Source organism: Chiloscyllium punctatum, chromosome 33 (genome assembly GCF_047496795.1).
Source record: "Chiloscyllium punctatum isolate Juve2018m chromosome 33, sChiPun1.3, whole genome shotgun sequence".
NCBI classification, from domain to species: Eukaryota; Metazoa; Chordata; class Chondrichthyes; order Orectolobiformes; family Hemiscylliidae; genus Chiloscyllium; species Chiloscyllium punctatum.
In genome coordinates, this window is record NC_092771.1 from 67,798,850 (window position 1) to 68,087,207 (window position 288,358).

Consider the following 288,358-nt stretch of genomic DNA (forward strand, 5'->3'; position numbering starts at 1 on the left):
CAGCTCCCCGTCCTGGACAGATGTCTAGTTTGGGGTTATAGATCAATGCTCTGCTGTGGTCTGCACAGCTCCCCTTCCTGGACAGATATCTAGTCTGGGTTTATAGATCAATGCACTGCTATGGTCTGCACAGCTCCCCGTCCTGGACCGTTATCTAGTCTGGGGTTATAGATCAATGCACTGCTGTGGTCTGCACAGCTCCCCGTCCTGGACAGATATCTAGTCTGGGTTTATAGATCAATGCACTGCTGTGGTCTGCACAGCTCCCCTCCCTGGACAGATATCTAGTCTGGGTTTATAGATCAATGCACTGCTATGGTCTGCACAGCTCCCCGTCCTGGACAGTTATCTAGTCAGGGATTATAGGTCAATGCACTGCTATGGTCTGCACAGCTCCCCGTCCTGGACAGATATCTAGTCTGGGATTATAGATCAATGCACTGCTATGGTCTGCACAGCTCCCCGTCCTGGACAGATATCTAGTCTGCGTTTATAGATCAATACATTGATGTGGTCTGCACAGCTCCCCGTGCTGGACAGATATCTAGTCCGGGGTTATAGATCAATGCACTGCTTTGGTGAGCACAACTCCCCGTCCTGGACAGATATCTAGTCCGGGGTTATAGATCAGTGCACTGCTGTAATCTGCACAGCCCTCCGTGCTGGAGAGATATCTAGTCAGGGTGTATAGATCAATGCACTGCTGTGGTCTGCACAGCTCCCCGTCCTGGACAGATATCTAGTCCGGGTTTATCGATCAATGCACTGCTGTGGTCTGCACAGCTCCCCGTCCTGGACAGATGTCTAGTCGGAGTTTATGGATCAATGCACTGCTGTGGTCTGCACAACTCCCCGTGCTGGACAGATATCTAGTCCGGGGTTATGGATCAATGCACTGCTGTGGTCTGCACAACTCCCCGTCCTGGACAGATATCAAATCCGGGTTTATGGATCTATGCACTGCTATGTTCTACACAGCTCCCCGTGCTGGACAGATATCCAGTCCGGGTTTATAGATCAATGCACTTCTGTGGTCTGCACAGCTCCCCATCCTGGACAGAAATCTAATCCGGGGTTATGGATCAATGCACTGCTGTGGTCTGCACAGCTCCCCGTCCTGGACAGATATCGAGTCCGGGTTTATAGATCAATGCACTGCTGTGGTCTGCACAGCTTCCCGTCCTGGACAGATATCTAGTCCGGGTTTATAGATCAATGAACTGCTGTGGTCTGCACAGCTCCCCACCCTGGACAGATATCTCGTCTGGGTTTATAGATCAATGCACTGCTATGGTCTGCACAGCTCCCGATCCTAGACAGATATCTAGTCCGGGGTTAAAAGATCAATGCACTGCTATGCTCTGCACATCTCCCCATCCTGGACTGATATCTAGTCCGGGGTTATAGATCAGTGCACTGCTGTGATCTGCACAGCTTTCCGTGCTGGACAGATATCTAGTCTGGGTTTATAGATCAATGCACTGCTGTGGCCTACACAGCTCCCCGTGCTGGACAGATATCTAGTCTGGGTTTATAGATCAATACACTGCTGTGGTCTGCACAGCTCCCCGTCCGGGACAGATATCTAGTCCGGGTTTATAGATTAATGCACTGCTGTGGTCTGCCCAGCTCCCTGTCCTGAACAGATATCCAGTCCGGGGTTTCAGATCAATGCACTGCTGTGGTCTGCACAACTCTCAGTGCTCGACAGATATCTAGTTCGAGTTTATAGATCAATGCTCTGCTGTGGTCTACACAGCTCCCCGTCCTGGACAGATATCTAGTCCGGGTTTATAGATCAGTGCACTGCTGTGGTCTGCACAGCTCCCCGTCCAGAACAGATATCCAGTCAGGGGTTATAGATCAATGCACTGCTGTGGTCTGCACAGCTCTCAGTGCTGGATAGATATCTAGTCCGAGTTTATAGATCAATCCACTGCTTTAGTCTCCACAGCTCCCGTTCTGGACAGATATCTAGTCTGGGTTTATAGATCAATGCACTGCTGTGGTCTGCACAGTTCCCTGTCCTGGACAGATATCTTGTCTGGGTTTATACATCAATGCACTGCTGTGGTCTGCACAGCTCCCCGTCCTGGACAGATATCTAGTCTGGGTTTATAGATCAATGCACTGCTGTGGTCTGCACAGCTCCCCGTCCTGGACAGATATCTAGTCCATGTTTATAGATCAATGCACTGCTGTGGTCTGCACAGCTCCCCGTCCTGGACAGATATCTAGTCCATGTTTATAGATCAATGCACTGCTGTGGTCTGCACAGCTCCCCGTCCTGGACAGATATTTCGTCTGGGTTTATAGATCAATGCCCTGCTGTGGTCTGCACAGCTCCCCGTCCTGGACAGATATCTAGTCTGGGGTTATAGATCAATGCTCTGCTGTGGTCTGCACAGCTCCCCTTCCTGGACAGATATCTAGTCTGCGTTTATAGATCAATGCACTGCTATGGTCTGCACAGCTCCCCGTCCTGGACCGTTATCTAGTCTGGGGTTATAGATCAATGCACTGCTGTGGTCTGCACAGCTCCCCGTCCTGGACAGATATCTAGTCTGGGTTTATAGATCAATGCACTGCTGTGGTCTGCACAGCTCCCCTTCCTGGACAGATATCTAGTCTGGGTTTATAGATCAATGCACTGCTATGGTCTGCACAGCTCCCCGTCCTGGACAGTTATCTAGTCTGGGATTATAGATCAATGCACTGCTATGGTCTGCACAGCTCCCCGTCCTGGACATATATCTAGTCTGGGTTTATAGATCAATGCATTGCTGTGGTCTGCACAGCTCCGCACCCTGGACAGATAACTAGTCCGTGTTTATAGATCAATGCATTGCTGTGGTCTGCACAGCTCCCCGTGCTGGACAGATATCTAGTCTGGGTTTATAGATCAATGCACTGCTGTGGTCTGCACAGCTCCCCACCGTGGACAGATATCTAGTCCGGGTTTATAGATCAATGCACTGCTGTGGTCTGCACATCTCCCCATCCTGGACAGATATTTGGTCCGGGGTTATAGATCAATGCACTGCTGTGGTGAGCACAACTCCCCGTCCTGGACAGATATCTAGTCAGGGGTTATAGATCAGTGCACTGCTGTGATCTGCACAGCCCTCCGTGCTGGACAGATATCTACTCCGGGGTTATAGATCAATGCACTGCTGTGGTCTGCACAGCTCTCAGTGCAAGACAGATGTCTAGTCGGAGTTTATAGATCAATGCACTGCTGTGGTCTGCACAACTCCCCGTGCTGGACAGATATCCAGTCCGGGGTTATGGATCAATGCACTGCTGTGGTCTGCACAACTCCCCGTCCTGGACAGATATCAAATCCGGGTTTATAGATCTATGCACTGCTATGTTCTACACAGCTCCGCGTGCTGGTCAGATATCTAGTCCGGGTTTATAGATCAATGCACTGTTGTGGTCTGCACAGCTCCCCATCCTGGACAGATATCTAGTCCGGGGTTATGGATCAATCCACTGCTGTGGTCTGCACAGCTCCCCGTCGTGGACAGATATCGAGTCCGGGTTTATAGATCAATGCACTGCTGTGGTCTTCACAGCCCCCCGTCCTGGACAGATATCTAGTCCGGGTTTATAGATCAATGAACTGCTGTGGTCTGCACATCTCCCCACCCTGGACAGATATCTCGTCTCGTTTTATAGATCAATGCACTGCTATGGTCTGCACAGCTCCCGATCCTGGACAGATATCTAGTCCGGGGTTATAGATCAATGCACTGCTGTGGTCTGCACATCTCCCCATCCTGGACTGATATCTAGTCCGGGGTTATAGATCAGTGCACTGCTGTGATCTGCACAGCTTTCCGTGCTCGACAGATATCTAGACTGGGTTTATAGATCAATGCACTGCTGTGGCCTACACAGCTCCCCGTGCTGGACAGATATCTAGTCTGGGTTTATAGATCAATGCACTGCTGTGGTCTGCACAGCTCCCCGTCCGGGACAGATATCTCGTCCGGGTTTATAGATCAATGCACTGCTGTGGTCTGCCCAGCTCCCCGTCCTGAACAGATATCCAGTCAGGGGTTATAGATCAATGCACTGCTGTGGTCTGCACAACTCTCAGTGCTGGACAGATATCTAGTCCGGGTTTATCGATCAATGCACTGCTGTGGTCTGCACAGCTCCCCGGCCTGGACAGATATCTCATCCGGGTTTATAGATCAGTGCACTACTGTGGTCTGCAAAGCTCCCCGTCCTGGACAGATATCTAGTCTGGGTTTATAGATCAATGCACTGCTGTGGTCTGCACAGCTCCACGTCCTGGACAGATATCTAGTCCGTGTTTATAGATCAATGCACTGCTGTGGTCTGCACAGCTCCCCGTACTGGACAGATATTTCGTCTGGGTTTATAGATCAATGCCCTGCTGTGGTCTGCACAGCTCCCCGTCCTGGACAGATATCTAGTCTGGGTTTATAGATCAGTGCACTGCTGTGGTCTGCACAGCTCCCCGTCCAGAACAGATATCCAGTCAGGGGTTATAGATCAATGCACTGCTGTGGTCTGCACAGCTCTCAGTGCTGGATAGATATCTAGTCCGAGTTTATAGATCAATCCACTGCTTTAGTCTCCACAGCTCCCGTCCTGGACAGATATCTAGTCTGGGTTTATAGATCAATGCACTGCTGTGGTCTGCACAGTTCCCTGTCCTGGACAGATATCTTGTCTGGGTTTATACATCAATGCACTGCTGTGGTCTGCACAGCTCCCCGTCCTGGACAGATATCTAGTCTGGGTTTATAGATCAATGCACTGCTGTGGTCTGCACAGCTCCCCGTCCTGGACAGATATCTAGTCCATGTTTATAGATCAATGCACTGCTGTGGTCTGCACAGCTCCCCGTCCTGGACAGATATTTCGTCTGGGTTTATAGATCAATGCCCTGCTGTGGTCTGCACAGCTCCCCGTCCTGGACAGATATCTAGTCTGGGTTTATAGATCAATGCACTGCTGTGGTCTGCACAGCTCCCCTTCCTGGACAGATATCTAGTCTGGGTTTATAGATCAATGCACTGCTATGGTCTGCACAGCTCCCCGTCCTGGACAGTTATCTAGTCTATGATTATAGATCAATGCACTGCTATGGTCTGCACAGCTCCCCGTCCTGGACAGATATCTAGTCTGGGATTATAGATCAATGCACTGCTATGGTCTGCACAGCTCCCCGTCCTGGACAGATATCTAGTTTGGGTTTATAGATCAATGCACTGCTGTGGTCTGCACAGCTCCCCTTCCTGGACAGATATCTAGTCTGGGTTTATAGATCAATGCACTGCTTTGGTCTGCACAGCTCCCCGTCCTGGACAGTTATCTAGTCTGGGATTATAGATCAATGCACTGCTATGGTCTGCACAGCTCCCCGTCCTGGACAGATATCTAGTCTGGATTTATAGATCAATGCACTGCTGTGGTCTGCACAGCTCTCCACCCTGGACAGATATCTAGTCCGGGTTTATAGATCAATGCATTGCTGTGGTCTGCACAGCTCCCCGTGCTGGACAGATATCTAGTCCGGGGTTATAGATCAATGCACTGCTTTGGTGAGCACAACTCCCCGTCCTGGACAGATATCTAGTCCGGGGTTATATTTCAGTGCACTGCTGTAATCTGCACAGCCCTCCGTGCTGGAGAGATATCTAGTCTGGGTTTATAGATCAATGCACTGCTGTGGTCTGCACAGCTCCCCGTCCTGGACAGATATCTAGTCCGGGTTTATCGATCAATGCACTGCTGTGGTCTGCACAGCTCCCCGTCCTGGACAGATGTCTAGTCGGAGTTTATGGATCAATGCACTGCTGTGGTCTGCACAACTCTCCGTGCTGGACAGATATCTAGTCCGGGGTTATGGATCAATGCACTGCTGTGGTCTGCACAACTCCCCGTCCTGGACAGATATCAAATCCGGGTTTATGGATCTATGCACTGCTATGTTCTACACAGCTCCCCGTGCTGGACAGATATCTAGTCCGGGTTTATAGATCAATGCACTGCTGTGGTCTGCACAGCTCCCCATCCTGGACAGAAATCTAGTCCGGGGTTATGGATCAATGCACTGCTGTGGTCTGCACAGCTCCCCGTCCTGGACAGATATCGAGTCCGGGTTTATAGATCAATGCACTGCTGTGGTCTGCACAGCTTCCCGTCCTGGACAGATATCTAGTCCGGGTTTATAGATCAATGAACTGCTGTGGTCTGCACAGCTCCCCACCCTGGACAGATATCTCGTCTGGGTTTATAGATCAATGCACTGCTATGGTCTGCACAGCTCCCGATCCTGGACAGATATCTAGTCCGGGGTTAAAAGATCAATGCACTGCTATGCTCTGCACATCTCCCCATCCTGGACTGATATCTAGTCCGGGGTTATAGATCAGTGCACTGCTGTGATCTGCACAGCTTTCCGTGCTGGACAGATATCTAGTCTGGGTTTATAGATCAATGCACTGCTGTGGCCTACACAGCTCCCCGTGCTGGACAGATATCTAGTCTGGGTTTATAGATCAATACACTGCTGTGGTCTGCACAGCTCCCCGTCCGGGACAGATATCTAGTCCGGGTTTATAGATTAATGCACTGCTGTGGTCTGCCCAGCTCCCCGTCCTGAACAGATATCCAGTCAGGGGTTTCAGATCAATGCACTGCTGTGGTCTGCACAACTCTCAGTGCTGGACAGATATCTAGTTCGAGTTTATAGATCAATGCTCTGCTGTGGTCTACACAGCTCCCCGTCCTGGACAGATATCTAGTCCGGGTTTATAGATCAGTGCACTGCTGTGGTCTGCACAGCTCCCCGTCCAGAACAGATATCCAGTCAGGGGTTATAGATCAATGCACTGCTGTGGTCTGCACAGCTCTCAGTGCTGGATAGATATCCAGTCCGAGTTTATAGATCAATCCACTGCTTTAGTCTCCACAGCTCCCGTCCTGGACAGATATCTAGTCTGGGTTTATAGATCAATGCACTGCTGTGGTCTGCACAGTTCCCTGTCCTGGACAGATATCTTGTCTGGGTTTATACATCAATGCACTGCTGTGGTCTGCACAGCTCCCCGTCCTGGACAGATATCTAGTCTGGGTTTATAGATCAATGCACTGCTGTGGTCTGCACAGCTCCCCTTCCTGGACAGATATCTAGTCCATGTTTATAGATCAATGCACTGCTGTGGTCTGCACAGCTCCCCGTCCTGGACAGATATCTAGTCCATGTTTATAGATCAATGCACTGCTGTGGTCTGCACAGCTCCCCGTCCTGGACAGATATTTCGTCTGGGTTTATACATCAATGCCCTGCTGTGGTCTGCACAGCTCCCCGTCCTGGACATATATCTAGTCTGGGGTTATAGATCAATGCTCTGCTGTGGTCTGCACAGCTCCCCTTCCTGTTCAGATAACTAGTCTGGGTTTATAGATCAATGCACTGCTATGGTCTGCACAGCTCCCCGTCCTGGACCGTCATCTAGTCTGGGGTTATAGATCAATGCACTGCTGTGGTCTGCACAGCTCCCCGTCCTGGACAGATATCTAGTCTGGGTTTATAGATCAATGCACTGCTGTGGTCTGCACAGCTCCCCTTCCTGGACAGATATCTAGTCTGGGTTTATAGATCAATGCACTGCTATGGTCTGCACAGCTCCCCGTCCTGGACAGTTATCTAGTCTGGGATTATAGATCAATGCACTGCTATGGTCTGCACAGCTCCCCGTCCTGGACAGATATCTAGTCTGGGTTTATAGATCAATGCATTGCTGTGGTCTGCACAGCTCCGCACCCTGGACAGATAACTAGTCCGTGTTTATAGATCAATGCATTGCTGTGGTCTGCACAGCTCCCCGTGCTGGACAGATATCTAGTCTGGGTTTATAGATCAATGCACTGCTGTGGTCTGCACAGCTCCCCACCGTTGACAGATATCTAGTCCGGGTTTATAGATCAATGCACTGCTGTGGTCTGCACATCTCCCCATCCTGGACAGATATTTGGTCCGGGGTTATAGATCAATGCACTGCTGTGGTGAGCACAACTCCCCGTCCTGGACAGATATCTAGTCCGGGGTTATAGATCAGTGCACTGCTGTGATCTGCACAGCCCTCCGTGCTGGACAGATATCTAGTCCGGGGTTATAGATCAATGCACTGCTGTGGTCTGCACAGCTCTCAGTGCAAGACAGATGTCTAGTCGGAGTTTATAGATCAATGCACTGCTGTGGTCTGCACAACTCCCCGTGCTGGACAGATATCTAGTCCGGGGTTATGGATCAATGCACTGCTGTAGTCTGCACAACTCCCCGTCCTGGACAGATATCAAATCCGGGTTTATAGATCTATGCACTGCTATGTTCTACACAGCTCCGCGTGCTGGTCAGATATCTAGTCCGGGTTTATAGATCAATGCACTGTTGTGGTCTGCACAGCTCCCCATTCTGGACAGATATCTAGTCCGGGGTTATGGATCAATCCACTGCTGTGGTCTTCACAGCCCCCCGTCCTGGACAGATATCTAGTCCGGGTTTATAGATCAATGAACTGCTGTGGTCTGCACAGCTCCCCACCCTGGACAGATATCTCGTCTCGTTTTATAGATCAATGCACTGCTATGGTCTGCACAGCTCCCGATCCTGGACAGATATCTAGTCCGGGGTTATAGATCAATGCACTGCTGTGGTCTGCACATCTCCCCATCCTGGACTGATATCTAGTCCGGGGTTATAGATCAGTGCACTGCTGTGATCTGCACAGCTTTCCGTGCTGGACAGATATCTAGACTGGGTTTATAGATCAATGCACTGCTGTGGCCTACACAGCTCCCAGTGCTGGACAGATATCTAGTCTGGGTTTATAGATCAATGCACTGCTGTGGTCTGCACAGCTCCCCGTCCCGGACAGATATCTCGTCCGGGTTTATAGATCAATGCACTGCTGTGGTCTGCCCAGCTCCCCGTCCTGAACAGATATCCAGTCAGGGATTATAGATCAATGCACTGCTGTGGTCTGCACAACTCTCAGTGCTGGGCAGATATCTAGTCCGGGTTTATCGATCAATGCACTGCTGTGGTCTGCACAGCTCCCCGGCCTGGACAGATATCTCGTCCGGGTTTATAGATCAGTGCACTACTGTGGTCTGCAAAGCTCCCCGTCCGGGACAGATATCTAGTCTGGGTTTATAGATCAATGCACTGCTGTGGTCTGCACAGCTCCACGTCCTGGACAGATATCTAGTCCGTGTTTATAGATCAATGCACTGCTGTGGTCTGCACAGCTCCCCTTCCTGGACAGATATCTAGTCTGGGTTTATAGATCAATGCCCTGCTGTGGTCTGCACAGCTCCCCGTCCTGAACAGATATCTAGTCTGGGGTTATAGATCAATGCACTTCTATGGTCTGCACAGCTCCCCGTCCTGGACAGTTATCTAGTCTGGGGTTATAGATCAATGCACTGCTGTGGTCTGCACAGCTCCCCGTCCTGGACAGATATCTAGTCTGGGTTTATAGATCAATGCACTGCTGTGGTCTGCACAGCTCCCCTTCCTGGACCGATATCTAGTCTGGGTTTATAGATCAATGCACTGCTATGGTCTGCACAGCTCCCCGTCCTGGACAGTTATCTAGTCTGGGTTTATAGATCAACGTACTGCAATTGTCTGCACAGCTCCCCGTCCTGGACAGATATCTAGTCCGGGTTTATAGATCAATGAACTGCTGTGGTCTGCATAGCTCTCCACCCTGGACAGATATCTAGTCCGGGTTTATACATCAATGCACTGCTGTGGTCTGCACAGCGACCCGTCCTGGACAGATATCAAATCCGAGTTTATAGATCAATGCACTGCTATGGCCTACACAGCTCCCCGTGCTGTACAGATATCTATTCTGGGTTTACAGATCAATGCACTGCTATGGTCTACACAGCTGTCAGTGCTGGACAGATATCTAGTCTAGGTATATAGATCAATGCACTGCAGTGGTCTACACAGCTCTCCACCCTGGACAGATATCTAGTCCGGGTTTATAGATCAATGCACTGCTGTGGTCTGCACATCTCTCCACCCTGGACAGATATCTAGTCCGGGTTTAGAGAGCAATGCACTACTGTGGTCTGCACAGCTCCCCGTCCTGAACAGATATCCAGTCAGGGGTTATAGATTAATGCACTGCTTTGGTCAGCGCAGCTCTCAGTTCTGGACAGATACCAAGTCCGAGTTTATAGATCAAGATCAATGCACTGCTGTAGTCTCCACAGCTCCCCGTCCTAGACAGATATCTAGTCTGGGTTTATAGATCAATGCACTGTTGTGGTCTTCCCAGCTCCCCGTCCTGGACAGATATCTAGTCCGGGTTTATAGATCAATGCACTGCTGTGGTCTGCACATCTCTCCATCCATGACAGATATGTAGTCCGGGTTTATAGATCAATGCACTGCTGTGGTCTTTACATCTCCCAGTCCTGGACAGATATCTAGTCCGGGGTTATAGATCAATGCACTGCTGTGATCTGCACAACTCCCCGTCCTGGACAGATATCAAATCCGGGTTTATAGATCTATGCACTGCTATGTTCTACACAGCTCCGCGTGCTGGTCAGATATCTAGTCCGGGTTTATAGATCAATCCACTGCTGTGGTCTGCACAGCTCCCCGTCGTGGACAGATATCGAGTCCGGGTTTATAGATCAATGCACTGCTGTGGTCTTCACAGCCCCCCGTCCTGGACAGATATCTAGTCCGGGTTTATAGATCAATGAACTGCTGTGGTCTGCACATCTCCCCACCCTGGACAGATATCTCGTCTCGTTTTATAGATCAATGCACTGCTATGGTCTGCACAGCTCCCGATCCTGGACAGATATCTAGTCCGGGGTTATAGATCAATGCACTGCTGTGGTCTGCACATCTCCCCATCCTGGACTGATATCTAGTCCGAGGTTATAGATCAGTGCACTGCTGTGATCTGCACAGCTTTCCGTGCTGGACAGATATCTAGACTGGGTTTATAGATCAATGCACTGCTGTGGCCTACACAGCTCCCCGTGCTGGACAGATATCTAGTCTGGGTTTATAGATCAATGCACTGCTGTGGTCTGCACAGCTCCCCGTCCGGGACAGAAACCTCGTCCGGGTTTATAGATCAATGCACTGCTGTGGTCTGCCCAGCTCCCCGTCCTGAACAGATATCCAGTCAGGGGTTATAGATCAATGCACTGCTGTGGTCTGCACAACTCTCAGTGCTGGACAGATATCTAGTCCGGGTTTATCGATCAATGCACTGCTGTGGTCTGCACAGCTCCCCGGCCTGGACAGATATCTCGTCCGGGTTTATAGATCAGTGCACTACTGTGGTCTGCAAAGCTCCCCGTCCGGGACAGATATCTAGTCTGGGTTTATAGATCAATGCACTGCTGTGGTCTGCACAGCTCCACGTCCTGGACAGATATCTAGTCCGTGTTTATAGATCAATGCACTGCTGTGGTCTGCACAGCTCCCCGTACTGGACAGATATTTCGTCTGGGTTTATAGATCAATGCCCTGCTGTGGTCTGCACAGCTCCCCGTCCTGAACAGATATCTAGTCTGGGGTTATAGATCAATGCACTTCTATGGTCTGCACAGCTCCCCGTCCTGGACAGTTATCTCGTCTGGGGTTATAGATCAATGCACTGCTATGGTCTGCACAGCTCCCCTTCCTGGACAGGTATCTAGTCTGGGTTTATAGATCAATGCACTGCTGTGGTCTGCACAGCTCCCCTTCCTGGACCGATATCTAGTCTGGGTTTATAGATCAATGCACTGCTATGGTCTGCACAGCTCCCCGTCCTGGACAGTTATCTAGTCTGGGTTTATAGATCAATGTACTGCAATTGTCTGCACAGCTCCCCGTCCTGGACAGATATCTAGTCCGGGTTTATAGATCAATGAACTGCTGTGGTCTGCATAGCTCTCCACCCTGGACAGATATCTAGTCCGGGTTTATACATCAATGCACTGCTGTGGTCTGCACAGCGACCCGTCCTGGACAGATATCAAATCCGAGTTTATAGATCAATGCACTGCTATGGCCTACACAGCTCCCCGTGCTGTACAGATATCTATTCTGGGTTTACAGATCAATGCACTGCTATGGTCTACACAGCTGTCAGTGCTGGACAGATATCTAGTCTAGGTATATAGATCAATGCACTGCAGTGGTCTACACAGCTCTCCACCCTGGACAGATATCTAGTCCGGGTTTATAGATCAATGCACTGCTGTGGTCTGCACAGCTCTCCACCCTGGACAGATATCTAGTCCGGGTTTAGAGAGCAATGCACTACTGTGGTCTGCACAGCTCCCCGTCCTGAACAGATATCCAGTCAGGGGTTATAGATTAATGCACTGCTTTGGTCAGCGCAGCTCTCAGTTCTGGACAGATACCAAGTCCGAGTTTATAGATCAAGATCAATGCACTGCTGTAGTCTCCACAGCTCCCCGTCCTAGACAGATATCTAGTCTGGGTTTATAGAATAATGCACTGTTGTGGTCTTCCCAGCTCCCCGTCCTGGACAGATATCTAGTCCGGGTTTATAGATCAATGCACTGCTGTGGTCTGCACATCTCTCCATCCATGACAGATATGTAGTCCGGGTTTATAGATCAATGCACTGCTGTGGTCTGTACATCTCCCAGTCCTGGACAGATATCTAGTTCGGGGTTATAGATCAATGCACTGCTGTGATCTGCACAGCTCCCCGTCCTGGACAGATATCTAGTCTGGGTTTATAGTTCAATGCACTGCTGTGGTCTGCACAGCTCCCCGCCCTGGACAGATATCTATTCCGTGTTTACAGATCAATGCACTGCTGTGGTCTGCACAGCTCACCGTCCTGGACGGATAACTCATCTGGGTTTATAGATCAATGCACTGCTGTGGTCTGCACAGCTCCCTGTCCTGGACAGATATCTAGTTTGGGTTTATAGATCAATGCACTGCTATGGTCTACACAGCTCCCCGTGCTGGACAGATATCTAGTCCGGTCTTTAGGATCAATGCACTGCTACGGTCTACATAGCTCCCCGTGCAGGTCAGATATCCAGTCTGGGTTTATAGATCAATGCACTGCTCTAGTCTACACAGCTCCCCGTCCTGGACAGATATTTAGTCTGGGTTTATAGATCAATGCACTGCTGCAGTCTGCACAACTGCGCATCCTGGACAGACATGTAGTCTGGGTTTATAGGTCAATGCACTGCTATAGACTCCACAGCTCCCCGCCTTTGACAGACATCTTGTCCGTGTTTATGGGTAAATGCACTGCTGTGGTCTACACAGCTCCCCGTCCGGTACAGATATCTAGTCCGGGGTTTTAGATCAATGCACTGCTGTAGTCTCCACAGCTCCCCGTCCTGGACAGATATCTAGTCCGGGTTTATCGATCAATGCACTGCTGTGGTCTGCACAGCGCCCCGTCCTGGAAGGATATCAAATCCGGGTTTATAGATCAATGCACTGCTGTGGTCTACACAGCTCCCCGTGCTGGACCGATATCTAGTCTGGGTTTATAGATCAATGCACTGCTGTGGTCTGCACAGCTCCCCGTCCTGGACAGATATCTAGTCCGGGTTTATCGATCAATGCACTGCTGTGGTCTGCACAGCTCCCCACCCTGGACAGATATCTAGTCCGGGGTTATAGATCAATGCACTGCTGTGGTCTGCACATCTCCCCATCCTGGACAGATATTTGGTCCGGGGTTATAGATCAATGCACTGCTGTGGTGAGCACAACTCCCCGTCCTGGACAGATATCTAGTCCGGGGTTATAGATCAGTGCACTGCTGTGATCTGCACAGCCCTCCGTGCTGGACAGATATCTAGTCCGGGGTTATAGATCAATGCACTGCTGTGGTCTGCACAGCCCTCAGTGCTAGACAGATGTCTAGTCGGAGTTTATAGATCAATGCACTGCTGTGGTCTGCACAACTCCCCGTGCTGGACAGATATCTAGTCCGGGGTTATGGATCAATGCACTGCTGTGGTCTGCACAACTCCCCGTCCTGGACAGATATCAAATCCGGGTTTATAGATCTATGCACTGCTATATTCTACACAACTCCCCGTGCTGGTCAGATATCTAGTCCGGGTTTATAGATCAATGCACTGCTGTGGTCTGCACAGCTCCCCATCCTGGACAGATATCTAGTCCGGGGTTATAGATCAATGCACTGCTGTGGTCTGCACAGCCCCCCGTGCTGGACAGATATCTAGTCCGGGTTTATAGATCAATGAACTGCTGTGGTCTGCACAGCTCCCCACCCTGGACAGATATCTCGTCTGGGTTTATAGATCAATGCACTGCTATGGTCTGCACAGCTCCCGATCCTGGACAGATATCTAGTCCGGGGTTATAGATCAATGCACTGCTGTGCTCTGCACATCTCCCCATCCTGGACTGATATCTAGTCCGGGGTTATAGATCAGTGCACTGCTGTGATCTGCACAGCTTTCCGTGCTGGACAGATATCTAGTCTGGGTTTATAGATCAATGCACTGCTGTGGCCTACACAGCTCCCCGTGCTGGACAGATATCTAGTCTGGGTTTATAGATCAATGCACTGCTGTGGTCTGCACAGCTCCCCGTCCTGGACAGATATCTAGTCCGGGTTTAGAGATCAGTGCACTGCTGTGGTCTGCAAAGCTCCCCGTCCTGGACAGATATCTAGTCTGGGTTTATAGATCAATGCACTGCTGTGGTCCGCACAGCTCCCCGTCCTGAACACATATCCAGTCAGGGGTTATAGATCAATGCACTGCTGTGGTCTGCACAGCTCTCAGTGCTGGATAGATATCTAGTCCGAGTTTATAGATCAATGCACTGCTTTAGTCTCCACAGCTCCCGTCCTGGACAGATATCTAGTCTGGGTTTATAGATCAATGCACTGTTGTGATCTGCACAGTAACCTGTCCTGTACAGATATCTTGTCTGGGTTTATACGTCAATGCACTGCTGTGGTCTGCACAGCTCCCCGTCCTGGACAGATATCTAGTCTGGGTTTATAGATCAATGCACTGCTGTGGTCTGCACAGCTCCCCGTCCTGGACAGATATCTAGTCCGGGTTTATAGATCAATGCACTGCTGTGGTCTGCACAGCTCCCCGTCCTGGACAGATATTTAGTCTGGGTTTCTAGATCAAATCCCTGCTGTGGTCTGCACAGCTCCCCGTCCTGGACGGATATCTAGTCTGGGGTTATAGATCAATGCTCTGCTGTGGTCTGCACAGCTCCCCTTCCTGGACAGATATCTAGTCTGGGTTTATAGATCAATGCACTTCTATGGTCTGCACAGCTCCCCGTCCTGGACAGTTATCTAGTCTGGGGTTATAGATCAATGCACTGCTATGGTCTGCACAGCTGCCCGTCCTGGACAGATATCTAGTCTGGGTTTATAGATCAATGCACTGCTGTCGTCTGCACAGCTCCCCTTCCTGGACCGATATCTCGTCTGGGTTTATAGATCAATGCACTGCTATGGTCTGCACAGCTCCCCGTCTGGGACAGTTATCTAGTCTGGGGTTATAGATCAATGCACTGCTATGGTCTGCACAGCTCCCCGTCCTGGACAGATATCTAGTCTGGGTTTATAGATCAATGAACTGCTGTGGTCTGCACAGCTCTCCACCCTGGACAGATATCTAGTCCGGGTTTATAGATCAATGCATTGCTGTGGTCTGCACAGCTCCCCATGCTGGACAGGTATCTAGTCTGAGGTATTTGGTTCAATGCACTGCTGTGGTCTGCACAGCGCCCCGTCCTGGACAGATATCTCGTCTGGTTTTATAGATCAATGCACTGCTGTGGTCTGCACAGCTCCCCGACCTGGACAGATATCAAATCCGAGTTTATAGATCAATGCACTGCTATGGTCTACACAGCTCCCCGTACTGTACAGATATCTATTCTGGGTTTACAGATCAATGCACTGCTATGGTCTACACAGCTGTCAGTGCTGGACAGATATCTTGTCTAGGTATATAGATCAATGCATTGCAGTGGTCTGCACAGCTCTCCACCCTGGACAGATATCTAGTCCGGGTTCAGAGATCAATGCACTGCTGTGGTCTACACAGCTCTCCACCCTGGACAGATATCTAGTCCGGGTTTATAGAGCAATGCACTACTGTGGTCTGCACAGCTCCCCGTCCTGAACAGATATCCAGTCAGGGGTTATAGATTAATGCACTGCTTTGGTCAGCGCAGCTCTCAGTTCTGGACAGATACCTAGTCCGAGTTTATAGATCAAGATCAATGCACTGCTGTAGTCTCCACAGCTCCCCGTCCTAGACAGATACCTAGTCTGGGTTTATAGATCAATGCACTGTTGTGGTCTTCCCAGCTCCCCGTCCTGGACAGATATCTCGTCCGGGTTTATAGATCAATGCACTGCTGTGGTCTGCACATCTCTCCATCCATGACAGATATCTAGTCCGGGTTTATAGATCAATGCACTGCTGTGGTCTGTACAGCTCCCCGCCCTGGACAGATATCTATTCCGTGTTTATAGATCAATGCACTGCTGTGGTCTGCACAGCTCCCCGTCCTGGACGGATAACTCGTCTGGGTTTATAGATCAATGCACTGCTATGGTCTACACAGCTCCCCGTGCTGGACAGATATCTAGTCCTGTCTTTAGGATCAATGCACTGCTATGGTCTACATAGCTCCCCGTGCAGGTCAGATATCCAGTCTGGGTTTATAGATCAATGCACTGCTGTAGTCTACACAGCTCCCCGTCCTGGACAGAAATCTAATCCGGGGTTATGGATCAATGCACTGCTGTGGTCTTCACAGCCCCCCGTCCTGGACAGATATCTAGTCCGGGTTTATAGATCAATGCACTGCTGCAGTCTGCACAACTGCCCATCCTGGACAGACATGTAGTCTGGGTTTATAGATCAATGCACTGCTATAGACTCCACAGCTCCCCGCCTTTGACAGACATCTTGTCCGTGTTTATAGATCAATGCACTGCTGTGGTCTACACAGCTCCCCGTCCGGTACAGATATCTAGTCCGGGGTTTTAGATCAATGCACTGCTGTAGTCTCCACAGCTCCCCGTCCTGGACAGATATCTAGTCCGGGTTTATAGATCAATGCACTGCTTTGGTCTGCACATCTCTCCATCCATGACAGATATCTAGTCCGGGTTTATAGATCAATGCACTGCTGTGGTCTGCACAGCTCCCCGTCCTGGACGAATAACTCGTCTGGGTTTATAGATCAATGCACTGCTGTGGTCTGCACAGCTCCCTGTCCTGGACAGATATCTAGTTTGGGTTTATAGATCAATGCACTGCTATGGTCTACACAGCTCCCCGTGCTGGACAGATATCTAGTCCGGTCTTTAGGATCAATGCACTGCTATGCTCTACATAGCTCCCCGTGCAGGTCAGATATCCAGTCTGGGTTTATACATCAATGCACTGCTGTGGTCTGCACAGCTCCCTGTCCTGGACAGATATCTAGTTTGGGTTTATAGATCAATGCACTGCTATGGTCTACACAGCTCCCCGTGCTGGACAGATATCTAGTCCGGTCTTTAGGATCAATGCACTGCTATGGTCTACACAGCTCCCCGTGCTGGACAGATATCTAGTCCGGTCTTTAGGATCAATGCACTGCTATGGTCTACATAGCTCCCCGTGCAGGTCAGATATCCAGTCTGGGTTTATAGATCAATGCACTGCTGTGGTCTGCACAGCTCCCTGTCCTGGACAGATATCTAGTTTGGGTTTATAGATCAATGCACTGCTATGGTCTACACAGCTCCCCGTGCTGGACAGATATCTAGTCCGGTCTTTAGGATCAATGCACTGCTATGGTCTACATAGCTCCCCGTGCAGGTCAGATATCCAGTCTGGGTTTATAGATCAATGCACTGCTGTAGTCTACACAGCTCCCCGTCCTGGACAGATATCTAGTCTGGGTTTATAGATGAATGCACTGCTGCAGTCTGCACAACTGCCCATCCTGGACAGACATGTAGTCTGGGTTTATAGATCAATGCACTGCTATAGACTCCACAGCTCCCGCCTTTGACAGACGTCTTGTCCGTGTTTATAGATCAATGCACTGCTGTGGTCTCCACAGCTCCCCGTCCTGGACAGATATCTAGTCCGGGTTTATAGATCAATGCACTGCTGTGGTATGCACATCTCTCCATCCATGACAGATATCTAGTCCGGGTTTATAGATCAATGCACTGCTGTGGTCTGTACATCTCCCAGTCCTGGACAGATATCTAGTCCGGGGTTATAGATCAATGCACTGCTGTGATCTGCACAGCTCCCCGTCCTGGACAGATATCTAGTCGGGGTTTATAGTTCAATGCACTGCTGTGGTCTGGACAGCTCCCCGCCCTGGACAGATATCTATTCCGTGTTTATAGATCAATGCACTGCTGTGGTCTGCACAGCTCCCTGTCCTGGACAGATATCTAGTTTGGGTTTATAGATCAATGCACTGCTATGGTCTACACAGCTCCCCGTGCTCGACAGATATCTAGTCCGGTCTTTAGGATCAATGCACTGCTATGGTCTACATAGCTCCCCGTGCAGGTCAGATATCCAGTCTGGGTTTATAGATCAATGCACTGCTGTAGTCTACACAGCTCCCCGTCCTGGACATATATCTAGTCTGGGTTTATAGATGAATGCACTGCTGCAGTCTGCACAACTGCCCATCCTGGACAGACATGTAGTCTGGGTTTACAGATCAATGCACTGCTATAGACTCCACAGCTCCCCGCCTTTGACAGACATCCTGTCCGTGTTTATAGATCAATTCACTGCTGTGGTCTACACAGCTCCCCGTCCGGTACAGATATCTAGTCCGGGGTTTTAGATCAATGCACTGCTGTAGTCTCCACAGCTCCCCGTCCTGGACAGATATCTAGTCCGGGTTTATAGATCAATGCACTGCTGTGGTCTGCACATCTCTCCATCCATGACAGATATCTAGTCCGGGTTTATAGATCAATGCACTGCTGTGGTCTGTACATCTCCCAGTCCTGGACAGATATCTAGTCCGGGGTTATAGATCAATGCACTGCTGTGATCTGCACAGCTCCCCGTCCTGGACAGATATCTAGTCGGGGTTTATAGTTGAATGCACTGCTGTGGTCTGCACAGCTCCCCGCCCTGGACAGATATCTATTCCGTGTTTATAGATCAATGCACTGCTGTGGTCTGCACAGCTCCCCGTCCTGGACGGATAACTCGTCTGGGTTTATAGATCAATGCACTGCTGTGGTCTGCACAGCTCCCTGTCCTGGACAGATATCTAGTTTGGGTTTATAGATCAATGCACTGCTATGGTCTACACAGCTCCCCGTGCTGGACAGATATCTAGTCCGGTCTTTAGGATCAATGCACAGCTATGGTCTACATAGCTCCCCGTGCAGGTCAGATATCCAGTCTGGGTTTATAGATCAATGCACTGCTGTAGTCTACAAAGCTCCCCGTCCTGGACAGATATCTAGTCTGGGTTTATAGATCAATGCACTGCTGCAGTCTGCATAACTGCCCATCCTGGACAGACATGTAGTCTGGGTTTATAGATCAATGCACTGCTATAGACTCCACAGCTCCCCGCCTTTGACAGACATCTTGTCCGTGTTATAGATCAATGCACTGCTGTGGTCTACACAGCTCCCCGTCCGGTACAGATATCTAGTCCGGGGTTTTAGATCAATGCACTGCTGTAGTCTCCACAGCTCCCCGCCCTGGACAGATATCTAGTCCGTGTTTACAGATCAATGCATTGCTGTGGTCTGCACAGCTCCCCGTGCTGGACAGATATCTAGTCCGGGTTTATAGATCAATGCACTGCTATGGTCTACACAGCTTTCAGTGCTGGACCGATATCTCGTTCGGGTTTATAGATCAATGCACTGCTGTGGTCTGCACAGCTCCCCACCCTGGACAGATGTCTCGTCCGGGTTTATAGATCAATGTACTGCTATGGTCTGCACATCTCCCCGTCCGGGGCAGATATCTCGTCAGCGGTTTTAGATCAATGCACTGCTGTGTTCTGCCCAGCTCCCCGTCCTGGACAGGTATCTAGTCCGGGTGTATAGATCAATGCACTGCTGTGGTCTGCACTGCTCCCCGTGCTGGACAGATATCTAGTCCGGGGTTATAGATCAATGCACTGCTGTGGTCTGCACAGTTCCCCATCCTGGACAGATATCAAGTCCGGGGTTATAGATCAGTGCACTGCTGTGATCTGCACAGCCCTCCGTGCTGGACAGATATCTCGTCTGGGTTTATAGATCAATGCACTGCTGTGGTCTGCACAGCTCCTCGTCCTGGACAGATATCCATTCTGGGTTTATAGATCAATGCACTGCTTTGGTCTGCACATCTCCCCGTCCGGGGCAGATATCTCGTCAGCGGTTTTAGATCAATGCACTGCTGTGGTCTGCCCAGCTCCCCGTCCTGGACAGGTATCTAGTCCGGGTGTATAGATCAATGCACTGCTGTGGTCTGCACTGCTCCCCGTGCTGGACAGATATCTAGTCCAGGGTTATAGATCAAAGCACTGCTGTGGTCTGCACAACTCCCCGTCCTGGACAGATATCTAGTCCGGGGTTATAGATCAATGCACTGCTGTTGTCTGCACAGCTCCCCGTCCTGGACAGATATCTAGTCCGGGGTTATAGATCAATGCATTGCTGTGGTCTGCACAGCTCCCCCCCTGGACAGATAACCAGTCCGTGTTTATAGATCAATGCATTGCTGTGGTCTGCACAGCTCCCCGTGCTCGACAGATATCTCGTCCGGGGTTATGGATCAATGCACTGCTGTGGTCTGCACAGCTCCCCGTCCTGGAAAGATATCAAATCCGGGTTTATAGATCAATGCACTGCTGTGGTCTACACAGCTCCCCGTGCTAGACCGATATCTAGTCCGGGTTTATAGATCAATGCACTTCTGTGGTCTGCACAGCTCCCCGTCCTGGACAGATATCTACTCCGGGTTTAGAGATCAATGCACTGCTGTGGTCTGCACAGCTCCCCGTCCTGAACAGATATCCAGTCAGGGGTTATAGATCAATGCACTGCTGTGGTCTGCACAACTCTCAGTGCTAGACAGATATCTAGTACGAGTTTATAGATCAATGCACTGCTGTGGTCTACACAGCTGTCCACCCTGGACAGATATGTAGTCCGGGTTTATAGATCAATGCACTGCTGTGGTCTGCCCAGCTCCCCGTCCTGAACAGATATCCAGTCAGGGGTTATAGATCAATGCACTGCTGTGGTCTGCACAACTCTCAGTGCTGGACAGATATCTAGTTCGAGTTTATAGATCAATGCACTGCTGTGGTCTACACAGCTGTCCACCCTGGACAGATATGTAGTCCGGGTTTATAGATCAATGCACTGCTGTGGTCTGCACTGCTCCCCGTCCTGGACAGATATCTAGTCCGGGTTTATAAATCAGTGCACTGCTGTGGTCTGCACAGCTCCCCGTCCAGAACAGATATCCAGTCAGGGGTTATAGATCAATGCACTGCTGTGGTCTGCACAGCTCTCAGTGCTGGATAGATATCTTGTCCGAGTTTATAGATCAATCCACTGCTTTAGTCTCCACAGCTCCCGTCCTGGACAGATATCTAGTCTGGGTTTATAGATCAATGCACTGCTGTGGTCTGCACAGTTCCCTGTCCTGGACAGATATCTTGTCTGGGTTTATACATCAATGCACTGCTGTGGTCTGCACAGCTCCCCGTCCTGGACAGATATCTAGTCTGGGTTTATAGATCAATGCACTGCTGTGGTCTGCACAGCTCCCCGTCCTGGACAGATATCTAGTCCATGTTTATAGATCAATGCACTGCTGTGGTCTGCACAGCTCCCCGTCCTGGACAGATATTTCGTCTGGGTTTATAGATCAATGCCCTGCTGTGGTCTGCACAGCTCCCCTTCCTGGACAGATATCTAGTCTGGGTTTATAGATCAATGCACTGCTGTGGTCTGCACAGCTCCCCTTCCTGGACAGATATCTAGTCTGTGTTTATAGATCAATGCACTGCTATGGTCTGCACAGCTCCCCGTACTGGACAGTTATCTAGTCTGGGGTTATAGATCAGTGCACTGCTATGGTCTGCACAGCTCCCCGTCCTGGACAGATATCTAGTCTGGGTTTATAGATCAATGCACTGCTGTGGTCTGCACAGCTCTCCACCCTGGACAGATATCTAGTCCGGGTTTATACATCAATGCATTGCTGTGGTCTGCACAGCTCCCCGTCCTGGACAGATATCTAGTCTGGGGTATTTGGTTCAATGCACTGCTGTGGTCTGCACAGCGCCCCGTCCTGGAAAGATATCAAATCCGGGTTTATAGATCAATGCACTGCTGTGGTCTACACAGCTCCCCGTGCTGGACCGATATCTAGTCTGGGTTTATAGATCAATGCACTGCTGTGGTCTGCACAGCTCCCCGTCCTGGACAGATATCTAGTCCGGGTTTATCGATCAATGCACTGCTGTGGTCTGCACAGCTCCCCACCCTGGACAGATATCTAGTCCGGGTTTATAGATCAATGCACTGCTGTGGTCTGCACATCTCCCCATCCTGGACAGATATTTGGTCCGGGGTTATAGATCAATGCACTGCTGTGGTGAGCACAACTCCCCGTCCTGGACAGATATCTAGTCCGGGGTTATAGATCAAGATCAATGCACTGCTGTAGTCTCCACAGCTCCCCGTCCTAGACAGATATCTAGTCTGGGTTTATAGATCAATGCACTGTTGTGGTCTTCCCAGCTCCCCGTCCTGGACAGATATCTAGTCCGGGTTTATAGATCTATGCACTGCTGTGGTCTGCACATCTCTCCATCCATGACAGATATCTAGTCCGGGTTTATAGATCAATGCACTGCTGTGGTCTGTACATCTCCCAGTCCTGGACAGATATCTAGTCCGGGGTTATAGATCAAAGCACTGCTGTGATCTGCACAGCTCCCCGTCCTGGACAGATATCTAGTCTGGGTTTATAGATGAATGCACTGCTGCAGTCTGCACAACTGCCCATCTTGGACAGACATGTAGTCTGGGTTTATAGATCAATGCACTGCTATAGACTCCACAGCACCCCGCCTTTGACAGACATCTTGTCCGTGTTTATAGATCAATGCACTGCTGTGGTCTACACAGCTCCCCGTCCGGTACAGATATCTAGTCCGGGGTTTTAGATCAATGCACTGCTGTAATCTCCACAGCTCCCCGTCCTGGACAGATATCTAGTCCGGGTTTATAGATCAATGCAATGCTGTGGTCTGCACATCTCTCCATCCATGACAGATATCTAGTCCGGGTTTATAGATCAATGCACTGCTGTGGTCTGTACATCTCCCAGTCCTGGACAGATATCTAGTCCGGGGTTATAGATCAATGCACTGCTGTGATCTGCACAGCTCCCCGTCCTGAACAGATATCTAGTCTGGGTTTATAGTTCAATGCACTGCTGTGGTCTGCACAGCTTCCCGCCCTGGACAGATATCTATTCCGTGTTTATAGATCAATGCACTGCTGTGGTTTGCACAGCTCCCCGTCCTGGACGGATAACTCGTCTGGGTTTATCGATCAATGCACTGCTGTGGTCTGCACAGCTCCCTGTCCTGGACAGATATCTAGTTTGGGTTTATAGATCAATGCACTGCTATGGTCTACACAGCTCCCCGTGCTGGACAGATATCTAGTCCGGTCTTTAGGATCAATGCACTGCTATGGTCTACATAGCTCCCCGTGCAGGTCAGATATCCAGTCTGGGTTTATAGATCAATGCACTGCTGTAGTCTACACAGCTCCCCGTCCTGGACAGATATCTAGTCTGGGTTTATAGATGAATGCACTGCTATAGACTCCACAGCTCCCCGCCTTTGACAGACATCTTGTCCGTGTTTATAGATCAATGCACTGCTGTGGTCTACACAGCTCCTCGTCCGGTACAGATATCTAGTCCGGGGTTTTAGATCAATGCACTGCTGTAGTCTCCACAGCTCCCCGTCCTGGACAGATATCTAGTCCGGGTTTATAGATCAATGCAATGCTGTGGTCTACACAGCTCCCCGCCCTGGACAGATATCTAGTCCGTGTTTACAGATCAATGTGTTGCTGTGGTCTGCACAGCTCCCCGTGCTGGACAGATATCTAGTCCGGGGTTATGGATCAATGCACTGCTGTGGTCTGTACAGCTCCCGTCCTGGTTTGATATCAAATCCGGGTTTATCGATCAATGCACTGCTGTGGTCTACACAGCTCCCGGTGCTGGACAGATATCTAGTCTGTGTTTATAGATCAATGCACTGCTATGGTCTACACAGCTTTCACTGCTGGACCGATATCTAGTTCGGGTTTATCGATCAATGCACTGCTGTGGTCTGCACAGCTCCCCACCCTGGACAGATGTCTCGTCCGGGTTTATAGATCAATGCACTGCTATGGTCTGCACAGCTCCCCATCCTGGACAGATATCTAGTCCGGGGTTATAGATCAATGCACTGCTGTGGTCTGCACAACTCCCCGTCCTGGACAGATATCAAGTCCGGGGTTATAGATCAGTGCACTGCTGTGATCTGCACAGCCCTCCGTGCTGGACAGATATCTCGTCTGGGTTTATAGATCAATGCACTGCTGTGGTCTGCACAACTCCCCGTCCTGGACAGATATCAAGTCCGGGGTTATAGATCAGTGCACTGCTGTGATCTGCACAGCCCTCCGTGCTGGACAGATATCTAGTCTGGGTTTATAGATCAATGCACTGCTTTGGTCTGCACATCTCCCCGTCCGGGGCAGATATCTCGTCAGCGGTTTTAGATCAATGCACTGCTGTGTTCTGCCCAGCTCCCCGTCATGGACAGGTATCTAGTCCGGGTGTATAGATCAATGCACTGCTGTGGTCTGCACTGCTCCCCGTGCTGGACAGATATCTAGTCCGGGGTTATAGATCAAAGCACTGCTGTGGTCTGCACAACTCCCCGTCCTGGACAGATATCTAGTCCGGGGTTATTGATCAATGCACTGCTGTGGTCTGCACAACTCCCCGTCCTGGACAGATATCAAGTCCGGGGTTATAGATCAGTGCACTGCTGTGATCTGCACAGCCCTCCGTGCTGGACAGATGTCTCGTCTGGGTTTATAGATCAAAGCACTGTTGTGGTCTGCACAACTCCCCGTCCTGGACAGATATCTAGTCCGGGGTTATAGATCAATGCACTGCTGTGGTCTGCACAACTCCCCGTGTTGGACAGATATCTAGTCTGGGTTTATCGATCAATGCACTGCTGTGGTCTGCACAGCTCTTCACCCTGGACAGATATCTAGTCCGGTTTTATAGATCAATGCACTGCTGTGGTCTGCACAGCTCCCCGTCCTGGACAGATATCTAGTCTGGGGTTATGGATCAATGCACTGCTGTGGTCTGCACAACTCCCCGTCCTGGACAGATATCAAATCCGGGTTTATAGATCTATGCACTGCTGTGGTCTACACAGCTCCCCGTGCTGGACCGATATCTAGTCTGGGTTTATAGATCAATGCACTGCTGTGGTCTGCACAGCTCCCCGTCCTGGACAAATATCTACTCCGGGTTTATCGATCAATGCACTGCTGTGGTCTGCACAGCTGCCCACCCTGGACAGATATCTAGTCCGGGTGTATAGATCAATGCACTGCTGTGGTCTGCACATCTCCCCATCCTGGACAGATATCTAGTCCGGGGTTGTAGATCAATGCACTCCTGTGATCTGCACAGCCCTCCGTGTTGGACAGATATCTAGTCCGGGGTTATAGATCAATGCACTGGCGTGGTCTGCACAGCTCTCAGTGCTAGACAGATGTCTAGTCGGAGTTTATAGATCAATGCACTGCTGTGGTCTGCACAACTCCCCGTGCTGGACAGATATCTAGTCCGGGGTTATGGATCAATGCACTGCTGTGGTCTGCACAACTCCCCGTCCTGGACAGATATCAAATCCGGGTTTATAGATCTATGCACTGCTATGTTCTACACAGCTTCCCTTGCTGGACAGATATCTCGTCCGGGTTTTTGATCAATGCACTGCTGTGGTCTGCACAGCTCCCCGTCCTGGACAGATATCTAGTCCGGGTTTATAGATCAATGCACTCCTGTGGTCTGCACAGCTCCCCATCCTGGACAGATATCTAGTCCGGGTTTATAGATCAATGCACTGCTATGCTCTGCACATCTCCCCATCCTGGACTGATATCTAGTCCGGGGTTTTAGATCAATGCACTGCTGTGGTCTGCACAACTCCCCGTCCTGGACAGATATCTAGTCCGGGGTTATAGATCAGTGCACTGCTGTGATCTGCACAGCTCCCCTTCCTGGATAGATATCTAGTCCGGGTGTATCGATCAATGCACTGCTGTGGTCTGCACAGCTCCCCGTCCTGGACAGATATTTCGTCTGGGTTTATAGATCAATGCCCTGCTGTGGTCTGCACAGCTCCCCTTCCTGGACAGATATCTAGTCTGGGTTTATAGATCAATGCACTGCTATGGTCTGCACAGCTCCCCGTACTGGACAGTTATCTAGTCTGGGGTTATAGATCAGTGCACTGCTTTGGTCTGCACAGCTCCCCGTACTGGACAGTTATCTAGTCTGGGGTTATAGATCAGTGCACTGCTATGGTCTGCACAGCTCCCCGTCCTGGACAGATATCTAGTCTGGGTTTATAGATCAATGCACTGCTGTGGTCTGCACAGCTCTCCACCCTGGACAGATATCTAGTCCGGGTTTATACATCAATGCATTGCTGTGGTCTGCACAGCTCCCCGTCCTGGACAGATATCTAGTCTGGGGTATTTGGTTCAATGCACTGCTGTGGTCTGCACAGCGCCCCGTCCTGGAAAGATATCAAATCCGGGTTTATAGATCAATGCACTGCTGTGGTCTACACAGCTCCCCGTGCTGGACCGATATCTAGTCTGGGTTTATAGATCAATGCACTGCTGTGGTCTGCACAGCTCCCCGTCCTGGACAAATATCTACTCCGTGTTTATCGATCAATGCACTGCTGTGGTCTGCACAGCTGCCCACCCTGGACAGATATCTAGTCCGGGTGTATAGATCAATGCACTGCTGTGGTCTGCACATCTCCCCATCCTGGACAGATATCTAGTCCGGGGTTGTAGATCAATGCACTCCTGTGATCTGCACAGCCCTCCGTGTTGGACAGATATCTAGTCCGGGGTTATAGATCAATGCACTGGCGTGGTCTGCACAGCTCTCAGTGCTAGACAGATGTCTAGTCGGAGTTTATAGATCAATGCACTGCTGTGGTCTGCACAACTCCCCGTGCTGGACAGATATCTAGTCCGGGGTTATGGATCAATGCACTGCTGTGGTCTGCACAACTCCCCGTCCTGGACAGATATCAAATCCGGGTTTATAGATCTATGCACTGCTATGTTCTACACAGCTTCCCTTGCTGGACAGATATCTCGTCCGGGTTTTTGATCAATGCACTGCTGTGGTCTGCACAGCTCCCCGTCCTGGACAGATATCTAGTCCGGGTTTATAGATCAATGCACTCCTGTGGTCTGCACAGCTCCCCATCCTGGACAGATATCTAGTCCGGGTTTATAGATCAATGCACTGCTATGCTCTGCACATCTCCCCATCCTGGACTGATATCTAGTCCGGGGTTTTAGATCAATGCACTGCTGTGGTCTGCACAACTCCCCGTCCTGGACAGATATCTAGTCCGGGGTTATAGATCAGTGCACTGCTGTGATCTGCACAGCTCCCCTTCCTGGATAGATATCTAGTCCGGGTGTATCGATCAATGCACTGCTGTGGTCTGCACAGCTCCCCGTCCTGGACAGATATTTCGTCTGGGTTTATAGATCAATGCCCTGCTGTGGTCTGCACAGCTCCCCTTCCTGGACAGATATCTAGTCTGGGTTTATAGATCAATGCACTGCTATGGTCTGCACAGCTCCCCGTACTGGACAGTTATCTAGTCTGGGGTTATAGATCAGTGCACTGCTATGGTCTGCACAGCTCCCCGTAGTGGACAGTTATCTAGTCTGGGGTTATAGATCAGTGCACTGCTATGGTCTGCACAGCTCCCCGTCCTGGACAGATATCTAGTCTGGGTTTATAGATCAATGCACTGCTGTGGTCTGCACAGCTCTCCACCCTGGACAGATATCTAGTCCGGGTTTATACATCAATGCATTGCTGTGGTCTGCACAGCTCCCCGTCCTGGACAGATATCTAGTCTGGGGTATTTGGTTCAATGCACTGCTGTGGTCTGCACAGCGCCCCGTCCTGGAAAGATATCAAATCCGGGTTTATAGATCAATGCACTGCTGTGGTCTACACAGCTCCCCGTGCTGGATCGATATCTAGTCTGGGTTTATAGATCAATGCACTGCTGTGGTCTGCACAGCTCGCCGTCCTGGACAGATATCTAGTCCGGGTTTATCGATCAATGCACTGCTGTGGTCTGCACAGCTCCCCACCCTGGACAGATATCTAGTCCGGGTTTATAGATCAATGCACTGCTGTGGTCTGCACATCTCCCCATCCTGGACAGATATTTGGTCCGGGGTTATAGATCAATGCACTGCTGTGGTGAGCACAACTCCCCGTCCTGGACAGATATCTAGTCCGGGGTTATAGATCAAGATCAATGCACTGCTGTAGTCTCCACAGCTCCCCGTCCTAGACAGATATCTAGTCTGGGTTTATAGATCAATGCACTGTTGTGGTCTTCCCAGCTCCCCGTCCTGGACAGATATCTAGTCCGGGTTTATAGATCAATGCACTGCTGTGGTCTGCACATCTCTCCATCCATGACAGATATCTAGTCCGGGTTTATAGATCAATGCACTGCTGTGGTCTGTACATCTCCCAGTCCTGGACAGATATCTAGTCCGGGGTTATAGATCAAAGCACTGCTGTGATCTGCACAGCTCCCCGTCCTGGACAGATATCTAGTCTGGGTTTATAGATGAATGCACTGCTGCAGTCTGCACAACTGCCCATCTTGGACAGACATGTAGTCTGGGTTTATAGATCAATGCACTGCTATAGACTCCACAGCACCCCGCCTTTGACAGACATCTTGTCCGTGTTTATAGATCAATGCACTGCTGTGGTCTACACAGCTCCCCGTCCGGTACAGATATCTAGTCCGGGGTTTTAGATCAATGCACTGCTGTAATCTCCACAGCTCCCCGTCCTGGACAGATATCTAGTCCGGGTTTATAGATCAATGCAATGCTGTGGTCTGCACATCTCTCCATCCATGACAGATATCTAGTCCGGGTTTATAGATCAATGCACTGCTTTGGTCTGTACATCTCCCAGTCCTGGACAGATATCTAGTCCGGGGTTATAGATCAATGCACTGCTGTGATCTGCACAGCTCCCCGTCCTGAACAGATATCTAGTCTGGGTTTATAGTTCAATGCACTGCTGTGGTCTGCACAGCTTCCCGCCCTGGACAGATATCTATTCCGTGTTTATAGATCAATGCACTGCTGTGGTTTGCACAGCTCCCCGTCCTGGACGGATAACTCGTCTGGGTTTATCGATCAATGCACTGCTGTGGTCTGCACAGCTCCCTGTCCTGGACAGATATCTAGTTTGGGTTTATAGATCAATGCACTGCTATGGTCTACACAGCTCCCCGTGCTGGACAGATATCTAGTCCGGTCTTTAGGATCAATGCACTGCTATGGTCTACATAGCTCCCCGTGCAGGTCAGATATCCAGTCTGGGTTTATAGATCAATGCACTGCTGTAGTCTACACAGCTCCCCGTCCTGGACAGATATCTAGTCTGGGTTTATAGATGAATGCACTGCTGCAGTCTGCACAACTGCCCATCCTGGACAGACATGTAGTCTGGGTTTATAGATCAATGCACTGCTATAGACTCCACAGCTCCCCGCCTTTGACAGACATCTTGTCCGTGTTTATAGATCAATGCAATGCTGTGGTCTACACAGCTCCTCGTCCGGTACAGATATCTAGTCCGGGGTTTTAGATCAATGCACTGCTGTAGTCTCCACAGCTCCCCGTCCTGGACAGATATCTAGTCCGGGTTTATAGATCAATGCAATGCTGTGGTCTACACAGCTCCCCGCCCTGGACAGATATCTAGTCCGTGTTTACAGATCAATGCGTTGCTGTGGTCTGCACAGCTCCCCGTGCTGGACAGATATCTAGTCCGGGGTTATGGATCAATGCACTGCTGTGGTCTGTACAGCTCCCGTCCTGGTTTGATATCAAATCCGGGTTTATCGATCAATGCACTGCTGTGGTCTACACAGCTCCCGGTGCTGGACAGATATCTAGTCTGTGTTTATAGATCAATGCACTGCTATGGTCTACACAGCTTTCACTGCTGGACCGATATCTAGTTCGGGTTTATCGATCAATGCACTGCTGTGGTCTGCGCAGCTCCTCGTCATGGACAGATATCCATTCTGGGTTTATAGATCAATGCACTGCTTTGGTCTGCACATCTCCCCGTCCGGGGCAGATATCTCGTCAGCGGTTTTAGATCAATGCACTGCTGTGGTCTGCAAAGCTCCCCGTCATGGACAGGTATCTAGTCCGGGGTTATAGATCAAAGCACTGCTGTGGCCTGCACAACTCCCCGTCCTGGACAGATATCTAGTCCGGGGTTATTGATCAATGCACTGCTGTGGTCTGCACAACTCCCCGTCCTGGACAGATATCAAGTCCGGGGTTATAGATCAGTGCACTGCTGTGATCTGCACAGCCCTCCGTGCTGGACAGATATCTCGTCTGGGTTTATAGATCAAAGCACTGTTGTGGTCTGCACAACTCCCCGTCCTGGACAGATATCTAGTCCGGGGTTATAGATCAATGCACTGCTGTGGTCTGCACAACTCCCCGTGTTGGACAGATATCTAGTCTGGGTTTATCGATCAATGCACTGCCTTGGTCTGCACAGCTCTCCACCCTGGACAGATATCTAGTCCGGTTTTATAGATCAATGCACTGCTGTGGTCTGCACAGCTCCCCGTCCTGGACAGATATCTAGTCTGGGGTTATGGATCAATGCACTGCTGTGGTCTGCACAACTCCCCGTCCTGGACAGATATCAAATCCGGGTTTATAGATCTATGCACTGCTGTGGTCTACACAGCTCCCCGTGCTGGACCGATATCTAGTCTGGGTTTATAGATCAATGCACTGCTGTGGTCTGCACAGCTCCCCGTCCTGGACAAATATCTACTCCGGGTTTATCGATCAATGCACTGCTGTGGTCTGCACAGCTGCCCACCCTGGACAGATATCTAGTCCGGGTTTATAGATCAATGCACTGCTGTGGTCTGCACATCTCCCCATCCTGGACAGATATCTAGTCCGGGGTTGTAGATCAATGCACTCCTGTGATCTGCACAGCCCTCCGTGCTGGACAGATATCTAGTCCGGGGTTATAGATCAATGCACTGGCGTGGTCTGCACAGCTCTCAGTGCTAGACAGATGTCTAGTCGGAGTTTATAGATCAATGCACTGCTGTGGTCTGCACAACTCCCCGTGCTGGACAGATATCAAATCCGGGTTTATAGATCAATGCACTCCTGTGGTCTGCACAGCTCCCCATCCTGGACAGATATCTAGTCCGGGGTTATAGATCAATGCACTGCTATGCTCTGCACATCTCCCCATCCTGGACTGATATCTAGTCCGGGGTTTTAGATCAATGCACTGCTGTGGTCTGCACAACTCCCCGTCCTGGACAGATATCTAGTCCGGGGTTATAGATCAGTGCACTGCTGTGATCTGCACAGCTCCCCTTCCTGGATAGATATCTAGTCCGGGTGTATCGATCAATGCACTGCTGTGGTCTACACAGCTCCCCGTCCTGGACAGATATCTAGTCCGGGTGTATCGATCAATGCACTGCTGTGGTCTGCACAGCTCCCCGTGCTGGACAGATATCTCGTCCGGTGTTATAGATCAATGCACTCCTGTGGTCTGCACAGCTCCCCATCCTGGACAGATATCTAGTCCGGGGTTATAGATCAATGCACTGCTATGCTCTGCACATCTCCCCATCCTGGACTGATATCTAGTCCGGGGTTTTAGATCAATGCACTGCTGTGGTCTGCACAACTCCCCGTCCTGGACAGATATCTAGTCCGGGGTTATAGATCAGTGCACTGCTGTGATCTGCACAGCTCCCCTTCCTGGATAGATATCTAGTCCGGGTGTATCGATCAATGCACTGCTGTGGTCTACACAGCTCCCCGTCCTGGACAGATATCTAGTCCGGGTGTATCGATCAATGCACTGCTGTGGTCTGCACAGCTCCCCGTGCTGGACAGATATCTCGTCCGGTGTTATAGATCAATGCACTGCTGTGGTCTGCATAGCTCCCTGTGCTGAACAGATATCTCGTCTGGGTTTATAGATCAATGCACTGCTGTGGTCTGAACAGCTCCCCGTCCTGGACAGATATCTTGTCCGGGTTTATAGATCAATGCACTGCTGTGGTCTGCACAGCTCCTCGTCCTCGACAGATATCTAGTCCGGGTTTATAGATCAATGCACTGCTGTGGTATACACAGCTCCCCTTCCTGGACAGATATCTAGTCTGGGTTTATAGATCAATGCACTGCTGTGGTCTAGACAGCTCCCCGTATTCCCGTGTATCAGCTTTGAAATGCTGAATGTTCCCTTCCATTTCCTGTGTAACAGGTATGAGAGATTAAAAGTTCTTTTCCAATCGCTGAGTAACAGCCTTCAATGGCTGAATGACCTCATTCTGTTCTTGTTTAAAACTCTTGTTGGTCTGAATAGCCTGCTTCAGTATCGATGCAGTTGTGAATGGTGCTGAATATTTTGAAACCATCAGTGAATAGGCCCCTTCTGACTTTATGATGGAGGGAAGGCCATTGATGCTGCAGCTGTTACTATCCCACAGTGCCTCATGGATGGCCAGTTTCCATGTGCTCAGTCCTTTAGAAGTATGTCCTCCTTCACAGGAGGGTGTGCCACATCACACAGTGAGCAGTACGCCTAATATGATTTATCTCTCCATCCCGGAGTCTCGCAGTCTCGCAGTCTCATTTGTGATGAAGGTCTGCTGCCCAAAACGGTGATTTTCCTGCTCCTGGGATGCTGCCTGACCTGCTGTGCTTTTCCAGGAACACACTAATCATGGGTGTGTCAAATATGAGGCTGAAACTTTCCCTCCGCCAGGACTGTGTGCTGGCTGCTCCTACAGATACTGTCAGGGACAGATCCATCAGGGACATGGAGTTTGGTGAGAATGTGTCCCTCAGTCTGGCTGTTGTGTGTTGAAGCCTGTCCCTGCTCAGGCAGCAGTGGGCCTGTGGGGACACTCTTAGTGATGGACATTGAAGTCCCACACTCAGCGGATGGTCTGAGTCCTTATCACCCTCAGTGCTTCCTCTGATTTGTTTCCAAGAGGAGTGGTGGTGGGCAGGAGATAACCATCCTCAGGCGATTTCCTTGACCATGATCTGTTACCTTGAGATTTCTGGTATTTTATGCTCAAGGCTCAGTATTATCTGTTTAACAATCCCTGGTTTTGTGATTTAACAGACGGTGTTGTATCCTCCAGTGTCTGGGTCACAATCGAGTTCCTCCACCACATTCTAACCCCGTGTGTCCCATTTCTCCTGATTCTGCTGATCTGTTACCTTGAGATTTCCTGGGTTCTGGAATCAATGTTGGGGATTTGCAGGCTAACTCCTTCCCTGACTGTATCCCAGGGTGGCCCCACCACGGGTGGGTCTGTCCTGCCGGTGGGACAGGATATACTCAGGGATGGTGATGGGGCTTCATGAAACATTATGGGTGAGCACGGTGGCACAGTGGTTAGCACTGCTGCCTCACAGCACCAGAGACCCGGGTTCAATTCCAGCCTCGGGCGACTGACTGTGTGGAGTTTGCACATTCTCCCAGTGTTTGTGTGGGTTTCCTCCAGCTGCTCCGGTTTCCTCCCACAATCCAAAGATGTGCAGATTGGGTGAATTGGCCATGGGAAATTGTCCGTAGTGTTCGGTGAAGGGGTAAATGTAGGGGAATGGGTCTGAGTGGGTTGTGCTTCGGTGGGTCGGTGTGGACTTGTTGGGCTGAAGGGCCTGTTTCCACACTGTAGGTGATCTAATCTAATCAAAATTACCCATCAGGCCTAATCCTGTGAGTATGATGGTGTTGGACTGTTTCCTGACTGGGAGTGTGGTGCTGGAAAAGCACAGCAGGTCAGGCAGCATCCGGGGAACAGGGGAATGAATGGTTCAGGCAGAATCCCTTCATCAGGAATGAGGCTTGTGGGCCGGGGAGCTAAAAGATAAATGGGAGCGGGCTGGGGCTGAGCAGGAGGTGGGGCTGGGGGTGGGGCTGGGGTAAGGGAGCTGGGAATGTGATCGACAGACGGAGGTGGGGGAGAGGTGATAGGTCAGAGAGGATGGGGGAAGGTCATGGACAGGTCAAGGAGTTCCCCGGAACATTCTGTCCCTGACATTCCATAACTGACATTCCCCGGAATGTTCTGTCCCTGACATTCTATAACTGCCATTCTCCGGAACGTTCTGTCCCTGACATTCTATAACTGACATTCCCCGGAACGTTCTGTCCCTGACATTCTATAACTGCCATTCCCCGGAACGTTCTGTCCCCAACATTCTATAACTGACATTCCCCGGAACGTTCTGTCCCCAACATTCTATAACTGACATTCCCCGGAACGTTCTGTCCCTGACACTGTTTGTGAACGGCCGGACGTCAGTGAATTGAACAAACGGTAAGATCCCGAGGGAAGAGATCCCATTCCAGGGAGAAGGAGACACTGTTCCAAAAGCCCCTCAGGCAGTTAAAGGGTTGAATACGTTTTCCCTGCGTTTACATTTCTCCACGACACAGGATCGACCACAATTTAGACCAAAATACAGGAATTCCCAAACTCCGTTTGTCTTCAGGAAACTGGGAGAGAATCCTTCAGGACAGCAACGTTCCCACCCTCTGTATTAGGAACTGGGAAGGAGTTACCTGTGTCTGCTCTCGAGTGATCGAGTGTATGGGAATGTTCTAGAAACCATCTGTCCTGATGGATGTGTCTCTGTGTGTTTGGGGAGGGAGGGTTTCTTGTGGTTTATGTCACATTTTTGTCAGTAATTCCGACCTTCCCATTTGTTATTCCAGCTCCAATTATTTTAATAAATCCCTGAATACAGGGACACATTTGAAAATCTCACTGGATCCCCAATCAAACGGGTCCCTTTGCCTCCAGGCTGATGGATAATGGGTTTGTTTTCCTTCCTCACAGTTAACGTAGTGACCATCTACGTCCTGCTTTATAAAGATTGTGGATTGTCTCCATGTGTCAGACGTTACCTGGGGGCCATGGCAGCGGCGGATCTCCTGGTCATTATCCTCGACCTGATCCTGAGACACATTCCCATTGTTTATCGGGAACAGTTTTATTTCCTGAAGGACTCCGTCCCCGTGTGTAATATCCACGCCGTCCTGCTTTATGCAGCCGCGGACTGCTCTGTCTGGTTCACCGTCACTTTCACCTTTGATCGGTTTGTGGCCATTTGTTGCCAGAAGCTGAAAAGTAAATATTGCAGTGAGAAAACGGCGGCTGTGGTTCTGGGAGCAGTGACTGTGCTGAACTGTTTAAAGAACATTTTCTGGTATTTTATGCTCACGGCTCAGTATTATCTGTTTAACAATCCCTGGTTTTGTGATTTAACAGACGGTGTTGTATCCTCCATTGTCTGGGTCACAATCGAGTTCCTCCACCACATTCTAACCCCGTGTGTCCCATTTCTCCTGATTCTGCTGCTCAATGTTCTCACCGTCAGACACATTTTAGTGACCAGCAGAGCCCGCAGGAGACTCCGCGCTCACACCAATGGGGACGCTCAGTCTGACACTGAAATGAGGAACCGAAAAAAATCCATCATTTTACTGTTTGTGATCTCGGCCAATTTCATCCTGTTATGGTCAACGTTAATGCTGTTTTCTATATGGGCCCGGATGTGGTATCTTGGGTATAAGTCTGTGTTTCTCCATCCCTTTGTGGGGGAATTGGGCTTCATGCTGCAGCTCCTCAGTTGCTGCACAAACACCGCGATTTATGCCGTGACCCAGACTAAGTTCAGGCAGCAGCTGAAGAATGTGCTGAAATATCCCTTCACCCAAATCCATCCATCCATCAAATTCCCTCATTAATCAATCCATCCGGGATTTTCTCATTTCAGTTCAGTGTTTCAGCGATGGAGCAGCCTGTCGCTATGGTAACAGACTGAGGGTAGCGCTGGTTTGTCCATCCTTATCCCACAGGGGGGTTACACGGAAATATTTCAATGTTTCTCACAACTCAGGGGCCAGTGAGAAAAGGCACCATCCCACTGACTGTATCCATCACTTACATTTGTAATCAATAAAAATGTTTATTAAAGCGTGCCGAGCAGCAGAGTGACCGATGTTGTTGTGTGTCTTTGTGTTGGAGAAGCTGAGCTGGAGAGAGACAGACTCAGCCCCAAGTCCTGGTCCTCAGGGAAGGGGAGGGAACCGCGCCCTGAGCTCAGGAGCTGGGTTTAACTCCCTCTGACCCCCCCACTCCAACCTGGCCTCCCCATTTCCTATCCCCCACTCTTCCTCCTCAATTCTCTCCCTCTCTCTCTTCCACCACTTCTCTTCATTCTCCTTCTTCCCCCTCTCTCACACACACCCCCAAAACTGGTTTCTCCACCTGCCTCCATTCTTCCCTCTCCCCCTCCCCCTCATCTCTCTCTCTTGCCGCCTCTGTCTCCCTTCTGCAATTCCACCTCTACCACATTTCCCCCCTTCTCCCATATCCCATCCCCACCATCGCACACGCAGCCTCACCACCAACACCCTCGACTCTGGGTCAGAGGGGAAGTGAAGGACCAGGGAGACAGTGTGTGGCAGATAGACAGGGAGGGAGGGAGAGAGATTCAGCCGAAGAGAAACGGAAGGAGGTGGAGAGAGAGAGAGAGAGAGAGAGAGAGAGTCACCGAGGAAGTGGGATCGAGAGTGGGAGAAGGTGGAGAGAGAGTGAGGGGCAGGGAGAGAGAGGGGCAAGAGAGAGATCGGGTGCGGAAAAGAAAGAGAGATACACGGGAGGAGACAATGAGAGGGAGGGTTGGGAGAGAGAGAGTGGGCGAGAGAAAGGGTGAGACTGAGAGAGGGGTGAGGGAGGGGGCAAGAGAGAAAGTGTGAGACTGAGAGAGGGGTGAGGGAGGGGGCAAGAGAGAAAGGGAGAGAGAGAGAGGGGTGAGGGAGGGGGCAAGAGAGAAAGGGAGAGAGAGAGAGAGAGACGGGACGAGAGAGAGACGGATGAGAGACAGAGCGAGGGCGAGAGAGAGAAATGGTGAGAGAGAGCAAGGGCAAGAAGGAGACGGGAGTGTGTGGGGGGGGGTGGTCGAGAGAGAGATGGGCAAGAGAGAGAGAGAGGGTGAGAGCGAGCGTGAGGGAGCAAGAGAGGACGAGACAGAGAGAGAGAGGGAGGGAGGGAGGAAATGGGTGAGAGAGAGAGGGAGAGAGTGAGCAAGAGAAAGATCGAGGGGGGTAAGAGAGAGAGAGACGGGCGAAAGAGAGCGACAGGGAGAGGGGTGGCAGAGGAGAAGAGGTTGCGAGAGCGAGAGAGACGGGAAGAGAGAATGGGAATAAGGGAGAGAGTTTGTGAGAGACAGGGGGAGAGTGAGTGACAGAGATGAGAGAGAGGGGGTGTGAAAGAGAGATATAGAGAGAGACAGAGAGAGAGGGGGTAGAGAGAAAGGGGGGGGTGATAGACAGAGGGATAAAGAGAGAGAGCGAGAGAGGGAGAACGAGAGAGAGAACGAGAGAGAAAGAGAACTAAAGAGAACGAGAGAGAACAAGAGAGAGGGAGAAAGGTGCAAGAGAGAGGGAAAGAGGGGGCAGATATGAGAGAGAGAGTGAGACAGCAAGAGAGAGGAGAGAGCGAGGGAGGGAGACAGGGAGACAGGGAGAGAGTGAGCGAAAGAGAGGAAGAGAGGGGCGAGAGAGGGGCGACAGAGAGAGAGAGAGCGAGGGGGAGAGAACGAGGGGGAGAGAGAGAGGGAGAGAGAGGGGAGAGACTGCGAGGGGGGAAAGGGAGAGGGATACAGAGAGAGAGAGAGCACGAGCAAGTGTGAGAGGGAGAGCGAGAAACAGACTCGGGGAGAGCAAGAGAGAGGAGGGCAGAGCGAGAGATGTGAGCAAGCTGGAGACAGAGAGATGAGAGAGAGAGTTGCGAGAGAGAGTGGAGGTGAGGGAGGGAGGACTGAGAGAGATAAGGAGAGAGAGAGAGAGCAACAGACAGACATAGAGAGAGATAGAGTAAGAGTGAGAAAGAAGAGGTGAGAGACGGAGGGAGGATTGAGAGAGAGGAAGAGAGAGAGAGACAGACAGACAGAGCACGAGTGAGTGAGCGAGAGAGAGTGAGATGAGCGAGAGAGGGAGAGAGAGAGCGTGAGAAAGGGTGAGAGCACATGAGAGAGAGAGGAAGAGTCAGAGAGAGATAGGAAGAGTAAGAGATAGAGAATGCGAGTGTGGGAGGGTGACAGAGAGAGGGATAGAGAGAGAGGAAGTGGGAGAGAGAGGGACAGCAAAAGAGAGGGGAGGCGAACGAGAGACAGAGGGATGAAAGAGAGGGGCACGAGAGAGACAGAGGAGGCAAGAGAGGGATGGAGAGCTGAGAGAGAGACAGACAGTGTGACAGAGAGAGGCAAGGAGGGGGGAGGGAGATGGGACGATGGGGGGAGAGAGAGGAAACGATGGGCGAGAGAGAGGGGAAAGAGAGGGAGAGAGAGGAGATGTTGGGGGAGAGAGAGACGGGTCGATGGGAGAGAGAGAGAGAGAGGACGAGAGAGGGAGAGAGAGGGGATGATGGAGAGAGAGAGAGGGGATGATGGGGGTTGAGAGAGGGGACGAGAGAGGGAGAGAGAGGGGGAGAGAGTGGGGACGAGAGGGGGGGAGAGAGAGGGGGAAGGAGCGGGGATGAGAGAGGGGAGAGAGAGGTGATGAGATGGGGAGAGAGAAGGGACGAGAGAGGTGAGAGTGAGGGGAGAGAGAGGTGACGTGAGGGGTGCAATGATGGGACGAGAGGGGGGAGAGAGGGGACGAGAGAGGGAGAGAGAGGGGGAACGAGTGAGGGAGAGAGAGGGGGTGAGAAAGGGAGAGAGAGGGAACAAGAGACGGAGAGAGAGGGGAAGACAGAGGGGGAAAGAGATTATGAGAGGGGGTGAGGGAAAGAGAGGAGGGGAGAGAGGGGACAAGAGGAGAGAGAGGGGACGATGGTGGAGGGGGTGAGCGGGGGAGACAGGGGGAGAGAGAGGAAAAGAGAGGTGGCACAAGAGGGGGAGAGAAAGTACGAGTGTGGAGAGAGAAGGGACGAGAGAGGGAGAGAGAGGGGAGGAGAGAGGGGAGGAGAGAGGGAGAGAGGGGACGAGAGCGGAGAGAGTGGGAACGGGGGTGAGAGAGAAGGGATGACAGGGGAAGAGAGAGGGGATGATAGGGAAGAGAGAGGGGACGATGGTTGTAGAGAGAGGGGAGAGAGAGGGGACGAGAGAGGGAGAGAGGGAGAGAGGGAGAGAGAGAGAGGGGACGAGAGAGGTGAGAGGGAGGGGAGAGAGAGGGAGAGAGGGGAGAGAGGTGATGAGAGGGGGGAGTGATGGGACGAGAGGGGGAGAGAGAGGAGACGATGGTGGGAGAGAGGTGGAGTGAGAGGGGGAGAGGGGGGAGAGAGAATGTAAGAGAGATGGGACAAGAGGGACAAGAGACAGACAGGATGAGGGGGAGAGAGAGGGGACGAGAGAGGGAGGGGAGACAGGGGTGAGAGAGAAGGTACGAGAGGGAGAGAGAGAGGGGAAGATGGGGGGAGAGATAGGGCATGACAGGGGGAGAGAGGTGATGAGAGAGGGAGAGAGAGTGGACGATGGGTGTAGAGAGAGGGGAGAGAGAGGAGGAGAGAGGGGGCAGAGAGGGGATGATGGGGGTAGAGAGAGTGGACAAGTGAGGGAGAAAGGGGGAGAGAGAGGGGACGAGAGAGGTGATAGGGCCAAGAGAGAGACGGAGAGAGGGGAAGAGAGAGGGGAGAGAGGTGATGAAAGGGGGGAGTGAGGGTACGAGAGGGGGAGACAGAGGGGACAATGGGGAGAGAGGGGCAGTGAGGGGGGAGAGAGAGGCGAGAGAGAGGCCAAGAGAGGTGGGACAAGAGGGGGAGAGCGAGAGGACGTGGGTGGAGAGAGATGGACGAGAGAGGGAAACAGGGGAGCGAGAGAGAGGGGAGGAGAGAGGGAGAGAGAGGGGACGAGAGGGGAGGGGGATGGGGGTGAGAGAGAAGGGTCTATGGGGGTAGCGAGAGGGGATGAGAGAGGGAGAGAGAGGGAGAGAGAGAGATAGGATGATTGGGGAGATAGAGGGGATGATGAGGTAGAGAGAGGGGATGAGATGTGGATAGAGTGGGGACAATGGGGGCGACGGGGAGAGAGGGAGACAGAGGGGACGAGAGAGGGAGAGAAAGAGGGGGAGGGAGAGGGGACTAGAGAGGGGAGAAAGATTGGATGAGGGGGGAGAGAGGGGACGAGAGACGGGAGAGAGACTGGATGCGAGGGGGAGAGAGGGGACTAGAGAGGGGAGAGAGAGGTGACGTGAGGGGGAGTGAGAGTGGACGAGAGAGAGAGGGGAAGAGAGAGGGGGAGAGAGGTGATGATACAGGGGAGCGTGGGGACGAGAGGGGGAGAGAGGAGGGACAAGAGAAGGAGAGAGAGGGGACGATGGGGGGAGAGTGGAGGAGTGAGAGGCGGAGAGAGGGGGAGGGAGAGGGCAACAGAAGTGGGACAAGAGGGGGAGAGAGAGAGGAGGAGGGTGGAGAGAGAGGATTGAGAGAGGGAGGGGGGAGGGAGAGAGAGGGGAGGAGAGAGGGAGGGAGAGGGGGCGAGAGAGGGAGAGAGAGGGAACAAGAGAGGTGATAACGCCGAGACAGAGACGGAGAGAGGGGAAGAGAGAGGGGAGAGAGGTGATGAGAGGGGGTAGTGAGGGGACGAGAGGGTTAGAGATAGGGGACGATGGGGGGAAGAGGGGGCAGTGAGGGGGGAGAGAGGGGCTAGAGAGAGGCCAAGAGAGGTGGGACAAGAGGGGGAGAGCGAGAGGACGAGGGTGAAGAGAGAAGGGACGAGAGAGGGAAACAGAGGGGAGGGAGAGAGAGGGGAGGGAAGAGGGAGAGAGAGGGGACGAGAGGGGAGGGGGGATGGGGGTGAGAGAGAAGGGTCGATGGGGGGAGAGAGAGGGGACGAGAGGGGGAGAAAGAGAGGTCGAGAGAGGGAGAGAGATGGGAGGGAGAGAGAGGGGAGGGAAGTGGGAGAGAGAGGGGACGAGAGGGGAGGAGGGATGGGGAAGAGAGAGAGGGGATGATTGGGGGGAGAGAGAGGGGACGAGAGGTGGAGAGAGCGGGGACGATGGGGGTGACGGGGAGAGAGAGGGAGACTGAGGGGCTGAGAGAGGGAGTGAGAGAGGGGGAGGGAGAGGGGACGAGAGAGGGGAGAGAGATTGGATGCGAGGGGAAGAGATGGGACGAGAGAGGGGAGAGAGAGGTGACGTGAGGGGGAGAGAGAGTGGACGAGAGAGAGAGGGGAAGAGAGAGGGGGAGAGAGGTGATGAGACAGGGGAGCGTGGGGACGAGAGGGGGGAGAGAGAGGGGGCAAGAGAGGTGAGAGTGAGGGAGAGAGAGGTGACAAGGGGGGTGGAATGAGGGGACGAGAGGGGGGAGAGAGGGGACGGTAGAGTGAGAGAGAGGGGGAACGAGAGAGGGAGAGAGAGGGGGCTAGAGAGGGAGAGAGAGGGAACAAGAGACGGAGAGAGTGACAACGACAGAGGGGGAGAGAGATTATGAGAGGGGGCGAGGGGAAGAGAGGAGGGGAGAGAGGGGACGAGAGCGGAGAGAGTGGGGACGGGGGTGAGAGAGAAGGGATGATGGGGGAGAGAGAGGGGACGATAGGGAAGAGAGGGGACGATGGGGTTAGAGAGAGGGGAGAGAGAGGGGGAGAGAGGGGGCAGAGAGGGGATGATGGGGGTGAGAGAGGGGACGAGAGAGGGAGAGAGGGAGAGAGAGGGGGGACGAGAGAGGTGAGAGGGAGGGGAGAGAGAGGGAGACAGGGTAGAGAGGTGATGAGAGGGGGGAGTGAGGGGACGAGAGGGGGAGAGAGAGGAGACGATGGGGGGAGAGAGGTGGAGTGAGAGGGGGAGGGGGGAGAGAGAGTGTAAGAGAGATGGGACAAGAGGGGGAGACAGACAGGATGAGGGGGGAGAGAGAGGGGACGAGAGACGTAGAGAGAGGGGACGAGAGAGGGAGGGGGTGACGGGGGTGAGAGAGAAGGTACAAGAGGGGGAGAGAGAGGGGAGAGAAAGGGGGAGAGGGGGTCAGAAAGGGGATGATGGAGTAGAGAGAGGGTACAAGAGAGGGAGAAAGGGGGAGAGAGAGGGAATGAGAGAGGTGAGAGGGAGGGGAGAGATAGGGAGAGAGGGGAGAGAGGTGATTCGAGGGGGTAGTGAGGGGACGAGAGGGGGAGAGAGGGGGACGATGGGGGGAGAGGAGGCAGTGAGGGGGGAGAGAGGGGCGAGAGAGAGGCCAAGAGAGGTGGGACAAGAGGGGGAGAGCGAGAGGACGTGGGTGGAGAGAGAAGGGACGAGAGAGGGAAACAGAGGGGAGGGAGAGAGAGGGGAGGAGAGAGGGAGAGAGGGAACGAGAGGGGAGCGAGTGGGGACGGGGGTGAGAGAGAAGGGATGATAGGGGGAGAGAGCGCGGACGATGGGGAAGAGAGAGGGGACGATGGGGGTAGAGAGAGGGGAGAGAGAAGGGGAGAGAGGGGGCAGAGAGAGGATGATGGGGGGAGAGAGAGGGGACGAGAGAGGGAGAGAGAGAGAGAGAGGGAACGAGAGAGGTGAGAGGGAGGGGAGAGAGAGGGAGAGAGGGGAGAGAGGTGATGAGAGGGGGGAGTGAGGGGACGATGGGGGAGAGAGGGGATGAGAGAGGGAGAGAGAGAGGGGATGATGGGGGAGAGAGGGGAGTGAGAGGGGGAGAGAGGGGGGAGAGAGAGGGTAAGAGAGGTGGGACAAGAGGGGGAGACAGAGGGGACGAGTGTGGAGAGAGAGGGGACGATGGGGGAGAGGGGGAGTGAGAGGGAGAGAGAGGGGGGAGGGAGAGGGTAAGAGAGGTGGGACAAGAGGGGGAGAAAGAGAGGACGAGTGTGGAGAGAGATGGGATGAGAGACGGAGAGAGGGGGAGGGAGAGGGGGGGAGGAGAGAGGGGGAGAGAGGGGAGGGAGAGAGAGGGGAGGAGAGAGGGAGAGAGAGGGGAGGGAGAGAGGGGGGAGAGAGGGAGAGAGGGGACAAGAGGGACAGAGGGGGGATGGTGGTGAGAGAGAAGGGACGATAGGGGTTTGAGAGGGGAAGATGGGGGGAGACAGAAGGCATGAGGGGGGAGAGACGTGATGAGAGACGGAGAGAGAGTGGTCGATGGGGGTAGAGAGAGGGGAGAGAGAGGGGATGATAGAGAGAGTGGTAAAGAGAGAGGGGACAAGGGAGGGAGAAAGGGGGAGAGAGAGGGGACGAGATAGGTGATAATGCCGAGAGAGAGACAGAGAGAGGGGAAGAGAGAGGGGAGAGAGGTGATGAGAGGGGATAGTGAGGGGACGAGAGGGGGAGAGAGAGGGTACGATGGGCGGAGAGGGGGCAGTGAGGGGGGAGAGAGGGGCGAGAGAGAGGCCAAGAGAGGTGGGTCAAGAGGGGGAGAGCGAGAGGACGAGGGTGGAAAGAGAAGGGATGAGAGAGGGAAACAGAGGGGAGGGAGACAGAGGGGAGGGGAGAGGGAGAGAGAGGGGACGAGAGGGGGTGAGAGAGAACGGTCGATGGGGGGAGAGAGAGGGGACGAGAGGGGGAGAAAGAAAGGTCGAGAGAGGGAGAGAGATGGGAGGATGGGGGAGAGAGAGAGGGGATGATGGGGGGGATAGATGGGACGAGAGGTGGAGAGAGCGGGGACGATGGGGGTGACGGGGAGAGAGAGGGAGACTGAGTGGATGAGAGAGGGAGAGAGAGAGGGGGAGGGAGAGGGGACGAGAGAGGGGAGAGAGAGGTGACGTGAGGGGGAGAGAGAGTGGACGAGAGAGAGGGGAAGAGAGAGGGGGAGAGAGGTGATGATACAGGGGAGCGTGGGGACGAGAGGGGGGAGAGAGAGGGGACGATAGAAGGAGAGAGGGGGGATGATGGGGGAGAGTGGAGGAGTGAGAGGCGGAGAGAGGGGGAGGGAGAGGGTAACAGAAGTGGGACGAGAGGGGGAGAGAGAGAGGAGGAGGGTGGAGAAAGAGGATTGAGAGAGGGAGAGGGGGAGGGAGAGAGAGGGGAGGAGAGAGGGATGGAGAGGGGGTGAGAGAGGGAGAGAGTGGACGGGTGTGAGAGAGAAGGGATGATAGGGGGAGAGGGAGGGGACGAGAGGTGGAGAGAGAGAGGAGGAGAAGGGGAGAGAGAGGGGATGATGTGGAAGAGAGAGGGTACGAGAGGGGGAAAGAGAGGGGAGGATGGGGGCGATGTGGAGAGAGAGGGGACGAAAGAGGGAGAATGGGGTAAGAAGAGGGGACGAGAGAGGGGAGAGAGAGGGGATGAGAGGGGGAGAGAGGGGACTAGAGAAGGGAGAGAGAGGTGAAATGAGGGGGAGAGAGAGGAGACGAGAGATAGAGAGGGGGGAAGTTGTGGGGGAGAGAGGTGATGAGAGGGGGGAGTGAGGGGAAGAGAGGAGGGGAGAGAGTGGACGATGGGGGGATAGTGGGGGCGTGAGAGGGGGAGAGTGGAGGGACAGAGAGGGTACGAGAGGTGGGACAAGAGGGGGAGAGTGCGAGGACGAGGGTGGAGAGAGAGGGTCAAGAGAGGGAGAGAAAGGTGAGGGAGAGAGAGGGGAGGAGAGAGGTGAGAGAGAGGTGACGAGAGGGGAGAGAGTGAAAAGGTGTGAGAGAGAAGGGACGATGGGGGAGAGAGAGGGGACGAGAGTGTGAGAGAGAGGGGAGGATGGGATAGAGACAAGGGATGATGGGGGAGAGAGAGGGGACGAGAGGGGAAGAGCCCGGGGACGATGGGGGTGACGGGGAGAGAGAAGGAGAGAGCGGGGACGAGAGAGGCGAGAGAGGTGACATGAGGAGGAGAGAGAGGGGACGAGAGAGAGAGAGGGGGAAGAGAGGGGGGAGCAGGTGATGAGGGGGGGAGCTAGCAGACGAGAGGGGGAAAGAGAGGGGACGAGAGAAGGAGAGAGAGGGGATGATGGGGGAGAGAGGGGAGTGAGAGGGGGAGAGAGGTGTGAGAGAGAGGGTAATAGATGTGGGACAAGAGGGGAGAGAGAGAGGACGAGTGTGGAGAGAGATGGGACGAGAGAGGGAGAGGGGGAGGGAGAGAGAGGGGAGGAGAGAGGGGGAGAGAGGGGAGGGAGAGGGAGGGGAGGAGATAGGGAGAGAGACGGGACAAGGGGGAGAGAGGGGGAATGGGGGTGAGAGAAAATGGACGATAGGGGATGAGAGACCGGCGATGGGGGGAAAGAGAGGGCATGACAGGGGGAGAGAGATGCTGAGAGAGGGAATGAGAGTGGACGATGGGGGTAGAGAGAGGGGAGAGAGAGGGGGCAGAGAGGGATGATGGGGGTAGAGAGAGGGGACGAGAGAGGGAGAAAGGGGGAGAGAGAGGGGACGAGAGAGGTGATAGGGAGGAGAGAGAGACGGAGAGAGAGGAAGAGAGAGGGGAGAGACGTGATGAGAGGGGGTAGTGAGGGGACGAGAGGGGGAGAGAGCGGGGATGATGGGCGGAGGGGGGCAGTGAGTGGGGAGAGAGGGGAGAGAGAGAGGGCAAGAGAGGTTGGACAAGAGGAGGAGAGAGAGAGGATGAGGCTGGAGAGAAAAGGGACGAGAGAGGGAAAGAGAGGGGAGGGAGAGAAAGGGGAGGAGAGAGGGAGAGAGAGGGGACGAGATGGGAGGGTGGGGATGGGGATGAGAGAGAAGGGTCGGTGAGGGGAGAGACAGGGGACGAGAGGGGGAGAGAGGGGGGATGATGGGGCAGAGAGAGTGTACGAGAGGTGGAGAGAGCGGGGACGATGGGGGTGACGGGGAGGGAGAGGGAGACAGAGGGGACGGGAGAGGCAGAGAGAGGGGGAGGGAGAGGGGACGAGAGAGGGGAGAGAGATTGGATGAGGGGGGGTGAGAAGGGACGAGAGAGGGGAGAGAGAGTTGACGTGATTGGAGAGAGAGTGGTCGAGAGAGAGGGGAAGAGATAGGGGGAGAGCGGTGATGAGAGGGCGAAGCGAGGGGACGAGGGGGGAGAGAGGGTGGACGAGAGAAGGAGAGAGAGGCAGAGAGAGGGGGGAGGGATAATTGAAACAGAAGTGCGAAAAGAGGGGGAGAGAGAGAGAGAGGACGAGGGTGGAGAGAGAGGATTGAGAGAGGGAGTGAGGTGATGAGAGAGAGAGAGGCAAGAGAGGGGGGAGCAGGTGATGAGAGGGGGAGCTAGTGGACGAGAGGGGGAGAGAGAGCGGACGAGAGAAGGAAAGGCAGGAGAGAGGGGGAGAGAGAGGGGCGATGTGGGGAGAGAGGGGAGAGAGTGTGGAGAGTGAGGGGAGAGAGAGAGGGAGAGAGGGGAGAGAGAGTGAGAGAGAGGAGCCAATGGGGGGAGAGAGAGGGAGAGAGAGGGGACGACTGGGGGAAAGAGAGGGCACGATGTGAAGAGAGAGGGTACGAGAGACGGGGAGAGAGGGGACAATGGGGGGAGACAGAGGGAGAGAGAGGGGCCAATGGGGGAAAGAGAGGGCACGATGTGAAGAGAGAGGGTACGAGAGACGGGGAGAGAGGGGACAATGGGGGGAGACAGAGGGAGAGAGAGGAGACGATAGGGGAGAGAGAGGGGAGAGAGAGGGGAGAGAGGGGACGACGGGCAGTAGAAAGACGGAGAGAGACGGGTCGATGGAGGGAGAGAGAGGGGAGAGAGAGAGAGGGAGAGAGACTGGACGATGTGGAGAGAGAGAGAGGGGAGCGAAAGTGGAGATAGAGGTGAGAGAGAGGGAGAGAGAGGGGATATGGGGGAGAGAGAGGACGATGGGAGGAGAGAGAGGGGAGAGTGAGGGAGATAGAGGAGAGAGAGGGAGAGAGGAGGGACAATTGGGGAGAGAGAGAGAGGGAGAGAGACTGGACGATGTGGAGAGAGAGGGGGGAGCGAGAGTGGAGAGAGAGGTGAGAGAGAGGGAGAGAGAGGGGATGATGGGGGAGACAGAGGACGATGGGGGGAGAGAGAGGGGAGGGTGAGGGAGATAGAGGAGAGAGAGGGAGAGAGAGGGGACAATTGGGGAGAGAGAGGGCATGATGGTGGAGAGAGTGAGGGGAAACAGAGGGGACGATGGGGGAGAGAGAGTGGATGAGAGGTGGAGAGAGAGGGGATGATGGGGGAGAGAGGGGGGACGAGAGGGAGAGAGAGAGAGAGGACGAAGGGGTAGAGAGCGGTGACGAGAGAGGTAGAGAGGACACGTGAGTGAGACAGAGAGGGGAGGGAGAGAGGGGAGAGAGGGTGAGAGAGGGGGGACAATGGCGGGGGACAGAGAGGACGAGAGGGGGAAAGAGAGGGAGAGAGAGGGGAGAATGGGGAGAGAGAGGGGACGAGAGGGGGAGAGAGTGGGGAAGAGAGAGGCTTTAGAGAAGGAGAGAGAGGGGAGAGCGAGGGGATGAGAGTAGGGAGAGAGGGACGAGAGAGGGGAGAGAGAGGTGACGATGGGGGAGAGAGGGGATGATGTGGGAGAGAGAGGGGACGAGAGCGGGAGAGAGAGGGGATGAGACAGGGGGAGAGAGAGGGGACGAGAGGTGGAAAGAGAGGGGATGAGAGAGGGAAAGAAAGGAGAGAGTGAGGGCAGAGAGATGGGAGAGAGGGGGGACGATGGGGAGAGAGGGGAACGAGAGGGGAGAGAGAGGGGAGGATGGGGGAGAGGAAGAGAGAGGGGGAGAGAGGGGACCATGGGGGTGAGACAGGGGACGAGAGAGGGAGAGAGGAGACGATGGAGGAGAAAGATAGAGAGAGACGGAGAGAGAAGGAAGAGAGGGAGAAAGAGGGGACAATGGGGGAGAGACAGGGACAAGAGGGTGAGAGAGTGGGGATAAGAGAGGGAGAGAGAAGGGACGAATGAGGGTGAGAGAGGGGACGATGGGGGGCGAGAGAGGGAGAGAGGGGGGGAGAGAGAGGTTGACGAGAGAAGGAGAGAGAGGGAAAGAAAGGGGACGATACGGGGAGAGAGAGGGGACGATGCGGGGAGAGAGTGAGAGAGAGTGGGAGAGAGAGGGGATGAGAGAGGGAGAGAGGGGGGACGAGGGAGAGAGCGAGAGAGAGAGAGAGAGGACAATGGGGGGGAGAGAGAGGGAGGGAGAGGGAAAGGGGGACGATATGGGGAGAGAGAGGGGACGAGGGAGGGAGAGAGAGGGGACGAGAGGGGGAGAGAGAGGGGATGAGGGATGGACAGAGATGGGACAATGGTGGGAGAGAGAGGGGACAAGGGAGGCAGAGAAATGGAGAGAGAGGTAGAGAAAGTGGACGATACAGGGAGAGAGAGAGGGACTGATGGGGGCGAGAGAGGGAGAGAGGGGGGAGAGAGCGGGGGTGAGAGAGGGAGAGAGAGGGGACGAGGGAGAGGGGGCGATGGGTGAGAGAGAGGGAACGTGAGGGGGAGAGAAAGGGGATGCGAGAGGGAGACGAGAAAGTGGACGAGAGAGGGGAAGAGAGAGAGGGAGAGAGAGGGGAGAGAGAGGGAACAAGAGGGGAGATGAGACAGTGTGAGGGAGAGGGGACAATGAGGGAGAGAAAGGAGGAGCAAGAGAGGGGGAGATGGCGAGAGAGCAGATGAGCAAAAGAGGGAGAGAATGACACAGGAAGAGCAAGAGAGAGATCGAGCAAGAGCGAGAGAGAGCAACAGACGGGGATAAGTGAGAGAGAGGGGAGTAAGCGACAGAGGGTGCAAGTGAGAGCGAAGGGCTGGAGAGAGTGAGGGTGGTGCAGGAGAGAGTGAGAGAGAGTGGGCGAGAGTGAGTGAAGGGGCAGAGGGAGAGTGTGGGTGAGAGTGAGAGAGCGGGCGAGGGTGAGAGTGGGAGAGAGTGAGAGTGGGTGAGAGAGAGAGTGGATGAGAGCGAGAGAGTGGGTGAGAGAGAGAGTGGGCGCGAGAGAGAGAGTGGGCGAGAGAGAGAGAGAGTGGGCGAGAGAGCGTGTGTGAGAGAGAGAGAGACAGTGGGCGAGAGAGAGAGTGGGAGAGAGTAAGAGAGTGGGCGAGAGAGAGAGTGGGCGAGAGAGAGAGTGGGCGAGAGAGAGTGGGCGGGGGAGAGTGGGCGAGAGAGGGAGAATGGGTGATAGAGAGAGAGTGGGCGACAGAGGATGTCAGCGAGAGAGAGTGGGGGTGAGAGAGAGTGGGCGAAAGAGAGAGAGAGTGGGCGAGGGAGAGAGAGAATGGGCGGGTGAGAGTGGGCGGGAGAGAGAGAGTGGGCGAGAGAGAGAGAGAGGGTGAGAGAGAGAGTGGGCGAGAGTGAGAGAGTGGGCGAAGAGAGAGTGGGCAAGAGAGAGAGAGTTGGTGAGAGAGAGTGGGAGAGAGTGAGAGAGTGGGTGAGAGAGAGAGGGTGGGCATGAGAGAGAGAGAGTGGGTGTGAGAGAGAGTGGGCGAGAGAGAGTGGGTGAGAGAGAGTGGGCGAGAGAGAGAGAGTGGGTGAGAGAGAGTGGGCGAGAGAGAGAGTGGACGAGAGAGAGAGAATGGGTGAGAGAGAGAGTGGGCGACAGAGGGTGTCAGCGAGAGAGAGTGGGGGTGAGCGAGAGAGGGTGGGCATGAGAGAGAGAGAGTGGGCGAGAGAGAGAGTGGGCGAGAGAGAGAGTGGGTGAGAGAGAGAGTGGGTGAGAGAGAGTGGGCGAGAGAGAGAGTGGGCGAGAGAGAGAGAATGGGTGAGAGAGAGAGTGGGCGACAGAGGGTGTCAGCGAGAGAGAGTGGGGGTGAGAGAGAGAGAGTGGGCATGAGAGAGAGAGTGGGCAAGAGCTTGAGTGGGCGAGAGAGTGGGCGAGGGAGTTTGGGCGAGAGAGGGAGAATGGGTGAGAGAGAGTGGTTGACAGAGTGTGTCCGTGAGAGAGAGTGGGGGTGTGAGAGAGTGGGCGAAAGAGAGAGAGTGGGCGAGGGAGAGAGAATGGGCGAGTGAGAGTGGGCAGGAGAGAGAGAGTGGGCGAGAGAGAGAGTGGGCGAGAGAGAGAGAGTGGGCGAGAGTGAGAGAGTGGGCGAGAGAGAGAGTGGGCGTGAGAGTGTGAGCAAGAGAGAGTGGGGGTGAGAGTGGGCGAGAGAGAGTGGACAAGAGAAAGATTGGGCGAGAGAGAGAGAGTGGGCGAGAGAGAGTGGGAGAGAGTGAGAGAGTGGGTGAGAGAGAGATTGGGTGAGATAGAGTGTGGGCGAGAGACAGTGGTAGAGAGTGAGAGAGTGGGTGAGAGAGAGTGGGCGAGAGAGGGAGAATGCGTGAGAGATAGAGAGTGGGCGAGAGTGAGAGAAAGGGTGAGAGAGAGTGGGCATGAGAGGCTGTGAGCGAGAGAGAGTGGGGGCGAGAGAGAGTGGGCGAGAGAGAGAGAGTGAGTGGGTGAGGGAGAGAGAATGGGCGGGTGAGAGTGTGCGGACGAGAGAGAGTGGGCAAGACAGAGTGAGTGGTCAAGAGTGAGAGAGTGGGCGAGAGAGAGTGGGCAAGAGAGAGAGTGGGCGAGACAGAGAGTGGGGGAGAGAGCGGGCGAGAGAGAGACTGAGCGAGAGAGAGAGTGGGCGAGAGAGAGAGAGTGGGCGACAGAGAGAGTGGGCGAGAGAGAGTGGGCGAGAGTGAGAGTGGGTGAGAGAGAGACATTTGGAGAGAGAGAGGACGAGAGGGAGACTGGGCGAGACACAGTGGGCGAGAGGGAGAGTGGGCGAGAGAGAGAGAGTGGGCAAGAGAGAGAGTGGGAGAGAGTGAGAGAGTGGGCGAGCGAGAGTGGGAGAGAATGAGAGAGGGGCAGAGGGAGAGAGTGGGCGAGCGAGAGTGGGAGAGAATGAGAGAGGGGCAGAGGGAGAGAGTGGGCGACAGTGAAAGAGTGGGCGATAGAGAGAGTGTGCGAGAGTGAGAGAGGGGGCAGAGGGAGAGAGTGGGCAAGAAAGAGAGTGGGGGTGACAGAGAGTGGGCGAGAGAGAGAGAGGGGATGAGAGAGAGAGTGGGCGAGAGAAAGCGTGTGAGTGAGAAAGTGGGAGTGAGAGAGTGGGTGAGAGAAAGAGTGGAAGTGAGAGAGTGGGGTGAGAGAGAGTGGGTGAGAGTGAGGGAGTGGGCGAGAGAGAGATTGGGGGTGAGAGAGTGTGGGCAAGGGAGATAGTGGGCGAGAGAGAGAGAGAGAGTGGGCGAGAGCAGGTGTGGGCGAGAGAGTGTGCGCGTGAGAGTGAGACAGGGGGCAGAGAGAGATAGTGCACGAGAAAGAGAGTGGGCGAGAGAGAGGGAGAGAGAGAATAGACGAGAGAAAGACTGGGCGAAAGAGAAAATGGGTGAGAGAGAGAGTGAGGGTGAGAGAGAGTGTGGGGGAGAGAGAGGGTGGGCAAGAGAGAGAGTGGGCGAGAGTGAGGGTGGGGGATAGAGAGATAGTGGAACAGAGAGAGAGTGGGTGAGAGAGAAACTGGGAGAGTTAGGAGTTGGTGAGAGAGAGAGAGTGGGAGAGAGAAAGAGTGGGCGATAGAGACAGAGTGGGCGAGAGTCGGTGAGAGAGAGTGGTGAGAGAAAGAGTGGGCGACAGAGAGAGTGGGCAAGAGAGAAAGGGCGAGAGAGTGTGGGCGAGAGAGAGAGTGGGTGATAGAGAAAGAGTAGGCGAGAGAAAGAGTGGGCGACAGACAGTGGGTCAGAGAGAGTGAAGGCGAGAGAGAGAGTGGGCGAGAGACAGTGGGTGAGAGAGAGAGTGGGTGAGAAAGAGTGGGCGATAGAGTGGGAGAGAGAGTGGGGGGGTGAGACAGAGTGGGCGAGAGAGAGTGTGAGCGAGAGAGAGTGAGGGGGCAGAGGGAGAGTGGGCGAGAGTGAGAGAGTGGGCAAGAGGGAGTATGGGCGAGAGAGAGAGAGTGTGGGCGAGAGAGAGAAAGAGTGGGCGAAAAATAGAGTGGATGAGAGAGAGAGTGGGTGAGAGTGAGAGAGTGGGCGAGAGAGAGTGTGGGCGAGAGTGAGAGAGTGGGCGAGAGAGAGTGTGGGCGAGAGAGAGAGGGGGGGAGTGTGGGCGAGAGTGAGAGAGTGGGTGAGAGAGAGAAAGAGTGTGCGAAAGGGAGTGGGCGAGAGATAGAGTGGGCGAGAGAGAGAGTGGGCAAGAGAGAGTGGGCAAGAGTGAGAGAGTGGGTGAGAGAGAGAGTGGAAGAGAGAGAGAGAGAGTGGGTGAGAGAGAAACTGGGCGTGTGAGGAGTTGGTGAGAGAGAGAGTGGGAGAGAGACAGAGTGGGTGATAGAGACAGAGTGGGCGAGAGACAGTGGGCAAGAGAAAGAGTGGAAGTGAGAGAGTGGGGGTGAGACAAAGTGGGCGAGAGAGAGTGTGGGCAAGAGTGAGTGAGGGGGCAGAGGGAGATAGTGGGCGAGAGTGAGAGAGTGGGCAAGAGGGAGTGGGCGAGAGAGAGTTTGGGTGAGAGAGAGACTGCGCAAAAGAAAGTTTGGGTGAGAGAGAGTGTGCAAGAGAGAGAAAGAGTGGGCGAAATAGAGTGGGCGAGAGAGAGATTGTCGAGAGAGAGTGTGAGTGGGCGAGAGAGAGAGTCTGGGTGAGAGAGAGAGTGGGCAAGAGAGAGTGGACAAGAGTGAGAGAGTGGGTGAGAGAGAGAGTGGAAGAGAGAGAGTGGGTGAGAGAGAAACTGGGCGTGTTAGGAGTTGGTGAGAGAGAGAGTGGGAGAGAGACAGAGTGGGTGATAGAGACAGAGTGGGCGAGAGTCGGTGAGAGAGAGTGGTGAGAGAAAGAGTGGGCGAGAGAGAGAGGGCGAGAGAGTGTGGGCGAGAGAGAGGGTGGGCGATAGAGAAAGAGTAGGCGAGAGAAAGAGTGGGCGACAGAGAGTTGGTGAGAGACAGTGAAGGCGAGAGAGAGAGTGGGTGAGAGAGTGACAGCGCGAGAGAGAGAGTGGGCGAGAGAGAGTGTGGGTGAGAGAGTGTGCGTCAGAGAGTGGGCGAGAGACAGTGGGTGAGAGAAAGAGTGGAAGTGAGAGAGTGGGGGTGAGACAAAGTGGGCGAGAGAGAGTGTGGGCAAGAGTGAGTGAGGGGACTGAGGGAGAATGGGCGAGAGAGAGTGGGTGAGAGAGAGGGGGCAGAGGGAGTGGGCGAGAGAGAGTGTGGGTGAGAGGGAGAGTGTGGGCGAGAGTGAGTGAGGGGGCAGAGGGAGAGTGGGGGAGAGAGAGTGGGCGAGAGAGAGATTGTGGGTGAGAGTGAGATGGGGGAAGAGGGACATAGTGCGAGAGAGAGAGTGGGCGAGAGAGAGGGTGAGAGTGAGAGAGTGGGCGAGAGAGAGAGTGGGCGAGAGTGAGAGAGGGGGCGAGAGAGAGAGTGGGCGAGAGAGAGAGTGGGCAAGAGTGACAGAGTGGGCAAGAGAGAGAGAGTGGGCGAGAGTGAGAGAGAGGGCGAGAGAGAGAGTGGGCGAGAGAGAGTGGGCAAGAGTGAGAGAGTGGGTGAGAGAGAGTGTGGGAGAGACAGAGAGTGGGTCAGAGTGAGACTGGGCCAAAGAGAGAGTGGGTGAGAGAGAGTGTGCGAGAGTGTGACTGGGCGAGAGTGAGAGTTTGGGGAGAGAGAGAGTGGGATAGAGTGAGAGTGTGGGCGAGAGAGAGAGTGGGATTGAGTAAGAGTGTGGGCGAGAGAGAGTTTGGGCGAGAGAGAGTGGGCGAGAGTGAGAGAATGTGCGAGAGAGAGAGTGTGGGCGAGAGAGAGAGTGGGATAGAGTGAGAGTGTGGGCGAGAGAGAGAGTGGGATAGAGTAAGAGTGTGGGTGAGAGAGAGTGTGGGTGAGAGAGAGTGGGTCAGAGTGAGACTGGGTGAGAGTGAGAGAGTGGGTGAGAGTGAGAGAGTCGGCGAGAGAGAGTGGTAGAGAGAGAGTGTGGGCGAGAGAGAGTGGGCGAGTGGGAGAATGGGTGAGAGAGAGAGTGGGCGTGAGAGAGTGTGGGCAGGAGAGAGTGGGTGAGAGAGAGAGTGGGCGAGAGAGAGCGTGGGCGAGCGAGAGAGAGGGCGAGAATGAGAGAGTGTGCGAGAGAGAGAGTAGGAGAAGGTAAGAGAGTGGGCGAGAGAGAGTGTGGGTGAGAGAGAGTGTTGGCCAGAGAGAGAGTGGGCGAGAGTGATAGAGTGGGTGAGAGAGAGAAAGCGGGCGAGAGAGTGAGTAGCCGAGAGAGAGTGTGGGCGAGATAGAGTGTGGGTGAGACAGAGAGTGGGTCAGAGTGAGACTGGGCTAAAGAGAGAGTGGTGAGAGAGAGTGTGCGAGAGTGTGACTGGGCAAGAATGAGAGACTGGGCAAGACAGAGAGTGGGAGAGAGTGAGAGAGTGGGCGAGAGAGAGAGTGTGGGTGAGACAGAGAGTGGGTCAGAGTGAGACTGGGCCAAAGAGAGAGTGGGTGAGAGAGAGTGTGCGAGAGTGTGACTGGGCGAGAGTGAGAGAGTGTGGGCGAGAGAGAGAGAATGGGCGAGAGAGAGAGTGGGCGAGAGAGAGTGTGGATGAGAGAGAGTGTGTGAGAGTGAGAGAATGGGCAAGAGAGAGTGTGGACGAGAGAGAGTGTGGGCGAGAGAGAGTGTGTGAGAGTGAGACTGGGCGAGAGTGATAGAGCGGGCGAGAGAGAGAGTGGGCGAGAGAAAGAGTGGGTGAGAGTGAAACTGGGCCAAAGAAAGAGTGGGTGAGAGAGAGTGGGCGAGATTGTGTGTGGGCGAGAGAGAGTGGACGAGAGAGAGAATGTGCGAGAGAGAGTGTGGGCAAGAGTGAGACTGGACAAAAGATAGAGAGTGGGCGAGAGAGAGAGTGGGCGAGCGAAAGAGTGGGAGAGAGAGAGTGAGAGAGTGAGAGAGTAGGTGTGAAAGAGTGTGGGCGAGAGAGAGAGTGTGGGCAAGAGGGAGTGGGTGAGAGAGAGTGTGGGCGAGAGAGAGACTGGGCGAAAGATTGGGTGAGAGAGAGTGGGCGAGAGAGAGAAAGAGTGGGCGAGAGAGAGTGGGCGAGAGAGAGAGTGAATGGGCGAGAGAGAGAGTGTGGGTGAGAGTGAGGGGGGAAGAGGGACATAGTGGGCGAGAGAGAGAGAGTGGGCGAGAGTGAGTGGGCAAGAGAGAGTGTGGGCGAGACAGAGAGTGGGTGAAAGTGAGAGTGAGTGGGCGAGAGAGAGTGTGGGTGAGAGTGAGGGGGAAGAGGGACATAGTGGGCGAGAGAGAGAGTGGGAGAGAGTGAGAGAGTGGGCGAGAGAGAGTGGGCAAGAGAGAGTGTGGGCGAGACAGAGAGTGGGTGAGAGTGAGACTGGGCGAGAGTGAGAGAGTGGGCGAGAGAGAGAGTGGGAGAGAGTGAGAGTGGGCGACAGAGAGTGGGTGAGAGAGAGAGTGAAGGCGAGAGAGAGAGTGGGCGATAGAGAAAGAGTAGGCGAGAGATAGAGAGTGGGCGACAGAGAGTGGGTGAGAGAGTGAGAGGGCGAGAGAGAGAGTGGGAGTGAGAGAGTGTGGGCGAGAGTGAGTGAGGGGACAGAGGGAGGGTTGGCGAGAAAGAGAGTGGGCCAGAGGGAGTGAGGGTGAGAGAGAGACTGGGTGAAAGAGATATTGTGTGAGAGAGAGTGGGTGAGAGAGAGAAAGAGTGGGTGAAAGAGAGTGGGCGAGAGAGAGAGTGTGGGTGAGATTGAGAGGGGGAAGAGGGACCTAGTGGGCGAGAGAGAGAGTGGGCGAGAGTGAGAGAGTGGGAAAAAGAGAGTCGGCGAGAGAGAGTGTTGGCGAGAGAGAGTGGGCAAGAGTGATAGATTGGGCGAGAGAGAGAGTGGGCAAGAGAGAATGTGGGCGAGACAGAGAGTGGATGAGAGTGAGACTGAGCGAGAGTGAGAGAGTGGGCGAGAGAAAGAGTGGGAGAGAGTGAGAGAGTGGTCGAGAGAGAGTGGGCGAGAGAGTGTGGGCGAGAGAGAGTGTGGGCAAGACAGAGAGTGGGTGAGAGTGAGGCTGGCCGAGAGTGAGTGAGTGGGCAAGTGAGAGAGTGGGAGAGAGTGAGAGATTGGGCGAGAGAGAGAGTGAGAGAGAGTGAGAGAGTGGGCGAGAGAGAGTGGGAGAGAGTGGTCGAGAGAGAGTGGGCGAGAGAGTGTGGGCGAGTGAGAGTGTGGGCAAGACAGAAAGTGGGTGAGAGTGAGGCTGGCCGAGAGTGAGTGAGTGGGCGAGTGAGAGAGTGGGAGAGAGTGAGAGAGTGGGCGAGAGAGAGAGTGGGAGAGAGTGGGCGAGAGAGAGTGGGAGAGAGTGAGAGAGTGGGCGAGAGAGAGTGGGAGAGAGTGAGAGAGTGGTCGCGAGAGAGTCGGCGAGAGAGTGTGGGCGAGAGAGAGTGTGGGCAAGACAAGAGAGTGGGTGAGAGTGAGAGTGGGCGAGAGTGAGTGGGCAAGAGAGAGTGTGGGTGAGACAGAGAGTGGGTGAAAGTGAGAATGAGTGGGCGAGAGAGAGAGTGTGGGTGAGAGTGGGGGGGGAAGAGGGACATAGTGGGTGAGAGAGAGAGTGGGAGAGAATGAGAGAGTGGGCGAGAGAGAGTGGGCAAGAGAGAGTGTGGGCGAGACAGAGAGTGGGTGAGAGAGAGTGTGGGCGAGATAGAGTGTGGGTGAGACAGAGAGTGGGTCAGAGTGAGACTGGGCCAAAGAGAGAGTGGGTGAGAGAGAGTATGTGAGAGTGTGACGGGGTGAGAGTGCGAGTGTGGGCGAGTGAGAGAGTGGGAGAGAGTGAGAGTGTGGGCGAGAGAGAGAGAATGGTCGAGAGAGAGTGTGGGCAAGAGAGAGTGTGGGCGAGAGAGAGTGGGCGAGAGTGAGAGAATGGGCGAGAGAGAGAGTGGGCGGAAGAGATGTAGGGGGTAGTGTAATTTTTAAACGGTTAGCTGCCTTTTAGTCTTTTCTACCTCATAGTGAACACAAGCATGTAGGGGGTAGACGGTTAGCTGCCTTTTAGTCTTTTCTACCTCATAGTAAACACAAGCAGACACTCGAAACTGTTGCCGGACCTCCCCCACGTTTATATGAATGAAACAGTTGTAACAGCTTTCCTCGATAGTTGAGAGGCCGCCCTTAACCACAGTTGTACAACATCATCCATATAAGGGAAGAACGGGAAGCTCAAACACTGATTGGCCAAGTGAATAACAAAATAGTCGCAGGCACCAGAACCCAAATAAGGAAATCAGTGGGGAATCCTAGCACTCGTTGGTCAAGGCAGCAGTAGTAGACCCAGCCCACATATACATGTATATAATGTGTGGAGATTACTATGCTTGTGTGTGTGTCCCTTTGGGAACAGCACCCGACTTTGCAAAGTTGAATGAAAAAGTTTTGGACAGACTCCTCTGTGTCTTTGTTCCTGGGAAGGGAAATAAAAAGTGCCGTAGATGGGGCTGGATAGCCACTTATCTCGCACAATTGGGGGCTCGTCCGGGATGAAATAATTATTGCCGGGGGGGGCAGTCTCTTCGGCTCACGGATCAAGCCTGATTACAACAAAGACGCGTCTAGTATATATTTATACTTCTCACTGATCAGCTTGGTCCGTCAGCCGTCGGCCAAGAGAGGATGTGACCCGGCTCATTTAAAAATAATTTTGAATCCTGGAAAAGGAACACACGGACGAGAACTGGGACGACCGGTTAGTGACTATACACGGGGGTACACACATTTAAAAAGGCCAGACAACTCCGTGCACGGATCAAGGTAAGAGATTCTTTTGTTCTTCCTTGTTGGCCGCGTGGTTTTGACGGTCATCTGTGAAAACGCTTTGGGCGTTTAAGACCAGGACCGAAGATAAACCACGGGAAATTGTGGTTTTGACGGTCATCTGTGAAAACGCTTTGGGTGTTTAAGACCAGGACTGAAGATAGACCACGGGAAATTGTGGTTTTGACGGTCATCTGTGAAAACGCTTTGGGCGTTTAAGACCAGGACCGAAGATAAACCATGGGAAATCAGACTTCTAAGGAAAAGTCAGGGAAGACTGCAAATGGGAAAGAAATACCCCCCGATAGTCCATTAGGTCGGAAGTTAAGTCTATGGACGGACAGTAGTAGAACGAAGGACTTAAAGAAAGAGACCATGATAAAATATTGTTGTTTTATATGGACCAAAGAACCTATCCGCGCCCCCTCGGTAGTTTGGCCCGAGTATGGGTCTGATGAAGACTGGGTGTGTCATATCCTAAATGTATATGTTAACAGAAAACAACCGTTTGACCCAGAGCAGAGCAAATATGCCGCCGCCTGGTTGGCGGGCGACGGCGAGAGTCCCACGCGTCTCTATCCTCTGATTCCCCAAACAGACCCGAAGAAGCCCCAGAAGTCTTGGGACATCCTCACCGACGGTTTGCCACCGTCTTCCCCGCCCCCGTATATACCACCCGCGCACGACCAGGCGTCCAGCGCGGACCTCCCTCCTGCAACGGATAATTCCGAGTCCCAGCAGGCTACGACCAGTGAGGAAGGGACTGCTGGGGGGGGCACAGGAGGGGGCACAGAACTCACCCCAGGCACTAGGAAATCAGTCCGACTCGAGATGCGGAGAGGTCGAGAAGAGGGATTGAGAGCTGGGAGGAGTGACAATATTGAACAGCTGAACCCCTTACGAGAGGTGCCATTTGGGAATGAACGGACCGGGTTCGTAGTACAACCTTTAAATTCTGGGGATATCCGGCAACTCCGTAATGAACTACCCCGTCTACTGGACGACCCCGTCAGTGTGGGAATACAACTGGACCAATTTCTGGGGCCCAGTATATACACATGGGCTGAACTGCAGGCCATGATGAGAATACTATTTAATTACGATGAAATTGTTATGATCCGGAATAGTGCAATGGCCATTTGGGATAGGGAGCATCAGGACGGCCCTCAGCGTGGAGAGCAGAAGTACCCCTTAGAGGACCCCCGATGGGATCATAACGACGCGGGGGGACGGGCCAATATGACAGACCTCAGAAGCCTTATAATCAGGGGGATCCAAACCTGCGTGCCCAAACAGCGGAATTTAGCAAAAGCATCTGAAGTTGGACTGAAAAAGGATGAATCCCGAGTGAGTTTTTAGACCGTTTGTGGGAGTCCATGCGAAAGTATTCAGGTTTAGACCCCGATGGGGAAATAGGCAAGAGCATGCTTAAGGTGCACTTTGTGACTAAGTCATGGCCTGACATTCAGAAGAAATTACAGAAAGTGGAGGATTGGGCTGAAAAGGATGTTGCAGAATTATTACGGGAAGCACAGAAGGTGTACGTTGAGAGGGATGTAATAAGGGAGAAACATAAGACAAAAATGATGGTGGCAGCCGTACGGGAAGCTTGTAAGTCCACCGGAATGGGGGAGGGAGATTATGGGGTGGAAAGAGGAACGTCGAAGTAAAGTTGGAGAGGGAGAGAAGCGAGACGGGGCAGAAGTGAGAGAGGAGGATCTTATGGAATTGAGCGCCCTCAGAAGGCCGGATGTTACCATTGCGGGAAACTGGGACACTTCAAAAGGGATTGTCCCGAGTTTAAAAGGGAAAGAGAAGGGATGTATGAAATGGAGTGTGAACAAATGGATTAGGGAAGTCAGGGGAGGATCGGAACACGGGCCTACCAAGAACCCCTGGTAAATTTACGGGTGGGCCCATTTAGACAAGATGTTACCTTCTTAGTTGACACAGGCGCTGGCAGGTCCTCAATTCCCCTCCATCCGAGGGGGGTTGGCTTCCAAGCTAAAACATTAAACATTTCAGGAGTTAAGGGTGGGGTTTTTAATGCGAAAATATTCGAACCACAACCCTTGCGGCTGGAGGAGGAGGAACTCCAGGTGGAACTCCTTCACCTCCCCCATCTTCCCTATGGGTTGTTGGGACGGGATTTGATAGTCCGTTTCGGATTGCGAATAGAAGTGGGAGAAGAGGAAGAATTAGCCGTTACCATGTCATACCTTAGTGAGTCCCGATTGACAGAGATAGACCCTAGGGTTTGGGTCGCCAAAGGGAACCGGGGGGGACTCGCAATTCGACCTGTGGAGGTAAAATTAAAGCCCCAGAGCCCCGACGTCAGAGTGCGCCAATACCCCATCTCTTGGGAAGGGAGGCAGGGCCTGAAGACAGTTATGGAAGACCTAATAAAAGATGGATTGGTAGAGTCCTGTATGTCACGATACAATTCCCCCATCCTGCCGGTCCGGAAGTCGGATGGGAGCTACCGAATGGTCCAAGACCTAAGGGAAGTAAATAAAATTGTCCAAGTACGGCACCCTGTGGTACCGAACCCATACACTATTCTGGGGCGAATTCCCCCGGACCACGGCTGGTTTAGTGTTATAGACTTAAAGGATGCCTTCTGGGCGTGTCCCCTGGACAAGGACAGTAGGGATCTTTTTGCTTTTGAATGGGAGGATCCTGATACTGGCAGAAAACAACAGTACAGGTGGACCGTACTCCCCCAAGGATTCACTGAGTCCCCGACTCTGTTCGGGCAGATTCTGGAACAATTATTGGAGGGACTAACCTTGTCCCCGGCCCTTAAGCTTATACAATACGTGGACGATCTCCTTTTATCTGGACCGGCGGAGGAGGACGTCCTACTTGGGACTAATGCCCTGTTAAATTACCTAGCTGAGAAGGGGTTAAGAGTGAGTCAGAAGAAGCTCCAATATGTCGAGAAAGAGGTTAAGTACCTAGGACACTTGATAAGCCAGGGACAGAAACGAATAAGTCCGGAAAGAGTGCGGGCAATAATCGAACTAGGCCTCCCAACGACCAAGAGGGAGTTGCGGAAGTTCTTGGGACTCTTAGGCTATTGTCGGTTATGGATAGACGACTATGCCCCCCTTACTAAAGACTTGTACCTAAAACTCATTGAGGAGGCACCCAACAGAATAAAATGGGAGGAGGAGGAGAAAAAGTTAATTGAAATCCTAAAAGGAAAATTGATGGCCGCACCTGTTTTAAGCTTGCCGGATTTTAGTAAGACATTTCGCCTCTTTGTGAACTCCAGAAAGGGAACCGCTCTTGGAGTATTGACCCAGGACTGGGGGGGAAAAAGGAAGCCCGTGGCTTTCCTGTCAAAAATTCTGGATCCAGTCTCCCGAGGGTGGCCGGAGTGTGTCCAAGCGGTGCCAGCCACGGCAAAGCTGGTAGAGGAAAGCAGGAAGTTGACTTTCGGGGCCCCCTTGACAGTCACTACTCCCCACCAGGTTAGACCTATCCTGAATCAGAAGGCCGGGAGGTGGCTGACTGACTCGAGAATTCTGAAATATGAAGCCATATTGTTAGACCGAGAAGACCTCCGAATAGAAGTCGGGGGCTGCCAGAACCTGGCGGACTTTCTTTGGAAAGGGGAAGGGGAGGAGGAACTGGAACACTGCTGTTCAGACATAATAGAGTACCAGAGTAAAGTGAGGGAAGATCTGAGGGATACCCCCTTACATGAAGGAAGGCGGTGGTACATTGATGGGTCCTCTCGAGTGATAGATGGGAAGAGACACAACGGTTATGCAGTCATTAGTGAGACTGGTTGGGAATTAGTGGAAAGTGGACGGCTACCGAATGCCTGGTCGGCACAAACGTGCGAATTGTACGCCTTGCACCGGGCTCTGAGGAATTTAAAGGGAATAGCTGGGACAATCTACACTGACTCTAAGTATGCCTTTGGGGTAGTACACACCTTTGGGAAGATCTGGAAAGAAAGGGGAATGATAAATAGTAGAGCAAAGGAGTTGGTCCACGAGGAACTAGTAGCCATGATCTTGGAGGATTTGTTGCTGCCACAAGAGATTGCTGTAGTACATGTGAAAGGACACCAGAAAGACGATAAAATAGAGACCCTGGGGAATCAATTGGCAGATGAACAGGCAAAATTGGCTGGGATGGGGAAGGAAGTAATAAACTGCCTGGTAAGGATTCCACAGATATCCGAAATTACCGAAGTGCCCACGTTTACTGACAAAGAAGAAACTCTTCTCGCATCTCTGGGGGGGTACAAAGGATAGGGAAGGCAAGTGGACCTTACCCGATGGCCGCCAGCTACTAAATCGACCGTTGACGCAGGACATTATTGCCCGTTTACACCAAGGGGGTCACTGGGGCGCCCAGGCACTGTGTGATGCCTTCCTGCGCCGATATGCTCACCCTGGTCTGTACACGGTAGCCAAGCAGGTCACAGGAGATTGCATAACATGTCGAAAGATTAACAAAAGGGGGCTGCGGCAGCATGCAAGACAAGGGGGTAGGAGTCCGGCCTATAGGCCGTTTGAGTATATCCAGGTAGATTACACTGAGCTCCCCCCCATAGGTCGCCTGAAGTATCTATTAGTAGTGGTAGATCACCTGACAGGATGGGTGGAAGCTTTCCCCACTACCACAGCAACGGCAACTCAGGTTAGCAAGATTCTACTCGAGCAAATCATCCCACGATTTGGGCTACCCCGCGCTATTGACTCTGACCAGGGGAGCCACTTCACCTCGACCGTCCTCCAAAATGTAGTGCAAGCAATGGGGATTGACTGGGATTTGCACACCCCCTGGCATCCCTCCTCCTCGGGCAAGGTTGAAAGAATGAACCAGACCATCAAAAAGCAGCTAACCAAGCTCACTAGTGAAATCGGCCTGCCTTGGACCAAATGCCTACCCCTTGCCCTGTTGCAAATTCGCACCCAGCCAAGGCGGGATTTGGGCATCTCCCCTTTCGAAATGTTATTTGGCCTCCCGTTCCATGGGCCGATGGGGGAACCTCCTGTATTTGAGTCTCGGGATATGTTTGTGCAAAAATATGTGGTGGCTCTGGGGTCTGCTCTATCTCGTTTACGCCAACAGGGACTTTTGGCACAGACGCCGCCCCTCGAGTTTGCGGTGCACACTGTCAAGCCGGGTCAGTGGGTCCTGATTAAAAGCTGGAAGCAACGTACCCTCGAACCAACTTGGGACGGTCCCTTCCTGGTACTTTTGACGACCGAAACGGCTGTCCGTACGGCCGAAAAGGGCTGGACACATTACACTCGAGTCAGGGACCAGTGCCACAACCGACGGAGGACGAACGAACCTCTCTGACAAAGGCATCTAAGGAACAGGGACCCTGAGAACGAACTAATCGGACTTTGGCGAGTCTAAAGGAACTGTGCCCTCGGGCTACGGGTGTCGCGACAAAATGCGGTCAATCGTATTGTTAACTTGCTATGCCATTATCCTTGGGCTGGGTCATAGTGTGCGTGTTACCCAATTTGGCCTCCGGATAAAACAAGCAGAGGACCGTCAGTGGTTCACCATCTCCGTGCTTGCCAACCAATCAACACAGACACTTAGCTTAGACCTATGTGAGTTGGTGCCCTGTAGGACTAAAAGTCAACTGAATCAAACTAAGCAGAATCTAGAGAGAGAAAGGGGATTCCAGGGTCAGGCGTTAGTATTACAATTGTATGGTAGGGAAGGCCTAAGTAGGCTTCCAGCCCCCGGGGTCCAGGCTATGGTGTCAGTTGTCCGTGATCCCATCACCCCTGGACGGGATTGTGGGCAGAATCAGTGCAATCCGCTTTATCTGACCATAAAGAACTTGGAAAAAAACAAGGCGAGACTTAATAGAACAATACTGGGTATTAGAGTTGGGGGCCAGTCAGGATGGGGGGGGATGCAGCTGTGCTGCACGTATATCACGGTCATTGAAGCTGAGTCTGGGGGCTCATCCACCACTGATAAGCAGGAAAAGATTAGAATAATTGAGACGACGGATTTGGAAAAGACCTTTGAAATAGAAACGGGATACGGGGAGGCGAATGCCTGGATGGAATGGGTCAAATATACTGTGAGGAGCATGAAAAAGAGTGATTGCTATGCATGCACGAGTGCCCGCCCTAACCCTCAGGTGGTCCCATTCCCGCTGGGATGGGAGAAACACCCACGAGCCATGGACTGCATGATAAGGCTGTACCAGGACCGAGAGGCCTGGAACGACCCCACTTGTCGACCCTTGAGTTTGAAGTTTCCCCCTGTCAGGTCTGAGGGGGCGCCCCGCCCGCCATCATTCTCAGGGGTAACGGGTACGCACCAGGCCTGCGTCTCTCGGACGGGACTACAGTGGGACGACGATGTGGGGACATTTGACAAGTGCAGCGGATCAATTCGGCTGGTCAATGAAACTACCGGGGGCAGGAATTACTCTCACATTCATGTGCCTAGGGCAGACCTCTGGTGGTACTGTGGTGGGAGGGTTCTGCGACCGACCCTGCCCCAAAAATGGACGGGCACTTGTGCGATCGTTCAATTGGCCATCCCATTCACCCTGGTATTCGAAAAACAAGAGCAACCCCGTTCTAGTGGAAGAACTGAGCGAGCTTTGGAGACCTCTTTCGATGATAACATATATTTAGATGCCATAGGGGTCCCCAGGGGTGTTCCTGACGAATACAAGGCAAGGAACCAGATAGCGGCGGGTTTTGAGTCGTCACTGTTCTGGTGGGTGACCATCAATAAGAACGTGGATTGGATTAATTATATTTACTACAATCAGCAGAGGTTCATTAATTATACCCAGGATGCAGTGAAAGGAATAGCAGAACAACTGGACGCCACTAGTAGGATGGCGTGGGAAAATAGGTTGGCCTTAGACATGATGTTGGCAGAGAAGGGGGGTGTTTGTGTCATGATAGGCACTCAGTGCTGCACTTTCATCCCCAACAACACCGCCCCTGATGGGTCCATCACCCGCGCCCTGGATGGACTCACCACATTGGCGGACGAACTGGCCGAAAACTCGGGCATCGACTCTGGCCTCACGGACTGGTTGGAAGCTTGGTTTGGTAAATGGACGGGGGTGGTCGTTCCCTTTCTTGTCTCATGTATAGTGGTGGCAGGAGTACTCACTGCCCTTGGGTGTTGCGTTATTCCCTGTGTCCGGGGATTAACTCAACGACTGATCGAAACCGCCCTTACTAAGAAGGATGTTCCCTATGGGCAGGTTGAACGAATAAATCTCGAGATGGAACAACGTGAATCCCTCTTGGGCGGGGGTAGTATTAGAGAAGGGCAGTTTGATGAACAAGCTCGGGAGTTATTAAATGCCCTGGAGAAGAATCTTACGGTTGAAAAATTACAGGCCGTAAGAAAAGACACGGGGAATTTGTAGGGGGTAGTGTAATTTTTAAACGGTTAGCTGCCTTTTAGTCTTTTCTACCTCATAGTGAACACAAGCATGTTGGGGGTAGACGGTTAGCTGCCTTTTAGTCTTTTCTCCCTCATAGTAAACACAAGCAGACACTCGAAACTGTTGCCGGACCTCCCCCACGTTTATATGAATGAAACAGTTGTAACAGCTTTCCTCGATAGTTGAGAGACCGCCCTTAACCACAGTTGTACAACATCATCCATATAAGAGAAGAACGGGAAGCTCAAACACTGATTGGCCAAGTGAATAACAAAATAATCGCAGGCACCAGAACCCAAATAAGGAAAACAGTGGGGAATCCTAGCACTCGTTGGTCAAGGCAGCAGTAGTAGACCCAGCCCACATATACATGTATATAATGCGTGGAGATTACTATGCTTGTGTGTGTGTACCTTTGGGAACAGCACCCGACTTTGCAAAGTTGAATGAAAAAGTTTTGGACAGACTCCTCCGTGTCTTTGTTCCTGGGAAGGGAAATGAAAAGTGCCGTAGATGGGGCTGGATAGCCACTTATCTCGCACAGAATTCCAGACTGTGTTGCCTTGGAATCTGTAGAAACAGTCAAACAGCTGAACTCAAAAATAAACACATCATTGGGAGTCTAAACTAAAATGAGTTATTGAGATATGAAAGGGTGTGTGGTGCAGGAAGATAGGAATGATTACAGCCAGGAATTAAACCAAGGGTGTGAAAGTAAATTGCTGTTGCTTATAAATGGGAGCCTTTTGATGGATCAGCAAGTTCTGGTACAAGTGAGCACTTGGGCGGTAGAGATTTTAATATTCTGGATATTATAGGGAGGGTGATTGTGGGATGCTGGCCAGTAGTGGGTTTAGAGAATGAAATCTAGAGTTAACAAAAGGAATGAATGAGTGTTTCAGTAAATGAGCTGAGACTGTGGTGAGGTCAGGTGATATCACTGAAGTCAAAATAGTGGTCATGGAGTGGGACTGCGCTGTCACCCTCAGCTGTGGGATTCAGCTGTTTGTCAGTTTGTGAATTAAGTCTGTTACAAGCTCAGGAGCTGATTGGCCCTGGCAGAACCCAAACTGGGCGTCACTGAGCAGGATATTATGAGCATGTGCTTGACAGCACAGTTGATGACAACTTCTATCACTTCACTGCAGAGCGAGTGGGGACTGATGGAGGGAAATTGGCTGGGTTGGATGTGTCCTGCGTTTTTGTATTGAACAACACTGGAAAACATTTCCCAATGTCGGTAGGTGCCCGTGCTGGAGCAGTACTTGTCTTGGTGGGCAGCAGGTTCTGGAGCACAGCCATTAGTACTATTGCCACAATGCTGGTAGGGCCCATAGCCTTTACACTACTTGTCCATTTCTTGATCTGATTTGAAATGAGTTTTTAACCAATTCGATTCCTATCTGTGATGTCATTGACAAATGTAAAGGCTCATCCACATGGCACTGGTGGCTGAAGATTGCTGTAAATGTTGTCGTCTTATCTGTTGCATGAATGTGTGAGGCCCCTCCATCAGTAAGGGTGGGGATATCTGTGATGCTTCCTCCAGTGAGTTGTTTAATTGCCCATCAACATTCGTGACTAGGTGTGGCAGAACTGCAGAGCTCAGATCTGATCCATTGGCTGTTGGATCACATAGTTCTATTGGTGTTGCTTGCACTGTATGCCTGGTATTGCTCCTGGCATGCCCTGCGGAATTCTTCATTGAACTAGGGTTGATTCCCCTGGCTTGATGTTAATGGTTGAGTGGGGGATACACCAGGCCATGAGATTTCAGATTGGGCTGGAGTACAGTTCTGTTGCTGCTGTTGGCCCACAGTGAGACAGAAGTTGCAGGGTCAAGAGGGCCGATTGTGTTGTTGTATTTTCCAGTGCATTGGTAGATGTAATGTGGGCCATCCAGTTTCATTCCTTTGTTGAGACTGTGCAGTGATTAATACAATGAGTGATTTGGTGGGCCACTGTCAGGAATGCAACTTCAAAAAAAAAGGCTGTGTGATTTTCACATGAAAGAAGTGAAACGATCATGGTATTCGAACAAATGAAAGACTCAACAGACAATCAAGGTATTTTTCAATGGATAATTTCAGTTACATCACACTATAAATTTTTGCTATAAATTCTGTGTCTTAGATTTGTGCCCTCCACAATCACCTGATGAAGCAGCAGCGCAGCGCTCCGAAAGCTAGTGTGCTTCCAAATAAACCTGATGGACTATAACCTGGTATTGTGTGATTCTTAACTTAGAATATTACAGCACTACTAACAGGGCTGCATGTAAACCGGCTCAGTCCAGTTAATCAACATATTCGGAAGAAGTTTGATGACATAATATTAGTCAAAACCGTCAACTTCAACTCGCAATGTTGCTCTAAACAAAAACTTCAGGCTGACACAAATCTCCCCACCCCAGTGCAGTGTGCTAACCGGACCCAGCCCAGGAATTGGAACTGGGACATTGGTGGACTGTGATCTCAAAAGAAGGGAGCAAACACAATTCTGACAGATTACTCCTCAAAGGTGAGTAGCAAGTTTGAGACAAGGCAGGTGGTATGCAGCCTTGCACTTAGCTTAATTGCATTTCTTATTGACAGTCGTGTTTTGCAAAGAATAAAGAACCAGTTTGTTTTCCGTGGGTGGGGAGTTTTATCCTCGTTGATCACAGTTGCTGCCTCTCACTCCCCAAGTCAAATCATAGGATCGATAACAAAACAATAAACCGCAGGTGCTGGAGAAAAAAATGTTAAATTTCAAGTTCACTGACTCTTTGTCTGTACGGACAAAAGGTCATAAGACTTGGAACTTACAATGTTTTATTCCCCTCAGAGATGCTGCTGGACCTGCGGTTCTCCAGCACTGTGCTTTCGAAAGTGAGCTGTAGCATTTTTCCGATCTGTTTTGTAAATAATCTCCAAAAGTGAAGGTTCATTGCAAACATGAGCATAGTTTCCACACTTGAGTTACACAGCACGTCTCAGTTTTAAAACAAGATTTAACTCAAAGTAACATTCCATCTCAAAATTAGCCAAGTTACACCAGTAATAAAGCTCATCCACCCAATCAGGCACTTCAGTACAACATCCTGCAGTGTTGCACACAGCCAACTTTACCAAAGAATGATCACACGTCACAAAATTGAACGCCGAGAGCATGTCTCTTTCAAGGAACTGAAGTCAAACTCAATTTTTGGGAGGATTTTTATTTAACCTGATTGAACGTTGAAATCTCAGAGCATAATCTTCGCTTTTTTAAACAAAGTGTGTGGGAAACATCCCACATCTTGCTAAAGGTTCAGTTCGGTCGGATACATAGAGCTAAAGGTCAAACAAACATCACACTTTCCATTCACTTCTACAAAGGGCTGACATCACATTTCTTCAGGATTTAAAGAATTTTATAAATTGTTTGTAAAATCATTTGTCACGTTAAAGAACTGGACAATAAATGTCATTGTATGCAATAAGAGTGAAGTCCGTGACAGCAGATTTAGCATTGGAGGGCAGTGCGTGCACTTTCTAAATTCTGGGAGCACTTTGGGAGATTGCTCCCAGATGGTGATAGTGAGCATATCTGGAATGCACTGTTTAGATTTGGGAATCCATGGGAGACAATCTGTGGTTTCAATAGTGCTTGGCTTGTGTTGTTGGTGTACAGTAAGCAATTCATAAAGTTACTTATGTATTATTATTGACTACCTGAATGGTATTCAAATCTGCCAGGTTGCCTTCAATAGTGTAAATGCATCTATTGTAAATATTTGGAATATTCCAGAACTGCCCAGTGCTTGGCAAATTCAGGGGGGACAAAAAATCACATTGAGTAATTTGAAATTAAGAATCCAAGAAGACGTAACCACTGAAGTATTCAATTCAAATAGTTAAATGGAGTGCTCACATTTAAAATACCTCTTATCCATAGGAATGGATGGACGGACAGAATTGGGACCAAATTCCTAGCTGGGGCATGTGAAATGTGCTTTGATCAAGTCACCTGCATTTACCAACAATAATTTGGTAAGCTCAGAAATTTAAGAAACAATACATACTTCATTGCTACTCCAGTTGGGTCCCAAGCTCTGTGAAAAAATAACAATGTTCAGGTTTATTGCATACACTCTGAAACACGTGTTTCTTCTACAGATCTTGCAAGTTTCCCCAATGAGCACAGTCCATCCAAATGATGTTGCTAACTTTGGCCAACTCATTTCTTTCCGAGCCTCTATAGCCTGAAGAGAGATCAGAAGCAATTACTCCATTACCGACGAGGATTCTTTCCTTCAGAATTGACTTCCATATATTCAGTGTCCAGAAAAGATAAAAAGCTTGTTATCTTTTATAGAGCAATGATTCAGTGGGAGTAAACTGCTAACCTTTTCTTGCTTAACAATCAAGCTGTCTAAATTTTAAAAAATGAACACATCTTAATAGTTCACTAGATCCTAACGAAATATTTTGTGCGAAACAAATCACATGATACATAGTTATTCAGATAATAAAACAAGTTTGTTCATTGAAGAACCCAGAGGAAAAGGCCATGAAATAATGTGAGTTTGATATACCTCAATCATCATTTCAAGTGCATTCTCTGCATAAATTCTCCTTTTCTATCTCGAAGTATTCAACTTCTTGAATAATTGAGGGAATTAAGTCACAATTGTACAACACAAAATCAGACCCTTCAGTCCAACTTGCCCATGCTGACCAGATATCAAAAGTTAATCTAATCCCATTTGCCAGCATTTGTTCCATATCAATCTTAAACCTTTTCTACTGATTATCAGTTTATTTTACTTTCTCAGCACTTGAAATACTGACTTTTTTTTTCTCCCAACACTGGTTAAAGAAATCATAAGTTCATTCATCTAAGTTAATTTTGTAATCTTGCACAAAGAAACAAGTGAGAACAACATATAGCTGAGTGCAAAACAAAATACCGCAGCTGCGCGATATCTGGGAACACTCTAAAGGTGAGGCACTAATACTGCATAAGTTTGTCAGCATGGTTTCAATTACTGACAATAATTTAGTAATGTCTTAGCCTTCACATAGTTAAGGTAAATGTGAGATATCTGAATTTCATGAATTGGTTCCTATTGCACTTTGATCAACAACAATTATTCTTGGTTAAATCTAGTCAAAGGAGAAAGTGACGACCAAAGAAGCTGGACATCAGAGTCGAAAAGTGTCATGCTGGAAAAGCACAGCATGTCAGGCAGCATCCGAGAAGCAGGAGAGTTGATGGTTCGGGCATAAGCCCTTCATCAGCAATCACAGGCTTCAGAAAAATAACTGGCATAGACTTATGCCAATACATGCGGAGAAGGGTCAAAGCACGTTACTATCAGATCAGAGACTAATTTCAGATTTGGTACCATTCAGTGCAACATTTCAGTATGATATTTACATATGTACCTAAAAGAGAAGTTGTCAAAAATTACAATCTCTAGAATGATTATAGAATTAAATCTGGAAATAAAGCTGGTGAACAAGAAGGGCAAAGTGAAGTCCCATCAGTATCGCCTTGGGCAGTGTCAAGTAAGAATTTGAGACCAGCGTTGCCACTTTGGTGTAACCTGCAGTCTGGCCAAATTGCAGCAATTTTATCTGCAAACTATTGAATAAAAAATCCTCCTTGCACAATAATGAGGCAGCATTTTGGGATGTTATTTTTAAAATATATTATTTTCAAAGTTACTCACAATTAAGAGTGAGCACTTGGTGCTGTCTGCATAACAGTATGAAAAGGAATTAACAGAAAGAAACATTATAACCCAAATGCAGAGTCACTAATTTTTTGATATTGCATGGGTCCATCATTGATAAGTAATCAATTTTTAAAAATAAATACAGATACATTTACTAACTACATTGGAGTACAGTCAAGTTTTTAACTGAACAGTGACAGGATTGGACAGAGTCCGCATGGATTTAAGAGAGGGGGATCATACTTAGCAAATCTATTGAAAGAATCTACAGAGTCGAATGTTAAAGTAAGAAATTGCAGGACATTTAGAAAAGCTTATCATTAAACATGGTAGACTGGGTTTTGTGAAAGAGAAACTATATTTGACAGATTTGCGACAGTTCATTGTGGAGATAACAAGCAGGGCTGATAAAGGGCAATCCAATGATGTTCTGTATTTGGATTTTAAAAATGCAAATGATAAGGTGCTACATAAAAGTTAATTGCACAATTTAGGAGCTCATGGTATCGGGGTAATGTATTAGAATGGATTGAGGATTGGTTAACCACACTGGCTGTTGCTGAGTCCTCACTTGCAGTGCTGTATACAATGTTAGCTCCCATATTTAATAAAGGATAAACCAACATCGGAGACCATTTAAAAAAGATTCACTTAGGTGCTTTGAGGCCGAAAGGGTTGACCTATCAAGAATAGATAAGCAGGGGTGATTTTATGGAAACAAGATTCTGAGGAACTTGACAGAGTAGATGTTGACTAGATCTTCTAGCACCAGTGAAGTCTCAAACCAGGGGACATGACATAAGGGAACATTCATTTTAGAAAAAGTAAAGATTTTTTTCTCTCAGTGAATGGCTAGAATTTTCTCACACAAACAATTGTGAAAGTTAAATGTGGGAGTGTAATGCCTGGGTTACTCTTCGGAGGGTTGTTCTGGCTTGTTGGGCTGAAGGGCCTGTTTCCACATAGTAGGGAATCTATAATTCTATCTCAAATTATTTTAAAAGAGGGCAGATAGATTTTTGAAATATTGAGCAGTTGAGGGCTATGCGGATGAAGCATAAAAGAGGTGTTGAGGTCTGGGTTGGCCCAGCCATGCTCTGATAGAATGGGGGAACAAGCTGAAGGCGATGAATGACCTACTCCTGCTCCGATTCCTTGAGGCTCCGTTTCATGTTTTTTTTGTTTCCAAAGAAGACCGTGATACAATGTGCTAAAGATCTCAGATGTTGTGAAAGGAATGAAAATGGGGTGTTTATGTACTGATTCAGATGGCATTGATTCATCAATCACAGCTATACAGTCATGAGTAGGAAGGCAATTCCCTCCATGAATAAAGGAAATCTACTGCAGAGCTCACACAGAGGGAATTCTTCCCCTCAGCAAACTCTCCTATCACATTACCCAACATAGCAGCTCAAGCAGAACACACTGCGCATGCTTTAGTCATCAAAGGCGACCCTGGGTGATTGATGTCAGCACCGGACCAATGAAAGGTCGGTGGGCGGAACTGGAGGACCGAGCGGGAGGTTGATCCTCCAACCAATCAAAATCAAACTAAACCATGTGATCACCCTCGCGCGCGGAGCAGAGTCGCTGTAATGAATGCTCGGGAAGTTATGGAGAGAAAGGATACGGTAAGGAAAGAAATAAACTGGGAAACGGGAGAAAAACTGTGTTGCTATGAGCGGAGAGGTTTTACAAACAAATTGTGCACGTTGGAAAACACAAATTTGAACGTCCCAGTCCCGTGTTTGCAGTAAATGGGGAATAGCCTCAGTGCGGCTGCAGGTCTGAGTGAGCGCCGCCATCTTTATTCAGGACAACGATTCACTGGACACGTTCGGAGCCGCCATCTTTGTAGGGGGCAAGGTGCAGCCAGGCGCATGTGCAGCCTTTCTCTCGTAGAGTCATTGTGATCACAGCAGCCAATTCTGCTCTGATTCACCTCTGGGCTCCCTCATAACCACTTTGTCAATATCAAGCTTCCTCAGTCTCGAACCATGGGTGTATTTTTGGTCTGTTTACTACTGTATTATTACTTTTATAGACCCTTTGTAAATGAGTTTTTCACTGCGGCCCAGCCCCTGACCATGTACTGCTCTATTATCAGATTACTTTTTTCTTGAATATTTTTGACAGTCAAGAATTCTTTTTTTCCAACAAGCAAGTGTATTTTCCTTCCATTTCTGTTTATCAAATTCTGCACCATTTTCATTCCCTGTAATCCGTTTTGCACTCCCTGAAACATCAACTGTGTTTCTCCTTCCACAGATACCAGTGATTAATGCCAAAGCCCTGTTGCTTGTGGAGAGGATGATGTTTGACTTTCTTGTACAGCTGCAGTTTGTGTGGTGAAGGTGCTCCCACAATGTGGTTGGGTAAGAGACATTACAGATTATTCATTACAGCAACAGTGATGATTTGAAAATAATGTCTAAATCAACAACACTTTGTATTTTTATTGTCATGCTTATAATTTCACAAAAATAATGTTGAGAACTTTAGACATAAGGCCAGAGATGGAGATATTAGGTCAGGTGACCAAAAGCATTGCCAAAAAGCAGGTTTTGAGGAATGTCTTAAAGGTGGAAAGCAGACCTGTGAGGTTTTGGCTGCAAAGTTCAGACCAAGCTGCTTCAGCAACTGTAGAAACAGCCACACAGGTGAAGTAATGAATTAACAAATGGTTGGGAGTCTCGATGAAAATGGGTTTTCGAGGTCTCAAAGTGTGTGTGGTGCAGGGAGCTAGGGATTATCACAGCCAGGAATTAAATCAAGTGTGAGAATTTTAAATTGAGGGATATTGGCCAGGTGCTGGCAGGTGAGACTAGATTGGGTTGGGGTATGTGGTCGGCATGGACGGGTTGGACCGAAGGGTCTATTTCCTTGCTGTACATCTCTATGGCTGTATGCTGTTGATTATAATTAGGAGCCTTTTGATGAATCAACAAGCAGAGATTTAGACTTTCATGAGATTACAGGGAGGTTGAATGTGGGAAGCTGGCCCTGAGTGTGTTTAGAAAATGAAGTCTGGAGATAACATAAAGTGGATGAGATGACATGAGCTGAGACAAGGGTGGAATCAGCTAGAAATAGTGATCTTGTAGTGGGACTGGGCTGTCACCCTCACCTCACCTCTGGGATTCAGTTAGGTGTCAGGTTGTGAATCAGGGCGGTAACACAATCGGGAGCTGAGTGGCCCTGGTGGAGCCTAAAATTAGTGTCACTGAGCTGACTGTTGCTGAGCAGCTGCTGCTTGGTAGCCCTGTTGATGACATCTTCCATCACTTTACTGCGGATCGAATGTGGACTGATAGATGGAACTTGCCTGGGTTGGATTATCCTGTGTTTTTGTGTTGAACATCCCTGGGCAATGTTCCACATTGTCGGTAGATGCCAGTGCTGGAGCGGTACTTGGCTTGGTGGGTGGCAAGTTCTGGAGCACAAGCTATCAGTGTTATTGCCAGAATATTTGCCGGGCCCGTAGCCTTTGCACTACTTAACCATTTCTTGATGTTATTCAAACTGAATCGAACTGGCTAAAAACTCACATCTGTGATGTTGGAAACCACTGGAGAAGGCTGAGATGGATCATCCACTTGACACGTGTGGCTGCAGATTGCTGCAAATGCTGTCATCTTATCTGGTGCATGGATGTGTGAGACCCCTCCATCAGTAAGGGTGGGGATATCTGTGATGCTTCCTGCAGTGAGTTGTTTAACTGTCCATCACCATTCACAACTTGGTGTGGCAGAACTGCAGAGCTCTGATCTGTTCCACTGGATATGGGATCACTTAACTCTGTTGCTTGCTGCTGATGCTGTTTGAAATGCAGATAGTCCTGTTTGGTAGCTTCACCAGGTTGGCACTTCATTTTTAGTTATGCCTGGTGCTGCTCTTGGCATGCCCTCCTTTACTGTACATTGTGATGGTTGAGAGTGGAATTTACAATCCCATGAGATTATAGATTGCGCTGGAGTACAGTTCTGCTGCTGTTGATGTCCCACAGTGCCTCAGAGATACCCAGTTTGAGATCCTACATCTCTTCAAAGTCTATCCCATTTAGAACGGTGATAGTGTCACTCAACACAATGGCGGTTTTTCTCAACTTTAAGGCAAGACTTTGTCTCCAAAAGGAATTTGTGATGGTCGCTCTTACCGATACTGTCATGGAGAGATATATCTGCAGCTAGTCAATTCATAACAATGAGATCAAGTATGTTTTTCCCTCTTGTTCGTTCCCTCACCACCCACTGCAGACTCAGTTGAGCAGCTATGTCCTTTAGGACCTGACCAGCTCAGTCAGTAATTCTGTTGCAGAGCTCGTCTCGATTGTGGATATCGAAATCCTGTACCCAGAGTATGTTTGATACCATTTTACTTCCTCAGTGCTTCCTCCATATATTGTTCAACATGAAGGAGAACTGATTCATCAGCCGAGGGAGGATGGTACGTGGTTACCAGCAGGAGCCGTGAAACTTCCTGGTGTCCGGAGTCAATGCTGAGTACTCCCAGGGCAAATCCTCCCTGTCTGTACACCACTGGGCCACCACCTCTGCCTGGTCTGTCCTGCCGGTGGGACAGGACATATCCAGAGATTTTAGGAGAAAGTGAAGACTGCAGATGCTGGAGATCAGAGTCGAGAGTGTGGTGCTGGAAAAGCACAGCAGGTCAGGGTGATGAAGGGCTTAGGCTCGAAACGTTGATTCTCCTGCTCCTCGGATGCTGCCTGACCTGTTGTGCTTTTCCTGCACCACACTCTCTATCTAGGGATGGTGATGATGGTGTCTGGTCATTGTCTGTAAGGGTTGATTTTGTGAGTATGACTGTGTCAGGCTCTTCCTTGATTGGTCGGTGAGACAGCTCTGCACATTTTGGTCCCAAAATCCAGATGTTAGTCTGGAGGACGTTGCACCATCGAGAGGGCTGATTCTGTGGTTGTATTTTCTGGTGCCTTGATAGATACCAAGCGGTCTATCCAGTTTCATTCCTTTGTTGAGACTTTGCAGTGATTAATACAGAGAGTAGCTGGCTGGGTCACTGTCAGGTTGGCAGGATGTTTTCCGCCATTGACAATGATTCCATGGAGATCAGGAGATTCCTAATTCCAGTTTTTTTTTTCTTGAATTCAGACTCCACCATCTGTCAAGATGGGATTCGAACCAGGACTTCAGTCGTTTGTTTTAATATTTTGGATAAACGTTAAATACATTAGGTTTGTTCACTCACTTTAAATATCACTTACCCAGGTTTTGTTTCTTTGTGAAACACTGTTCATCATCCTGTCTCCTCCAACATTCTCTCCAACAACAAGAGTTTGGAGCACATGGAGTTTCTCTGTCACTCAGACTGAGATAATCCGATCTGCTGTTTCCCTCCCTCCCACTAGCCCATGGAGCCAAACTGCATCACGTAGTGTTCCTGGTTTTTGTCCTTAACTGACATCTTTCTCCAATCTCATGTCAAGCCTTATCAGAGCTCATCTTGACCCTTTACCCTAATCTCACTAAACTACAGACTTTCCAACTCTCTTTCCTCCTCCTCTTCATCAGTCCCCCTCACCGATTCACAGATATTGTTCCTTGTTCTGTCTTTTCTGGTTATGGTCCTTCTCTCCCAAAATCCTGCTCCATCTCCACTCTCCCTTTCCTTTCTGAATTTCTTGCATTTGGTGTCCTTGGTCTCTCCTGTATCTCACGTACAATGCCAGGAGGTGACATCGTGCAAAAGCACCATGTTGGGTTTCACATGTGCACTGACGATGCCCAACTCTTCCTCCCCATCATCCCTCTCCATTACTCCAATGTTACTCAGTTATCAAACTGCTAACCACACTCCCACTACTCGATTAGGTGCAGTTTCCTCTAATGAAACATTGTAATGGTTAAACCCATTGCCTTACAAATTCCTTTCCCTTATTGCTGAGCCCCTCCCTCTCCCTGGGAACTGTCTGAGGCAGAACTACACTCTTCACAATATTGCTGTCATATCTGACCCCAAGCTGACCTTCTGATCAGACACCTACACAATCACAACACCAGGAATTCCAATCTCTTAAACGTTGTTTGTCTCCTCCTCACCCCAGCTCCATTGCTACTGAAACCCCTTACGCGCGTCTGTGTCGCCTTAAACTTGATGAATCTGAAATGGAACCCTTTATTGCGTGACTGACACAGAATCTGGTTTCGGACTCCCCCGTGATGGGAAACATCCTCTCACTATTTATCCTGTCAAACGCCTTAGGAATCTGGTGGTGGGGTATGATTGTAGGTGGTGGAAATGGCAGAGGATGATGTGTTGTATCTGGATGGATGGTAAGGACTTGGGGAGGGTTCTATCCTTGCAGTTGGAGGTGTGGATTTCAAAGACAGAGGTGCGGGAAGTGGAGGAGACACATTCGATGGTATTGACTATGTGGGAGGGGAAATTGCAGTCCTTGGAAAAACTGGCTTTACTGGAACACTGCAGTAAGCGTGAGACAGAGATGTTGGCCAGGGAACAGGCTCGTGTGTTAAAGTGGCAGGCAGCTGGAAGCTCGGGGTCTGTTTTTGCAGCAGAACGTAGATCATCAGTCGCCATTTCCGCCACCTCCACTGAGATGCTGCCAGACACAGGTTCCTGTCCCCTCCATTAACAGATATGCACTCTCCCAGCCAGATCATAATCCACTCCTTTGTCTTTCCAAATGTTCCAGTCTCTCTTTGGGTTCTGTCCCTCCCTATTATTTACTCTTTAACCCCTATCTCCTGCAATACAAAGATCTGCAGGTTAGTTGAATTGGCCAAGCTAAATTTCCCATAATGTTCTGGGATGTGTAGGTTAGGTGTATTAGTCAGGAGAAATGTAGAGTAATAGGGTAGGGGAATGGGTCTGGGTGGGATACTCTTCGGAGGAACGCTGTGGAACCTTTGGGCCGAATGGCTTGTTTCCACAGTGTCAGAATTCTAATTTTCCCAGCTCCCATCGGTTCTGAGGAAGGGCCACTGGACAGATTTCGGTTCCCAGATGCTGCCAGACCTGCTGAGCTTTCCCAGCACCTTCTGCTTGTTGTTCCTGATTGACACCATCCATACACCTTCTGGGTTTAATTCAGACAGGGGGAGGATCCCACCACTGACCTCACAATGGGGTCCAGCTGATTGATGGCAGCTTCAGACCAATAGGAAAAGGTGGTGGGAGTGGTGGACCAAGTGGAACCAGCTGATCATCCAAACAATGGGAGTGAATGAGGGGCGTGGCCAGTGGGATGACACATCACCAGTAACTCTGCCTGTGCAGCGCCACGTGACACGGCCGTCGGTGAATGTGGGAGACGCAAACAGGGAAGGGGAGAGTGGCCTCGGAGACGGAGATGATGAATCACTTTTTTTTTCTAGTATGGCCATATGCAATCTCATGTTTATATCTTTTTTTCTTTTTTTTTATTATCACCCAATCTCCTGTTATTTTTTTTTAAACTGCGGTAGTACTTATTTTTTCCCCAGCACCCATGGTGTGTGTGTGCAGGTGTGAGACACCGTGAGAGACACAAAGTGCACGAATCTTTATTCAATTTCCACCACCAGGAAGATAGGAAAACGCCCCAGTGGCCAGTGACAAGCACTGCCCTTCACATCAAAGGGCAATGCTGTGTGATCAAAACAGTGAAGGGGAGGGTAGGGACTAAATCAAAATAGAGTTGGACGGGGAAATAATGCACTCCACTCCCTGTGGCGCCCACCTCTCCCTGAACAACTCCAGGGTGTTGGTGGACACCGCGTGCTGCTTCTTCAAGGACACCCGGGCTCTAACGTAACCCTGGAAGAGGGGCAGGCAGTCGGCCCTAACGACCCCCTCCACAGCCCGCTGCCTGGACCTGTTGATGGCCAGTTTGGCCAGGCCCAGGAGCAGACCCACGAGGAGGTCTTCAGATCTGCCCTCCCTCCTCTGTACCGGGTGCCCAAAGATCAGGAGCGTGGGACTGAAGTGCAACCAATAGCAGAGGAGGAGGTTTTTAAGAAAATCAAAAATGGAGGGCAAATGCCCACACCCAATATATACATGGTCCACGGACTCCACAGCGCCACAGAACAAGCAGTTGGGCTGGGAGTCCGTGAACCACCGCAATCTACGGTTGCAGGAGACTGCTGCGTGCAACACCCTCCACCCCAGATCCCCGAGAGAAAGGGGGAGGACTCCCGCGTAGAGAGCCCTCCACTGGGGATCCCCACCGGCCGGTGGCAAGTGGGCATGCCAAGGTGTGTCCGGACGGTGGATGAGGGAGAAGAGGTGGACGGCGTGCAGCAGCAGTCTATACAGGGCCCTTCTTTTCACATCTTTGAAAGAAACAAAATTAAAATTCCGGAGGCGGCTCAGGTTGTGGGGCACAGGCTCCCGCGGGAAGTATGGGACCTTGGGGCCAAATGAATCACTTTAGACTGGGAAGTTTCAATTACCCTCTGTGCGGGTCGTTAGTCTGAATTAGAAACTCTCGGTCCCGCGTTTGCAGCAGATGGGAAAATGGCTGCGGCCCTGAGGCGGTGATAGGTCCTGGGATATGGTCGCCATCTTTATTAGGGGCAAGGTCCAGGTGAGGCACATGTGCATGTCCTCTTCCTAGGATTGGGGGTGCGATTTGAAGAGAGGCATTTACACATCAAGCACATACCAAGCGAAAAGTATGTCTTTGTATTCTTCCTGCACTGACTGAGAGTTTTGTTTTGTGAATTCATTTCATAGGATATTAAATCAGAATAATTGAGGCTGGGATCTCAAAAGCAAGTTTTTATAGTCAATGGAGTCATCAGGATCTGAATATCATTGGCTTTTAACTGTGGAAGGAGAAAGTATTGTCTGTTCTGTTTGTGGTAAAATATCTCCAATATTTTTGTTAAGCAGAAAGATGTACAAATTCATGGTTGGGTCACACTTTGGGTTTGTGCTCTGTTCTGGGCCCTGCAGCAGAGGAAGGAGATATTGGCCTGAGAGGGAGCACAGATTTATCCAGATTACACCTCGTCTCTTTGTAAGAACTGTCAGATTTAGACCCAATCACCCACTTCATGATGTTAACCTGTAAACTTCATATTTTCAGTTACCTGCAAACTTCCCATTAAAAGTCCTTTTGGACTCAAATTCCAGCACCTTTCCAGGTGGAATGTTCCAGCTTCTGACAACGGTCTGTTCATTCAGAAACTGCTGAGGTCCATGTTGACTCTGGGGTTACAAAGGGCTGAGCTGAAAGGTGAGGTGCTGTCCCTGAGCTCCCATTGAGATGCATTGGAACAGTACAGGAGGCTGAGGGCAGTGTAGGTGTGAGCAGACAATGAAAATGATGGCTGCACTGTGAGGGCTGCTTGGCTCAATGAGAGTGTTTTGGAGTTGGGTGTAAATAGTGAGGTGAGACAGGGAGAAGGTGAAGCTGAAACTCCGTTTTAGTTCAGGCCGTTCAGAAATTCACATGGTCCCAATGGGAACAGTCAGTTTTTAAGTGATACCTGTGGAATATTTGTTAACAGTTTTTAAATTATTTTTCCTGAGGGCACTTGAGAGTTAACCATATTGCTGTGGGTCTGGAGTCGCATGTAGGCCAGACCAGGTGAGGATGACCGTTTCCTTCTCTACAGGACATTAGTGAACCAGATGGGTTTTCTAACAATCAACAATAGTTTCATGGTCATCATTCTCCTTTCCATTCTAGATTGTATTGAATTCCGATGCTGCCATCAGCCATGTTGGGACTCTAACCCTAATCCTCGGAACACTGTACATGTCACTCATCTGGCAGGAATGCCATTAAGCCATTGCCTCCCTCTTTAACAATGTTTAAAAGAAAGTTCCATCATTCTACGTGTACAATTTGAGATAAAACACTGCAATGTCCATGTGTCAGGTCAGCCTCTCCAAAAGGTCAATCAACAGAAATTTGTTTGGGGGTGAAATATTTCTCTTTTTTTGGGCCAGTTTATGAAACAAAAATGAATCTAAATAAAAATCTTATGCCACGGCCATGTAATTTCTGAAGCTGGAGGGGGATTACAGAGACAGGGAGGGTTGTGGGGCCAGAGGGGGATTGTTGTCCAAACATCACTGTGGTGTACATGGACTGCAGCATTTCAGGGAGGCGGTTAACCACCACTTTCTCCAAGACAAGTAAAGGTGGCCAATAAATACTGGTCTGGGCAGCAAAGGCAACCCCCAGGGAATAAAACCAAGCAGTGACCTCTCTGAGCTGACTGGCTGTGAAGTTACAAACCTCTCTGGAAATGGAGTGGGCAGAGAAGAGAAACACTGATATTTCACAGCTGGCCTCAGAGAGACCTCACCCTTGGAAGTCCTCAGAGCCGGGGATCAGCTCAGTGAGGTTCAGTCTCTTCAAATATCAATCTTAGTCGGTTTTATTTTATTAAATCTACAATAGTGAGTAAGGTGAGGATTTCTTTTTAATGTCTTAGGGTCTCTTGATGAAATGTTTAAGGTATAAAACGTAAGCATTAAGTTATTCTCGGGCAGTATTTTCCGAGCAGTAAGACTGTGCCTTTGTCTTGGTCTGTAGATTGTTAAGGCGGAGAGATGGCCTGTTGTAGAGTGGCGTGCTGTTCCTGTCGGATGTGGGAGATTAGGGAGAGTTTCGATGACCCTGATGATTATGTCTGCAGCAAGTGTGTTTGCAAGTCCTATTGGAACGCATGGATTGGTGGAGGAGTGATGAAAGGCAGTGAGGAATTGAGAGGAGCTGGGGGGTGTGATAGGTCGCAGTCTCAGGATTGCAGGATACTGCAAATACAGATGGGTTACCTCCAGGAAAGGTAGGAGGGGTAGGTCAGTACTGCAGGAGTCTCCTGTGGCTATCCCCATCTCGGACAAGTATACTGTTTTGGAAAATGTAGGTGGTAATAGACTTTCAGGGGAATGTAGCACTGACTGCCAAGTTACTGTGACTGAGACTGGCTTCGAACATAATGTGAGATATATCCAGTTCCACACGATCGATGGTGAGAGGGGACTCTCTAGTCAGAGGCACAGTCTGCCGTTTCTGCAGCCGACAGTGAGAGATCAGAATGGGGTGGTGCTGCCCTGGTGCCAGTGTCAAGGATGTCTCACAGAGGGAGAATAATATTCTCAAAAGGGAAAATAACTAGTGGGAGGACATTATACATTGGTACCAATGGCATAGGAAGGGGAAAGCATGGGGTCCTGACGAGCAGGGAGATTTTCTCGTGCCACTCGGGAGGCATTAAACCTGTGAGGGATTCAGGGTAAACCGAAAGAGATAGTGAGAAAAGAGGGGAGTAAAGGACAGGTGGGGATAGAGTGAGAAGAACAGTTGGATAAAGCATAATGACCTGGCTGGGGGAGGGTGATCCGCTGTTAATGGAGATTGTTAGTGGCTAACCATAGGTAGTGTGTAAGGGCAGGCTATGAGAACGAGGCCTGGTGTGTGGGGTAGTGGGGCTAGGACATGAGGTTGTTAACTTATGGTTAGCCACTAACTGTCTCCATTGTAAGCTGTTGCCCACCTATATCACTCCATGATTGGAGCTGCCGAGGACACAAACCTTTGGAATATCCTCCTGAACCCCCTCTGTCTGCCTTAAAGATGTTTCTAAAAATCGTTCTCTTTAATCATCGTTTCCATCATTCCTGAAGCATTTTAGGAGATTTGTCAATGTGAAAGGCTCCATACAATGCAGGTAGTTGTTGTTATTGTCTGACATCAGGAGAAACAGGAATGAGCCCCCTCTCTCTTACACCTGATGAACAGCAGCAAAATCAGGAAGCACTGAGCATGCTCCAGCCCACAATGGGTCTCGGATTATTGATGTCAGCGCAGGACCAATAAGAGTGGGGGAACGGGGGCTTAGAGGTGCTAGTTGGTCCTTCAACCAATCGGAGTGAATGAGGGGCGGGACAATACTCAACCACGTGATAAAATTCACTGACAGCACAGTGTTGTTGTGACCAAGGCATTGGAAATGTGTGAAGGTGAAGGGCAGGGGAAAGGAAAGACATATTGACCAGGAAGAGGAGGAAATCTTCATGGTATGGGATGAGAGATTTTACAGAACTTAGTGCACATTGTAAAACACAAAATTGAAAATCCAAATTCTTCACCATTTTCCCTCCCTATCATGCATTTTGCACTCCCTGAAATATCAACTGTGTGGTTCTCTCTCCACAGATACCAGTGATCAGTGCCAAAGCCCGATTGCCTGTGGAGAGGGTGATGTTTGACTTCCTTGTGCAGCTGCAATTTGTGTGGTGAAGGTGTTCCCACAATGTGGTTGGGTAAGAGCTGTTATAGCTTATTCACTCAGCAACATTGAAGAGTTGACAATGTATGTGCAAATCAACAACAGTTTTTTTTTATCATGTTTATAATTCCATAGAAATACTATTGAGACCTTCTGACATAAGGCCACAGATGGGGATATTAGGTCAGGTGATCAAAAGAATTGCCAAATAAGCAGGTTTTCAGGAGTACCTTAAAGGAGGAAAGCAGGTCTGAGGGCGTTAGGGTGGGAATTCCAGACCGTGTTGCCTTGGCAACAGTAGAAACAGCTAGACAGGTGAAGCAATGAATAATACTGGATTAGTGGTGCTGGAAGAGCACAGCAGTTCAGGCAGCATCCCAACGAGCAGCGAAATCGACGTTTCGGGCAAAAGCCCTTCATCAGGAATAAAGCTTTATTCCTAATGAAAGGCTTTTGCCCGAAACGTCGATTTCGCTGCTCGTTGGATGCTGCCTGAACTGCTGTGCGCTTCCAGCACCACTAATCCAGTATTTGGTTTTCAGCATCTGCAGTCATTGTTTTTTACCCCGAAGCAATGAATAAACACATCGTTGGGAGTCTGAAAGAAAATGAGTTGTCGGGGTCTCACAGGTTGTGTGGTGCAGGGAGACAGGGATGTTCACAGCCAGGAATTACATCAAGGGTAAGAATTTTAAATTGTTGCTTGTTAATGGGAGCCTTTTGATGGATCAACAAGTTTTGGTACAAGTGAGCATTTAGGCAGTAGGGTTTTAGATACTCTTGAGATTACATGGAAATTGAATGTGGGAGGCTGGCCCGGAGTGTGTTTGGATAATGAAGTCTGGAGATAAAACAGGGATGGACGAGTATTTCAGTAAATGAGCTGAGACTAGGGTGGAGTTGGGTGATGTCACTATTGTAGGAATAGTGCTTTTGGAGTTGGGCTGCTCCTCCTCCTCCTCACTCCCCCTCCCCAATTCACAGATATTGTTCCTTGTTCTACCTGTCTGTCTTTTCTGGTTATGTCCTTCTCTCCCATTCTGCTACAAACTAATATTTGACCCCACTGTTGTTGGAAAAACCTACTCCATCCTGACTCTCCCTTTCCTTTCTGAATTCCTTGTATTTGGTGTCCCTTAAGGATCTATCCTTGGTCCCTCCTGTTTCTCACCTACATACTGCCAGGAGGTGACATCGTCCAAAAGCACCGTGTTAGGTTTCACATGTACACTGACAATGCCCATCATCCCTCTCCATTACTCAGTTATCAAACTGCTCATCACACTCCCACTACGCGATTGGCTGCAATTTCCTGCAATGGAACATTGCAATGGTTAAACCCATTGCCTTCAGTTGCTATTACAAATCACTTTCCCTTACTGCTGAGCCCTTCCCTCTCCCTGGGAACTGTCTGAGACAGGAACCACACTCTTGACAATATTGCTCTCATATCTGACCCCAAGGTGACCTTCTGATCAGACATCTACACAATCACAAACACCAGGAATTACAATCTCTTAAAATGTTGCTTGTCTCCACCTCACCCCAGCTCCATTGCTACTGAAACCCCTGACCCGTGTCGGTGTTGCCTTAAACTTGACGAATCAAAAACAGAACCCGTGATTCCGTGACTGACCCAGAATCTGGTTCCAGACTCCCTCATGATGGGAAACATCCTCTCAGTATTTACCCTGCCAAACTCCTTAAGAATCCTACATGTTACAATGAGATCCCCTCTCATTCTTCCCAAATCCAGTGAGTAGAGTCCCAACTTCTTCAGTCTTTTAAAAGATAATCCCTGCAAACCAGGGTTCATCCCAGTCAATCTTCTGTGAAATGCCTCTGATGAAATGACGTATTTCCTTAAATAAAGGGACCAAACCTTCTGTCATTACTCCAGATGTGGTCTCACTCGCATTTTATAAAGTTACTCTCAGGTATATACTCCAAACAACTCCCTTTAAACTTGCACAGATGTTGTTGGAAATGCTCAGCAGGTCATGCAGCATCTGTGAAGAAAAATCAGTTAAAGTTTCAGGTCTGGTCACCCTTCCTCAGATACGTTAACTCTAATTTCTTTTCACAGATGCTGCTAGACCTGCTGAGCTTTACCAGAAACTTCTGTTTCTCTTCCTGGTTTACAGCATCTTCAGTTGGTTTGGTTTTCATATCCTTTAAACTTGCCATCTCTCTTCTAGAATTTGTCATTTCCACCTTGGAAAAAAGATTCACATTTGTTTGGACTCCCCAACCCTGGGGAAAAAAGAAACCATGACTAGTCACACTATCATTGAACTTTATAAAATTGCGAGAAGCAATAAAGCCACCTAAAGTGTCCAGTGCAGCAAGGAAACAGCCGCAGCCTATTCAGCCCCTCCCTATAGTTCAAATGTTCCAATACTGGCAACACCCTACTAAAACTTTTCTGAACTCTTGCAAGTTTCCCAACATCTTTCCAATAGCAGGGAGACTGGAATTGAAAGCAGTCTGGGGATTCCAAAAGTGGCCGAGCCAATAAACTGTACACATGATCCCCCAACTCTTATCATCAATGCACTGCCCAATAAGCCAGCATACCGCACACCACCTTCACCGACCTGTCTACCTTCAACCACACTTTCAATGACCTATCAACCCACACTGCACGGTCTGTTTGTCTGTCAACACTTCCCAGGAACTTGTCATTAAGAGGTTGAGTCCTATTCTGGTAACATCTTTCTGAAATCAGGGAGACCACAATTGAATACAGTATTCTAAAACTGTCCTCCCCAATGCCCTACTCAACCACAACGTGCCCTCCTAATCCCTATACTCAGTGACAGAATCCCTACAGTGTGGAAGCAGGCCTTTCGGCTCATGAGACCATACCAACCATCGGAACAGTATTCCACCCTAACTCTGTAACCTGCCATTACCCAAAGCTCATCCAGCTAACCTGCATGGCTTTGGATTTGTGGGAGGAAATTGAGAGCACCCAGAGGAAGCCCCCGCAGACACACAGGGAGAATGTGCAAATACCACACGGACAGTGGAATCGAATCGAATCAGCGCATTCTATTCAATGTTAGTGTCCGAAATGCCACGTTCAGCAGCTGATCTCCCTGAAACTCTACTTTCCAAGAACTATGCAGTTGTTCTGAGCCCTTCAGAGGGGATAAAGGTGAGGAGGAGAAAACAGGAACAGGATGGAGTTGTAAATCTATAAAATAACTGTCCGTCTCCCCCACACTGTCTGCTCCCCCCAGTCTCCCCCTACTCTGTCTGTCCCCCCTCCCTCTGTCAGCCTGTTTTCCCCCCGTCGGTCTGTTCCACCTCTTCCCCACCCCCACCCCCATCGGCCTGTTCCCCTCCCCCCTCCGCCAGCCTGTTTCCCCCACTCCCCCCGTCTCCCGTCTCTTCCCCCCATTTGTTGGTTGCCTGCCCCCCCCCCCCAGGTCTTTTCCCCCTTTCTGTCAGTAGCACCCCACTGTTCCCCTCCTCTCTAATCCAACTTTTTGTCCCCACCCGTCTCTGTGACACCCCTCGCTATCCCCCCTCTCTTTCCCCACCCATTTCTGTCCCACCCCCCTCGATCTACCCACGCCCTGTCTGCCTACCCTCCCTCCCAGTCCCCCAGTTCTGTACTCCCCCACTGCAGGGCAAATATCTTGTCTATTTATCCTATCCATGCCCAGCCTGAATTTAAAAATCTGTTTCAGGTCACCATTCAGCCTCTGACGCTCCAGGGAAAACAGCCTATCCAGCCCTGGCAACATGCTATAATTCTTTTCTGATCTATTTAAAGTTTAAGAACATCCATCTGATCGGAAGGAGAACAGAATTCTATGGAATATTGATTCGGCAACTTTTGCAATGTCCTGTACAGCCGCACTATGACCTCCCAACCCCTATACTCAATACTCTGACCAGTAAAGACAAGCAGGCCAACTGCCGCCTTCACTATCCTATCTACTTGCTACTCTACTTTCAAGGAACTATGAACCTGCACTTCAAGGACTCTTTGTTTAGCAGCACTCCCCAGGAACTTACTATTAACTGTATAAGTCCTGCTAAAGTTTGCTTTTCCAAAATGCAGCTGCTTGCATTTTTCTAAACTGAACTCCTCAGCTCATTCACCCATCTGATCCAGATCCTCTTGTACTCTGAGGTAATCTTTTTCACTGTCTACTACACCTCCCATTTTGGTGTCATCTGCAAACTTACTTACAATACCTCTCATGTTCACATCCAAATCATGGATATAAATGACGAAAAGTAGTGGATCCAGCACCGATCCTTGTGACACTCCACTGGTCACAGGCCTCCAGCCTGAAAAGCACCCTCTTCCTTCTACCTTCGGGCCAGTTCTGTACTCCATGCGATCTAACCTTGCTGAGCAGTCTCCCATGAGGAACCTTGTCAAACACGTTACTGAAGTCCATGTATATCATGTCCATGCTCTGACCTCAGCAATCCTCTTTGTTACTTCTTCAGAAAAACTGAGTCAAATTCATGAGATATGATTTCCCATGCACAAAGCTGTTATTAGTATCCAGGATTTAACTCTGTACATTGGGGTCTGCGTTGCCCAGTTATAGATGTTAATATTCTGGATGAAGTTCAAGTACCCCAGCATTTTGTCAGTGAGTCTGTATTGAGTCTTGTTTATGTAACCAACACAGGTGAGTTCCTTTTGAAAGGTAGTCCCTGTATCCCTTGCCCACCAGGAAATAGTGTAAATGTCCTTACCTCTGGATGAGGAGGATCAGGCTCAGAGTTGAGTAACAGCATCTTTGAAGAGGCTGATTAGTAAACCTGCCCAAGCCACCAGTCCATACTGTCTCCCAGCTGTCCCTGCCTGATTCTCCAAACAGAACCATCCTGTAGTTTCTCTCCTGTCAGACTCTCCCATTGCTCAGTTTGTCCAGGATCCCCTCCTGCTGCTGCACTGCTCCTGTCCCTCACTGACTTGTCCATCCCCCAGTGTCCTCGACATTCATTCATTGTTTACAATCCCATTGTCCCAGTCCTCCAGCCCCGCCCCCTCCACTCTATAGAGACGGCTGAGTGGTTGGCACTGCTGCCTCACAGCACCAGGTACCCAGGTTCGACTCCGGCCACGGGCGACTGTGTGGGGTTTGCGCATTCTCCCAGTGTCTGAGGGGGTTTCCTACGTGTGCTCTGGTTTCCTCCCACAATCCAAAGATGTGCAGGGCAAGTGAATTGGCCATGCTAAATTGCCCATAGTATTAGTTACATTAGTTAGGGGGAATGGGTCTGTGTAAGTTACTGTTTGGAGGGTCAGTAAGGACTTGTTTGGCCGAAGGGCCTGTTTCCATACTGGAGGGATTCTGATATATTGGGCAGCAGCTGCTGTCAATCACCTGGACTCCTGTATGATCGGGAGCACGTGCTGTAGGAGGGGAGACCAGTGCACGGGCGCAGTGCTGGCCAATTGTGGGAGTATGCGCAGTATCGGTCAGTGCCTGGGAAGGAGGCTGTGGGTGTGAGGGATTAATCTATCATTAGCAGCTTCATCCCTCTGGGAGCAGGACCCTGGGGAATGGCCCTTCTCTTGCTACCCTGACATGTGATCAGACTGTCAGTGGTGCAGCGTTTTGCAGAAAGTTATCAGAACACTTTTCTGAAGATTCAGGGTTGTTATGGAAAGGGACAAGGATGGGCCTGCAGTTAGAATTCTAATTTGGCTCATTTTAGTAAGATGGGTCTTGGCCAGAGTGTGCAGGAAGCAGTGTATGCAGGATGGTTCTCATCAGGAGCTAGGAAACTGAATTCAAAGAGAGAGTGTGTGTGAGAACTGGGTGTGGAGGAAAGGAGTGGGGGGATTGGTTTGGATTTCAGTTCACAGAAGAGAGAAATTGTGAGACTGAGGTTTAAAGCTTTGGGGGAACAAGGAAACTACAGTTTAATACTACAATTGTCTTATGAATTTCCATCCTGTATTAACAGTGCTAACTTGTGTGCTCTGTTGTATGGTACTGAAAGGGTGGATTTGCGGATGAGAAATACAAATGGAACTTCATGTTCCGATCTGATGGTTACTTGATCCGTGCCGATCTGAATATTATTGGACTTTTCATCTGGAAGGAAAGGTGTGCATTCTGTCCGTGGGCGAATATTTCAAATCTGTGTGACTGCAAAAGCCCTGAGACACAGCCAAGTCCATGTCAGCATGGTGAGTATGGAGAGAGGTTTTATTTGTTTTTGAAAGTCTGAAAAGTCATGGCACATTTCCCAGGAACAATTAGGCCACAACTTTGCTTTGTAGAAGGACAAGTCTTTAATTAACCATGCAACCAGCAAGACACAAGGATACCTGCACCATGGGAAAGACTATGAAAACGGGATTGTTGTAAAGGAGTTCATTCTCGATCATGGATTGTAATCCATTGACATTGTCACATCGGTTCCAGCGCTGTGGGGAAATACTGGAAATATGATGAATGTAATGTAGGTTTCAGTTATTAAACTGTAAAAAGTGCAGAACAATTTACAAGGATGTTGCCAGGGCTCAGGGGTCTGAGTTACAGGGAGAGGTTGAACAAGTGAGGATTTTATGTTTAGAGCAGAGGAAACTGAGGGGGTTCTTTTCTAGAAGTGTATAAGACCATGAGAGGCATGGATAAGGTGAATGCACTCAGTCTTTTTCCCAGGAACTCAAGGATTGGACGGATTGATTGGATCAGTTTAGGGTTAGAGGAGAAAGAATAAAAGGGAAGCTGAGGGGCAACTGTTTTACACAGAGGGTGGTATGTATATGGAATGAGCTGCCAGTGGAAGTGGTTCAGGCAGGAACACACAACAGGTAAAAGACATTTGGACAAATACATGGACAGGAAAGGGTCAGAAGCAAATAGGCCAAGTGCAGGGAAATGGGGTTAGCGTGGATGGACATTCTGGTCGGCATGGGCCAGTTTGGGCCAAAGGGCCTGTCTCTGCTCTAGGATTCTATGACTCTCAGTGCATTTGCTATTTCTCCCCCTAACTCTGTTGGTATCCTGGGATGTATTCCATCAGGGCAAGGAGACTTGTCTACCTTTAGCTCCATTAGCATATCCAGCTCTAACTCTTTCACGATAGTGGTTATTATCTAGGTCCTCCCCTTCCTCAGTCTCCTTATCAATTACTGGCATGTTCTTCGTATCCTCCACTGTGAAGACTGACTGCTGTGTACTCATATTCCTGAACCCTGCTGGATAGGAATAACTAGGCACAGAACTCTGAGAGATCTTCTTTGAGTCTTTATTGATGAGACACAGCAGTTACCTGGATAGTGTACATGCAAAACACCTCCAGGCAGCATCAGGTAACTCCCCACCTGTCCGATGTAAAGCTCCCATTCTTATACCTTTGTGGTTTAGGACTTTGAATAGAGACTGTTTCTCAGTATTATCTCCATGGCAACGGCAGTTAGAAAGTCTAGTTCAGTTCAGCACTTTGCGGTTAAACCACACACCCCTCCCTCACACCCCCGTGGCTCCCTCAAGTATCTGACAGGCACTTCAGTTTCAGTGGGGTATCTCTCAGGATTCTGATGTGGGGGAGCCGGTGGTGGGGTCGATAAAGTTTAAAAACCACACAACACCAGGTTATAGTCCAACAGGTTTATTTGGAAGTACAAGCTTTTGGAGTGTGCTGTGATTTTTAACTTGATCAGGATTATCTCTATGGTAACAGATAAGTGCTTCAACAATTAGAGGCCATATGTTCCCCGAACAATAGGTTCCCCTCCAGCAGTATAAACTGTTATTCCAGCCCTGGGGATAGTTACTCATCACTTTTCTCCCCCAATCCCATCTCGCTTTCTGTTGATCTTTAAAGTTTTTCTGATCTCCTTGGTCATTGCCAATCTGTATGCCTTCTATTTCAGTTTGATAGACTCCCTTATTTCCTGAGCCACCCGCGGCAGATTATTCCTTTTCCTACAGTCCTTCCTTTTCACTGATATATACTTTTGCTGAGCACTTCGAAAAATTGCTTTGATATTCCTGCACTGTCCGTCAACTTTCCCACCATAAAGTCTTTGTTTCCAGTCTACATTAGCCAACTCCTGCCTCATCCTATTTAGTCTTCTTTTGTTTAAGCACTGGATCTTGGGATTGGATTTAATCTTCCAACTTTCCATCGTTGTTCTGAGTTCAACCAGATTTATCAGAAGCCTTTTATCAGATTACAAGGTGAGACGATGTTTCCTGGGAGTTTTGGTTTTCATTGTCAGTGACCTTGGCTTTGTAATAAAGTACAGGATGGATATTCACAACAGAGTATGCTGGACGCTGCGAATGTACGACACAATCTAAAACCATAAATCACTGTCTCCCCTCAGTTTAAAATTGCAAAATCATTACCCCCTACACACTTCCTCACTCTCTAAGATTGGAATGCTAATCCACCTGACTATCTGTCATTTTCCGAAAATCTCCTTTGGTGAAGGCGGTGATTTTTGGATTCAGCTTTCCAGTTATTACCGTAAGAAGATAAGCACTGGGCACTGGAGAACCAGCCCCACCATTTAATACGGTGATGATTGAGCTCACATCAGTCTCAGCTGGATTTTCCTGCCAGCTCTCTCTCACCCTTCAACCCATTGCAAATTCAACATCTGTATCTCTTCATTAAGTTGGCACATTGTCCTGGCATCCACCGCATTTTGAAAAGGGAATTCCACAGATTCACAACACATCGAGATAAGTACATTCTTCCACATGAGAATATAATAGAGTCCCTATAATGCAGAAACAGGATATTCATCCATCGAGTCCACACCAACCCTATGATAAGCATCCCATTCAGACCCACCCATTCCCTGTAACATTGCATTTCCCGTGGCTAATTGTCTAACCGGCACGGGCATGGACACTATCAGCAATTTAACATGGGCAATCCACCTAACCTGCACATCTTTGGACTGTGTGAGGAAACTGGAGAACTGCACAAAACCATGCAGATATGGGGAGAATGTGTAAACTCCACACAGTCGCCTAAGGTCCCTGACGCTGTGAGGCAGCAGTGCTCGCCACTGAGCCACCTCTGCTTAAAACCTACTGGGCCTTATTAATCTCCTTATCCCCCAATTGGCTGAATCTATGATCCTTACCTCAGAAATCAGGTTGTCTAAGCAGATGTCTCAGTAAATCCCAGTGACAGCCCACATGTCCCGTGTGTCTGAATGGGGATCCGAGACACAACATCCTCCATCCCACACTTTTCATTCACATTCCAGAATCAGGGCTCCAGTGGCTGCATGAGAACTGCAAATCCCAAATTCCAAGGCAGGGACCACGCGTCTGTGGGGAAACCTGGCACAAGTACAGAATGTGGGTGGGTTTGGGAGCATGTGCTTTGGGGTAACTAGTGGAAAGTATTTCACACTGATTGTCTGGACGAGGAACGTATTTGTTTGTAGTATTGATCTGTTGGAGGGTCAAAGTGTCACCACACCCACATGGGACCAAGTTCCATTCCCAACTTGTCATACACTGGGAATTGACCAATGAGAAACAAAAAAGGATGTGACCCATTTTCCCAGACTGAAGATTCCTGTTCTGTCCAGGATCTGCCACCTCCCTTTCTGTTTCCTTTTGTTTCAGTCTGCTGTTACATTGTTGACTTGCAGCAACTGAAGGGAAAGGAAGTGAACCCAGAAAGGGTGCAGAGTCTAACCAGGGATGGGAAGTGGTGCCATGGATCTGTTTATCAACAACTCTATGAGAATGGGGAGGGTGTACATTTGGGGTAGTAGAGTCAGAATGGTGGGAGAGTGTAAGTGGGCTGGAGGGTTACAGCTTTGGGGGAAGAAAGGGGAAAAAGATATTCCAGAGAATCTAGAATTGTCTGTTCTGAATTTCTAATCTGTACATATTCCTTTATGCAGGGTGCTAGATGGTGAAGATTTGCAGATTGAAATCTCAACATCAATTGCCGATCGTGATAAAGTTAACCAGCATTTGAAGAACCAAAGATGGAGATTCACTCGGCCAGAATCCTAAAACACTCTCTCTCCCAGCATTGTCGGTCTCTCTGCACCAAATGGACTGTGAATGGTTCAAGACAGCAGCTACCTACCATCTTCTCAAGGGTAACGAGAGATGGGGAATAAATGCTGGCTGAGCCAGTGATGCCCATATCCTGGAAATGGGTTCTATCTCTAGTTGGTGAAACCCGGTTGATGTTACTGCAGGATGATGAGGGAGGCTGAGTGCATCCTCCAGGAGGCAGCACCATCACATTACCCCTGCCTACACCCACACAATAACACACCAAAGCAACTGGAACAAAAGGCAGTGAAGCCAAAGGAGGATTTATATATAGTTCTTTGAAATAAAGTCATCAAAGGGGATTGGAACACAGCAGGAACAGGAGATTGAGTTGCATTGTTAGCTGTTTCCCCTTGAATGGTGGAGCAGGATTGAAAGGCCGAATGGCCTCCTGCTATCTCCCAGGTATGTATATAGCCATGGAGCCCGGGTAGGAAGAAGTGGGCAGGGATTCTCCAGGAGATTGCACTTCCACATCAGTTTTCAGTGAGGTATGGTTTGATGGATTTTATTTCACATTTGTCTTTAACACAAGGTTTGTGAATTTGGTTTTAAAATATTGTAGCTATTTATTCCACAATAAATAAAACTAAAAGAAAAGAAATGAAACTATCTGAATATGACAGTTTTGAAAAATTTCAAATGCCTTGTAAAACAAAATCCTGTCTATTCCCGGACACCATCACTTTCCAGTTACTCAAACTCCAGGGAAATATTCCCTCCCTGTCTGAACCTTTGGTTTGATTTAACTGCTTTTCAGTTCTCCTTCTATGAGCTGTGAAGTGTTCTTTTTCCCCCCATTTCTCCGACCCAGACATGTTATCACACACAGCTGAGCAACCTTCCCACGTTCATCATTACACCATTTTGGGTTTTTGTTAATATATAATCACCAGCAATAAACCACCCGTGTAACCAATTGAATATTTACAAACAAAGCCCATTATGGGCAAAGCAAACCATTACAAATGACAGAGTGGGAAGGGACCAAATCAAAGTAGAGTTAGGGGTGTATCCCCTGCGATGCCCACCTCTACCTAAAGACATCGAGAACATTGATACATACCACATGCTCCTTCTCCAAGGACACCCTGCTTTATCCTCAATCATAGAATAGAATCCCAACAGTGTGGCAGGAGAGCATTGGCCCATCAAACCCCACCAACCATCCAAAGAGGATCCCACCTGGAGCACTCCATCCCTGTAACACTGCATTTCCCATGGCTGATCCACCGAGTCTGCATAATCCTGGGCACTGTGGACAATTTCGCACAACTGATCCACCTAACCCACAAATATTTGAACAGTGGGAGGAAACCAGAGCACCTGGAGGGGGTCCAAACAATCATAGGGGAATGTGCAAACTCCACACAGGCTGTTGACCAAGGCTGGACTCCAACCGTGTACCTGGTGCTGTGAAGCAGCAGTGCTCTAATCCCAATTTAAATCAAAACAAACGATCCCTGCTCATTGTCACGTTGCTGTTTGTGGAGACTTACTGCCCAGAGAGACATCCTGAGATTCAGAAAGAGACAATATAAATTCAGTCAACTCCAGCCGAGTTAATGTGATTAACAACCACATCAATACTCCAACAGTGCCATCAGACCTCGTACCTACTCTATCATTTACGATTTTTAACCCATGGGAAGTTTGTTACCACCTTCGATGACAGCCATAATGCTCTGACCACTTTGACGGAGCCAGTGCAAGTCAGTTCTAATAGTTATCAATAGATTGAATCTAAACAGGATGCCCCACAACAGGAAGTGCTCTGACACTCAATGCCTGTAAGTCAAGGTCATTTTCCTAAAACCACTCACGTCTGGTAATACCATTGAAGATATTTTAAACAGGAACCTTTCAGTCTCAATTTCCAGTTCCAGTCATGAAGCAGCCAGTAACATGCACCAGTGAATTGAATTCTAACAGCAGCATTGCCCTGGCAGGAGAGATTGAGGAGCCTGAAGCTGTCTTCTCTGGAGTATCTAAACATGAAACACTTCAAAGGAACAAAAATCTACAAGAGCTCGAGAGGATAGATACAGGAAGGATGTGCTCCCTGGCTGGTGTGCCTGGAATAAAATAAACACTAACTACAGTATCTTTACCCAGAATCCCCTTTAGCTTCAAAAATGTTTAAGATTTATTTGCTGCTTTAATTACACTCCCATTTTTAACTGCCGAAATGTTGCTAACTATGCAAATGTATAAAATATAATTTAATCCATCCCAAAACCTCTCTGTACCTGTGTCTCACTTGTGTTCACCGAGACACTCATTCAATCTGACCTCTTTACAAACCCTGCCCTGATATTTCGTAGAGGGCTCAGAATGAAATATTCACAGAATTGTTACTGCACAAAAGGAGGCTCTCCAAAGGATCACCTCACTGAATGCCATTCTTCTCCTTTTACCCCATAAACCTTCCCATTCATCCTCTTCCAATAACACCAGCGAGTTTACAACTAACCACAGCGATTGGATTGGTTTTGTTTGTTCATGGGATCATGGCATCACTTGCTGGGGCAGCATTTGTCATCCATTCTAATTGCCCAAGAGGTGGTTCAGACTCAACTACGTTATTCAATCTCTGGATTCACTTGTAGGCTGGACCAGGTCAGACCCAATGACATGAAGAGTTGATTTCTGGCCTATTATCTTATTTCTGAAATGATAATGAATAATGTTTACAGTTGAATTAAAGGTGAAAGACCAAACTGGGTTTTATTCTGATTGAGCACATCCTCCTGTTGTCTCAGTTGTTATTGACAGTCTCATTCCCATCGCACCAGAACCTGTTCCAAAGAGTGTTACAGAAAAGGCAGAATGGTCAGCTGCAGCTGGTCACCTGACTGGTCACTGGACCCCAAGGTTCACTCTCCACAGATGCTGCCAGATCTGCTGATTTTTTTTTCCAGCAATTTCTGTTTTTATTCCTGATTTCCCAGCATTTGCAGATGTTTTGTTTTTGAATATTGATCTTGTCTGTTGCAGAGGAGTTTATTGATGAGTTTGGAGAGTTTTGAACATTGCAACTTAGGGCACAAATCAGCCATGAAATATTGAATGGCAGAGCTAAATGGCCTCCTCCTGTTCCAATGAAAGTTATCCATCTGCAGCTTGTGGTAACATTTCCCCTCACTGCTCACTTCACCTCCATGTCTAACACACTGTTACTGACTGAACAAACTCCTGTGTTTGAACTAAACCTGCTCATGTTCAGTGGCTCCCTCCACTGCCACCCGGATTTAACTCTCATCATGGAATGCTGTCTCATATTACTGCAGGAATGCCCACAAGGACTAATCCTGGAGTCTGTTTCCCGTGGGATCCAAAAATCACATTTATTTCCTTCTTCCTATTTCATTCTGGCATTGAACTCTCGGTTTCAATCCATTCTCCTGTCATGCTCTTCAACGTGCCCATGTGGGTGGGCTGGAGGCAGCTGGCACCTGAGATTGTGGGGGGAGGCAGATTCAATCAGGGATTTGGGAAAACACTCAGACAATGACATATCCATCTGATCGTTGACTCAGACAGATAGGCAGAAAGAAAGATGCACATTTAGATAGCACCTTTGATGACCTGGGGCAATGAAACATGCTTCCAGCTCAATGATTTCAACCTCAAATCTCTGAAAACACAGACACAAAGCTTCCTACTTGTACCAGGTTGTCTCTCAGCCTCCTCTTTTCGTTAGAAAAGAGTTTTAAGCTGTTAAGCCTTTCCTGGTGATTATAACCAGTGTTTCTGTCAGATTTGTGACTGAACCTTTATTTTCCTGTTGTGAGTGATGCTTGTAGCAGAAACAGTTGCTGACTTGTGAGGGGTTTCGGTTGGAGTATTTATATTTACACATTCAATCCCACCCTCACATACAGTGTGAAATTGATGTAAACAGAAGGAAAGGATTGCGTGAGCACCCACAGAAACACAAAGGCAGCATGTGTACCTGAGTTGAATGAACCTGGACTTAGGAAAATGTGACAATAATCACAACTAGTTAGAATTACAGAATCCCTTAGGCGCACAAAGAGACTATTCGGTCCATCGAGTCTGCAATGACCTGCTCTCCCACCCTACCTCCATAATCCCACAGTTAGCATGGCTAACACAATGCACCTAACCTACACACTACAGGCCATGTTAGCACATCTGTGGGAGGGTCACATATTATGTCTAAGTGCTCAGGATTGTGGATGAAGGCTCAGAAATACTTGACTCTGACGCAAATCCCCTTTTTCTTTCAAAATAAAATCTGTGGAAAACTGCAGCCAGAAAGATTTCTGATTATTTCATGAGGAAGAGAATTCAAAACTCGTGCCACTGACCCAGGGAGCGCAGTGAAGTCAGAGGTCTGGGAACCATCAGAACTGTAACAAGTTGTGAGCAAGGTGGAAGGGAGACAAGGATAAAAAGACAGTCTGTCACACGGGGGAAGGCAGGAGAGATTAAATTGCAGAAATGGTAGTCCCTCAAGGCCATGGGGAATGGAGTTAGGGCTGGGAAAGAAACCAGGAAACAAGGTGAGCAGCTGTCTAAGAAATACATTGAAAAAACAGATTATAACAACATAGAGGGCAGAGTACACAGTCTGAAATTGTTGCTCTCATTGGTGAGTACAGAATGCTGTAAAGCCTGGGTCATTCTATTACAGCCAACACATGCAGGATAGGCCAAGTGGCCTCGATCTGTGCTGTAACTTTCTGATAAATTTATTCTGACATTTGGAATTCAGGTCGGGTGATGTTTATAAATTCTCAAATTGGACTTGAGTTTAATATTCTGGAGAAATGTTAAATAAATCACAATGATCCCATTCTGCAGACTTTAGTCCGCAGCCCTGCAGGTTCCAGCATCTCAGTTACATCCATGTCCTTTTATTCTAATGTGATGCTGGTTACTGCCTCTGTCACCCCATCAATGAGTTCCTGCTCCCCACCATCTCTGAGTGAAATGAATTCTCCCCCCCCCCCCCCCCCCCCCCACTTCTTTCTGGGAATTAGTTTCAATCTAAATCCTCCAGTTTCTGACCTCTCGGTTAATGAATAGCTCCTTCCTATCCACTCGATCTGGATTCCTCAGCATTTTATCACTTCAATTAAATCTCAGCTCATCCTCCTCGGAAATCATCCCCAGCCTATCCAACCTTTCCTCAGAGCAGAAATTTTCCAATTGTAGAAATATTCTGATCAATCTCCTGTGTACCCTCTCTGGTGTGATCACATTAACCCTGGAATAAGGGGATCAGAAATGTGTGCAGTACTTTAACCGCAGTCAAACAAGTGTTCCTGTCATTTCCCATGTCACCTCCGTGTTCCTGTGGTTGTCCCTCACACAAAAAGTGTCCTGGTTTTCCCACATGGAACTGGATGTGCACTCAATGGCCCTGGGATTCCCTCCCATGTGTTTATTTGTTAACTAATCCTAAATTAACTTCAGATTAAAACAACATTATCAGCTACCCACCAATCAACTTCTTCCTTTATACTCAAGTCACCTTACTTTTTAAAATCTCTTTAAAAATATTACTATCTAAACACAACAGGCTTTAATTTGCTGATCAAGTCTTAAGATGTCTCCACTGTTACAATCACTTGAAGATTATCTTTACCTTCAGCTACATTTGGTGAATTGAACACTGATTGTAAATATATGAATATCAAAAGGACTTGAGGTTTATGATAATTAATCCAGTCTGACATTCTTGTTGGTTAATATCTTGAAGAGAACTGTCCTCAGAACTCCAGTTGTGCTCTGACTTCATTCACAACTGGATTTAGTTGGACTGCAGATCTTAGATCTGTTCTGTTGTTTCCTGGATTGCTTCACTCTGTCGATCACTTGCTGCTTATGCTGTTAGGCACACAAGTCATCCTCTTTGGGAACTTCATCAGGTTAACACCTCATTTTTAGGTATTCATGCTGCTGTCACTGACATGCCCTCCTGAATTCTCTCAGTTGAAAGAGGATTGAAACACTGGTTTGATGGTAAGAGGTAAGTTGGGGGATATGCTTGGCCGTGATTCTGTAAGTTTTGTTGGAGTACAATTCTACTGCTGTTGTTGGAAGGAAAGAGCTAAACTCTTACGCTGTTGGCCCCATATACTACATGCAGTTTCATGAACACTGATAGGCCAAGACATGAAATACGAGTAACACTGTACAATGATGCAGGATCACAACTGCAGTAAGGGGAGATTAAGATCCAACTTGACATAGGAGTAGGGAAAGAAGCAGCTGATCAGATTGTCTCATTCATAATCATAAAGAGACTCTATGAGATTATTGTACTGTTGGGGGTGAGGATGGAGGAGGTTGGGGAGATGGAGAACCCTTCAAAAGAAACTAATCTGCCTGAGAGTTGTGAGATAGAATTGATTGCCATGCATTTAACAGAAAGCTAATTGAAACTGTTTTTATCCCCAAAAGATAACAAGACTGATGGTGCTTCCAATCATCAGCAGAAACAAACCCCCGAATACATGGTTCAGAGATGGATTTCAATTGCCAATCAACATCCAACTTCTGCAATCATTGAGCAAACGTATGTGTGATTACCCAGTTCTGATGAACCAGAAAATCACTGTTCACTCTATACAGATGGACAGCGATGTGGGGAAGGATTGGCCGAGCGGTATTGTCGCGAGACAGTTAATCTAAAACCCCAGATAGTGTTCTGGAGACCTGGGTTCAAAGCCTCCTGCTGCAGCAGATTGGGGGGGGGATTTGAATTCAATAAAAAAAACTTGTGAATTTAGAGTCTAATGATGACCATTAATCAATTGTCAGAAAAATCCATCTGGATCACTAATGCCCTTTCAGGAAAGAAGCTGCCATCCTTCCCTGGTCTGGCCTACATTGTGACCTCAGACCACAGTAATGTGGTCGACTCTTACCTGCCCTCTGGGCAATTAGGGATGGGCAGTAAATGCTGCCGGGCCAGCGACACCCTCATCCTGTGAATGAATAAAGGAAAATAAAAATCTGTACCCAGTCTGAATCTGTACATGGTCAGCAATGTTGTGAACATTTCCAAAGCTAAGATCTCTATGTGCACAGCGTTATGAGCTGCCAAAACCATTGTTCATTATTTGGCGTGAAAAAAAGAGAAAAAAGATCCTTCAACTGTGGCTATCAGTAAATTGACTTTTGTCTCAGCAGGATGGATGCCTGAGTGAATCCCCCCCCACACACATTGCAAGTGAACAGCTCCCCAGTCTGACTGGTTTGGCCAGTTTCCAGGTGGGATGGGGAAAGAATTCCCTTCTGGCATTCCCCACATTTCCAGAGTCAATCCCTAGTCTGGCTGCACTGGGGTTTTGCCATTTCAGATAAATGCTGGCAGACTGTTATACACACCGTTAGCACCCCCCCCCCCCCCCCCCCAAAGAACCCAGTATAAAGCAGTAACCATTATCTCCTGCTGTGGAGGGACAGCCTGTATTGGTCTGAGTAGGAACACTGAGCAGATTTACCTAAATGACAACTTAATCAGTGACCAGAACAAGTTAAGCAAGTCCAAATAAAATGCATTATAGCACAGAAAGAGGCCCATCAAATCCAAGCTGTCTCTCTGTAGCAGAATCCCATATTCTCATTCCCCATACGTACCCCAAACTCTGCAAGTTTATTTCCCTCAGAACTGATCTAATTGTTTTTATCAATCATTGACCTTCTCTACTTGCACCACCATAATAGGCAGCATGTTCTGCATTTTTCCATCCAATACAGTCAACAGAAACACTTACTCATCTCCCACTGTCTCAGACCCTCACATCTGATCTTAATTCTTGTGCCATCACCTATCAAATACAGATATTTTTGTCTGCTATATCTAGGTCTGTTATAATCTATTCAGCTTTATCAAAATTTCAAAGAAAATAGCAATCTCTTCAAATCAATCTAGTGACTGTTTTTTCTTCATCAGTGAACCACTCCAGTAAGTCTGTACTCCACACCCTGAATATCACTCATATCCTTCCTTGTTAATGTCTGTTTTGTTCCACAAATCCAGGCGACACAAGTTTTCTGCACAACAGCAGTAGCTTATCGGACAGCTGGCAAGAATTTCAAAGCATCTCTACAGTAGCCGAGTGTCTACTTGTACAGACTCATCTTCACGAATCTCTGCCTTACCCACAGAGATAGTATATTTAATAAGAATTAGACAAAGGCATATCAGTCACATGGACGATTGTCATTACATAGTTTAAAGCTGGTAATTATGAATTTACAAAGCTTGATGAATGCCAATGTCCTGTGATAATGTGTGATGGATTACAGAAACTGATTATCGTATTGTTCATGATTATGTGTTGATGGGAAGAGATTAAGACAGAAGGGTTCTTCTTTCATTAAATGGGGGATTCACTTACCTATGCTCATATGGAGGGGAGGTAAGACAATGGGAGCGGGAGGCAGTTTAACAGGGTTGTGCCCAGGGCTCTCCGTCTTGTCTAGAAAGGGCAAATTGCTCCATCTGGGGTTATGGTGGAATCCACATGTGCGGCTCCAAGAGGTTCTGTTTTGAAGATTCGGTCTGCCTCACCCCTACTGAGGTGTTCAGTCTGTATTGGAAGAGTACAGGCCTTGTATTCTTACAATACGGCAGGAAGACCTTTGGCAGGAGAATGTTTAACCCTTCAGTCGCCAATGCATCCTGAAAGAGAAGCAAAGTATGGAACTGGCCCCTCTGTGGTATTTTAACTTCCTCATCCTGACCAGGAATCTGTTGACCACAATTGGATGCAATGATTGACTGTGACCTAACTAGAACTTTGTCAATGGTCAGCATCTTTTCCATGAGTATGTTATCATTCCCTCTATTAATGAAGCCCAGCATCCTATACGTTTACTCAATACACTTTATGTTCTCTCTCCTTTAAGGATTTGTACACATTGTCCCGCATTCCTGCTGTCCTGCTCTCTATGTCTGTGCCATTCAAATATATATTGCCTTTCGACATTGCTTCTCTCAAAATGCATCAACTTACTGTGTGTTCTAAAGAAGAGACACATTATACTCAGAATATTATCTCTCGCTCCACACATTCTCCCCCCTGGAAAACAGAACAGTACAGCACTGGAATAATCGACGTTTCGGGCAAAAGCCCTTCATCAGGAATAAAAGCTTTCAGCGCAGAGGAAACGACTTGGGAGTTGCAGTGGGAATGGGACTCCCTGAGATTCTTGTAGAGAGAGGAGGAAAACTTCTTCAAGGTAGGCATCCTTGCAAGAGGATTCACAGTAGGGTTAAAATCAATGAGGTTAAAACAATGACTGTAGATGCTGGAAACCAGATTCTGGATTAGTGGTGCTGGAAGAGCACAGCAGTTCAGGCAGCATCCAAGGAGCTTCGAAATCGACGTTTCGGGCAAAAGCACTTCTTTTATTCCTGAGTGATCTGAGAGGCACAGACAAAGTGAATAACCTGAATCCTTTTCCATTTGGAAATTAGTGCCTTGAAGAAGTTTTCCTCCTCTCTCTACAGGAATCTCAGGGAGTCCCTCTCCCACGGCAACTCCCAAGTCGTTTCCTCTGCCCTGAAAGCTTTTATTCCTGATGAAGGGCTTTTGCCCAAAACGTCGATTTCGAAGCTCCTTGGATTCTGCCTGAACTGCTGTGCTCTTCCAGCACCACTAATCCAGAATCTGTGTTTCCAGCATCTGCAGTCATTGTTTTTACCACTGGAATAATCGGCCCACCATGTCTGTGTGGATCATGATGCCATTCCAAACTGATTCCATCTGCCTGTATATGATCCATATCCCTGCCAACCCATACCTGCTTATCTGTCTGTCCAAAACCTCTTAAACATTGTGATTGTTTCTGCTTTTCCCATCTCTCAGGCAAGTACATTCTAGTCACTGACCACCTTCTGCATAAGAAACTTGTCTGACACAACTCCCTTTTAACTTGCACAGATGTTGTTGGAAATGCTCAGCAGGTCATGCAGCATCTGTGAAGAAAAATCAGTTCATGTTTCGGGTCCAGTCCCCCTTCCTCAGAAATGTTAACTAATTTCTCTTCACAGATGCTGCGAGAATTGCTGAGCTTTTTCAGAAACTTCTGTTTTTCTTTCTGGTTTACAGCATCTGCTGTTCTTTCGGTTTTCATTTCCTTTAAACTTGCCCCCTCTCTCCTTAAATCTATGGCCTGTGGAACTGATACTTTCCACTTGGAAAACGATTCAGATTATTCACTCTGTGCCTCTCGGATCACTCCACAGCCACTGACTTTCCAAAGACAACAATCCAAGATTTTCCAACCTCTCCCAATCCAGGCAACATCCTGGTAAACCCATTCCCACCCTCTCCAAAGCCTCCACATCCTCCTTATAATGCGGTGCCCAACACAGCCCACAATCCCCCAAAGGTGGCCTAATGACAGTTTTATATTCACTCCCCTGACAGAAGAAGGCAAGCCTGCCATCCACCTCCTTCACCACATTCAGGGAGCTGTGAACTTGCACCTGAAGATCCCTCTGTATATCAATGCTACTCAGGGCACTTCCTTTTAGTGTATACATTCCTCTTACAATGAGCCGCCCAAAACGCATCACGTCACACTTGTCTGAATTAAAATCTATCTGCAATTTCTCCGCATAACCTTCCAACTGATCTCGTCCTTGATGTTTCCTTTGATAACATTCTTCACGATTCACAACTTCTTCACTTTGTGCCATCTACAAACTTGCTAATTAAATCTTTTACATTTTCAGGCTAATCATTTATATTTATTACAAACAACAGATGTCCCAGCTCTGACCCTTGTGGAACAGAGGCACTGGTCACAGACCTCCAGCCACCAACATACCCCTGCACAACTGTTACTGGGAGAAATATCAAAGAGGAGCCTTGAGTTCTGTGTTGAGCAGCACGACCAATGTTTATTCAGAGCTCCTTACTAATGCCTGATGAAAGAGTTCCCTCTCTGGAATTCTGTGACTCCCCCAGCCAAGTCCAGCATTTTAATGTGTTTCTTTCATACGTTCCACTAATATTTCCCCCTGACCCGATCTCCTGGGTTCGGGATGTCAGCTCGGATGTTTATGAGCTCCCTTTCCCAGTCTCTGATTCTCTGTCCGTCTGCAACTTCCTCTCTCAGCTCATGCAGTTGCTTTGTCAGTTCTTTCACAAATTGTTTCACCCTATCCTTGCCATTGTACATCTCCTGCCCTCCCACTACCATACCCTCTGGCAGCTGCATAGTCCAAATTCAAAGGGGGATTGCTCAGTTCCCTTTGCTGGGGTTGACGTCAGTTTCATTAGGATTGTGGGGAGTACCCTAACCCATCCCGGCCTGTCTGTGTCAGGGCCTTAGTCAGACTAGCTTTCAGTGTCTGCTTCATTCCTTCTCCTGTCCCTGAGCTCTGGGGGTGGGATGTGAGATGGGATTTCTGCTCAGTACCAAACAGGCCACAGAGCTGCTTAACTTCATTTCCTGGAACATGTGTCCCTTGGTCAGAATCTGCAGGGGAATGCTTCCACCCACTGAGTAAACCTGTTTATTAAGACCCAGCAGGATTTCCTTCCCTGGGATTGGGATGGGATGTATGTAAAATCCATCTGTAATTGTTCCCGTGAGTCCCAGGGTCCCTGCTGCTGCCTCCATTCTATCCTGATTGTTTTCCCTGGCTCACATCGTGTACAGACTACACCCCTTCGGCAAAACCTTCTTGTTCCAGAACACCCCTGTAGTTGATCATTCGATATTGCATTTTATCCTGCTCACTATTGGCCAGCCCATGATATGTTTTTCATAATGTTTGTCTTATACAGTGGCACTGCTGGATCATCCTATGTCCTATTACTGCCCCATACTTTTCCCATTCCTGTTTCTCCTGCTATGGGACTGTTTCTGGAAATGTCTTTAAACTTTCCTTTCTCGCTTCTGTAGCTCCTGCCACTGCATCCTCCTCAAATGTCTGCACTGTTTCAATAAGTATGCTCACCCATGCTCACCAACTACCCCGTTGGTATGGGGTTTCTACTTTCCTGTGAGCTCTAATCTTCATTATTGCTGCTTCAATGGGAAAGTTAGCTGCTTCCACTAACTCTCTGACCTGTTCTTCATACTCAATGTGGCCCCCAGATGGGGTGATATACCTTCACCCAGCCCAGTCATGAACTATACCAAAGGCATGCTGACTGTGTGCATTTTGCCTCCCTCACCCCTGGTTAATGTCCGCGCTTCTGCCAGGGCTCGTGATGGTTCTCTATTTATGGATAATTCCTCACAAAATTCCCACAATAATTAAACAATCCTAAAGTTTGCCTGATCCCTTTATGGTGTGTGGGTAGATAATTTTATAATCATAGTTTTTGTTCCTGCTGGGACTGTTCCCTCTCCCTTCCTGATTTGATCTCCCCAATATGATGTCCCAGTTCCGTCTCTCCCTACCTTTCCAGTTGCACTCTGTGTGTTAATTTTCAGCCTGGCCTGGCTAACCTGATCCAATCTGTATATTATCTGGATATGGTCTTTCTCACTGCTTGAGGTGATGAGGTGTTGGTAAGATCAGTGTGACGAAATCCATCAAACACACATCGGTGTGTAATACTGGAATATTGTGGGATCCCTGAGGTAATAGTATCCTGGTGGACTGTTCTTCTCGGTCAGTAAACACCACTCTCTTCTGCCATTCAATGTCCACAGGTATGGACCCGGACTATTTCCAGCTTCTGTCAATCTATCACTGTCACAATTACTGCCTCTTCAGCCCCAGCTTTGATGAGATCCCGTTTGTGTGGGGAGTGAGAGGGCCCTCAATCTCAACAGGGTCGATAGATAACAACCCACTTTCCTGTTTGAGTTACGCACACCGCTGAGATGGTCTGAGCTATAACCAACCAGATTCTCTGACTGTCCCAGTCTCCCTGCAATGTAGCTACTCCGGAAAAGTTGCCTCTCCTTTTCTTTCTGTCCCAGTCCTGGCCGGAGCATCCCCATGTTTAAATTCGGGTGTTGATGTCAATAGTTGCCATTTTAGAATAAATAGGAGCAACTCCCAGAATGGTCCCTCTTGAGTGTCACACCTCCATATCTGAATACGTTTTGTTGTACTCCCGGTCTACATCGGGGCAGGTTTGCTTCATCCAGCTTCCTAGGTTCCCTCTCCGACTGCTCTCATTTTAGTAATTGAGGGGGTGAGGGGTAAATCCTTATCGGTAACTGACAAAGATGCTCCGGTGTTAGAATCATGCAAGTGTTGGCCCCTTAACAGCACGTCAATGAATATTCATGGGCTATGCATATACCTACATGAACACAGGCCACTCACAATATGAACACCTATCTCCCACTCTGTGCCTACATTCCTTGTCTATGTGCCCTTTCCTGCTTCCCTTGTAACATTGTGGGTCTGATTACCCTCCCTGTACTGCAGCTATTCCCCTGTGTTTCTGTGTTTGCCTCAGCTCTCATGGCCCAATTCAGAATGTAGTTAGAATTATCTCCCACTGAGAGTCCCATGTTTATAATTACAGTTAAATAGTGTCCCATGTCATCTTTTAAATACATCAAACCGGTTTCATCATCACAGGTTGGGGTTTGGTAATCCCCCGTGGTCCTTACACACCTCAGGCTTCCTCTCTGTGTGATCCTCGATATTACCCTTGGTTCCCTGAGTCACCAAGGTTATTTTAGCCCATTCAGTCTGTCCCCTCCCCAGTGTGTCCCTGCAATATCTGTAAATGCCTGGTGCCATGGATCAGCTGTACTCTCGGGGGAACCGGCTCGCACCCCATCCTCTCATTGCACGTACAGTTTCTGCTGTACATTTCAGGGCATCTTGGGCCGAGGGAGGGTCCGTACGTCACCTTCGGTGAGACTGTGTACCTCTACTAATTCATCCATATTGTCACAATAAGGCCTATTATTACCATTTCTCTATCAGGCTGGGTGTTCATTCACCAACATCTGTTATTCAGCGGGTAAACGGTTCAGGTTTGGTTTCTTTCAGTTCCCTTTGTTGCTCCCTACTGTCTAAGTTGAGCTTGAATGCCCAGCGATGCCATAGACACGGCCTTATAGGGCGTTGGGTCATCTCACCCATTGTCGTCCCTCTGTCCATACGTGGGCGCTTTGTCATCTAACCCGTTCCAGTCAGTGTCACCATCCTCACTGCCTTCTGAGGAGAGCGAGTCACTAGGTACCTCCCCCACTGTAACTACCACCTGCCCCTTTGGCTTTAAGGCCTCATGTCTGAGAGCCACCACCTTCACTTGTTCCTGTTTCCCATAATAATGTAACACATCCTGTCATTCCTGGAATAAAACAGAGCAAAATGTAAATTTGGTTTTACTTGAAATATTAATAATTTGACATTCACTTTACATATCTATAGAGGTGAAAATTCTACTTTGGTTATTTAAGTGAATTTAACGTGATCATACAATGAAAATAACAGATAATCAACGACAATGAATGACCTGAATAATATGTGATATTTTGTACAAGTTCTTGCAATGAAAATTCAATTTTATTTAATGTTTGTCACCCATTACACCAAAGGCATTCTTATTAGGGAATAAAGTAATAGAAGGATATCAGAGAAAATAAATAGACTTTAATTTTAGCTTCACTGCAATAATGAACCAAAACAATATTTGGAAATATGGTTGAACTACATAACAAAGTTTCCAGTGTCATAATTGACATGAAAACTATTTTAGTTTGAAAGTTGTTTTGCTCTAAGAATAATTGGAAATGAATTGTGATTTGGAATACACCATTTAAAATATATTTTGAAGAGAATAATCAGATACATTTTTTGGAGGAAATTAGGAATGGAAATAAATATATATTCATTGATATTAATAGTTTTAAAATGTTGAGAAGTTGACTGGGATTATTTTAATTGAGAAAGGCTACATGATTATAAAGACTAATTTGCCATTTTCATTGCAGTGTTGGTTTCACTAGAATCTGTTGTGTCTAAGCTCTTGTTGTGTGCAATGGTCTGTCACTAATAGCTTAATTAACCTGCGAGTTCCTAATCAGGTTTCCTTTGTCTGTAAGTCAGTCTGTAAGTGAGCAACACACCTCCTTTTGTGAGGGGAAATAAGTGGCAGTTCACTCTGAGAATGGTTTCTAGCACACACCATCAGCAGAGAAGGGTTCTTTCTAAAGATTTCCAATCTCTATCTACAAATCTGATTTGTCAGTTTGTGGAGGATTCAGCCCCTTTGTTCTGAGCTGTTTTTATACAAGCAGTTGGTTCATTCTGGCTTTGCCAAGAATGTTGTTTACTCTTCCCTTTTACTGTGATTCTGCAGGTTCGCATATTCTGTGAGTCAATAATGTTCAGGAACTGAACATTGATTGATTTTGTCTCTAACAAAGCAGTGGCCTTGTTTTCAGCGAAGTATTCACTTTCCATTTCCTGGTTGTATTGAATGTTCCAGAACCAGACTCTGAGCAATGTTTCCATTCACTTGTGTTGGATTCACTGCCAGCCACATGGTCAGTCAGTTTCAGCAGTTTGAATTCAATAATCATCTAGAATTATGAGTCTATTGATGAAATAATTCTCGATTGTCAGGAAACATCCAACTCGCTCACTGATGTCCTTTAGGGTATGAAGCTGCCATCCTTAACTGATCTAGTCTACATGTGACCCCTGACCCACAGCAATGTGGTTGACTCTTACCTGCCCTCTGGGTAATAAATGCTGCCCATATCCAGTGGCACCCACATCCAGTGAATGAATTTTCAACAAAGCTCTTAGTCCTGTGTCATGTGAGAAAGAAGCAGAAGGTGAAGTTTCAGCCCCTCAAGTCCATCCATCATTCAATAAGGCCAGGCCTGATCTGTTAGTGATTTGTGTTCCATCATCCCCCAACGTCCCTTGACAAGAACCTATCAACCTGTATCTTAAAATACTCAGTGATCCCACCTTCTGGGGCAGAGAGTTCCAAAGTTGCACAGCCCTCTGAGAGGAATTAAATCTCCTCATCTCTGCCCTGAAAGGGTGAATCTAATTTTAAAGCAGTTCTCTCGAGTTCACGTATGACCCACAAGAGGAAACTTCCTTTCCACATCCTCCTTAACAAACCATTCAGGATCTTAGACACTTCAGTCATGTCACCCCTCACTCTCCCAAACTCCAGCTGTAACAAATCCAGCCTGTCCAACCGATCCACATTTTATTCCTGTCACACCGGGTTGAAATGTTGTGCTGTGTTTATTACGCAGTGAATGTGTTGTTCCACTGTGTGGGGTCTAAGAGTCAACGTGAGCCATACTAGCTTTCCTGTCTCACTGTGTTACAAATATCTTACATTACTGTGGTGATCCCATCCCTCCCTACCTCATATAACCAAAGAGAATGGCAGAGAGAGATCAAGAAAAGTTGTTAGAAAATTTGTTGTTGCCGAAAAGGTACTTGTTCTGTTTGTAGAGATTGCATTGTAATTGAAGTAACCATTTAATGAAAAGTTACTGACAAAATATTTGAAGCGGAGTTGCTGCTGGTGATGGAAATGCTGCTGGTTGGTATAAGAGAGGGCTGGGGGGAATACTGTACTGAGGAGAAAGTTGAGCAAGGTAACCTTTTATCATTGTCAATAAGAAGAGGCAGAGATTGCAGCTAGGACAGCGTTGAAGCTGTTTTGATCTTGCAGACATTATTTTAATATTTATTTGATGTGATTTGGTTGTCACTGTCTGGGCCCAGCATTTATTGCCCGTCTCTAGTTACCCTTCAGAAATTGGTACTGAGCTGTCTTCTTGAACCGCTGCAGTCAACCTGCTGTGGGTTGACCCACAATACCATTGGGGTGGGGATTTCCTGGACATTCACCTACCGACAGTGAAGGAATGGCAATATATTCCAAAGTCAGGGTGGGTTAGTACCTTGGATGGAAACTTGAAGGTAGTTGTATTTCCATCTAGCTGCTGCCTTTGTCCTTCGAGATGGAAGTGGCCATCAGTTCCTTGAGTGTTGTTAGGGCGGCACCAATCCAGGCAAGTGGGGAGTATTCCATCACACTCCGGACTTGTGCCTGGTAGCTGTTGGGCAGGCTTTCAGGAGCCAGGAGTTGAATTACTCTTGTAGCCACTGTGTTTGTTTGGTGAGACCAATTCAGTTTCTGAACAATGATTATCCCCAGGATAATGTTGATAGTGGGTGTTCAGTGATGGTAACAGCATTGAATGTCAAGTGATGGTAGTTAGGTCATTTCTTATACGTGATGGTCACAGCCTGCATTTGTGTGGCATGCATGTTACTTGCCCCTTGTCAGCCCAAACCTGGATATTGTCCAGATCCTGTTGTTCTTGGGGTTGGACTGCTTCAGTACCTGAGGAGTTAATTGTTTATCAACGTTCAATAATTACAAAGTTATGCAAATTCCTTTTTCTATCAAATGTCATGGACTGTATCTTGTGGTCACTTTGATATTCACTTTCGTTATCTCCTTATTTTCTTCCTAATTCAGACACAAATGTTTGAACATTGATCAGAATAAAATTAAATAATTTAAAAACATACATTTCTACATGTAAACTAATTGAATGAAATCCATTCCTTCTGTATTGTCTGCATTTTGAGCAAAAGTCATTTCTTTTCAATCATTACTGAATGGCTCATTTATTGTCCTCAATCCATCAATCCAGCTGTTAGATTTTAGTCTTCAGTTTACCGATCTTAATGATGTCGAATCAACATCAGAGCAAAGGGCTTTTAAAATGTTGAGTCAACTTATTTGTTCTGATTACAACATTTATTATGAATTCATTATCCTTATAATAATTACAGAATAATTTGTTTGTCTTTCTAACATGTATAGTCAGATCCATATTTTAATTTAATCCATTGTTTCATTTAATCCATTGTAACAATACTATTGTTTTCAGGTCAAGTATCCCACAATGGAATCAATGATTTTGCATCCAACATGCTTCAAAAACTGACTTTTGCTCTTTGAATAATCACAGTAATCTCAGCCTTATAAGTTCAGAGAACTGTAATTACTTTTCACTGCAATGATTTCTGTTCATGTCTACACATTGCACAGTCACATAGCAACATTAAATATCTCCTTCTTTGAAGTGCACTGATATATTTTCAAAAATCTATGTGTTGCTAATATGTAACTATTGTTCAGTTCTGTAAGGGGTATAAATGTGCAATAATAGTTCAGTACGTGAACTGATGTGAATATATTGCAGTGTACAAACTCACAATCATTGTGAAAATCAATTTTTATTTTAACCATGGAAACACAGTTGAATTAATTCAATTATATTTCACTTTAGTGCTCGCATTCATTGTATTTCTAATCACAATAAGAGTGAACTATTTCATGTGACACAATTATTTAAAATTCATGTCACTTTTTTATGGACACAAACTAGAATTAATACCCGTTTTTGCTTTCCTTTACCTATCACAGTCAAGTTTGAATTGTAGAAAGTTAGACTGATACAGCACGGAAACAGGCCATTCAGCCCAATTTGGCATTCCGGCCAGGTTTCCGAAACTAAACTAGTCCCATTTTCCTGTGTTTGTCCCATATCCCTCTGGATGTTTTCTATCCATGTAACTGTCCGAAAGTCTTTTAGATGTTGTAATTGTACCAGCCACTGCCTTTCCTCTCACATCTCATCTCAATATGCCAAACACGCGTTGTGAAAAGAGTTGCCCCTCAGATCCCTTTTAAAACTTTCTCCCTCACCTTAATAACATTCACACTTTAATCAGTGACCTGAAACAAATAAATTCAAGATATTGTGATCATTATAATCAACAACAGATACAAGTTGAGAAAATGTTGGATTGAAAAGTAATTCAATTGACACTTAGATATTTTCGAATCAACTCTGAGGTGCTTTGACACATCTCTGTTTAAGGTAGGAATTGAATGCCTGCCTCATGGTCTATTAGTACAGACATTACCAGAGCCCTCCATAATGTGCCCATGCAGGAAGGGCAGGACGATAATCACATCGTAATCACAATTACGATGCTGTAAGACAGGATTTGAGGAGCATACGTTGGGAGCATAGGCTGTCAGGGAAGGATGTGGTGGAAATGTGGGACTTTTTCAAGGAGCAGATACGACGTGTCCTTGATATGTATGTACCGATCAGGCAGGAAAGAAATGGTCGTGTGAGGGAGCCTTGGTTGACGAGGGAGGTTGAATGTTTAGTAAAGAGGAAGAAGGAGGCTTACATAAGGTTGAGGAAACAAGGTTCAGACAGAGCAGTGGAGGGATACAGGATAGCCAGAAGGGACCTGAAGAAAGGGATTAGGAGAGCTAAGAGAGGGCATGAAAAATCCCTGGCGGATAGGATCAAGGATAACCCCAAGGCATTCTATGCGTATGTGAGAAACCTGAGAATGACGAGAACGAGGGTAGGTCCGATCAAGGACAGTGGTGGGAGACTGTGTATTGAGTCGGAAGAGATAGGAGAGGTCTTGAACAAGTACTTCTCTTCAGTATTTACGAACGAGAGGGACTGTATTGTTGAAGAGGAGAGTGTGAAACGGACTGATAAGCTAGAAGAGATATCTGTTAGGAAGGAAGATGTGTTGGACATTTTGAACAACTTGAGGATAGACAAGTCCCCCGGGCCTGACGGGATATATCCTAGGATTATGTGGGAAGCAAGAGAGGAAATTGCAGTACCGTTGGCAATGATCTTCTCGTCTTCACTGGCAACGGGGGTGGTACCAGGGGACTGGAGAGTAGCGAATGTTGTGCCCCTGTTCAAAAAAGGGAATAGGGATAACCCCGGGAATTACAGGCCAGTTAGTCTTACTTCTGTGGTAGGCAAAGTAATGGAAAGGGTACTGAGGGATAGGATTTACGAGTATCTGGAACGGCACTGCTTGATTAGGGACAGCCAGCACGGATTTGTGAAGGGTAGGTCTTGCCTTACAAGTCTTATTGAATTCTTCGAGGAGGTGACCAAGCATGTGGATGAGGGTAGAGCAGTGGATGTAGTGTACATGGATTTTAGTAAGGCATTTGATAAGGTTCCCCATGGTAGGCTTATGCGGAAAGTCAGGAGGCATGGGATAGAGGGAAATTTGGCCAATTGGATAGAAAACTGGCTAACCGGTCGAAGTCAGAGAGTGGTAGTAGATGGTAAATATTCAGCATGGAGTCCAGTTACAAGTGGAGTTCCGCAGGGATCAGTTCTGGGTCCTCTGCTGTTTGTAATTTTTATTAATGACTTAGATGAGGGAGTCTAAGGGTGGGTCAGTAAATTTGCAGATGATACAAAGATAGGTGGAGTTGTGGACAGTGAGGAGGGCTGTTGTCGGCTGCAGAGGGACTTAGATATGATGCAGAGCTGGGCTGAGGAGTGGCAGATGGAGTTCAACCCTGCCAAGTGTGAAGTTGTCCATTTTGGAAGAACAAATAAGAATGCGGAATACAGGGTTAATGGTAGGGTTCTTGGTCAGGTGGAGGAACAGAGGGATCTTGGGGTCTATGTACATAGATCTTTGAAGGTTGCCACTCAGGTGGATAGAGTTTGTAAGAAGGCCTATGGAGTATTATCGTTCATTAGCAGAGGGATTGAATTAAAGAGTCGTGAGGTGATGTTGCAGCTGTACAGGACTTTGGTTAGGCCACATTTGGAGTACTGTGTGCAGTTCTGGTCGCCTCACTTTAGGAAAGATGTGGAAGCTTTGGAGAGGGTGCAGAGAAGATTTACCAGGATGTTGCCTGGAATGGAGAGTAGGTCGTACGAGGATAGGTTGAGAGTTCTCGGCCTTTTCTCGTTGGAACGGCGAAGGATGAGGGGTGACTTGATAGAGGTTTATAAGATGATCAGAGGAATAGATAGAGTAGACAGTCAGAAACTTTTTCCCCGGGTACAACAGAGTGTTACAAGGGGACATAAATTTAAGGTGAAGGGTGGAAGGTATAGGGGAGATGTCAGGGGTGGGTTCTTCACCCAGAGAGTGGTGGGGGCATGGAATGCGCTGCCCGTGGGAGTGGTAGAGTCAGATTCATTGGCGACCTTTAAGCGGCATTTGGATAGGTACATGGATGGGTGCTTAATCTAGGATAGAAGTTCGGCACAACATCGTGGGCCGAAGGGCCTGTTCTGTGCTGTATTGTTCTATGTTCTATGTTCTATGTTCTATACTTACTGTGGTTACTCACAGGGAAAACTGCTCAGATATTTATTGTGATAATTGGACTAGGATTGTATTAGACAGTTCCAGTGTGTAATGGACCGATAAAAAGAATTAGTAATTTCTAATAATGATGGAACGAAGTGACAATGATCTTAAATAAATATAAGTCTCATGATAATCAAGTAATTCAATATGTTTGAAGCAGTTATTCATGTACATAAATTAACATTGACCTGCTTTGTAACGCACATGAATTGGAAATAAAGCATTGGTCATTCAACGTGACTACTCAGCGAAAGACAACTTTCCTCAGTTTCACAAAATTGTGATTTCTATTAATTCAAGGTTTATTGTAAAAGAATAGATCAAACATTTGTTAATTCAGGTTTGTGTACACAAGAAAAACATGAAATTTACATAATGTTTAATGTGAAAAAGAGTTAGCTCTTTTGTAATAATCAGAAACATAGAAATGTTAGCATTGAAGTGAAATACAATCAGTACAAGAACGCAAAAAACTGTGGATGCTGGAACTCAGTAACAAAATCAGTAATTGCTGGAAAACAACACAGCAGGTCGAGCAGCATCTGTGGGAAACATTCAGTGCTAATACTTTGGATCCAGTGACCCTTCCTCTGAATGTATTTTTGCTCACAGCCAATTCAATCCAACTAAACTTCCACACTGAAAATTATTTTGCTAAGATTAAGAGATTGTAGAGTGCAGTATTGTTTGTCAGTTGATGTATTGAGCCAGTGTTCCACATCGACAGCTGGATATATTGCATTCAAACAATGATTACCAGTTAGACATTAGCAATAATTAGTTTTAAAATAGCTGAAACTAAATTTAAGGTTGATAAGAAAATCCTTATTGCAATGTAATTGTGCAGTATATCTGAAAAAACTGAAATATTGAAGTGAAAAATAATTAGCCATCTCTTAATTGATAAGGCTGATTAATAATCCTTCAATTAATACGAGAATTCAAATAAAAGAGAATGAGATAGTTACTATGAGTGTTGGGTGAGAAAACTCTGGTTGATTGCAGGTGTGTTGACCTGAAAAGAATGTTAATATTTCATTGTGATACTGGCACTAAGAAATAATGGATTCAACTAAAATGTGAATCTCATGATGGTGTGAGAATTGAAATGACAATCAAATAATAATTAATGTTAGAACTCAACACTTAAAATGATTCAATATATTCAAAGCAGTTTGTACTGGATATTCATTAAGATCAGTAAACTGAGAATTAAAATATTGGGTTAATTTAAAACAAAAATCACAACTTCAGAGATTATTCATCAGAATTGTTTTGTCATTGAAAAAAACACATTTATTCAAGAAAATCCCCTCATTTTCTGTCTTTTTTCCACAGGGAGCTGTACTGGAACCCTTCTGGTTACGACAAAAATATATAGAAGTGACATGAATTAAAACCTAATTGGGTGAGTTAATAAGCTTGCAGATGATACAAAGTTCGGTGCAGTTGTGAATAATGTAGAAGGTTGTCAAAGAATGCAACAGGAAAAAGATAAACTGCAGCTATGGGCAGAGAAATTAAAGGTAAAGCTTAATCCATACAAGTGTGAGGTGTCATACTTTGGGAGCACAAATATTAAGGAAAAGTAGATAGTTAATGGCAGGACCCTGACCAGCTTTGTTGTTCAAAGGGATTTTGGCGTTCAAGACCATGGCTCCCTGAAAGTGTCCATGCAAGTAGATAGGGTGGTAACGGGGTTGGTACCAGGGGACTGGAGAGTAGCGAATGTTGTGCCCCTGTTCAAAAAAGGGAATAGGGATAACCCCGGGAATTACAGGCCAGTTAGTCTAATTTCTGTGGTCGGCAAAGTAATGGAAAGGGTACTGAGGGATAGGATTTATGAGTATCTGGAAAGACACTGCTTGATTAGGGACAGCCAGCATGGATTTGTGAAGGGTCGGTCTTGCCTTACAAGTCTTATTGAATTCTTTGAGGAGGTGACCAAGCATGTGGATGAGGGTAGAGCAGTGGATGTAGTGTACATGGATTTTAGTAAGGCATTTGATAAGGTTCCCCATAGTAGGCTTATGCGGAAAGTCAGGAGGCATGGGATAGAGGGAAATTTGGCCAATTGGATAGAAAACTGGCTAACCGGTCGAAGTCAGAGTGTGGTGGTAGATGGTAAATATTCAGCCTGGAGCCCAGTTACAAGTGGAGTTCCGCAGGGATCAGTTCTGGGTCCTCTGCTGTTTGTAATTTTTATTAATGACTTAGATGAGGGAGTCGAAGGGTGGGTCAGTAAATTTGCAGATGATACGAAGATAGGTGGAGTTGTGGACAGTGAGGAGGGCTGTTGTCGTTTGCAAAGGGACTTAGATATGTTGCAGAGCTGGGCTGAGGAGTGGCAGATGGAGTTCAACCCTGCCAAGTGTGAGGTTGTCCATTTTGGAAGAACAAATAAGAATGCGGAATACAGGGTTAATGGTAGGGTTCTTAGTCAGGTGGAGGAACAGAGGGATCTTGGGGTCTATGTACATAGATCTTTGAAAGTTGCCACTCAGGTGGATAGAGTTTGTAAGAAGGCCTATGGAGTATTATCGTTCATTAGCAGAGGGATTGAATTCAAGAGTCGTGAAGTGATGTTGCAGCTGTACAGGACATTGGATAGGCCACATTTGGAGTACTGGAGTACTTTTTCCCCGGGTACAACAGAGTGTGACAAGGGGACATAAATTTAAGGTGTAGGGTGGAAGGTATAGGGGAGATGTCAGGGGTGGGTTCTTTACCCAGAGCGTGGTGGGGGCATGGAATGCGCTGCCTGTGGGAGTGGTAGAGTCAGAATCATTGGCGACCTTTAAGCGGCATTTGGATGGGTACATGGATGGGTGCTTTATCTAGGTTAGAAGTTCGGCACAACATCGTGGGCCGAAGGGCCTGTTCTGAGCTGTATTGTTCTATGTTCTATGTTCTATGTTCTATGGAAGGCAAATGGCATGCTTGCCTTTATTGGTCAGGGAACTGGTTACAAGAGTCAGGATATCATTTTGCAACTTTGTAAGACTTTGGTTAAGGCATACTTAAAGTATTGTATTCACTTCTGTTCGCCACATTTCAGGAAGGGTATGGAGGCTTTGGAGGGCATTTACCAGGATGCTGCCTGGATTTGGAGAGGATGCTTTTTTGTGGTGTGGCGGTGGCTGAGGGGAATAATTGATTGACGTCTATACAATCATGAGATACATAGGTAGGGTTGTCAGTCAGGAAGTTTCTTCCCAGAGTTGAAACGTCAAAACTGTGAGGCATGCATTTAAGGTTGTGGGGGGAAGTTCAAGGGGCATGTGAGGGGCAATTACTTTTTACACAGGGAGTGGTAGGTGTCTGGAATGAACTTCAAGGGTTGGTGGTGGAGGCAGATACATTAAGGCAATTCAATGTTCAGTTAGATAATTTGGACGGATATGGACGAAGGATAGGCAGAAGGGATGAGTTTCATTTGCATTATATTCAGCACAACGTTACGGGCCAAAGGACCCATTCCTGTGCTGCACAGATCTTTCAGAGAAATCTAATACCTCACTCATATGACATTTAATCTAATCAATATTTAGCCACTGGTGTCAGAAATAGGAAGAAAATAAGTAGAGAACAAACTTGACTATAATCTAAAGATAGAGTCAATGACATTTACAGAGGTAATTTTTGGATTTTTTTTAAATGAAAAGATTAATAACTTTGGAGATGTGTTGAAAATGTTTGCAGTTACTGATGTGCTGAGCCAAAATTACCCTTTTTAAATTGAAGATTGGACTAGAAACCTGTTAGAAAACTTGAAAATATTCAGTAAGGTGTGATGCACATCATAATTTAATCCATTGATTATTACTGCCAATACTACAATTAAAACAAATTTCATTTCTACACCAAAAAGCATCAATTTTCCATCCAATGCTCCTTGGAAATATTGGAATACTACTCATTTCAACAATCAAAGTAATCACAGCCTCATCTATTAAGAGATATCTAATGACATTTCACCAATAATTACTGTTTATTTCGACACATTGCTCGTTCAAACGGCAATGTGAAGTTTCTCATTAATATTCAGTTCACTGACAGCATATTAATAATTTAGTTATTGCTAATAACTAACCATTGATCACTCCAGTCAGGGATAGAAAAGTGGAAATATGGCTCAGTACATCAACTGATGGAAAGATATTGCAGTGTTCACTCTGCCAATTATTGTGAATATCGATGTATATTTTGATTTGATTTGATTATATTTTTCTTCAACACAAAGATTTATTGTAATTCTGATCACAGTAAGATTATTTAAATTTGTGACTTTTTGTAAACAAAAAAATAGAATTTACAGGTGTTAGCTCTTTCCTTTATCAATCAGAATACGTTTGGAATTGTTGCAAGTTATATATTTGTGGAAGGAAGAGAAGATGTCTGCAGCTGAATAGTTACAGTGAATGACCTTTTCTTCTGATTCGGTCCGACTGCTAAACATTCTCATTATCTTTTTCTTTATAAGAAAAACTGCTTTAAACGTATATAGCAGTTGTATTTTTATGAATTTACAATAAACTCATGATATGTCGATTTATCTTTCTTCCAATTATTCTGATATTAATTTGTAAGTAAGAACATATGTGCTTAGTACCATTATTATAGTGAATTACTATTTCATTCTCAGTCCATTACACAGAAACAGTCGAATTAATTCCCAGCCCAATTATTGGAATGAACACTGGTTAGTTTTCATTTGAGTAATCCCAATTTATTATAATCCCACCCTTCCTTGTTGGGACGATAATGAAAGGCACTTGTGTATCTCAAGTAGTGTCTCTCCTAAGAGACCAGATCACCTGATGCAGAGCCATAGCCTTGAAAGCTAGTGCTTATAAATAAACCTGTTGGACTATAACCTGGTGTCATGTGATTTTTAACTTTGTCCACCCTAGTCAAATACCGAGATCTCCAAATTATTGTTGCACAAAGGAATTCTCGTAATTTTTCAAAGAAAATATGAATTTAATTAAGATCTTTAACACACGATTATTAATCCCTTCCTATATTCTTAAAATATAGTTATAATTGAAAAGAAATGCTCACTGAACACAGGACACAGAGCTACACAAATATCTTCCTGGTCATCTAATTACTGCTCAAGAGAAAAACCTGAGTAAGTATTTTATTGTTTCTGAGAACAAGAACCACAATAAACATTTGGTGAGCAGTTCCATCCAATAAATGCACTTGATTTCTTACATTTCACCTCAGTAATTGCACACAAAATATTTCGCTAAAACCAATAACAATGCTTTATTACAAATAAGCGAGGATGCTAACGTCAGCATACATAGCAGATTTCCAATCCAGTTGAAGTATCGCAAAATAAAATGATGTATTTTGGCTTAGTACAACTGTAGGTGAAAACATTTTGAGCTTGCACCTTAAAAATCTTTGCAAGAACGACATGAAGATGTTCAAGGTCCTCGAATTCCTGTTGAGTAGAATACCCTTCATAAGGGTCTTATTGTCTTGCGCTAGTGTTTTTTGTGACTGGTGACTGATGCGTTTTCAAATCATGTGCACTGCAGAAGGATTTTTTAATTTTCAATTTGTTATGAGCAAAAAAACTGCTTTGGACATGTTGATTTGCTTTTTTTACTCCAAAGTTATTTATCAATGTACAATCATCACAAAATTATGGAAGTTCCCTGTATCTTACGTTCACTGTCATACGCACTTTCACTATCTACTTATTAACTTCCTACTTCTGACAGGAATGTTGAAACATTGGTCATGATCAAAAGTATATAAATTAAAAGTACGTCTCAAGAAGCAAACCAATGGATGGTAACATGTCATTCTTGTAATCCTGCATGTTTGACCCAAAAACAATTCTGCTGAATAATAACTGGCTCATTTTTGTGAATCCATAAAGCTAGCCATTATATTGTATTTCTCAGTTTATCGACCTTAATGAATATCCAATAATCATCACAGCAAAGTGCTTTTAGAATATTAAATCAATTTATTTTTTCAGATTATAATGTTATTTTTCCAGTCACTGCCATTACGATAATTGCACAATTATTGGAGTTAATCTTTCTAACAAATATAGTGAGAATCGCATTTTAATTGCATCAATTGTTTCTGAGTACGAACCCTACAATATAAAAATCAATTTACTGTTCAGGTGAACGATCCCATAATGGAACCAATGACTTCCCATTCAATGCCTCATTGTAAATATTTGATGATTGCTCATTTGAATGATCACGCTAATCTCAGCCTGAAGTGTTCAGAGAACTGTAATTACTTTTCATTTGAATAATTCCTGGGCATTTCTCAAAATTGTTCAGTGAAATAATCAACTAAGATTTCTCCGTATTCTTAAATTAACTGATAGAATTTTGACAATCCAATTGCTGCTATTATCTAATCATTGTTCAATATAGTTCAGGGTATATCTGTGGAATTATGGCTCATGCATGAAATATTGTAATGATTTGCTGTGTGCGTTGTAAATATCAATTTTTATTTTAACCCTAGCAAAAGTTGAATTGATTTAATTATGTTTCGCTTACATGCTAACATTTACTGTATTTATAAACATGATACAAGTTAATAATTTTTCATGGAACAAAATCATTTAAAATTCTTGTGACGTTTTGAAGTACAACAAAAGGAACTAACATCTCTATTGTTACATGAAATAGTCACAGTACATTTTGAACTTTGGGAATTTGAACATTTTGGGTAAGAAGGGAAGATGTCTTCAGATGAATAGTCATATTGTGTGACTAATTCATTTATTTTCCTATTCATATATGTTGCAAAAGCATTTTAATTTTCTTTTTATTCTGTGAAAACTTGCTTTGAACATATGGAACTATTTTATTGATTTTTGTTCATCAGTGTACAATGATCAAATGATTAGGCTTTTTTTCCTATCATGGATTATCATGAGATTCATATTTAATTAAAGTCATTATTGCTTTGTTACAACTTTACTGTAAATTACTAATTCATTTTGTCAGTTCATTACACACAGAAAATATGTAATTAATTCCCATACAAATTATTACAATAAGCATCTGATTCATTTTCATTTGTGTTGCCACAGTTACCATGTGACTATGGTCCTACCCTTTTGGGGTGGAGACATTATGAAGGGTCCGTGTGGAGCTCTGACAGTGTCTCTACGACAAGATCAGGAGGAATAATTTCAATTCCCACCTTCAGCAGAGATGTGTCAGAGCAGCTCAAAATATTCATGACAAAATACCTGGCATAGATTGAACTGCTTTTCAAAACAACATGAAGTATACTTCAATCTGCTGTGCATTTCAATCATCACCATATCTACTACTTATTTTCTTCAGGTCACTAATAAAACGTATCATATCTGCTAGTTCAACATTCCTTGAAAAAGTAATTGAGAATGTTGCATTCTTAAAGTTGGAAGAGTCTAAGAAATGATACTCACTGTTTTTTTTTCTCTGTTTGAAAGAACCTAGTTCAGACATTTCAAGCACATAAATCCTTATCCTCCAGTATTATAAAGACGAAAAACTAAACAGTCAAAATTCCTCTTCAGCAAAATAACCAAATGCAACTTCATATTATTCATTGGTCAGTTGATCACCTACAATTGTAACTAAATATTGCAATTCATCTAAATATTGTTATGTGCTTTGAACAAATTAAATTCCTTATTACTATTCATTCTTGAATTGTCAGGAATTTGTTTTTATTTTCCATCCACCAATACATAATTCATAAGATTGATATGCTTTCAAAATATCGACGTGTTCATTTGAACATTTAATTTGTCTCTCTCTCTCACTTATCTCACTTCATGCATGACAGCTTCAATGCATTTTGCTCATTAACTCTATGAAACTTAAAAATGTTGTTGACTTTACTTCTTTTGTATGCAAGAAAACAATGTAGGTACACCCATCTGTTCTTTAGCTCAAATAACACTAAATTTTAAATTATTGAAAAGACTACACTGGGGGAAAAAGAACGATTCTTCATCTCAAATATCATATTAAATGACACTTTTTCAAATCAATACAAAATTATTTGTATTTTAATTTCATTATAAGAAAAAAAAACCTGCCTTGGAAATGTTAAAATCTGCTTCTTTTACTTCCAGCATTAGTTGTCAATGAACAATAATCACATAATTATCAGTCATTTTGTGCAAAATAATTTTCTGTACCAAATGTCATTTATTTGACCTTTTGTTCACAATAGTACTCACTTTCCTGGTCTAATTATTTTCTTCCTTATTCTGACATAGATGTCTAAACATTTATCACAATAAAAATTTAAAAAATAAACATGACTCAACAAAAAAACCCGATGTTGAACTGTGTCAATTGTTTCTGAGTATTTTTTATAATTATTGAAGCGACTTTTTATGTATTAATTTTCTGTTTATCAATCTTAATTATGACGCAATCGATGTCAGAGCAAAGTGCTTTCAAAATATTAAGTTAATTTATCTATCAATATTCTAGAAACAATTAACAATTACAATAATTGCACAGCACTTTGTGCTTGTTACGAAGTCTAAGTTAATGTGTTATTAATATTTTCCATATTTCTTATTGTGAATGCTACAATATAAAAACCTGTTTGGTCGGGCCAATACACCCAGAAAAGACCAATAACTGCCCTTGCGATATCCTTTGTAAATATCTGACTTTTGCTCATTTAAAAGATCACAGTCATTGATATTCAGAGAACACCAGTTACTTTACACTGCAATATTTCTCTTTATTTCTGCACATTACTCAGTGGAATAGTAAGATGAATACCTCATTATTCTTAAATTCATTAATTGTTTTAAAATCAATTTGTTGCTAATATAAAATAATTGTTCAATTTGGCAAAGATTGTAAGTGTGGAATTATGGTTCCATGTAATAACTATTGCAAGGACTTAGCAATGTAGAATCTCTCAATCATTGTGAATATTGCTTTTCATTTTAAACTTGGAAACACTTCAGAAATGATTTGATTGAAATTCACTTCAATGTTAACATTTATTGTGCTTCTAATCACAATAATAGTTGAATATTTTTCTTGTGCACAATTATTTAAATTCCGATGAATTTTTTTGAAGTACACAACAAAAAGGATTGACATCTTTCTTGCTTCATTAAACACTCACGGGAAATGGTGACTTCTTAGAAACCAGACATTTTCAGAATCAATGAAAGTTGTCTTAAGCTGAATAGTCCCATTGACTGACCAATTCATCATTTTGTTCCAATTTACGTGTAGAACAAACAAAATTTACGTTGCATTTCATAAAATGAGAAACTATTATGAACATGAAGAATGATTGTATTCATTTTTATTTAACAATTTACAGTAATCACACAAAACTGTCAAGTTGTCATTCCACAAATTATCATAAAATCATATTTAATTAAGACATCTGTTAACTCCCATCATTATTGTAAATTATTGTTTAATTTTAAGTACATTACACACAGGATTCATCCATTTAATTCCAATCCAATTATCACAATAAACATCTGATTAATTTTCACTTGAGTAATCACAGTGAGCATGTGATTGTAGATCTGCCCAGCCTGGTTGGGAACATTATGAAGGAATGTTGTGCAGCTCTGATAGTGTCTCTGTTACCAGACCAGGAGGTACAGTTTCGATTCCCACCTTGCACAGAGTTGTGTCAGAGCAGCTCTGAATGTTGATTAGAAAATATCTAAGAATCAAATGAATTGCCTTTCAATTCAATATTAGATATGCTTTCATCTGTTGTTCATAGCAATAATCACAGTATTTGCTATTTATTTTCTTCAGGTCACTAATAACAGATGTATCTAATTCCACTCAATCAATATTAGTTGAAAAATATTTGAGAATGTTGCAGTCATACAGATGAAATATACAAAGTAATGATATTAATTTATTTTCTTTTGTTCTGAAGAGCTGAGTTCAAACAGCACATAGAACTTGATGCTCCAGGGCTATAAAAATGAGGAGAAAAAATACATTTCTTTTTCAGTCAAATAAACAAATGCCAAATCCTTTTATTTATCAATTTTTAAGTATTGATGTTTATGAATTGTGTGAAATTTGTTTTTCGTTTTCCACTCACCTATTTATATTGAATGTGAGATTGAACTGCTGTGAAAATATCCAAGTGCATTCATTTGAAATTTGACTTTGCATATTTATCCCTGTGGGATATATGTAAAGCACTGTTACTTCTGCAATCATATTTGTTTATTCAAGGTAAATGAACTCGCACCAGTGTATAATTGTTTCAGCCAAGAGCTGAGTTAACAAGAATGAAAACTATGTGAAGGAATTATATTATTGCTTTTGTATTAGCTAAAATGTGCATACAAGAATGAAATGTGTCTGCAAATAACGGGAGATGTTATAGACAAATAGTTAAGGTGCTGTGAGGGGAGGGGTGCAGGTTAAGCTAGATATTCCTGTACAAACATTTACAAGCATCTGTTTCCCGCGTCAGCAGGAACAAAATAACACCATAAAAAGGTCATAAGGCTCGGTGTAAATAAAGAATAAAAAGAAATTATGCTTTGATTAGCACGGAAATAGATGGCAGTGAAGAAGGATAAATAACAATAAGACCACAGAGGGAGGTGGTCAAACGGCCTTGTGAGGCCAGAGATAAGCATTTTGTTACGGACAAGGCTGGATGAGTTCAGAGATAAACAGCCGGTTTAGATCAGAAATAGATGTAAACAGTGAAGGAGCAATGGGAGGAGGGAAGAGAAACGAATGACATAAATATTGTGTACTCGTTAAATTCAGTGTGTGTGTGTGCCTTGTGGACAGTGGAAACCACACCCCTCTTGCAACAGCGTAATAAACGATACTACTGATTCAGGTCTTGTTCCGGACTGAAGTTATTGAAGTGACTGAACTTCATTTCTCACAATCACTTATCTCATTTATTGTATGTTGTCTGAAGTGTGTTTTGCTCAGCAATTCTATCAACTATTTAAAAAGTCTAATCTTAAATAAGATCCTTAACACCCAATTACCAATCTATTCCTAATTCATGTAAATATCTCAATTTTCTTGAAGTCAATGTTCACACAAAACAGTGCACATAAAGTGACAAAAAGATATTCATCATCAGCTAATTACTGTTCAGTGGAATAACCTGAGTATCTTATTGTTCCTGAGACTAATGACAACAGTAAGCATTTGTTTACTCGTCCATGCAGTAAGTGCATTTGATATCTTATATTTCAGTTCAATCGTTAATGACAATTTATGTTGTTTAAACCAATAATTCTAATTTATCATGGATATTGACTGTAATACAATAACACTGGAAACATTTTTTAAAAATATTCTACCAATCTTTAAGCTCCTCTTCTGTTGTGTGTGTGCAAAAGATAATTCAAATTATAACCATTTTTGTTGCAAATTCAACAAACGCTACATTTTGAATTTATGAACTTCTTACAGTTTTGCAAAAAAGTTAGTCCACTGTATGTCATATTAAAAGACTGCTTTTTCCAATCATGCATGCTCCAAAATGATTATTGCTTTCATTGCATTGTAAGAAAAGAAGTGTTGAATTTTTTGTTGTTTCAATTCCAACATTATTCATCATTGTACAATAATGACACAATTATTACAATCGCTTCATATACCACCCAGCAGTGACTTCATTGTTTGTTTAGTTTCATGCTCATTTTCATGATCTATTAATTCTCTTACTAATTCTGACACTTTGATTATAATATTAATCAACGTACCATCTCTACAAGGAATCCGAGTGGAAAGAAATTCGCAATTTGTATATTGCATATATTTTTGAGTTCAGAAAAGAATTTTGTTCAATAATCACTGAATGTCTCATTTTTTCTTTAATACGTAAAGCTAGCTACTATGTTTTATTCCTTAGTTCACTGATCTTAATAAATATTCAATCGACATCACAGTAAAGTGCTTTTGAAATATTGAATCATGTTAATTCTTCATATGTATTGCAGTGTACAATCTCTCATTCATTGTAACAATCAATATTTATTTTACCTGTTGAAACATAGTTGTATTAATGTAAATATATTTCACTTCAATGCTAACACTTAAGACTTAAGCATTTTTCATGCAACAAAATCCAATGAAAAAGCATCAGCATCTCTTTATTGTTTCAATAAACAATGACAATAAATTTAGAATTTTTGAAAGTTGAACATTTTTAGAAAGAAGGAATGTTGTCTTCAGTTGAATGTTCGCATTGAATGACTTCTTCACAGTATCTGCTGTTTATTCTCTTCTTCGGGTTCCCAAGAAAAGAAATTAACTAGTTCTGCTGGTTCTAAATTCCTGAAAAATATTTGAGAATGTTGCGGTCTTAAAGGTAAAAAGCTAAGTGATCATAAGTGATTCGTTTTTTGTTCGAAAGAGCTCGATTCAAACATTTCGGACATTCACATTTTTATTCTGCTGTGTTACAAGGGTGGAAAACAAGTCGCTTTCTTCGTCTGTAAAGTAAACATATGCCACTTCCAATTATTCATTAGTCAGCTAATTACCTACATTTGTTATTAAAAATTGCAATTCATCTAAATATTGGAATGACCTTTGATCAAATTAAATTTCTAATTATTTTTCATTCGTGAATTCTTGGAATTTTTTTTCTTTTCCATTCATCTATTCGTATTGAATGTAAACTTTACATGCTTTGACAATAGCGGAGGGTGTTTATTTGAAATTTGTCTTTGCATACCTTTCACTGATTTTACTTATTGCATGTAGTTGCACAGTGGCTCAGTCATTAACAATGCTGCCTCACAGTGCCAGGGATCTCGGTTTGATCCCATCCTCGGTGACTGTCTTTGCGTACTTCACCCATTCTCCCCAAGTCTATGTGACTTTGCTGTGGTTTCCTCCAACAATCCAAAGATGTGTAAGGTTAGGTGAGCAGACCATAATAAATTGCACATTGTGTTCAGGGATGTGTATGTTAGTCAGCAGTAAATGTAGAGGAATATGGTTGGGAAAGTGTTTGGCTGGGTTACTCTTTGGAGGGTCATTTTTTTAAACGAAATGACCTGTTACCACACTGTGCTAACAGGATTTCTACAATAGTTTAATTGCGTTTCTCTAAGCAATTCTAACTTTTTAAAAGTTGACTTTAGTTAATACCTTTAACACTTGATTATCAGTGTTCCTAAATCTTGTAAAATATCTCAATATTTTTTAAATCATTGCTCACACAAAACACTAAACATGAGGCCACACAAAGGTCTTCATGACCATCTAATTACTGTTCAGTGGAATAATCAGAGTAACTATCTGATTGTTCCTGAGATCAATCCCCACTGCCACAGTAAGGATCTGGTTATCATTCCCTCCAATAAATGCAGAAGTTGTCCTCTGGTATTTCAGTTCAGTAATTACACACGATACTGGTTGTTCAAAGCAGTGGTTATTCTTTATTATGAATGGCAAAGGATTCTAACGGAAGAGGTGTTCATATGTCCTAATGTGTTGTATGATCACAAACAATTTTCAATCCAAATATTGCACAAAAAAGTGTAAATTTGGTTTTGTTCAACTGCCGAGGCTAACATTTTCAGTTCATGTCCATTACAAATATTTGGAAAGTGAGGAAAGTAGATGCTGGAGATCAGAGTAAATAATGTGGTGCTGGAATAGCACAGAATGTCAGGCAGCATCTGAGGAGCAGGAGAAACTATGTTTCAGGCATAAGTCTTCATCGGGAATCTCCGGCTCTATGGATGCTGCCTGGTCTACTGTGTTTTTCCACCACCACACTTTCGACATAAAAAAAATTTGCTTATTTGGAGCAAATACTCTCTGTTTCCTCTGTAATTTAAATCTACTGTGCTTTCTGTTCACTCAAGTTCTCATTTTAATAGCTCCTCGTTTTCTTCTTAATCTGATACAAATCTCAAAACTCTGGGCACAATAAAAGCAATATGAATTATAAAGTAGCATCTGGACAAGAGAACCAATGAACACCTACATAGACCTCTTGAACAACAAAGATATTAGAATGAAAAAGCAATGCCTTCCAAAAAAATCTCTGTACGTCTGTATCCTTTTTCAATTCATTAATCATGCAAATAGCTTATCATTGTCAGTTGATCTCTCTTAATGACTATCTAATCAATGTCATTGTAAACCACTGATAAAATTGAAACATTTTATTTGTTAAAATGCAAAGATTCATTCTCAATTCGTTATTACAACAATAAGTGAACCATATTTTATCTGTCTGCTAAGGTCAAGTGACCTGTGGCCCATAATTGAGCATTCTAAATATTCCCACAGCTGGGGAAAGCAGAGCTAAAAAGGTCAAATGAAAGGAAACAGAAGACAAAGTAACCAGCTCCAGAAAACAGTGGAAAGCCCAGTCAAAGAGCTCAGAAAGGTTCGGTAGATCCTGTTACAACCAGCCCAAGAGCTGTGTTTTGGAGAGGTTGAAGCAGACTTCCTGGCACCTTGACTTCCAGCCAGTGCCTGAGTCATTAGACACCTCACTTGAGAATGACGACAAGTGAAGGGTGTTTACACAATACTCATTGAATGCTTACAATCCAGAATTTTGGTAAAATGTTGTGAAACATTTCCCAGATCATGGAAATCAGCTCAACATTATTGAAATCAAAGTACTTGTAATGGTCTTCAAGACCACCTAATTACTGTTCGGTGAAAAACACTTTGTACGTGTCTTATTGTTTTCAGGATGAATAATCATAGCAAACATCACAGTCTCACCAGATCCAGACATATGTAAGAGACACCTTATTATAATTTACACACTACGTCTTTCCCAGATTATTGATAACACCTTATTACTTATGCCTGAGGATACCACGTGTAACATGTATCGAGATGAAGCAAGTCCTGAATGTAAGATTTTTTTTCTGATAAATTTCCAATCCAAAAATTATGATAAAAATGATATTGTGGTTCATTACATTGTCAACAGATCCCCATTAAACATATTTAACCGTTTATTCAGAGACAATATTGAAACAAATACGTTGATAAATGCTGTTGACTGTATGCTTCTGTGAAAATAAATCTTCCTTATTGACTTATTTTCATTATAATTCTGACTCAAATGTCTAAATATTGATGATATGAAAAATTGTATGAATTAAACACAATGCAGAATTTGTTCTTATTATATATTATATTTCTCCAGAAGAAAAGTAGAGAAACCAAATATAGAAATCTTGAAGATCTGAGAATGTTGAATGACAAACCATTTCTGATTAACGTTCACTGAATGTCTAATGTCTTTCCATGTCATCATGGCAGAATTTGCATTCTCAGCTGACAGATGAAGAAATATCTAGTCATCATCAGAGCAAATCCATTTGAAAATATTGAATCATTTATTTTGCCAAAGTTCTAAAATTAATTATCAATTCATTGCCATTCCAAAAATCACATAGTAATTCAGTTTAGGTTTTGTAACAAACATCATCAAATTCACATTTTAATTTAATCCATTATTTCTTAGTGTCAATATTAAAAGAAGAATAATAGTTCTCTTATTCCAGGATAACACAAACACAAACTAATTAATGATTCCCTATCCAACACTCACAGATAATATCTGTTCCCTTCTCATCTGAATGTTCCCAGAATTCATTGGATTAATATTCGGCCTTACATATTAAGAGACTTTATAATTAATGAGCAGTCAACATCATTCCGTGAAGTTAATTCCTAAAACTAGCTAACTTCAAATCCCAGTCTAAATGCTTTTTCCATAATGTTTTTAGTAGGCATTGGTTACATATATCAAACTTATGTTGCAAATTTCCCCTATTATACTCAAGAATCTGTACTTAGAACCTATATTTAATATTCTGAGTAACTGTAAAATAATAACTATTTCTGACAAATGAACTTTTCTGTTGTCATGATACCTGCTTAGTGAGTTAACTGGGCTGTACCCTGCAGCTGCTGTTTTACACTCCAATAAATGCTGCTCATTTTTACACATGACGGGCAGCTATATGAGATTTCTAATCATTTTTAAGTTTGCTATGAAATGTTTTTAAGATTAATTGTTGCTTGTATCTAATATTTAAGAATTGATCAAATCCAGTCTATCCAGCTTTAAGTGTGAAATTAAGGCTCAGAAACGTAAACGTCTTGCATTGTACAGAAACCAATGGTAGTGAATGGTGATTTTTATTTTAATACTTGAATCTTAGTTGATTTACTGTTCTGGGCATGGCCTGCCCCCACCTGGAATAGAATGGTCCATATTGGCTCATACAAAATGCCTGACATTTAAATACAGGCAGCCTACCTTCGAACTAAAATACAAGGTGTCAGGGGGGTGATAAACTCGACTAACATTCTGTTCCAGCCTTAAATTAAAAGAAAGCACACTACCAATGGACCTACTCCAACGCCAGGACGACAGCATTCCTGACATTTCTTGATAAGAGCATGCCGACATACAGACAAATGACCAATCCTGATCTTCATAATTGAAAGGATAATTGTCCCAGTAAATGAATAAACAGAATCTGCAGGGTGCAGCACAGTTAACTCACTAAACAGCTATTGTCAGATATAGTTATTATTTTACAGTTACTCAGAATATTAAATATAGGTTCTAATTACAGATTCTTGAGTATAATAGGGGAAATTTGCAACATAGGTTTGATATATGTAACCAATGCCTACTAAAAACATTATGGAAAAAGCATTTAGACTGGGAGTTGAAGTTAGCTAGTTTTAGGAATTAACTTCACGGTATGATGTTGACTGCTCATTAATTATAAAGTCCTGACAGAAAGAGTAGCTGTATAATTTTACACAATATAACAAACTTTATAACACAAGTCATATTACTAATCTTATAGCAAGTAAGCGAAAATCAACTGTCTTTTCTATTTCTTTGTACATATATAATTAAGACAGTGAACGATATGAGGAGTAATTGGCTTTGATAAAATAAAATTAAATGAATGGCAGAACTCAAAATGTCCCAGCTGGTAAGGTATCCTGAGAGGCCCGAGGGAGTTCAGGAATAACTTTGGAATCTAAGTCAGTAAGATACATGGAAAGATCCCAATATGAATCTGGGGATGTCCATTAGAATGCTCATCTGCGATTATGTGTTTCAATTGGGTGGCTGGATGAGGAGGGAAGGGCTGTAATCACATTGCATGTGGCCATTGTGATGCAGAAAGTCCATAAAAATGCTGCTTTTTACTGTACATGTTACAGTGTGTTATGGATCTCCCTTCCGAGATGGGCCTCGGGGGACGATCCCTTCATTAACTGGTTGCTGCATGAGTAAACATCTTCCACATTCCTGAGCTCAGATTGCCTCCTGTGTCCTCATTCCCTGCCAGTGAAAACAATTCTACAGCTATGATGACATTTCAATTCAACACATACATTTATTGTGTGTGAAATGATTACATTCAGAGCGATATAATTTTCATGATAAAATTGCTTTACACTTACTTTTTTTTGGTGTACAAGAAAACATTTCGATTATATCAATTTGTTCTTTTGTTCAACCAACACTAAGTTTTAAATTATTGTAAAGACTACGATGGGGGAAACGGGGACGAGTCTTCAGCTCAAATGTCATATGAAATGACAGTTTCCTTTTTTCAAACAAATTGCCCTCCAAAATTATTTTTACTTTCATTCCATTATAAGAAAAAAATTGCTTGGAAATGTTGACAATTCTCCTTTTCCTCCCATATTAGATGTCAGTGAACAATAATCACACAATTATGAGAATTCCTTTCCGTATCAAATGTCAGTGACCCTGTGTTTTGTTCACAATAATAGTCACTTTTATGGCCTAATTCTTTTCCTCCTAATTCTGAAATAAATATCAGAACATTTATTGTGGTAAAAATTACATCAACAAAATTCAAGAAAACTATTCAAACCATATAAATCTTGCATTGCCTGCATTTTTAAACAAAATCATTTTTTTCAATTGCTGCTGAATGATTTTTTCACACCATCCAGCTAAGTTTTATGCTTTAATTTTCAGTTTCTTAATCTTAATGAACATCCAATCAACATCAGAGCAAAGTGTTTTCAAAATATTAAGTCAATTTATCTGTCAGGATTCTGAAAGCAATGATCAATTACAATAATTGCACAGCAATTTAACATAGACTTTGTAAAAATGCAGTGTTTTTTGAAAATTTCATTCATTATTTCTTATTGTCAATGCTACTATATTAATACCTATTTGTTCAGGCCCATGCACATACCAAACGACCAATAATATCCCTTGCAAAATTCTTTGTAAATGTCTGATTTTTGCTCAGGTGAAATATAACAATTATCTCAGCCTTTGAAATTCAGAGAACTCCAATTACTTTTCCCTGCGATATTACTCTTCATTTCTACATATTAATCAGTCTAATATCAAGATGAGATATCTCACTATTCTCAAATTCACGAATATATATTTTTAAAATCCATTTGTTGCTAATATATCTTATATCTAATAATTGTGCAATCTAGTTTGGGGTACAAATGTGGAATTATGCTTCTGTACAATAAATACTGCAAGGACATTACAATGTACAATCTCTCAATCATTGTGAATATTGTATTTATTTTAAACTTGGAAACATCCTTGAATTGATTTGATTATAATTTGCTTTGATTCTGACACTTACTGTATATCCAATCACAATATCAGTAGATTATTTGGAGGTATCATCGTCCATTCCAATAATCACAGTACCTGCGATATACTTTCTTCTAGTCACTCATAGCAAAATGTATCTAATTCCACTCAATCAATATTCCTGAGAAAATATTTGAGAATGTTGCAGTCATAAAGCTGAAATATGCAGTCATGATAGTCATTAATTTTCTCTTGTTCTGTAGACCTTAGTTAAAACAACACAGAATTTTATGTTCCACTGCTATAAATATGAGAAAAGATCAATTACTTGTTCAGTAAAATTAACAAATGTCACTTGCTATTATTTATCAATTTTTGGTTATTGGTCAGTTTATGAATTGCGAGATTTGTTTTTAGCTTTCCAGTCATCTATTTATATTGAATGTGACATTGAAATGGTGTGAAAATATCAGGGTGTGTTCATTTGAAAGTTCAATTTGCATATCTCTCACTTATCCCATTGATTGCATGATGGTTTAAGAACGTTTCGTTCAGCAATCCTCGTAAATATCAAAAACTGTCTGATTTTAAATCAGATCATTCGCACCCAATTATCACTCTGTTCCTAATTCATGTAAATATCTCAATTTTATCGAACCAATGTTCATACTAAACAATACACATAAAACAACACAAAGACTTTCATCACCATCTGATTATTGTTCAGTAGATTAACCTGAGTAAGTACCTCATTGCTCCTGAAACCAATGACAACAGTAATAATTTGTTTTCTATTCCATGCAACAAGTGCAACTGATATCTTCTATTTCAGTTCAGTAGTTAAAGATGATTTATGTTGCTTAAAACAATGCTTCTACTTTATCACGATATTGAATGTAATACAATCATGAAAACAACAAACGTTTTGTGATTCTAAAAATCTTTAAGATTACTTATTTTAAATTTGTGTGCAAGAGATATTTCAAATTACAACCGTTTTTGTTGTATAATTCAGCAAACCTAAGTTTTGAATTTGGGAAAGTCTCCATTTTTGCAAAATGGAAGTAGTTTTCAGTTTATATAACACAGTAAATGACTGTTTTTTTTCCAAATCACGTGCTTTGCAAGATGATTATTGGTTTCATTTAATTGTAAGAAAATAACTGTTTTGAACATGTTAATTCTTTTTGTCTTTTCTATTCCAACATCACTGTACAATAATGAACAATTATTATAATTCCTTTATGTACCAAATGTCATTGACTGTATCATTTGTTCACTTTCATGCTCACTTTCATTATGTATTAACTTTCTTCCAAATTCTGACACAAATGTCTGAACTCTGACCATAATATTAATCATCTAAATTAAAATAACAGGTCTCTATGATGAAACCATTTGATAGAAATTCATATTTCTTGTGTTACCTTCATTTTTTAGTAAATAAAGAAATAAATTTTCTATAATCAATGAATGGCTCATTTTTTCTTCAATTCATAAAGGGAGTTACTACATTTTATTCCACAATTTACCAATTTTAATAAATATCCAATCAACATAACAGCAATTATTTTGAAATATTGAATCATTTTCATTGCTCGTATAACAACATTATCAAGTCATTGTCATGATAATGATTGTGCAATTATTTAAGAAAGTCTTTTGAACAAGTAAAGTGAGATTCACATTTTAATTTAACCAATTGTTTCTGAGTACCAAAACTGCAATATGAAACTTTATTTTCAGGTCAAGTTTCCCACAATGGACCTAAGGACTTCCCATCCAACATTAATTGCGAATGTCTGATGTTTGCTTATTTGAATGATCTCTGTAATCACAGACTTTAAATTCACAGACCTGCAATTACTTTTCATTGCAATAATTCCTGTTTGTTTGCACATATTCCTCAGTCACATAGCAAAACGAGATTTCTCATTATTTCTAAATTCATTGATCGAATTTTATAATTCAGTTGTTGCTCATACCTAATAATTATTCAATCCAGTACGTGCTGTGAATGTGGAATTACGGGTCTTTACATGAATAACTAATATAGTGTGCAATCTCTCATTCATTGTTTATATTAATTCTTATTTTACCCGCAGAAACATAATTGAATTCATTTAAATATATTTCACTTTGATGCGAACATTTACTGTATTTCTCATCATCATAAGATTGAAGTATTTTTCATGACACAAACTTATGTAAAATTCCTGCGTTTTTTTAAGTCAAATGAAAAAGAGTTAACATTTCTGTATTATTTCATTAAACAATGAGAATGCATTTTGAATTTTTCGAAGTTGAGCATTTTTGCAAAGAAGGGATGTTGTCTTTAGCTGAATAATCACATTGAATGACTAATTTACTCTTCGAGTTCCCAAGCAACCAAATTAACTAATTCTGCTGGTTCTAAATTCCTGGAAAGTATTTGATATTGTTGCAGTCTTAAAGATGAAGAAGTCAATGTGATTTTACTGATTTTTTTTTATTGGGAAGAGCTTAATTCAAACATTTCAGGCACATAAATTGCTATTCTGCAGTGTTACGAAGATGAAAAGCAAGTCAATTTCTTCATCAGTGAAGTAAACAAATGTCACTTCCCGTTATTCATTAGTTAGCCCTTTCCCAAATTTGTAATTAAACAATGCAATTCATCTGAATATTGTTGTGCCCTTTGATCATATTAATTTTCTAATTATTGTTCATTCATGATTTGTCAGGGATTTCTATTTTTTGTTTTCGATTCACCTATTCATATTGAATGTAAGATTGATACGCTTTGGCAACATCAGAGAGTGCTCATTTGAAATTTGACTTTGCACATCTCTCACTTATCTCACTTCTTGCATGGGGTTAGACATTGAGAACGGAGGATCAGTGGTTAGCACTCGTGTCTTACAGTGTTATGCACTTGGGTTTGATTCCATCCTCGGCCACATGTTTGCGTGGAGTTTGCATGTTCTGGTTTTCTCCCATAATCCAAAGATATGCAGGTTAGATAAATTGACCATGCTAAGCTGCACGCTCTGTTCAGGGATGTGTAGGTTATGTGCATTAGTCAGGGGTAAATGTCCAGTAATCTGAGAGCAGAATGGTGCTGAGTGGATTATTCTTTGGAACGTCAGTGTAGACCTGTTGGATCAAATGGCCTGTTTCCACACAGTAGGGATTGTATAAATTTAGAATTGTGTTTTGCTAAACAAAACTGACAATTTTTTAAAATGTTGCATTTAAAACTTATCTTTAACTGTTAATTGTCAATCTTGTAAAATATCTCAATGTTACTGAAATCAATGTTCACACAAAACACTGCACATTAAGCCACACAAATATCTTCATGACCATCTAATTACTGTTCAGTGGAATAATCACAGTAAAATTTATTGTTTCTGAGATCAATCACCATTTTCACATAAAGGATCTGGTTATCATTCCCTCCAATAAATGCAATCGTTGTCCCCTGGCATTTCAGTTCAGTAGTAATACACCATACTGGTTGTTCAAAGCATGGTTATACTTTATTATGAATGGCCAAGGGTTCTAATGGCAAGAGATGTTTGATCTGATTTGTTGCATGTTCTCAAACAGGTTTTCACTATAAATATTGCAAAAGAATGTGTTAATTTGGTCTTGTTCAACTGCTGATGCGAACATATTCAGTGGTGTTCATTAAACATATTTGGAGAAAGTGAGGAAAGCTGTAGCATTGGAAAAGGGCAGGCACATCCAAAGAGCAGGTGTATCAACCTGTCGGGCATTAGGCCATCATCAGAAAAGATTCCTGATGAAGGGCTCATGCACAAAATGTTGATTCTGCTTCTCCTCGAATGCTGTCTGACCTGCTGTGCTTTTCCAGCACCACTCTCTTTTGACATTAGAAATATTTGACTGAATGTTCAGAGATAATATGAAAGGTTGCCTCTGTCAATTTAATTTACTGTGCTTTCTATTCACTGAAGTTTCCATGTTAATTCTTCCTCTTTTTCTTCTTAAATCTGATGCAAATTTCAAAATACGAACACATTAGAATTCACATGAATTATAAATTTGATTTCTCGACAAGAAAACCAGTGAAAGGCGATATAGAATTCTTGAAAAGCCTACACATTTGAATGAAAAAGCAATTTCTTCCAAACAATGTTTGCACGTCTGAATCTTTCTTTCAATTCAATAAGTCTGCAAATAGTTTATAATTGTCAGTTGATCTCTCTGAATGAGTACCTAATCAATGTCAATGTAACCAGCTGAGACATTAACATCAGATTGATAACTGGGTGTTAAAGACCTTATTTGAAGTGAACAAATGTTTGGAATTTACTTGAATTCCACCAGAAAACATTCTTGAATCATAATACAAGAAATGAGATATGTGAGAGATGTGCAAACCTTATTTTTAAATGAACGAACTCCAATATTTGCAAGGCATTTCAATCTTACGGTCAAAATGAACAGGTGAATGGAAAATTAAAAAAACAAGTATCTGACAATTCATAAACTGAACAACAATTACAAATTCACTTTGATCAAAGGACAGAGTAATATTTAGATGAATCACAACATTTAGTTACAAAGTAGGCAATCAACTGACTGACAAGTAATAGATTGTAGAGTTTGTTAGTTTACTGAAGAAGGTATCAACTTTATTTCAAATTTATAGCATGAGAGAACAATGTTTAATGTGTTTCAATTGTTTGGAGTTGCCCCTTTGCAACAAAAAAAATCAATCTAATTATTTAGACATCGTAATCTTGAATTCTGCAGCATTTTCAAATATTCTCCAGGAACGTATAAGCCACAGAATTAGATACAGGTATCCCCACTATCCGAAAGTAAAGCGTTATTATGAAACCTTACATAATCTGAAAAGGCGTCGAAGAAGCATTAATTTATATGGGAAACATGTCCCCTTTTTTCGTAAAAGTGAAAATCCTCTTCATATTTCTTTCAGTTAGAGAAAACAGGGACAGATGAAAGTCTTTTGTAAAAGCAAAGTGGCTAAAGCGAATTTTCCAACACATATTTCTTGGTAACCTGGTAATCTGATAAGTATCAGATTTTGTGATGATTGATATAATAGATAAAAGCAGATCTAATGTGGGATTGAATAGCAATTCAGTTTGTGCTTAGTTACTCTCTAATCAACATTCAGATAGCTCTTGCTATATTTCTGTTGAAGGTGTGATTTGAAACCTTCCCTCGGGTCTAGTAATAGAGACACTGCCACAGCTCCACAGGCTCCTTTCATAATGTTCCCACTCAGGACGGCAGGACTGCAATATTGTGTTTCATGTAGTTTCTCAAATAAAAACTAATCAGCCGTTTATTGTTGTAATTTGAATGGAAATTAATTCGGTAGTTTCTGTGTGTAATGGACTGGAAATTAAACAATATTTTACAATAACAATACAATAAATGAATGATACTCTTAAATAAACAGGAATCTCATGACAATTCTTTGAAAGACAAATTGACAAAACTGCGTGATCATTGTACTTTGATTTAAAAATGCATCAGTCATTCAATGTGAATATTCAGCTGAAGACAATTTCCCTTCCTTTCAACAACGTACAACTTCCACAAATTCAAAATGAACAGTCATTGAAAGAGGAAGGAACAAGCAGATGGTAATTCTATTTTCTGTACATAAACGTGCGATGAATTTTAAGTTTTATATATGTAAAAATGAAACTCTTATTGTGGTTCGAAATACAATAAACATTAGCATGACGTGAAATATAATCAAATCAATTCAACTGTGTTTTCTCAGTTAAAATACAGTTCAATATTCAAAGTAATCGAGTGATTGTATACTGCAATAATTCAGTGCTGAGGCATAATTCCACATTTATATCCCTTATAGTGAAGCAAGCTTGTGCCAGGAGTCTGAGAGGGTAGGGGAGGTCCTTAATGAGTACATTGCTTCAGTATTCACGAGTGAGTGGGACGTTGTTCTTTGTGAGGACAGCGTGAAACAGGCTGATATGGTCGAACAGGTCGATGTTAAGTCTGAGAATGTGCTGAAAATATTGAAAAGTCATGGGGATAGATAAGTCCCCTGGTCCAGAAAGGATATAACTTAGGTTGTTATGGGAAGGGAGGCAAGAGATTACTGTATTTTGGCAATGATCTTTGCATCCTCACTGTCCACCGGAGTCAGACCAGATGATTGGAGGGTGGCAAACGTTATTCCCTTATTCAAGAAAGGCAATTGAGATAATCCTGGGAATCATCGATGAGTCAGTCTTACATCAGTTGTGGGCAATTATTGGAGAGGATTCTGAGAGACAGGATTTATGATTATTTGAAAAAGCATTGATTGATTAGAGATGGTCAGCATGGCTTTGTGAGCGGCAGGTTATGCCTCACAAACCTGATTGAATTATTTGAGGATGTGACAAGCACATTGGTGAGGACAGAGTAGTGGATGTGGTGTATATGGATTTTAGCAAGGTGTTTGATAAGGTTCCCCATGGTAGGCTCATTTAGAAAGTAATGAGGCATGGGATACAGGGAAACCTGCCTGGTTAGATAATAAATTTGCTGGCCCATAGAAGACAGGGTGAGATTACATCGATAGTTTTCAGCTTGGAGCACGGTGACCAATGATGTTCTGAAGGGATTAGTTCTGGGATCTCTGCTCTTTGTGATTTTTACAAATGACTTGGATGATGAAGTGGAAGGGTGAGTTAGGAGGTTTGCCAATGACATGAGGGTTGGTGGAGTTGTGGGTAGTGTGGAGGGCATTGGTAGGTTGCTAGAGGACATTGACAGGATGCAGAGCTGGGCTGAGAAGTGGCAGATGGAGTTCAACCGGGGAAAATGTGAAGTTATTCATTTTTGAATTTCAAATTTGAATGCATATTTTCAGATTAAATGCAGGATTCTTGGCAATGTGGAGGAACAGTGGGATCGTGGGGTCCACGTCCATAGATCCCTCATACCTGACATCCAAGATGATAGGGTTATTAAAACGGTGCATGGTGTGTTGGCTTTCATTAGCAGGGAGATTGAGTTTAAGAGCCACGAGGTTATGTTGCACCTCTATGGATCCCTGGTGAGACTACTCTTGGAATATTGTGTTCGGTGCTGATCACCTCATTACACATTGGATGCGGATGCTTTAGAGAAGGTGTCGATGAGATTTATCAAGATGTTGCGTGGACTGGAAGGGCATGTCTTGTGGAGAAAGGTTGAGAGAGCTGGGGCTTTGGTCATTGCAGTGAAAGAGGATGAGATTTTACTTGATAGCTTTGTGTAAAATGATGAGAGGCATAGATAGAGTGGATAATGAAAGACGTTTCCCCACAAAATGCATAATTTTAAGGTGAATGGGCGAAGTTGTGGGGAGATGTCAGAGATAGTTTCTTTATAGATAGTGGTGGGTGCGTGGAATGCACTGCCAGTGGTGGTAGTAGATTCAGACCCATCAGGGACATCGAAGCGATTCTTGGATAGGCACATGAATGATAGTAAATGAAGGGCATGTTGGTTAGTTTGATCTTAGAGTTGGATAAAAGGTCGGAACAACATCGTGGCCAAAGGGCCTGTACTGTGCTGTACTGTTCTATATTCGATGGACGGAAATCAACATTTATATAGTAGCAACATATAGATTTTCAAAATTGTATTAGCATACTTAAGAATAATGATAAATTTCATCTTGCTATTTGACTGTGCTATATGCAAAAATAAACAAGAATTGTTGCAGGGAAAAGTAATTAGGTTTTTCTAAATTTATAAGGCTGGGATTACACAGATCATTCAAATGAGCAAAAGTCATATTTTTAACAGTGCGTGTTGCATCAGAAATAATGGATTCTTTTGTAGGTGTGTTGATTGGAAATAAAATGGATTTTTATATTACTTTATAGGTACGAGGGAAGATTGGATTAAATTCAAATATAAACTTCACTGTAGTTGTTAGCAAGATAAACTAAACCATATAATAATTATTGTCATGCAAATTCTTTAATAATTTCTGTTAGAATCCTGAAAAAATGATATACTGTACCATTTTTCAAACAGTCAATAAATTAAATTGTGAACCTCAGTATACTTATTACCCAGACCAATTATTATGCAATTATTGTAATGGCAATGACTTGATAACTAATGCTAAAACCTAAACAGATACATTGGTTCAATACTTTGTAAGCATGTTGCTCTGAAATTGATTGGATATTTATTAAGATCGGTAAACTGAGGGATCAAATAGCTCGCTTGATAGAATTGAAGGGAAAGAAATGAGAGTGTTTATTGAACAGGATTGTTTTTGTTTAAAAATGCAGTTGATGCAAGAATAATATATTTTCCTCCATTGGTTTTCTTGTAGAGACATGTCCTTTAAAAAAAAAAGTCATGAGTCAATGTTGACACTTGTGTCAGAGTCTGCAAAGTGGAGAGTAAGTGAGAAAGGAATTTTTTAAAAGGAGAAAGGAAATGGCGAGAAGAGGAGTTCCAACTGTAGTTTCTCACCCTGCTAACATCTTATTGGGTGAACTGGAACGCAGACTAGTCAAGCAACAAGCTGACACAATCATATGCACAGAATCATAGCTTACAATGACTTAGACACCATCGTCACCATCCTTGTATGTCCTGTCCCACCGACAGGACATGGATGTAACTGAAATGCTGGAACATGCAGCGTAATGGACTAAGATCTGCAGAATGTGATCAATGTGATTTATTTGACACGTCTCCAGAATATTAAACTCCAGTCCAATTTGAAAAGTTACGAGCGTCATCAAACTTTAACGACAAATGTCAGAAAAAAAAATTATCAGAAAGTTACAGCACAGTTCGAGCCCATTTGGCCAATCCTGAGTATGTGTTGGCTGTAAACACCCCAGGCTTCCAGGCTTTACAGCTTTTTGTACTCACCATTGAGAGCAACAATTTCAGTGTACTCTGCCCTCTATGCTTTTATAATCTGTTTTTAACATATTTCTTTAACAGTTGCACACCTTGTTTCCTTGTTTCTTTCCCAGCCCTAATTCTATCCCCCGTGACCTTTGGGGGGGTGGGGGGGGGTCGACCATTTCTGCTGTTTAATCTCTCCTGCCTTCGGCCGTGTGACAGAGTGTCTTCATGTCCTTGTCTCACCCCCACCTTGCTCACAACCTGTTACATTTCTGATGGTTCCTAGACCTCTGTAACTATCACTGCGCCCCCTGGGTCAATGGCACGTGTTTTGAATTCTCTTCCTCCTGAGATAATCAGAAATCTTTCCGGTTGCAGTTTCCCCCTGATTTTATTTTGAAAAGCAGAGCATTTGTGTCAGAGTCAAGTATTTGTGAACCTTCATCCACAATTCCGAGCATTTGGATGTAATTTGTGACCCTCCCACAGATGTGTAACGTTACTGGATTGGCTATGCTAACATGGTCGCAGTGTGCAATTTAGGTGGGTTGGGCTAGCCATGGTTAATGTGGGGTTATGGGGGTAGGGTGGGTGAGCAGGTCATTGCAGACACGATGGGCAGAATAGACTCTTTCTGCACCCACTAGATTCTGTGATTCTAACTAGTTGCGAGTGTTGTCCCATTTTCCTCATGCCAGGTTCATTCAACTCACACATATGATTCTGTGGGTGCTCACTCACTCCTTCCCTTCAGTTTTACATCAATTTCACACTGTTTGTAAATATAAATACTCCAACCAAAACCCCTCACAGGTCAGGAACTGTTTCTGCTCCTTTCATCACTCACAAGGAACAGGAAAGTAAAGGTTCAGTCACAAATCCTACAGGAACATAGCGGTTATAATCACCAGGAAAGGCTGAACAGCTCAAAACGCTTTTCTCAAGAAAAGAGGAGGCTTAGAGACAGCCTGGTACAAGTAGAAAGCTTTGTGTTTGTGTTTTCAGAGATTTGTGGTTGAAGTCATTGGGTTGGAAGCATGTTTTATTGCACTAGATCATCAAAGCTGCTATCTAAATGTGCATCTTTCTATCTATCTATCTGAGTTAACAATCAGATGGACAGGTCATTGTCTGAGTGTCTTACCAAATCCCTGATTGAATCTGCCTCCCCCCACAATCTCAGGTGCCTCACCACTCACTGTGTCACGGAGAAACTCTGCCGTTACAATGAGAACTGTCTTTGCTGTCACCTCTCCTCGTGTTTCCGCCTAATCCCCACTTCCCTTCATTAAATCCCAGCTGCCTCTAGTCCACCCACATGGACATGTTGAAGAGCATGACAGTAGAAAGGATTGAAACCGAGAGTTCAATAGCCCGAATGAAAGTGGAAGAAGGAAATAAACGGGGATTGTGGATCCCAGGGGATACAGACTCAATGATTCATCCTGCCCCCGAGACCCCAGCGTGTTCACACTGGGTAGGAGCTGTTCACCCCTCTGTGTGACAAGGGATTTGCTGCGTCTTCATCACAATTGAGAGCCCAGTGAGTGCTCACAGGGAAGTGGTCATCCCCCTGCTCCGTGTGGGCTGCAGGATTCTGAATCTGATGTTACTGTCCATCAGAGTCAGGAGTGGACCTTGTCCATGATTACACTGTTGGAGTATTGATGTTGTTGTTGTTAATCACATTAACTGGGCTGGAGGTGACTGAACTTACATTCCCACTTTCTGAACCTCAGGATGTCTCTCTGGGCAGTAAGTCCCCACAAACAGCAATGTGACAATGAGCAGGGATCATCTGTTTTGATTTAAATTGGGATTATAGCACGGCTGCTTCACAGCATCAGGTACAAGGTTGGAGTCCAGCCTTGGTCAACGGCCTGTGTGGAGTTCCCACATTCTCCCCATGATAGTGTGGGTCCCCTTCAGGTGCTCTGGTTTCCTCCCACAGTCCAAAGATGTGCAGGTTAGGTGGATCAGTCGTGCTAAATTGTCCACAGGATCCAGATTGTGCAGACTAGGTGAATCAGCCATGGGGAATGCAGTGTTACAGTGATGGAGTACTCTGGGCGTGATGTTCTTCGGATGGTCGCTGGGGTTTGATGGGCCAATGCTCTCCTCCCACACTGTAGGGATTTTATTCTATGATTTTATTCTAAGGCTACACAGCAGTGTGTCCCTGGAGAAGGAGCATGTAGTGTGGATCCATCCTCTCGATGCCTTTAGATAGAGGTGGGCACCACAGGGGATATAGTGCTTTATCTCCACCGCTGCCCCCTCCCCACAACTCTACTTTGATTTAGTCCCTTCTCACTCTGTCACTTGTAATGGTTTGCTTGGCCCGTAATGGGCTTTGCTTGGAAATATTCAATTGGTTACACAAATGGTTTACTGCTGGTGATGATACGTCTAGATTAGAGTGGTGCTGGAAAAGCACAGCAGGTCAGGCAGGATCCGAGGAGCTGGAAAATCAACGTTTTGGCAAAAGCCCTTTTCCAGCACCACTCTAATCTAGGCTCTGGTTTCCAGCATCTGCGGTCCTCACTTTTGCACTGCTGGTGATTATATGGTAACCTAAAGCAAAATGGCGTAATGATGATTTTGATGGTGGGAAGGTTGCTGTGATAACATTTCTGGGTTGGAAAAATGGGGAAAAAGAATGCTTCACAGCTCATAGAACGAGAACTGAAAAGCTGTTAAATCAAACCAAAGGTTCAGACAGGGAGGGAATATTTCCCTGGAGTTTGAGCAGCTGGAAAGTGATGGTGTCTGGGAATAGACAGGATTTTGTTTTACAGGAGGTTGAAAGCTTTAAAACTGTTATATTCAAACAGTTCAATTTATTTTCTTTAATTTTGCTTGCGGTGCAAAAAGCTCTTACAACGTTTTAAAACCAATATTTAGAAAGCTTGTGTTAATGATAAATGTTAAATAAAATCCATCAAACCATCCCTCACTGAAAACTGTTGTGGAAGTGCAATCTCCTGGAGAATCCCTGCCCCCTTCTTCCTACCCGGGCTCCATGGCTGTATACATACCTGGGAGATCGCAGCAGGAGGAGACCATTCAGCCTTTCAATCCTGCTCCACCATTCAATGGGAAACAGCTGACCATCCAGCTCAGTCTCCTGTTCCTGCTGCGTTCCAATCCCTTTTCATGACTTTACCTTGAAGAACTATATCTAAGTCCTCCTTTGGCTTCACTGCCTTTTGTTCCAGTGACGTTGCTGTGTTACTGTGTGGATGTAGGCAGGGGTAATGTGATGGTGCTGCCTCCTGGAGGATGCACTCAGCCTCCCTCATCATCCTGCAGTAACATCAACTGGGTTTCAGCAACTAGAGATAGAACCCATTTCCAGGATATGGGCATCACTGGCTCAGCCAGCATTTATTCCCAATCTCTCGTTACCCTCGAAGATGGTAGTGAGCTGCTGTCTTGAACCATTCACAGTCCATTTGGTGCAGAGAGACCGACAATGCTGGGAGAGAGAGTGTTGCAGGATTTTGGCCCAGTGATTCTCCATCTTTGGTTCTTCAAATGTTGTTTAACTTAATCACTATCTGCACATGATTTTGAGATTTCAATCTGCAAATCTTCACTATCTAGCACCCTCTATAAAGGAATATGTATAGATTAGAAATTCAGAACAGACAATTCTAGTTTCTCTGGAATATCTATTTCCCCTTTCTTCCCCCAAAGCTGTAACCCTCCAGCCCACTTACTCTCTCCCACCATTCTGACTCTACTGCCCCTAATGTACACCCTCTACATTCTCATGGAGTAACTGATAAACAGATCCACGGCACCACTTCCCATCCTTGGTTAGAGTCTGCACCCTTTCTGGGTTCACTTCCTTTCCCTTCAGTTGCTGCAAGTCAATAATACAACAGCAGAATGAAACAAAATAAAACAGAAAGGGAGGTGGCAGATCCTGGACAGAAGAGGAACCTTCAGACTGGGAGAATGGGTCAGAATCTTCCTTGTTTCCCATTGGTCAATTTCCAGTGTTATGACAAGTTGCGAATGGAACTTGGTCCCATCTGGGCGTAGTGTCACTTTGACACCCCCCCAACTGATCAATACCATAGGCAGATGCGTCCCTTCTCCAGCCAATCACAGTGTGAAATGCTTTCCGCTAGTTACCCCAAAGAACATGCTCCAAATCCCGCCCACATTCTGTACATGTTCAGTGGTGGGTTTCCCCACACCTGTGTGGTCCCTGCCTCAGGGACTGTGGGAGTTGTAGTCCCCATGAAGCCTCTGGAGACCTGTCCCTTGAAAGTGTGGGCTGGAGGGTGTTGTGTATAGGATACCCTATCAGACACACAGGACATGTGGGCTGTCACTGGGATTTACTGAGACATCCGCTTAGACACCTCGATTTCTGACGTAAGGAATATACATTCAGCCAATTGCGGGGTGGGGAGGTTAATAATGGGCAGCAGATTTTAAGCAGAGGTGGCTCAGTGACTAGCACTGCTGCCTCACAGCGTCAGGGACCCGGGTTTGATTCCAGCGTTAGGCAACTGTGTGGAGTTTACACATTCTCCCCATGTCTGCATGGTTTTGTTCGGTGCTCCAGTTTCCTCCCACAGTCCAAAGATGTGCAGGTTAGGTGGATTGGTCATGCCAAATTGCTCATAGGGTCCATGCATGTGCTGGTTAGGCAATTAGCCACGGGAAATGTAGGGTTACAGGGAATGGGTGGGTCTGAATGGGATGGTCATCATAGGGTTGGTGTGGATTAGAGGGATGAATACCCTGTTTCTGCACTATAGGGACTCTATTCTATTCTCATGAAGAAGAAGGTACCTATCTCAATGTGCTGTGAATCTGTGGAATTTCCTATTCAAAATGCGGTGGATGCCAGGACAATGAGCCAATTTAATGAAGAGATACAGATGTTGAATTTGCAATGAGTTGAAGGGTGAGAGAGAGCAGGTGGGAAAATCCAGCTGTGACCGAGGTGAGCTCAATCATCACCGTATTAAATGGTGGAGCTGGTTCGAAGGACTGCGTTGCCTCTCCTGTGCCCAGGGCTTATCTTCTTACGGTAATAACTGGAAAACTGAATCCAAAAATCACCGCCTTCACCAAAGGAGATTTTCGGAAAATGACAGATAGTCAGGTGGATTAGCATTCCAAACTTAGGTAGTGAGGAAGCGTGTAGGAGATAATGGTTTTGCAATTTTAAACTGAGGGGAGACAGTGATTTCTGGTTTTAGACTGTGTCGTACATTCACACCATCCAGAATACTCTGTTGTGAATATCTATCCTGTACTTTTTTACAAAGCCAAGGTCACTGACAATGAAACCAAAACTCCCAGGAAACATCGCCTCCCCTCGTAATCTGATAAAAAGACTTATCATTAATCTGGGTGAACTTAGAACACAGATGGAAAGCAGGAAGATTAAATCCAATCCCAAGATCCTGTGCTTAAACAAAGGAGACTACAATAGGATGAGGCAGGAGTTGGCTAATGCAGACTGGAAGCAAAGACTTTACTGTGGGACAGTTCTCAGACAGTGGAGGAATATCAAAGTAATTTTTCAAATTTCTCAGCAAAAATATATATCAGTGAAAAGGAAGGACCAGGAAAAAGGAGTAATCTGCCATGTCTAAGGAAATAAGGGAGTCTATGAAATTGAAGTCGAAGGCATACAAACTGGCAAAGACCAAGGATAAATTCGGAGATTGGAAAAACTTCCAAGCTCAACAGAAAGTGTGATTGAATTGGGGATAAAAAGTGATGAGTAACTATCCCCAGGGACAGAATAGCAGTTTACTCTGCTCGAGGGAAACCTATTGTTTGGGGAATATATGGCCTCTGTAATTGTTGAAGCACTTAACTGTTACCATAGAGATAATCCTGATCAAGTTAAAAATCACAGCACACCCCAAAAGCTTGTACTTCCAAATAATCCTGTTGGACTATAACCTGGTGATGTGTGGTTTTTAACTTTGTCCACCCCACCCCAACCCCGGCTGCTCCACATCAGAATCCTGATAGACAGCCCCACGGAAACTGAAGTGCCTGTCAGGGTACTTGAGGGAGCCATGGGGGTGGGGGTGTGTGTGGTTTAACCACAAAGTGCTGAACTGAACTAGACTTTTGAACTGCCGTTGCCATGGAGATAATATCGAGAGACAGTCTATATTCAAAGTCACAAACCACAAAAGGTATAAGAAGGGGAGCCATATATCGGACAGTCGGGGAGTTACCTGATGCTGCCTGAAGGCGTTTTGCATGTACACTATCCAGGGAGCTGCCGTGTCTCATCAATAAATACTGAAAGAAGACCTCTCAGAGTTCTGTGCCCAGTTATTCCTATCCAGCAGGGTTCAGGAATATGAGTACACAGCAGTCAGTCTTCACAGTGGAGGATACGAAGAACATGCCAGTAATTGATAAGGAGACTGAGGAAGGTGAGGACCAAGAAACAATCATTATCACGAAAGAGTTAGAGCTGGGCAAGCTAATGGAGCTAAAGATAAACAAGTCTCATTGCCCTGATGGAATACATCCCAGGATACCAACAGAGTTAGGGGGAGAAAGTGCAAATGCACTTAGAGTTATAACGTCCTGCAGCAGAGACAGGCCCTTTGGCCCAAACTGGCCCATGCCAATCAGATTGTCCATCCACGCTAACCCCATTTCCCTGCACTTGGCCCATCTGCTTCTGAAACTTTCCTATCCATGTATTTGTCCAAATGTCTTTTACATGTTGTTAATATACCCACCTCAACCACTTCCACTGGCAGCTCATTCCATATACATACCACCTTTGTGTAGAACAGTTGCCCCTCAGGTTCTCATGTATTCTTTCTCCTCTACCTTTAACCTGATGCCCTCCAATCCTTGAGTCCCTGCGAAAAAGACCGATTGCATTCACCTTACCCATGCCTCTCATGGTCTTATACACTTCTATAAAATATATAAATTTTATTCTATAAAATAAAATACACTTGTATAAGCACAGTTTCCTCTGCTCTAAATAAAAAAGTCCTCACTTGTCTAACCTCTCCCTGTAACTCAGACCCCTGAGACCTGGCATCATCCTTGCAAATTTCTTCTTCACCTTTCCAGTTGAATAACTGAAACCTACACTGCACTCATCAAATTTCTTGTGTTTCCCCACGGCACTGGAACCGATGTGACAACGCCAATGGATTACAATCAATGATCGATAATTCACTCCATTACAACAATCCCACTTTCATAGCTTTTTCCATGATGCAGGAATCCTTTTGTCTTTCTGGTTTCATGGTTAATTGTCCTCATACAAAACCAATCCGTGTCTTACCTGTTCCAGGGAAATGTGCCATGATTGTTTAGACTTTCAAAAACCAATGAAATCTCTCTCCACAGTCCACACGCTAACATAGACTTGGCTGTCTCAGTACTTTTTTCCAGTCACACGGACATTTGAAATATTCGCCCACGGACAGAAGGCACACCTTTCCATCCAGATGAAAAGGTCAATGATATTCAGATCGGCACGGATCAAGTAACATGAAGTTCAATTTGAATTTCTCAACTGCAAATCCCCCCTTTCAATACTCTATAACAGAGAAAACAGAAAGTGCTGGAGATCCTCAGCAGGTCTGGCAGCATCTGAAATGGTGACAGATGCAGGAAACATTGCAGCCTTGAAGAAGTGTTGAGATGATCACACCAGGCACGTGCGCTTGATGACCATTATGGATAAGATGGGGACAGGGATCCCTTTCTGGAAGGGCCTTGGTGAGACCACACCTGGAGTACTGTTTACACCTTTGTTCCCCTTTTCCAAGGAAGGCTCTCCTGGTTATTGAGAGAGTGTAAAGGAGGATCACCAGATGAGTCCTGGGATGGGAAGATAGTTAAGGACTGCAGATGCTGGAAGTCAGAGTCTGTACAATGTGGACCTGGGGAGGTGCAGCAGGTCAGGCAACATCAGAGGAGCAGGAAGGTTGGTGTTTTGGGTCAGGACGCTTTGTCAGTCTTGATAAATAGCCCTGACCCTAAACATCAACTTTCCAGCCCCATCGTATTCATGCTGGTCATCAAGCACCTATTTATTCTAGTCCCACATTCTGGCACTCAGCGTGTAACCGATATTGTCCTGCTTGGTGTGATCATCTGAACACTTCTTTAAGGCTGCAATGTTTCCTGCATCTGTCACCATTTCAGATGCTGACAGATTTGCTGAGGATCTCCAGCACTTTTTGTTTTTATTGCAGGTTTCCCCCATTTTGCTGAAGTACAGAGTCATAGACATGTAAACAGCTCCAGATTTTGTTGACTCACCTTCCTGGGATGTCAGGACTGATGGATGAAGAGGGACTCAATCTTCGTTTAATCCTCCTTTCCTTTGACTTTCTGAGCCGCTAACTACATTAGTGGGCGGCACGGTGGCACAGTGGTTAGCACTGCTGCCTCACAGCGCCAGAGACCCGTGTTCAATTCCCGCCTCAGGTGACTGACTGTGTGGAGTTTGCACGTTCTCCCTGTGTCTGCGTGGGTTTCCTCTGGGTACTCCAGTTTCCTCCCACAGTCCAAAGATGTGCAGGTCAGGTGAATTGGCCATGCTAAATTGCCCATAGTATTAGGTAAGGGGTAGATGTAGATGTAGGGGTATGGGTGGGTTACGCTTCGGCGGGGCGGTGTGGACTTGTTGGGCCGAAGGGCCTGTTTCCACACTGTAAGTAATCTAATCTAATCTAAAAGTCACTAATATTCTACCTCCCATTCCCTGTCCTGAATCTGACCCATATAATCCTACACTTTAGTTCCCATTCCCCTGCCAGACTAGTTACAAACTCACCAATAGAACTGGCAAAAGTCCCAACGGATTTGTCTCAGCTCTGCCCGGGGTAACCGGTCAGGCTGGTACAGGTCCGTCCCCGAAACGGTCCCAGTGCCTGATGAATCATAACCCTTCTCTGGTTACACAATTTCCCCAGCCACACATCCAGCTGATCTACCTTCTCATTCCTGCTCTCATTAGCACATGGCACTGGGAGTAAGTCTGACATTATTACATTTCAGGAGCTACATTTTAATGTATCTCTGCTCTCCCTATGTCCAGCTTTCAGGCCCTCATCCCTCTGTTTAGCGATGTCGTTGGTATCTGTGTGTTGCACCACCACGGGCTGTTTACCCTCCAGCTCCAGAATGTCCTGCAGCCACTCCATGATATCATGGATCTTGGCACCAGGGAGATTACATACCATCCTGGATTCATGTCTGTGGGCACAGAAGTGCCAGGCTGTACCCCTGATTATTGAATCCCCTGTCACTGTAGCCCTGCCACTCTCATTCCTCTTGTTCTGATCAGCAGAGCTCTCTGTGGTGTCATGAACCTGGCTGATGCTGATTTTCCGAGAAGCCACCCCACCCATTCCCGCCCTTACAGAATCCCAAGTGGTATACAGTATCTGTATGAGAAGGGGATAACAACGGGGGACTCCTGTACTCACTTCCTGAGCCTTTTACTAGATCTGATGGTCACCCATTCCCTTTCTGCCTGTGTAACCCTCACCTGCAGGGTGACTAACTCACTAAACGTACTGTCCATAACATTCTCAGTATTGCAGATGCTCCACAGTGAGTCCACTCACAGCTCCAGCTCTGAAAAGCAGTTTCCCAGTAACTGCAGATGGGAACCCTTCCTGCACAAATAGCCGTCAGGGACACTGGAAGCGGCCCTTATTTCCCACATTGTGCAAGAGGAGCACACCACGGGTCTGAGGGCTCCTGTCACAACGTCTCTCTACATTCATCTAGTTACTCCCATTAAGAGAATTTAAATGAGTGAGTAACCTTCCTTCACTTCAAACATGTCCATTATAATAACAAAAAAATATCTTTACTTAAGCTGATATGTCATACTTTAAAAACTTAAATACTCCACAGGTATCACTGACAAATTGGCTGTTCCCATTGGGACTGAATTTCTGAAAGGCCTGAATTAAAACGGAGTTTCAGCTTCACCTTCTCCCTGTCTCACCTCACTCTGTTTACACCCAACTCCAAAACACTCTCATTGAGCCAAGCAGCCCCCACAGTGCAGCCCTGTCATTTTCATTGTCTGCTCACACCTACACTGCCCTCAGCCTCCTGTACTGTTTCAATGCACCTCAATGGGAGCACAGGACCAGCATTGCATCTTTCAGCTCAGCCCTTTGTAACCCCAGAGTCAACATGGACTTCAGCAGTTTCTGAATGAACAGACAGTTGTCAGAATCTGGAACGTTCCACCTGAAATGGTGCTGGAATTTGAGTCCACGAGAAATTTGCAGAGAATTGGAAGTCGGGAGTTTACAGATTAACATTATAAAGTGGATGATTGAGACTAAATCTGACAGTTCCTGCAAGAAGACGAGGTGTAATTTGGATAAATCTGTGCTCTCTCTCAGGCCAATACCTCCTTCCACAGCTGCAGGGCCAAGAATTGAACACACAGCCCAAGGGTGATTCAACTATGAACTTGAACATCGTTCTGCTTTTGGCGTGACAAAAATATTGAAGATATTTTCCCACAGACAGAACAGACAAACCTTTCTCGTTCCACAGTTAAATCCCAATGATATTCAGATCCTGAGGACTCCGCTGACTGTAGAAACTTGTTTTTTTGAGATCCCAGTCTCAATTATCCTCAATTAATATCCTATAAACTGAACTCAAAAAACAAAGCTCACAGTCAGTGCAAGATGAATAGTGAAGGTAAACACTTCTCTTGGTATGTGTTTGATGTGTAAATGCTCCTCTTCAAATCACCCCGCCCCCACCCAGGAAGAGGACACGTTCATGCTCCTTGCTGTACCTTGCCCCAAATAAAGATGGTGGCTATAACCCAGGACCTCTCACTGCCTGAGGCCCAAGCCATCTTCCCCTTTGCTGCAAACGTGGGACCAAGAGTTTCTAATTCAGACTAACGACCTGCCCAGAGTGTAACTAAACCCTCCCAGTCTACACTGATACATTTCATCTGGTTTCTGCTGCCACTCTCCCCTTTCCGCCTCCTGCACACACCATGGGTTTCCGCGGGTCCAGTGATCCTTCCTCAGAACCGATGACAGTTGGGAAAATTAGAATCCCTTCAGGAAACAGGCCCTTTGGCCCAACAATTCCACACCCACCCTCCGAAGTTTATCCCACCCAGACCCATTCTCCTATTCTATTACTCTCCATTTCCCCTGAACTAATGCACATCCCCGAACACTACGGGAAACTTAGCTGGGCCAATTCACCGAACCTACAGATCTTTGGACTACAGGAGATAGGGGTTAAAGAGTAAATAATAGGTGGGGACAGAGCCCAAAGAGAGACAGGAACATTTGGAAAGTTAAAGGAGTGGGAAGGTGGAAATCTGTTAATGGAGGAGACAGGAACCTTCTCGCATCTCAGTGACGGTGGTGGAAATGGTGGCTGATGATCTACATTGTGCCTGCAAAAAAGACCCTGAGCTTCCAGTTGCCTGCTCTTTAACACACAAGACTGTTCCCTGTCCAACATCTGTCTCATGCTTACTGCAGTGTTCCAGTGAAGTTTGATGCAAGCTGGAATAACACATCAGAACATACCAAATGGCTTCCTATTTCAAGGACTGCAATTTCCCCTCACATGTGGTCAACAATGCCCTCCAGTGTATCTCCTCCACTTCCCACACCACTGCCCTTGAACCCCACCCCTGCAAATGCAACAAAGATGGAATCCCACCATCCTCACCTTCCAACCAGATACAACACATCATCCTCTGCTCTTTCCACCATCAGATCCAACCACCTGAGATATATTTCCCTCCCCACCCCTTTCAGCATTCCACAGAGATCATACCTTCTGTGACTTCCACGTTCGATCCACGGTCCCCACCAACCCACCCTCCACTCCAAGCACCTTCGCTTGCCACTGCAAGAGGTGGAAAACCTGTGTCCACACCTTCCCCTCACCTCCATCCAAGGCACCACTGGATCCTCCCACATCCAGCATAGATTTCCCTGCCCACCCAAACACCTCACCTAGTGTGTACCTTGCTCTCGGGAAGCCAAATTGTGGAATATTTCATGGAACATTTCTGGGACACATGCACCAATCAACCCCACCGCCCTGTGGCCGACCATTCCGCCTACCCCCCACCCCCTCTGCCACCACGCTGCCAAGGACATGCAAGTCCTCAAGTCCTCCATCCCCAAATCCGAGCCACCCAACACCTGGAGGAAGAACACCTCATCTTCCACTTTGGGAACTTTCAACCACACGGCATCAAGGTTTCCTCATCTCCCCCTCCCCCAACTTATCTCAGATACAACCCTCCAACTCGGCACTGGCCTCTTGAACATTCCCACCTGCCCATCTTCCTTCTCAATTATTTATTCCACCCTCTCACCACTACCCTCCATCTACAACCACCTATTGCCTCCCGAGCTCCCTTCCCCCAAACCCAAACACCCCTCCCTATTTATCTCTCAGCCGTATTCCACCACCCACATTTCTGATGAAGTGCTGACATGCCCAATACATTAATTCTCCTGCTCCTTGGATGCTGCCTGACCTGCTGTGCTTTTCCAGAGCCACACTTTAACACAAACCGGAAGAACAACACCTCATCTCCCACTCGGGGACCCTGCAACCCTTTGGCTTCAACATCAAATTCAATAATTTTAGGTCCTGAACTCTCCCACGTCCTAGTGTCTTTGCCCCCGACCCCACATACCAGGCCTTGTTATTACGTAGCCTACCATTACACATTACCTATGGTGAGCCACTAACAGTCCCCATAAACAGCTATTCACCCTCCCCCCTGTCAGATCGTTATTCACTCCTTTGTCCAACTGCTCCTATCTCTCTCTTTGGACTCTATCCCCACATATCATTTGCTCCTTAACCCCTACCTTCTGCATAAAAACAGATTTTTTTTTTCTCAGTAACATCAGTTCCTGAGGAAGCGTCACTGGATCGAAAATGTGAACTGATTTCTTTTCACAAATGCTGCCAGATCTGCTGAGCTTTTCCAGTACCTTCTGGTTGTTGTGTGTGATTTACAGCATCCGAAGTTCTTTTGGTTCTAATTTACCCGGAGTATCTAATTCAGGTCCAGCAGACTGAAACAGTGTTTATCAACCTTCCCAGTCCACACTAACTCCATCTCTCTCCCAGTATCTGCTGTCTCTCCCACTCCTTCACATTCAGTCCCCCCCTCACAGTGACACTGCACCTGCAAAACTGATGGTCATGTGTTGGCCTGCTGGACCCACCCCTCATTCACTCCCATTGGCTGGAGGATCACGCCAACTCTCCTATTGGTCTGAAGCTGTGTCAATCAGCCAGGCCCCATTGTGACCTGAGTGGTGGGATCCTCCCAGGTGCATCAGAGGCTGAGGGGTGACCTCATAGAGATTTATAAAACCATGAGGGGCCTGGGTAGGATAAATAGACAAGGACATTTCCCTGGGGTCGGGGAGTATAGAATGAGAGGGCATAGGTTGAAGATGAGAGGGGAAGAATTTAAAATGGATCTGAGGGGCAATTTTTTTCCCCACTGAGGTTGGTGCGTGTATGGAATCTTCTGTCGGGAAGTGGAGGATGTTGGTACAATTAAACCATTTGGCATCTGGATGGGTATATGTATAGGAAGGGTGTAGAGTGATATGTGCCAAGTGTTGGCAAATGGGTCTAGATTAGGTTGGGATATCTGGTCAGCATGGACCAGTTTAACCAAAGGGTTTATTTTCATGCTGTACATCTCTACGGCTCTGCCCTGTGATGAGCTTCATCATTCACAGTGAATGGGTCAGTATGACAGAGCACAGGGGCTGGAGGCTATTCAGCCCATTGGGGCTGTACTCTCTCCCTCTGGAGATGGTGCCAGTCAGTCCCAACTCACCTCCCATTTGGACATAGCCCTCCAAATCCTTCCTTAAAAATGTTAAATTTGAAATTTGTTTTGACAATAACTACTGAATCTGCATCCAGTTGTCGGTCAAACTGTTGCAGATGCTAAGAACTTAGTGATTAAAATAATCTTCACATTTTTTCTTTGCATTATTTGCCAGTTACCTGAAAATAGTTACTAAAAATTGTGACGTTAAAAATTTCTCACTCTGTCTCTCTGTAAATGAAATACCCTGGAAACAAATCAACTCCTGGTTGAAATCACTGCTTAACCTTCTCAGCTCCAAGGAGAATTGTCTGACCTTCTGCTAACTCTCCATAAAAGAGAAACCTATCTTAATTTTAAGTTATTAGTGCCATAGAGATGTACAGCACAGAAACAGACCCTTCAGTCCAACTTGTCCATGCCGACTAGATATCCTAAATTAATCTCGTCCCATAATCCAGCACTTGGCCCATAGCCTTCGAAACCTTTCCCAATCACATATCCAATGAGATGCCTTTTCAATGTTGTAATTGTACCAGCGTCCACACTTTCTCTGGCAGCTCATTCCATACACATACTACGTTCAGCTTGAAACTTTGCCCCTAATATCCCTTTTCAATCTTTTCCCTAATGCCTGTGCTTTCTAGTTTTGGACTCACCTAAACAGGAATAAGACCCAGGCTGTTTACCCTCTCCATGTCCCTCACGATTTTATCAACCTCTATGGTCACCTCTCAGCATCCGATTCTCCAGTGAAAACAGCCTCAGTCTATTCAGCCTCTCCCTATAGCTCAATCCCTCAACCCTGGCAACATCTTTGCATCTTTTCTGAATCCTTTCAAGTTTAACAATATCATTTCGATAGCAGGGAGAGAAGGACTGAAAGCAGAATTCCAGAAGTGGCTGAATGAATGTCCTGTACAGCCGCAAAAGGATGTCACAACTCCTGTACTCAATGCACTGACCAATAAAGGCAAGTACACCAAACACTTTCTTCACTACCCTGCCTATCTATGGTTCCACTTTCAAGGAATTATGAACCTGCACTCCAAGATCTCTTTGTTCAGCAACACTCCCCAGGACCTTCCCATTAAGTGTATAAGTCCCGCCCTGATTTGCTTTTCCAAAATGCAGAACCTCACATTTATCCAAATTAAACTTCATCTGCCACTCCTCAGCCCATTTAATCGGAGTCTCATTGTACTTTGAGGTACATCATTTTGTGATCCATTGCACCTCCAATGTTGGTGTCTATTGTAAACCTACTAACCATAGCTCCGATATTCACATAGAAATCATTTATATAAATGGCAAAAAGCAGTGTACCCAGTACCCGACCTGACAGCATATTGCTCATCACAGGCTTCCAGTCCAAAAAGCACCCTCCACTATAACACTGACTGCTCAGCAAGGTTAGAGCTCATGGGATACAGGGAGATCTAACCATTTGGATACAGAACTGGCTCAAAGGCAGAAGACAGAGGGTGGTGATGGAGGGTCGCTTTCCAGACTGGAGGCCTGTGACTAGTGGAGTGTTACAAGAATCACCTTTCGTCATTTATATCAATGACTTAGATGTGAACATAGGAGGTAAAGTTAGTGAGTTGACACCAAAACTGGAGGTGTAGTGGACAGTGATAAACAGTACCTCAGAGTACAATGGGATCTCGGTCAGATGGGTGAATGGCTGAGGAGTGGCATTTTGGGAAAACAAATCTTAGCAGGACTTATACACTTAATGGTAAGGTCCTGAGGAACGTTACTGAACAAAGAGAACTTGGAGTACAGGTAGATAGGATAGTGAAGGCGGCATTTGGTATGCTTGCCTTTATCGGACAAAGTATTGAGTACAGGAGTCGTGAGGTCATGTTGTGGCTGTACAGGATATTGGTTAGGCCACTTTTGGAACGTTGCATACAAATATGGACTCCCTGCTATTGGAAGGATGTTGTGAAACTTGAAAGGGTTCAGAAAAGATTTACAAGAACGTTGCCAGGGTTGGAGGATTTGAGCTAGGCTGGGGGTTGAATAGAAGTTGAATAGATTGGGGCTGTTTTCCCTGCAGCGTCGGAGGCTGAGAGGTGATCTTATCGATGTGTATAGAAACATGAGGTGCATGGATAGGATAAATAGACGAAGTCTTTTCCCTGGCGTGGAGGATCCCAGCACAAGAGGGCATAGGTTTATGGTATGACGGGAAAGACTTTAAAGAGACTTGAGAGGCAACGTTTTCACACAGAGGGTGGGACGTGTATGGAATGAGCTGCCAGAGGAAGTGATGGAGGCCATTACGATTGCAACATTTAAAAGGCATCTTCATGTGTATATGAATAGGAAGGATATGGGCCGGGTGCTGACCGGGGGGACTAGATTACATTGGGATATCTGATCAGCATGTACTGGTTGGACCGACAGGTCTCTGTTTCTGTGCTGTCCATCTATGATTGTTTGACCTTCCAGCAAATTCCATATCCAAACAGCTAGTTCTGCCAGTATTCTATGGTATTGAACCTGCTAACCAGTGTGTTATGTGAAACCTTGTGTCTTTCTCAAGTCCAAGTTAATGATTTCAATGCACAAAGCTATGTTGACTCTCCCTAATAATTTCTTGCTTTTCCAATGACATGTAAATCCTGTCCCAGAGAATCCCTTCCAACAACTTCTCTACCACTGACTTCAGGCTCACCGGTCTATAGTTCCCTGGCTTTTCCTTACCACCTTTCTCAAATAATGGCACCCATCTTCCAGCACCTCACCTGTGGCGATCGATGATACAAATATCGCAGCGAGGGGCCCAGCAAAAGCTTCCCTCATTACCCACAAAGTTCTGGGATACACCTGATCAGATTCCAGGGATTTATCCACCTTTATGTGTTTTAAGACATCCAGTACCTCCTCCTCTGTAATATGTACACTTGCCAAGTTATCACTATTTATTTCTCCAACATCTCTAACTTCCATATCCCCTTTCAGTACAAACTGACATGAAATACTTATAGAATCTCTCCCACCTCCTGCTGTTCCATAGACAGTCTTGTTGATCTTTGAGGGTCGCTATTCTCTGCCTAGTTATTCTTTTCTCTTTAGTGTATTTGTAGAATCTCTTTGGATTCTCCTTAAACCTATTTCCCAAAGCTATCTCATGTCCCCTTTTTTGCCTCCTGGTTTCCCGCGAGTATACTCCTACTGCCCTTATAGTCCTCTAGGGATTCACACAAACACAGTGGTCTGTACCGGTCATATCTTCCCTTCATTTTCTTGACCAGAGCCCCAATTTCTCAGGTCATGCAGCATTCTCGACGCCTTCCAGCCTTGGCCTTAACAGGAATATACTGTCTGTGTATTCTCATTGTTGCAGGCCTATGGAGGCAACGGCAGATGAGGACAGAGAAACAATCATTATCAGTAAAGAGGTCGGGTTGGGAAAGCGAACAACTCATCCTTATCTCTATAATTCCTCTCTAGCCTCAGAACTATCACTATCTCTGGGATCAAAAACATCTCAATCTCTGCAACATCCTCCAATCTCTAAACTCCTCCAGTCTCAACACACTCTCTATCTTTAATCTTGTCCACCCTCACAAATCTCTGTGATGTGCCTTTCTTTAATTCCAGCCTTCAGGATAACCCATTTTTATTTCAGATTCCTGCACCCAGAGCTCCACAATGTCCCGCTTAACCTCTGTCACATTTTCCTCCAAAAAACATTAATTAATCACGTATCATCTATTCTCATATCACCTTCTCTGACCTGGTTTCTATTGTGGCTTGTCATATTCCTTTATTACGCGTCTGTGGTCTACATGACAGAAAACGGTTTTGTGGTCCATTGGGTTTATGCTGTAAAGAAATCTCCCAGCTAACTATTTTAATCCCATTTTCCAGCACAGACCTGCCAGTCCTGGCCTTGCAAGTGTGTTCCTAAATAGATTTTAATTGCCTTCAGGATTTCTGTCTCTCACTCTCTTCCATACAGTGAGGTTTAGTACAACTGTTGCTCTATTCTATGACCCACAGGGTTCACAGCAGCTGGGTCTGTGCGAACCACAGATCGCCCACACATTGTGAAGGATGGCAGGGTCCCTGAGGGGGGGCACAGGAGATTCACCAGGATGGTTCAAGGAATGGGGGATTTTAGTTGCAGAATTTGTGGGGCTTTTTTAACATTAATTGTTCACGTGACGTGTGTTGCTAATACACAACAAGAATAACCATCCGTAATTAATGGACTCTCCTTTTCAACCTCTCCCCTTGCATGTGCTGTGGTAATATTCAGGTTAACCACTACCAGACATCTCTCTCTAATGAGAGAGCAGTCCTATGGTCGGGTAGGACAATGCTGACTTGATCTTTTACACAGTGATGCCACTGTGCCTCGAGGGTGGGGAAAGGGAATGCTGAAGGTGGTGGATGGGAAACCACTCCGGTACAGTACTTTATCCTGGAGGATGTTCACTTTCTTTAATATTGTTTGGGGGGGGGGGGGGGGGGGGGGGGGGGGGGGGGGGGGTTGTGCACTGATGCAGGCAAGTGGAGAATGTTCCAACACAACCCTGATATGTACCTTATAGAGAGCAAACAGACATTGGGGAATCAGGGGTTTGGAAAAACTGAGATTGTTCTCCTTGTAGCAAAGGAAATTTGGGGAGCTGTGACAAAGTGGTTTACAAAAGTTACACATTATAATAATAAACCTTATACCCATCAGCTCATTATACAAGGATTACAGGACACATGTTGAAGATTTGGGAAGATCTATTGAGAGGATGGTTTGATTCAAAGGAGAACTTTTATTCAGCAAATGGTATTGATCTGGAACACAATACTCTCACACAATACAAATATCCAGGGCCTGATGTATTGAGTAATTCTGCCGGAGTTTGGCGGTAGAGTGACGGAGATTATCATCTGAATATCTGCCTGTAATACAAGTTTATAAAATCCGTCACTGTCAGTTCAAGTTTGAAACTCATACAATCCCCTCCTCCTGGCCCAGGAGGACTGTACACATTACCCCTGGTGGAGGTTAGCAGGCACTTCAAGGGCAAATCTATGTGGGTTTCTATGAGTTTCCACCTTGGGACTTCATGTGACTGAACATGAGACAGAATATCCCAAGATTCAGTGAGATGTGGAGAGCAGGATTTGCTTCCTTTTCTTTCCTTCCGTGCTGCCGCTGTGCCTCCTCAATAAGACATGGGGTGTGAAAGGCTCATGCACCTTGATGGGCAAGATGTCTCCATTCTGACCAATGGGCAGCAAGCTTCTCCCAGTCATGAAACAGAGTATCCCTGAAAGATAGCAACTGCGCATGCTTCCCACTGCCCAGTGATCACACTGCATGTTTCGAATAATGAGGGGGGAAATCTCCTAGAAAAGGCATAACAGGAAAGTTCCAAAAGGTTATAAACAGCTTACAGAGAGATATTCACAGGAAACGTGGGTAACAAGTTGGCAAATAGAGTATAACTTGGGATAAACTGTAGAAAGCTGCACCACAAAGGGACTGGGGGAAAATGAGCAGGAATAACAGAAAGCTAGCACACAGTTACAACATGGAATCAGGAAAGGGAATGGAATGCTGTCCCTTATTTCAAAGAGTTTGCAATATAAGAGTTTGGTGCATATACCTTAGGGCAACTAAACAAATGGCGAGTGAGACCACATCTGGAGTAACGTGAACAGACTTGGTCGCTTTAGTTAATGAAATAGAGCAGTTTATTGGAGGCATTTCAGAGAAGATCCATTGGGATGATCCCTGTTTTGAAGGGATTATCCTGTAAGCAAAGGCTGAATAAGTTGGGAATATACTCACTGGACTTTGGAAGAATGAGAGATGATCTCTTTGAAACATACAGGATGCTGTCGAGGTTTCACAGGGTAAATATGGAGAGGATGTGTCCCGTTATGGGTGAGTCTTGAACCAGATTCTGGGTCAGTCGCGGAATCAAGGGTTCTGTTTGAGATTTGTTAAGTTAAAGGCAACACCGACACAGGTTAGGGTTTCAGTAGCAATGGAGCTGGGGTAAGAAGGAGACAAGCAGCATTTTAGAGATTGGAATTCCTGGTGTTTGTGATTGTGTAGATGTCTGATCAGAAGGTCACCTTGGGGTCAGATATGAAAGCAATATTGTGAATAATGGAGACACTTCCCAGTGAGAGGGAGGGGCACAGCAGTAAGGGAAATGAATTTGGAATAGCAACTGAAGGCAATGGGTTTAACATTTGCGGTGTTTCATTGGAGTGAATTGCAGCTCATCGAAGCGTGGTAAGCAGTTTGATAACTGAGTAATAGTGGAGAAATGGAGAGGGATGATGGGAAGGGAGAGCTGGACATTGTCAGTGTACATGTGAAACCTAACACAGTGCTTTTGGGCGATGTTACCTCCTGGCAGTATGTAGGTGAGAAACAGGACGGACTAAGGAAAGATCCTGGAGAGACACCAAATACAATGAATTCAGAAAGGGAGAGTGGAGATGGAGCAGGATTTTCCAATGATGGTGAGGTCAAATATTAGGTTTTTAGCAGAATGGGAAAGAAGGACATAACCAGAAAAGACAGACAGACAGATCATGGAACAATATCTGAATTGCAAGGCCAGGGGGGGGGGGGGGGGGGGGGGGGAGGTGCGGGCGAAAATGACAGTGACAAGCAGGAGGATGAGACAGAGATTTGGAATGTCCATTATTTAGCTACACTAGGGTAAATGGTCAAGATGACCTCTAATAAGGCTTGACAAGAGACTCTAGGAAATGCAAGTTTAGGACTAACATGAGGAGCATCCTTGTGAGGCAGAATGGCTCGGTGGGCTAGTGGAGAGGGAGGGAAGAAACCGAGGCAGCTGGTCGGATTGTCTCAATGTTATTGACAGAGAAACTCCATGTGCTCCTCACTCTTGTTGTTGGAGGGGAGGATGGAGGAGGCAGGATAATGGACCGTGTTTTTATTTCCAAAACAATAAACAAAACCTGTGATAGTGATTCTAAAAATAAGTGAACAAACCTGTCGTATTTATCAAGAATATTAAAATATACAACTGAAGTTCAGGTTTGAATCCCAAATTGGTAGAGGGTGGCTCTGAAGTCAAGAAAAAATTAACTGGAATGAAGAATCTTCTGTTTGCCATGGAACCATTGGGAATGTTTTTCTGCCATTGACAATGTCCTTGAGGGAAAGAAACCCGACAGTGGCCCATCAAGTCACTATTGTATTAATCACTGCACAGTCTCAACAAAGGAATGAAACTGGATGGACCACATTACATCGACCAATGCACTGGAAAATACAACACAATCAGCCCTCTTGACCCTGCACTGTGGGCCAACAACAGCAGCAGAACTGTACTCCAGCCCAATCTGAAATCTCATGGCCTGATATCCCCCACTCAACTGTTAACATCAAGCCAGGGGAATCAACCCTGGTTCAATGGTGAATGCAGGAGAGCATATAAGGAACAGTACAAGGCATACCTAAAAATGAGGTGCCAACCTGGTGCAGCTACCAAACCTGCATGCCAAACACCACAAGCAACACCAAATAGAACGAAGTGATCCCATAACCAACAGATTAGATCTGATTTTTGCAGTTCTGCCACACCTAGTCAAGAATAGTGATGGACAATTAAACAACTCACTGGAGGAAACATCACAGATATCCCCACCCTTACCAATGGAGGGGTCTCACACATTCATGCAACAGATAAGAGGACAGCATTAGCAGCGATTTTCAGCCAGCAGTGCCAAGTGGATGAGCCTTCTCCATTGGTCCCTGACATCACAGATATGAATCGACTTGGTTGAAAACTCATTTCAAATCAGATCAAGAAATGGATAAGCAGTGTAAAGGCTAGGGGCCCTGCCAATATTCTGGCAATAATACTGTTGGCTGTGCTCCAGAACCTGCTGCCCACCAAGGCAAGTACTGCTCCAGCACTGGCACCTACCGACTTTGTGGAACATTGCTCAGGGATGTTCCAACACAAAAAAACAGGGCAGATCCAACTCAGCCAATTGCCCTCCGTCAGTCCACACTCGCTCAGCAGTGAAGTGATGGAAGGTGTCATCAACAGTGCTGTCAAGCAACTGCTCAGCAATAACCTGCTCAGCAATGCCCATTTTGGGTTCTGCCAGGGCCACTCAGTTCCTGAGCTTGTTACAGACTTGATTCACAAACGGACAAACAGCTGAATGAGGTGAGGATGACAGGTCAGACCCCCTCCAAGTCCACTATTTTGACTTCAGTGATATCACCTGACCTCACCACAGTCTCAGCTCATTTGCTGAAACTCTCATTCATTCCTTTTGTTGACTCTAGATTTCATTATCTAAACCCACTCCTGGCCAGCATCCCACATTCACCCTCCCGATAATCTCTAGAATATTGAAAACTCTACTGCCGAAGTGCTCACTTGTACCAAAACTTGCTGATCAATCAAAAGACTCCCATTTGTAAGCAACAACAATTTACTTTCGCACCTTTGAATTAATTCCTGGCTGTAATCATTCCTATCTCCCTGCACCACACACCCTTTCATATCTCAATAACTCATGTTAGTTCAGACTCTCAATGATGTGTTTATTTTTGAGTTCACCTGGGTGACTATTTCTATAGACTCCAAGGGAACATGGTCTAGAATCCCCACGCTAACCCTCTAAGATCTACTTTCTTCCTTTAAGGCATTCTTGAAAAACTGCTTATTTGGCAATGGTTGTGGTCACTGGACATAATATTCTCCATCTGTAGCCTAATGTCAAAAGTTCTCAATAATATTTTTGTGAAATTAAAACCATGATGATTTGTACAGATATCTTCTACTCTTCAATATCGCTGAGTGAATAATCTGTAATGTCTCTTACCCAACCACGTTGTGGGAGCACCTTCACCACACAAACTGCAGCAGTACAAGGAAGTCAAACATCACCCTCTCCACAGGCAACAAGGCTTTGGCATTGATCACTGGTTTCTGTGGAAAGAGAAATACACAGTTGATGTTTCAGGGAGTGCAATATGAATTACAGGGAATGAAAATGGTGCAGAATTTGACTGTCAGAAAATTGAAGGAAAATGCACTCACTTATTGGAAAAAAGAATTCTTGACCGTCAAAGATATTGTGGAAAAGATAAACTGATAATGGAACATCATACGGTCAGGAGCCGGGCAGCAGTGGACAATTCATTTGCATTCCTGAAGAAGGGCTTATGCCGAATCGTTGATACTCCTGCTCCTCGGATGCTGTCTGCGCTGCTGTGTTTTTCGAGCTCTACATTTTTCAATTCATTTACAAAGCAGCTGTGAAAGTAATAGTAAAATACTATACAGAGCAAAAATATACCCAAGAGAGACTGAGAAAGCTAGATAATGAACAAGTGGACATCAGAGAACCCAGAGGTGAACCAGAGCAGAGTTCACTTTTATGATCCCACAGTCAAAGATGTCTAACACAGAAACAGACTTCTTCGGTCCAACCTATGCCAACCAGATATCCTAACCTAATCTACCTAAATTAAATCCTATCTGCCACTCCTCATCTGATCAATATCCCACTGTACTCTGAGATAACCTTCTTCATTGTCCACAATACCTCCAATTTTGGTGTCACCTGCAAACTTACTAACTATACGGCCTCTATTCACATCCAAATCATTTAAATGAATGACGAAACAAATCCAGAAAAAAGTCCATTTCTCTGGGTTTGAATGTGCTCTGTGTAAATCCTGCCCTCTGACTCTTTTTACCAGGGAAGGCTGTACAGACATCCCTCTGAACTTTGCCCCCTACAAAGATGGCGGCCGCGCACGTGTCCAGTGAATCATTGCCCCGAATAAAGATGGCGGCGCTCACTCGGGCCGATTAATCAACGAGGCATTTTCCCATTTGCTGCAAAAACGGGACTGTAAGTTTCAAATTTGTATTTTCCGATGTGCAGCAAATGATAGTAAAACCTCTCAGACCATACCAACACCATTTCCCTCCCGCTTCCTGCTGTTTATTTCTTTCCTTACCGACAGCTCTCCGCACACATACATTCCGAACATCCGCTCCCACCGTGAGGATGATCACGTGATATAGTCTAGTCCCGCCCTTATTCACTGATTGGCCGGAGGACCAACTGCCCCGCCAGGTCCTCCAGCTCCGCCCCTGCCTTTCCATTGGTCCGCCCCTGACATCAATCACACCTGTCTATGACAACCAGATATTCTAACCTAATCTATCTAAATTAAATCCTATCTGCCTGTCCTCAGCCCATTGGCCCATCTGATCAATATCTCATTGTATTCTGAGATAACCTTCTTCATTGTCCACAATACCAACTGTTGGCTGGAGCTTGCGCACTGCTTCGTGACTTTTGTTGCTATTTCTCAGTTACAAGAGTGAGGGACAAAGTTAAAAATCACACAACCACCTGATGAAGGACCGGCAAAGTAGTGCTTCCAAATAAACCTGTTGGACTATTACCTGGTGTTCTGTGAATTTTAAGTTTAGATTAGATTAGATTAGATTACTTACAATGTGGAAACAGGCCCTCCGGCCCAACAAGTCCACACCGCCCCGCCGAAGCGTAACCCACCCATACCCCTACATCTACATCGACATCTACCCCTTATCTAACACTACGGGCAATTTAGCATGGCCAATTCACCTGACCTGCACATCTTTGGACTGTGGGAGGAAACCGGAGCACCCGGAGGAAACCCACGCAGACACGGGGAGAACGTGCAAACTCCACACAGTCAGTCGCCCGAGGCGGGAATTGAACCCGGGTCTCCGGCGCTGCGAGGCAGCAGTGCTAACCACTGTCCATCCTAATCCAACACCAGCACCTCCAAGTCACGAGTGATGGAGGCATGCATAATATAAGAACAAAAGATCTAGGAAAAAGAGAAGGCCGTCCTGCCCTTCGAGCCTGCTCTACCATTCAATAAGATCATGGCTGATCATTTTGTGGATGCAGAACCATTTACCCACGTTCACACCATATTCCTTAATTAATTATTTCTTTTTTAAAAAACTAACTTAGCTTTAAAAACGTTCATTGAACTAGCATCAACTACTTCCCTGGGTAATGCACTCCTATCAAGGTCAAGACGTTCCTTCTCAATTCACTCCTAAATTTGCTGCCTCTAACCTTGTGGTGATGCCCTCTTGTCCGAGCTTCGTCTGCCAGTGGATACATCCTCTCTACTTCTATTTTATTTATTCCATTCATTATTTTATATCTATCCATTCTTCTGAATTCCAATGAATAAAATCCCAATCTACTCAGTCTCTGTTAAGTCAAACCCTTCACCTCCGGAATCAACATAGTTAACCTCCTCTGCACCCCCTCCAGGGCCAGTGCATCCTTGAGCACGCACGGAGGTAAAAACTGCATGCAGTACTCCAGGTGTGGCCTCACCAGCACCCACTGTAGCGAGAACATAACCTCTGCTTTTAAACACAATCCCTTCAGCAATGAAGGATAAAATTCCATTTGCCTTCTGAATTGATTGTTATACCTGGTGACTAACCCTCCTGCAGAAGGATGTTCAGGTGCCTCTGCATAGCAAATAATGTAACTTTTTAAAAATTCAAGTAATAATCTTTTTTACTAATATTACTCCAACCAATGAGTATGACTTTACATTTATGTACATAATATTCCACTTGCCAAACCATTGCCCACTCACATGTATCTATGTTCCCCTGCAAAGTTTCCCAGTCCTCCGCACACTTTGTCCTGCTACTCATCTTAGTCTAATATGCAAACGTTGACACCCTACATGTGGTTCCCCAACTCCAAATCATCTGTATCATTTCTAAATAATTGCAGTCCCAACACTCATCCTCGAGGCACACTACTAGTTACTGATTGCCAGCCAGAATAAACCAGCTTATTTATCCCCACTCTTTGCTTCCTGTTAGTCAACCAATCTTCTACCCATGCTAATACTCTATCCCATGCATCCTTATATAATGCAACAGCCATTTGCGTGGCACCTTGTTGAAGGCTTTTTGGAAATCCAGACACGCCGCATCCACAGGGTCCCCGTTGTCCACCTTGCTCAAAATATCTTCTTAGAATTCCAAACGATTTGTCAAGCATGACCTGCCCTTCATGAATCCATGCTCTGTCTGCCCAATGGGACAATTTGTATCGGGATTCCCTGTTATTTCTTCCTTGATAATAGACCCAAACATCTTTCCAACTACAGAGAATAAACTAACTGGTGTAGAATTCCGTATCTTTTGTCCACCACCTTTTCTTACAGTCCTTCCTTTTCACTGGAATATGCCTTTGCTGAGCACTTCCTAAAATGTCTTTGAAATTCTTTCACTGCTCATCAACTGTTCCACCATAAAATGTTTGTTTCCAGTCTACTTTATCCAGGTTCTCCCTCATTCTATTTTAGTTCCCCGTGTTCAAGCACAGGACCAAGGTATTAGATTTTATCTTCGCACTGGAGGAGAAAGTGAGGACTGCAGATGCTGGAGATCAGAGCTGAAAATGTGTTGCCGGAAAAGCGCAGCAGGACAGGCAGCATCCAAGGAACAGGAGAATCGACGTTTCGGGCATCAGCCCTTCTTCAGGAATGAGGAAAGTGTGTCCAGCAGGGTAAGATAAAAGGTAGGGAGGAGGGATTTGGGGCAGGGGCGTTGGAAATGCGATAGGTGAAGGACGTCAAAGTAAGGGTGATAGGCCGGAGTGGGGGTGGGGGCGGAGAGGTCAGGAAAAAGATTGCAGGTTAGGAAGGCGGAGCTGAGTTCAAGGGATTTGACTGAGACAAGGTGGGGGTAGGGGAAATGAGGAAACTGGAGAAATCTGAATTCATCCCTTGTGGTTGGAGGGTTCCTAGGCGCAAGATGGGGCGCTCTTCCTCCAACTATCGTGTTGCTATGGTCTGACGATGGAGGAGTCCAAGGACCTGCATGTCCTTGGTGGAGTGGGAGGGGGAGTTGAAGTGTTGAGCCACGGGGTGGTTGGGTTGGTTGGTCCAGGTGTCCCAGATGTGTTTTCTGAAATGTTCCGCAAGTAGGCAGCCTGTCTCCCCAATATAGAGGAGGCCACATCGGGTGCAGCGGATGCAATAAATGATGTGTGTGGAGGTGCAGGTGAATTTGTGGTGGATATGGAAGTATCCCTTGGGGCCTTGGAGGGAAGTAAGGGGGGGGGAGGTGTGGGCGCAAGTTTTGCATTTCTTGCGGTTGTATGGGAAGGTGCCGGGAGTGGAGGTTGGGTTGGTCTGGGTGTGGACATGACAAGGGAGTCACGGAGGGAGTGGTCTTTTTGGAACACTGATAGGGGAGGGGAGGGAAATATATCCCTGGTGGTGGGGTCCATTTGGAGGTGGCTGAAATGACGATGGATGATACGCTGTATATGGTGTTGAGTGGGGTGGTAGGTGAGGACCAGTGGGGTTCTGTCCTGGTGGTGGTTGGAGCTCAAGGGTGGAGGAGCGGGAAGTGGAGGAGATGCGGTGGAGGGCATCGTCGACCACGTCTGGGGGAAATTGCGGTCTTTGAAGAACGAGGCAATCTGGGTTGTACGGTATTGGAACTGGTCCTCCTGGGAGCAGATGCGGCGGAGTCGAAGGAATTTGGAATATGGGATGGCATTTTTTACAGGAGGCAGGGTAGGAGGAGGTGTAGTCTAAGTAGCTGTGGGAGCCGGTAGGTTTATAGTAAATGTCCGTGTTGATTCGGTCGCCCGAGATAGAAATGGAAAGATCTAGGAAGAGGGGGGGAGGAGTCTGAGACGGTCCAGGTGAATTTGAGGTTGGGGTGGAAGGTGTTGGTGAAGTGGATGAACTGTTCAACCTCCTTGTGGTAGCATGAGGCAGCGCCGATACATTCATCGATGTAGCGGAGGAAAAGGTGGGAGGTGGTGCCAGTGTAGTTGCGGAAGATGGACTGTTCCACATATCCTACAAAGAAGCAGGCATAGCTGGGGCCCATGCGGGTGCCCCTGGCTACTCCTTTGGTTTGGAGGAAGTGGGAGGATTGGAAAGAGAAGTTGTTCAGGGTGAGGACCCGTTCAGTCAGTCGAAGGAGGGTGTCAGTGGAAGGGTACTGGTTGGTTCGGTGGGAAAGGAAGAAGCGGAGGGCTTTGAGTTCTTCATGATGGGGGATGGAGGTGTATAGGGACTGGTGAAGATAAGGCGTTGGGGGCCGGGGAAACGAAAATCATGGAGAAGGTGGAGGGCGTGGGTTGTGTCCCAAACGTAGGTGGGGAGTTCTTGGACTAAGGGGGACAGGACCGTGTCGAGGTATGCAGAGATGAGTTCGGTGGAGCAGGATCAGGCTGAGACAATGAGTCGGCCGTGGCAGTCACGTTTGTGGATTTTGGGTAGGAGGTAGAAACTGGCGGTGGGGTTGAGGGACTATGAGGTTGGAGGCGGTGGATGGGAGCTCCACTGAGGTGATGAGGTTATGGATGGTCTGGGAGATGATGGTTTGGTGGTGGGAGGTGGGGTCATGGTCAAGGGGGCAGTAGGAGGAGGTGTCCACGAGCTGGCGTTTAGCCTCAGCGGTGTAAAGGTCGGTGCGCCAAACTACTACCGCGCCTGCCTCGTCTGCCCGTTTGATAGTGAGGTTGGGGTTGAAATGGATGGAGTGGAGGGATGCACGTCCCGAGGGTGAGAGGTTGAAGTGGGTGAGAGGGGTGGAGAAGTTGAGGTGGTTAATGTCACAGTGGCAGTTGGCTATGAAGAGATCAAGGGCAGGTAATTTATCTTCACACTCTCCATATGTATTCTAACTTCAACCATACAGTGATCACTTATAGAACAGAGAACATAGAACAATACAGCACAGAACAGGCCCTTCGGCCCACGATGTTGTGCCGAACTTCTATCCTAGATTAAGCACCCATCCATGTACCTATCCAAATGCCGCTTAAAGGTCGCCAATGAATCTGACTCTACCACTCCCTCGGGCAGCGCATTCCATGCCCCCACCACTCTCTGGGTAAAGAACCCACCCCTGACATCTCCCCTATACCTTCCACCCTTCACCTTAAATTTATGTCCCCTTGTAACACTCTGTTGTACCCGGGGAAAAAGTTTCTGACTGTCTACTCTATCTATTCCTCTGATCATCTTATAAACATCGATCAAGTCACCCCTCATCCTTCGCCGTTCCAACGAGAAAAGGCCGAGAACTCTCAACCTATCCTCGTACGACCTACTCTCCATTCCAGGCAACATCCTGGTAAATCTTCTCTGCACCCTCTCCAAAGCTTCCACATCTTTCCTAAAGTGAGGCGACCAGAACTGCACACAGTACTCCAAATGTGGCCTAACCAAAGTCCTGTACAGCTGCAACATCACCTCACGACTCTTGAATTCAATCCCTCTGCTAATGAACGATAATACTCCATAGGCCTTCTTACAAACTCTATCCACCTGAGTGGCAACCTTCAAAGATCTATGTACATAGACCCCAAGATCCCTCTGTTCCTCCACCTGACCAAGAACCCTACCATTAACCCTGTATTCCGCATTCTTATTTGTTCTTCCAAAATGGACAACCTCACACTTGGCAGGGTTGAACTCCATCTGCCACTCCTCAGCCCAGCTCTGCATCATATCTAAGTCCCTCTGCAGCCGACAACAGCCCTCCTCACTGTCCACAACTCCACCTATCTTTGTATCATCTGCAAATTTACTGACCCACCCTTCGACTCCCTCCTCTAAGTCATTAATAAAAATCACAAACAGCAGAGGACCCAGAACTGATCCCTGCGGAACTCCACTTGTAACTGGACTCCATGCTGAATATTTACCATCTACCACCACTCTCTGACTTCGACCGGTTAGCCAGTTTTCTATCCAATTGGCCAAATTTCCCTCTATCCCATGCCTCCTGACTTTCCGCATAAGCCTACCATGGGGAACCTTATCAAATGCCTTACTAAAATCCATGTACACTACATCCACTGCTCTACCCTCATCCACATGCTTGGTCACCTCCTCGAAGAATTCAGTAAGACTTGTAAGGCAAGACCTACCCTTCACAAATCCGTGCTGGCTGTCCCTAATCAAGCAGTGTCTTTCCAGATACTCGTAAATCCTATCCCTCAGTACCCTTTCCATTACTTTGCCTACCACAGAAGTAAGACTAACTGGCCTGTAATTCCCGGGGTTATCCCTATTCCCTTTTTTGAACAGGGGCACAACATTCGCTACTCTCCAGTCCCCTGGTACCACCCCAGTTGCCAGTGAAGACGAGAAGATCATTGCCAACGGTACTGCAATTTCCTCTCTTGCTTCCCACATAATCCTAGGATATATCCCGTCAGGCCCGGGGGACTTGTCTATCCTCAAGTTGTTCAAAATGTCCAACACATCTTCCTTCCTAACAGGTATCTCTTCTAGCTTATCAGTCCGTTTCACACTCTCCTCTTCAACAATACGGTCCCTCTCGTTCGTAAATACTGAAGAGAAGTACTTGTTCAAGACCTCTCCTGTCTCTTCCGACTCAATACACAGTCTCCCACTACTGTCCTTGATCGGACCTACCCTCGTTCTCGTCATTCTCAGGTTTCTCACATACGCATAGAATGCCTTGGGGTTATCCTTGATCCTATCCGCCAGGGATTTTTCATGCCCTCTCTTAGCTCTCCTAATCCCTTTCTTCAGGTCCCTTCTGGCTATCCTGTATCCCTCCACTGCTCTGTCTGAACCTTGTTTCCTCAACCTTATGTAAGCCTCCTTCTTCCTCTTTACTAGACATTCAACCTCCCTCGTCAACCAAGGCTCCCTCACACGACCATTTCTTTCCTGCCTGATCGGTACATACATATCAAGGACACGTCGTATCTGCTCCTTGAAAAAGTCCCACATTTCCACCACATCCTTCCCTGACAGCCTATGCTCCCAATGTATGCTCCTCAAATCCTGTCTTACAGCATCGTAATTTCCCTTCCCCCAATTGTAAAAACTTCCTTGTTGTGCGCACCTATCTCTCTCCATAACCAAGGTGAAAGTCACAGAATTGTGGTCGCCATCACCAAAATGTTCACCCACTAACAAGCCCACCACTTGTCCCGGTTCGTTACCGAGTACCAAATCCAATATGGCCTCCCCTCTGGTTGGACAATCTACATACTGCGTTAGAAAAGCTTCCTGGACACACTGCACAAACACCGCCCCATCCAATCTACTTGATCTAAAGAGCTTCCAATCAATATTTGGGAAGTTGAAGTCGCCCATGACTACGACCCTGTGGCTTCTGCACCTTTCCAAAATCTGTTTCCCAATCTGTTTCTTCACATCTCTGCTGCTATTGGGGGGCCTATAATAAACACCCAACAAGGTGACTGCACCTTTCCTATTTCTGACTTCAGCCCATACTACCTCCAGAGGCAGATCCCCCTCAAACTTCCTTTCTGCAGCCGTTATACCATTTCTAATTAGCAATGCCACCCCGCCTCCTTTTTTACCACCCTCCCTAATCTTACTGAAACATCTGTAACCAGGAACCTCCAACAGCCATTCCTGTCCCTCATCTATCCATGTTTCCGTGATGGCCACAACATCGTAGTCCCAGGTACCGATCCACGCCTTAAGTTCACCCACCTTATTTCTGATACTCCTTGCATTGAAGTATATGCACTTGAGCCCATCTCTGTGTCCGCAAGTAGTCCCTGTCAGTGCTACCTTCTCCACAGCCTCCCTACAGTCTTGGGCATCCTGACACACAGCTAGCTTACTTGCTGGACTACAAGTCCGGATCCCATCCCCCTGCCAAATTAGTTTAAACCCCCCCAAAGAGTGCTAACAAACCTACCCCCCAGGATATTGGTGCCCTTCTGGTTCAGGTGCAACCCGTCCTGTTTCTCCAGGTCCCACCTTCCCCAGAATGCAGTCCAATTGTCCAAATATCTGAAGCCCTCCCTCCTACACCATCCTTGCAGCCACGTGTTCAACTGCACTCTCTCCCTATTCTTTGCCTCTCTGTCACGTGGCACCGGTAACAACCCAGAGATGACGACTCTGTCTGTCCTAGCTTTTAGCTTCCAGCCTAACTCCTTGAGCTCTTGAATGACCTCCCCACCCCTCTTCCTACCTATGTCGTTGGTGCCAATGTGTACCACTACTTCTGGCTGCACACCCTCCCCCTTAAGGATTCTGAAGACACGGTCCGAGACGTCTCGGACCCTAGCACCTGGGAGGCAACAAACCATCCGAGAGTCTCGCCCATGTCCACAGAACCGCCTGTCCGTCCCTCTAACTAGAGAGTCCCCTATAACTAGCGCTCTCCTCTTCTCCCCCTTTCCCTTCTGAATCTCAGAGCCACAGACCCCTTCACTGCAGCTTACACCTGCAAGGCTGTCCCCCCCAACAGTTTCCAAAGCTGCATACTTATTTTTTAGGGGAACGACCACAGGGGAACCCTGCACTGCCTGTTTCTTCCCCTTCCCACCTCTAACTGTTACCCAGCTACCTCTGTTCTCCGGCGTAACTATGTCCCTGTAGCTTCTATCGATCACCCTCTCAGCCTCTCGAATAATCCTCAGCTCATCCAGCTCCAGTTCCAGTTCCCTAACTCGTTCGGTGAGGATCAGGATCTGACTGCACTTCTTCCAAGAGGATCCCTAACTCTGAGGTCATTAACTATTCCTGTCTCATTGCACGGAGGCCAGATGTTGGATAGCTGGCTCCTTGTCGGTTACATTTCATACTGTTCAAAAAAACTATCATGTATACACTTAATGAACTCCTCAAGGCTACCCTGACTGAGCTGGTTCGACCAATCTACATGTAGATTAAAATCACCCATGGTAATAGACATGCCATTTTTACAGGCATTAGTTATTTCTTTGTTTATTGTCCATCCCAATGTGATGTTATTATTTAGCCTGCACACTGCGCCTATCAGTGACTTTCTTGTTAGAATTTTGAAAGCATCATTTCTGTTTCCCCTAATGTACAGCAATAACAACAACTACTTGCTTTGTATGGACTCTTTCATAATGGCAAATCTCCTAAGGTGTTTCATGGATGATCAAAACATTGATTAAGGAGAATGATTTTAAAATACATCTTAAAAGAGGATAGAGAAGGTTAGGGAGGGTTTTCTACACACTTCTGCCCTTGACAGCTCCAATTGTGGAGTGATGCAGGTGGGGTGGGGTGGGTTGAAAAGGGAACGTGCAAAGGGGAAATGGAGGAGCGTAGGCAGTGCATAAGGTCTTAAGGATAGAGGAGGTTCCAGACTGAGTCTGTCCGTCATAGACAGTATGGCTGCCTCATGGAATTTGAAGAACCGCAATGGGCCCGTGCATGTCATGTTAGTCAAGGATAGTATAACGGTGGCTGAGAGAACATTTGGTGAGGACTTGTCTACTGAAGTAGTGTGGGCTGAGGTTAGAAACAGGAGAGGGGAGGTCACACTGCTTGGATTTTTTGTAGGCCGCCACAGAGTTCCAGGGAGGGGGAAGAGAGGATTAGGAAAATTACTCTGGGTAGGAGTGAAAGTAACATGGTGGTCATTATGGGGGATTTCAACTTCCCCAGCATTGACTGGAAATGCTATAACTCAAGTATGTCGGATAGATCAGTTTTTGTCCAATGTGTACAGGAGGGTTTCCTGACACAGGATGTCGAAGGGCTGACAAGAGGGGAGGCCACATTGGATCTGGTGCTTGGTCATGAACGAGACTAGGTGTTTGATTTCGGTGTAGGTGAGCACTTTGGAGAGAGTGATCATAATTCAGTTATGTTTAGTTTAGCGATGAAAAGGGATAGGTACATGCCACAGGTGAAGACTTATCGATGGGGCAGTGGCAATTATAATGCGATTATGCAAGAATTAGGATGCATCGGATGGGGTAGCGAAATGCAGTGGATGCAGACAATGGAAATGTGGAGCTGGTTTAAGGAACAGATATTGCGTGTCCTTGATAGGTATGTCCCTGTCAGGCAGGGAGGAAGTGATAAGGTAAGGGAACCATGATTTACAGAAATTGCATCTCTTGTTAAGAAGAAGTAGGAGGCTTATGTGTTGATGAGACAAATGGAACAGATGAGGCGATGGAGACTTACAGATCAGCTAGGAAGGATTTAAAGAGAGTTAAGAAGAGCAAAGAGAGGACATGAGCAGTCTTTAGCAAATAGAATAAAGGAGAACCTAAAGCTTTCTATAGGTATGTGAGGAATAAACGATAGAGTAGGAATAGGGTCAATCAAAGACAGAAGAGGGAAGTTGAGTGTGGACACTGTGAAAATCGGAGAGGTGCTAAACAAACATTTCTCATTGGTTTTTACTCAGGAAAATTAGAATATTGTAGATAATAATGAGGTAGAAGATGTTAGACTAGAAAGGATCGAGGTTAGTTACGAACAGATGTTATCAATTCTAGAAGGATTGAAAGTAGACAAGTCCTCTGGGCTAGATGGGATTTATCTGTAGATTGTCTGGGAAGCTAGGGAGAAGATAGCAAAGACTTCAGCTTTGATATTGAGTTGTCATTGCTGACAAGTTCACTACCAGAGGACTGGATGATTGCAAATGTTATGCCCTTGATCAAGAAGGGCAGTCGAGATGACCCAGGTAATTAGATACCAGTGAGCCTTACTTCTGTTGTAGGAATGGTTTTGGAAAGGATTATAAGAGACACCATTTGTAATTATCTGGCAAACAACAATATGAGTTCAGATCGTCAATATGGTTTCGTCAAGGACAGGTCGTGTCTCGCAAACCTCATTGAGTATTTTTGAGATGGTGACCAAGCATATAGATGAGGGTAGGGCAGTTGACGTGGTATACATGGACTTCAGTAAAGCCTTTGATAAGGTTCCACATGGTAGGCTGTAGATAAAATGCAGCAACATGGAATTGAGTGTGATTTAGCAGTTTGGATTAGAAACTGGCTTTCTGAAAGAAGGCAGCGAGTGGTGGATGATGGAAAATAATCAGCCTCCAGTGCAGTTATTAGTGGTGTGCCACAAGGATCTGTTTTGGGATCACTGTTGTTTGTCATTTTTATAAAAGTCTTAGACGCAGGCATAGATGGATGGATTAGTAAATTTGCAGATGACTCGAAAGTCAGTGGAGTAGTGGACAGTGTGGAAGAATGTTGCAGGTTGCAGGGGGACTTGGATAAACTGCAGAATTGGGCTGAATGTTGGCAAATGGAGTTCAATGCAGCTAAACGTAAGGTGATGCACTTTGTGAAGAATAACAGGAAGGCGGAGTACCGGGTCAATGGAAAGATTCTTGGTAGTGTAGATGTGCAGAAGAATGTTGGAGGCCATGTACATAGATGCCTGAAAGTTGCCACCCAGGTGTACAGTACTGTTAAGGCGGCATACAGTGTGTTAGATTTCATTCGTAGATGGATTGAGTTCTGGAGCCGCAATATCATGCCGCAACGATACAAAACACTGGTGCGGCCATATTTGGAATATTGTGTACAGTTCTGGTGCCCATATTTCGGGAAGGATGTGGAAGCATGGGAAAAGGTGCAGAGGATATTTACCAGGATGTTGTGTGGTCTGGAGGGAAGGTCTTATGAGGAAAGGTTGAGAGACTTGAACGTGTTCTCATTGGCAAGAAGAAGGCTAAGAGAGGATTTGATAGAGACATACAAGATGATCAGTGGCTTAGATAGGGTAGACAGTGAAAGTCTTTTTCCTAGGATGATGACATTATTGTGTATGAGGGGGTATATCTGCAAATTGAGGAGTGATAGATTTAAGACAGATGTCAGAGGCAGGTTCTTTACTCAGAGTGATTAGGGCATGGAATCTACTACCTACTAATGTAGTTCACTCAGCCACGTTAGTGAGATTTAAACAATCTTTTAGATAAGCACATGGGTGTTTTCAGGACAGTGTAGGGGGACGAGCTAAGAATAGTTCACAGGTTGGCACAACATCAAGGATCGAAGGGCCTGTTCTGCTGGATTGTTCTCTGACTATTGTGCTACAAGAGATTTTTACTGTCTTAAACAGAGTGATGGATCTTGTATTGTGGGCTTACGAAGTGTCACTGATCTCTACCAAACATGTACGAGGTAGAGAATGCTGCCTGACCTGCTGCGCTTTTCCAGCAACACATTTTTCAGCTCTGATCTCCAGCATCTGCAGTCCTCACTTTCTCCATGTACGAGGTAGAGTCAGGGCAATAACAAGAGGCTGCAACAGGAGGGGGACAGGTAGCTCCATTCAAAACCCGACTCCTTCTCAACTGTTTTCACCACAAAAACCAAGCGCCTTTCAGAAAAGCACCTCTATATCCCACCACTTTGCCCTACAATCGTGGTATCTGGCTGTGCACTAAGAGCAGTGCAACAGTCTGTACTGGGACCCTGAAACGCTTGGTAAAGAGTCAAATCATCTGAGCATTGAGAGCCTCACCACATTGCATGCATTTTCTCTTGTTTTCACTCTGTTCCTGACTTCCTTTGGTTTTCTTAATGAACCTGCTAAAAGTTGTTATTACACACATCTGCACAAGCTGTGAATTGAACCCAGGCCTCTCGGTCCAAGATTCGGGATATTTTCACCGCGTCACAAAACATCAACTCAAACTTCCTTTGTCCCTTGCCTGGTCAGTCACGCCTGAATCAACTCTGCAATTGGGAGGAAGGGGCAGAACAGGAGGACCGAGGAGTGGCCGGTCATTTAACCATAGTGAATGAGGAAGAGGAGCCAAAGAATTCTCGGGAGTGAACGCTTCAAGATTGGTCAGAGAGCAAACTATTTTGCAGGATTGATCATTCTCACGACATCGTGGAGCATTAAACGTCTCTCATAAATCAATGTGAGGTTTTAAAAAATGCTGTAGTTTAAATGTAAAACTGATAACGTACATATTTCCGATCGATTTACACGACTCGAGTAAGAAACTTATTTTCAAACTCCCAGAACAGTTGGTGATTTACATACCTGGCCGGTATGGTTGATTTGGACCAGACAATTTGCATGTTAGACATCTCTATGATTATAACTCGACAAAGCAATTGTTAATGACTAATATTTTACCCATCGGTCTGTGCAGTTATGAATATTCTCTAAAAATCCACTGATAACCTCAGACGCACGCGCAGTTTTGTTTCTATGCAGAGCATGCGCAGTGTCACATTGGTCAGGGCACAGAGAGAGAGAGACATGGAGCTACTTTCTCTGGCAGCGGCTGCGATCGGCTTCAGAGAGCGGCGCACAGAGATGGTGTGTGGGAGCCTCGCCGGGAGAAAGGAGCGGAGAGAATTCACAAGTCCTGGATAAAGGTTAAAAAAAACTCGTAGAAGACCCTCCAGGCCCGGGTAAGGAGGTGGCGGTCTCTGATCAGGGAAGCGGCCCAGGGTCACGGCCGCCATTTGTTTGAGGGAAGAGGAAGCTCAGGGCCGCCATCTTGAGAAGGTCAAGGTGCAGGAGGGCGGGGCTATTGGGGTCTGTAGAACAATCAGAGGAAAGGGAAGACCCATTGTTATTGATTAATCCCACGAACACAGCGTCACTGGGCGGTCCTGCAGGAATATCCTCTCTCAGTCCTGCTGTGATGTTTCACCCCATTAGAACCAGCAGCTCTCCTCCTCTCTCAGCTCCCCTTCTGTCCTTCCTGCAGCATCTGTCCCCTGGAACATTGAGCTGCCTGTCCTGTCCCTCCCTCAGCTGTTGTTTCTGTAATACCTGTGATATCCCAGTCCCATCTTCGATTACTTCACTGATGGATTTTTCTTAACATCAGCAATTGTTTAATACTCACTTACAGGTTTTTAATTGCATCGTTTTTGAAGCATTTACTTCACATTCTATCATTTGCAATGGTGGGATTTGAACCTGTGTCCAGAGAACACTTGCTGAGTTTCTGGATAAATTGTCACACAATAATGCCTCTAGGCCATCACTTCACCTGCTCACAGTTTGTATATCCCAGTGCAACATGAATCAAAACCCTTTCTTTCTGCACAATTGTTTGACCCGGCACTCTGGTGATGTGACTCAGTACCTCTCCATATGGTATCCCTCACTGTGTGGGTCTAATTGCTGCCTCTGTCAGCGTCTCTCACTTTTGAAGCTACTCCACATCCTGAGCCAACAGAATTCTCCACTCCAGAGAGATGAGGCAGCACAGGTCAGGAATGGAGACTGGGATTTTCGAGATCTCTGTGGGCTCAGTGCCATTCTATATGTGTAACCCTCAAAGCATTAGTCTAACTTCCCATTCTGCCTATTTCTGTATCTTCTACAGGTACTCATGGAGTTCCTGACTCAATAGACTTGCCCACTGCTGATTGGGACGATGGTTGGTCAGTCAGAAAGACAAAGTCAGGGAGGTCGGGAGTCTTCAATAAATCCTGCTGCCAGGTAAGATCATTCCAGTGCACAGAGCAGACAGTAATAAGGGGGATCCAATCATCAGCTTACAAGACATGACATAGAGAAAGTGCTGGAGGGGGAGCACAGTACAGACACACCCCAGGCTCAATCACCATGCCTGCTGTAAGTTTTGTGTAATGAGACAGCATCGGGAGTTCCCAGTTATCAGTCCAGGCCTGTGCTTTCTTAGGGAGCATCAGAACAACTGGGGAGAAAGCAGGCCTCCCACCAGAGGGTGGTAATGCTGCCTGTGATCTTTCTGTTCCCTATTCCCTCTCCAACACTGTATCAATGGCTTGTATTGAGGACCAGTGTCTTCAATCATTCTAACTCCTATAACAGTTCCTATCTCTGTCATCTCCTCCCCCTCACCAATTATTTCACATATTTGAAACCTCCAGTCCAGATGACCATCCGTATCGCTGTAACTTGCTTCAGTCTCTACAACATGCCTTGTCTCGATAGTCTTCTCCTCCAATAACTGGAGACATAGGGTCTGTTTCTGTGCGGCATGACCATTCGGCCGAGGTTCCCTAAATGGAATGAGTCGCGTTTGCCTGTGTTTGGCCCATATCCCTTCAAACCTTCTCCTCTGGCAGTTCATTCTGTCTATGCACCATCCTCTGTGGATAATGTTGCCCCTCAGCTCCCTCTTTAAATCCTTGCTCTCTCACCTCACGTTTATGCCTCTAGCTTTGGATTCACCTACCCTTGGCAATTCACCTTACATCGACCCAACATGGTCAAAGGTCACCCCGTGGCCTCCTCTGCCCAGGAGAAATATTGACGACAGTGTTACCAATATCACCAACTCATGTCTTCATTGATCAGAGCATTGAGTACAAGTGTGTCAATTGCCGCTTTCAACACCGTATCGCCCTGTGATGCCAGTCCAAGGAACAATGTAATTACACCCCTTGGTCTCTCCCTTTTCTACAACACTCCAGGGCCCGACAATTACCTGTGTTAGTCCTCCCTGGTTTGTCTTAACTAAATCCAACACCTGAATTAAACTCCATCTTTCATTCTTTGGCCCAGTTGATTAACATCCCTTTTGATAACTATATTCCCTGCCCACTCTTCTACTAATCTTGGTATCCATAAACATATTAACAGGGACTCCTATATTTTCAGAAAATTGTTTATGTAAGTGGTGCACAACAGTGGTCCCAGCACCAATCCTTACAGCACACTGCTGGTCAGAGGCCTCCAGTCTGAACAACAACCCTCTCCCCCCACCCTCTGTCTCCCACTGTCATCCCATTTTGTATCCAGTTGGCTAGCTCTCCCTGATCCCTTGTGATCTACCCTTACTAACCAATGTATCATGCTACACCCTGAACAAGGGTTTGCAGAAGCCAGAAACAACGTCTGTTGCTCTGCCTTCGTCTATCTTTTTGGTCACATCTTGAGCAAACTCCAGTCAAGTTTGTGGGACATGTTTTCCCATGCACAAAGCCATGCTCGCTGTCCGTAATCAGGCCTTATCTTTCCAAATGCATGGACGGCCTACCTCTCAGAATTACCTCCAACAACTGACCCACCCTGATGTCTCACTCATCAGTCTGTAGTTCCCTGGCTTTCTCTTGCAGCCTTTCTTAATTAATGACACAACATTATAATCATAGTCAGAGAGTCATACCGCACTGTTTGGTTAACGCTAACCATGCTCTAAAACTGACCTTGTCCCCCCTGCCTGTTCCTGGATCATATCCCTTCAAACCTTTCCTATTTCTGTACTAATCCAAATGTCTTTTAAACATTGTAATTGTCCCCATGTTCACCCCTTCCTTGGGAAGTTCATTTCACACACAAACCACCCTCTGTGTAACAATGTGCCTCATGTCTTTTTTTTTATGTCTCTCCTCTAAACTTACAAATGTAGTGCCTTGTCTTGAAACTCCCCTGTCCACGGGAAAAGACAACTCCCATTAACTCTACCTGTCCTCCTCGTGATTTTATAAACTTCAATGAGGTCATCTGTCAACGTTCAGGTTTCAGTGAAAAATACCAACCTATTCAGCCTTTCTTTATACTTTCGTACCCAGCCACATCCCAGTAAATCTCCTCCCAACCCTTTCCAACTTAATAATATCCTTCCTATAACTGGGCGACCAGAACTGGACACAGTCTTCCAGAAGAGGACTCACCAATGGCCTGTATAATCTCAATGCGACTTCCCAACTCCTCTCTCCAAAGGACTGAGCAATGAAAGCAAGTGAGGCCAGCACCTTTTTTTAAACTATCCTGTTTCTCCATATTGCAAACTTCAAAGAATTATGTAGCTGAACCCTGAGGTCCCTCTGTTCTACAACACTACCGAAGGTCTTGCCATTAATTGTATACGTCCTGCCCGTGTTTGTTGTTCCAAATGCATTACCTCGCATTTATTCAGATTGAACTCAATCCACAGTTTTTCAGCCATTCACACATTTCATCAGGATCCCTTTGTAATCTCAGAAAACCTTCTTCACTGTCCACAATGCCACCTTCCAGTCTAACAGCCTATCACACATAGCTCTCTATGGTACAAATATCTCTGCTAGGGGTCCTACAATTTCTTCACCAGCTTCCCACAATGTCCTGAGATCCATTTGATCATGTCCTGAGGATTTATCTACCTTTGTGTTTTAAAACCTCCAGCACCTCCTTTTCTATAATGTGGACTCATTTCAAGACATTGAGTCATTGAGATGTACAGCACGAAACAGGCCCTTCGGACCAACTCCTGCATGACGTTTCTAGTCACATTTGCCACAATTTTCCCAATTTCCCTCTAAACCTTTGCTATTCATACACCCATCCACATGCCTTTTAAATGTATTTCTATCAGCCTCCACGATTTGCTCTGGCAGCTTATTCCATCCACTCTGCGGGAGCCAGTTGTCCTTTAGACCCCTTTGAAAAGTTTCCCTCGCCTGGGGAAATGACCTTGTCTATTGACCCTGTCGATGACCACCATGATTTTAAACACCTTTTATCGGTTAACTCCTCAGCCTCCCATGTTCAAGTGAAAACAGCCCCAGCCTATTCAGGCTTTTCCCTGAAGCACAAACCCTTCAACCCTGGCAACATCTTTGGTCATTTCTTCTGAACCCTTTCATGTTCCACGATATCCTTCCGATGGCATTGAGACCAGAATTACACACAGTATTCCAATAGTGGTCAGGACAAACACTGTTTCGTTCCCTGAGCGCCCCAGTCTTTATCCACAGTAAGTTCCAAAGTGAAATATTTGTTTTGGATCTTGTAGTTTCACACATCGTTGCCTTCATTGATCATTTAGGAGACCGGGTTTGTCCCGAGCTCTTCTTTTGCTCTTAATACACTTGTAGAGTCTCTTTGGATTCTCCTTAACTTTCTCTGCCAAAGTGATCTCATGTTCCCTTTTTACATTCCTGATTTCCATCCTAAGTGTATTTCTACAGCCCCGATGCTCCTGAAGGGATTCCCTTGAGTCAGCCAGTTAGATCTGACATGTGACCCCTTTTTTTCTTGACCACAGCCTCGAAACTCAGCCAGTGTTTCCTAATTCAGTCAGCATTGAGCTGCACACTAACAGGAACACGCTGGCGCTGAACTCTCCTTTTATCTCGGTTTTAAAATATTCCCACTTGCCAGACTTCCCTTTACCTGCCAATAGCCTCCCCAGATCTACTTTAAAAATTCATGTCTAATATTATCTTGCTCCATTGAATAACTTTAACTTGTGGACCAGGCCTGTCCTTTTCCATCGCTATTTTCAAAATAATATAATTGTGGTAACTTTCCAAAGTGCTCCCCCACTAACACCTCAGTCCCGTTCCCGAACTTGTTTCCCAAGGGGAGGTCAGGTTTAGCCCCATTCTCCAGTTGGGCCACTTACATAATGTCTGGAAGTTTTCGGAACACACTTAACAAATTCCTTCCATCCAAATGTTTAACTTAGTAGCAATCCCAGTCCAGGTTTGGAACGGTTAAGATCCCCTATCATTACAACCGTATTATTCTAAGAGATATCTGAAATCTCCTGACATATTTGCTCCTCCATCTCCCATTGCCTATCGCTGTAGTCCGACCGTAGAAAACTAATGACCAATTTTTATTTCTCAGTTCCACTAATATCGTTTAACTGGGCGATCCTACATGAATCCTCCCTCTAGGTACTGCTGGGATGATTCCCCCCAATCAAACCCACCAGCTCTCCTCCTGTTTTGCCTCCTGTTCTATCCTTCCTGTAGTATCTGTCTCCGGAACATTGAGCTGCTGGTCCTGTTGCTCCCTCAGCTGTGTTTCTGTAATATCTATGGGATCCCAATCCCATGTTCCCATCCATACTCTGGGTTCATCGGCCTTATCTGTCTGGCCCTTTGCATTGAAATAACTGCAGTTTAATCCACCAGTTTTCCCTAATTGTCTGCTATGTTCTTGCCTGCCTTGTCTACATATGTTGCTCTCTTGAACCTTTGTACCAGCCTCAACTTTCTTTCTGGCCTTACGACTCTTTTTGGGGTCACACAGCCCTGCCAGACGAGTTTAAATCCTCTCGAGCAGCTCCAGCAACATTCCCCACCACGATGTGGGTCCCCCTCCTGCTCCCAGTTCAGGTGTATTCCCCACCCTGTCTACCTGTGCTGACACCTTCAGACATCCAGGGACTTGCCCACCAAGGTCCCTGTGTTTCTCAGTACTCCAGGAGGACCTACCCTTCATGATGTATATCATTCGTTTATTAGACTTCCCACAGTGTATTACCTCACAGTGATCAGAAGTAAACTCTGTCTGACATTACCCTGCTCAGTTTAACATCTGATCGATATCAGATTGCAGCCTGAGTCCATCCCCCTCACTGTGGACAACACCCTCACCTTTCATGTTATCTGCAAATCTACTAATGTTACCTTCTGCTTTCACATCTGAGTGATTCATGTCCATAATGAACAGCAATGGCTCCTGCACAGATCCCTGTGGTACAGCCGCTGGGAAAAAGCTTTCAATCACAAAACCAACCCTCCACCAATTGTGGAGTCAATTTACCAACTTACCTTGGATCCCATGGGATCTTCCGTTTTGGACCAGCCTTCCATGTGGAACCTTGTCCAAGACCTTAGTGAACTCCATATAAACCACATCATCTGCACTGCCCTCATCAATATCAGAGGATAGTCGTCTAGCAAATCCATACAGACAATCCCTAATGAAATTGCGCGGGTGTCCGTTTTTCGCGATTACATTGTATAGGTGTTCTTCCTCTTTTTGCAGTTCTGGTGTGCTGCAGTGTGTTGTGGCCCTTTTGAACAGTGTCTTGATGCAACTTCTTTTGTGTGTGTTGGGGTGGTTGCTTTCGTAGTTCAGGACTTGATCTGTGTGCGTGGCTTTCCTGTATACCTTTGTGGTGAATTCTCCATTTGGTGTTCTCTGTACCATCACGTCTAGGAATGGGAGTTGGTTGTCCTTTTCTTCCTCTCTAGTGAATCGGATTCCTGTGAGTGTGGCGTTGATGATCCGGTGTGTGTTCTCTATTTCTTGTTTTTAATTATTACAAAGGTGTCATCCACATATCTGACCCAGAGTTTGGGTTGAATTTGCGGTAAGACTGTTTGTTCTAATCTTTGCATTTCCGCTTCTGCTATGAGTCCAGAGATGGGTGAGCCCATGTGTGTGCCGTTGATTTGTTCATATATTTGGTTGTTGAATGTGAAGTGTGTTGTCAGGCACAGGTCCAGTAGTTTGAGTATGCCGTCTTTGTTGATAGGTTCACCATCTTGTTGTCTGTTTTGCATGTCCAACAGGTTGGCTATTGTTTCTCTGGCTAGGGTTTTGTCGATAAAGGTGAACAGTGCCATTACATCGAATGAGACCATGGTTTCTTCCTTGTCTATGTGTGTATTTCTGATGATGTCCAAGAATTCCTGTGTTGACTGGAAAGAGTGTCTGGATCCGCTGATCAGGTGTTTCAGTTTCTGCTGTAGTTCTTTAGCCAGTTTGTGTGATGGTGTCTCTGGTAGTGATACTCTGGGTCTGAGTGGGATGTCTGATTTGTGAACTTTAGGCAATCCATAGAATCTGAGGGTGTTGTTGCTTTCAGTTTTCATTCTCTGTAGGTCAGACCTGGTTATCTGTGCGCTTTTTTTGTAGGTTCCTCAGTGTGTTGTTTATCCTATTGGTGAGCTGCGGGGTGGGGTCAAACTCCACACAATTTCATCCACAGATGCCTCAGGGAAAGACAACGGAATGAAGACATGCCACGACCCAAAGGAATAGCCACACTACCATACATCAAGAACATTTCTGAACTGACAGCCAGACTACTGCGACCACAAGGACTCATAAAAGCACACAAACCAAAAGCCACTCTCCAACAACAACTCATCAGAACGAAGGACCGATACCCAACATGAGCAAATCCAATGTAGTGTACAAAATCCCATGCAAGGACTCCACAAAACACTACATCGGACAAACAGGAAGACAGCTAACCATCTGCATCCATGAACACCAACTAGCCACGAAACGACACGACCAGCTATCCTTAATAGCCACACACGCAGATGACAAGCAACATGAATTCGACTGGGACAAACTACTATTATAGGACAAGCCAAACAGAGAACAGCCAGAGAATTCCTCGAGGCATGGCACTCATCCACAGATTCAATCAATACGCACATTGACCTGGACCCAATATACAGACCACTGCAGTGGACAGCTGGAACTGACAATCGGAAGCAGCAGATGCAAATCACTAGGTTTCAGAGGAAAGATCACAGAAGCGCTTCACCGGAGGGTCCCTGAAGAAGTCACCTCGACAGGGGACGAAACGTCCCTCCCTCGCTGTGTGTGTGTGTGAGCATGTCCCTCCCTCACTGTGTGTGTGCGTGTCCCTCCCTAATTGTGTGTGTGTTTGTGTGTGCGTATGTCTGCGTGTCACACTCCCTCACTTTGTGTGTGTGTGTCCCTTCGCTTTCTGAGCACATGTCTCACCCTCGCTGTGTCTGTGTGTCTCAACCTGGCTGTGTGTGTGTGTGTGTGTGTGTGTGTGTGTGTGTGTGTGTGTGTGTGCGCGCGCCCCTCTTGCTGTGAGCGAGGGTGTCCTCCCCTCGCTCTGTGTGTGTGTATGCATTTCACTCAGTCACTGTGTCTGTGTGTCCGTCCCTCACTGTCTGAGTGTGTGTGTGTGTCCCTCTCTCACTGTGTGCGTGTCGCTCTTGCTGTGTGTGTGTGTTTGTGTGTGTGTCCCTCCCTCGCTGTGTGTGTCCGTGTCCGTGTCCCTCCCTCACTGTGTGTGTCCGTGTCTGTGTCCCTCCCTCACTGTGTGTGTCCGTGTCCCTCCCTCGCTGTGTGTGTGTCCCTCCCTTGCTGTGTGTGTGTCCCTCCCTCGCTGTGTGTGTCCGTGTCCCTCGCTGTGTGTGTGTCCCTCCCTCGCTGTGTGTGTCCGTGTGTGTGTCCCTCCCTCGCTGCGCGTCTCGCTGCGTGTGTGTGTATGTGTGTGTGTATACGAGTCACACCGTCACAGTATGTGTTTGTGTCCCCCCTTCACAGCGTGTCCCTCCCTTGCTGTTTGTGTGTGTCACTCCATCGTGTTGTGTGTATGTGTCTCTCTCTTGCTGTGTGTGTGTGTCCTTCCCTTGCTCTGTGTGTGTATGTCCCTCGCTCGCTGTGTGTGTGTGTGTGTGCATGTCCCACGTTCTGTATGTGTCAGTTCCCCCCCCCCCCCCGTGTGTGTGTGTGTGTGTGTGTGTTTCCCTCTTGCTGTGTGTGTGTGGGTGCATGTCCCCCCTTGCTGTGTGTGCGTGTCCCTCCCATGCTATGTGTGCATGGCCTTCTCTCCCTTGCTCTGTGTGTGTGTGCGCGCGTGTCCCCCTCTTGCTCTGAGTATGTGTCCCTCTTGATGTGTATGTGAGTGTCACTCCCTCACTGTGTGTCTGTGTGTCCCTCTCTCGCTGTGTGTCTGCATGTATCCCCTTTACTTTGTGTATGTGTGCGTGTCCCTCTTGCTGTGCGTGTGTGTGCGTGGCCCTCCCTCGCTGTGTGTGCATGTGTCGCCCCCTTGCTATGTGTATGTGTGTGTGTGTCCCTCTCTCGCTGTGTGCCTGTGTTTGTGTGCTTGTGGATGCGCGAGTCCCTCCCTTGCTGAGTGTGCGTGTCCCCCTCTTGCTGTGAGTATGTGTGTCCCTCTTGCAGTGTATGTGAGTGTCCGTCCCTTGCTGTGTGTGTGTATGTTTGTGTGTTTGTGTGTGTGTGTCACTCCCTCACTGTGGGTCTGTGTGTCCCTCTCATGCTGTATGTGTGTCCCTGCCTCGCTGTGTCTGCGTGTATCCCCTTAACTGTGTGTATGTGTGTGTGTCCCTCCCTTGCTTTGTGTGTGTGTGTGTGTGACCCTCTTGCTGTATGTGCGCATAACTCCCTCGCTGTGTGTGTGTCCCCCTCCCTTGCTCTTTGTGTATATCCCCCTCACTGCGTCTGCGCATCTCCCCTCGCTGTGTGAGTGCATGTCCCCCCTTGCTGTGTGTGTCCCTCCCTCGCCGTGTATGTGCGTGTCCCCTTTTGTTGTGTGCGCACATGTCCTCCCCCTCGCCGTGTGTCTGCTTGTCCCTCCTTCCTTGTGTGTGAACGTGTCCCTCCCTTGCTGTGTATGTGCGTATCCCTCCTCGCTGTGTGTTTGTGTATGACCCTCCCTCACTGAGTGTGGGCATGTCTTTCCCTTGTTGTGTGTGCGTGTCCCTCCCTTGCTCTGTGTGTGTGTGTCCCTCCCTCCCTCCCTCCCTCACTGTGCGTGTGTGTACGTTTCACTCCCTCGCTGTTTGTGTGTCCCTCCCTCGCTATGTGTGCGCGTGTTCCTCCCTCTCTGTGTTTCTGAGCAAGTCCCTTACTCGCTGTGTGTGTGTGTCTCACTTGCTCTGTGTGTGTGTGTGTGTGTGTGTGTGTGTGTGTGTGTGTGTGTGTCTCCCTCGTTGTGTGTGTTTATGTGTCACACCCTCACAGTATGTGTTTGTGTGTGTGTGTGGTTGCGTGTGTGTCACTCCCTCACATTGTGTGTATGTGTCTCTCTCTCACTCTGTGTGTGCACCTCCATCCCTCGCTGTGTGTGTGTCTCCATCCCTCCCTCTCTGTGTAAGTGCGCGTGTCCTTCCCTTGCTGTGTATGTGTGCATGTCCCCCCCTCGCTGTGTATGTGCATGTCCTTCCCTCGCTGTGTGCTCATGTCCCTCTCTCACTTTGTGTGCATGTGTCACTCCCTTGCTTTGTGTATGTGTGTGTGTGTGTCTTTCCCTTGCTCTTTGTGTATACCCCCCTCACTGTGTGTGTCGCGCATGTCCTTTCCTCGCTGCGTGTCTGCGTGTGTCGCCCTCACTCTGCGTGTCTGCGCATGTCCTTCCCTCGCTGTGTGTCTGCGTGTATCTCCCTCACTGTGTGTGTCTGCGCATGTCCTTCTCTCATTGCGTGTCTGCGTGTATCCCCCTCACTGTGCGTGTCTGCGCATGTCCTTCCCTCGCTGTGTGTCTGCGTGTATCCCCCTCACTGTGTGTGTCTGCGTGTATCCCCCTCACTGTGTGTGTCTGCGTGTATCCCCCTCACTGTGCGTGTCTGCGCATGTCCTTCCCTCGCTGCGTGTCTGCGTGTATCCCCCTCACTGTGTGTGTCTGCGTGTATCCCCCTCACTGTGTGTGTGCGTGTATCCCCCTCACTGTGTGTGTGCGTGTATCCCCCTCACTGTGTGTGTCTGCGTGTATCCCCCTCACTGTGTGTGTCTGCGTGTATCCCCCTCACTGTGTGTGTCTGCGTGTATCCCCCTCACTGTGTGTCTGCGTGTATCCCCCTCACTGTGTGTCTGCGTGTATCCCCCTCACTGTGTGTCTGCGTGTATCCCCCTCACTGTGTGTGTCTGCGTGTATCCCCCTCATTGTGTGTGTGCGTGTATCCCCCTCACTGTGTGTCTGCGTGTATCCCCCTCACTGTGTGTCTGCGTGTATCCCCCTCACTGTGTGTCTGCGTGTATCCCCCTCACTGTGTGTGTCTGCGTGTATCCCCCTCACTGTGTGTGTCTGCGTGTATCCCCCTCACTGTGTGTCTGCGTGTATCCCCCTCACTGTGTGTCTGCGTGTATCCCCCTCACTGTGTGTCTGCGTGTATCCCCCTCACTGTGTGTGTCTGCGTGTATCCCCCTCACTGTGTGTGTCTGCGTGTATCCCCCTCACTGTGTGTGTCTGCGTGTATCCCCCTCACTGTGTGTGTCTGCGTGTATCCCCCTCACTGTGTGTGTCTGCGTGTATCCCCCTCACTGTGTGTCTGCGTGTATCCCCCTCACTGTGTGTGTCTGCGTGTATCCCCCTCACTGTGTGTGTCTGCGTGTATCCCCCTCACTGTGTGTGTCTGCGTGTATCCCCCTCACTGTGTGTCTGCGTGTATCCCCCTCACTGTGTGTGTGCGTGTATCCCCCTCACTGTGTGTGTCTGCGTGTATCCCCCTCACTGTGTGTGTGCGTGTATCCCCCTCACTGTGTGTGTCTGCGTGTATCCCCCTCACTGTGTGTGTGCGTGTATCCCCCTCACTGTGTGTGTGTGCGTGTATCCCCCTCACTGTGTGTGTGCGTGTATCCCCCTCACTGTGTGTGTGCGTGTATCCCCCTCACTGTGTGTGTGCGCGCATGTCGCTCCCTTGCTGTGTGTGTGTGTGTCCAAAATTTGCACCATCAGTGGGTTGGCCATCATAAATTGACTGTGGTATTCAGGAATGTGTGGTTTAAGTAAGTTCACCGCGAGAAATGCAGGATTTAATGTATAGGTAGAGGGGTGGGTCTGGGTAGGATGCTCTTCAGAGTTTTGGAATGGACTGGTTGGGCCGAATGGCCTGGTTGCACACGATGGCGATTCTATTCAGGTTATTGTCCAGCCCTGTCACCATCCCTGTCTCTTACACCTTGCCTTATCCCCAATATTCTCCTTAACACTGTAATCTCCTCCAGACTCTAAAACACTCCTTGCCTATGTAATCTTCTCCAGTCCTTACAAAGATCAATATGTCTGTCACCTCTTCCTGCTTTTCGAACCCTCCCTATAACTATGACCATTTGGTACAGCACTCCCAATCATTGTTCCCTCTTGAAACTCCCATAAACATTTGTATCTCTGAAAACTCATCTGGACTGTCTCAACTTCCCTTTGACAGTTACATGCTGAGACCTGCTCTATATCAGTGAAGTAATTAAGTCTTGGCAACACTCACTGTTATAACCTCCCTCCAGCCTCACAGCACCGAGGATCTGGAGAAGCTCTTTTCAACCTGACAGCCATCTCTGTGTCTGTAATCTCCTCCACTCCCCATAATACCTTCTCTCTGAGCTCCTCTGTAGTCCACTAAACACTCCCTAACACTGTCTGTATCAGTGTAACCTTCTCCAAAAACACAACCTTCCCTGTCTGTGTAAATCCCTACACCAGTCCCTATCCCCCTCAGCTCCGTCTAACAATACAACCCTCCATGTCTGTGTATTCACCCTCAGTCCCTACTCGCCTCCCTATCTGTGTAACCTTCTCCATGCATTTTTGCTTCAGTCTCTTCAACTGTCCCTGTCAGTGTAACCTCTTCCAGATGTGAAAACTCTCCTCTTTTTGACTTACTCAGACCACATACCCCTCACTATCTATAACCTACTCCTGTCTGAGAAACCTACCTCTGCAAATTGCTCCAACTCTTCAACTCTCCACAACCTCCTGCAGCTCTTACATCCCTCCCTATCTACCAAATCTCTTCCAGTTCCTGAACGCCAACAGTCTGTGGAGACCCGACCACCATCCCTATCAGTGTAATCCTCTCAGGTCACTGCAGTATTCCTGATCTGTCAAACTCACTCCATGCCTGTGCCTCTCCCAATCCAGTCCCTACAAAACCCACTATCTATTTAACACCCTCCTGTCACTATCACCCCCATGTCAATGTAAGCTCCTCCTGTGTCTCCACCATCTACCCATCTCCATAACCTTGTCCAGCTCTTACACCACTATCTGTTTAAACGTCACCCTCCTCTACAACTTCCTCCTGTTTGTGCTATGCTCCCTTATCTGTGAAACTGTCTCCAACCAAAATTGCAATCCCAATCTCTGAAACGAAATCCAGATTCCTCAACCTCCATAACCCCCAGAACCTAAGCCTTCCTATATCTATAACCATCTCCAGTCACGACTCCCCTGTATATCTCAGTTTGTTCTTCCAGTCGATACAAATCTCTTTATCTCTGTAATCTGCTCAGCTCCCTAAAACAGTCCCTGTCTGTGATCCAGCCCTGGCCTACAAACATCCTTTTCCCTGTAAACTTCTCTATCCCTCCCAACATTCCCATCTCCATGAACCCCTGTCAGCCCTACAGCTCTCCACATTTCTGTAACCTCCTGTGGGTCTATGGTCCTCCCTCCCTGTGAAACCACCTCCAGTCCCCACGTGCCTCCCAATCTGGGTCCTCTGCTCCAGATCAGACCATTGCTGTCTCTGTAAACACCTCCACTCCTGACAACTCATCCCATTTGTGTAACCTCGTTCAGACCCCATACTCTCCAGCTTCCTGAATCCTCTTCCTGCATTGCAACCAAAACCACATGTTTATGTAATATCCACCAGTGCTTACACCCTCCCCAAATCAGTAACCACTTGCGGTCCTAACAAAACACCGAAACAGTGAAACCTCTCATTTCCCTACAATCCTCCCTCCCTCCCTCCTCAAATGCCTTCATCACCATGAAACCTCACAATTACTGAAACCTCCTTTTGGCACTGCAACCCTCCTAATGTCTGCAAAATCCTCCTGTCCTGATATTCCTCCCTATCTCTGTAACCCCCACCACCCTCCAGTGCCCTTCTGGGGAACATGGCAGAGGAGAGAAGATTTGTAGCGTCTGGACCATATTACGGAAGTAGAATTCTGGTAATTATAGATTTGGTCTTATGTCTGTGGTGTGCAGATTATTGGCGAGGACTGTAAAGACAGGATTTATGACTACTTGGAAAACCATAGTTAAATTAGAGACAGTCAGCATGACTATGAGGGGTAGGTCATGCCTCACAAACCTTATTGAATTCTTTGAGGATATGACAGAATATGTTGATGGTTCATTCAGAAAAGAAGGATGATTGGGATACAGGGAAATCTGTCTGTCTGGATAAAGGATTGGATGGCTCAGAGAAGACAGAGGGTGGCAGCAGATGGACAGTATTGAGCCTGGAGCTCAGTGACCAGTGGGGTTCTGTAACAATCGGCTCTGGGACTCTACTCTCTGTGATTTTTGTAAATAACTTGGATGTGGATGTTGGAGAGTGGGTTAGTAAGTTTGCAAATCATGCGAAGGTTGGTGGAGTCGTGGGGAATGTGGAGGGCTGTTGTAGGTTGCAGTGCGACATTGACAGGACGCAGAGCTGGGCTGGAAGTGGCAGATGGAGTCCAATCTGGAAAAGTGTGAAGTGATTCATTCTGGAAGGTAGAACTTGAATACAGAATACAGGGTGAAAGGCAGAATACTTGGCAGTGTGGAGGAACAGAGAGCTCATGGCGTCCATGCCCATAGATCCCTCAAGTTGCCACGCACGTTGGTAGGGTTGTTAAAAAGGCATATGTTGTGTTGGCTTTCCTTAGCAAGGGGATTGATTTTAAGAGCCGTGAGGTTTTACTGCATCTTTATAGCGACCTGTTGAGACCACACATGGAATATTGTGTTCAGTTCTGGTCCCATTTTTACAGCAAGGATGTGCAATTTTAGAGAGCGTACACAGGAGGTTTACCAGGATGCTGCCTGGAAAGGAGGGCATTTCTTATGGAGAATGTTTGAGGGAGCTAAGGCTTTTCTCATTGGAGTGAAGAAGGACTTGGTAGAGGTGAATAAGATGATAAGAGGCACAGAGTGAGTGAATCGTCAGAGACTTTTCCTCCTATGGCATAAATGGCTGTTACAAGGGGGTGTAATTTTAAGATGATTGGAGGAGAGATAAGAGGATAGAGAATGGTAGGTGGTTGGATGGACTGCCAATGGTGGTAGTAAAATTAGACACATTCGGGACATTTAATAGACTCTTGGACAGATACATGGATAATAGTAAAATGAAGGGTATGTAGGTTAGTTTGATCTTATAACCGGATAAAAAGTTGTCATAGCATCATGGCCGAAGGGTCTTGTGCTGCACTGTTCTGTGTTCTATGTTCTGTGTGCTAAACTGGGTAATAAGCTCAGATCAGTGTAAAAGGACATGGCATTCAGGAGGAGCTAGTCAACTGGATACAAAAATTACTTGATGGTAGGAGACAGAGGGTGATGGGAGACCTGTTGTTTTTCTGGCTGGAGGTATATGACCAGCGGTGGAGTGGGTCCCCTGTTGTTTGTCATTTGGATAAATGGTTTGGATGGGAATATTGGTTTCCTGGTAAGTTAGCTTCTTGGGTGTCACTGACATTGGTGGTAAAGTGGTTAGTGGAGAAGATTATATGATACAACAAGATTAACAGTACTGCTGGGATAGTGAGCTGAAGAATAGCAGATAAAGTTTAATTAGATAAAGGTGAAGTGTTCCATTTTGGTGGAATCAACCAGGGTGGGACTTGTACAGTTCATGTTCGGGCCCTGGTTAGTGTTGTCAGTCAGTGACCCAGGGAGACAGGCTGGTGAAGCAGGAGTTTGGGATGGTTATCTGCATTAGGAGAGCATTGAGAGTAGGAAAGACATTGGTGAGGCTATCATAAAAACATTGTTGTTCAGTAGGAAGAACTCACCTGGTTCACTTTCCTCATTTAGTGAAGGACATCTGACATTCTGACCTGGTCTGGTCGACATGTGACTCCAGATCCACAGCAATGTGGCTGACTTTGAGCTGCCCTCTGGATAATTAGCAGTGGGGTCAAAGAATGTTGTTCCAGGCAGTGACACCCACATCCCATGAATGAACAAATAAAAATACATATGTCCCTCCCTAACTCTGCAAACCCCTCCAGCTGCAGCAATCCGTACTGGCTTTGTAACACTGTTCAGGTCCTGACCCCTCTCTGTAACACTCTCACCACCTCCAGCGCTTTCACCTCTCCCTGTTCCTATTGTGTCATTAAACCCTGACAATGATTCCCCTTCCCACAACCCTCCTCCTGCGAGCAGACCCTTTGCAATCTATTTAACATTTACTCCTAAAACACTCTCTCACTTCAGGATTTAAGTATTTTGTGGTGATCTTCTCAGCCTCATAATCTAGTATGATCCCTTTTGTCCTGAGTGAGGGACCAGTGGGGATTTCTTGCTGAGGTTTTCACTGTTTCAATGTAATGTCCTTTTGTTGAGTGTTTTACACTGTTCCTTTAAATGTTTTCCACTGTCCATTTACAGACACATATTTCAGTCTGTTTAGCCTGTTCACCTTGGTCAGTTCTCTCAAACTCATGTAATTGACTATTTTTGTTTCTAGTTGTAGCTTGTCCTTTCTGTGATTCACTTTAAAACTTTATATTTCTTTAAACTGCACTTTCTCACAATTTCCCAGGGGATCTCTCCAGGTGACATTACTCATTCACTAAGTTACATCACACAACAGTCGCTCGGAAATAGTTACGTCCCTAGTCAGTTGCACAATGTGTTATTCAAAGAAACACTGAAAAATAATTTTCTGAACTCCTCTTCCAATATCACTCTTGTCAGTGTGAATGTCCTAGATTTTGGGAATATTGATGTTTCCCAAAGTTATCACAATGCTTTTATTAAAAATTCTAATTGATTCCTGTTTATTGCAGTGATGAACAATGAAATGCTGTTTGGTGGCTAAAACTGTTCTGCTGCTTGTGTCCTTTGCAAGTAGTAGCCAGAATTTACATTCAAACTTACTCTACTTCATGATCTGTGGCCAAATGCTTTCTCTGTAATGCCTTTGGTATCCATTATTGTTCGTGTTACCCATTTTGCCTGAGTTTCCACAAGGTTGTGAACCATTGAATATTTATGCTCCACCTTTTGTTCGCCCTGTAACCATGTCTCATTGCTGTCTAAATCTCTTTTATCTCTGTGTCACAAATCCATCTACCTTATTGCAGAGACTTTGTCCATTCCAAACAAATCATAATTTACTCTTTCTCACAATTTCCTGTCACAACCCGATTCACTGATGTACAGTTTTAACTAAACTTTCCTGTTCCTTTCTGCTTGTCTTCAGTCACATTCCCATGCTGTTCCGATGCTTCACCTTTTCTCTTTGGATTTGGAAAGCTCCTTTCACCTGGACCCTGTCCCTGCATCACCTCTGTCAGTTTACAGCCCTGTCCATAAACCTACCGACATGATGGTGTGATTCAAACTTGTCTCCCGTGAACATTAGCTGAGGTTTTGGATACATGCTCTAGCAATAATACCACTAGACCATCACTTCACCTGCTCACTGGTTGCTCATTCCTGACCAGTTATACCATCATGAAGCAGAACCCCTTCTTCCTACACAATTGTTTGATTCTAAAACCTCCTGACATGATTGTTTGAGCCTGATTCCTTCCAGCACTCTGTTGATATCACTCAGTATCTCCCCATATGGTATCCCTCACTGTATGCAGTAATTGCTGCCTCTGTCAATGCCCCTCGCTCTTATAGCCACTCCAGATCCTGATTCAACAGAATTCTCCACCCCAGAGAGATGCAGCAGCACAGGCCAAGGACGGAATCTGGGATTTTACAGATCTCTGTTTTACTCAGGACCATTCACCATGTGTAACTCTCACTACATCAGTATAAATTCCCATTCTGTCTATTTGTCTGTCTCCTATAGGTGCTCAGGAAGGTCCTGACTCAATACACTTCACAGCTGCTGGGTGTCTCGTCCATCACCACATTGAAGATGGTTGGTCAGCCAGAGAGACAAAGGGCAGGGAGATCTGGAGCCTTCAATAAATCCTGCAGTGAGGTAAGATCACTTAGTGCACAGAGCAGAGAGCAATGAGAGGGCTCCATATATCGGCTAACAAGACATGACATAGATCCAGTGCTGGAGGGGGAGCAGAGTACAGACACACCTCAGCCTCAATCACCACCCCTGCTGTAAGTTTTGTTGTACAGAGACCGCATCGGTGTGTCACAGTTATCAATCCAGGCCTATGCTGTCTTAGTGAGCATCAGTACAACATAAGGGAAAGCAGGCTTCCCAAGAGAGGGTGGGAATGCTGCCTGGGATCTCTCTGTTCGGTATTTCCCTCTCCAACACTATCTATGGCATGTCGCATAGACCGGCGTCTTCAATAATTTTTAACTCCTGTAACAGTTCCTGTCCCTGTAACCTCCTCCCTTCTCTATAGTCCCTCCACATATTTGAAATGTATTGCATTCCAGACTATCATCCCTATCACTTTAAGTTGCTTCAGTGTCTACAGTGTGCCTTATCTCTGTAGTCTCCTCCTCCAATGACAGAGTCATGCAGCACAGAAACAGAACCTTTACTTTGATCCAACAAGTCGATGCTGAAGATGGTTCCTGAACGGGTCACGTTTCCCTGCAATTGGCTCATATCCCTTCAAGCCTTCTCCTCTCCATGTATCTAACTAAAATGTCTTTTCCATGCTGTCATTGTGCTTCTCACCATCACTTCCCCTGGCAACTTATTCAATATGTGCACCATGCTCTCTGTGAAAAATGTCCTTCTCTGATCCCTTTTAAGTCTTCCCTCTCCCACCTCATATTTCTGCCCTCTAGTTATGGACTCCCCTACCCTGGGGTAGAGACCTTCACTATTCACGTTACCTGTACCCCTCATGGTTTATAAAGCTTTATAAGGTCACCCCTCAGCCTCCTATGCCAAATGGAAATACGCAGGACAATGATATAAATATTTTTGCTCATGTCCCTGCCACTACTTTGCTACAATGTTCTGGGATACAGTTGTTCAGGACCTTAGGGCTTTTTCTACATTTGAGTTCTTAGACATCCAACACCACCTCTCCTGTAATGGGGACTCTTTACAAGACATCACTGTTTCTTTCCCTTTGTTTCCTAGTCTTTGTCCACAGTATGTTCTGACATGAAATGTTCATTTAGTGTCTTGCCCATCTCCTGTGGTTCCTCACCTGAGGGGCCTTATTGTCTCTCTCGTTGCTTTTTTGTACTTGTATGCTGTAGAATTTCCTTACATTCTCCTTAACTTTATCTGCCAAGGCTATCTCATTCCCACTGTTGTGCATCCCAGCTTATCCACCTTATCCGTGTAAGTCAAACCCTCCAGTATCAATAACATCTTCGTCAATCTTTGCTCCGTGTACAGTTTTAGAAAATGCTTCCTAAATCGGGATGATCAGAATTCTCCACAGTACTCCAACTGGGGACCCAGCAATGTCTTGTACAGCCGTATCAGGATGGACCAACTCAGGTATTCAATGCTGTGACCCATGAGGGCCAGTGTGTCTAATCCGCTTTCACCATCCTGTCCACCCGTGACACCGCTTACAAGGAACAATGTCACTGCACTCCTTGGTCTCACTGTCTGTTCGACAGCATTGAATAGGGCCCTACCATTAACAGTGTTAGTCGTCCCTGTTTTGTCTTAACAAAATCCATGAATTAAAATCCATCTTTCATTCCTTGACCCACTTGTCCAGTTGATCAAGAGCCTCTTCGATAACTGTCTTCACTCCCCACTGTAACACTTATTTAGCTTACTAACAATGATTCCTATATTCTCGTTTATGTAAATAATGTACATGTGGCCCCAGCACCAATCCTTATGGCACACCGCTGGTCAGAGCCTCCAGTCCACACAACAAACCTCTCCCATTACCCTCTGTCTCCTACTGTCAAGCCCATTTTGTGTCCGTTTGTCTCGCTCTCCCTGATCCCATGTGATCTAACCTTACTAACCAGTGCACCACGATAAACCCTGTCAAAGGCCTTGCTGAAGTCAGGATAGACAATGTCTACTGCTCTGTCTTCGTCTATCTTCTTAATCACCTCTTTGACAAACTCAGTCAAGTTTGTGAGACACTACCTTGTATGCACAAAGCTGTGCTGACGATCCTTAATCAATCATTACCTTTCCAAATGCATGTAACTGCTGTCCCGCAGAATCGCTTCCAACAACATTCGCACAACTTACATCAAGTTAATTGGTCTTTAGGTCCCTGGCTTTTCCTCGCAGTCTTTCTTAAATACTGGCATAGCATTAGTCACTCTCCAGACTCCCAGCTTGTTACCTGTAGCTGTCTTTGATAGAAATACCTCTCTAAGGTACCCCACAATTTCTTCCCTAACTCGCCCCCCACCCCCACCAATGTCATGGGATCCACCCGATTAGTTCCGAGAGAGTTGTCTACTTTTTATATGATTTAAAACCTTCAGCACCTCCTGTTCGCCAATGGGGACTCTTGTGAAGACATCACTGTTTATTTCCCTGACTTTCCCGGAGTTTCTCCACAGTAAGTCCTGACATGACATTTATGTTCAAACTAATAGAAGTATGGTGATTTTGCCAAAGTGCTCCCCTACAAACACTTCAGTCCCTTTCCCTACTTTTGTTTCCCAAGGGGCGGTCAGGTTTTATCCCTTTCTGCAGTCAGGCCATTTCCATATTGACTGAGACAGTTTTCTTGAACATATTGAATGAATTCCTCCCATCCAAGCTGTATACATTATGGCAGTCCCAGTCTGGGTATGGAAAGTTAAAATCTCCAACCATTAAAGCCCTATTATTGTTAGATATCTGAGATCTCCTGATATATTTACTGCTCTATTTCCAGTTGACTATTGGGGGCCTGTAATACAGTCATATCAAAGTGATGACTCATTCTTTTTTCTCAGTTCCACTAAGAGAATTTCACCGGGCGATCCCCAGGCATATCCTCTCTAAATGCTGCAGTGATTTTTTTTCACGAATCAAGAATTCCACTCTCCCTCCACTTCTGCTTCCTGTTCTGTCCTTCCTATAGCATCTGTCCCTGGAACATTGAGCTGCCGGTAATGTCCCTCCCTCAGCTATTGTTCTGTAATACCTGTGATATTTCAGTCCCATGTTCCCATCCTATGCCATGCACTCATCTGCCTTTCTGTCAGGACTTTTACATCAAAGTAAGTGCAGTTTAATTGATCGGTTTTCCCTCATTGCCTGCTCTGCTCTTGTCTGCCTTATCAATTGAAATGACTCTTTGAAATTCAGTCCCAACCGCAACCTTCAGATTGTAGCCTGAGACCATCCCCCTCACTGTGGACAACACCCTCAACTTTCATGTCATCTGTAAACCTTCTGCTATCACATCCAACTCATTAATGTACATAATAAACAGCGATGGTTCCTGCACAGATCCCTGTGGTACATCCGCTGGTGAAAGGCTTCTCATCACAGAAACAACCCTCCACCAGCTTTGGATCCAATTTGCCAACTTGCCTTGGATCCCAGTGGCTCTTCCCTTTTGGACCAGCCTTCCATGTGGGACCTTGTCAAAGGCCTTAATGAACTCCCTGGAACCCACATCATCTGCACTTCCCTTATCAACATTTTCAATCGTAATTTCAAAGAAAGCTCAGCTTAATTCATCAGACAGGATCTTCCTTTACCAAATCCGTGCTGACTACCCCGAATTGTTTCCTGCCTTTCCAGTTATTGATTCAAACTGTCCCTCAGAATTGTTCCCAATAATTTCCCTCCCACTGCTGTCAGACTTTCTGCTCTGTAATTACCTGGCCTTTCCTTTGGGTCCAGTGACTACAACTGTCTTTGTTTTAACATTGTTATGGAAAAAAGATCAGACACGCTGACAGATTAAGGTGTGAAACTGGAGCAGGATCAGATTTGGGGCCATGAGGCAGGATCGAGCGAGGTCGATTGGGTGAATTAAAAATCACACAACACCAGGTTATAGTCCAACAGGTTTAGTTTGAAGCACTAGCTTTCGAAGCACAGGTGATCATCCTAAAAGATGAAAGGCTTAAACTAAATGTGTTTGATATTACATTCCATGACACTGCTATCCTGTTGCTGTAAATTCTGTGCCTTATGATTGTGCTCCATATCCACCTGATGACGTAGCGCTCCAAAACCTAGTGCCTCCAGATAAACCTGCTGGGCTGTAAGCTGGTGTTGTGTGATTTTTAGTGTTGTTCATTCCATTCCAACACCGGCTCCTCTACATTATGACTGCCATCAATTGGGCGAGACTGTTTGAAGGAAAATGAATGACTGGCAAACAGGAAGCTTTTAAAAGTGTGATCTCAAGAGTCCAGGGCCAGTATGTCCCTATTAGAGTGAAGGGAAAATCTGGCAGGTTAAGGGATCCCTGGCTGATGAGGGATATTGAGGCTCTGTTCAGGAAAAAGAAAACAGCATACATAGAGTTTAAGCTATTCATATCCTTTTCCAGTCCTAAAGACATGATCAATCTCAGGTCCCTGCAGCACTCCTGATCTGTAGAACTCACTGCAATGCCTGTGACTATCTGATCCAATTCCAAAAAGACTCCCTATCTGTGTAACATCCTCCCTTGCATATCACCCATCCTGTCAATGTCAGGTCTTCCAGTCTGTCCATCATCTACTCATCTCCATAACCTTCTCCATCTCTTACACCCCTATCTGTGTAAATGTCACCTTCCCCTTCAAACTTTCCACTTTGACCAAACTGCAGGAGTTACTAATGCTCCCTTATCTGTGAAACTGTCTCCAACCAAAATGGATGTCCTTATCTCCCGGTCTATACCCCCTCTATACCTAAATAACCCCCAGAACCTAAGCCTTTCAATAACTATAACCATCTTCAGTCACGACTGCCCTCCACATATCTGCTTATTCTTTTAATTTATAGAACTGTCTAGATTTCTGTAATCTGCTCCATTCACCTAAAACATTCCTGTCTGTGCAAACCACCCCATCCTACCAACATCCTTATGCCTGTAACTGCTGCATCCCTCCCCACCTCCCCATCTCCATGAACTCCTGTAAACCCGACAGCTATCCACATTTCTGTGACACCTTGTGGTTCTCTGGTCCTCCATCCCTGTGAAACCACCTCCAGTCCTCACACCCCTCCCAGTCTGGGTCGTCTGCTCCAGATTAGGCCATTGCTGTCTCTGTTACCTCCTGACAATCCTAGCACACCTTCCTGTTTGTGTCTCTTCATTCAGATCCCATCTCTCCAGCTTTTTGAAACCCCTTTGTGCCATTGTGAGCCTCCTTATTTAGAATATAGAGCAGTACAGCACAGTGCGGCCCTTCGGCCCTTGACGTTGCACTGGCCTTTTATTCTACTCTCAGATTAAACTAAACTACAGACCCTACATTTTACTATCATCCATGTGCCTATCTAAGTGTTGCTTAAATGGCCCTAATGTATTGGACTCCATTACAAATGTTGGCGGTGCATTCCATGCATCTGCCACTCTATGTGTAAAAAAAAACCCTCTCACATTTCCCGTAAAACTTTCTACAATCACCTTCCATTTATTTCCCCTCATTATAGCCATTTGTGCAAATGGAAAAGTATCTGGTTATCCTCGCCACTGAGGCCTCAAATCATCTCGTTTACTTTTACCAAGTCACTTCTCATCCTTTTTCATTCCAATGAGAAAAGCCCTAATTCCCTCAACCTTTCTTCATTAGACCTCCACTCCTGATAAATCTCCTCTACACCCTCTCTAAAGCTTCCACGTCCTTCTGATAATGAGGCAACCAGAACTGAACACAATATACCAAATGTTCTCTAACCAGGACTCGATAGAGCTGCAGCATAACTTTGTGGAACTTAAACTCAATCCCCGGCTAATGAAAGCCAACACACCATACACCTTCTGAACAAGGCAATCAACATTGAGGGATCTACGGATGTGGACTTCAAGATTCTTCTGTTCCTCCAAACTGTCAAGAATCCTGCCTTTCACCTTGTAAAGGTTGTTTGTGGAATCCTGCAATCTTAAACCCTCCCTATCTTGGTAACTTCCTCTGATCCCTACAACTCTCATGAACAGTGAAACCTCTTCATGTCCCGACAATCATCCTTCGCTCTGAAACCTCCTTTATTAGCACCAACCCTCAAAAGTCCTGAAGCCTCTATTTTAACCACTGCAATATTTCTAATATCTGCAACACCCTCCCATTCTGATATCATTCACTGTCTCTGTAAACCCCATCACCCTCCAGTCCCCACTGGGGAACATTACAGAGGAAGGAAGGGTTGTAGAGTCCAGGTCATGTTACAGAAGTAGGCAGGGCTGCAGAACCTGGAGGATGGTACAAATGTATGAAGGGACGTGGAACCTGCAGGAAGCGAGAAAGCGCTGGATTCATAGAACCTGCAGGATGGGACCGAGAATGGGTTGTGGAACCTGAAGGATATTACAATTTGAATGACTGACTCTTTTTGATCGAACTGTTGGGCTGATCTCGCTGTCCTATGTATGCAGATATTTACCATAATGGCTGTGCACAGCTTCAGATTCCCAGGCTGGGAGATGTGAGCTCCGATGTGAATCTATGTGCCCATTCTGTCTGTGTGCCTGACACTGACCTGGTGCTGCTCTGGTAGAAAGCACTCTCCGTGTGTATCTACATGACTGACCAGAGCTCACCACATCAAAGCCTTTGTTTGGAATGTTCTTTTTTTCATTATTTTAAAGTGGCAATTCCGCAAGAAAGTCGTCCCAGCTTATTCCACCTCGCCCTACGGTCCAAACATTGACGAAATCATTGTCTATATATTGTCATCAATTTCACGTGTCTTTTTTTTATCGTTTTCAAGATGTCAATTACGCTGGACAACAACGAGCGATTGGAAACAGAAAGGTGAAACGGAGAATGGCTTCAACTTTCAGTGCTGGATGCCACTGCGCCGCAGGGCGGCGACATCGGCTGGTTTCTGTAGCTTAGTGGTCATCACGTTCGCCTAACACGCGAAAGGTCCCCAGTTCGAAACTGGGCAGAAACTGCTTTGTTCGTCAACTGCAGCCTTTTACATGGACAAGAACGGAGCTTTCTTGCTTGCTTTCCCACCTGCAAACCTGCCTTCGAATTTGCTTGAAAGAATCTGCTCTCGTAGTGAAATGTAAGGCAACTCCATTTAATTACTGTGTAAAGCATTATAAAGTTTTTCTCCAACCTGGTTCTGATGCATATGCCATTCTGTTTGAGAGTGTCCTTGCCGCGTTCTGATCCTTCCACGAAAAGCAGTACAGCATTTGCATTCCTTGCGCAGGCGGCCCGGTTCAAAGGCAGGGAAGAAGCTGCTGCGCTGGTGTCACAGCGCACCACGGATTCCTGAACTTGTCTGTCTGTCAAATGTACCCCAAAGTCGTCTCTGAAAGGCCTCATTAGGAAGCTGTCTGTCGTTATTCAACGCGCGAGAGTTGGTACCAGATTCCTGAATCATATTTTGGGGCAGTTCGCACGTTAGTGGCTCATTCAATCAGCAACAGCAATGAAATAATTTACACTCTCAGAGGAACCTTTGAACTTGTGCTTTCATAGCGCCGCTAATATTAAGGTGCGCCCCGAGATCTAAGCCATGTTGGAACTGAAACGGAGGAATCGACAGAGAGGCTACAGAATGACATCGCATCCATTTGGTTTTCTTTAAATCACTGACGAGCAGGAAAATGTAAACGGGGAGAGCGAGTGGGGAAGTGAGGCGGTTGCAGCTCTGGTAAAAGTCCTTCTTTGTGATTCACTCCGCAAACAGAGACTTGAAGGTGACTCAGAGGCGTGTGAGCTCTTCACATCGAGATCAGAAAGCACTCAAGGGCAGTTAGCACCTCTTCCGGAGTGGGGGTGGGGTGAGGTAATTACCTTTTGACTTCTGTTACTCTGTTCAGAAACTGCCTTTTCGATTGACTTGAACAGAAACTGCATTTCCAATAAGCACCATGGAAGTTAGCAAAATTTATTGAATCGCTTCTCGTCGATTCCCGCACAGGTTTCCGACTCAGTTGGTATCCACGTGGCTCATGTCCAGGAGTGAACATCTCTGCAGCAAATTGCACGGTTAAAGTAAAAGGCACGGAAAGTGGCATCTCGAACCGGCCCCGAGGTCAGAGCATGCTCACAATGTGATGTGTCGTTCTCGGATTGTAATGCGACCTCCGGTTTTAGGGTGGAGAACATTCTTTGGGACCCTTCTTCTGCAAAACAGACACAGTGACTGAATAAATGCTGCACGGTTTGATGTGGAACACGGCCTGCTCAGCTTTGTGCATTTTCCCTGTAGTCAGGTGTGTTTCGTGTTCCGTGTAAACGTGAAAGTCGTCCTGTTTCGAGCAATGTGTGAAATCATTTAGCAAAGCAAGAATCGAAATTGTAGTAATGTCTAACAGCTCATGGTTATTTGACCGAAGTGTCCAAGTGTCTCTGCTGTCATGATCGCGTTCGCCTCCCGCGCGGAAAATCGCAAACAGCTCTGCTGTTCCAAAGCGATTTGTGCTTTTACTGGAACCGAATGGAGACTATTATTTCATCGCTGTTGTGAAACAAAGTCCTGCGGTGACTCGACTCGTCGTTATTTGGTTTTCTGTCCAATGGGAAAATCGTTCCAATGAATTTCGGTGTCATATGTTATTGAATTTCTCCCATTTCCGTCATTTCCGTCCTGGAGACATCAGAAGGAAAAGGTAATCTAATCGAGACTGTGAATGGTGAAATTCACGTTTTATGGCCCGTTCTTATGATGTTCTTTCTATCTCTCTTTTCAGCATTGTCTGGAAAGTGGTGGTGCACTAACGCTGCAGTATGTTTGAAAGAGTAGTTTGGAATTGCCCTGTTGTTAGTTGTGAGATTACTTTATGACTCATGCCCTCGGACTGTGTCACATTTAGCATTCATGCATCTCTCTGTCTGAAAATGCATTCGGCATGCCAGTTTTGTTTGTGTTCCGTGTTAAATGCTTTCTGTTTTGCGATTCGCTCAGCACATTACGAGTTAACAGGGTTTCTGAGGTAACTTCGAGCAGCAAAAATCCTCAATTGAGGTCTGGGAAAATTTCACGGAGTATGGTCAGTCGGGGCAAAATTAAGGAAGTTGTTCGTATCTGCAGTGTTTCACAATACTACCTTTCCCGTGAGCAGTCGAACAGACTAAACGATTGTGCCACAGACTGCGATGGAAAACTCCGCTAAAAAGTAATCCTTTAAAGCCAGTGTAAGCAACAAGACGTTATGGGGGTACACGGCGTGGAAACAGATATTTAGGTGTATCTCATCCATGCTCACCACATAACCAAAATTAAACAAGTCCCGTTCCCCAGCATTTGGCCCCAATCCCTCTAAACCCATCCTGTCCAGAAACTCATCCGATTACCTTTGCAATTTTCTGAGTGTAATAGCCTTCTCCACTTCCTCTGGGAGCTCATTCCATACACGCACAACCTTCTGTGTGGGAAATGTGCCTCAGGTCGTTTGTCAATTTCAGCCCACTCACCTTAAACCTATGCTCTCGAGTTTTCAACTCACCCCAATTTGGGTAAAACACAGAAATACTCAGTTTACAACCCTTCCATAAGATCATATCGCAGCCGTTACGCTGCAGGGAAAGTCGTCCCAGCTTATTCCACCTCGCCCTACGGTCCAAACATTGACGAAATCATTGTCTATATATTGTCATCAATTTCACGGCGACCGCGGCGGGTTTCTGTAGTGTAGTGGTCATCACGTTCGCCTAACACGCGAAAGGTCCCTAGTTCGAAACTGGGCAGAAACTGCTTTGCTCGTCAACTGCAGCCTTTTACATGGACAAGAACGGAGCTTTCTTGCTTGCTTTCCCATCTGCAAACCTGCCTTCGAATTTGCTTGAAAGAATCTGCTCTCGTAGTGAAATGTAAGGCAACTCCATTTAATTACTGTGTAAAGCATTATAAAGTTTTTCTGCAACCTGGTTCTGATGCATATGCCATTCTGTTTGAGAGTGTCGCATTTGCATTCCTTGCGCAGGCGGCCCGGTTCAAAGGCAGGGAAGAAGCTGCTGCGCTGGTGTCACAGCGCACCACGGATTCCTGAACTTGTCTGTCTGTCAAATGTACCCCAAAGTCGTCTCTGAAAGGCCTCATTTGGAAGCTGTCTGTCGTTATTCAACGCGCGAGAGTTGGTACCAGATTTCTGAATCATATTTTGGGGCAGTTCGCACGTTAGTGGCTCATTCAATCAGCAACAGCAATGAAATAATTTACACTCTCAGAGGAACCTTTGAACTTGTGCTTTCATAGCGCCGCTAATATTAAGGTGCGCCCCGAGATCTAAGCCATGTTGGAACTGAAACGGAGGAATCGACAGAGAGGCTACAGAATGACATCGCATCCATTTGGTTTTCTTTAAATCACTGACGAGCAGGAAAATGTAAAAGGGGAGAGCGAGTGGGGAAGTGAGGCGGTTGCAGCTCTGGTAAAAGTCCTTCTTTGTGATTCACTCCGCAAACAGAGACTTGAAGGTGACTCAGAGGCGTGTGAGCTCTTCACATCGAGATCAAAAAGCACTCAAGGGCAGTTAGCACCTCTTCCGGAGTGGGGGTGGGGTGAGGTAATTACCTTTTGACTTCTGTTACTATGTTCAGAAACTGCCTTTTCGATTGACTTGAACAGAAACTGCATTTCCAATAAGCACCATGGAAGTTAGCAAAATTTATTGAATCGCTTCTCGTCGATTCCCGCACAGGTTTCCGACTCAGTTGGTATCCACGTGGCTCATGTCCAGGAGTGAACATCTCTGCAGCAAATTGCACGGTTAAAGTAAAAGGCACGGAAAGTGGCATCTCGAACCGGCCCCGAGGTCAGAGCATGCTCACAATGTGATGTGTCGTTCTCGGATTGTAATGCGACCTCCGGTTTTAGGGTGGAGAACATTCTTTGGGACCCTTCTTCTGCAAAACAGACACAGTGACTGAATAAATGCTGCACGGTTTGATGTGGAACACGGCCTGCTCAGCTTTGTGCATTTTCCCTGTAGTCAGGTGTGTTTCGTGTTCCGTGTAAACGTGAAAGTCGTCCTGTTTCGAGCAATGTGTGAAATCATTTAGCAAAGCAAGAATCGAAATTGTAGTAATGTCTAGCAGCTCATGGTTATTTGACCGAAGTGTCCAAGTGTCTCTGCTGTCATGATCGCGTTCGCCTCCCGCGCGGAAAATCGCAAACAGCTCTGCTGTTCCAAAGCGATTTGTGCTTTTACTGGAACCGAATGGAGACTATTATTTCATCGCTGTTGTGAAACAAAGTCCTGCGGTGACTCGACTCGTCGTTATTTGGTTTTCTGTCCAATGGGAAAATCGTTCCAATGAATTTCGGTGTCATGTGTTAGTGAATTTCTCCCATTTCCTTCATTTCCGTCCTGGAGTCATCAGAAGGAAAAGGTAATCTAATCGAGACTGTGAATGGTGAAATTCACTTTTTATGGCCCGTTCTTATGATGTTCTTTCTATCTCTCTTTTCAGCATTGTCTGGAAAGTGGTGGTGCACTAACGCTGCAGTATGTTTGAAAGAGTAGTTTGGAATTGCCCTGTTGTTAGTTGTGAGATTACTTTATGACTCATGCCCTCGGACTGTGACACATTTAGCATTCATGCATCTCTCTGTCTGAAAATGCATTCGGCATGCCAGTTTTGTTTGTGTTACGTGAAAAATGCTTTCTGTTTTGCGATTCGCTCAGCACATTACGAGTTAACAGGGTTTCTGAGGTAACTTCGAGCAGCAAAACTCCTCAATTGAGGTCTGGGAAAATTTCACGGAGTATGGTCAGTCGGGGCAAAATTAAGGAAGTTGTTCGTATCTGCAGTGTTTCACAATACTACCTTTCCCGTGAGCAGTCGAACAGACTAAACGATTGTGCCACAGACTGCGATGGAAAACTCCGCTAAAAAGTAATCCTTTACAGCCAGTGTTAGCAACAAGACGTTATGGGGGTACACGGCGTGGAAACAGATATTTAGGTGTATCTCATCCATGCTCACCACATAACCAAAATTAAACAAGTCCCGTTCCCCAGCATTTGGCCCCAATCCCTCTAAACCCATCCTGTCCAGAAACTCATCCGATTACCTTTGCAATTTTCTGAGTGTAATAGCCTTCTCCACTTCCTCTGGGAGCTCATTCCATACACGCACAACCTTCTGTGTGGGAAATGTGCCTCAGGTCGTTTGTCAATTTCAGCCCACTCACCTTAAACCTATGCTCTCGAGTTTTCAACTCACCCCAATTTGGGTAAAACACAGAAATACTCAGTTTACAACCCTTCCATAAGATCATATCGCAGCCGTTACGCTGCAGGGAAAGTCGTCCCAGCTTATTCCACCTCGCCCTACGGTCCAAACATTGACGAAATCATTGTCTATATATTGTCATCAATTTCACGGCGACCGCGGCGGGTTTCTGTAGTGTAGTGGTCATCACGTTCGCCTAACACGCGAAAGGTCCCTAGTTCGAAACTGGGCAGAAACTGCTTTGCTCGTCAACTGCAGCCTTTTACATGGACAAGAACGGAGCTTTCTTGCTTGCTTTCCCATCTGCAAACCTGCCTTCGAATTTGCTTGAAAGAATCTGCTCTCGTAGTGAAATGTAAGGCAACTCCATTTAATTACTGTGTAAAGCATTATAAAGTTTTTCTGCAACCTGGTTCTGATGCATATGCCATTCTGTTTGAGAGTGTCGCATTTGCATTCCTTGCGCAGGCGGCCCGGTTCAAAGGCAGGGAAGAAGCTGCTGCGCTGGTGTCACAGCGCACCACGGATTCCTGAACTTGTCTGTCTGTCAAATGTACCCCAAAGTCGTCTCTGAAAGGCCTCATTTGGAAGCTGTCTGTCGTTATTCAACGCGCGAGAGTTGGTACCAGATTTCTGAATCATATTTTGGGGCAGTTCGCACGTTAGTGGCTCATTCAATCAGCAACAGCAATGAAATAATTTACACTCTCAGAGGAACCTTTGAACTTGTGCTTTCATAGCGCCGCTAATATTAAGGTGCGCCCCGAGATCTAAGCCATGTTGGAACTGAAACGGAGGAATCGACAGAGAGGCTACAGAATGACATCGCATCCATTTGGTTTTCTTTAAATCACTGACGAGCAGGAAAATGTAAAAGGGGAGAGCGAGTGGGGAAGTGAGGCGGTTGCAGCTCTGGTAAAAGTCCTTCTTTGTGATTCACTCCGCAAACAGAGACTTGAAGGTGACTCAGAGGCGTGTGAGCTCTTCACATCGAGATCAAAAAGCACTCAAGGGCAGTTAGCACCTCTTCCGGAGTGGGGGTGGGGTGAGGTAATTACCTTTTGACTTCTGTTACTATGTTCAGAAACTGCCTTTTCGATTGACTTGAACAGAAACTGCATTTCCAATAAGCACCATGGAAGTTAGCAAAATTTATTGAATCGCTTCTCGTCGATTCCCGCACAGGTTTCCGACTCAGTTGGTATCCACGTGGCTCATGTCCAGGAGTGAACATCTCTGCAGCAAATTGCACGGTTAAAGTAAAAGGCACGGAAAGTGGCATCTCGAACCGGCCCCGAGGTCAGAGCATGCTCACAATGTGATGTGTCGTTCTCGGATTGTAATGCGACCTCCGGTTTTAGGGTGGAGAACATTCTTTGGGACCCTTCTTCTGCAAAACAGACACAGTGACTGAATAAATGCTGCACGGTTTGATGTGGAACACGGCCTGCTCAGCTTTGTGCATTTTCCCTGTAGTCAGGTGTGTTTCGTGTTCCGTGTAAACGTGAAAGTCGTCCTGTTTCGAGCAATGTGTGAAATCATTTAGCAAAGCAAGAATCGAAATTGTAGTAATGTCTAGCAGCTCATGGTTATTTGACCGAAGTGTCCAAGTGTCTCTGCTGTCATGATCGCGTTCGCCTCCCGCGCGGAAAATCGCAAACAGCTCTGCTGTTCCAAAGCGATTTGTGCTTTTACTGGAACCGAATGGAGACTATTATTTCATCGCTGTTGTGAAACAAAGTCCTGCGGTGACTCGACTCGTCGTTATTTGGTTTTCTGTCCAATGGGAAAATCGTTCCAATGAATTTCGGTGTCATATGTTATTGAATTTCTCCCATTTCCTTCATTTCCGTCCTGGAGACATCAGAAGGAAAAGGTAATCTAATCGAGACTGTGAATGGTGAAATTCACTTTTTATGGCCCGTTCTTATGATGTTCTTTCTATCTCTCTTTTCAGCATTGTCTGGAAAGTGGTGGTGCACTAACGCTGCAGTATGTTTGAAAGAGTAGTTTGGAATTGCCCTGTTGTTAGTTGTGAGATTACTTTATGACTCATGCCCTCGGACTGTGACACATTTAGCATTCATGCATCTCTCTGTCTGAAAATGCATTCGGCATGCCAGTTTTGTTTGTGTTACGTGAAAAATGCTTTCTGTTTTGCGATTCGCTCAGCACATTACGAGTTAACAGGGTTTCTGAGGTAACTTCGAGCAGCAAAACTCCTCAATTGAGGTCTGGGAAAATTTCACGGAGTATGGTCAGTCGGGGCAAAATTAAGGAAGTTGTTCGTATCTGCAGTGTTTCACAATACTACCTTTCCCGTGAGCAGTCGAACAGACTAAACGATTGTGCCACAGACTGCGATGGAAAACTCCGCTAAAAAGTAATCCTTTACAGCCAGTGTTAGCAACAAGACGTTATGGGGGTACACGGCGTGGAAACAGATATTTAGGTGTATCTCATCCATGCTCACCACATAACCAAAATTAAACAAGTCCCGTTCCCCAGCATTTGGCCCCAATCCCTCTAAACCCATCCTGTCCAGAAACTCATCCGATTACCTTTGCAATTTTCTGAGTGTAATAGCCTTCTCCACTTCCTCTGGGAGCTCATTCCATACACGCACAACCTTCTGTGTGGGAAATGTGCCTCAGGTCGTTTGTCAATTTCAGCCCACTCACCTTAAACCTATGCTCTCGAGTTTTCAACTCACCCCAATTTGGGTAAAACACAGAAATACTCAGTTTACAACCCTTCCATAAGATCATATCGCAGCCGTTACGCTGCAGGGAAAGTCGTCCCAGCTTATTCCACCTCGCCCTACGGTCCAAACATTGACGAAATCATTGTCTATATATTGTCATCAATTTCACGGCGACCGCGGCGGGTTTCTGTAGTGTAGTGGTCATCACGTTCGCCTAACACGCGAAAGGTCCCTAGTTCGAAACTGGGCAGAAACTGCTTTGCTCGTCAACTGCAGCCTTTTACATGGACAAGAACGGAGCTTTCTTGCTTGCTTTCCCATCTGCAAACCTGCCTTCGAATTTGCTTGAAAGAATCTGCTCTCGTAGTGAAATGTAAGGCAACTCCATTTAATTACTGTGTAAAGCATTATAAAGTTTTTCTGCAACCTGGTTCTGATGCATATGCCATTCTGTTTGAGAGTGTCCTTGCCGCGTTCTGATCCTTCCACGAAAAGCAGTACCGCATTTGCATTCCTTGCGCAGGCGGCCCGGTTCAAAGGTAGGGAAGAAGCTGCTGCGCTGGTGTCACAGCGCACCACGGATTCCTGAACTTGTCTGTCTGTCAAATGTACCCCAAAGTCGTCTCTGAAAGGCCTCATTTGGAAGCTGTCTGTCGTTATTCAACGCGCGAGAGTTGGTACCAGATTTCTGAATCATATTTTGGGGCAGTTCGCACGTTAGTGGCTCATTCAATCAGCAACAGCAATGAAATAATTTACACTCTCAGAGGAACCTTTGAACTTGTGCTTTCATAGCGCCGCTAATATTAAGGTGCGCCCCGAGATCTAAGCCATGTTGGAACTGAAACGGAGGAATCGACAGAGAGGCTACAGAATGACATCGCATCCATTTGGTTTTCTTTAAATCACTGACGAGCAGGAAAATGTAAAAGGGGAGAGCGAGTGGGGAAGTGAGGCGGTTGCAGCTCTGGTAAAAGTCCTTCTTTGTGATTCACTCCGCAAACAGAGACTTGAAGGTGACTCAGAGGCGTGTGAGCTCTTCACATCGAGATCAAAAAGCACTCAAGGGCAGTTAGCACCTCTTCCGGAGTGGGGGTGGGGTGAGGTAATTACCTTTTGACTTCTGTTACTATGTTCAGAAACTGCCTTTTCGATTGACTTGAACAGAAACTGCATTTCCAATAAGCACCATGGAAGTTAGCAAAATTTATTGAATCGCTTCTCGTCGATTCCCGCACAGGTTTCCGACTCAGTTGGTATCCACGTGGCTCATGTCCAGGAGTGAACATCTCTGCAGCAAATTGCACGGTTAAAGTAAAAGGCACGGAAAGTGGCATCTCGAACCGGCCCCGAGGTCAGAGCATGCTCACAATGTGATGTGTCGTTCTCGGATTGTAATGCGACCTCCGGTTTTAGGGTGGAGAACATTCTTTGGGACCCTTCTTCTGCAAAACAGACACAGTGACTGAATAAATGCTGCACGGTTTGATGTGGAACACGGCCTGCTCAGCTTTGTGCATTTTCCCTGTAGTCAGGTGTGTTTCGTGTTCCGTGTAAACGTGAAAGTCGTCCTGTTTCGAGCAATGTGTGAAATCATTTAGCAAAGCAAGAATCGAAATTGTAGTAATGTCTAGCAGCTCATGGTTATTTGACCGAAGTGTCCAAGTGTCTCTGCTGTCATGATCGCGTTCGCCTCCCGCGCGGAAAATCGCAAACAGCTCTGCTGTTCCAAAGCGATTTGTGCTTTTACTGGAACCGAATGGAGACTATTATTTCATCGCTGTTGTGAAACAAAGTCCTGCGGTGACTCGACTCGTCGTTATTTGGTTTTCTGTCCAATGGGAAAATCGTTCCAATGAATTTCGGTGTCATATGTTATTGAATTTCTCCCATTTCCTTCATTTCCGTCCTGGAGACATCAGAAGGAAAAGGTAATCTAATCGAGACTGTGAATGGTGAAATTCACTTTTTATGGCCCGTTCTTATGATGTTCTTTCTATCTCTCTTTTCAGCATTGTCTGGAAAGTGGTGGTGCACTAACGCTGCAGTATGTTTGAAAGAGTAGTTTGGAATTGCCCTGTTGTTAGTTGTGAGATTACTTTATGACTCATGCCCTCGGACTGTGACACATTTAGCATTCATGCATCTCTCTGTCTGAAAATGCATTCGGCATGCCAGTTTTGTTTGTGTTACGTGAAAAATGCTTTCTGTTTTGCGATTCGCTCAGCACATTACGAGTTAACAGGGTTTCTGAGGTAACTTCGAGCAGCAAAACTCCTCAATTGAGGTCTGGGAAAATTTCACGGAGTATGGTCAGTCGGGGCAAAATTAAGGAAGTTGTTCGTATCTGCAGTGTTTCACAATACTACCTTTCCCGTGAGCAGTCGAACAGACTAAACGATTGTGCCACAGACTGCGATGGAAAACTCCGCTAAAAAGTAATCCTTTACAGCCAGTGTTAGCAACAAGACGTTATGGGGGTACACGGCGTGGAAACAGATATTTAGGTGTATCTCATCCATGCTCACCACATAACCAAAATTAAACAAGTCCCGTTCCCCAGCATTTGGCCCCAATCCCTCTAAACCCATCCTGTCCAGAAACTCATCCGATTACCTTTGCAATTTTCTGAGTGTAATAGCCTTCTCCACTTCCTCTGGGAGCTCATTCCATACACGCACAACCTTCTGTGTGGGAAATGTGCCTCAGGTCGTTTGTCAATTTCAGCCCACTCACCTTAAACCTATGCTCTCGAGTTTTCAACTCACCCCAATTTGGGTAAAACACAGAAATACTCAGTTTACAACCCTTCCATAAGATCATATCGCAGCCGTTACGCTGCAGGGAAAGTCGTCCCAGCTTATTCCACCTCGCCCTACGGTCCAAACATTGACGAAATCATTGTCTATATATTGTCATCAATTTCACGGCGACCGCGGCGGGTTTCTGTAGTGTAGTGGTCATCACGTTCGCCTAACACGCGAAAGGTCCCTAGTTCGAAACTGGGCAGAAACTGCTTTGCTCGTCAACTGCAGCCTTTTACATGGACAAGAACGGAGCTTTCTTGCTTGCTTTCCCATCTGCAAACCTGCCTTCGAATTTGCTTGAAAGAATCTGCTCTCGTAGTGAAATGTAAGGCAACTCCATTTAATTACTGTGTAAAGCATTATAAAGTTTTTCTGCAACCTGGTTCTGATGCATATGCCATTCTGTTTGAGAGTGTCCTTGCCGCGTTCTGATCCTTCCACGAAAAGCAGTACCGCATTTGCATTCCTTGCGCAGGCGGCCCGGTTCAAAGGCAGGGAAGAAGCTGCTGCGCTGGTGTCACAGCGCACCACGGATTCCTGAACTTGTCTGTCTGTCAAATGTACCCCAAAGTCGTCTCTGAAAGGCCTCATTTGGAAGCTGTCTGTCGTTATTCAACGCGCGAGAGTTGGTACCAGATTTCTGAATCATATTTTGGGGCAGTTCGCACGTTAGTGGCTCATTCAATCAGCAACAGCAATGAAATAATTTACACTCTCAGAGGAACCTTTGAACTTGTGCTTTCATAGCGCCGCTAATATTAAGGTGCGCCCCGAGATCTAAGCCATGTTGGAACTGAAACGGAGGAATCGACAGAGAGGCTACAGAATGACATCGCATCCATTTGGTTTTCTTTAAATCACTGACGAGCAGGAAAATGTAAAAGGGGAGAGCGAGTGGGGAAGTGAGGCGGTTGCAGCTCTGGTAAAAGTCCTTCTTTGTGATTCACTCCGCAAACAGAGACTTGAAGGTGACTCAGAGGCGTGTGAGCTCTTCACATCGAGATCAAAAAGCACTCAAGGGCAGTTAGCACCTCTTCCGGAGTGGGGGTGGGGTGAGGTAATTACCTTTTGACTTCTGTTACTATGTTCAGAAACTGCCTTTTCGATTGACTTGAACAGAAACTGCATTTCCAATAAGCACCATGGAAGTTAGCAAAATTTATTGAATCGCTTCTCGTCGATTCCCGCACAGGTTTCCGACTCAGTTGGTATCCACGTGGCTCATGTCCAGGAGTGAACATCTCTGCAGCAAATTGCACGGTTAAAGTAAAAGGCACGGAAAGTGGCATCTCGAACCGGCCCCGAGGTCAGAGCATGCTCACAATGTGATGTGTCGTTCTCGGATTGTAATGCGACCTCCGGTTTTAGGGTGGAGAACATTCTTTGGGACCCTTCTTCTGCAAAACAGACACAGTGACTGAATAAATGCTGCACGGTTTGATGTGGAACACGGCCTGCTCAGCTTTGTGCATTTGCCCTGTAGTCGGGTGTGTTTCGTGTTCCGTGTAAACGTGAAAGTCGTCCTGTTTCGAGCAATGTGTGAAATCATTTAGCAAAGCAAGAATCGAAATTGTAGTAATGTCTAGCAGCTCATGGTTATTTGACCGAAGTGTCCAAGTGTCTCTGCTGTCATGATCGCGTTCGCCTCCCGCGCGGAAAATCGCAAACAGCTCTGCTGTTCCAAAGTGATTTGTGCTTTTACTGGAACCGAATGGAGACTATTATTTCATCGCTGTTGTGAAACAAAGTCCTGCGGTGACTCGACTCGTCGTTATTTGGTTTTCTGTCCAATGGGAAAATCGTTCCAATGAATTTCGGTGTCATATGTTATTGAATTTCTCCCATTTCCTTCATTTCCGTCCTGGAGACATCAGAAGGAAAAGGTAATCTAATCGAGACTGTGAATGGTGAAATTCACTTTTTATGGCCCGTTCTTATGATGTTCTTTCTATCTCTCTTTTCAGCATTGTCTGGAAAGTGGTGGTGCACTAACGCTGCAGTATGTTTGAAAGAGTAGTTTGGAATTGCCCTGTTGTTAGTTGTGAGATTACTTTATGACTCATGCCCTCGGACTGTGACACATTTAGCATTCATGCATCTCTCTGTCTGAAAATGCATTCGGCATGCCAGTTTTGTTTGTGTTACGTGAAAAATGCTTTCTGTTTTGCGATTCGCTCAGCACATTACGAGTTAACAGGGTTTCTGAGGTAACTTCGAGCAGCAAAACTCCTCAATTGAGGTCTGGGAAAATTTCACGGAGTATGGTCAGTCGGGGCAAAATTAAGGAAGTTGTTCGTATCTGCAGTGTTTCACAATACTACCTTTCCCGTGAGCAGTCGAACAGACTAAACGATTGTGCCACAGACTGCGATGGAAAACTCCGCTAAAAAGTAATCCTTTACAGCCAGTGTTAGCAACAAGACGTTATGGGGGTACACGGCGTGGAAACAGATATTTAGGTGTATCTCATCCATGCTCACCACATAACCAAAATTAAACAAGTCCCGTTCCCCAGCATTTGGCCCCAATCCCTCTAAACCCATCCTGTCCAGAAACTCATCCGATTACCTTTGCAATTTTCTGAGTGTAATAGCCTTCTCCACTTCCTCTGGGAGCTCATTCCATACACGCACAACCTTCTGTGTGGGAAATGTGCCTCAGGTCGTTTGTCAATTTCAGCCCACTCACCTTAAACCTATGCTCTCGAGTTTTCAACTCACCCCAATTTGGGTAAAACACAGAAATACTCAGTTTACAACCCTTCCATAAGATCATATCGCAGCCGTTACGCTGCAGGGAAAGTCGTCCCAGCTTATTCCACCTCGCCCTACGGTCCAAACATTGACGAAATCATTGTCTATATATTGTCATCAATTTCACGGCGACCGCGGCGGGTTTCTGTAGTGTAGTGGTCATCACGTTCGCCTAACACGCGAAAGGTCCCTAGTTCGAAACTGGGCAGAAACTGCTTTGCTCGTCAACTGCAGCCTTTTACATGGACAAGAACGGAGCTTTCTTGCTTGCTTTCCCATCTGCAAACCTGCCTTCGAATTTGCTTGAAAGAATCTGCTCTCGTAGTGAAATGTAAGGCAACTCCATTTAATTACTGTGTAAAGCATTATAAAGTTTTTCTGCAACCTGGTTCTGATGCATATGCCATTCTGTTTGAGAGTGTCCTTGCCGCGTTCTGATCCTTCCACGAAAAGCAGTACCGCATTTGCATTCCTTGCGCAGGCGGCCCGGTTCAAAGGTAGGGAAGAAGCTGCTGCGCTGGTGTCACAGCGCACCACGGATTCCTGAACTTGTCTGTCTGTCAAATGTACCCCAAAGTCGTCTCTGAAAGGCCTCATTTGGAAGCTGTCTGTCGTTATTCAACGCGCGAGAGTTGGTACCAGATTTCTGAATCATATTTTGGGGCAGTTCGCACGTTAGTGGCTCATTCAATCAGCAACAGCAATGAAATAATTTACACTCTCAGAGGAACCTTTGAACTTGTGCTTTCATAGCGCCGCTAATATTAAGGTGCGCCCCGAGATCTAAGCCATGTTGGAACTGAAACGGAGGAATCGACAGAGAGGCTACAGAATGACATCGCATCCATTTGGTTTTCTTTAAATCACTGACGAGCAGGAAAATGTAAAAGGGGAGAGCGAGTGGGGAAGTGAGGCGGTTGCAGCTCTGGTAAAAGTCCTTCTTTGTGATTCACTCCGCAAACAGAGACTTGAAGGTGACTCAGAGGCGTGTGAGCTCTTCACATCGAGATCAAAAAGCACTCAAGGGCAGTTAGCACCTCTTCCGGAGTGGGGGTGGGGTGAGGTAATTACCTTTTGACTTCTGTTACTATGTTCAGAAACTGCCTTTTCGATTGACTTGAACAGAAACTGCATTTCCAATAAGCACCATGGAAGTTAGCAAAATTTATTGAATCGCTTCTCGTCGATTCCCGCACAGGTTTCCGACTCAGTTGGTATCCACGTGGCTCATGTCCAGGAGTGAACATCTCTGCAGCAAATTGCACGGTTAAAGTAAAAGGCACGGAAAGTGGCATCTCGAACCGGCCCCGAGGTCAGAGCATGCTCACAATGTGATGTGTCGTTCTCGGATTGTAATGCGACCTCCGGTTTTAGGGTGGAGAACATTCTTTGGGACCCTTCTTCTGCAAAACAGACACAGTGACTGAATAAATGCTGCACGGTTTGATGTGGAACACGGCCTGCTCAGCTTTGTGCATTTTCCCTGTAGTCAGGTGTGTTTCGTGTTCCGTGTAAACGTGAAAGTCGTCCTGTTTCGAGCAATGTGTGAAATCATTTAGCAAAGCAAGAATCGAAATTGTAGTAATGTCTAGCAGCTCATGGTTATTTGACCGAAGTGTCCAAGTGTCTCTGCTGTCATGATCGCGTTCGCCTCCCGCGCGGAAAATCGCAAACAGCTCTGCTGTTCCAAAGCGATTTGTGCTTTTACTGGAACCGAATGGAGACTATTATTTCATCGCTGTTGTGAAACAAAGTCCTGCGGTGACTCGACTCGTCGTTATTTGGTTTTCTGTCCAATGGGAAAATCGTTCCAATGAATTTCGGTGTCATGTGTTATTGAATTTCTCCCATTTCCTTCATTTCCGTCCTGGAGTCATCAGAAGGAAAAGGTAATCTAATCGAGACTGTGAATGGTGAAATTCACTTTTTATGGCCCGTTCTTATGATGTTCTTTCTATCTCTCTTTTCAGCATTGTCTGGAAAGTGGTGGTGCACTAACGCTGCAGTATGTTTGAAAGAGTAGTTTGGAATTGCCCTGTTGTTAGTTGTGAGATTACTTTATGACTCATGCCCTCGGACTGTGACACATTTAGCATTCATGCATCTCTCTGTCTGAAAATGCATTCGGCATGCCAGTTTTGTTTGTGTTACGTGAAAAATGCTTTCTGTTTTGCGATTCGCTCAGCACATTACGAGTTAACAGGGTTTCTGAGGTAACTTCGAGCAGCAAAACTCCTCAATTGAGGTCTGGGAAAATTTCACGGAGTATGGTCAGTCGGGGCAAAATTAAGGAAGTTGTTCGTATCTGCAGTGTTTCACAATACTACCTTTCCCGTGAGCAGTCGAACAGACTAAACGATTGTGCCACAGACTGCGATGGAAAACTCCGCTAAAAAGTAATCCTTTACAGCCAGTGTTAGCAACAAGACGTTATGGGGGTACACGGCGTGGAAACAGATATTTAGGTGTATCTCATCCATGCTCACCACATAACCAAAATTAAACAAGTCCCGTTCCCCAGCATTTGGCCCCAATCCCTCTAAACCCATCCTGTCCAGAAACTCATCCGATTACCTTTGCAATTTTCTGAGTGTAATAGCCTTCTCCACTTCCTCTGGGAGCTCATTCCATACACGCACAACCTTCTGTGTGGGAAATGTGCCTCAGGTCGTTTGTCAATTTCAGCCCACTCACCTTAAACCTATGCTCTCGAGTTTTCAACTCACCCCAATTTGGGTAAAACACAGAAATACTCAGTTTACAACCCTTCCATAAGATCATATCGCAGCCGTTACGCTGCAGGGAAAGTCGTCCCAGCTTATTCCACCTCGCCCTACGGTCCAAACATTGACGAAATCATTGTCTATATATTGTCATCAATTTCACGGCGACCGCGGCGGGTTTCTGTAGTGTAGTGGTCATCACGTTCGCCTAACACGCGAAAGGTCCCTAGTTCGAAACTGGGCAGAAACTGCTTTGCTCGTCAACTGCAGCCTTTTACATGGACAAGAACGGAGCTTTCTTGCTTGCTTTCCCATCTGCAAACCTGCCTTCGAATTTGCTTGAAAGAATCTGCTCTCGTAGTGAAATGTAAGGCAACTCCATTTAATTACTGTGTAAAGCATTATAAAGTTTTTCTGCAACCTGGTTCTGATGCATATGCCATTCTGTTTGAGAGTGTCCTTGCCGCGTTCTGATCCTTCCACGAAAAGCAGTACCGCATTTGCATTCCTTGCGCAGGCGGCCCGGTTCAAAGGCAGGGAAGAAGCTGCTGCGCTGGTGTCACAGCGCACCACGGATTCCTGAACTTGTCTGTCTGTCAAATGTACCCCAAAGTCGTCTCTGAAAGGCCTCATTTGGAAGCTGTCTGTCGTTATTCAACGCGCGAGAGTTGGTACCAGATTTCTGAATCATATTTTGGGGCAGTTCGCACGTTAGTGGCTCATTCAATCAGCAACAGCAATGAAATAATTTACACTCTCAGAGGAACCTTTGAACTTGTGCTTTCATAGCGCCGCTAATATTAAGGTGCGCCCCGAGATCTAAGCCATGTTGGAACTGAAACGGAGGAATCGACAGAGAGGCTACAGAATGACATCGCATCCATTTGGTTTTCTTTAAATCACTGACGAGCAGGAAAATGTAAAAGGGGAGAGCGAGTGGGGAAGTGAGGCGGTTGCAGCTCTGGTAAAAGTCCTTCTTTGTGATTCACTCCGCAAACAGAGACTTGAAGGTGACTCAGAGGCGTGTGAGCTCTTCACATCGAGATCAAAAAGCACTCAAGGGCAGTTAGCACCTCTTCCGGAGTGGGGGTGGGGTGAGGTAATTACCTTTTGACTTCTGTTACTATGTTCAGAAACTGCCTTTTCGATTGACTTGAACAGAAACTGCATTTCCAATAAGCACCATGGAAGTTAGCAAAATTTATTGAATCGCTTCTCGTCGATTCCCGCACAGGTTTCCGACTCAGTTGGTATCCACGTGGCTCATGTCCAGGAGTGAACATCTCTGCAGCAAATTGCACGGTTAAAGTAAAAGGCACGGAAAGTGGCATCTCGAACCGGCCCCGAGGTCAGAGCATGCTCACAATGTGATGTGTCGTTCTCGGATTGTAATGCGACCTCCGGTTTTAGGGTGGAGAACATTCTTTGGGACCCTTCTTCTGCAAAACAGACACAGTGACTGAATAAATGCTGCACGGTTTGATGTGGAACACGGCCTGCTCAGCTTTGTGCATTTTCCCTGTAGTCAGGTGTGTTTCGTGTTCCGTGTAAACGTGAAAGTCGTCCTGTTTCGAGCAATGTGTGAAATCATTTAGCAAAGCAAGAATCGAAATTGTAGTAATGTCTAGCAGCTCATGGTTATTTGACCGAAGTGTCCAAGTGTCTCTGCTGTCATGATCGCGTTCGCCTCCCGCGCGGAAAATCGCAAACAGCTCTGCTGTTCCAAAGCGATTTGTGCTTTTACTGGAACCGAATGGAGACTATTATTTCATCGCTGTTGTGAAACAAAGTCCTGCGGTGACTCGACTCGTCGTTATTTGGTTTTCTGTCCAATGGGAAAATCGTTCCAATGAATTTCGGTGTCATATGTTATTGAATTTCTCCCATTTCCTTCATTTCCGTCCTGGAGACATCAGAAGGAAAAGGTAATCTAATCGAGACTGTGAATGGTGAAATTCACTTTTTATGGCCCGTTCTTATGATGTTCTTTCTATCTCTCTTTTCAGCATTGTCTGGAAAGTGGTGGTGCACTAACGCTGCAGTATGTTTGAAAGAGTAGTTTGGAATTGCCCTGTTGTTAGTTGTGAGATTACTTTATGACTCATGCCCTCGGACTGTGACACATTTAGCATTCATGCATCTCTCTGTCTGAAAATGCATTCGGCATGCCAGTTTTGTTTGTGTTACGTGAAAAATGCTTTCTGTTTTGCGATTCGCTCAGCACATTACGAGTTAACAGGGTTTCTGAGGTAACTTCGAGCAGCAAAACTCCTCAATTGAGGTCTGGGAAAATTTCACGGAGTATGGTCAGTCGGGGCAAAATTAAGGAAGTTGTTCGTATCTGCAGTGTTTCACAATACTACCTTTCCCGTGAGCAGTCGAACAGACTAAACGATTGTGCCACAGACTGCGATGGAAAACTCCGCTAAAAAGTAATCCTTTACAGCCAGTGTTAGCAACAAGACGTTATGGGGGTACACGGCGTGGAAACAGATATTTAGGTGTATCTCATCCATGCTCACCACATAACCAAAATTAAACAAGTCCCGTTCCCCAGCATTTGGCCCCAATCCCTCTAAACCCATCCTGTCCAGAAACTCATCCGATTACCTTTGCAATTTTCTGAGTGTAATAGCCTTCTCCACTTCCTCTGGGAGCTCATTCCATACACGCACAACCTTCTGTGTGGGAAATGTGCCTCAGGTCGTTTGTCAATTTCAGCCCACTCACCTTAAACCTATGCTCTCGAGTTTTCAACTCACCCCAATTTGGGTAAAACACAGAAATACTCAGTTTACAACCCTTCCATAAGATCATATCGCAGCCGTTACGCTGCAGGGAAAGTCGTCCCAGCTTATTCCACCTCGCCCTACGGTCCAAACATTGACGAAATCATTGTCTATATATTGTCATCAATTTCACGGCGACCGCGGCGGGTTTCTGTAGTGTAGTGGTCATCACGTTCGCCTAACACGCGAAAGGTCCCTAGTTCGAAACTGGGCAGAAACTGCTTTGCTCGTCAACTGCAGCCTTTTACATGGACAAGAACGGAGCTTTCTTGCTTGCTTTCCCATCTGCAAACCTGCCTTCGAATTTGCTTGAAAGAATCTGCTCTCGTAGTGAAATGTAAGGCAACTCCATTTAATTACTGTGTAAAGCATTATAAAGTTTTTCTGCAACCTGGTTCTGATGCATATGCCATTCTGTTTGAGAGTGTCCTTGCCGCGTTCTGATCCTTCCACGAAAAGCAGTACCGCATTTGCATTCCTTGCGCAGGCGGCCCGGTTCAAAGGCAGGGAAGAAGCTGCTGCGCTGGTGTCACAGCGCACCACGGATTCCTGAACTTGTCTGTCTGTCAAATGTACCCCAAAGTCGTCTCTGAAAGGCCTCATTTGGAAGCTGTCTGTCGTTATTCAACGCGCGAGAGTTGGTACCAGATTTCTGAATCATATTTTGGGGCAGTTCGCACGTTAGTGGCTCATTCAATCAGCAACAGCAATGAAATAATTTACACTCTCAGAGGAACCTTTGAACTTGTGCTTTCATAGCGCCGCTAATATTAAGGTGCGCCCCGAGATCTAAGCCATGTTGGAACTGAAACGGAGGAATCGACAGAGAGGCTACAGAATGACATCGCATCCATTTGGTTTTCTTTAAATCACTGACGAGCAGGAAAATGTAAAAGGGGAGAGCGAGTGGGGAAGTGAGGCGGTTGCAGCTCTGGTAAAAGTCCTTCTTTGTGATTCACTCCGCAAACAGAGACTTGAAGGTGACTCAGAGGCGTGTGAGCTCTTCACATCGAGATCAAAAAGCACTCAAGGGCAGTTAGCACCTCTTCCGGAGTGGGGGTGGGGTGAGGTAATTACCTTTTGACTTCTGTTACTATGTTCAGAAACTGCCTTTTCGATTGACTTGAACAGAAACTGCATTTCCAATAAGCACCATGGAAGTTAGCAAAATTTATTGAATCGCTTCTCGTCGATTCCCGCACAGGTTTCCGACTCAGTTGGTATCCACGTGGCTCATGTCCAGGAGTGAACATCTCTGCAGCAAATTGCACGGTTAAAGTAAAAGGCACGGAAAGTGGCATCTCGAACCGGCCCCGAGGTCAGAGCATGCTCACAATGTGATGTGTCGTTCTCGGATTGTAATGCGACCTCCGGTTTTAGGGTGGAGAACATTCTTTGGGACCCTTCTTCTGCAAAACAGACACAGTGACTGAATAAATGCTGCACGGTTTGATGTGGAACACGGCCTGCTCAGCTTTGTGCATTTTCCCTGTAGTCAGGTGTGTTTCGTGTTCCGTGTAAACGTGAAAGTCGTCCTGTTTCGAGCAATGTGTGAAATCATTTAGCAAAGCAAGAATCGAAATTGTAGTAATGTCTAGCAGCTCATGGTTATTTGACCGAAGTGTCCAAGTGTCTCTGCTGTCATGATCGCGTTCGCCTCCCGCGCGGAAAATCGCAAACAGCTCTGCTGTTCCAAAGCGATTTGTGCTTTTACTGGAACCGAATGGAGACTATTATTTCATCGCTGTTGTGAAACAAAGTCCTGCGGTGACTCGACTCGTCGTTATTTGGTTTTCTGTCCAATGGGAAAATCGTTCCAATGAATTTCGGTGTCATATGTTATTGAATTTCTCCCATTTCCTTCATTTCCGTCCTGGAGACATCAGAAGGAAAAGGTAATCTAATCGAGACTGTGAATGGTGAAATTCACTTTTTATGGCCCGTTCTTATGATGTTCTTTCTATCTCTCTTTTCAGCATTGTCTGGAAAGTGGTGGTGCACTAACGCTGCAGTATGTTTGAAAGAGTAGTTTGGAATTGCCCTGTTGTTAGTTGTGAGATTACTTTATGACTCATGCCCTCGGACTGTGACACATTTAGCATTCATGCATCTCTCTGTCTGAAAATGCATTCGGCATGCCAGTTTTGTTTGTGTTACGTGAAAAATGCTTTCTGTTTTGCGATTCGCTCAGCACATTACGAGTTAACAGGGTTTCTGAGGTAACTTCGAGCAGCAAAACTCCTCAATTGAGGTCTGGGAAAATTTCACGGAGTATGGTCAGTCGGGGCAAAATTAAGGAAGTTGTTCGTATCTGCAGTGTTTCACAATACTACCTTTCCCGTGAGCAGTCGAACAGACTAAACGATTGTGCCACAGACTGCGATGGAAAACTCCGCTAAAAAGTAATCCTTTACAGCCAGTGTTAGCAACAAGACGTTATGGGGGTACACGGCGTGGAAACAGATATTTAGGTGTATCTCATCCATGCTCACCACATAACCAAAATTAAACAAGTCCCGTTCCCCAGCATTTGGCCCCAATCCCTCTAAACCCATCCTGTCCAGAAACTCATCCGATTACCTTTGCAATTTTCTGAGTGTAATAGCCTTCTCCACTTCCTCTGGGAGCTCATTCCATACACGCACAACCTTCTGTGTGGGAAATGTGCCTCAGGTCGTTTGTCAATTTCAGCCCACTCACCTTAAACCTATGCTCTCGAGTTTTCAACTCACCCCAATTTGGGTAAAACACAGAAATACTCAGTTTACAACCCTTCCATAAGATCATATCGCAGCCGTTACGCTGCAGGGAAAGTCGTCCCAGCTTATTCCACCTCGCCCTACGGTCCAAACATTGACGAAATCATTGTCTATATATTGTCATCAATTTCACGGCGACCGCGGCGGGTTTCTGTAGTGTAGTGGTCATCACGTTCGCCTAACACGCGAAAGGTCCCTAGTTCGAAACTGGGCAGAAACTGCTTTGCTCGTCAACTGCAGCCTTTTACATGGACAAGAACGGAGCTTTCTTGCTTGCTTTCCCATCTGCAAACCTGCCTTCGAATTTGCTTGAAAGAATCTGCTCTCGTAGTGAAATGTAAGGCAACTCCATTTAATTACTGTGTAAAGCATTATAAAGTTTTTCTGCAACCTGGTTCTGATGCATATGCCATTCTGTTTGAGAGTGTCCTTGCCGCGTTCTGATCCTTCCACGAAAAGCAGTACCGCATTTGCATTCCTTGCGCAGGCGGCCCGGTTCAAAGGCAGGGAAGAAGCTGCTGCGCTGGTGTCACAGCGCACCACGGATTCCTGAACTTGTCTGTCTGTCAAATGTACCCCAAAGTCGTCTCTGAAAGGCCTCATTTGGAAGCTGTCTGTCGTTATTCAACGCGCGAGAGTTGGTACCAGATTTCTGAATCATATTTTGGGGCAGTTCGCACGTTAGTGGCTCATTCAATCAGCAACAGCAATGAAATAATTTACACTCTCAGAGGAACCTTTGAACTTGTGCTTTCATAGCGCCGCTAATATTAAGGTGCGCCCCGAGATCTAAGCCATGTTGGAACTGAAACGGAGGAATCGACAGAGAGGCTACAGAATGACATCGCATCCATTTGGTTTTCTTTAAATCACTGACGAGCAGGAAAATGTAAACGGGGAGAGCGAGTGGGGAAGTGAGGCGGTTGCAGCTCTGGTAAAAGTCCTTCTTTGTGATTCACTCCGCAAACAGAGACTTGAAGGTGACTCAGAGGCGTGTGAGCTCTTCACATCGAGATCAAAAAGCACTCAAGGGCAGTTAGCACCTCTTCCGGAGTGGGGGTGGGGTGAGGTAATTACCTTTTGACTTCTGTTACTATGTTCAGAAACTGCCTTTTCGATTGACTTGAACAGAAACTGCATTTCCAATAAGCACCATGGAAGTTAGCAAAATTTATTGAATCGCTTCTCGTCGATTCCCGCACAGGTTTCCGACTCAGTTGGTATCCACGTGGCTCATGTCCAGGAGTGAACATCTCTGCAGCAAATTGCACGGTTAAAGTAAAAGGCACGGAAAGTGGCATCTCGAACCGGCCCCGAGGTCAGAGCATGCTCACAATGTGATGTGTCGTTCTCGGATTGTAATGCGACCTCCGGTTTTAGGGTGGAGAACATTCTTTGGGACCCTTCTTCTGCAAAACAGACACAGTGACTGAATAAATGCTGCACGGTTTGATGTGGAACACGGCCTGCTCAGCTTTGTGCATTTTCCCTGTAGTCAGGTGTGTTTCGTGTTCCGTGTAAACGTGAAAGTCGTCCTGTTTCGAGCAATGTGTGAAATCATTTAGCAAAGCAAGAATCGAAATTGTAGTAATGTCTAGCAGCTCATGGTTATTTGACCGAAGTGTCCAAGTGTCTCTGCTGTCATGATCGCGTTCGCCTCCCGCGCGGAAAATCGCAAACAGCTCTGCTGTTCCAAAGCGATTTGTGCTTTTACTGGAACCGAATGGAGACTATTATTTCATCGCTGTTGTGAAACAAAGTCCTGCGGTGACTCGACTCGTCGTTATTTGGTTTTCTGTCCAATGGGAAAATCGTTCCAATGAATTTCGGTGTCATATGTTATTGAATTTCTCCCATTTCCTTCATTTCCGTCCTGGAGACATCAGAAGGAAAAGGTAATCTAATCGAGACTGTGAATGGTGAAATTCACTTTTTATGGCCCGTTCTTATGATGTTCTTTCTATCTCTCTTTTCAGCATTGTCTGGAAAGTGGTGGTGCACTAACGCTGCAGTATGTTTGAAAGAGTAGTTTGGAATTGCCCTGTTGTTAGTTGTGAGATTACTTTATGACTCATGCCCTCGGACTGTGACACATTTAGCATTCATGCATCTCTCTGTCTGAAAATGCATTCGGCATGCCAGTTTTGTTTGTGTTACGTGAAAAATGCTTTCTGTTTTGCGATTCGCTCAGCACATTACGAGTTAACAGGGTTTCTGAGGTAACTTCGAGCAGCAAAACTCCTCAATTGAGGTCTGGGAAAATTTCACGGAGTATGGTCAGTCGGGGCAAAATTAAGGAAGTTGTTCGTATCTGCAGTGTTTCACAATACTACCTTTCCCGTGAGCAGTCGAACAGACTAAACGATTGTGCCACAGACTGCGATGGAAAACTCCGCTAAAAAGTAATCCTTTACAGCCAGTGTTAGCAACAAGACGTTATGGGGGTACACGGCGTGGAAACAGATATTTAGGTGTATCTCATCCATGCTCACCACATAACCAAAATTAAACAAGTCCCGTTCCCCAGCATTTGGCCCCAATCCCTCTAAACCCATCCTGTCCAGAAACTCATCCGATTACCTTTGCAATTTTCTGAGTGTAATAGCCTTCTCCACTTCCTCTGGGAGCTCATTCCATACACGCACAACCTTCTGTGTGGGAAATGTGCCTCAGGTCGTTTGTCAATTTCAGCCCACTCACCTTAAACCTATGCTCTCGAGTTTTCAACTCACCCCAATTTGGGTAAAACACAGAAATACTCAGTTTACAACCCTTCCATAAGATCATATCGCAGCCGTTACGCTGCAGGGAAAGTCGTCCCAGCTTATTCCACCTCGCCCTACGGTCCAAACATTGACGAAATCATTGTCTATATATTGTCATCAATTTCACGGCGACCGCGGCGGGTTTCTGTAGTGTAGTGGTCATCACGTTCGCCTAACACGCGAAAGGTCCCTAGTTCGAAACTGGGCAGAAACTGCTTTGCTCGTCAACTGCAGCCTTTTACATGGACAAGAACGGAGCTTTCTTGCTTGCTTTCCCATCTGCAAACCTGCCTTCGAATTTGCTTGAAAGAATCTGCTCTCGTAGTGAAATGTAAGGCAACTCCATTTAATTACTGTGTAAAGCATTATAAAGTTTTTCTGCAACCTGGTTCTGATGCATATGCCATTCTGTTTGAGAGTGTCCTTGCCGCGTTCTGATCCTTCCACGAAAAGCAGTACCGCATTTGCATTCCTTGCGCAGGCGGCCCGGTTCAAAGGCAGGGAAGAAGCTGCTGCGCTGGTGTCACAGCGCACCACGGATTCCTGAACTTGTCTGTCTGTCAAATGTACCCCAAAGTCGTCTCTGAAAGGCCTCATTTGGAAGCTGTCTGTCGTTATTCAACGCGCGAGAGTTGGTACCAGATTTCTGAATCATATTTTGGGGCAGTTCGCACGTTAGTGGCTCATTCAATCAGCAACAGCAATGAAATAATTTACACTCTCAGAGGAACCTTTGAACTTGTGCTTTCATAGCGCCGCTAATATTAAGGTGCGCCCCGAGATCTAAGCCATGTTGGAACTGAAACGGAGGAATCGACAGAGAGGCTACAGAATGACATCGCATCCATTTGGTTTTCTTTAAATCACTGACGAGCAGGAAAATGTAAAAGGGGAGAGCGAGTGGGGAAGTGAGGCGGTTGCAGCTCTGGTAAAAGTCCTTCTTTGTGATTCACTCCGCAAACAGAGACTTGAAGGTGACTCAGAGGCGTGTGAGCTCTTCACATCGAGATCAAAAAGCACTCAAGGGCAGTTAGCACCTCTTCCGGAGTGGGGGTGGGGTGAGGTAATTACCTTTTGACTTCTGTTACTATGTTCAGAAACTGCCTTTTCGATTGACTTGAACAGAAACTGCATTTCCAATAAGCACCATGGAAGTTAGCAAAATTTATTGAATCGCTTCTCGTCGATTCCCGCACAGGTTTCCGACTCAGTTGGTATCCACGTGGCTCATGTCCAGGAGTGAACATCTCTGCAGCAAATTGCACGGTTAAAGTAAAAGGCACGGAAAGTGGCATCTCGAACCGGCCCCGAGGTCAGAGCATGCTCACAATGTGATGTGTCGTTCTCGGATTGTAATGCGACCTCCGGTTTTAGGGTGGAGAACATTCTTTGGGACCCTTCTTCTGCAAAACAGACACAGTGACTGAATAAATGCTGCACGGTTTGATGTGGAACACGGCCTGCTCAGCTTTGTGCATTTTCCCTGTAGTCAGGTGTGTTTCGTGTTCCGTGTAAACGTGAAAGTCGTCCTGTTTCGAGCAATGTGTGAAATCATTTAGCAAAGCAAGAATCGAAATTGTAGTAATGTCTAGCAGCTCATAGTTATTTGACCGAAGTGTCCAAGTGTCTCTGCTGTCATGATCGCGTTCGCCTCCCGCGCGGAAAATCGCAAACAGCTCTGCTGTTCCAAAGCGATTTGTGCTTTTACTGGAACCGAATGGAGACTATTATTTCATCGCTGTTGTGAAACAAAGTCCTGCGGTGACTCGACTCGTCGTTATTTGGTTTTCTGTCCAATGGGAAAATCGTTCCAATGAATTTCGGTGTCATATGTTATTGAATTTCTCCCATTTCCTTCATTTCCGTCCTGGAGTCATCAGAAGGAAAAGGTAATCTAATCGAGACTGTGAATGGTGAAATTCACTTTTTATGGCCCGTTCTTATGATGTTCTTTCTATCTCTCTTTTCAGCATTGTCTGGAAAGTGGTGGTGCACTAACGCTGCAGTATGTTTGAAAGAGTAGTTTGGAATTGCCCTGTTGTTAGTTGTGAGATTACTTTATGACTCATGCCCTCGGACTGTGACACATTTAGCATTCATGCATCTTTCTGTCTGAAAATGCATTCGGCATGCCAGTTTTGTTTGTGTTACGTGAAAAATGCTTTCTGTTTTGCGATTCGCTCAGCACATTACGAGTTAACAGGGTTTCTGAGGTAACTTCGAGCAGCAAAACTCCTCAATTGAGGTCTGGGAAAATTTCACGGAGTATGGTCAGTCGGGGCAAAATTAAGGAAGTTGTTCGTATCTGCAGTGTTTCACAATACTACCTTTCCCGTGAGCAGTCGAACAGACTAAACGATTGTGCCACAGACTGCGATGGAAAACTCCGCTAAAAAGTAATCCTTTACAGCCAGTGTTAGCAACAAGACGTTATGGGGGTACACGGCGTGGAAACAGATATTTAGGTGTATCTCATCCATGCTCACCACATAACCAAAATTAAACAAGTCCCGTTCCCCAGCATTTGGCCCCAATCCCTCTAAACCCATCCTGTCCAGAAACTCATCCGATTACCTTTGCAATTTTCTGAGTGTAATAGCCTTCTCCACTTCCTCTGGGAGCTCATTCCATACACGCACAACCTTCTGTGTGGGAAATGTGCCTCAGGTCGTTTGTCAATTTCAGCCCACTCACCTTAAACCTATGCTCTCGAGTTTTCAACTCACCCCAATTTGGGTAAAACACAGAAATACTCAGTTTACAACCCTTCCATAAGATCATATCGCAGCCGTTACGCTGCAGGGAAAGTCGTCCCAGCTTATTCCACCTCGCCCTACGGTCCAAACATTGACGAAATCATTGTCTATATATTGTCATCAATTTCACGGCGACCGCGGCGGGTTTCTGTAGTGTAGTGGTCATCACGTTCGCCTAACACGCGAAAGGTCCCTAGTTCGAAACTGGGCAGAAACTGCTTTGCTCGTCAACTGCAGCCTTTTACATGGACAAGAACGGAGCTTTCTTGCTTGCTTTCCCATCTGCAAACCTGCCTTCGAATTTGCTTGAAAGAATCTGCTCTCGTAGTGAAATGTAAGGCAACTCCATTTAATTACTGTGTAAAGCATTATAAAGTTTTTCTGCAACCTGGTTCTGATGCATATGCCATTCTGTTTGAGAGTGTCGCATTTGCATTCCTTGCGCAGGCGGCCCGGTTCAAAGGCAGGGAAGAAGCTGCTGCGCTGGTGTCACAGCGCACCACGGATTCCTGAACTTGTCTGTCTGTCAAATGTACCCCAAAGTCGTCTCTGAAAGGCCTCATTTGGAAGCTGTCTGTCGTTATTCAACGCGCGAGAGTTGGTACCAGATTTCTGAATCATATTTTGGGGCAGTTCGCACGTTAGTGGCTCATTCAATCAGCAACAGCAATGAAATAATTTACACTCTCAGAGGAACCTTTGAACTTGTGCTTTCATAGCGCCGCTAATATTAAGGTGCGCCCCGAGATCTAAGCCATGTTGGAACTGAAACGGAGGAATCGACAGAGAGGCTACAGAATGACATCGCATCCATTTGGTTTTCTTTAAATCACTGACGAGCAGGAAAATGTAAAAGGGGAGAGCGAGTGGGGAAGTGAGGCGGTTGCAGCTCTGGTAAAAGTCCTTCTTTGTGATTCACTCCGCAAACAGAGACTTGAAGGTGACTCAGAGGCGTGTGAGCTCTTCACATCGAGATCAAAAAGCACTCAAGGGCAGTTAGCACCTCTTCCGGAGTGGGGGTGGGGTGAGGTAATTACCTTTTGACTTCTGTTACTATGTTCAGAAACTGCCTTTTCGATTGACTTGAACAGAAACTGCATTTCCAATAAGCACCATGGAAGTTAGCAAAATTTATTGAATCGCTTCTCGTCGATTCCCGCACAGGTTTCCGACTCAGTTGGTATCCACGTGGCTCATGTCCAGGAGTGAACATCTCTGCAGCAAATTGCACGGTTAAAGTAAAAGGCACGGAAAGTGGCATCTCGAACCGGCCCCGAGGTCAGAGCATGCTCACAATGTGATGTGTCGTTCTCGGATTGTAATGCGACCTCCGGTTTTAGGGTGGAGAACATTCTTTGGGACCCTTCTTCTGCAAAACAGACACAGTGACTGAATAAATGCTGCACGGTTTGATGTGGAACACGGCCTGCTCAGCTTTGTGCATTTTCCCTGTAGTCAGGTGTGTTTCGTGTTCCGTGTAAACGTGAAAGTCGTCCTGTTTCGAGCAATGTGTGAAATCATTTAGCAAAGCAAGAATCGAAATTGTAGTAATGTCTAGCAGCTCATGGTTATTTGACCGAAGTGTCCAAGTGTCTCTGCTGTCATGATCGCGTTCGCCTCCCGCGCGGAAAATCGCAAACAGCTCTGCTGTTCCAAAGCGATTTGTGCTTTTACTGGAACCGAATGGAGACTATTATTTCATCGCTGTTGTGAAACAAAGTCCTGCGGTGACTCGACTCGTCGTTATTTGGTTTTCTGTCCAATGGGAAAATCGTTCCAATGAATTTCGGTGTCATATGTTATTGAATTTCTCCCATTTCCTTCATTTCCGTCCTGGAGACATCAGAAGGAAAAGGTAATCTAATCGAGACTGTGAATGGTGAAATTCACTTTTTATGGCCCGTTCTTATGATGTTCTTTCTATCTCTCTTTTCAGCATTGTCTGGAAAGTGGTGGTGCACTAACGCTGCAGTATGTTTGAAAGAGTAGTTTGGAATTGCCCTGTTGTTAGTTGTGAGATTACTTTATGACTCATGCCCTCGGACTGTGACACATTTAGCATTCATGCATCTCTCTGTCTGAAAATGCATTCGGCATGCCAGTTTTGTTTGTGTTACGTGAAAAATGCTTTCTGTTTTGCGATTCGCTCAGCACATTACGAGTTAACAGGGTTTCTGAGGTAACTTCGAGCAGCAAAACTCCTCAATTGAGGTCTGGGAAAATTTCACGGAGTATGGTCAGTCGGGGCAAAATTAAGGAAGTTGTTCGTATCTGCAGTGTTTCACAATACTACCTTTCCCGTGAGCAGTCGAACAGACTAAACGATTGTGCCACAGACTGCGATGGAAAACTCCGCTAAAAAGTAATCCTTTACAGCCAGTGTTAGCAACAAGACGTTATGGGGGTACACGGCGTGGAAACAGATATTTAGGTGTATCTCATCCATGCTCACCACATAACCAAAATTAAACAAGTCCCGTTCCCCAGCATTTGGCCCCAATCCCTCTAAACCCATCCTGTCCAGAAACTCATCCGATTACCTTTGCAATTTTCTGAGTGTAATAGCCTTCTCCACTTCCTCTGGGAGCTCATTCCATACACGCACAACCTTCTGTGTGGGAAATGTGCCTCAGGTCGTTTGTCAATTTCAGCCCACTCACCTTAAACCTATGCTCTCGAGTTTTCAACTCACCCCAATTTGGGTAAAACACAGAAATACTCAGTTTACAACCCTTCCATAAGATCATATCGCAGCCGTTACGCTGCAGGGAAAGTCGTCCCAGCTTATTCCACCTCGCCCTACGGTCCAAACATTGACGAAATCATTGTCTATATATTGTCATCAATTTCACGGCGACCGCGGCGGGTTTCTGTAGTGTAGTGGTCATCACGTTCGCCTAACACGCGAAAGGTCCCTAGTTCGAAACTGGGCAGAAACTGCTTTGCTCGTCAACTGCAGCCTTTTACATGGACAAGAACGGAGCTTTCTTGCTTGCTTTCCCATCTGCAAACCTGCCTTCGAATTTGCTTGAAAGAATCTGCTCTCGTAGTGAAATGTAAGGCAACTCCATTTAATTACTGTGTAAAGCATTATAAAGTTTTTCTGCAACCTGGTTCTGATGCATATGCCATTCTGTTTGAGAGTGTCCTTGCCGCGTTCTGATCCTTCCACGAAAAGCAGTACCGCATTTGCATTCCTTGCGCAGGCGGCCCGGTTCAAAGGCAGGGAAGAAGCTGCTGCGCTGGTGTCACAGCGCACCACGGATTCCTGAACTTGTCTGTCTGTCAAATGTACCCCAAAGTCGTCTCTGAAAGGCCTCATTTGGAAGCTGTCTGTCGTTATTCAACGCGCGAGAGTTGGTACCAGATTTCTGAATCATATTTTGGGGCAGTTCGCACGTTAGTGGCTCATTCAATCAGCAACAGCAATGAAATAATTTACACTCTCAGAGGAACCTTTGAACTTGTGCTTTCATAGCGCCGCTAATATTAAGGTGCGCCCCGAGATCTAAGCCATGTTGGAACTGAAACGGAGGAATCGACAGAGAGGCTACAGAATGACATCGCATCCATTTGGTTTTCTTTAAATCACTGACGAGCAGGAAAATGTAAAAGGGGAGAGCGAGTGGGGAAGTGAGGCGGTTGCAGCTCTGGTAAAAGTCCTTCTTTGTGATTCACTCCGCAAACAGAGACTTGAAGGTGACTCAGAGGCGTGTGAGCTCTTCACATCGAGATCAAAAAGCACTCAAGGGCAGTTAGCACCTCTTCCGGAGTGGGGGTGGGGTGAGGTAATTACCTTTTGACTTCTGTTACTATGTTCAGAAACTGCCTTTTCGATTGACTTGAACAGAAACTGCATTTCCAATAAGCACCATGGAAGTTAGCAAAATTTATTGAATCGCTTCTCGTCGATTCCCGCACAGGTTTCCGACTCAGTTGGTATCCACGTGGCTCATGTCCAGGAGTGAACATCTCTGCAGCAAATTGCACGGTTAAAGTAAAAGGCACGGAAAGTGGCATCTCGAACCGGCCCCGAGGTCAGAGCATGCTCACAATGTGATGTGTCGTTCTCGGATTGTAATGCGACCTCCGGTTTTAGGGTGGAGAACATTCTTTGGGACCCTTCTTCTGCAAAACAGACACAGTGACTGAATAAATGCTGCACGGTTTGATGTGGAACACGGCCTGCTCAGCTTTGTGCATTTTCCCTGTAGTCAGGTGTGTTTCGTGTTCCGTGTAAACGTGAAAGTCGTCCTGTTTCGAGCAATGTGTGAAATCATTTAGCAAAGCAAGAATCGAAATTGTAGTAATGTCTAGCAGCTCATGGTTATTTGACCGAAGTGTCCAAGTGTCTCTGCTGTCATGATCGCGTTCGCCTCCCGCGCGGAAAATCGCAAACAGCTCTGCTGTTCCAAAGCGATTTGTGCTTTTACTGGAACCGAATGGAGACTATTATTTCATCGCTGTTGTGAAACAAAGTCCTGCGGTGACTCGACTCGTCGTTATTTGGTTTTCTGTCCAATGGGAAAATCGTTCCAATGAATTTCGGTGTCATATGTTATTGAATTTCTCCCATTTCCTTCATTTCCGTCCTGGAGACATCAGAAGGAAAAGGTAATCTAATCGAGACTGTGAATGGTGAAATTCACTTTTTATGGCCCGTTCTTATGATGTTCTTTCTATCTCTCTTTTCAGCATTGTCTGGAAAGTGGTGGTGCACTAACGCTGCAGTATGTTTGAAAGAGTAGTTTGGAATTGCCCTGTTGTTAGTTGTGAGATTACTTTATGACTCATGCCCTCGGACTGTGACACATTTAGCATTCATGCATCTCTCTGTCTGAAAATGCATTCGGCATGCCAGTTTTGTTTGTGTTACGTGAAAAATGCTTTCTGTTTTGCGATTCGCTCAGCACATTACGAGTTAACAGGGTTTCTGAGGTAACTTCGAGCAGCAAAACTCCTCAATTGAGGTCTGGGAAAATTTCACGGAGTATGGTCAGTCGGGGCAAAATTAAGGAAGTTGTTCGTATCTGCAGTGTTTCACAATACTACCTTTCCCGTGAGCAGTCGAACAGACTAAACGATTGTGCCACAGACTGCGATGGAAAACTCCGCTAAAAAGTAATCCTTTACAGCCAGTGTTAGCAACAAGACGTTATGGGGGTACACGGCGTGGAAACAGATATTTAGGTGTATCTCATCCATGCTCACCACATAACCAAAATTAAACAAGTCCCGTTCCCCAGCATTTGGCCCCAATCCCTCTAAACCCATCCTGTCCAGAAACTCATCCGATTACCTTTGCAATTTTCTGAGTGTAATAGCCTTCTCCACTTCCTCTGGGAGCTCATTCCATACACGCACAACCTTCTGTGTGGGAAATGTGCCTCAGGTCGTTTGTCAATTTCAGCCCACTCACCTTAAACCTATGCTCTCGAGTTTTCAACTCACCCCAATTTGGGTAAAACACAGAAATACTCAGTTTACAACCCTTCCATAAGATCATATCGCAGCCGTTACGCTGCAGGGAAAGTCGTCCCAGCTTATTCCACCTCGCCCTACGGTCCAAACATTGACGAAATCATTGTCTATATATTGTCATCAATTTCACGGCGACCGCGGCGGGTTTCTGTAGTGTAGTGGTCATCACGTTCGCCTAACACGCGAAAGGTCCCTAGTTCGAAACTGGGCAGAAACTGCTTTGCTCGTCAACTGCAGCCTTTTACATGGACAAGAACGGAGCTTTCTTGCTTGCTTTCCCATCTGCAAACCTGCCTTCGAATTTGCTTGAAAGAATCTGCTCTCGTAGTGAAATGTAAGGCAACTCCATTTAATTACTGTGTAAAGCATTATAAAGTTTTTCTGCAACCTGGTTCTGATGCATATGCCATTCTGTTTGAGAGTGTCCTTGCCGCGTTCTGATCCTTCCACGAAAAGCAGTACCGCATTTGCATTCCTTGCGCAGGCGGCCCGGTTCAAAGGCAGGGAAGAAGCTGCTGCGCTGGTGTCACAGCGCACCACGGATTCCTGAACTTGTCTGTCTGTCAAATGTACCCCAAAGTCGTCTCTGAAAGGCCTCATTTGGAAGCTGTCTGTCGTTATTCAACGCGCGAGAGTTGGTACCAGATTTCTGAATCATATTTTGGGGCAGTTCGCACGTTAGTGGCTCATTCAATCAGCAACAGCAATGAAATAATTTACACTCTCAGAGGAACCTTTGAACTTGTGCTTTCATAGCGCCGCTAATATTAAGGTGCGCCCCGAGATCTAAGCCATGTTGGAACTGAAACGGAGGAATCGACAGAGAGGCTACAGAATGACATCGCATCCATTTGGTTTTCTTTAAATCACTGACGAGCAGGAAAATGTAAAAGGGGAGAGCGAGTGGGGAAGTGAGGCGGTTGCAGCTCTGGTAAAAGTCCTTCTTTGTGATTCACTCCGCAAACAGAGACTTGAAGGTGACTCAGAGGCGTGTGAGCTCTTCACATCGAGATCAAAAAGCACTCAAGGGCAGTTAGCACCTCTTCCGGAGTGGGGGTGGGGTGAGGTAATTACCTTTTGACTTCTGTTACTATGTTCAGAAACTGCCTTTTCGATTGACTTGAACAGAAACTGCATTTCCAATAAGCACCATGGAAGTTAGCAAAATTTATTGAATCGCTTCTCGTCGATTCCCGCACAGGTTTCCGACTCAGTTGGTATCCACGTGGCTCATGTCCAGGAGTGAACATCTCTGCAGCAAATTGCACGGTTAAAGTAAAAGGCACGGAAAGTGGCATCTCGAACCGGCCCCGAGGTCAGAGCATGCTCACAATGTGATGTGTCGTTCTCGGATTGTAATGCGACCTCCGGTTTTAGGGTGGAGAACATTCTTTGGGACCCTTCTTCTGCAAAACAGACACAGTGACTGAATAAATGCTGCACGGTTTGATGTGGAACACGGCCTGCTCAGCTTTGTGCATTTTCCCTGTAGTCAGGTGTGTTTCGTGTTCCGTGTAAACGTGAAAGTCGTCCTGTTTCGAGCAATGTGTGAAATCATTTAGCAAAGCAAGAATCGAAATTGTAGTAATGTCTAGCAGCTCATGGTTATTTGACCGAAGTGTCCAAGTGTCTCTGCTGTCATGATCGCGTTCGCCTCCCGCGCGGAAAATCGCAAACAGCTCTGCTGTTCCAAAGCGATTTGTGCTTTTACTGGAACCGAATGGAGACTATTATTTCATCGCTGTTGTGAAACAAAGTCCTGCGGTGACTCGACTCGTCGTTATTTGGTTTTCTGTCCAATGGGAAAATCGTTCCAATGAATTTCGGTGTCATATGTTATTGAATTTCTCCCATTTCCTTCATTTCCGTCCTGGAGACATCAGAAGGAAAAGGTAATCTAATCGAGACTGTGAATGGTGAAATTCACTTTTTATGGCCCGTTCTTATGATGTTCTTTCTATCTCTCTTTTCAGCATTGTCTGGAAAGTGGTGGTGCACTAACGCTGCAGTATGTTTGAAAGAGTAGTTTGGAATTGCCCTGTTGTTAGTTGTGAGATTACTTTATGACTCATGCCCTCGGACTGTGACACATTTAGCATTCATGCATCTCTCTGTCTGAAAATGCATTCGGCATGCCAGTTTTGTTTGTGTTACGTGAAAAATGCTTTCTGTTTTGCGATTCGCTCAGCACATTACGAGTTAACAGGGTTTCTGAGGTAACTTCGAGCAGCAAAACTCCTCAATTGAGGTCTGGGAAAATTTCACGGAGTATGGTCAGTCGGGGCAAAATTAAGGAAGTTGTTCGTATCTGCAGTGTTTCACAATACTACCTTTCCCGTGAGCAGTCGAACAGACTAAACGATTGTGCCACAGACTGCGATGGAAAACTCCGCTAAAAAGTAATCCTTTACAGCCAGTGTTAGCAACAAGACGTTATGGGGGTACACGGCGTGGAAACAGATATTTAGGTGTATCTCATCCATGCTCACCACATAACCAAAATTAAACAAGTCCCGTTCCCCAGCATTTGGCCCCAATCCCTCTAAACCCATCCTGTCCAGAAACTCATCCGATTACCTTTGCAATTTTCTGAGTGTAATAGCCTTCTCCACTTCCTCTGGGAGCTCATTCCATACACGCACAACCTTCTGTGTGGGAAATGTGCCTCAGGTCGTTTGTCAATTTCAGCCCACTCACCTTAAACCTATGCTCTCGAGTTTTCAACTCACCCCAATTTGGGTAAAACACAGAAATACTCAGTTTACAACCCTTCCATAAGATCATATCGCAGCCGTTACGCTGCAGGGAAAGTCGTCCCAGCTTATTCCACCTCGCCCTACGGTCCAAACATTGACGAAATCATTGTCTATATATTGTCATCAATTTCACGGCGACCGCGGCGGGTTTCTGTAGTGTAGTGGTCATCACGTTCGCCTAACACGCGAAAGGTCCCTAGTTCGAAACTGGGCAGAAACTGCTTTGCTCGTCAACTGCAGCCTTTTACATGGACAAGAACGGAGCTTTCTTGCTTGCTTTCCCATCTGCAAACCTGCCTTCGAATTTGCTTGAAAGAATCTGCTCTCGTAGTGAAATGTAAGGCAACTCCATTTAATTACTGTGTAAAGCATTATAAAGTTTTTCTGCAACCTGGTTCTGATGCATATGCCATTCTGTTTGAGAGTGTCCTTGCCGCGTTCTGATCCTTCCACGAAAAGCAGTACCGCATTTGCATTCCTTGCGCAGGCGGCCCGGTTCAAAGGCAGGGAAGAAGCTGCTGCGCTGGTGTCACAGCGCACCACGGATTCCTGAACTTGTCTGTCTGTCAAATGTACCCCAAAGTCGTCTCTGAAAGGCCTCATTTGGAAGCTGTCTGTCGTTATTCAACGCGCGAGAGTTGGTACCAGATTTCTGAATCATATTTTGGGGCAGTTCGCACGTTAGTGGCTCATTCAATCAGCAACAGCAATGAAATAATTTACACTCTCAGAGGAACCTTTGAACTTGTGCTTTCATAGCGCCGCTAATATTAAGGTGCGCCCCGAGATCTAAGCCATGTTGGAACTGAAACGGAGGAATCGACAGAGAGGCTACAGAATGACATCGCATCCATTTGGTTTTCTTTAAATCACTGACGAGCAGGAAAATGTAAAAGGGGAGAGCGAGTGGGGAAGTGAGGCGGTTGCAGCTCTGGTAAAAGTCCTTCTTTGTGATTCACTCCGCAAACAGAGACTTGAAGGTGACTCAGAGGCGTGTGAGCTCTTCACATCGAGATCAAAAAGCACTCAAGGGCAGTTAGCACCTCTTCCGGAGTGGGGGTGGGGTGAGGTAATTACCTTTTGACTTCTGTTACTATGTTCAGAAACTGCCTTTTCGATTGACTTGAACAGAAACTGCATTTCCAATAAGCACCATGGAAGTTAGCAAAATTTATTGAATCGCTTCTCGTCGATTCCCGCACAGGTTTCCGACTCAGTTGGTATCCACGTGGCTCATGTCCAGGAGTGAACATCTCTGCAGCAAATTGCACGGTTAAAGTAAAAGGCACGGAAAGTGGCATCTCGAACCGGCCCCGAGGTCAGAGCATGCTCACAATGTGATGTGTCGTTCTCGGATTGTAATGCGACCTCCGGTTTTAGGGTGGAGAACATTCTTTGGGACCCTTCTTCTGCAAAACAGACACAGTGACTGAATAAATGCTGCACGGTTTGATGTGGAACACGGCCTGCTCAGCTTTGTGCATTTTCCCTGTAGTCAGGTGTGTTTCGTGTTCCGTGTAAACGTGAAAGTCGTCCTGTTTCGAGCAATGTGTGAAATCATTTAGCAAAGCAAGAATCGAAATTGTAGTAATGTCTAGCAGCTCATAGTTATTTGACCGAAGTGTCCAAGTGTCTCTGCTGTCATGATCGCGTTCGCCTCCCGCGCGGAAAATCGCAAACAGCTCTGCTGTTCCAAAGCGATTTGTGCTTTTACTGGAACCGAATGGAGACTATTATTTCATCGCTGTTGTGAAACAAAGTCCTGCGGTGACTCGACTCGTCGTTATTTGGTTTTCTGTCCAATGGGAAAATCGTTCCAATGAATTTCGGTGTCATATGTTATTGAATTTCTCCCATTTCCTTCATTTCCGTCCTGGAGTCATCAGAAGGAAAAGGTAATCTAATCGAGACTGTGAATGGTGAAATTCACTTTTTATGGCCCGTTCTTATGATGTTCTTTCTATCTCTCTTTTCAGCATTGTCTGGAAAGTGGTGGTGCACTTACGCTGCAGTATGTTTGAAAGAGTAGTTTGAAATTGCCCTGTTGGGAGTTGTGAGATTACTTTATGACTCATGCCCTCGGACTGTGACACATTTAGCATTCATGCATCTCTCTGTCTGAAAATGCATTCGGCATGCCAGTTTTGTTTGTGTTACGTGAAAAATGCTTTCTGTTTTGCGATTCGCTCAGCACATTACGAGTTAACGGGGTTTCTGAGGTAACTTCGAGCAGCAAAACTCCTCAATTGAGGTCTGGGAAAATTTCACGGAGTATGGTCAGTCGGGGCAAAATTAAGGAAGTTGTTCGTATCTGCAGTGTTTCACAATACTACCTTTCCCGTGAGCAGTCGAACAGACTAAACGATTGTGCCACAGACTGCGATGGAAAACTCCGCTAAAAAGTAATCCTTTACAGCCAGTGTTAGCAACAAGACGTTATGGGGGTACACGGCGTGGAAACAGATATTTAGGTGTATCTCATCCATGCTCACCACATAACCAAAATTAAACAAGTCCCGTTCCCCAGCATTTGGCCCCAATCCCTCTAAACCCATCCTGTCCAGAAACTATCCGATTAACTTTGCAATTTTCTGAGTGTAATCGCCTTCTCCACTTCCTCTGGGAGCTCATTCCATACACGCACAACCTTCTGTGTGGGAAATGTGCCTCAGGTCGTTTGTCAATTTCAGCCCACTCACCTTAAACCTATGCTCTCGAGTTTTCAACTCACCCCAATTTGGGTAAAACACAGAAATACTCAGTTTACAACCCTTCCATAAGATCATATCGCAGCCGTTACGCTGCAGGGAAAGTCGTCCCAGCTTATTCCACCTCGCCCTACGGTCCAAACATTGACGAAATCATTGTCTATATATTGTCATCAATTTCACGGCGACCGCGGCGGGTTTCTGTAGTGTAGTGGTCATCACGTTCGCCTAACACGCGAAAGGTCCCTAGTTCGTAACTGGGCAGAAACTGCTTTGCTCGTCAACTGCAGCCTTTTACATGGACAAGAACGGAGCTTTCTTGCTTGCTTTCCCATCTGCAAACCTGCCTTCGAATTTGCTTGAAAGAATCTGCTCTCGTAGTGAAATGTAAGGCAACTCCATTTAATTACTGTGTAAAGCATTATAAAGTTTTTCTGCAACCTGGTTCTGATGCATATGCCATTCTGTTTGAGAGTGTCCTTGCCGCGTTCTGATCCTTCCACGAAAAGCAGTACCGCATTTGCATTCCTTGCGCAGGCGGCCCGGTTCAAAGGCAGGGAAGAAGCTGCTGCGCTGGTGTCACAGCGCACCACGGATTCCTGAACTTGTCTGTCTGTCAAATGTACCCCAAAGTCGTCTCTGAAAGGCCTCATTTGGAAGCTGTCTGTCGTTATTCAACGCGCGAGAGTTGGTACCAGATTTCTGAATCATATTTTGGGGCAGTTCGCACGTTAGTGGCTCATTCAATCAGCAACAGCAATGAAATAATTTACACTCTCAGAGGAACCTTTGAACTTGTGCTTTCATAGCGCCGCTAATATTAAGGTGCGCCCCGAGATCTAAGCCATGTTGGAACTGAAACGGAGGAATCGACAGAGAGGCTACAGAATGACATCGCATCCATTTGGTTTTCTTTAAATCACTGACGAGCAGGAAAATGTAAAAGGGGAGAGCGAGTGGGGAAGTGAGGCGGTTGCAGCTCTGGTAAAAGTCCTTCTTTGTGATTCACTCCGCAAACAGAGACTTGAAGGTGACTCAGAGGCGTGTGAGCTCTTCACATCGAGATCAAAAAGCACTCAAGGGCAGTTAGCACCTCTTCCGGAGTGGGGGTGGGGTGAGGTAATTACCTTTTGACTTCTGTTACTATGTTCAGAAACTGCCTTTTCGATTGACTTGAACAGAAACTGCATTTCCAATAAGCACCATGGAAGTTAGCAAAATTTATTGAATCGCTTCTCGTCGATTCCCGCACAGGTTTCCGACTCAGTTGGTATCCACGTGGCTCATGTCCAGGAGTGAACATCTCTGCAGCAAATTGCACGGTTAAAGTAAAAGGCACGGAAAGTGGCATCTCGAACCGGCCCCGAGGTCAGAGCATGCTCACAATGTGATGTGTCGTTCTCGGATTGTAATGCGACCTCCGGTTTTAGGGTGGAGAACATTCTTTGGGACCCTTCTTCTGCAAAACAGACACAGTGACTGAATAAATGCTGCACGGTTTGATGTGGAACACGGCCTGCTCAGCTTTGTGCATTTTCCCTGTAGTCAGGTGTGTTTCGTGTTCCGTGTAAACGTGAAAGTCGTCCTGTTTCGAGCAATGTGTGAAATCATTTAGCAAAGCAAGAATCGAAATTGTAGTAATGTCTAGCAGCTCATAGTTATTTGACCGAAGTGTCCAAGTGTCTCTGCTGTCATGATCGCGTTCGCCTCCCGCGCGGAAAATCGCAAACAGCTCTGCTGTTCCAAAGCGATTTGTGCTTTTACTGGAACCGAATGGAGACTATTATTTCATCGCTGTTGTGAAACAAAGTCCTGCGGTGACTCGACTCGTCGTTATTTGGTTTTCTGTCCAATGGGAAAATCGTTCCAATGAATTTCGGTGTCATATGTTATTGAATTTCTCCCATTTCCTTCATTTCCGTCCTGGAGACATCAGAAGGAAAAGGTAATCTAATCGAGACTGTGAATGGTGAAATTCACTTTTTATGGCCCGTTCTTATGATGTTCTTTCTATCTCTCTTTTCAGCATTGTCTGGAAAGTGGTGGTGCACTAACGCTGCAGTATGTTTGAAAGAGTAGTTTGGAATTGCCCTGTTGTTAGTTGTGAGATTACTTTATGACTCATGCCCTCGGACTGTGACACATTTAGCATTCATGCATCTCTCTGTCTGAAAATGCATTCGGCATGCCAGTTTTGTTTGTGTTACGTGAAAAATGCTTTCTGTTTTGCGATTCGCTCAGCACATTACGAGTTAACAGGGTTTCTGAGGTAACTTCGAGCAGCAAAACTCCTCAATTGAGGTCTGGGAAAATTTCACGGAGTATGGTCAGTCGGGGCAAAATTAAGGAAGTTGTTCGTATCTGCAGTGTTTCACAATACTACCTTTCCCGTGAGCAGTCGAACAGACTAAACGATTGTGCCACAGACTGCGATGGAAAACTCCGCTAAAAAGTAATCCTTTACAGCCAGTGTTAGCAACAAGACGTTATGGGGGTACACGGCGTGGAAACAGATATTTAGGTGTATCTCATCCATGCTCACCACATAACCAAAATTAAACAAGTCCCGTTCCCCAGCATTTGGCCCCAATCCCTCTAAACCCATCCTGTCCAGAAACTCATCCGATTACCTTTGCAATTTTCTGAGTGTAATAGCCTTCTCCACTTCCTCTGGGAGCTCATTCCATACACGCACAACCTTCTGTGTGGGAAATGTGCCTCAGGTCGTTTGTCAATTTCAGCCCACTCACCTTAAACCTATGCTCTCGAGTTTTCAACTCACCCCAATTTGGGTAAAACACAGAAATACTCAGTTTACAACCCTTCCATAAGATCATATCGCAGCCGTTACGCTGCAGGGAAAGTCGTCCCAGCTTATTCCACCTCGCCCTACGGTCCAAACATTGACGAAATCATTGTCTATATATTGTCATCAATTTCACGGCGACCGCGGCGGGTTTCTGTAGTGTAGTGGTCATCACGTTCGCCTAACACGCGAAAGGTCCCTAGTTCGAAACTGGGCAGAAACTGCTTTGCTCGTCAACTGCAGCCTTTTACATGGACAAGAACGGAGCTTTCTTGCTTGCTTTCCCATCTGCAAACCTGCCTTCGAATTTGCTTGAAAGAATCTGCTCTCGTAGTGAAATGTAAGGCAACTCCATTTAATTACTGTGTAAAGCATTATAAAGTTTTTCTGCAACCTGGTTCTGATGCATATGCCATTCTGTTTGAGAGTGTCCTTGCCGCGTTCTGATCCTTCCACGAAAAGCAGTACCGCATTTGCATTCCTTGCGCAGGCGGCCCGGTTCAAAGGCAGGGAAGAAGCTGCTGCGCTGGTGTCACAGCGCACCACGGATTCCTGAACTTGTCTGTCTGTCAAATGTACCCCAAAGTCGTCTCTGAAAGGCCTCATTTGGAAGCTGTCTGTCGTTATTCAACGCGCGAGAGTTGGTACCAGATTTCTGAATCATATTTTGGGGCAGTTCGCACGTTAGTGGCTCATTCAATCAGCAACAGCAATGAAATAATTTACACTCTCAGAGGAACCTTTGAACTTGTGCTTTCATAGCGCCGCTAATATTAAGGTGCGCCCCGAGATCTAAGCCATGTTGGAACTGAAACGGAGGAATCGACAGAGAGGCTACAGAATGACATCGCATCCATTTGGTTTTCTTTAAATCACTGACGAGCAGGAAAATGTAAAAGGGGAGAGCGAGTGGGGAAGTGAGGCGGTTGCAGCTCTGGTAAAAGTCCTTCTTTGTGATTCACTCCGCAAACAGAGACTTGAAGGTGACTCAGAGGCGTGTGAGCTCTTCACATCGAGATCAAAAAGCACTCAAGGGCAGTTAGCACCTCTTCCGGAGTGGGGGTGGGGTGAGGTAATTACCTTTTGACTTCTGTTACTATGTTCAGAAACTGCCTTTTCGATTGACTTGAACAGAAACTGCATTTCCAATAAGCACCATGGAAGTTAGCAAAATTTATTGAATCGCTTCTCGTCGATTCCCGCACAGGTTTCCGACTCAGTTGGTATCCACGTGGCTCATGTCCAGGAGTGAACATCTCTGCAGCAAATTGCACGGTTAAAGTAAAAGGCACGGAAAGTGGCATCTCGAACCGGCCCCGAGGTCAGAGCATGCTCACAATGTGATGTGTCGTTCTCGGATTGTAATGCGACCTCCGGTTTTAGGGTGGAGAACATTCTTTGGGACCCTTCTTCTGCAAAACAGACACAGTGACTGAATAAATGCTGCACGGTTTGATGTGGAACACGGCCTGCTCAGCTTTGTGCATTTTCCCTGTAGTCAGGTGTGTTTCGTGTTCCGTGTAAACGTGAAAGTCGTCCTGTTTCGAGCAATGTGTGAAATCATTTAGCAAAGCAAGAATCGAAATTGTAGTAATGTCTAGCAGCTCATAGTTATTTGACCGAAGTGTCCAAGTGTCTCTGCTGTCATGATCGCGTTCGCCTCCCGCGCGGAAAATCGCAAACAGCTCTGCTGTTCCAAAGCGATTTGTGCTTTTACTGGAACCGAATGGAGACTATTATTTCATCGCTGTTGTGAAACAAAGTCCTGCGGTGACTCGACTCGTCGTTATTTGGTTTTCTGTCCAATGGGAAAATCGTTCCAATGAATTTCGGTGTCATATGTTATTGAATTTCTCCCATTTCCTTCATTTCCGTCCTGGAGTCATCAGAAGGAAAAGGTAATCTAATCGAGACTGTGAATGGTGAAATTCACTTTTTATGGCCCGTTCTTATGATGTTCTTTCTATCTCTCTTTTCAGCATTGTCTGGAAAGTGGTGGTGCACTTACGCTGCAGTATGTTTGAAAGAGTAGTTTGAAATTGCCCTGTTGGGAGTTGTGAGATTACTTTATGACTCATGCCCTCGGACTGTGACACATTTAGCATTCATGCATCTCTCTGTCTGAAAATGCATTCGGCATGCCAGTTTTGTTTGTGTTACGTGAAAAATGCTTTCTGTTTTGCGATTCGCTCAGCACATTACGAGTTAACGGGGTTTCTGAGGTAACTTCGAGCAGCAAAACTCCTCAATTGAGGTCTGGGAAAATTTCACGGAGTATGGTCAGTCGGGGCAAAATTAAGGAAGTTGTTCGTATCTGCAGTGTTTCACAATACTACCTTTCCCGTGAGCAGTCGAACAGACTAAACGATTGTGCCACAGACTGCGATGGAAAACTCCGCTAAAAAGTAATCCTTTACAGCCAGTGTTAGCAACAAGACGTTATGGGGGTACACGGCGTGGAAACAGATATTTAGGTGTATCTCATCCATGCTCACCACATAACCAAAATTAAACAAGTCCCGTTCCCCAGCATTTGGCCCCAATCCCTCTAAACCCATCCTGTCCAGAAACTATCCGATTAACTTTGCAATTTTCTGAGTGTAATCGCCTTCTCCACTTCCTCTGGGAGCTCATTCCATACACGCACAACCTTCTGTGTGGGAAATGTGCCTCAGGTCGTTTGTCAATTTCAGCCCACTCACCTTAAACCTATGCTCTCGAGTTTTCAACTCACCCCAATTTGGGTAAAACACAGAAATACTCAGTTTACAACCCTTCCATAAGATCATATCGCAGCCGTTACGCTGCAGGGAAAGTCGTCCCAGCTTATTCCACCTCGCCCTACGGTCCAAACATTGACGAAATCATTGTCTATATATTGTCATCAATTTCACGGCGACCGCGGCGGGTTTCTGTAGTGTAGTGGTCATCACGTTCGCCTAACACGCGAAAGGTCCCTAGTTCGAAACTGGGCAGAAACTGCTTTGCTCGTCAACTGCAGCCTTTTGCATGGACAAGAACGGAGCTTTCTTGCTTGCTTTCCCATCTGCAAACCTGCCTTCGAATTTGCTTGAAAGAATCTGCTCTCGTAGTGAAATGTAAGGCAACTCCATTTAATTACTGTGTAAAGCATTATAAAGTTTTTCTGCAACCTGGTTCTGATGCATATGCCATTCTGTTTGAGAGTGTCCTTGCCGCGTTCTGATCCTTCCACGAAAAGCAGTACCGCATTTGCATTCCTTGCGCAGGCGGCCCGGTTCAAAGGCAGGGAAGAAGCTGCTGCGCTGGTGTCACAGCGCACCACGGATTCCTGAACTTGTCTGTCTGTCAAATGTACCCCAAAGTCGTCTCTGAAAGGCCTCATTTGGAAGCTGTCTGTCGTTATTCAACGCGCGAGAGTTGGTACCAGATTTCTGAATCATATTTTGGGGCAGTTCGCACGTTAGTGGCTCATTCAATCAGCAACAGCAATGAAATAATTTACACTCTCAGAGGAACCTTTGAACTTGTGCTTTCATAGCGCCGCTAATATTAAGGTGCGCCCCGAGATCTAAGCCATGTTGGAACTGAAACGGAGGAATCGACAGAGAGGCTACAGAATGACATCGCATCCATTTGGTTTTCTTTAAATCACTGACGAGCAGGAAAATGTAAAAGGGGAGAGCGAGTGGGGAAGTGAGGCGGTTGCAGCTCTGGTAAAAGTCCTTCTTTGTGATTCACTCCGCAAACAGAGACTTGAAGGTGACTCAGAGGCGTGTGAGCTCTTCACATCGAGATCAAAAAGCACTCAAGGGCAGTTAGCACCTCTTCCGGAGTGGGGGTGGGGTGAGGTAATTACCTTTTGACTTCTGTTACTATGTTCAGAAACTGCCTTTTCGATTGACTTGAACAGAAACTGCATTTCCAATAAGCACCATGGAAGTTAGCAAAATTTATTGAATCGCTTCTCGTCGATTCCCGCACAGGTTTCCGACTCAGTTGGTATCCACGTGGCTCATGTCCAGGAGTGAACATCTCTGCAGCAAATTGCACGGTTAAAGTAAAAGGCACGGAAAGTGGCATCTCGAACCGGCCCCGAGGTCAGAGCATGCTCACAATGTGATGTGTCGTTCTCGGATTGTAATGCGACCTCCGGTTTTAGGGTGGAGAACATTCTTTGGGACCCTTCTTCTGCAAAACAGACACAGTGACTGAATAAATGCTGCACGGTTTGATGTGGAACACGGCCTGCTCAGCTTTGTGCATTTTCCCTGTAGTCAGGTGTGTTTCGTGTTCCGTGTAAACGTGAAAGTCGTCCTGTTTCGAGCAATGTGTGAAATCATTTAGCAAAGCAAGAATCGAAATTGTAGTAATGTCTAGCAGCTCATAGTTATTTGACCGAAGTGTCCAAGTGTCTCTGCTGTCATGATCGCGTTCGCCTCCCGCGCGGAAAATCGCAAACAGCTCTGCTGTTCCAAAGCGATTTGTGCTTTTACTGGAACCGAATGGAGACTATTATTTCATCGCTGTTGTGAAACAAAGTCCTGCGGTGACTCGACTCGTCGTTATTTGGTTTTCTGTCCAATGGGAAAATCGTTCCAATGAATTTCGGTGTCATATGTTATTGAATTTCTCCCATTTCCTTCATTTCCGTCCTGGAGACATCAGAAGGAAAAGGTAATCTAATCGAGACTGTGAATGGTGAAATTCACTTTTTATGGCCCGTTCTTATGATGTTCTTTCTATCTCTCTTTTCAGCATTGTCTGGAAAGTGGTGGTGCACTAACGCTGCAGTATGTTTGAAAGAGTAGTTTGGAATTGCCCTGTTGTTAGTTGTGAGATTACTTTATGACTCATGCCCTCGGACTGTGACACATTTAGCATTCATGCATCTCTCTGTCTGAAAATGCATTCGGCATGCCAGTTTTGTTTGTGTTACGTGAAAAATGCTTTCTGTTTTGCGATTCGCTCAGCACATTACGAGTTAACAGGGTTTCTGAGGTAACTTCGAGCAGCAAAACTCCTCAATTGAGGTCTGGGAAAATTTCACGGAGTATGGTCAGTCGGGGCAAAATTAAGGAAGTTGTTCGTATCTGCAGTGTTTCACAATACTACCTTTCCCGTGAGCAGTCGAACAGACTAAACGATTGTGCCACAGACTGCGATGGAAAACTCCGCTAAAAAGTAATCCTTTACAGCCAGTGTTAGCAACAAGACGTTATGGGGGTACACGGCGTGGAAACAGATATTTAGGTGTATCTCATCCATGCTCACCACATAACCAAAATTAAACAAGTCCCGTTCCCCAGCATTTGGCCCCAATCCCTCTAAACCCATCCTGTCCAGAAACTCATCCGATTACCTTTGCAATTTTCTGAGTGTAATAGCCTTCTCCACTTCCTCTGGGAGCTCATTCCATACACGCACAACCTTCTGTGTGGGAAATGTGCCTCAGGTCGTTTGTCAATTTCAGCCCACTCACCTTAAACCTATGCTCTCGAGTTTTCAACTCACCCCAATTTGGGTAAAACACAGAAATACTCAGTTTACAACCCTTCCATAAGATCATATCGCAGCCGTTACGCTGCAGGGAAAGTCGTCCCAGCTTATTCCACCTCGCCCTACGGTCCAAACATTGACGAAATCATTGTCTATATATTGTCATCAATTTCACGGCGACCGCGGCGGGTTTCTGTAGTGTAGTGGTCATCACGTTCGCCTAACACGCGAAAGGTCCCTAGTTCGAAACTGGGCAGAAACTGCTTTGCTCGTCAACTGCAGCCTTTTACATGGACAAGAACGGAGCTTTCTTGCTTGCTTTCCCATCTGCAAACCTGCCTTCGAATTTGCTTGAAAGAATCTGCTCTCGTAGTGAAATGTAAGGCAACTCCATTTAATTACTGTGTAAAGCATTATAAAGTTTTTCTGCAACCTGGTTCTGATGCATATGCCATTCTGTTTGAGAGTGTCCTTGCCGCGTTCTGATCCTTCCACGAAAAGCAGTACCGCATTTGCATTCCTTGCGCAGGCGGCCCGGTTCAAAGGCAGGGAAGAAGCTGCTGCGCTGGTGTCACAGCGCACCACGGATTCCTGAACTTGTCTGTCTGTCAAATGTACCCCAAAGTCGTCTCTGAAAGGCCTCATTTGGAAGCTGTCTGTCGTTATTCAACGCGCGAGAGTTGGTACCAGATTTCTGAATCATATTTTGGGGCAGTTCGCACGTTAGTGGCTCATTCAATCAGCAACAGCAATGAAATAATTTACACTCTCAGAGGAACCTTTGAACTTGTGCTTTCATAGCGCCGCTAATATTAAGGTGCGCCCCGAGATCTAAGCCATGTTGGAACTGAAACGGAGGAATCGACAGAGAGGCTACAGAATGACATCGCATCCATTTGGTTTTCTTTAAATCACTGACGAGCAGGAAAATGTAAAAGGGGAGAGCGAGTGGGGAAGTGAGGCGGTTGCAGCTCTGGTAAAAGTCCTTCTTTGTGATTCACTCCGCAAACAGAGACTTGAAGGTGACTCAGAGGCGTGTGAGCTCTTCACATCGAGATCAAAAAGCACTCAAGGGCAGTTAGCACCTCTTCCGGAGTGGGGGTGGGGTGAGGTAATTACCTTTTGACTTCTGTTACTATGTTCAGAAACTGCCTTTTCGATTGACTTGAACAGAAACTGCATTTCCAATAAGCACCATGGAAGTTAGCAAAATTTATTGAATCGCTTCTCGTCGATTCCCGCACAGGTTTCCGACTCAGTTGGTATCCACGTGGCTCATGTCCAGGAGTGAACATCTCTGCAGCAAATTGCACGGTTAAAGTAAAAGGCACGGAAAGTGGCATCTCGAACCGGCCCCGAGGTCAGAGCATGCTCACAATGTGATGTGTCGTTCTCGGATTGTAATGCGACCTCCGGTTTTAGGGTGGAGAACATTCTTTGGGACCCTTCTTCTGCAAAACAGACACAGTGACTGAATAAATGCTGCACGGTTTGATGTGGAACACGGCCTGCTCAGCTTTGTGCATTTTCCCTGTAGTCAGGTGTGTTTCGTGTTCCGTGTAAACGTGAAAGTCGTCCTGTTTCGAGCAATGTGTGAAATCATTTAGCAAAGCAAGAATCGAAATTGTAGTAATGTCTAGCAGCTCATAGTTATTTGACCGAAGTGTCCAAGTGTCTCTGCTGTCATGATCGCGTTCGCCTCCCGCGCGGAAAATCGCAAACAGCTCTGCTGTTCCAAAGCGATTTGTGCTTTTACTGGAACCGAATGGAGACTATTATTTCATCGCTGTTGTGAAACAAAGTCCTGCGGTGACTCGACTCGTCGTTATTTGGTTTTCTGTCCAATGGGAAAATCGTTCCAATGAATTTCGGTGTCATATGTTATTGAATTTCTCCCATTTCCTTCATTTCCGTCCTGGAGTCATCAGAAGGAAAAGGTAATCTAATCGAGACTGTGAATGGTGAAATTCACTTTTTATGGCCCGTTCTTATGATGTTCTTTCTATCTCTCTTTTCAGCATTGTCTGGAAAGTGGTGGTGCACTTACGCTGCAGTATGTTTGAAAGAGTAGTTTGAAATTGCCCTGTTGGGAGTTGTGAGATTACTTTATGACTCATGCCCTCGGACTGTGACACATTTAGCATTCATGCATCTCTCTGTCTGAAAATGCATTCGGCATGCCAGTTTTGTTTGTGTTACGTGAAAAATGCTTTCTGTTTTGCGATTCGCTCAGCACATTACGAGTTAACGGGGTTTCTGAGGTAACTTCGAGCAGCAAAACTCCTCAATTGAGGTCTGGGAAAATTTCACGGAGTATGGTCAGTCGGGGCAAAATTAAGGAAGTTGTTCGTATCTGCAGTGTTTCACAATACTACCTTTCCCGTGAGCAGTCGAACAGACTAAACGATTGTGCCACAGACTGCGATGGAAAACTCCGCTAAAAAGTAATCCTTTACAGCCAGTGTTAGCAACAAGACGTTATGGGGGTACACGGCGTGGAAACAGATATTTAGGTGTATCTCATCCATGCTCACCACATAACCAAAATTAAACAAGTCCCGTTCCCCAGCATTTGGCCCCAATCCCTCTAAACCCATCCTGTCCAGAAACTATCCGATTAACTTTGCAATTTTCTGAGTGTAATCGCCTTCTCCACTTCCTCTGGGAGCTCATTCCATACACGCACAACCTTCTGTGTGGGAAATGTGCCTCAGGTCGTTTGTCAATTTCAGCCCACTCACCTTAAACCTATGCTCTCGAGTTTTCAACTCACCCCAATTTGGGTAAAACACAGAAATACTCAGTTTACAACCCTTCCATAAGATCATATCGCAGCCGTTACGCTGCAGGGAAAGTCGTCCCAGCTTATTCCACCTCGCCCTACGGTCCAAACATTGACGAAATCATTGTCTATATATTGTCATCAATTTCACGGCGACCGCGGCGGGTTTCTGTAGTGTAGTGGTCATCACGTTCGCCTAACACGCGAAAGGTCCCTAGTTCGAAACTGGGCAGAAACTGCTTTGCTCGTCAACTGCAGCCTTTTGCATGGACAAGAACGGAGCTTTCTTGCTTGCTTTCCCATCTGCAAACCTGCCTTCGAATTTGCTTGAAAGAATCTGCTCTCGTAGTGAAATGTAAGGCAACTCCATTTAATTACTGTGTAAAGCATTATAAAGTTTTTCTGCAACCTGGTTCTGATGCATATGCCATTCTGTTTGAGAGTGTCCTTGCCGCGTTCTGATCCTTCCACGAAAAGCAGTACCGCATTTGCATTCCTTGCGCAGGCGGCCCGGTTCAAAGGCAGGGAAGAAGCTGCTGCGCTGGTGTCACAGCGCACCACGGATTCCTGAACTTGTCTGTCTGTCAAATGTACCCCAAAGTCGTCTCTGAAAGGCCTCATTTGGAAGCTGTCTGTCGTTATTCAACGCGCGAGAGTTGGTACCAGATTTCTGAATCATATTTTGGGGCAGTTCGCACGTTAGTGGCTCATTCAATCAGCAACAGCAATGAAATAATTTACACTCTCAGAGGAACCTTTGAACTTGTGCTTTCATAGCGCCGCTAATATTAAGGTGCGCCCCGAGATCTAAGCCATGTTGGAACTGAAACGGAGGAATCGACAGAGAGGCTACAGAATGACATCGCATCCATTTGGTTTTCTTTAAATCACTGACGAGCAGGAAAATGTAAAAGGGGAGAGCGAGTGGGGAAGTGAGGCGGTTGCAGCTCTGGTAAAAGTCCTTCTTTGTGATTCACTCCGCAAACAGAGACTTGAAGGTGACTCAGAGGCGTGTGAGCTCTTCACATCGAGATCAAAAAGCACTCAAGGGCAGTTAGCACCTCTTCCGGAGTGGGGGTGGGGTGAGGTAATTACCTTTTGACTTCTGTTACTATGTTCAGAAACTGCCTTTTCGATTGACTTGAACAGAAACTGCATTTCCAATAAGCACCATGGAAGTTAGCAAAATTTATTGAATCGCTTCTCGTCGATTCCCGCACAGGTTTCCGACTCAGTTGGTATCCACGTGGCTCATGTCCAGGAGTGAACATCTCTGCAGCAAATTGCACGGTTAAAGTAAAAGGCACGGAAAGTGGCATCTCGAACCGGCCCCGAGGTCAGAGCATGCTCACAATGTGATGTGTCGTTCTCGGATTGTAATGCGACCTCCGGTTTTAGGGTGGAGAACATTCTTTGGGACCCTTCTTCTGCAAAACAGACACAGTGACTGAATAAATGCTGCACGGTTTGATGTGGAACACGGCCTGCTCAGCTTTGTGCATTTTCCCTGTAGTCAGGTGTGTTTCGTGTTCCGTGTAAACGTGAAAGTCGTCCTGTTTCGAGCAATGTGTGAAATCATTTAGCAAAGCAAGAATCGAAATTGTAGTAATGTCTAGCAGCTCATAGTTATTTGACCGAAGTGTCCAAGTGTCTCTGCTGTCATGATCGCGTTCGCCTCCCGCGCGGAAAATCGCAAACAGCTCTGCTGTTCCAAAGCGATTTGTGCTTTTACTGGAACCGAATGGAGACTATTATTTCATCGCTGTTGTGAAACAAAGTCCTGCGGTGACTCGACTCGTCGTTATTTGGTTTTCTGTCCAATGGGAAAATCGTTCCAATGAATTTCGGTGTCATATGTTATTGAATTTCTCCCATTTCCTTCATTTCCGTCCTGGAGACATCAGAAGGAAAAGGTAATCTAATCGAGACTGTGAATGGTGAAATTCACTTTTTATGGCCCGTTCTTATGATGTTCTTTCTATCTCTCTTTTCAGCATTGTCTGGAAAGTGGTGGTGCACTAACGCTGCAGTATGTTTGAAAGAGTAGTTTGGAATTGCCCTGTTGTTAGTTGTGAGATTACTTTATGACTCATGCCCTCGGACTGTGACACATTTAGCATTCATGCATCTCTCTGTCTGAAAATGCATTCGGCATGCCAGTTTTGTTTGTGTTACGTGAAAAATGCTTTCTGTTTTGCGATTCGCTCAGCACATTACGAGTTAACAGGGTTTCTGAGGTAACTTCGAGCAGCAAAACTCCTCAATTGAGGTCTGGGAAAATTTCACGGAGTATGGTCAGTCGGGGCAAAATTAAGGAAGTTGTTCGTATCTGCAGTGTTTCACAATACTACCTTTCCCGTGAGCAGTCGAACAGACTAAACGATTGTGCCACAGACTGCGATGGAAAACTCCGCTAAAAAGTAATCCTTTACAGCCAGTGTTAGCAACAAGACGTTATGGGGGTACACGGCGTGGAAACAGATATTTAGGTGTATCTCATCCATGCTCACCACATAACCAAAATTAAACAAGTCCCGTTCCCCAGCATTTGGCCCCAATCCCTCTAAACCCATCCTGTCCAGAAACTCATCCGATTACCTTTGCAATTTTCTGAGTGTAATAGCCTTCTCCACTTCCTCTGGGAGCTCATTCCATACACGCACAACCTTCTGTGTGGGAAATGTGCCTCAGGTCGTTTGTCAATTTCAGCCCACTCACCTTAAACCTATGCTCTCGAGTTTTCAACTCACCCCAATTTGGGTAAAACACAGAAATACTCAGTTTACAACCCTTCCATAAGATCATATCGCAGCCGTTACGCTGCAGGGAAAGTCGTCCCAGCTTATTCCACCTCGCCCTACGGTCCAAACATTGACGAAATCATTGTCTATATATTGTCATCAATTTCACGGCGACCGCGGCGGGTTTCTGTAGTGTAGTGGTCATCACGTTCGCCTAACACGCGAAAGGTCCCTAGTTCGAAACTGGGCAGAAACTGCTTTGCTCGTCAACTGCAGCCTTTTACATGGACAAGAACGGAGCTTTCTTGCTTGCTTTCCCATCTGCAAACCTGCCTTCGAATTTGCTTGAAAGAATCTGCTCTCGTAGTGAAATGTAAGGCAACTCCATTTAATTACTGTGTAAAGCATTATAAAGTTTTTCTGCAACCTGGTTCTGATGCATATGCCATTCTGTTTGAGAGTGTCGCATTTGCATTCCTTGCGCAGGCGGCCCGGTTCAAAGGCAGGGAAGAAGCTGCTGCGCTGGTGTCACAGCGCACCACGGATTCCTGAACTTGTCTGTCTGTCAAATGTACCCCAAAGTCGTCTCTGAAAGGCCTCATTTGGAAGCTGTCTGTCGTTATTCAACGCGCGAGAGTTGGTACCAGATTTCTGAATCATATTTTGGGGCAGTTCGCACGTTAGTGGCTCATTCAATCAGCAACAGCAATGAAATAATTTACACTCTCAGAGGAACCTTTGAACTTGTGCTTTCATAGCGCCGCTAATATTAAGGTGCGCCCCGAGATCTAAGCCATGTTGGAACTGAAACGGAGGAATCGACAGAGAGGCTACAGAATGACATCGCATCCATTTGGTTTTCTTTAAATCACTGACGAGCAGGAAAATGTAAAAGGGGAGAGCGAGTGGGGAAGTGAGGCGGTTGCAGCTCTGGTAAAAGTCCTTCTTTGTGATTCACTCCGCAAACAGAGACTTGAAGGTGACTCAGAGGCGTGTGAGCTCTTCACATCGAGATCAAAAAGCACTCAAGGGCAGTTAGCACCTCTTCCGGAGTGGGGGTGGGGTGAGGTAATTACCTTTTGACTTCTGTTACTATGTTCAGAAACTGCCTTTTCGATTGACTTGAACAGAAACTGCATTTCCAATAAGCACCATGGAAGTTAGCAAAATTTATTGAATCGCTTCTCGTCGATTCCCGCACAGGTTTCCGACTCAGTTGGTATCCACGTGGCTCATGTCCAGGAGTGAACATCTCTGCAGCAAATTGCACGGTTAAAGTAAAAGGCACGGAAAGTGGCATCTCGAACCGGCCCCGAGGTCAGAGCATGCTCACAATGTGATGTGTCGTTCTCGGATTGTAATGCGACCTCCGGTTTTAGGGTGGAGAACATTCTTTGGGACCCTTCTTCTGCAAAACAGACACAGTGACTGAATAAATGCTGCACGGTTTGATGTGGAACACGGCCTGCTCAGCTTTGTGCATTTTCCCTGTAGTCAGGTGTGTTTCGTGTTCCGTGTAAACGTGAAAGTCGTCCTGTTTCGAGCAATGTGTGAAATCATTTAGCAAAGCAAGAATCGAAATTGTAGTAATGTCTAGCAGCTCATGGTTATTTGACCGAAGTGTCCAAGTGTCTCTGCTGTCATGATCGCGTTCGCCTCCCGCGCGGAAAATCGCAAACAGCTCTGCTGTTCCAAAGCGATTTGTGCTTTTACTGGAACCGAATGGAGACTATTATTTCATCGCTGTTGTGAAACAAAGTCCTGCGGTGACTCGACTCGTCGTTATTTGGTTTTCTGTCCAATGGGAAAATCGTTCCAATGAATTTCGGTGTCATGTGTTATTGAATTTCTCCCATTTCCTTCATTTCCGTCCTGGAGTCATCAGAAGGAAAAGGTAATCTAATCGAGACTGTGAATGGTGAAATTCACTTTTTATGGCCCGTTCTTATGATGTTCTTTCTATCTCTCTTTTCAGCATTGTCTGGAAAGTGGTGGTGCACTAACGCTGCAGTATGTTTGAAAGAGTAGTTTGGAATTGCCCTGTTGTTAGTTGTGAGATTACTTTATGACTCATGCCCTCGGACTGTGACACATTTAGCATTCATGCATCTCTCTGTCTGAAAATGCATTCGGCATGCCAGTTTTGTTTGTGTTACGTGAAAAATGCTTTCTGTTTTGCGATTCGCTCAGCACATTACGAGTTAACAGGGTTTCTGAGGTAACTTCGAGCAGCAAAACTCCTCAATTGAGGTCTGGGAAAATTTCACGGAGTATGGTCAGTCGGGGCAAAATTAAGGAAGTTGTTCGTATCTGCAGTGTTTCACAATACTACCTTTCCCGTGAGCAGTCGAACAGACTAAACGATTGTGCCACAGACTGCGATGGAAAACTCCGCTAAAAAGTAATCCTTTACAGCCAGTGTTAGCAACAAGACGTTATGGGGGTACACGGCGTGGAAACAGATATTTAGGTGTATCTCATCCATGCTCACCACATAACCAAAATTAAACAAGTCCCGTTCCCCAGCATTTGGCCCCAATCCCTCTAAACCCATCCTGTCCAGAAACTCATCCGATTACCTTTGCAATTTTCTGAGTGTAATAGCCTTCTCCACTTCCTCTGGGAGCTCATTCCATACACGCACAACCTTCTGTGTGGGAAATGTGCCTCAGGTCGTTTGTCAATTTCAGCCCACTCACCTTAAACCTATGCTCTCGAGTTTTCAACTCACCCCAATTTGGGTAAAACACAGAAATACTCAGTTTACAACCCTTCCATAAGATCATATCGCAGCCGTTACGCTGCAGGGAAAGTCGTCCCAGCTTATTCCACCTCGCCCTACGGTCCAAACATTGACGAAATCATTGTCTATATATTGTCATCAATTTCACGGCGACCGCGGCGGGTTTCTGTAGTGTAGTGGTCATCACGTTCGCCTAACACGCGAAAGGTCCCTAGTTCGAAACTGGGCAGAAACTGCTTTGGTCGTCAACTGCAGCCTTTTACATGGACAAGAACGGAGCTTTCTTGCTTGCTTTCCCATCTGCAAACCTGCCTTCGAATTTGCTTGAAAGAATCTGCTCTCGTAGTGAAATGTAAGGCAACTCCATTTAATTACTGTGTAAAGCATTATAAAGTTTTTCTGCAACCTGGTTCTGATGCATACGCCATTCTGTTTGAGAGTGTCCTTGCCGCGTTCTGATCCTTCCACGAAAAGCAGTACCGCATTTGCATTCCTTCCGCAGGCGGCCCGGTTCAAAGGCAGGGAAGAAGCTGCTGCGCTGGTGTCACAGCGCACCACGGATTCCTGAACTTGTCTGTCTGTCAAATGTACCCCAAAGTCGTCTCTGAAAGGCCTCATTTGGAAGCTGTCTGTCGTTATTCAACGCGCGAGAGTTGGTACCAGATTTCTGAATCATATTTTGGGGCAGTTCGCACGTTAGTGGCTCATTCAATCAGCAACAGCAATGAAATAATTTACACTCTCAGAGGAACCTTTGAACTTGTGCTTTCATAGCGCCGCTAATATTAAGGTGCGCCCCGAGATCTAAGCCATGTTGGAACTGAAACGGAGGAATCGACAGAGAGGCTACAGAATGACATCGCATCCATTTGGTTTTCTTTAAATCACTGACGAGCAGGAAAATGTAAAAGGGGAGAGCGAGTGGGGAAGTGAGGCGGTTGCAGCTCTGGTAAAAGTCCTTCTTTGTGATTCACTCCGCAAACAGAGACTTGAAGGTGACTCAGAGGCGTGTGAGCTCTTCACATCGAGATCAAAAAGCACTCAAGGGCAGTTAGCACCTCTTCCGGAGTGGGGGTGGGGTGAGGTAATTACCTTTTGACTTCTGTTACTATGTTCAGAAACTGCCTTTTCGATTGACTTGAACAGAAACTGCATTTCCAATAAGCACCATGGAAGTTAGCAAAATTTATTGAATCGCTTCTCGTCGATTCCCGCACAGGTTTCCGACTCAGTTGGTATCCACGTGGCTCATGTCCAGGAGTGAACATCTCTGCAGCAAATTGCACGGTTAAAGTAAAAGGCACGGAAAGTGGCATCTCGAACCGGCCCCGAGGTCAGAGCATGCTCACAATGTGATGTGTCGTTCTCGGATTGTAATGCGACCTCCGGTTTTAGGGTGGAGAACATTCTTTGGGACCCTTCTTCTGCAAAACAGACACAGTGACTGAATAAATGCTGCACGGTTTGATGTGGAACACGGCCTGCTCAGCTTTGTGCATTTTCCCTGTAGTCAGGTGTGTTTCGTGTTCCGTGTAAACGTGAAAGTCGTCCTGTTTCGAGCAATGTGTGAAATCATTTAGCAAAGCAAGAATCGAAATTGTAGTAATGTCTAGCAGCTCATGGTTATTTGACCGAAGTGTCCAAGTGTCTCTGCTGTCATGATCGCGTTCGCCTCCCGCGCGGAAAATCGCAAACAGCTCTGCTGTTCCAAAGCGATTTGTGCTTTTACTGGAACCGAATGGAGACTATTATTTCATCGCTGTTGTGAAACAAAGTCCTGCGGTGACTCGACTCGTCGTTATTTGGTTTTCTGTCCAATGGGAAAATCGTTCCAATGAATTTCGGTGTCATATGTTATTGAATTTCTCCCATTTCCTTCATTTCCGTCCTGGAGACATCAGAAGGAAAAGGTAATCTAATCGAGACTGTGAATGGTGAAATTCACTTTTTATGGCCCGTTCTTATGATGTTCTTTCTATCTCTCTTTTCAGCATTGTCTGGAAAGTGGTGGTGCACTAACGCTGCAGTATGTTTGAAAGAGTAGTTTGGAATTGCCCTGTTGTTAGTTGTGAGATTACTTTATGACTCATGCCCTCGGACTGTGACACATTTAGCATTCATGCATCTCTCTGTCTGAAAATGCATTCGGCATGCCAGTTTTGTTTGTGTTACGTGAAAAATGCTTTCTGTTTTGCGATTCGCTCAGCACATTACGAGTTAACAGGGTTTCTGAGGTAACTTCGAGCAGCAAAACTCCTCAATTGAGGTCTGGGAAAATTTCACGGAGTATGGTCAGTCGGGGCAAAATTAAGGAAGTTGTTCGTATCTGCAGTGTTTCACAATACTACCTTTCCCGTGAGCAGTCGAACAGACTAAACGATTGTGCCACAGACTGCGATGGAAAACTCCGCTAAAAAGTAATCCTTTACAGCCAGTGTTAGCAACAAGACGTTATGGGGGTACACGGCGTGGAAACAGATATTTAGGTGTATCTCATCCATGCTCACCACATAACCAAAATTAAACAAGTCCCGTTCCCCAGCATTTGGCCCCAATCCCTCTAAACCCATCCTGTCCAGAAACTCATCCGATTACCTTTGCAATTTTCTGAGTGTAATAGCCTTCTCCACTTCCTCTGGGAGCTCATTCCATACACGCACAACCTTCTGTGTGGGAAATGTGCCTCAGGTCGTTTGTCAATTTCAGCCCACTCACCTTAAACCTATGCTCTCGAGTTTTCAACTCACCCCAATTTGGGTAAAACACAGAAATACTCAGTTTACAACCCTTCCATAAGATCATATCGCAGCCGTTACGCTGCAGGGAAAGTCGTCCCAGCTTATTCCACCTCGCCCTACGGTCCAAACATTGACGAAATCATTGTCTATATATTGTCATCAATTTCACGGCGACCGCGGCGGGTTTCTGTAGTGTAGTGGTCATCACGTTCGCCTAACACGCGAAAGGTCCCTAGTTCGAAACTGGGCAGAAACTGCTTTGCTCGTCAACTGCAGCCTTTTACATGGACAAGAACGGAGCTTTCTTGCTTGCTTTCCCATCTGCAAACCTGCCTTCGAATTTGCTTGAAAGAATCTGCTCTCGTAGTGAAATGTAAGGCAACTCCATTTAATTACTGTGTAAAGCATTATAAAGTTTTTCTGCAACCTGGTTCTGATGCATATGCCATTCTGTTTGAGAGTGTCGCATTTGCATTCCTTGCGCAGGCGGCCCGGTTCAAAGGCAGGGAAGAAGCTGCTGCGCTGGTGTCACAGCGCACCACGGATTCCTGAACTTGTCTGTCTGTCAAATGTACCCCAAAGTCGTCTCTGAAAGGCCTCATTTGGAAGCTGTCTGTCGTTATTCAACGCGCGAGAGTTGGTACCAGATTTCTGAATCATATTTTGGGGCAGTTCGCACGTTAGTGGCTCATTCAATCAGCAACAGCAATGAAATAATTTACACTCTCAGAGGAACCTTTGAACTTGTGCTTTCATAGCGCCGCTAATATTAAGGTGCGCCCCGAGATCTAAGCCATGTTGGAACTGAAACGGAGGAATCGACAGAGAGGCTACAGAATGACATCGCATCCATTTGGTTTTCTTTAAATCACTGACGAGCAGGAAAATGTAAAAGGGGAGAGCGAGTGGGGAAGTGAGGCGGTTGCAGCTCTGGTAAAAGTCCTTCTTTGTGATTCACTCCGCAAACAGAGACTTGAAGGTGACTCAGAGGCGTGTGAGCTCTTCACATCGAGATCAAAAAGCACTCAAGGGCAGTTAGCACCTCTTCCGGAGTGGGGGTGGGGTGAGGTAATTACCTTTTGACTTCTGTTACTATGTTCAGAAACTGCCTTTTCGATTGACTTGAACAGAAACTGCATTTCCAATAAGCACCATGGAAGTTAGCAAAATTTATTGAATCGCTTCTCGTCGATTCCCGCACAGGTTTCCGACTCAGTTGGTATCCACGTGGCTCATGTCCAGGAGTGAACATCTCTGCAGCAAATTGCACGGTTAAAGTAAAAGGCACGGAAAGTGGCATCTCGAACCGGCCCCGAGGTCAGAGCATGCTCACAATGTGATGTGTCGTTCTCGGATTGTAATGCGACCTCCGGTTTTAGGGTGGAGAACATTCTTTGGGACCCTTCTTCTGCAAAACAGACACAGTGACTGAATAAATGCTGCACGGTTTGATGTGGAACACGGCCTGCTCAGCTTTGTGCATTTTCCCTGTAGTCAGGTGTGTTTCGTGTTCCGTGTAAACGTGAAAGTCGTCCTGTTTCGAGCAATGTGTGAAATCATTTAGCAAAGCAAGAATCGAAATTGTAGTAATGTCTAGCAGCTCATGGTTATTTGACCGAAGTGTCCAAGTGTCTCTGCTGTCATGATCGCGTTCGCCTCCCGCGCGGAAAATCGCAAACAGCTCTGCTGTTCCAAAGCGATTTGTGCTTTTACTGGAACCGAATGGAGACTATTATTTCATCGCTGTTGTGAAACAAAGTCCTGCGGTGACTCGACTCGTCGTTATTTGGTTTTCTGTCCAATGGGAAAATCGTTCCAATGAATTTCGGTGTCATGTGTTATTGAATTTCTCCCATTTCCTTCATTTCCGTCCTGGAGTCATCAGAAGGAAAAGGTAATCTAATCGAGACTGTGAATGGTGAAATTCACTTTTTATGGCCCGTTCTTATGATGTTCTTTCTATCTCTCTTTTCAGCATTGTCTGGAAAGTGGTGGTGCACTAACGCTGCAGTATGTTTGAAAGAGTAGTTTGGAATTGCCCTGTTGTTAGTTGTGAGATTACTTTATGACTCATGCCCTCGGACTGTGACACATTTAGCATTCATGCATCTCTCTGTCTGAAAATGCATTCGGCATGCCAGTTTTGTTTGTGTTACGTGAAAAATGCTTTCTGTTTTGCGATTCGCTCAGCACATTACGAGTTAACAGGGTTTCTGAGGTAACTTCGAGCAGCAAAACTCCTCAATTGAGGTCTGGGAAAATTTCACGGAGTATGGTCAGTCGGGGCAAAATTAAGGAAGTTGTTCGTATCTGCAGTGTTTCACAATACTACCTTTCCCGTGAGCAGTCGAACAGACTAAACGATTGTGCCACAGACTGCGATGGAAAACTCCGCTAAAAAGTAATCCTTTACAGCCAGTGTTAGCAACAAGACGTTATGGGGGTACACGGCGTGGAAACAGATATTTAGGTGTATCTCATCCATGCTCACCACATAACCAAAATTAAACAAGTCCCGTTCCCCAGCATTTGGCCCCAATCCCTCTAAACCCATCCTGTCCAGAAACTCATCCGATTACCTTTGCAATTTTCTGAGTGTAATAGCCTTCTCCACTTCCTCTGGGAGCTCATTCCATACACGCACAACCTTCTGTGTGGGAAATGTGCCTCAGGTCGTTTGTCAATTTCAGCCCACTCACCTTAAACCTATGCTCTCGAGTTTTCAACTCACCCCAATTTGGGTAAAACACAGAAATACTCAGTTTACAACCCTTCCATAAGATCATATCGCAGCCGTTACGCTGCAGGGAAAGTCGTCCCAGCTTATTCCACCTCGCCCTACGGTCCAAACATTGACGAAATCATTGTCTATATATTGTCATCAATTTCACGGCGACCGCGGCGGGTTTCTGTAGTGTAGTGGTCATCACGTTCGCCTAACACGCGAAAGGTCCCTAGTTCGAAACTGGGCAGAAACTGCTTTGCTCGTCAACTGCAGCCTTTTACATGGACAAGAACGGAGCTTTCTTGCTTGCTTTCCCATCTGCAAACCTGCCTTCGAATTTGCTTGAAAGAATCTGCTCTCGTAGTGAAATGTAAGGCAACTCCATTTAATTACTGTGTAAAGCATTATAAAGTTTTTCTGCAACCTGGTTCTGATGCATATGCCATTCTGTTTGAGAGTGTCCTTGCCGCGTTCTGATCCTTCCACGAAAAGCAGTACCGCATTTGCATTCCTTGCGCAGGCGGCCCGGTTCAAAGGCAGGGAAGAAGCTGCTGCGCTGGTGTCACAGCGCACCACGGATTCCTGAACTTGTCTGTCTGTCAAATGTACCCCAAAGTCGTCTCTGAAAGGCCTCATTTGGAAGCTGTCTGTCGTTATTCAACGCGCGAGAGTTGGTACCAGATTTCTGAATCATATTTTGGGGCAGTTCGCACGTTAGTGGCTCATTCAATCAGCAACAGCAATGAAATAATTTACACTCTCAGAGGAACCTTTGAACTTGTGCTTTCATAGCGCCGCTAATATTAAGGTGCGCCCCGAGATCTAAGCCATGTTGGAACTGAAACGGAGGAATCGACAGAGAGGCTACAGAATGACATCGCATCCATTTGGTTTTCTTTAAATCACTGACGAGCAGGAAAATGTAAAAGGGGAGAGCGAGTGGGGAAGTGAGGCGGTTGCAGCTCTGGTAAAAGTCCTTCTTTGTGATTCACTCCGCAAACAGAGACTTGAAGGTGACTCAGAGGCGTGTGAGCTCTTCACATCGAGATCAAAAAGCACTCAAGGGCAGTTAGCACCTCTTCCGGAGTGGGGGTGGGGTGAGGTAATTACCTTTTGACTTCTGTTACTATGTTCAGAAACTGCCTTTTCGATTGACTTGAACAGAAACTGCATTTCCAATAAGCACCATGGAAGTTAGCAAAATTTATTGAATCGCTTCTCGTCGATTCCCGCACAGGTTTCCGACTCAGTTGGTATCCACGTGGCTCATGTCCAGGAGTGAACATCTCTGCAGCAAATTGCACGGTTAAAGTAAAAGGCACGGAAAGTGGCATCTCGAACCGGCCCCGAGGTCAGAGCATGCTCACAATGTGATGTGTCGTTCTCGGATTGTAATGCGACCTCCGGTTTTAGGGTGGAGAACATTCTTTGGGACCCTTCTTCTGCAAAACAGACACAGTGACTGAATAAATGCTGCACGGTTTGATGTGGAACACGGCCTGCTCAGCTTTGTGCATTTTCCCTGTAGTCAGGTGTGTTTCGTGTTCCGTGTAAACGTGAAAGTCGTCCTGTTTCGAGCAATGTGTGAAATCATTTAGCAAAGCAAGAATCGAAATTGTAGTAATGTCTAGCAGCTCATAGTTATTTGACCGAAGTGTCCAAGTGTCTCTGCTGTCATGATCGCGTTCGCCTCCCGCGCGGAAAATCGCAAACAGCTCTGCTGTTCCAAAGCGATTTGTGCTTTTACTGGAACCGAATGGAGACTATTATTTCATCGCTGTTGTGAAACAAAGTCCTGCGGTGACTCGACTCGTCGTTATTTGGTTTTCTGTCCAATGGGAAAATCGTTCCAATGAATTTCGGTGTCATATGTTATTGAATTTCTCCCATTTCCTTCATTTCCGTCCTGGAGTCATCAGAAGGAAAAGGTAATCTAATCGAGACTGTGAATGGTGAAATTCACTTTTTATGGCCCGTTCTTATGATGTTCTTTCTATCTCTCTTTTCAGCATTGTCTGGAAAGTGGTGGTGCACTTACGCTGCAGTATGTTTGAAAGAGTAGTTTGAAATTGCCCTGTTGGGAGTTGTGAGATTACTTTATGACTCATGCCCTCGGACTGTGACACATTTAGCATTCATGCATCTCTCTGTCTGAAAATGCATTCGGCATGCCAGTTTTGTTTGTGTTACGTGAAAAATGCTTTCTGTTTTGCGATTCGCTCAGCACATTACGAGTTAACGGGGTTTCTGAGGTAACTTCGAGCAGCAAAACTCCTCAATTGAGGTCTGGGAAAATTTCACGGAGTATGGTCAGTCGGGGCAAAATTAAGGAAGTTGTTCGTATCTGCAGTGTTTCACAATACTACCTTTCCCGTGAGCAGTCGAACAGACTAAACGATTGTGCCACAGACTGCGATGGAAAACTCCGCTAAAAAGTAATCCTTTACAGCCAGTGTTAGCAACAAGACGTTATGGGGGTACACGGCGTGGAAACAGATATTTAGGTGTATCTCATCCATGCTCACCACATAACCAAAATTAAACAAGTCCCGTTCCCCAGCATTTGGCCCCAATCCCTCTAAACCCATCCTGTCCAGAAACTATCCGATTAACTTTGCAATTTTCTGAGTGTAATCGCCTTCTCCACTTCCTCTGGGAGCTCATTCCATACACGCACAACCTTCTGTGTGGGAAATGTGCCTCAGGTCGTTTGTCAATTTCAGCCCACTCACCTTAAACCTATGCTCTCGAGTTTTCAACTCACCCCAATTTGGGTAAAACACAGAAATACTCAGTTTACAACCCTTCCATAAGATCATATCGCAGCCGTTACGCTGCAGGGAAAGTCGTCCCAGCTTATTCCACCTCGCCCTACGGTCCAAACATTGACGAAATCATTGTCTATATATTGTCATCAATTTCACGGCGACCGCGGCGGGTTTCTGTAGTGTAGTGGTCATCACGTTCGCCTAACACGCGAAAGGTCCCTAGTTCGAAACTGGGCAGAAACTGCTTTGCTCGTCAACTGCAGCCTTTTGCATGGACAAGAACGGAGCTTTCTTGCTTGCTTTCCCATCTGCAAACCTGCCTTCGAATTTGCTTGAAAGAATCTGCTCTCGTAGTGAAATGTAAGGCAACTCCATTTAATTACTGTGTAAAGCATTATAAAGTTTTTCTGCAACCTGGTTCTGATGCATATGCCATTCTGTTTGAGAGTGTCCTTGCCGCGTTCTGATCCTTCCACGAAAAGCAGTACCGCATTTGCATTCCTTGCGCAGGCGGCCCGGTTCAAAGGCAGGGAAGAAGCTGCTGCGCTGGTGTCACAGCGCACCACGGATTCCTGAACTTGTCTGTCTGTCAAATGTACCCCAAAGTCGTCTCTGAAAGGCCTCATTTGGAAGCTGTCTGTCGTTATTCAACGCGCGAGAGTTGGTACCAGATTTCTGAATCATATTTTGGGGCAGTTCGCACGTTAGTGGCTCATTCAATCAGCAACAGCAATGAAATAATTTACACTCTCAGAGGAACCTTTGAACTTGTGCTTTCATAGCGCCGCTAATATTAAGGTGCGCCCCGAGATCTAAGCCATGTTGGAACTGAAACGGAGGAATCGACAGAGAGGCTACAGAATGACATCGCATCCATTTGGTTTTCTTTAAATCACTGACGAGCAGGAAAATGTAAAAGGGGAGAGCGAGTGGGGAAGTGAGGCGGTTGCAGCTCTGGTAAAAGTCCTTCTTTGTGATTCACTCCGCAAACAGAGACTTGAAGGTGACTCAGAGGCGTGTGAGCTCTTCACATCGAGATCAAAAAGCACTCAAGGGCAGTTAGCACCTCTTCCGGAGTGGGGGTGGGGTGAGGTAATTACCTTTTGACTTCTGTTACTATGTTCAGAAACTGCCTTTTCGATTGACTTGAACAGAAACTGCATTTCCAATAAGCACCATGGAAGTTAGCAAAATTTATTGAATCGCTTCTCGTCGATTCCCGCACAGGTTTCCGACTCAGTTGGTATCCACGTGGCTCATGTCCAGGAGTGAACATCTCTGCAGCAAATTGCACGGTTAAAGTAAAAGGCACGGAAAGTGGCATCTCGAACCGGCCCCGAGGTCAGAGCATGCTCACAATGTGATGTGTCGTTCTCGGATTGTAATGCGACCTCCGGTTTTAGGGTGGAGAACATTCTTTGGGACCCTTCTTCTGCAAAACAGACACAGTGACTGAATAAATGCTGCACGGTTTGATGTGGAACACGGCCTGCTCAGCTTTGTGCATTTTCCCTGTAGTCAGGTGTGTTTCGTGTTCCGTGTAAACGTGAAAGTCGTCCTGTTTCGAGCAATGTGTGAAATCATTTAGCAAAGCAAGAATCGAAATTGTAGTAATGTCTAGCAGCTCATAGTTATTTGACCGAAGTGTCCAAGTGTCTCTGCTGTCATGATCGCGTTCGCCTCCCGCGCGGAAAATCGCAAACAGCTCTGCTGTTCCAAAGCGATTTGTGCTTTTACTGGAACCGAATGGAGACTATTATTTCATCGCTGTTGTGAAACAAAGTCCTGCGGTGACTCGACTCGTCGTTATTTGGTTTTCTGTCCAATGGGAAAATCGTTCCAATGAATTTCGGTGTCATATGTTATTGAATTTCTCCCATTTCCTTCATTTCCGTCCTGGAGACATCAGAAGGAAAAGGTAATCTAATCGAGACTGTGAATGGTGAAATTCACTTTTTATGGCCCGTTCTTATGATGTTCTTTCTATCTCTCTTTTCAGCATTGTCTGGAAAGTGGTGGTGCACTAACGCTGCAGTATGTTTGAAAGAGTAGTTTGGAATTGCCCTGTTGTTAGTTGTGAGATTACTTTATGACTCATGCCCTCGGACTGTGACACATTTAGCATTCATGCATCTCTCTGTCTGAAAATGCATTCGGCATGCCAGTTTTGTTTGTGTTACGTGAAAAATGCTTTCTGTTTTGCGATTCGCTCAGCACATTACGAGTTAACAGGGTTTCTGAGGTAACTTCGAGCAGCAAAACTCCTCAATTGAGGTCTGGGAAAATTTCACGGAGTATGGTCAGTCGGGGCAAAATTAAGGAAGTTGTTCGTATCTGCAGTGTTTCACAATACTACCTTTCCCGTGAGCAGTCGAACAGACTAAACGATTGTGCCACAGACTGCGATGGAAAACTCCGCTAAAAAGTAATCCTTTACAGCCAGTGTTAGCAACAAGACGTTATGGGGGTACACGGCGTGGAAACAGATATTTAGGTGTATCTCATCCATGCTCACCACATAACCAAAATTAAACAAGTCCCGTTCCCCAGCATTTGGCCCCAATCCCTCTAAACCCATCCTGTCCAGAAACTCATCCGATTACCTTTGCAATTTTCTGAGTGTAATAGCCTTCTCCACTTCCTCTGGGAGCTCATTCCATACACGCACAACCTTCTGTGTGGGAAATGTGCCTCAGGTCGTTTGTCAATTTCAGCCCACTCACCTTAAACCTATGCTCTCGAGTTTTCAACTCACCCCAATTTGGGTAAAACACAGAAATACTCAGTTTACAACCCTTCCATAAGATCATATCGCAGCCGTTACGCTGCAGGGAAAGTCGTCCCAGCTTATTCCACCTCGCCCTACGGTCCAAACATTGACGAAATCATTGTCTATATATTGTCATCAATTTCACGGCGACCGCGGCGGGTTTCTGTAGTGTAGTGGTCATCACGTTCGCCTAACACGCGAAAGGTCCCTAGTTCGAAACTGGGCAGAAACTGCTTTGCTCGTCAACTGCAGCCTTTTACATGGACAAGAACGGAGCTTTCTTGCTTGCTTTCCCATCTGCAAACCTGCCTTCGAATTTGCTTGAAAGAATCTGCTCTCGTAGTGAAATGTAAGGCAACTCCATTTAATTACTGTGTAAAGCATTATAAAGTTTTTCTGCAACCTGGTTCTGATGCATATGCCATTCTGTTTGAGAGTGTCGCATTTGCATTCCTTGCGCAGGCGGCCCGGTTCAAAGGCAGGGAAGAAGCTGCTGCGCTGGTGTCACAGCGCACCACGGATTCCTGAACTTGTCTGTCTGTCAAATGTACCCCAAAGTCGTCTCTGAAAGGCCTCATTTGGAAGCTGTCTGTCGTTATTCAACGCGCGAGAGTTGGTACCAGATTTCTGAATCATATTTTGGGGCAGTTCGCACGTTAGTGGCTCATTCAATCAGCAACAGCAATGAAATAATTTACACTCTCAGAGGAACCTTTGAACTTGTGCTTTCATAGCGCCGCTAATATTAAGGTGCGCCCCGAGATCTAAGCCATGTTGGAACTGAAACGGAGGAATCGACAGAGAGGCTACAGAATGACATCGCATCCATTTGGTTTTCTTTAAATCACTGACGAGCAGGAAAATGTAAAAGGGGAGAGCGAGTGGGGAAGTGAGGCGGTTGCAGCTCTGGTAAAAGTCCTTCTTTGTGATTCACTCCGCAAACAGAGACTTGAAGGTGACTCAGAGGCGTGTGAGCTCTTCACATCGAGATCAAAAAGCACTCAAGGGCAGTTAGCACCTCTTCCGGAGTGGGGGTGGGGTGAGGTAATTACCTTTTGACTTCTGTTACTATGTTCAGAAACTGCCTTTTCGATTGACTTGAACAGAAACTGCATTTCCAATAAGCACCATGGAAGTTAGCAAAATTTATTGAATCGCTTCTCGTCGATTCCCGCACAGGTTTCCGACTCAGTTGGTATCCACGTGGCTCATGTCCAGGAGTGAACATCTCTGCAGCAAATTGCACGGTTAAAGTAAAAGGCACGGAAAGTGGCATCTCGAACCGGCCCCGAGGTCAGAGCATGCTCACAATGTGATGTGTCGTTCTCGGATTGTAATGCGACCTCCGGTTTTAGGGTGGAGAACATTCTTTGGGACCCTTCTTCTGCAAAACAGACACAGTGACTGAATAAATGCTGCACGGTTTGATGTGGAACACGGCCTGCTCAGCTTTGTGCATTTTCCCTGTAGTCAGGTGTGTTTCGTGTTCCGTGTAAACGTGAAAGTCGTCCTGTTTCGAGCAATGTGTGAAATCATTTAGCAAAGCAAGAATCGAAATTGTAGTAATGTCTAGCAGCTCATGGTTATTTGACCGAAGTGTCCAAGTGTCTCTGCTGTCATGATCGCGTTCGCCTCCCGCGCGGAAAATCGCAAACAGCTCTGCTGTTCCAAAGCGATTTGTGCTTTTACTGGAACCGAATGGAGACTATTATTTCATCGCTGTTGTGAAACAAAGTCCTGCGGTGACTCGACTCGTCGTTATTTGGTTTTCTGTCCAATGGGAAAATCGTTCCAATGAATTTCGGTGTCATGTGTTATTGAATTTCTCCCATTTCCTTCATTTCCGTCCTGGAGTCATCAGAAGGAAAAGGTAATCTAATCGAGACTGTGAATGGTGAAATTCACTTTTTATGGCCCGTTCTTATGATGTTCTTTCTATCTCTCTTTTCAGCATTGTCTGGAAAGTGGTGGTGCACTAACGCTGCAGTATGTTTGAAAGAGTAGTTTGGAATTGCCCTGTTGTTAGTTGTGAGATTACTTTATGACTCATGCCCTCGGACTGTGACACATTTAGCATTCATGCATCTCTCTGTCTGAAAATGCATTCGGCATGCCAGTTTTGTTTGTGTTACGTGAAAAATGCTTTCTGTTTTGCGATTCGCTCAGCACATTACGAGTTAACAGGGTTTCTGAGGTAACTTCGAGCAGCAAAACTCCTCAATTGAGGTCTGGGAAAATTTCACGGAGTATGGTCAGTCGGGGCAAAATTAAGGAAGTTGTTCGTATCTGCAGTGTTTCACAATACTACCTTTCCCGTGAGCAGTCGAACAGACTAAACGATTGTGCCACAGACTGCGATGGAAAACTCCGCTAAAAAGTAATCCTTTACAGCCAGTGTTAGCAACAAGACGTTATGGGGGTACACGGCGTGGAAACAGATATTTAGGTGTATCTCATCCATGCTCACCACATAACCAAAATTAAACAAGTCCCGTTCCCCAGCATTTGGCCCCAATCCCTCTAAACCCATCCTGTCCAGAAACTCATCCGATTACCTTTGCAATTTTCTGAGTGTAATAGCCTTCTCCACTTCCTCTGGGAGCTCATTCCATACACGCACAACCTTCTGTGTGGGAAATGTGCCTCAGGTCGTTTGTCAATTTCAGCCCACTCACCTTAAACCTATGCTCTCGAGTTTTCAACTCACCCCAATTTGGGTAAAACACAGAAATACTCAGTTTACAACCCTTCCATAAGATCATATCGCAGCCGTTACGCTGCAGGGAAAGTCGTCCCAGCTTATTCCACCTCGCCCTACGGTCCAAACATTGACGAAATCATTGTCTATATATTGTCATCAATTTCACGGCGACCGCGGCGGGTTTCTGTAGTGTAGTGGTCATCACGTTCGCCTAACACGCGAAAGGTCCCTAGTTCGAAACTGGGCAGAAACTGCTTTGGTCGTCAACTGCAGCCTTTTACATGGACAAGAACGGAGCTTTCTTGCTTGCTTTCCCATCTGCAAACCTGCCTTCGAATTTGCTTGAAAGAATCTGCTCTCGTAGTGAAATGTAAGGCAACTCCATTTAATTACTGTGTAAAGCATTATAAAGTTTTTCTGCAACCTGGTTCTGATGCATACGCCATTCTGTTTGAGAGTGTCCTTGCCGCGTTCTGATCCTTCCACGAAAAGCAGTACCGCATTTGCATTCCTTCCGCAGGCGGCCCGGTTCAAAGGCAGGGAAGAAGCTGCTGCGCTGGTGTCACAGCGCACCACGGATTCCTGAACTTGTCTGTCTGTCAAATGTACCCCAAAGTCGTCTCTGAAAGGCCTCATTTGGAAGCTGTCTGTCGTTATTCAACGCGCGAGAGTTGGTACCAGATTTCTGAATCATATTTTGGGGCAGTTCGCACGTTAGTGGCTCATTCAATCAGCAACAGCAATGAAATAATTTACACTCTCAGAGGAACCTTTGAACTTGTGCTTTCATAGCGCCGCTAATATTAAGGTGCGCCCCGAGATCTAAGCCATGTTGGAACTGAAACGGAGGAATCGACAGAGAGGCTACAGAATGACATCGCATCCATTTGGTTTTCTTTAAATCACTGACGAGCAGGAAAATGTAAAAGGGGAGAGCGAGTGGGGAAGTGAGGCGGTTGCAGCTCTGGTAAAAGTCCTTCTTTGTGATTCACTCCGCAAACAGAGACTTGAAGGTGACTCAGAGGCGTGTGAGCTCTTCACATCGAGATCAAAAAGCACTCAAGGGCAGTTAGCACCTCTTCCGGAGTGGGGGTGGGGTGAGGTAATTACCTTTTGACTTCTGTTACTATGTTCAGAAACTGCCTTTTCGATTGACTTGAACAGAAACTGCATTTCCAATAAGCACCATGGAAGTTAGCAAAATTTATTGAATCGCTTCTCGTCGATTCCCGCACAGGTTTCCGACTCAGTTGGTATCCACGTGGCTCATGTCCAGGAGTGAACATCTCTGCAGCAAATTGCACGGTTAAAGTAAAAGGCACGGAAAGTGGCATCTCGAACCGGCCCCGAGGTCAGAGCATGCTCACAATGTGATGTGTCGTTCTCGGATTGTAATGCGACCTCCGGTTTTAGGGTGGAGAACATTCTTTGGGACCCTTCTTCTGCAAAACAGACACAGTGACTGAATAAATGCTGCACGGTTTGATGTGGAACACGGCCTGCTCAGCTTTGTGCATTTTCCCTGTAGTCAGGTGTGTTTCGTGTTCCGTGTAAACGTGAAAGTCGTCCTGTTTCGAGCAATGTGTGAAATCATTTAGCAAAGCAAGAATCGAAATTGTAGTAATGTCTAGCAGCTCATGGTTATTTGACCGAAGTGTCCAAGTGTCTCTGCTGTCATGATCGCGTTCGCCTCCCGCGCGGAAAATCGCAAACAGCTCTGCTGTTCCAAAGCGATTTGTGCTTTTACTGGAACCGAATGGAGACTATTATTTCATCGCTGTTGTGAAACAAAGTCCTGCGGTGACTCGACTCGTCGTTATTTGGTTTTCTGTCCAATGGGAAAATCGTTCCAATGAATTTCGGTGTCATATGTTATTGAATTTCTCCCATTTCCTTCATTTCCGTCCTGGAGACATCAGAAGGAAAAGGTAATCTAATCGAGACTGTGAATGGTGAAATTCACTTTTTATGGCCCGTTCTTATGATGTTCTTTCTATCTCTCTTTTCAGCATTGTCTGGAAAGTGGTGGTGCACTAACGCTGCAGTATGTTTGAAAGAGTAGTTTGGAATTGCCCTGTTGTTAGTTGTGAGATTACTTTATGACTCATGCCCTCGGACTGTGACACATTTAGCATTCATGCATCTCTCTGTCTGAAAATGCATTCGGCATGCCAGTTTTGTTTGTGTTACGTGAAAAATGCTTTCTGTTTTGCGATTCGCTCAGCACATTACGAGTTAACAGGGTTTCTGAGGTAACTTCGAGCAGCAAAACTCCTCAATTGAGGTCTGGGAAAATTTCACGGAGTATGGTCAGTCGGGGCAAAATTAAGGAAGTTGTTCGTATCTGCAGTGTTTCACAATACTACCTTTCCCGTGAGCAGTCGAACAGACTAAACGATTGTGCCACAGACTGCGATGGAAAACTCCGCTAAAAAGTAATCCTTTACAGCCAGTGTTAGCAACAAGACGTTATGGGGGTACACGGCGTGGAAACAGATATTTAGGTGTATCTCATCCATGCTCACCACATAACCAAAATTAAACAAGTCCCGTTCCCCAGCATTTGGCCCCAATCCCTCTAAACCCATCCTGTCCAGAAACTCATCCGATTACCTTTGCAATTTTCTGAGTGTAATAGCCTTCTCCACTTCCTCTGGGAGCTCATTCCATACACGCACAACCTTCTGTGTGGGAAATGTGCCTCAGGTCGTTTGTCAATTTCAGCCCACTCACCTTAAACCTATGCTCTCGAGTTTTCAACTCACCCCAATTTGGGTAAAACACAGAAATACTCAGTTTACAACCCTTCCATAAGATCATATCGCAGCCGTTACGCTGCAGGGAAAGTCGTCCCAGCTTATTCCACCTCGCCCTACGGTCCAAACATTGACGAAATCATTGTCTATATATTGTCATCAATTTCACGGCGACCGCGGCGGGTTTCTGTAGTGTAGTGGTCATCACGTTCGCCTAACACGCGAAAGGTCCCTAGTTCGAAACTGGGCAGAAACTGCTTTGCTCGTCAACTGCAGCCTTTTACATGGACAAGAACGGAGCTTTCTTGCTTGCTTTCCCATCTGCAAACCTGCCTTCGAATTTGCTTGAAAGAATCTGCTCTCGTAGTGAAATGTAAGGCAACTCCATTTAATTACTGTGTAAAGCATTATAAAGTTTTTCTGCAACCTGGTTCTGATGCATATGCCATTCTGTTTGAGAGTGTCGCATTTGCATTCCTTGCGCAGGCGGCCCGGTTCAAAGGCAGGGAAGAAGCTGCTGCGCTGGTGTCACAGCGCACCACGGATTCCTGAACTTGTCTGTCTGTCAAATGTACCCCAAAGTCGTCTCTGAAAGGCCTCATTTGGAAGCTGTCTGTCGTTATTCAACGCGCGAGAGTTGGTACCAGATTTCTGAATCATATTTTGGGGCAGTTCGCACGTTAGTGGCTCATTCAATCAGCAACAGCAATGAAATAATTTACACTCTCAGAGGAACCTTTGAACTTGTGCTTTCATAGCGCCGCTAATATTAAGGTGCGCCCCGAGATCTAAGCCATGTTGGAACTGAAACGGAGGAATCGACAGAGAGGCTACAGAATGACATCGCATCCATTTGGTTTTCTTTAAATCACTGACGAGCAGGAAAATGTAAAAGGGGAGAGCGAGTGGGGAAGTGAGGCGGTTGCAGCTCTGGTAAAAGTCCTTCTTTGTGATTCACTCCGCAAACAGAGACTTGAAGGTGACTCAGAGGCGTGTGAGCTCTTCACATCGAGATCAAAAAGCACTCAAGGGCAGTTAGCACCTCTTCCGGAGTGGGGGTGGGGTGAGGTAATTACCTTTTGACTTCTGTTACTATGTTCAGAAACTGCCTTTTCGATTGACTTGAACAGAAACTGCATTTCCAATAAGCACCATGGAAGTTAGCAAAATTTATTGAATCGCTTCTCGTCGATTCCCGCACAGGTTTCCGACTCAGTTGGTATCCACGTGGCTCATGTCCAGGAGTGAACATCTCTGCAGCAAATTGCACGGTTAAAGTAAAAGGCACGGAAAGTGGCATCTCGAACCGGCCCCGAGGTCAGAGCATGCTCACAATGTGATGTGTCGTTCTCGGATTGTAATGCGACCTCCGGTTTTAGGGTGGAGAACATTCTTTGGGACCCTTCTTCTGCAAAACAGACACAGTGACTGAATAAATGCTGCACGGTTTGATGTGGAACACGGCCTGCTCAGCTTTGTGCATTTTCCCTGTAGTCAGGTGTGTTTCGTGTTCCGTGTAAACGTGAAAGTCGTCCTGTTTCGAGCAATGTGTGAAATCATTTAGCAAAGCAAGAATCGAAATTGTAGTAATGTCTAGCAGCTCATGGTTATTTGACCGAAGTGTCCAAGTGTCTCTGCTGTCATGATCGCGTTCGCCTCCCGCGCGGAAAATCGCAAACAGCTCTGCTGTTCCAAAGCGATTTGTGCTTTTACTGGAACCGAATGGAGACTATTATTTCATCGCTGTTGTGAAACAAAGTCCTGCGGTGACTCGACTCGTCGTTATTTGGTTTTCTGTCCAATGGGAAAATCGTTCCAATGAATTTCGGTGTCATGTGTTATTGAATTTCTCCCATTTCCTTCATTTCCGTCCTGGAGTCATCAGAAGGAAAAGGTAATCTAATCGAGACTGTGAATGGTGAAATTCACTTTTTATGGCCCGTTCTTATGATGTTCTTTCTATCTCTCTTTTCAGCATTGTCTGGAAAGTGGTGGTGCACTAACGCTGCAGTATGTTTGAAAGAGTAGTTTGGAATTGCCCTGTTGTTAGTTGTGAGATTACTTTATGACTCATGCCCTCGGACTGTGACACATTTAGCATTCATGCATCTCTCTGTCTGAAAATGCATTCGGCATGCCAGTTTTGTTTGTGTTACGTGAAAAATGCTTTCTGTTTTGCGATTCGCTCAGCACATTACGAGTTAACAGGGTTTCTGAGGTAACTTCGAGCAGCAAAACTCCTCAATTGAGGTCTGGGAAAATTTCACGGAGTATGGTCAGTCGGGGCAAAATTAAGGAAGTTGTTCGTATCTGCAGTGTTTCACAATACTACCTTTCCCGTGAGCAGTCGAACAGACTAAACGATTGTGCCACAGACTGCGATGGAAAACTCCGCTAAAAAGTAATCCTTTACAGCCAGTGTTAGCAACAAGACGTTATGGGGGTACACGGCGTGGAAACAGATATTTAGGTGTATCTCATCCATGCTCACCACATAACCAAAATTAAACAAGTCCCGTTCCCCAGCATTTGGCCCCAATCCCTCTAAACCCATCCTGTCCAGAAACTCATCCGATTACCTTTGCAATTTTCTGAGTGTAATAGCCTTCTCCACTTCCTCTGGGAGCTCATTCCATACACGCACAACCTTCTGTGTGGGAAATGTGCCTCAGGTCGTTTGTCAATTTCAGCCCACTCACCTTAAACCTATGCTCTCGAGTTTTCAACTCACCCCAATTTGGGTAAAACACAGAAATACTCAGTTTACAACCCTTCCATAAGATCATATCGCAGCCGTTACGCTGCAGGGAAAGTCGTCCCAGCTTATTCCACCTCGCCCTACGGTCCAAACATTGACGAAATCATTGTCTATATATTGTCATCAATTTCACGGCGACCGCGGCGGGTTTCTGTAGTGTAGTGGTCATCACGTTCGCCTAACACGCGAAAGGTCCCTAGTTCGAAACTGGGCAGAAACTGCTTTGCTCGTCAACTGCAGCCTTTTACATGGACAAGAACGGAGCTTTCTTGCTTGCTTTCCCATCTGCAAACCTGCCTTCGAATTTGCTTGAAAGAATCTGCTCTCGTAGTGAAATGTAAGGCAACTCCATTTAATTACTGTGTAAAGCATTATAAAGTTTTTCTGCAACCTGGTTCTGATGCATATGCCATTCTGTTTGAGAGTGTCGCATTTGCATTCCTTGCGCAGGCGGCCCGGTTCAAAGGCAGGGAAGAAGCTGCTGCGCTGGTGTCACAGCGCACCACGGATTCCTGAACTTGTCTGTCTGTCAAATGTACCCCAAAGTCGTCTCTGAAAGGCCTCATTTGGAAGCTGTCTGTCGTTATTCAACGCGCGAGAGTTGGTACCAGATTTCTGAATCATATTTTGGGGCAGTTCGCACGTTAGTGGCTCATTCAATCAGCAACAGCAATGAAATAATTTACACTCTCAGAGGAACCTTTGAACTTGTGCTTTCATAGCGCCGCTAATATTAAGGTGCGCCCCGAGATCTAAGCCATGTTGGAACTGAAACGGAGGAATCGACAGAGAGGCTACAGAATGACATCGCATCCATTTGGTTTTCTTTAAATCACTGACGAGCAGGAAAATGTAAAAGGGGAGAGCGAGTGGGGAAGTGAGGCGGTTGCAGCTCTGGTAAAAGTCCTTCTTTGTGATTCACTCCGCAAACAGAGACTTGAAGGTGACTCAGAGGCGTGTGAGCTCTTCACATCGAGATCAAAAAGCACTCAAGGGCAGTTAGCACCTCTTCCGGAGTGGGGGTGGGGTGAGGTAATTACCTTTTGACTTCTGTTACTATGTTCAGAAACTGCCTTTTCGATTGACTTGAACAGAAACTGCATTTCCAATAAGCACCATGGAAGTTAGCAAAATTTATTGAATCGCTTCTCGTCGATTCCCGCACAGGTTTCCGACTCAGTTGGTATCCACGTGGCTCATGTCCAGGAGTGAACATCTCTGCAGCAAATTGCACGGTTAAAGTAAAAGGCACGGAAAGTGGCATCTCGAACCGGCCCCGAGGTCAGAGCATGCTCACAATGTGATGTGTCGTTCTCGGATTGTAATGCGACCTCCGGTTTTAGGGTGGAGAACATTCTTTGGGACCCTTCTTCTGCAAAACAGACACAGTGACTGAATAAATGCTGCACGGTTTGATGTGGAACACGGCCTGCTCAGCTTTGTGCATTTTCCCTGTAGTCAGGTGTGTTTCGTGTTCCGTGTAAACGTGAAAGTCGTCCTGTTTCGAGCAATGTGTGAAATCATTTAGCAAAGCAAGAATCGAAATTGTAGTAATGTCTAGCAGCTCATGGTTATTTGACCGAAGTGTCCAAGTGTCTCTGCTGTCATGATCGCGTTCGCCTCCCGCGCGGAAAATCGCAAACAGCTCTGCTGTTCCAAAGCGATTTGTGCTTTTACTGGAACCGAATGGAGACTATTATTTCATCGCTGTTGTGAAACAAAGTCCTGCGGTGACTCGACTCGTCGTTATTTGGTTTTCTGTCCAATGGGAAAATCGTTCCAATGAATTTCGGTGTCATGTGTTATTGAATTTCTCCCATTTCCTTCATTTCCGTCCTGGAGTCATCAGAAGGAAAAGGTAATCTAATCGAGACTGTGAATGGTGAAATTCACTTTTTATGGCCCGTTCTTATGATGTTCTTTCTATCTCTCTTTTCAGCATTGTCTGGAAAGTGGTGGTGCACTAACGCTGCAGTATGTTTGAAAGAGTAGTTTGGAATTGCCCTGTTGTTAGTTGTGAGATTACTTTATGACTCATGCCCTCGGACTGTGACACATTTAGCATTCATGCATCTCTCTGTCTGAAAATGCATTCGGCATGCCAGTTTTGTTTGTGTTACGTGAAAAATGCTTTCTGTTTTGCGATTCGCTCAGCACATTACGAGTTAACAGGGTTTCTGAGGTAACTTCGAGCAGCAAAACTCCTCAATTGAGGTCTGGGAAAATTTCACGGAGTATGGTCAGTCGGGGCAAAATTAAGGAAGTTGTTCGTATCTGCAGTGTTTCACAATACTACCTTTCCCGTGAGCAGTCGAACAGACTAAACGATTGTGCCACAGACTGCGATGGAAAACTCCGCTAAAAAGTAATCCTTTACAGCCAGTGTTAGCAACAAGACGTTATGGGGGTACACGGCGTGGAAACAGATATTTAGGTGTATCTCATCCATGCTCACCACATAACCAAAATTAAACAAGTCCCGTTCCCCAGCATTTGGCCCCAATCCCTCTAAACCCATCCTGTCCAGAAACTCATCCGATTACCTTTGCAATTTTCTGAGTGTAATAGCCTTCTCCACTTCCTCTGGGAGCTCATTCCATACACGCACAACCTTCTGTGTGGGAAATGTGCCTCAGGTCGTTTGTCAATTTCAGCCCACTCACCTTAAACCTATGCTCTCGAGTTTTCAACTCACCCCAATTTGGGTAAAACACAGAAATACTCAGTTTACAACCCTTCCATAAGATCATATCGCAGCCGTTACGCTGCAGGGAAAGTCGTCCCAGCTTATTCCACCTCGCCCTACGGTCCAAACATTGACGAAATCATTGTCTATATATTGTCATCAATTTCACGGCGACCGCGGCGGGTTTCTGTAGTGTAGTGGTCATCACGTTCGCCTAACACGCGAAAGGTCCCTAGTTCGAAACTGGGCAGAAACTGCTTTGCTCGTCAACTGCAGCCTTTTACATGGACAAGAACGGAGCTTTCTTGCTTGCTTTCCCATCTGCAAACCTGCCTTCGAATTTGCTTGAAAGAATCTGCTCTCGTAGTGAAATGTAAGGCAACTCCATTTAATTACTGTGTAAAGCATTATAAAGTTTTTCTGCAACCTGGTTCTGATGCATATGCCATTCTGTTTGAGAGTGTCCTTGCCGCGTTCTGATCCTTCCACGAAAAGCAGTACCGCATTTGCATTCCTTCCGCAGGCGGCCCGGTTCAAAGGCAGGGAAGAAGCTGCTGCGCTGGTGTCACAGCGCACCACGGATTCCTGAACTTGTCTGTCTGTCAAATGTACCCCAAAGTCGTCTCTGAAAGGCCTCATTTGGAAGCTGTCTGTCGTTATTCAACGCGCGAGAGTTGGTACCAGATTTCTGAATCATATTTTGGGGCAGTTCGCACGTTAGTGGCTCATTCAATCAGCAACAGCAATGAAATAATTTACACTCTCAGAGGAACCTTTGAACTTGTGCTTTCATAGCGCCGCTAATATTGAGGTGCGCCCCGAGATCTAAGCCATGTTGGAACTGAAACGGAGGAATCGACAGAGAGGCTACAGAATGACATCGCATCCATTTGGTTTTCTTTAAATCACTGACGAGCAGGAAAATGTAAAAGGGGAGAGCGAGTGGGGAAGTGAGGCGGTTGCAGCTCTGGTAAAAGTCCTTCTTTGTGATTCACTCCGCAAACAGAGACTTGAAGGTGACTCAGAGGCGTGTGAGCTCTTCACATCGAGATCAAAAAGCACTCAAGGGCAGTTAGCACCTCTTCCGGAGTGGGGGTGGGGTGAGGTAATTACCTTTTGACTTCTGTTACTATGTTCAGAAACTGCCTTTTCGATTGACTTGAACAGAAACTGCATTTCCAATAAGCACCATGGAAGTTAGCAAAATTTATTGAATCGCTTCTCGTCGATTCCCGCACAGGTTTCCGACTCAGTTGGTATCCACGTGGCTCATGTCCAGGAGTGAACATCTCTGCAGCAAATTGCACGGTTAAAGTAAAAGGCACGGAAAGTGGCATCTCGAACCGGCCCCGAGGTCAGAGCATGCTCACAATGTGATGTGTCGTTCTCGGATTGTAATGCGACCTCCGGTTTTAGGGTGGAGAACATTCTTTGGGACCCTTCTTCTGCAAAACAGACACAGTGACTGAATAAATGCTGCACGGTTTGATGTGGAACACGGCCTGCTCAGCTTTGTGCATTTTCCCTGTAGTCAGGTGTGTTTCGTGTTCCGTGTAAACGTGAAAGTCGTCCTGTTTCGAGCAATGTGTGAAATCATTTAGCAAAGCAAGAATCGAAATTGTAGTAATGTCTAGCAGCTCATGGTTATTTGACCGAAGTGTCCAAGTGTCTCTGCTGTCATGATCGCGTTCGCCTCCCGCGCGGAAAATCGCAAACAGCTCTGCTGTTCCAAAGCGATTTGTGCTTTTACTGGAACCGAATGGAGACTATTATTTCATCGCTGTTGTGAAACAAAGTCCTGCGGTGACTCGACTCGTCGTTATTTGGTTTTCTGTCCAATGGGAAAATCGTTCCAATGAATTTCGGTGTCATATGTTATTGAATTTCTCCCATTTCCTTCATTTCCGTCCTGGAGACATCAGAAGGAAAAGGTAATCTAATCGAGACTGTGAATGGTGAAATTCACTTTTTATGGCCCGTTCTTATGATGTTCTTTCTATCTCTCTTTTCAGCATTGTCTGGAAAGTGGTGGTGCACTAACGCTGCAGTATGTTTGAAAGAGTAGTTTGGAATTGCCCTGTTGTTAGTTGTGAGATTACTTTATGACTCATGCCCTCGGACTGTGACACATTTAGCATTCATGCATCTCTCTGTCTGAAAATGCATTCGGCATGCCAGTTTTGTTTGTGTTACGTGAAAAATGCTTTCTGTTTTGCGATTCGCTCAGCACATTACGAGTTAACAGGGTTTCTGAGGTAACTTCGAGCAGCAAAACTCCTCAATTGAGGTCTGGGAAAATTTCACGGAGTATGGTCAGTCGGGGCAAAATTAAGGAAGTTGTTCGTATCTGCAGTGTTTCACAATACTACCTTTCCCGTGAGCAGTCGAACAGACTAAACGATTGTGCCACAGACTGCGATGGAAAACTCCGCTAAAAAGTAATCCTTTACAGCCAGTGTTAGCAACAAGACGTTATGGGGGTACACGGCGTGGAAACAGATATTTAGGTGTATCTCATCCATGCTCACCACATAACCAAAATTAAACAAGTCCCGTTCCCCAGCATTTGGCCCCAATCCCTCTAAACCCATCCTGTCCAGAAACTCATCCGATTACCTTTGCAATTTTCTGAGTGTAATAGCCTTCTCCACTTCCTCTGGGAGCTCATTCCATACACGCACAACCTTCTGTGTGGGAAATGTGCCTCAGGTCGTTTGTCAATTTCAGCCCACTCACCTTAAACCTATGCTCTCGAGTTTTCAACTCACCCCAATTTGGGTAAAACACAGAAATACTCAGTTTACAACCCTTCCATAAGATCATATCGCAGCCGTTACGCTGCAGGGAAAGTCGTCCCAGCTTATTCCACCTCGCCCTACGGTCCAAACATTGACGAAATCATTGTCTATATATTGTCATCAATTTCACGGCGACCGCGGCGGGTTTCTGTAGTGTAGTGGTCATCACGTTCGCCTAACACGCGAAAGGTCCCTAGTTCGAAACTGGGCAGAAACTGCTTTGCTCGTCAACTGCAGCCTTTTACATGGACAAGAACGGAGCTTTCTTGCTTGCTTTCCCATCTGCAAACCTGCCTTCGAATTTGCTTGAAAGAATCTGCTCTCGTAGTGAAATGTAAGGCAACTCCATTTAATTACTGTGTAAAGCATTATAAAGTTTTTCTGCAACCTGGTTCTGATGCATATGCCATTCTGTTTGAGAGTGTCGCATTTGCATTCCTTGCGCAGGCGGCCCGGTTCAAAGGCAGGGAAGAAGCTGCTGCGCTGGTGTCACAGCGCACCACGGATTCCTGAACTTGTCTGTCTGTCAAATGTACCCCAAAGTCGTCTCTGAAAGGCCTCATTTGGAAGCTGTCTGTCGTTATTCAACGCGCGAGAGTTGGTACCAGATTTCTGAATCATATTTTGGGGCAGTTCGCACGTTAGTGGCTCATTCAATCAGCAACAGCAATGAAATAATTTACACTCTCAGAGGAACCTTTGAACTTGTGCTTTCATAGCGCCGCTAATATTAAGGTGCGCCCCGAGATCTAAGCCATGTTGGAACTGAAACGGAGGAATCGACAGAGAGGCTACAGAATGACATCGCATCCATTTGGTTTTCTTTAAATCACTGACGAGCAGGAAAATGTAAAAGGGGAGAGCGAGTGGGGAAGTGAGGCGGTTGCAGCTCTGGTAAAAGTCCTTCTTTGTGATTCACTCCGCAAACAGAGACTTGAAGGTGACTCAGAGGCGTGTGAGCTCTTCACATCGAGATCAAAAAGCACTCAAGGGCAGTTAGCACCTCTTCCGGAGTGGGGGTGGGGTGAGGTAATTACCTTTTGACTTCTGTTACTATGTTCAGAAACTGCCTTTTCGATTGACTTGAACAGAAACTGCATTTCCAATAAGCACCATGGAAGTTAGCAAAATTTATTGAATCGCTTCTCGTCGATTCCCGCACAGGTTTCCGACTCAGTTGGTATCCACGTGGCTCATGTCCAGGAGTGAACATCTCTGCAGCAAATTGCACGGTTAAAGTAAAAGGCACGGAAAGTGGCATCTCGAACCGGCCCCGAGGTCAGAGCATGCTCACAATGTGATGTGTCGTTCTCGGATTGTAATGCGACCTCCGGTTTTAGGGTGGAGAACATTCTTTGGGACCCTTCTTCTGCAAAACAGACACAGTGACTGAATAAATGCTGCACGGTTTGATGTGGAACACGGCCTGCTCAGCTTTGTGCATTTTCCCTGTAGTCAGGTGTGTTTCGTGTTCCGTGTAAACGTGAAAGTCGTCCTGTTTCGAGCAATGTGTGAAATCATTTAGCAAAGCAAGAATCGAAATTGTAGTAATGTCTAGCAGCTCATGGTTATTTGACCGAAGTGTCCAAGTGTCTCTGCTGTCATGATCGCGTTCGCCTCCCGCGCGGAAAATCGCAAACAGCTCTGCTGTTCCAAAGCGATTTGTGCTTTTACTGGAACCGAATGGAGACTATTATTTCATCGCTGTTGTGAAACAAAGTCCTGCGGTGACTCGACTCGTCGTTATTTGGTTTTCTGTCCAATGGGAAAATCGTTCCAATGAATTTCGGTGTCATGTGTTATTGAATTTCTCCCATTTCCTTCATTTCCGTCCTGGAGTCATCAGAAGGAAAAGGTAATCTAATCGAGACTGTGAATGGTGAAATTCACTTTTTATGGCCCGTTCTTATGATGTTCTTTCTATCTCTCTTTTCAGCATTGTCTGGAAAGTGGTGGTGCACTAACGCTGCAGTATGTTTGAAAGAGTAGTTTGGAATTGCCCTGTTGTTAGTTGTGAGATTACTTTATGACTCATGCCCTCGGACTGTGACACATTTAGCATTCATGCATCTCTCTGTCTGAAAATGCATTCGGCATGCCAGTTTTGTTTGTGTTACGTGAAAAATGCTTTCTGTTTTGCGATTCGCTCAGCACATTACGAGTTAACAGGGTTTCTGAGGTAACTTCGAGCAGCAAAACTCCTCAATTGAGGTCTGGGAAAATTTCACGGAGTATGGTCAGTCGGGGCAAAATTAAGGAAGTTGTTCGTATCTGCAGTGTTTCACAATACTACCTTTCCCGTGAGCAGTCGAACAGACTAAACGATTGTGCCACAGACTGCGATGGAAAACTCCGCTAAAAAGTAATCCTTTACAGCCAGTGTTAGCAACAAGACGTTATGGGGGTACACGGCGTGGAAACAGATATTTAGGTGTATCTCATCCATGCTCACCACATAACCAAAATTAAACAAGTCCCGTTCCCCAGCATTTGGCCCCAATCCCTCTAAACCCATCCTGTCCAGAAACTCATCCGATTACCTTTGCAATTTTCTGAGTGTAATAGCCTTCTCCACTTCCTCTGGGAGCTCATTCCATACACGCACAACCTTCTGTGTGGGAAATGTGCCTCAGGTCGTTTGTCAATTTCAGCCCACTCACCTTAAACCTATGCTCTCGAGTTTTCAACTCACCCCAATTTGGGTAAAACACAGAAATACTCAGTTTACAACCCTTCCATAAGATCATATCGCAGCCGTTACGCTGCAGGGAAAGTCGTCCCAGCTTATTCCACCTCGCCCTACGGTCCAAACATTGACGAAATCATTGTCTATATATTGTCATCAATTTCACGGCGACCGCGGCGGGTTTCTGTAGTGTAGTGGTCATCACGTTCGCCTAACACGCGAAAGGTCCCTAGTTCGAAACTGGGCAGAAACTGCTTTGCTCGTCAACTGCAGCCTTTTACATGGACAAGAACGGAGCTTTCTTGCTTGCTTTCCCATCTGCAAACCTGCCTTCGAATTTGCTTGAAAGAATCTGCTCTCGTAGTGAAATGTAAGGCAACTCCATTTAATTACTGTGTAAAGCATTATAAAGTTTTTCTGCAACCTGGTTCTGATGCATATGCCATTCTGTTTGAGAGTGTCCTTGCCGCGTTCTGATCCTTCCACGAAAAGCAGTACCGCATTTGCATTCCTTCCGCAGGCGGCCCGGTTCAAAGGCAGGGAAGAAGCTGCTGCGCTGGTGTCACAGCGCACCACGGATTCCTGAACTTGTCTGTCTGTCAAATGTACCCCAAAGTCGTCTCTGAAAGGCCTCATTTGGAAGCTGTCTGTCGTTATTCAACGCGCGAGAGTTGGTACCAGATTTCTGAATCATATTTTGGGGCAGTTCGCACGTTAGTGGCTCATTCAATCAGCAACAGCAATGAAATAATTTACACTCTCAGAGGAACCTTTGAACTTGTGCTTTCATAGCGCCGCTAATATTGAGGTGCGCCCCGAGATCTAAGCCATGTTGGAACTGAAACGGAGGAATCGACAGAGAGGCTACAGAATGACATCGCATCCATTTGGTTTTCTTTAAATCACTGACGAGCAGGAAAATGTAAAAGGGGAGAGCGAGTGGGGAAGTGAGGCGGTTGCAGCTCTGGTAAAAGTCCTTCTTTGTGATTCACTCCGCAAACAGAGACTTGAAGGTGACTCAGAGGCGTGTGAGCTCTTCACATCGAGATCAAAAAGCACTCAAGGGCAGTTAGCACCTCTTCCGGAGTGGGGGTGGGGTGAGGTAATTACCTTTTGACTTCTGTTACTATGTTCAGAAACTGCCTTTTCGATTGACTTGAACAGAAACTGCATTTCCAATAAGCACCATGGAAGTTAGCAAAATTTATTGAATCGCTTCTCGTCGATTCCCGCACAGGTTTCCGACTCAGTTGGTATCCACGTGGCTCATGTCCAGGAGTGAACATCTCTGCAGCAAATTGCACGGTTAAAGTAAAAGGCACGGAAAGTGGCATCTCGAACCGGCCCCGAGGTCAGAGCATGCTCACAATGTGATGTGTCGTTCTCGGATTGTAATGCGACCTCCGGTTTTAGGGTGGAGAACATTCTTTGGGACCCTTCTTCTGCAAAACAGACACAGTGACTGAATAAATGCTGCACGGTTTGATGTGGAACACGGCCTGCTCAGCTTTGTGCATTTTCCCTGTAGTCAGGTGTGTTTCGTGTTCCGTGTAAACGTGAAAGTCGTCCTGTTTCGAGCAATGTGTGAAATCATTTAGCAAAGCAAGAATCGAAATTGTAGTAATGTCTAGCAGCTCATGGTTATTTGACCGAAGTGTCCAAGTGTCTCTGCTGTCATGATCGCGTTCGCCTCCCGCGCGGAAAATCGCAAACAGCTCTGCTGTTCCAAAGCGATTTGTGCTTTTACTGGAACCGAATGGAGACTATTATTTCATCGCTGTTGTGAAACAAAGTCCTGCGGTGACTCGACTCGTCGTTATTTGGTTTTCTGTCCAATGGGAAAATCGTTCCAATGAATTTCGGTGTCATATGTTATTGAATTTCTCCCATTTCCTTCATTTCCGTCCTGGAGACATCAGAAGGAAAAGGTAATCTAATCGAGACTGTGAATGGTGAAATTCACTTTTTATGGCCCGTTCTTATGATGTTCTTTCTATCTCTCTTTTCAGCATTGTCTGGAAAGTGGTGGTGCACTAACGCTGCAGTATGTTTGAAAGAGTAGTTTGGAATTGCCCTGTTGTTAGTTGTGAGATTACTTTATGACTCATGCCC

General features: G+C 46.1%; 3 long non-coding RNA genes across 14 annotated transcripts; 2 read left to right on the forward strand and 1 right to left on the reverse strand.

The window, feature by feature from the left end:
* Positions 1-72,681: 72,681 nt before the first annotated feature.
* On the forward strand, positions 72,682-96,047 carry LOC140458572 (uncharacterized). Its single transcript, XR_011953569.1, has 5 exons — positions 72,682-72,764; positions 73,402-73,508; positions 83,291-83,397; positions 89,349-89,538; positions 93,238-96,047. It is a non-coding gene; the product is annotated as an uncharacterized lncRNA (long non-coding RNA).
* A 30,619-nt stretch (positions 96,048-126,666) lies between these two features.
* Positions 126,667-178,779, reverse strand: LOC140458573 (uncharacterized). 11 transcript variants are annotated; one of them, XR_011953572.1, is made up of 6 exons: positions 165,890-165,939; positions 164,961-165,176; positions 164,743-164,849; positions 148,805-148,891; positions 133,207-133,338; positions 131,904-132,389 (listed from the first exon to the last, which is right to left on the reverse strand). It is a non-coding gene; the product is annotated as an uncharacterized lncRNA (long non-coding RNA). The 11 variants fall into 11 exon arrangements; XR_011953571.1 differs by having other exon boundaries at positions 131,904-133,338; XR_011953573.1 differs by lacking the exons at positions 131,904-132,389; positions 133,207-133,338; positions 148,805-148,891 and adding an exon at positions 126,667-126,871.
* A 188-nt stretch (positions 178,780-178,967) lies between these two features.
* LOC140458617 (uncharacterized) lies at positions 178,968-204,591 on the forward strand. 2 transcript variants are annotated; one of them, XR_011953616.1, is made up of 4 exons: positions 178,968-179,136; positions 180,066-180,181; positions 196,945-197,079; positions 203,881-204,591. It is a non-coding gene; the product is annotated as an uncharacterized lncRNA (long non-coding RNA). The 2 variants fall into 2 exon arrangements; XR_011953617.1 differs by lacking the exon at positions 203,881-204,591 and adding an exon at positions 198,427-198,517.
* The last annotated feature ends 83,767 nt before the right edge of the window (positions 204,592-288,358 follow it).